Source organism: Spea bombifrons, chromosome 7, assembly GCF_027358695.1.
Source record: "Spea bombifrons isolate aSpeBom1 chromosome 7, aSpeBom1.2.pri, whole genome shotgun sequence".
NCBI lineage: Eukaryota > Metazoa > Chordata > Amphibia > Anura > Pelobatidae > Spea > Spea bombifrons.
Window position 1 is genome coordinate 1502062 of NC_071093.1, and position 288358 is coordinate 1790419.

Genomic DNA, 288358 nt, shown 5'->3' on the forward strand with positions numbered 1-288358 from the left:
TAAACCGAAGCACAATGTAGGCAAATTACAATACAATAATTAGGTCCTGAGGGTGACTCGGGGAAATGAATCCGGCGCGTGTTTGAAACAGGTTATTTAATTAACAAAATGTTTAGGATACATCGTTAGCCAGCGATCACGGTACCTGCGCGGATAGAGCGACCGTGAAGTACAAATGTCTGCTGTCTGAGCGCCCGTGAAACGCGAGAGAGCGTCGATGGCGGTTCACTGATCGAAACAATATAAATGAATGCAAGTCTGTGATACGCAATCACGTGTAAGACAGCGAAGAGCTTCGGTCCAGCTGGGAGAAACCTTTTCCATCTCCGTGATGTTATGTAGAGTCGGAGTCCACCATTAATAAGCCTAGATTTTTAAAAATCCTGTATAGCAGTGTAAAAAATAATTACACCACTTGTTTTAAGGCAGGGGTATAGGGGTTAGTGGTGTTTCCATTAATTATTTCTCCCTCACCCCCCCAGCCCTGTAAATAACACACATACTAACACACAAACTCACTCTAACACCATGCACTAACACATACTCCCTCTAGTAACACACTCTCTCCCTCTCCCCCTATTCCAGGGGTAACTTAACTTTGCGTCCCCCTCCCTTAGGCTCACCCTTAACACCATACCCATACACACTGGAGCACCTGATCATCCAATGGGGCAATCTGACCCCCCCCATTTGTCGGTGGGGTAATTATACCACCCCAGAGACCTAAGTCAGAATACGTCACTGACCCACGCCAACCTTCGTCTAGTCTGCCGGTTTCTGACCAATTGGAAAGATCCTTTAAATGAAGCGGAGAGAATAATAACCAAAGACAAGAAGATCAGAGTAAAATATTGCTTTCTGTGATAATTTACTGAACTATGTAAGAAAAACAAACAGTGTTTTGATGACAGTCTCTGTAGGATTGATGTAAATTGATGAGATGCATAAAAACAGCCAAATAACCCTTTATGAATAATAACAGAGTAAATTGCATATTTTACGTCTCTGGGATTAAATGCGTGAGAGAAAACACCCAAATTCTTGTTATTTTAGAGTTATTTCAAAAGGAACAGTGAGCCAGAAATCTAAGATGCTAATACGGTAGAGCATCAGTAAGTGAGCACTTTAAAGGGCCAAACACAAATCAATATAGAATAAAAATGGTTATTTTATTTTACTGCGAGGGTGGTAGATAAGTGGAACAGCCTCCCAGCAGAAGTGGTAGAGGGTAATACAGTGAGGGGATTAAACACGCATGGGATAGACATACGGCTCCTGAATCTAAGACGAGACCAACAACGGATTAAGGTTTGAGTCTTAACAGCAGGAGAAACGGGCGACTAGACGGGGGCCGCCGGGGGCCGATCTGCTGGCAGACAAGGGCAAACAAATCATCGTCTTTTGCCATAAACACGCAAACGAAAGAACTCACTCAGGTGGTTAAATTCTGCAAATATTTGTTTCTCCTTCAGAATTATCATTAATTATTATTATTATTATTATTATTATTATTATTAATTATTATTATTATTATTATTAATTATTATTATTATTATTATTAATTATTATTATTATTATTTTAGAATGTTTGTAAATATTGTGTTTCTATATAACGTTGATTTCATTTATATTCACAATATTTAGCTTGAATCTTAAATCGACGTCATTCTTGTCTCCTCGGCGGCTGTGGATTTCTCCTCGTTCTCGGTGCCGCCGGCCCGTGCCTAATGGAACGGGGTCAGCGCAGAGCAGTCAAACAAGCGCTTAAGCAACAAAGTTTCCGAGCGTTGTTAAACAAACATATTAAAAAGAATTTATGCTGCACGTGCTGGGGGGGGGGTTCTTAAGAAGATGTTAATCATGGATCCGAAACCTGTACTTGGGACAATTTTATTTACATATCACGCGTATGGCTCACTAAACGTGGTAATTACACAGCCCCCCCGTCCAGCGGGACGCAACTGTGCCTGGGAGATGAGAAATGTGTCCGCGCATGCAGAAAAAGCGGCAGATCAGCACAAAGATTCCATTAAACAGCCCAAAAAAATGCCTTCTTGCTTACAAAGAAGTTTGGATCAGGTTTCTAAAAGTTCTGATATTTTATATAAGTTTCTAGTCCGGAAGGAGACTCGTGATATCGTGTCCTGCGTTGGCACCCAGCTCCATATTACATACATTCACCAAAAAAGAAACCCATAAATGATCCAAATAGGGTGTGAATGCTTGCAATGGGCACCCTAGTGGAATTGCAATTAACACGCATGCAAAGGCTTAAGAAAGCATAAAAACATAGAATTTGCCCCATTCAGCCCGTCTAGTCACCCGTTTCTCCTGCTTAATCAGAGGTGGGTCTTGCCTATCCCATGCATGTTTAAATAGACAAGGGGCCAAGCGCCCCACAAGTCCTCCTCTGTCGGTGGAGCTGCTTCGCATCCTACTAGATAATGAATTTGGATGAAATCAGGTAAAACAGCGACTTGGCACTGCGTATATTTCCTTGCTGCGACAAATAGAATGGAGAGCAAATAATTCAGAGGAATCGCGATTTAAAACGAAGCCGCCTAATGGAAGCAGAAACGGCCATAAACAGATAGCATTTGTTTTCATTAAGCCGCGTAGAACAGAGGAAACTGAAATCGATGAATCCTTCCAAATCTAACCGCTGGATACGTTGTAAGCGCTTTGTGACACTTCAGACGGCCGCCTGCGTTCGAGAGGACGGAGCGCGGCGTCTGTAATGATAATTGGCCCCGTTATTATCATTAAAGTGGGGAGCTGATTACAATATTAGAGAGCGCTTGCACTCTGCACGTTTCACGCGCTCCTAGCGGGTGATAAGTGCCCCGTCTCATCCGCACCGCTGAAGAACAGAGGCTCGGAATACGCGTCCAATTACATCAGCGGGGCGCTCGCTACAAACATCCGACCGTCTCCGGCTTTTCATGGAGACCTCGGCGATTCCAGGTACAGAATCCCCTAATAAGGGGAATGTGAGGCAGAGGAAAGAGGGGCAGGTAGAGTACAGCTGGAGGCAAGTGCATTAAAAATAACACCTTGCTTCACGGTCTCAGAGGAGGCCGAAAAGGACTCAGAAGTCTCGTTTTCTAAAGCCAATTAATAAAGACCCGCGTCAATAACCTTTTTTATTTCGTGCAAATTGTCCCATTATGAATAAATTGCCCCGGTACGATTGGTGAATCCACTCCGAGAGCGAATTTATTGACCAATCACCCAGTTGATCATTTAAAATACCAATATCCTCCATTTCTAGACGAGATAAAATGATACCGCTGTGAATATTTTTGGATTATTTTTTTACAGTTTGGAAACTTTTGTAATGCAATTTATTTTCCTTCCGCTAAATACTTAATTGTCTGGATCGGTTTCTGACAGAACGAGGCTTCATTTAGTGCATAATTTATGCAAAATCCAGGCACAATTCCAAAAAACGGGGATTAGAGGGGAAAAAAAACAGCAAAACCAAAACATTACAAAAAAAAAAGGAAAAACACTTCTCGCCCCGAACATCCAGACAAAGCGAGTCATTCACTTAATTCAGGGATTAAAAGAAGACAACGGAAGTTTTTTTAATGCTAAATGTAGCGAAATAAAGAGTTTTGGGTAAACGCGGGTGAGAATCCTCTCGTAGTTAATTAGACGGAACTTGGAATGTAAATTGAGAAGCTGGCGCCGATGATGAAACGCTTTCGTGACGAGGCCGGCCGTCCGCGCTTTATGACGAGCGGAATAATAACCGGAACGCGAACAATTTGGTACAAGATGTTCCTGCTGACAATCTGACGGCCATTTATTAATCTCTCGTAACACTCGGGAAAAAAGTAAAGATTGTGCGTTAAATCGAGTCCGGCGTCCGGGGGAATCACTGATTACATTCTATTTTATTATTTGATCCGTGCCTTGTTTTAGAATCGTTTTTGGGGTGTCGATGCTGGCATCATTTTATCTAAATATATCTAATGCAATGCATTGTGGGTAGTTTCTGGATACAAGCTCCCTCTGTTCTCTTTGCTGGATAGTCGGCCCCCGTCGGCCCCATCTAGGTGCCCGTTTCTCCTGCTGTAACGACTCAAACCTTAATCAGTCGTTGGTCTCGTCTTAGATTCAGGAGCCGTATGTCTATCCCGCGCATGTTTAATACCCTCACTGTATTACCCTCTACCACTTCTGCCAGGAGGCTGTTCCATTTACCTCCTACCCTCTCAGTAAAGTAAAACTTCCTTCCATTCCATCTCAGCCTCTCACCTTCTACTTTTAGGTTATGGCCTCCCCTTTTGTTTCTATCGCATCCCCTTTCCCCTCCGTGTTGGCGATAAGGAAGAGCGAAAAGACTAACGAGGAAGAGCGCAAAGCCAGCGAGGGCAGACGTAATGATTCAATGAAACCTCTATTTTCATGACCAATGTTTGGTAGCCCAAATAACTCGAGACATAAACAAGTTACAGGTAAATAAACAAACACCGGAGGAGATGCGTTGCTTTAATGCAACCTTTGGAGCGCCCCCAAAATCACAAAAACGGAAGAACCTGCCTTCCTCGCACGCTGCTTTTGCTTCATTTTGCAGACCGAATCGTTTACATGAAAATGTTATTTTGTAACAAAGGGATGGATCGCATTATCTGAGATAAAATGTATCCGCTTTTTATTGGAAATGTTTCTATTGTAACGTTTATTCAGTGCATGCCAAGGACTCCAGTGTTGCTATGGCTACATTTCACTGCCCTACTAATACTTTTTTTAATTAATTCCTTCAAAAAGAGATAATTAGTGAGAGGAAAGACAGTTTTCAAGAAATAATATTATACTGTGAGTCTGCATCCACCTGGCAAAGCGAGAGTTAAATCACGTAACTGGGTCCAGGTCCTGCGCATGGATTTATTTCCGGACCCGTGATGTTCTCACCACCAGCTGGCTCAGCGAGGGGTCCAGAGGGGTCTAACGAGACGATGGCTTGAATGAGAGAGAGCTTTCCGGCATCATCAGTCACATAGGAGGTGTTCTGCTGCAACTCTGGAGCTGCAGCTTCTTGCTAAGGTATTTTTTTTTTTTTGGAAAGAATACATATTTAACCTCGCGATGTCAGGATATAACGTCATTTCCCAGGCATGGCGGGAAGCCTGATGGCCCAAAACAGTAGATTAGCCCCCTTTTATATGGCAGAGGGGCTGTTTACCCCCCCCCCCCCTGGATCTTCTGCCCTATGCCTAGGCCAGAATATGCCCCTGGCTGGAGTAGTCGCTGTCAGATCCTGGTCTCATCTGATTGGCTGAGACGTGCTTTGACAGACATCTCCAGAAATAGAGCGGCATCTCTTCAGCTCCCCTTATTCCGAAATTTGAGATAAAAAACCCCCTTAGCTTCTATCGGAGAAAAGAAAAGCGATTTTAAACGTTTACAAACTCCGACGCGGACCCCAACGACACACGGCGTGAGCGTCAAGCTGCGCAGGGACACAATGTACAGATCAAGAGAGAACATGACAAACCCTGGGACGGAATCATCAACATTACAGGAACTACAACGGCAATCTCGCTGTCTGTCATCTCTGAGACTTGGCAGATTGCCTGGCAGAGAATATGTTGTAACAAAAATATTGCTATTCAACAAACGTCAACTTTGAATTTGGCTTAAATCCCAGGTAGTTGGTGCGGCGATAGAATCCGACTCGTCGCGCGGAGCGATGCGGCGGCGCCGTCATCAAAAACACTCTAAAAACATTGAAATTGTAAAACTCCAAGTAGGCGAAAGAGGTCACAACTATTATTTTAACACGTCGCGTGTTTTAATTAAAAAACAAACAGTCCCTGACACCCCAATTAAAGAAGAATGCATGCTCTGTACTTTGTTATTAACCCTAATAAACAGGAAAAGGAAAAGAACATCCAAGGAGAAGCTGCAGCTCTGCAGTTGCAGCTGCCCTCATTCTTTGTGGTCCGATAACTCCTGCCACTGATTGTCTGTTTGAAGCAATCGGTGAAAAATAAGCGTTCTCATTGGGCACTTTCCAGGCATACACACAAGGGGAGGGGGGGGGTAATCAGGCTGCAGCTTCCCTTTAAGCCACACACTTTCTTTTCTCACTTGGTCCTCCAAAAATGTAAAAATTAGGCAAAATATTTTGAACTCCATGTGGTTATTTACACTTGTGGGACCTCAGAGGTCTTCTCTTTAGATGGAAGCAGAGAGGGTATCTCCGAGGTTATGAAAACTTATGCAACATTAAATATTTTTCTATGTTGGCCCAATAAAAGGCATCAACTTCATCTGAAGACTCCTGACTGGGTTTTACCAAAGCGGTTTAGTCTTCCCCCATCATAAGGATTCACGGCTTATAGAAAAAACATTGTAATTTGGGCATAAAAAGGATAAAATGTGGTCTATAGAGATTTTCATAGAATGGAGGCATGAATGTCTCGCTCGATCACAGATACGAGACGCACGAGAACTCCACGCGTAGCCTGCGTGTCTGCAGCTCACATCACAGTTAGCTCTCTCCGAGCGCGCGCGCGCGCACTCCGGGGTCAAACACTTCCAGATGAATTCTGAGCACCCGGGCCAATTATCAGTACGAGTCCCGGCTCCCTGAAAAGCGCGTCGGAACCAGAGACAGAAAAATAAAAATGGCCTCACGCAGAAAGGGGATTGGTGAAATAGCCCATGCTGGAAAATAATCGTTATTAAAATGCACGGAGTTCACCGGAAATATTTCCCGCTGCATTTATTGCCGAGTAATGGATGCCATGGAATTATCTAGAAATAAATACACATAAAATACATTCCAATGCAGCTTGGAAACATTCCGGATACTTTACAATCGCAAACAGTCCGAACGGCTCTGCTTCGTAACCATTTATATTCTATTTATAAATAAATAAATAAATAAATAAATAAATAAATAAATATATTAAAATAAATTAAATTATCTAAATTATTAAATTACAATAGATTTTAAATCATCAAACCTGCTAGAATGTATACTTTGCCTATGGATCCTACAATGTTTATTGATCATATATTAACAATATATATATAGATATCATTGATATATTTTATGAGATTTTCTTGCATGTATTTAAATTTAACCCTTTCAGTACAGTCCAAATCCGCATTTTCTTTATAGATCATTCTGCTGGAACTCTGTTCTAGAACTTAATCTTTTTTTTTTTTTTTTTGTGTGCTATTTTTTATTTATTTTTTTGTTGTTTCCCATCTATTTGTGTCAGCTGTGAATATACAAAACATGTTTATCAATCCCGGCACATTTGAAAGCCGACTTCTTTATCAAACACGGAGCGCCGGCTCAGCCTTAATGATTTATTTGACTTGAGAAAAATTAGGAAGAAAGATAGAAGTGTGAGCGGCGCGTAATAAATCAGAATGCACGGCGGATCGGTAATGTATGCCAGAACATCTGATCATGTAGTGCGGGGGGGAAAAAAAAAAGGTGGTTGATAGAACAGTCAACACGAGTGCAAAATTCAACGTGAAGCCGACATGTAGACTCCTAGCCGTGTCGCTTCTGCCATCGCGGCCGGGACGGGGGTTTTGATAATTAGGTTTTAATTCGTTGTGAGAGCAGGAAAGGTCTCATTATCTCTGGAGGATGATCAGTCTCAAGATACAAAGTTACTATGTTTTAATGTTACTCATTCTACGCGCTTATCCCCGAGTCTTGTGCTTAATATAGTAACCGCGTGTGACAGCTCCCATTTCTTCTTCTCCTTTTTTTTGGCAAGAACACAATCATTGTGTCAATCAATCTGGGCTCGACTTGTTTTGACAGGAATAGAGTGCTAGAAATTCAATCACGTCTCAAAATAAAGCAGAGCCCGTCCTTATCTGCTGTCTTCATTTCAGGTGCCGCCGGATAGAAACTTTCTGCCTAAAACCCATAATAATGACGATCTGTAGCTTCCAGTGATTGATCATTAAAGCCGGTTTATTATCGGCGCCAAGTTCCTTAACTTCAATGGAGTTTTTCTTAAAGCAGGCAAACAACCTCAGCTGCACTTGCCGAGCGTTAAGATAAAGAATGATTCATAATATATGCGGCTTTTTTGCCAAGAGGTGAAGCGAAACGCAACAAAATAACAAACTGTAACTTCAAAAAATAGGCTAATGGGTTTCAAAGACACGTTTTTGACAGCGGTCATTCAGGCCGATCTGGATCAGGAGATCGGTTAAAGGTCAGTATGTGATCCTGGCTTGGTAACCATGAAGCCATGCATAGGATTTTTTCCCATTACAGCAATGATTAGAATGTGTGAGAGGTTACAGCCGCAGAATGGTGGAACTGGGGTATAATGGAAAACCAATTCAGGACAATCAAGATAGATCTGAATTTCTCCAAGTCCCAGAGTCAGGAAAGCTCTGCAACCATCTAGTCTGTTGTACGTTGAAGACCAAGTCACACAGATGATGGAGGAGGGGACACAGGTGAACATGCTGGATACAATGTTTCTGGGGCCACATAGCATCAATAGAGAGAGGAGACAAGATAGGTTCCTGGCACTTAAGCCAAAGACCTTTCTTTGTGTCCAAGGAATCGATGGAGTGATAAGGTGCACTCCGCGGTCCATTAGGACCATCTTGTGGGTGGGTAACGAGGAGCTGATGTTCTGTGCATGTGCTTCCTCGTTAAGACGCCGCAATAGAGGCTCTTTGCATTCATCTCTTGTTTAAGGGCACAGGTATCGATGCCTGTTATGCACGGACCCCACATACATTACATAGAATCAGAGAACCTGCCGGCAGATCGGCCCCATTCGGCCCCCGTCTAGTCTGCTGTAAAGACTCAAACCTTAATCAGTCGTTTGTCTCATCTTCATTGTCAGAGAGAAAATGTCCACGTGTTTCTCTGATCACTCTTATGGATGGCATTCTCTATTAAAACAAAGGAAATTAAAATGATTTCCAAGTCATACGTCGGCTTCTGAGCAAGCGGCCTTTAATTGCTCTACATTTCTATAAATCTTTTGTATGATTGAGAAGTTAAATAAAGAGCCTTCAAGGAGAATTATGCGTTCATGCTGCTCGCAGCGGATGAATAATCCCCCGGCTGCCAAAACATGAAAATATTTAAAGGAGCAATGAAGGGGATGTGAAACGTGGCCAGACTGCTACATACTCAGGAACGCTGGTCTCATAAAAAGGCATATATATATATTTAAATAATTTAGAATTAATAATTTTTAAGTATTAATAAAAACTTAAAAGCAGCTTTTTTTAAAAATAGTTTTTTTAAATAGTGTTTTTTTTAAAGCTATTTACATGATGAATAAATGAAATAAAGAATAATATAATAATTTCATTAAATAAAGTATTTTTCAGAATACGCTTGAGGGCCGTACAGGTAATTTATTGTTTTTCATGCATTACAAAATAATACAGGAATTTAAGTCAAAAAGCACCATTTAGCTACTCTTTCTACTGTTTTCTTACTAATTATCTCATTTTGCATCCCATCAGTTTGTGGCAGAGCTCCATCAAAGATTCATCCGCCAGTTGCATAAATGTAGCTATAAGACGACAGAGTTTAATGTCAGAGGAAATGTCAGATCTGAGATAAAAATCACATCTGAAGCAGCTCTGAATTTGTGATATTTTTATCTCTACTGTTTTTATGGTTTATATTTTCCACCTGTTATATCCACCAAGGACACAAAGGGTAGAAGGGTATTTAATGCTAATTACCCTCCGTTTCCCATGATTCTTCAGTGTAGATGGCATTGGAATCCCATCGGTCAGCCCAAGCAGGAAGTTGTAAGCCACTTCCTGTTCTCTCCCCATGCTTTTTTAGTGGACAGCGCATGAGGCTCTAGCGCTAGAGATTGTTTCCAGCCGCGCAGGTCCCTCCGTAACGCTATTATCACAGATACCTCAGGGTGACGGGCGATTTATACCCCGTGACGGAGCAGCAAGATGGTGGCTCCCGCGTACAACAAGAAACCATAATCAGAATGTTGCATTTCGTTACAGTAATTAGCATTAGGGCTGGGTGTTATATGGCACTTTTTAAAATTTTCCCTCACAAATTGAACGTTATTGTTCACAGCGCACCAATGAATTTTAGAGTTTCATAAAAAATATATATTTTAATAAAATATGGTTTTTGACTCATGCGGTGGTACCCATTCTTTTTTTTGTTCAGTGACACTTTCTCTTTAAAGGTAAATTTTTATTTAAACTATAAATGCTCGTCTATTATTGAAACTGCTGTGTCTGCTGGCTGCGCATGTTCTGTAATGACATCTCCTTTTTCAATATCTGCATTTAGAAGCCGCTTCGGAGAGATCAGAGAGAGAGAGGTAGCTATAGCTCTGTATGATTAATATGTCTGCCCCCAAATTTCTAACACAGAAACTGTGCACGGAGCTTCATAAATCCACCAGAGTCAATTTTGATCCTTTTAACATCAACTAAACTGCGTTAGCGGTTTAACAAATAGTCCCAGAGATTGCTTAATGCAGCCATTGTGCCTGCGCTTTGCGCCTCAATAATCCACCTAATTTAGACGCTGACATTTCTAATCAGCCGCCGCTAAGGCTCGACATGCGCTATACATAAAGTTCCCGGTGATATACGGCACTCTCAGGAGAATGCGCATGAAAAATGTGTGAAATAAAAAACCTTTTGAGTCGCCCGGTATTCATGCCAGAAGGCGTCGTGTTATTCCATTTACAGCTTGGGTATTTTATCAATCCACGTGGTCACAAAACACAAGATAAATTCACTCAAAAACCAAATGTAGCCCCAACGCATACTGGGTATCTCCCAGTGACCAGCTCAGCTTTTCCTAGTGAGTAATGGGTAGTTGCACATGGTCACCACTAGAGGGAGCCCTCAGTACCATTGCGGATTATAGCCGCAATACACCAGCTGGGGGTTAAAAACCCAAAATATTTATGTATTTTTTATCTTTATTAATGTTTAATGTTTTTGCTTCACTTTCATATATTATGTAGGTGCATATTTCTCTTATTTAATAGATCTGTGCATGGCACAGGAGCATCTCAAGGCACTCGTTACGGAATCTCCTCCTAATAAGATTGTTCTAGACATTCCATGACTTTAAACAGGTTGGAATTGAATTCTCAGCTTCTACAAACAGCGCTTCAAGCTAAAGTGATCCCTTGGATTTCAGCCTCTATAATTTGAGTTGTCATAAACCTTCTGCTATATGTGTTATTTCCCAAGCCCTGAGATCCCATGTTGCTGGGGGATTCGGGGGGACAGCACTCAGAAACTATATATATATATATTGAATAATATTGACATCTTGTCCAATCACTTATGACATTTTGTCTGGAACAAAACCATTTCTGTGTGATCATGTTGACGAAACTTGATATGTGTCATCCAGGATTAAGGGAAAATACCTTTATTCACTGAGCAAATAAGCCCAAGACCCAGTTTTTTTTTTATTATGTTATCATCTTAGAGGTGGATTTCATAAATGAAAAAATTGGTTTAAGGATTCTGGTTCTCCTTCTGTCTTTTTCCACTCGACCTTCTGATAGAATGCTAGCTCCCAGGAGCAGGAGCCTCTTCTCTCCATCCCAGTCCGTCTCAATGTGTGTTCACCTTATTGTCAATTTTTTATAATGTCAGTTTTTTAATGTTATTGTTAATTTTCACTTTTCCATGATTGCATCATCTGCTGGTGCTATATAAACAAAAGTTATGTAATGGTTATTGGTTACCACCTTGAAGATGAGGTTTGTTAACATGGCAGTAAGGGTGGTAAAGTTACAAGAAAAAAAAGCAGTCTTATGTCAGAAAACGGATATTTTGGGGCATATTTTTTAAGAGCAATGGGAACCAAAATTACAATTTGAATCCCCAAGTGCAAGTAATGAAGCCTGAAAAACTCAAGAAATAGGATCTCGGAAATTCACAAGTCCAACATGACCCGGGTCAACGGCTGAAAGTGTTGGGATCTCGTTAAACATGAGGCAAGAAAAGAAGGCAGCCATATTGCAGACATAGGACATAAAGTCTATGTTGGGATATGTTTGAGGATTGGGAAACAGGATATGCTGTTTGACGAATATTTAGAGCTCCGAGGGCCAACATTACTCAAGTGCAACATTGAAAGCCCAAAGAACCCAAGAAATGCATTGTTGTTACTTGAGGTCCAACATGGCCTGGTTCTTCAGCTGAAGCTGATGGAATCTCCTTGAACTTGAGACAGCGGCTAATTATAGACAGTTCTACCTTGTCTTTGTTTAAACCTGACTCTCGAGGCTGACCTGAGAAGCACGTTATGAGTTTAAGTGTAGAACCGAGCAAACATTTCATCTTCAACTCCGTTTATCTCAACATGGCAGCAGGCGATTCAGAGCAATGGATACGGCAGAAGCTCATCGTTTAACTTGAATGTAGCTGATCCTCCAAGTCTTTCTACAGAAATAAAAAGCACATCCATCCACGATCTGCCATATGCAGATTTCATTTTCTACTTCAGATTTTCACAATCCCCGGGGTCATTTCTCCATAAACAAAGAAATAAATTACACTTCATAAAGCAGACATCTTAAATTAGTTAAACATCTCACTTTAGCAAGGTAAATGTCTCTGTCTGTTTCAGGATTGAAGTGATACAATGTGTTAGTTTAAAACGGCAATTTATGTTACGGATTCCATCTATCGGTGTTTCCATGTGTTATTGTGCCTTGAATATCCATATCTTTTATATAAAAAAAAGCCATATTGCGGAATGAAATTTATGTCTTGTAACATCCTCTGCACTAAGTACAAAGCGATGAATAGTTAGATGAAAAGCACTGGAATTCGCGGAGAAATAAAAGCAGTCGGCCTTTGATAAAAATAAAAGATTTTATTACTAACTACAAGGGAATAGGTCGGGTGTCTTCATAGAAATCTAATGAGATCATAAGTACGGGGAAAAGAATACGCCCAGGCGGAAAATACTTTACACACAATTTAGAAAAAAAATAAAAAATCAGAAACTTTTCTATGTAAAAAAGGGAAATTTTGATTAAGCTTGAAATTTATAGGAAAACTAAAAAAATTCTAATTTTGTCTATATACATATCACGATCAGCGCTGCTCCCGGGGATCATTTCTCAAACCTGAATCTGACACTGTAACTATTCAAATGATCACTTTCCTCAAATACACTATAATATAATTAATGTCTCCGCTTCCTATAAAAGAAATGGTTCCTTATTTTTTATGACAAGGGAAAAAAAAAGCCATAAAAATCCCCAAAGTAAAAAATATGACCATTTAAAAAGGTTTAACGACTTTCATATTTTTCAATTATTTTAACGTTCTTTTAGTGTCCATATAAATAAAAATATTACATTTGTCAGTTGAAATGTGTGGTTTTTTTTTTTTAAATTTCTAAATGGGATCAGTCATTTTCAGAGCTTTTATCAAACTTAATTTAGGGAAAGTGCCTGTAGTTCTCCAATATGCGTGATAGTTTTGGATGTATTGATTCCATTGCTGGAGATAATCTATCACAAGTAATTGTGACATAAAAAAAACAGTCTTCTGTTCATCAAGATAAAATGTGTTTATTAATTAATTTATTTTAACGGGATGAGTGATATTCAATACCATGTTATAGATTTATCTCCAGTAATTGAATTGCACTATTAGGTCCATATGCAAGGCATTCTTTTATATCAGGAGTGATGATAGATATAAAGTTGACAAAACTATCATTAAATGATATAATATTTGAAAATAATGCAACGGGGAGGAATAATCACGTAGATCCTGAAAGTTAAGATGACTGCTCCCATGGGATACACAGAAGATTTGTCCTTGGTATATATTTCTATATTGCTTATTTCAATCTGACAACAGCGTATTATTGAACAATAACATTAAGCCTTAAAGCTAAGACATCAAATATTACATGTGTTGGTTTTAACCATTTGATATTTTATTATACATTTATTATATTATATTATATTATTTATTATACAGTGGAATTAAGATGATATTGATGTTTTGATTGACTATAACTTTCGGTGGAAATCATTTTTTTAAACAAGAGTTTACTATATTTAATAAATGTATCTATGGAGAATCTCTATGGTGTAATATATCACATAAAACATACGTTATGTCACATGCAACATTAATGCATTTGATAAAGTACATGAAATACAACGTGCTAGGGTAAGATTTAATCTATAGATACTATAGAGGACTCAACTGACCCCCCCTCCCCCCCATCAGATTCCCAGCGATGTCCTCACCGGGGAATAAAATATTAGATCGCACAACGCTTTAAGATTTAAGAGAAGATTATATTTAAAGCCGATTTCTGTCGCAGTTTATTGAAACATTTTGCTTTAGTACACTGGGTATTCCACTATTCATAAGATTTAATGCTCATTCATATCCTCATTTTGCGTTAAGGAAAATATAGAGAGTTTCTTAAAACACAAATATATCTTAAGTAAAAGAAAAAAAAAACAGAATACAAAGCAATTATTAGAGAACATTCGCTTTCTTTCTTTTCGAATGAATGTACGATCCCTGATTGTCATGTAAGAGGAAGGAATAGAGCTGCCGGTTAAATAAACTGCCCTGTTATTTACTGAAACAATAGGTGATGTGTTCAAAATTTACATATAGATGACAATGTTCGTAGGCAAAGAAAACGAAACAAAATTGAAGGTTTTGATACCAAGAAATATAACCTTGTGATATTTGTCCTCTGGTCTAAATAACTGGGTATCTCATCGGCTGCCTCTGCAAATGCCCTCAGAGTACCGAATCTTGTGGGTTATCTTACCTGTCCATGAATTAGAGGAGTCTTTTCCTAAATCCTATATTATACAGCACTATACCCTGAGTAAACTCATGCATTGTCTTGACTTATGTATGTCATGTAAACCATGTGGGCGGCCATCTTTATTTCTTGTTCTCAGGATCCCCGTGAGTATCTCTCCCCTATTAATTATTCCTCTTTTGAGGCTGTGGCAAGCTTGGTGAAGGTGGGATGAGAAGAAAGTAGATGATTTCATAAGGGGATGTTAATTGTGTCACCACTTCATGCTATGAGCAACTTGTCTTTACAAGATATTACAGCATTTCCTGGAGGTCATCCATCAGGTATAATTGGCTCTATTTAGTACATTTTCTTAATGTCCCCTCCATATGGTTACAGTAAGTCCTACAGTTTACAGTTGGTAGACACTTAAAGGATCTCTTCCATGGGTTGAGGAGCTGCAGATCTACAGATAAAGTCATTCTTGTTGTGATCCAGTAACTGGCAACTGGAAGAGACAATAAATATAGAACTGGGGAGCCATTGCCTCAAAGGCAAATATAGCCTGAAGTGCCCAAATATCCCCTGAAGTGTCTCCTGCCATTGGTATTTAGCCATTTTTCTGTAACACAGAGAGGGCACAAGAATGGAAAAGTCAGGGCATTCTTAATAACTAAGGATCAGGAACAGTGACCCACAAGATGCAATTATTTTCTACCAGGGGTAGTAGTAGAACCACCAACATAGGAGGGAGCGTGATGAATTACTAGCATTTTGATCTAATTAATAAAGGCACAATATAATCTCAGAAAAAAAATTAATTTTAGGCCCCATTGGCTTCTTAGCCCATTTATAGTCTTTTCAGAAGACAAAGTTGCACTGCTGGCATTTTTTCATAATAAATAATAAAAAAGTACCTATGTACAACAAGAATTATACAAACCAAAAAGCAGCAAAACATTATTTTATTGAAATATTGAAATATAAGTTTCAGGCGAGGTCATGCGAGTTCACATTGATGTTCACATTGAGTCTCATGCCCTTGAGTTTGAGCATGCAAGGGCCTGCAGCCGGAGTCGAGTCTGTCCAGTCATGTTAACCCTTAACTTGACTTCTTAGTTAATAGATCCAATGTTAAGGAGGCCTCTAGCCATCTCCCACAACACCCCCCGGCCTCTTTGGCCATCTGAAATGTTGGCAGGTATGATCAAACCCTTTTTTGTTGAATTCTTTGACAAACAGTATTTTGCTTCATGAGCAAAGATAAAATAGGGTATTTTTTTGCTTTGTCGAGACCCAACATTCTTAAATCCATTCCTTACCTCAGTCTTTCATGATTAAATAAAAAAAGAAAGATGAAGAGAAGAAAGTAATGGAAGTATAAAATATGGAAATAAGACAATGTGGATACAGTATGTACTCAGAGTAACACATTTTAAGACACAGGAGGTCCCGGAGTTTGTTGGAAAAGTCACTTTCAGTCCATTATATTGAAAATACATTGTGATTCATGCTGAGATTGCAGTGAATGAAGTGGAATTCTAGATAACGCGGCTCTCACAGAACCCGTATTCTTCTTTCAAAGAGTTTCTGGTAAATTTGCAAATGTTATTAATTTATGTTATTCAATTTTTTTTATTTTTATTTTTTTAAGTTTTTTTAATCAGATATTTAGGGATTTGTCAGTTTTTTACACTAAATCATCACACATTGGGATCATATAATTAATTTGTATAGTGACTACTGCATGATGGACACAATCACACTATATGGTTTAAAAAAACACTCCGGCCTATAAATCTTATAGAATATACATTGGGGGGAAATCTTTTTTTGATCTCACAGCAAGCGAATTGATGCACGAGTTATTGTCTTTCCATCCGACTCATTCTCTCCATACTTACAAGTAGAACACTTAAGTATGCTGTTTGCTAACGCAAAGCAGTGTAAAGCACTAAAGAAGTCAATGTAAATTGTAATTTTAATTCAGTAGCTGGTTAAGTTGCATCCCGACGGCCGAAAAGACTTGTAATACTGCGCATGCACAGAAATCATACTTACGTACATCTACTGCTTCAGAAGAAGCCAGCAAAAGAGAACAAGATTCTCCTATTATTTATCCCAAGTAAAATAAACTCTGACATTGAAACTTATGTTCCTCGGAGGAGTGTCTGTGATCAAGAAGGAAGAACATTCATGGTACATTGATACATTGTTGTAGCTCTTTTCATGAGCCTGATTCTTTGAAACATCGAGAGATCCGTTATTGAAATTTTTTGTGATCTATGATCCATAATTAAGTTGCTATTAATATGGTCCTCTGCCTCCAAAGAGATTTTCTTTCCCAACTCTATACCACGGTAATCAATTTGTTGTATTTGGTTACATAAGAGGCATAAAGAACCTTTCTGAGACATGTTCAGGTTGACACTTAAAGAATCGAAGTTTGATGGGTCCTTTTGGCTCATTCATGTTGCTTGAAGTTTCTACTCCACTGGCTACCACCACCGTTCGTCGTGACTCTGGCTTGACTCCCTGACCGTGTCCTGATTCATAATTTATGCAAGATCTACCTGTGAAAACCTTAATTGTCTAACTAAGCCCTTTGCCAGCATGTAATCTCCACGGAACTCCACTTTTATTGGATTCTGAACCATTGAGTAAGCTGATATTTATTAATCGTGTTCTGGCCCTATATAGCTATAAAGAACTTGAGGTTTGTTTTATGGATCTTATTGGCGTAGATGGAACAAACTTTAAGAATGACTGAATATCATGATTTTGAAGAAAGCACCATGGAGCATATAGTAACCTCCAGGATGCCAGGGGAATCAACGGATATATATATCTCTCCTGCTGTTTTAAACAAATTTAGCTGACATTCCTGCTTTAAGTATAATAATATCTCTTCGGAAAGGCTTGTGCCAGGATACCACTGCAGAGTAAAGTTTCCTGAACTACTGGCGTATTAGTGTCCCTGAAATTAGTGTCCCTGAAGACTGGAATTAACATATTTGGATATATAGAAATGTAGAATATGTGAAGTATGATAATTTGCCAACATTAGGTCCAAAAACCAATCTGAACAAGATGTTCCAGTAGTTATTGGTCATTGGTTTTTACTATGACTCGGTAATCCCCCCTAGGCTACAAGCTCGGTGGCTCTATCATTCACAAGGCACGTTCTCCAGCTGAAGCTTGACTTGATGTCCTCCTCCCCACTGGGTTCCTGCTGACTTATATTCAGCCTGATAAGTTATCTTCCATAGGAAGGCTTACAATCCTCCCCCTCTTAAAAGAAACTAAATCAAAATAATGAATTTTTGCCTGGCCGTGTCACACCTCAGCATCTCTGCTTTCACATCTACTTTGTAGAATGCACAGAATACTCCTCGGATTCCATTTATGAACGAGTGTTACTTATTCCAGTACATTCATGGGTGTAGTTTGTAAACTGCAAGTAGGAATGAGCTGAAGTTTCCATCAAGCTGAGATCCTGACCTGAGTATCCATTGAAGCCAAAGTCTACTCAAGTAGATTAATATCAAACTGCTACGCAAGGAGCCATTCTTTTTGAACATCGAGGCAGGATAATTTAAGATGTGGTTGAGATTTTGTCCACATTTTTAGATCTCTTGCTTGATACCTAAAACTCAGGGTTTCCCTTAATCCCACGGCTTTATCTTCAGCCACCGGGTTGGTCGTCTTTGATTTCATCTGCAATAGAATTTCCATGAAATTCTAATAATGTTACATTGTTAAAACTCACGCCGGTCTCTCCTAACAATGCCATCATTTTGGCAGCTACTGGCCATAAAGGATCAATCTGAAACCTGACATTTCTATTTACATCAAACCACAGCGCGGAGCACTGACGGGGAATAAATATCCCTTATCATAGCACACAAGGTTTTCAAGTGGAATGAAATATACTGACTGCTTGGGTGCTCGTCTGAAGCATGTATCATCCAAAGAAACGACATTTGAACTTTTCTTAAGATGCACATGGTCAGAGTATGTGTGTCGGCCATCAACTTGCTGGAGACTCGGCCAAAGCTTCCCTCGTAACATCACAAAACAAACAAACAAACAAAAAAATTCAAGAACATTTTTTTAATTCTCTTAAAATATATGTTTTTTTTAATATATATATATCAGGGTTTTTTGTTTTCATTGTATCAATATTTTTAGTGATAATACCCCATTAAAAATAATGGATTTCAGCTGAGCATTTCTAAGTAGAATTATAAGCATGAAAACAATACTACGCCTCCATGAAATATTTAGAGAATATAAAATCTCTGGTGGCATTGAATATTTTTGCCCTCGGTTGTCCGTGTTTGAGAAGCAGCTGAGGTTTAGATGTTTAATTCAACCAAAGAAAAATTCCAGATCTGCGGAGTGAAACATTTTAGCAATTGAAGTATTTTAAATATTTGTGACCCGATGTGAGCTGTCTGCTGCTGATTAGGGAAAATTCCTTTTAGCGTAAATTATGCTGAGGATATGTTTTTTTGTATTTTTTTGGTGTTTTTTGAAGTTCTTTGTGGCTTCGTGCATTGCTTTAGGAAACTCAATTATTTTAATTGATCCTGCAAAATTTTGTGTCCCAAAAAAAATGTAAAGTGATCCCTAACGTGTCATAAAGCGGAGAATAAAGAAATATTCCACTGTGAAATGTAAATGTAAAATGTGTTGCTTGATAAATTTCATAAATTACTTATTTGATTATGGATTTTAATATATATGTTGTTTGGAATAAATTTAGAACGCTATTTTATAAATCGTAATTTATATATATTTTTAATAAATACCTGGTATTTAGAGTTTTTTAGATCATCCCCAGGCAAACAATAACTAAATAACAGAAAGACTGGTGTCATGTTGTGTGTTTTACTTTTTGTTTATGTTTGTGTGACTTTCTTTCTGAAGCTATAAAGTGTGGTCATCATTACGATGGTTCTAGGGAAAGCTGAAGGGCTGCTAGATTTAAGGGTCGTTCCAGCCATAATATGAACTTTAATATGAAAGCTGAGAAGGCCTTTTAAATGTTGGCATTGTCCCCCTTGTAAATGCATTTGTGTTTGGCCCCTTCCCCCACTCCCCTGCTATTTATCATGCAGAAGGTGTATTTGGCCATGTGATATTCTTACCGCCAGTCAGCTCCAGCGCCGGTTCGGTGAAAATAAAGACAACTGATGGTTTTAATGTGTTCGATGCATTTAAACAATCCTATATATTTATATATTTGCATAATAATGAGTGCTACAATGTATCTATGCTACAAAAAACAGAGCCCTTTCCCCCTATAAGTTTCATAGTACATAAGGTTGAAAAAAGACCTAAGTCCATCAAGTTGCAGCCTCGATGTTGTTGTTACCATAACATACAATTATTAACTTATCTTTACCCCAGCGGGGAGACTTTCCGTAAGAGTTCTTCCCTGCCAAACGCAAATGAAATCAACCATTGTAATTTCGGTATATACGTCCTCTCTTGGTTCAGCAGAGCTCAGCCAATTAAATAAAACATGTTTCATATTTATTTGACATAAGGGATAATGACTTAAGGCAAAGAACATGTACCTGGCTTAATTAAAACTGTGTCTTGGATGTGCAAGTCTCCCTCAACAATCTAACAAAAAAAAGGAATATATATATATAACATGGTACATATGACCAAAAGACCTTGGTTCAGTCTAAATGACTGGTGATATAATTCAAGATAGTAGGAATTGAGTCTTCTCCTTTGTCATCTACTTCCCGAGAGGAGGTTCTGTCCTACTGACCTCCATCAAATGAAACATACATCCCAAGTGTCCTATTTTACAGGAACTGTCCCTCCATCATCTCAAGCAGCCAGTGGGCAGTGGGGATCATAGGTCACAGTGAAGCTTATCTTCTTATTATGGAAATATGAAGCAGATTTCCATCAAAATGTGTAGGTTTAAAACACATTTCTAACACATTTCTGTGTTTCTCAAGTCAATGAAAATCACCGTCTGTGAAATATTTTGATGTGTGAAAATGCAGCTTTTTGTAAGTTTTTTTGTCTTTGTTCATTCAACTGGAAACATTCTAAAATACTTGTTTTTTGGGGAAATGATAGACCTTAGACAGTCTTACACACAAGGCATGCATTTGTTTGAATATATGTAACGACAGGCAGCGGGCTCTCTGAGACAGAACAAAGGCAAAATCTGGGAAAAAAACAGAATTTTCAGCTAAATCAAATAATTTTTATTCTTTTAAAAAAACAGTCATTTTATAACATCTTAAGATTTCCACAAATATTAAAAATCAAAACCTCCTCATAAACCTTCTATGAGAAATATTCCGCGGAGTGGTTTGACCCAGCCTGTCTTCGATTGATGAGATGGAAGTCAAGTATTTGAGGCTGGGAAGAATCCTGCGTTTTGGCACTAGAGGAAAAAGCACTGGGAGTGTGCAACTGGGGGAACTGGTAATGAAATTTCCCATTATGTATAAAGTTATCCATGGAATTAATAAGTAAAACTCAAAGGGGAGCTGCTCATGCAGAAGGGTTTAGCCAGCCCTTTATAATGTATAGGAAATGGTTAATTGCCAAGATCCGGACCTTCTAAAAAGTTGAGTGGTCAGTCATATGCTAACACTTGCTAAACAACTCGCAGATTCACGAATACACGAGTTGTTAGTGAGGACATGCTACTTCAATGAGAACTTGCATGTCCTCGCCTAAAATTTACAAAATTATGACCTTCCTTTCAATTAAAAAAACGAAGAATAACAAAATAAAGAAATGTGAGCGCTCACATGAGTTGGCTTTCATAAACTTGTAAGTCTGTCTTTTGTCTAACTTTTACATCTTTGCGGCCACACTTTTTAGCAACACTCGCAATTTTAGTGAATACGTTTATGTTTTATAATGCATCGTGACATAAAACTATTTGACTTGCATAGAAAGCTTCATGAATAAAACCCAATGTTTCCCAAACAACCAGGGATTAAGTGTAAAGGTGATTTCCTGGAAATATAAATGGCTGTTATGGTGACCACACCACTTCTTTTTACACTTTACACCAGAATGGCTCTTTAACCCCTTAATGACAAAGCCTGTACATGTACAGACTCAAAATGCATTGTTTTCAATGGGTTTAGGGATCGTCCATTGTCCTCAAGGGGTTAAGATAAACATTAACATTAACATTAATTAATATTAAATATTGCCATTATTTTTTTTTTTTTATCTTTTTTGAGCTCTTTATTGTTCCATGTAAATTAGGGGGGGTTATACACAATATGCAAATGCTTTTAAAATTTGTTTCACTCGTAGTCAATTTTTTAAAGTATTTAAAGTCAACCTTGAACTTTTTGCGCACATAAAGGCATTAAAAATCTATTCAATTAAATTCTTTACTTTTGAAACTTACATGGAAAACAAGCAGAGAAAGTCCTTTAACTCCGGTCTTTGCTGTAGGGAAAGTAACAAATTTTGAGTGAACAAGTCGGCAATACAAAAACCCATTTCTTTTCCCGAATACAACAGCAAGTGACGCATTGTTCAATTATTCACCAGGCCTAGAGGGCGATCCAACTTCGGGGAATGATTTTTAACCCTCGGAATTCTAAAAAGTAAATATTCGCTGTAGCCGTACAGTTTCTTTATTTTATTTATTTTATTTTTTTAAGATAATGCACCATTGCCAGGAGCTTGGATTTCATTTTAATGACAGGTATTCCCAAACGGTTTGCAGACTCACCTTGCTGCACGCGGCGTTCGTAACATCCAGAGCATGAACTGTATAAACAAACAGAAGGATGTTTAATTCATGGACAGAATGCTAATAATCTTATTAGAATAAAAAACACGATCATTTTCTTTTCACAGGGTCATGCAGTTGGATTATTAGTTTTCTTTTTTCAAATATAACCCAAAAAAATGTAGGTTATTAGGAGTAGAACTACTACTCGGTTCTTCTTAAAATACATTCTTTGATTATTAATATCTTTTCTTCTCCTTGAAATTGTCTTAGTTCAAGGAAGTTTTTGATACCTCTGAATGGACAATCATGAGAGTAAGACAATCATCAAGTAAGATGTTTGAGGTTTGAGGTCTTGAGTGTGACTCTTGCATCTTACTTTATGATTATTGGTTGCTAAATGATGTTGTAAATGATGACATGTGAGGGGAATATGACAGTGCTCGCAGTGTCATCCTCTTCCCTGATTGGATGATCGGGAGAGGACGTCATCCTGAGGGCCGCCATATTGCCCTCAGTTGGCACTTTCGGTGATGTCCTCTTCCCCAGTTGGAGCACCAGGGAAGATGTCATCACAGCGTAGCCATTTTTTATGTTTATGCCTGCGGCAATCCGGACGAAGAAAGAAGATAACAGATTAAGAATTGAAGACAGAAGAGAGAAGAGAAGGGAAAAGGTTGAAGAAAGAATGAAGAAGAAGAAGATATGGAATAGGAAGTGAGGAAGAAGAAGTGGTCGGCCGAAGCGGAAGTGGTCGGCAGAGAAGGTAGGGAAACATTGTGAGTGTGAAACAGTGAGTGAGAGTGTGAGTGAATGTGGACCCACTAATTTCAGAAGAAAATTCATTGCTTTTTGCTTTATTTTTGTCCGCTTCATGGAAGGTCTGGCCTTCGTACACATTGCAGAATTCACCAGAATTCTTTAACTCTAAACGCGTAGGTCTAGTAACTAGTCTTGATTTTCTTTGCTTGATCAAAATCCATTTTTTACTTGTATCCAGCCACTTATTCTAAATCTACCCCAAGAACCTCACATCATGACAACCGGCTTTGGAAGAGTTAATAAATAAACAAACCTATTGTGCTATTAAATGCGCGGCATGGCCCCCGTGTCACTGAAAATAACATATTATTGCCTTCCTGCACGGCTCTATCTGTGTGATCAAGAACTGCATCATTTTTGATTTAGATTTCATGAAAAAAACGTCTTTACTGATTATGACAAAATGAATCAAGAGCCATCACAATATCGTCTACATAATTTTCTGCATTTCAGTAGAAATATGTTTGCGGACGAGAGCCTCGCGTCTAGACAAACAAGACGGCAGAATGCCTAATGAACTGACTTCACGGACATATGCTTATTTGGGACGGGTTAATGTAAAGTCCATTGACTATGTATCGGCTCTGGCTTTTAGATGGAACATCAATTTGATTTTTTATGACAGCGAGGACCTCAGAATGATTGGCGCGGCCTGCGGTGGACAAGGTAGCCACTTCCAATAAAAGGCGATGAATTGGAAGCCGAATGATATGTTTACGAGGGTTAACGTTCACTTAACCCCTTAATGACAAGGCCCGTACATGTACAGGCTCACAATGCATTGTTTTCAATGGGTTAAGGGACCGCCCATTGTCCTTAAGGGGTTAAAAGTAAAGACATATTAGAATAAAAAAAACACCGTTGTGTAAGTTATACTGTGTTGCCATTGAGATAAAGAATACAAAAATAACCCAAAAGTTTCCAATTTCCTAAAATCAAAGATCATTTTCTATAAAAAAAAATATTGAATCCAACCCAATATGTTCCAATCAAAACTTAAACCCATAGGCGGCTTTTACCTCTGTCGATTATATAAGTGAACAGAACATCAATTGTAATCAATCAGCCAAGAAAAACAAATTTCTGGGTCGTTTCATTTTAAAAACCTAAATATTTACGTTTTAACAAAATGGAAATCGAGAAAGAAAAATAAATTTCAGACCGGAGATCAGATTATTGGTAATGGGGAGGAGAACAGGCGTCTCCTTGATGTATCAAAGAAGTTTGTAAATGGATGAAATGGTTCTCTTTTGCAAACAGAAGTGGAATCTTTTTTAGCTTGTGTTGGGAACGCGATGACATCATTTACTTTTCTTCGCCGGCTTCAAATATGACCTTTACCCAACAAACACTACGAGATCGCATATTATTTATTTAGCTTGAAATTCATACAGAGTGAGACTTAAAAAGAATAAGATTTGACCCGATGGATTCCAACAAGTTCTCGCCCGGTCGACCCAACGTTAGACATTCCCGGAGAAAAAGATTTGACGATGTCATTTAAGGAAGGTCGCGAGCGGTGACGTAACCTCGCAGCGGACTCCGCGCTCCAATGCAGCGATAACCGTGTGAGGCTTTTACATGAAGACGCCGATGTGTCCGGTCTCTTAAAAATATGTATCTCGCCTCTCAATGCAACTTTGTTTTTCTCCTTCTTGCGCTTCAGCAAATCCTTTGTATTCGGAAACTTGAAAGAAGTAGCGCTGGCGGAGGTAGGAAGAATGCTGGAAATTGATAAAGCTAATATAAAAAAAGAACATTCCACTCCGTATTGTTGAAGAGAAATAGAACTTTCATTTAGATATAGAAAGCCTTTAAAGAGGAGGAAATTTATATAAATCTCTGTGGAACAGAATGTGGAAAAGGACACCGATTTTAATGAACAATTCAGAAATCTAAGCATTTATGGGGATAAAAAAAAAAGTGAATTAGCCCCAAATCCTTTAGGTTTACACAGGAAAGACCAGATTCTACAAAAAATGTTTAATTATCAGCAAAATTATTTTTAATATTTTAAATATTATAAATATATTATTTTACTGTCATTTTATGCCATTTTGTCCCCATGATGGCTTACTTTTGTTATAATTATTGATCGATATTGATCATTTTGTAATTGATTCTTGATACCCAAACTAGGTAAAAAGATCTGTAATTTCCTCCAGCAGGATCAACTATTTTTAAACAATAAACCAACGCATCTGACAGAATATAGAAACAGCGAGTGTCCTAACGATCGAAAAGAAAACAGAGAGAATGTTTGTAAGAAATCAAAGGAAACTTTTGTCATTAAAATCTATAATGAAGCCTTGTGGTGTTTAATTCCTAAATCCATAAATCATCATTCTGTCTGTCTCCCGACTCCTTTCCCCTTCCATGATGTATGACACAAAGTAACACACGTAGGAATTTGATGTCATTGTTCCCGATTACTGGATAGGGAAACATTTTGAGATAATAAATCTGGGTAATATACCGACTTATCACAAATAAAATTCCGCCACGTCGCCCAACTGTATCAACTGCCACGTCTTCTTCCATACACATTCCTGGGCTCCTTATCTTCCAAAGGATTATGATGTAGAATGGATTATGATGTAGAAATGGATTATGATGTGGAAATGGATTATGATGTAGAAATGGATTATGATGTAGAAAAGGATTATGATGTAGGAATGGATTATGATGTAGAAATGGATTATGATGTAGAAATGGATTATGATGTAGAGATGGATTATGATGTAGAGATGGATTATGATGTAGAAATGGATTATGATGTAGAAAAGGATTATGATGTAGAAATGGATTATGATGTAGAAATGGATTATGATGTAGAAATGGATTATGATGTAGAAATGGATTATGATGTAGAAATGGATTATGATGTAGAGATGGATTATGATGTAGAAATGGATTATGATGTAGAAATGCTCTGATAGATTCAGCAGATTCTGTGCAGCATGATGCATTAGGCTGGGACATTGGGCTGTATCGCCATGGAAACTAATCTGATGTATCAATGGAAAAGATGTGCTATACTGTGCGAGCGCTGTCCCTATTTCTACCTTCTTGTCCCTTCATTTAAGGTGTTAATAAAATATTTCCCTTGATGATTTCTGTAAGATGAAGTGAATACAAATATATATGTAATGGATTTATATTACCGAAGCAAACTGAGTTTCCCTTATTAAACCTTTTACAAGTGGTGTCATAGCCAATGATTTGTACTTGGAGCCGTTGTCCGGGGTTAAATTATCCCCTTGATATCCACAAATGTCTATTGTTCCTCGTGACTACGTATAACTTTTCACCTCATGGGCTTATATTGGTAAGAGTTCATCTCCGCTGCTTGTGTTCATCGTCTAGTCCTCCCTGGGTCAGTCCATTGATTAGATCTGTCACTGCAGGATACTTTGTATTAAGAATGATATTACCAAAATTCCATCTAATTCTAACATTCCATCACACTGTAATCCATTAAATATTAAGATAACACATAATGTATCTATTCTCGATTTGTGTCCCCTGTACGGTGAATGTGAAATAATACATCTTGGTTCCTCTACTAAATTACTTGCTCGGAAGCCCTTTGAGATCCTCAGAGAACTTTGGGATCCACTTAATGAGATCAACGTTGGCCAGAGAATAAATATAAATAAATGCATTCATTTAGGGCCAATTAAATTTCAGGTCTTTGAGTTTGCAATCACTTGGATTCTGGGTCTTTCCTCTAAAAAGCGTTGTCCTCGTTTAAGTCAGCGGACACTCAACTTGAGGCATGTCATGGAAAGGTGTTGGGTGGAAGATGAATTTTCTGAGTTCCTCTTGAAAACTAAATGCAAGATGGAAAGGAGTCTGGGAGATGTGAAATAAGTCCCTTAGGCTTGCCTCTGGGAAGGTGGAATTAATAATAGTCATGGATGCCAGAAAAAGCTAAAAAAGGAAAATAATAATGGAGCAACACATTCTGGACCCATTGAGTAGCAGATGCATGACCAAGCCAACGGGGCGATTCTACCGCAGCCGCAGAGTTAACACATCGTATGTGTGAAGGTTACGAAGCCGAATGCACTGAATTATACATTGCGATAAAGAAACATTCTCACCTTGTTTAGGTCCAAGATGGGATTGAAGGACGAACAGCGATATTACTAATGAAAGCATTATCTCTCATGCTGGGCCATGTCGAGGACTCCTATTTCCCTCAGCGATTTGACAGAAGTGCTTAGAATTCATGAGGAGAAACGCTGGAAGAATATTATGTTTGTCAAGCATGGCAGAAGAGCATGAATAAGATAAGCAAATGTTTGTTCGCTTCTTCAAAATCCTTAGACACACTAGAACATGAGATGAGACATTTGGACCCAATTACAAAGAAAACCCCCCAAAAAACTGCATGGAATTCCTTCCTGGCCTGTAATCAGTTCAAAGCGTGAGGCGTAGCGGAGGAAACGAATGTAAATTCTACCAAAATAATTTATTTAGTGCTGTTAATTACATCCCACCAAAGAAAGTCCAAAGTCCAGAGTCTACATCTCAGTCAATGGGAATTGGCCAAGTCAAAAGCACCAAGTCTAGGAAAATCCAGGAGAGATGGGAGCTCTTCCTTCTTCTACCATTATTTTTTTTTGGCGGAAAGCAGGGAACGCAGTCATTCCCAATACTTGAATGAAACATGAACTATAGCGCGTTCCTGATTACCAATGAAAGAGACATCAATTAGAACAATCCTTCAGAGTTATAAAGCCATGAGTCTAGTTTGTGATTACATCGGAAGAGAACAATTCCAAGTCTTTCGCTGAAAAAAACTTATTACAAGAAAATTGTTACTATAATATAAAAATGTCTTATAATCTGGTTATATTCTGCCTGTTTTTGGCCATACCCCATCTACACGGCAGGGAGACCGATGAGATCTCACTAATCTTCCGAATCTTATGATTGGACGTTGGGAGTCTTCTAGTGAAAGTTCCTTCTCAGGTATCTTATGGAAAAAGTTGTTTTTCACTTATACTTTTTGATATCTCTGGTGAACAGGGCTGGGTTTTTGGTGGAGCGCAGGCGAGCCATAGATCCGGGGCCCGGCATTGTGAACGGCCCAATACCCACTAGGGTGATCTGATCAGGTCCTGAGATGTTGTCTCCTTCACTCCTTCGCTCCTGGGAGGGATGTCATTTCCAGGCTTGCAACTCATTGACAGAGATCCATCACAAGGAACACTCGGGAGGAAAGCAGTGGATGCAGGGGAAGGAACCCGGTGGGGGTGTAAGAGGAGCTCTTTTTGTACACTCAATATAGGTCCCCAAGTGCCTTAATCCGGTCTTACTTATTAAAGATCCTTCGAAATAAAAATATTTTGAAACGTTTTTCACAAAAGCCCAAATCGCTAAATTCTGTTTTTCCATCCACATTTAGGAAAAGATTTGTTTGAAAATAATGTGAAAATAATGCGTTTTAATAACACGATTTTCCAATGACTGTGTTCTGATTTATTTTGAAAGAATGTTTTAAGTCTTTTTTCCCCGTTTTTTGTTCGGCTCATACACAATCCGAAAAAAAATGATTATACATTACCGGCAGGGGGTAAAAGTTACTAATCTAGGTATAAAAATAGTTTGAGGGTAAAAATGTATTTATTTTATCCAGTCTTTTTTCCTCTTTCATTGAATTGGATTGAATTGGTGAAAATTCTGATCACATATATATATATATATATACCTTAATAATGATCCAATTTTATTTTTCACACCCCACTACCGAAGCTACTATATGTAAAAACATACATAATGGTGACGAGCTTCATTACACAAACTTATACTGTATCTGTGTAACAGTATGGGGCGACATACCATAAATATACATACATATATATAAATAAATTAACTTCATAACAAGAACTACCCAGAATAACCCAAAAGCTCTGATATAGATATTTTTATGGGCATTTAGGAACTAATCATTTACTGAGTTTTTTATATTTGGATACTCAGATTTTTTTTTAATGGTTGAGAAAAAAGAAGGAATTTTCACCTTAGAAAACATGTTGAATGGGGCGAGACGATGTATTTTAGGATTTGCATAAAGTGTTACGTTGTTTATGTCTCTTAATACGGCCAACAGGTTGGGTCACTGAGTAAACAAATTGTATAAAACCAAGCAGTTTGTATAAATAATTAATTTTTGGATAGATTGTCAGAAGCATTTAATAGATTGTCGTAAGCATTTGATAGATTGTCGTAAGCATTTAATTTAATTTTCACCCCCCCCCCTTCGTTTAGAGTCCTAGGAATCAATCCCTGTTTAATTTATTTATTCTTTATATATGTTTGAGAGTTTGTACTAAAATTGGAGAGTAAGGATATGAAATAGAAACCTGTTCTGTACATAATTCTAACGATCTTTCTGGGCTGAACTGGTGATTTTGAGTCAGTTGCTGCAAATAACCATTTGAATGACGATTTTAGTTAAACGTTTTCTTCACTATTACATGAGATCTATCGCCGTAATTCATCTTCATGCTCGGAAAAGAGAATAACTCATCTAAATTTTTGAATAGAGTCGGCCCTTATGAACCCTGATGGAGATAAATTAACCGAATTCCGCACAGATGCACAAAATCCTAAATATTTATATGACTTTCTCTAAACAAATTCATCCTTTAATGTTCCGGTGAGAAAATCACATGGGAATCTCGGTAACCTGAAATGCAAACCCTTAAAGATAATTTGTTTTGCTGATTTTGAAAGTTATGGCTTTGTAAACAACGGAAGAAAAAAAATAAGAAAAGTTTCCGCCGGCTTTGTATGCATTCCTCGGAAGAACGATTGTCATATTCTTCAAAATAATGAAACAACGAGTTCTACTTAATGATTTTTGCCAAAATAAATGATGTCGAAAAGGTTTCAGAGGTAAAAACATTCTCCGGGAAACCTTTGTTCTGCAAAATATTCAAATAAAAAAAAAGATTGGATGGAATGGGTTAAAGCGAGGCGAGCTGGAACAGAGTCAAGCCCACAACTGGGAGCTTCCAGGGAGCAGGGCTAGCTGCACATAGGGGGAGTTTTAGGGGTAGTAAAAAGTGAAATCTACCCCTTTCCACTTCTAAGTTCCCCAGGTAAGGGCAATAAGATAAACCCAATGCACCCTTTGGGTGCCAGGAAGTTGAACAATGAAAATCCATGTCCACCTCCTTGGCAGTTCAAGGGTGCAACTGCTTAAAAAAATGTTTTAGACTTATATTTTATGGCCATTTTTGGTCCATGAAAAGAGGGCATTCAAAAAAAAATATTAGGAGCCAGTTAAAGGTTGCTAGTGGCAGCTGGTTGCTCAGGAGCATGGTTATATACACCTGCGCACCAGCGGCCACAGGTGGTTGGAGTTGGCATTGCATGTTTCATTTACTTATAATTGCAATTAGTAAACTATAATTTTTTGTCAACTTGTGCGCATTTTAGTGAATAAACTTTTTTAAGGTTTTTAATGTTTTTTTTTTATTTTTTTATTTGCTTCATTGTTTTCTGAATGCAATCCAAAGAGCTGAAGATGTTACGGCTAAAAGCATTAATGGGAGCGGAGAGCATTAGTAGATCTTTCAGCTAAAAATAAAAAAATATTTATTTTTTCAGTTTTGTTTCCATTTTCTCTGATTCAGAACTTTTAGGAGAGTTTTTTTTGTCAACAATGCTGTGTAATGAACAATAGAAAAGGAAATAAATATTTTTAAGTTCCGATACCAGAAAAATGACATTTCTATTCTTGCATTCCTCTGCAGGAAAAAAAAAAAGAACATTCTGTTCCGTTATAGAATACAATAGCCCTATCCTTGGATATTCTTGTCAACAACACAAACGATTGTTGCAGTTTGCTATTTGTTTTGAGCGGAATTCAGTGATAAGTCACGTGGGGTCTGATTATATTTATCAGAACACAATTTCTGTGCCGGGCCAGATGGGGAAATTGTCTTATATTCCTCATCACGAAGAAAAGGGATATTCAGAAACACTCGCTGGCTCCAACGCAACTTGGCTCCAACGTCTACTCCGCAGAAGGGCTGCTTCATTTCCAGTACAGACGCACAATGCCTTCGTGCCGTTTAGATTGTGCTGAACGCGACTTCTTTGTCATTGCTAATAAAAACTAAAAAATACGGCTGCCATCAGTAGGAAGTTTAACTGTTGGGGTAACATCTGAAGATCAAAGAGGATAAAAATTATCAGCAGCCAAAAGTCAGATTTTATTCCCGTCACCGAAAAACAGAACAGAGGGAATTCACAAGACTAAGAAATGAGTATAGTTAGGAATCTGTCTATCTGTCTGTCTGTCTGTCTGTCTGTCTGTCTGTCTCTCTCTGCCTACCTCTCTCTCCCTATCTCTCTCCCTCCCTCTCTGCCTATCTATCTATCTATCTATCTATCTATCTATCTATCTATCTATCTATCTATCTATCTATCTATCTATCTATCTATCTCTCTCTCCCCCTCTCTCTCTCTCCCTCCCTCTCCCTCTCCCTCTCTCTCTCTCTCTCCTTCTCCCTCTCTCCTTATCTCTCTCTTTCTCTCTCTCTCTCTCTCTCTCTGCCTATCTCTCTCCCCTCTTTCTCTCTCTCTCTCCCTCCCCCTCTCTCTCTCTCTCTCCTTCTCCCTCTCTCCTTATCTCTCTCTTTGTCTATCTCAGTCAACAGAAACATAACTCTAAAATAACTTACAAAATTGAATAGATATAAAGTTTCCCTGTAAATGCATGTTTAAAAATGTAGAAAAATAAAAATACATATTTTAACAAATTTCATCAAAATTCAATAAATGCGTTATAGAAAATTCAATACAAATTTCAATTAAAATATCTCCTATATGACCAGTACCACAGACCAACCTTCCGCTGACCATTAATACTTGTTGTTATTATTATGATAATTATTATTATTATTAATTAAAAAATGTTTTAATTCCAATCTTACATGAAAACATCCCAACAGGATACTCCAGCTTGTTACGTGTCATCGCACCGCAGCGTGTAACATGTGTGGCGTTACATGGGAGAGATAAACACAAGTAGAAACAATGTAACAGAGAGACGTTCCTTGTCGCGCGCTCGAAATTTCTGCTTCCCAGAATATTTCTTTGCCGGCTCCGTCGCGCTGCGAGGAGGCGTTCTTCTAACAGATTTTCCCGTCCGATGCGGCCGATGCCAGAATATACGATAATCTAATGAAACGAATGAAAAAAGTGGGAACAGATGGTTCTAATTAAAACGATTGAATCCTGATCTGGTATCCGAGCGACGTTGCGTTTGGCACATATCGGGGTGTCAGTCTGTTTCCAGAACCCCTTTTGTTGGTGCATCTTGACATCCCTGTAATCAGAACTCTCCACAGATATTTATATCCCTTTTTCCACTTTTTAGATTTTTAAAATCTAAAAAACACAGAACCCACCAACAGATCGGCCCCATCCGGCCCCCGTCTAGTCGCCCGTTTCTCCCGCTGTAAAGACTCAAACCTTAATCAGTCGTTGGTCTCGTCTGCCATATGCCAAATGCCAATCCCATGCATGTTTAATCCCCTCACTGTACTACCCTCTACCACTTCTGCTGGGAGGCTGTTCCACTTATCCGCCACCCTCTCCGTAAAGTAAAAAAGCAAAACCCTGAGATTTCATAATAAATGCTGTGTAATTTAGTGGCTTTCCAGCAGTGACAGGTAAAATACTTTGTTTCTATTCAAGATCATTTTTCCTTTTAATTGCCCGTCGTGCGAAGAACATCATTCAGCTGTCTTTAAAATCCATAATTGGCGGCCAGAAAAAAAATGTTCTTTGCAAATGTTCTTTAAGTTACAGAATAAATGAACATCGCACTCTAATCTGTACCTGTGATTCTACCAGACATGAAATGTACTCTGGGGAAAAGATTTAATGGAGTCAAATAAAAAATAAAATACTTTACAAAGAAACCGCAGAACACTTTTAAAGATTTTGAAATTTGGGACAATTTCTTTTTGGGTAAAATGCTTAAATCCCATGTGTCAATTTTTGGAAGGGCTGACCCCAGGGCATGTCTCCTGTACTTGCCCTGTATTAGCCAGCCCTGTATAGTGTATAGTTAAATTAGCGAAGCGGCTTTGAAGAACTCTCCCTACATTAACTCTTTGTTATACATGGTCGTCTACTTTGCCCTTTCTGCAGCAGAGGCTCCTCGGGGGCCGTCCCTCAAAATGCAGGAGAAAGTCACTGATGTAAAATATTCAGTTTAAACGTCACAGTTTTAGCAAATGTCAGATTTTAATTTTTCCTAAGTAATTAATTAACATTTTTACAAACATATTACGTGGATTTTTGCCAGGCGGCTATAGTTATTACATTTTTCTTTGTCATTTCTAAACAATACCTTATTAAATTCGTCTAAATTTAGTATATTTTCTGTTGACGGTACTTATTGTATGGAGGATAATTGTAATCGATACATCTATATATCTGTAAAATATAACATAATTCCTTTTTTTTACTTTCTATAGAAAAATCAATTTAGTTCTTATTTTGGATCAAATCGTTTTTTTTTTTTTTATATTTTCGAGGAATCACAGTGAGTTCAGCTGTCAATCACTATAATCATTTGAGATTGTAGGAAATTCAGCGAAGCCGACGTGTCATTCTGCCATCCCGCCGTAAGAAATCGCCTCGATATAATTCATTCAGAGACTTTAAAGGTTTCGTTGGTAACTAAAGAGATTATATTTTATTTTTCTTGGTCAAAAGTGGCCAAGCGGGGACCTAACGTCGTATTTTAAATTCCAGTGATGGGTGACCTTGGCGAACAAAATGCAGAGACAACGACTGCTGCTTATGACTTCATTGTCGGCGATCATTAGAAACATCGTATCTCACACAATAATCATTAGGAGGATTAACCATTCAAAATAGAAAGAATCATCCGGCCCCCGGCTAGTCGGCCGTTTCTCCTGCTGTAACGACTCAAACCTTAATCAGTCGTTGGTCTCGTCTTAGATTCAGGAGCAGTATGTCTATCCCATGCGTGTTTAATCCCCTTGTTGTATTACCCTCTACCACCTCTGCTGGGAGGCTGTTCCACTTCTCTACCACCCTCTCAGTAAAGTAAAATTTCTCTACATTCCATCTAAACTTTGAAATATCAGCTTTTAATGTTAGGTTGAGTTTTGTCTCTCTCATTCCTCTACCATAGTTACTTCTACTGTCACCTCATTTCAAGTCTGCCTTCCATAATAAGCAGGAAGAAGAACCCTCTGAAAGAATTTTTTTTTGGGGGGGGTTATATAAAAATATTTTTCAACGTGTCTTGTACACAAATGGTATTATGGGCCACAATTTTGTCACAGTAACTAAAATTACAAAAATAAATCAAATAAGTATAAAATAAATAAAATTAAATCTAGAAATTCTATATAGATTTAGACTTTAAGCAAAACATGTTTTTAATTTAAAAAAAAAATATTACGGGAGATATTAGAATGTAGCGACAACTTTATTGGTTTTGCAGAATATAGTAAAATTGTGCATTGTGGAAGCATCATTATTATTATTATTATTATTATTATTATTAAAATAAAAATCTGGCAAAAAAATGAACTGAATGAAATATAGAAATACTGAAAATTAAATTCTCATGAGACCATGTTCGAGAATGGCGGAAAATTGCACCCCTTGCTCTGGTCTAAGTAGCCCGGCTTCAAACCCCCGTCATAATATTTAGCTTCGCATGCGTTTTATCCGAATGTCACAAAGTGTAGGAGACATTTATTTTTCGGATATAATTCCTATTTTAATCTATAGCTCAAATTTTCAGGAGAAAAAAGTGCCATTATTCCCATCAGTGAGAAATCTATTAATCTTTATTCTTTGAAGAATTTTTTTTTCTTCTTGAAAATATGGCTATTTTACATTCTTTTCATCATGAGATTATTCGTTCTTTCCAGGTGAGATTATTTTCCACCAAAAAGTGGTCAATTATTAAAAAGTTGGACTTGTAAAAATAGTCTTATATTTCGAATGTTATATTATATATATATTTTTTAAAGGTTTGCAGTTAAAGGGACACTCCTGACATCATAATGCAGATCATAGCTGAGAGGTCCCTTTAAATCTCCATGTGGGCAAATGCATGGGGCAATTCCCCCCCATATGCATTTACCCCTCCCCCCCAGCTATCTAGCGTGCAGAAGATGTTTTCAGACAGGTGATTTTCTTACCGGCATTAAGCTCAGGGTTGGCTCACCGAACACCCACCGAGTCTAACGAGACCCCCCATGTGTTTGCACAGAAAATGCTCCCTTTGATTTCAATAGGAACACTTTTTTTCCACTCATTGGCTGCTTGAAGCAGTCATTTCCGCTGCAGCACTGGAGCTGCAGCTTCTCCTAAAGGTTAGTTTAAAAAAAAAACATTTTAAATAACATATAATACAGTGCTCTTCTTTGGTGAGGTTATCTGGGACATTAAAGGATCTTAACCTATATAGCCTGGAAAAAAGACGTGACGGGGGGGATATGATAGAAACATTTAAATATTTAAAGGGAATCAACAAGATAAAAGAAGAAATAAAACCACAACAAGAGGACACAAGCATAAACTAGAGGGGCGAAGGTTTAATGGTAACATCAGAAACTATTACTTTACGGAAAGGGTAGTCGACGCATGGAATAGCCTCCCAGCAGAAGTGGTAGATGTTAATACAGTAAAGTCATTTAAGCAAGCATGGGATAGGCATAAGGACAAGCTAGATATAGGATAAGGGCCGGTACTAAAGGAAAGGACTCAGGCAGACCGGATGGGCCGACTGGTTCTTATCTGCCGTCACTTTCTATGTTTCTATTAAACTATCCCTTAAATATTTTTTTTTCTTTTATTATATAAAATAAAAGATTCTTTACATTTTCCATACATTATATAGAAAAATGTGTTCAATGGACTAAGAGGCCGCCTAAGGGCTTCCATCATAGAGAGCGTGATGATTATCAGAAAGCCTTCCCGTCCCCGACGAACGTTTCGCTGTTTAGATGGGAAATCACTAACGTTAACACATTAAGAAACCATACATTTTAACGCTAAAAAACGACATTTTTTATTACATCAATAAGTAATTAGCGGCTCCTTTTCTACATCCTTTATTGTTATTTAACACCGTTAAAAGGGAAAGTGTCTCCATCACGGCTTTTAGCATAATTAGCTTAATTTATTATTATAACGCTTGTTACTTTGTTACTAAAGCTTGCAATTTTGTGTCAATCATGCAATTATTTTGGATACAATTGTATCAGCAACTTAACAATAGGGAAGAGATAACTTAATGGAGAGGAATAATCCTTTAGATCCCAACAATAGGAAGTGGATGGATGCTCCCATGGTATACATTTTTTAAATACATCCCATATAGCTCATTTTAACCCTTGCATGGGTTTATTTAATGAACATAACTGTAAAATGTAGGATTTAGAAGAAAAAACAACAGATTAATTTAAAGCAATCTCAGAAACTTTCCAATAAATGACCGCAAAGAATCGTAGAGGTAGAGGCCGTGTCTTTATCATCATTAAAATTCTCCACTAGAAATTTCTCTTAACCCTTTAATTTTTGCTAATCTTCTCTATTCCACGGTAGACATGTCCAAGGAGTGCCAAGCATCACCATAGAAATAGTTTTTATGGAAAGTCAAAATATTTGTTGTATATATCATTTAGATTCTATTCTTTTTAATTTTAAAATAATTATTAATTTTAATAATTAATAATTAATTTTGAAATAAATGTGTTAATTCGCAACAATATATTTCGCAATAACCTGAGTGATTTTATTTTTTATTTTTTTTCCAAATGCCTTGAAAATAAAAAATAAATGGCTCCAGAATATTTGTCCGAGATCGGCCCAACCTTGAGATCACTGGTCTAAATTTAATCCAAATCGCAAGCGAATGCGGGTCATCGACATCCGGAGAGATGCTGGAAATAAATTGCCGGTCTCCTTGTCTCTCCCAGAAGGAAGGTGCCAGATTTGTAGAGGAGATTGGCAGCTCCTGGTCACCACTCGACAGAGCTGTCAATAACAGGATGACCGGGACGCCGGAGCCTCCGTGCCGGTGGGGTCATTACTTTTCCGAGGAGCAACCAAGGGGAATTCTTCTAATCCGTTTCTTCCTCTAAAAATACTTTATTTTTGTTGGATATAGATTTTCTTTGCACATATATATTTTTTATTTTATATAATATAATAAATTTAGCATTTTATTTAAAAAAAAAAATAAAAAAAAATAAAAACTATATAAAAAGAAAGAATTAAATATTCCGGATAGTTTACATTTTTGTAAAGATGGGCCCTGGTAACATTTGCTTAGAAACAAATTGGAAAAAAAAGATGTAAGTCCGTTGAATGTCAGAGCGGAGTCGCACTTTCCGAAGCGCTCATAGAAATGCAGAAGAAAAATCAATGAAATGAATTTACATTTAATGCTCCATGCCCGGCCTGGAGGGTATGATGAAACCTACCGCCCCGAATTCTATTACAATGACTATTTTTAAAAAATAAAAAAAGATCTTTCAAAGTCATTAAAGGGACATGGTTTTAACCCTTTGAGATGATCCATCACGTGTTTCTGAGTTGTCTCGCTCTCTAAGGTTTTAGTTGTTTCCGAATTCAGAACGGTGAACGTCGCACCTTTGTGACCTATTTACAGAATCCCTACAACGCTGGGGAAAAAAAAATAGAAAATGTTGATTTTGCACCTTTGTTCCCTGTTATTAGGTCACCGCTAAGACTTAATAGGTGTGAAGCTTTTCTTTTTTTTTTAAATCACGTTGATTGAAGACATTCTTGCTGCCTTCTTTTAAAATTAAAAATGTGTTCTGCACGCCGCCGGAATTCAGGAACAATGATATCCCCGCTGCACTGCGGAGGATTTTTGTAACGTCGAAGTCGTGTTGGTGACCAGCTTTGCGTTTATTACATCGGCGATATTTATTTGCGTTATAAAATCATTTTAACGTTCAGGTGCAAATTGGTCCCAACGTGACCGACTGGAGGAAATTGAGTGAATACTTTCCAATCCCACAAATTGATTCATAGAGCGGAAAGATTATTTCCTCCTTCTAAAAATAAAATTTGCTCTTAATAACTGAATTTTTGAATGAGTTAAATACACCAAGGGGAATCTGCCAAATAAAAAGTCCTTTTTGTTTAATTTTTTTAATTGTGAGTTGGTGGAAAGTTACTAAGGTTATAGAAAATGTGAAGTCCCTGGAGTTTAACCACAAAATTGTATCCCTGAACGATCAGAACTTGATGTATCTTTTAGGCATTTAATTTAAATTACCGATAATACAAAAAAAAAAAAAAAAAAAGAAAAAAACATAAGAATGGAAATTAGGAGTGACTTACTGATGGAGACATAATGTCAAAACTGGATTCTTAAATGGAGGAATTCTAGTGAGTAGAGACGGGCAAAGAGTTGGAAAATGATCCGACAGGAGTTATCGCTGAAAACTTTTCAAACCTCCAATAAATTAGACAGCCGGATTAACAATAATTCCAATGCACATTCAACGGCCAACTCAACAGCCAACTCAATGACCACCTCAACGGCCACTTCAATGGCCAACTCAACGGCCACCTCAACGGCCAACTCAACAGCCAACTCAATGACCAACTCAACGGCCAACTCAATGGCTAACTCAACGGCCACCTCAACGACCACTTCAACTGCCAACTCAATGGCCAACTCAACGGCCAACTCAATGGCCAACTCAATGATCAACTCAACAGCCAACTCAATGACCACCTCAGCAGCCACCTCAACGGCCACTTCAATGGCCAATTCAACGGCCAACTCAACCAAGACCTCAATGGCGACCTCAATGGCCAACTGAACTGTCGTAGAGTCTATACACAGGTAAATGGATAGTTGTAGACAATGTTTATTACTTTGTTCTTAGGCGACAGTGGAACAATACATTGTTTCTTTGAAAACAGTCACAGTGTACAGGTTAGTTTGATCTGCAGATTATTAAAACTTTTTGGATTTTGTGATTCAACATTTTTTTAAAGCACATTCTCCTAATTTTAGAACTCAATGCAGTTTCACTTGTTAAACTTGTGCATAAACCTTTTCCAATCCCATTATAATTCCCATCACGCCCCTCAACTACTAATTTCTCATGCATTTATTTAAAAAAACAAAACAGATTTGTTTAGTTTTTTACATTTTAATTTACAGATTGCTAGGACTCAAGAGGTGAGAATTCACGACAAATTAATTTAATTAACGTTCTAAGTACGTTTCTGCAAAACTAATTAAAAATGTAATATTCAAATATGTTTTTATCTTCAGTTTTAGAAATGTTATATATCAGAATAACGTTAGCAAGCATAACCCTTTTTACAAACTATTTTGGCTCCCAACATTCTGGTCTCAAGGTGTTAAAAAATGAAAATTCTATCACCGAACCTCATGCTGATCGGTGTGCAAATTATTTGTCACTTGTCAACTGTAAAGAATTTTTAGATTGGAAAAAATATATAAAAACATTGAAAAAAAAATGTATTTCACTTATATTCCCCATTTTAGAAATAGAATATAATAATAATAAAAAATCTACTAATGAACCTTTCAACCAAGAATGGTTTTGCACCAGTCTAGTAAGTAAATGTTCACTAAAATAGTTATTCCGGAATTAAAACAAGCAGATTTACTGCACTAATTATGTTTTCTTTACAGACAAAGAGCGAGAGAATACATGATAGAAATATTAAACGCGTAAAAATAAAGTCAAAGGCTTAGATGGAATGAAAGAAGAGAGTTGGAGATAAGTGGAACAGCCTCCCGGCAGAAGTGGTAGAGGGTAATACAGTGAGGGGATTTAAACATGCATGGGATAGGCTGCTGAATCTAAAACAAGACCACCCAGGGGCAGACTAGATGGGGCCGAATGGGGCCGATCTGCCGGTTCTGTGTTGCTATGTAGAAGTTTGTGTTGCTTTAGCATATTAATTCATTTTAATCATCCAAACATTAGATCGTGACATTTTATGTGTGAAATGTTGTATTAATACACATTCTTAACACTTTTTCCCCTGCACTATAGGAAGGCCACACAAACCAAATGCTCAGCTCGCTGCTGGATAATTAGAGCCGTCGCTGCTTTAGGTGACCTGTGAACGGCACATTTTTCTTTCTCCGTTTTTAGTCTTGCTAATAAAATATTTCCTGTTAATCGTTGATTTGTGGCTGAATATAAACAGAATATATCGGGCGCGCTGCATGGTATATGCATGTATATATGTTTGTCCCATAATATAATGTTTTCAGGCAGCTGCGTATCAGCCGTTTGTATGATTCTCGCTCTGTTATCTGATCCCCGATCTACTAAACACCGCGACTCCTTATCATACTGCCTGTGGGGAACAATAGAATGGCTCAGTCTTAATCACCCAGTCTGACTCCCTGATTCATAAAAGTCTATGGAGAAATGTACTTCATTAGCATCGCCATAAAGCATCAGCTCAGTGTGGTGATTGAGCCGGGAAAGTCGCCCAAAATATCACATGACCGACAGCAACGGCGGCTCCAGGTCTGCAGATAAAGGGGGTTTATTGGAACAACATTTATTTTTACTCTCTCTCTCTCTCTCTCTCTCTCTCTATATATATATATATAGCGCCAGGGGTTATTTCTGTATACAGCGCTGGGGGTTATTACTGTATACAGTGCTGGGGGTTATATTACTGTATACAGCGCTGGGGGTTATATTACTGTATACAGCGCTGGGGGTTATTACTGTATACAGCGCCGGGGGGTTATATTACTGTATACAGCGCTGGGGGTTATATTACTGTATACAGTGCTGGGGGTTATATTACTGTATACAGCGCTGGGGGTTATATTACTGTATACAGCGCTGGGGGTTATATTACTGTATACAGCACTGGGGGTGATATTACTGTATACAGCGCTGGGGGTTATGCTGAAGGAGTAGTAGATTTTTTCCATGGTACTGCCCTTTGACGAAATACTTAATATTTAGTGATTCTTTTCATGCGATCTGTTAAAACGCGCGCAGGGAAAGCTGAATTTGCTGTAGGGCTCAGTTTTTTCGAGGCTTTACTGCCCTCGGCCATTGGGTGCTGGAGGCCATTTTTAATTCTCAGCATAACCCTGTCTATCTAACATATAAGTCCACACCGTGTCTGGAGCTGTAGCGTTATCTTATGTCAGCTGGTTGGTAGTACGGCCGTTACCCGCCGCTTCATCGTGTAGAGCGAACGTTGATTTCATTCATTCTGTTGCCTAAAGAAGGCTGCATTCTCAGACATCGTCGTAACGCTGCGTTGCATTAGCACTTGTTTAGAGACATTTTGTATCTTAACCGCGATGGTGATAACCTGGCAGACAGATGTGCGCTGAAACGCCACAACGCTTGCGACCCCGCGGCACATTCACTTTCCAAAGTTCTAAAGAAAGAGTTCGACAGCAACAACAAAACCCGTCTGTGATAACGACGATGCCAGCAACGTGAGTCGACTGAGCTGAAAGTATTAAAAAATAAATGAAGTTCGTGGAAAGGAATAAAATACATTCTGCCGGTTTTTGGTGATTTTCCTAATCCCATGCCAACTTTGCTTAAAGGAAAAGAAAAGATATGACTTAATAGAACGCAGACAGAAGTGCTCAGAATATTTGGGTTTTGCAAATATTAAATAAAACGAAAATAATTAAATAATTGAGATAATTAATAAAATGAAAATAATTAAATAATTGAGATAATTAATAAAATGAAAACAGTAATTAAAATGTTTTAAAATATATATATATTTTGAAATATATTTTTCTAATACATGGATCACCGCTTGGAAGACCGAAGCGTCTGCTGTAGGGATAGAGTCTGAAATACGATACATTGTAGAAGGACCCGCCGGTTAAAAGTCTATCAATAAATTTAATCCATAGGTTTTAATCTATAGAGCAGGTAAAATACATAGGCCTGGAACATTCATGCCAGGGGTCCCGATGAGGGGTCTTGGAAACGTTTCATTCTTGTAATTCTTCCCAGTCGATAAAACTTCCACTTGGTAACATAAAACAATATTGATACGTTTGTGTCGTTCTTCATGCTCAAAATGCTGGCTCTGACCCCAGGGCCGTTTCCTTTCTCCGTCATCAATTGTGAATAAGGATTTTCTCTCAAAATTCCTATTACCTTTTTAATAACGGATTGGATTCATTTCCTTTGTCAGAATGTTCAGCATAAACAAAGGTTTTTATTCAATAAAATGACGAGGCTAATAACTGAAGTTACTGAATAGCTCCCAATTTACCAAAATATCAGGAATTAAACTGGAAAGTCTGTCCGATTCAAAGCTGCCCAGAGAAGACTTTAAATTGCTTTAACTTGTCTTGGTAAGGAAGAGGTACTTTGATGTAGTGTTGGGCGAAGCAATATACGGCAATATAGAGCGACAAATTCCCCAATATTTGTGCTGCAGATAGGTGTTTTTGAATTATTTTGTGTTTTTGAAACGTATTTGTTGGATATGCGTTGAATTTTTGCTTTGTTTTAAATGGCTGAAGCCTGGGGATTCTTTAAGATTTTAAAGGCCTAATCCGGTCTCTTCGGTCTATTCAGTAACAAGTTGAGTTGTCATTCGAGTTAAGGGTTAACTTGACGCATCACACTCGACTTCAGTGGCATGCTGGGATTTGCTATAACTTGCAAAATAACTCAAAGATTTACTGATCTGCAAGTTGTTTGTGAGTGTCCATTAGTTTAAAATGTGCTAATTACAGGGGAGGGCATGCAAGTTCTGTGTGAACTTTCATGTCCTTACCTCTAACACTTAAAATAAAATAAATAAAATAGGGGTCCACTTAACCCCTGATGAACCAAAGGAGTGCTGACAATTTGCATCCACATTAAGTCAACTTACAAAATAGTGAATTTACCTGTTTTTTTTCAACTCACATGTACAGTGCAGGTGAGTGATTGTGAGTTTTTTATTTTTTTACAACCACCAGTGGGAGTTGGACTTTTGTTTAAACGGTGGAAGTCGACTTCTGCAAACTCGCAGTCACAGGAATATCGGGGGAATCGTGCTTTTCACAATCTAAGTGGTTTAGAGCTTGTTTTGTATTTGCTTTCTCAGGTGATAGCAAAATGTAGCCTGAGCTGAAATATGATGTTTGGCAGCTGTCTTGCGTTGTCAGGAATATCACTGAGGCGATCCCTGCATCTCGCGCTGATGCCCGGCATTGGGATTCTTCCCTATATTTGGAGTAGATGCTAAAACCAAGGTATGCTCACTGCGTCTATGAATACGGGTCACAAAATACAATGCAAGCAATTGTTCAATACTATTCTGCTATTGAGTATCCATGCTCTGAACTGTCAGTATCTAGAATATCTAATAGAGTGTAAGCTCCCAAGAACAGGGTCTTTTTTTTCGCCTTCTGCCCCATTGTGAAATTTCGGTGTTATTGTTCACCCTCCCCTATTGTAATAACGCTACATGATAGCTGGAGGAGAACAATGTGCAGAATATGGGCAGAACGCAGAGTATTCTGCCCCGCATCAGCCGATGTAGAATCACAAAAATACACACTGCGACCACGAAACACACATTTCACAAAGTGTCACATGCAGCGTGATGTCAGCGAGGGAAGACATTACTCGGTGCGGCTGAGACGAGATGTTCTTTTAGATTGAAATAGCTACAAAGCAATCATAAAGCATGAAAGAAACGATAATGGGCGAGGAACATCTGGGCTCCGGGGGCCAGAAATTGATACAAGAAAACTGTAAATGTTTTATGTTGTGACCCTTTTTTTTCTATTAAGTTCTCCTATTTGCCGGAATCAATCAGCTTCATAACAAGGTGAAGGAGCAAATTAACGATGAGGAACAGTCATGTATATCATCGAGTTGGACGTTCCTGGTAAGATGAGTGTTCTAGAAGGTGGCGTGCATCATTTTAAAGAATACTTTCACCGTGAGAGGGACCTGCTAAGGACCCAGCCGGTGGTTAATCAATCAGAAGGCTTTTGATTGACACTTTGACTTTGGTTCTCGGTCCAAGACATCGTCTGGAAGTCTTGATGGGGTGGGAAGGGGATCTTGTAGAATGAAATCTTCCCGATGAACGCACCAATAATTAAGTTGTAGATGCTGAATTTGGTTCTGATCCTCAAAATCGCGAACAAGACAAAAATGGAAACATGGCGGAACGTTGAGGTCGCGTTGGCTGGAAGAGTAAAGTGAGGTCGCCATCCATATTGTGCTTCATGAAATCCTCCTCCTAAGCAGATTCTTGCAGAAGAAACAGATGGAGTTCTGTCTGCTCCTCCGAAAGACGCGGAGCAGCAGTTTACAGCTGACTGGATATCCGCTCCGTACAATTAGCAAACAATGACAAAATTGTCACCTTGATACTTTGTCCTGTACGATAGCGCGTATGGTGCTGACTCGTTGAGAAAGCCTCGCGTGGCTTTTTATAGCTCACCCCCAAGTCTCCGGATTATTACACGGTTTGGCAAAATGAAAATCGAAAACAGCCAGTTGTCAGAACGATGTTTGTGCAAAAATGCTATTTTTTCCCTAAAAAATAGTTTGTTTTGCAGGCCAATAATCAGAATCACACTGATTTAATACTTTTGGCAGGGACTGCGCTGAACGTCCCGGGGTTCCTGCAGGTCCTGGCGTTCTTGTTTTACCAAGGAAAATGGGGGAAAACAGAGAAAAAAAATTAATTGCAACAGCAAAATATAATTTTACCTTCGTTGGGCATTAACCCTTCGAGTGCCAACCACATGTGGATTACATGATTGGCCATGTGGACCAATTTTTTAAGGTCAAGGTCACTTATTTGTGATCCCAAAAAAAGATATCTAAGAAGTCTAATAAATAGATATTAGGTCAATGATGACCGATCAGCTCAAAAAATAAATCTCAAACTATCTGCCCGTGAGCACCGATTGGTGCGGGGTAACCGGCCGTCTAATTACCCTGTATGGGGTTATCGTTACTGTCAGTGTAAAGGAACAATTGTACGATCCCTGCTGACAGACGGGGGTCAGACATTGGTTTACGACAGGTGCCCCCCCAATAGATCAAAATAACAACAAATAACAAATATATTTAAAAAATGTTACTTACAAGAAATTATAAACTACCATGAGCCTCAGTGAGAATGATGATGAGGGTCATGAGAGTTGCAATCCACAAAAGAAGGTCCACCAGAAGTGCAAAAACTATACTACAATTGTGTAATAACCCCCCCCCATTGTGTTTCTTTTGTATAAGCTTGGAAAAGCTGAGGTCACAATAGAACTCGGGTTCAACTCCCATTGTACAGCGCTACGGAATTTGATGGCTCTATATAAAACAATAAATAATAATAATAACTCTTCAAGCAAGGAGCGGCACAAAACAACATCGACAATGTAAGGAATAATGAGAAAAAGAAGCCTGCGAGGACCTGCCTCTGAAAACAACTGTCGGGAAAGGTTAATGCGCATCGTACGCAGCCAGCTTTATGTAGGAAGGAGGAAAAAATTCCCGTCACTGCCTCTTTAAATCAGCGGCCTCTTTAAATCTGATTCTGAGACTATTGGAATATTTTCACATCTGCCCGATGTCACCCAAAGTTATTGTTCATCTCCGCTGATAGATCTTCAAAACATCAAAGCTAAGAAGCTGCTAGAAAGATTTTGACCAGATAGCTGGTTATTATGAGCCCCCCCCCTCCCGCGGAGTAGATGAAAGAGAGTTCATTAATGATCTCATTGTCATTTTTTTTTTCCTAACAAAATTTTTATTTATATTTTGAAAATCTGGAATTTACTATTTAAATTTAAAGGAACACTGCAGCCATTGAATGCACACTTACTATTATTATTACTATCATAATTAATATTATTATTATTATTATTATTACTAATATCATTATTATTATTATTATTATTATTATTATTAATATCATTATCATTATTATTATTATTATTATTATTAATATTATTATTATTATTATTATTATGTATAGTTTTATATAGCGTAATCATATTCCATAGCGCTGTACAATGGGTACACAGGACGTAACAAGTAGTATATAACATGACAATTTTACTTATTGAAACGACAGGTGAGGAGGGCCCAGGAGCTTTTAATCTCTTTTACAATCACCATTATTAATATAATAGCTGAGTGTTCCCTTTAAATGAAAGCCCCCTCCCCCTCCAAATGCATGGAGATATTGTAAAATCGCACCCCTCATATATTTGCCCCCCCAGCATCTTGGGTATATGCAGTATTGTGTCGTTATACTGAAGTATTTTTAATTAGCACCCACATGCACAAAAATTGGGGGTACGTTTTATGACAAATTTGTCTTCTGAATTCTAACTTCTAGCTTGTTTTTTACTAGCTTTGTTTTTTAAATTAAAAAAATGTTATATATATATATCTATATAAAAAATATACTATGAACAGACAAGCAATCTATGTATATTGCAAAACAATTGAAAATTTTTGATGTAAATATGAAATAAATAGGAGTTCATCCTTCGGAATTATTTATAACGCGTATAAGATTTTTCAGAGAGTTTGACAGAAATGTTTGAGTACTATGCTAAGTTATCATTAATTAAAGGGTCCCATATGTTTTGGATTAAGTCATCTTTTTTCCCATTTCATTATATATATATTTTTTCCACCACATTTTTTTCTGCGTTCACGTGTTGAAATATGTGCGCTTTATTTTTAAATCGAATGGGGTGAAAAAGCAGAGTTTAGTTTGTTCAGTAGAAGTTTTTGATGGATTAAAACTTAAAAAATCTCCTATATTGCAAGTTGCCAACCAAGTTGCATACATCAACTAAACACACACTCAGTCTAACACTATACACCAACACGCTCTAACACTATACACCAACACGCTCTAACACTATACACCAACACGCTCTAACACTATACACCAACACGCTCTAACACTATACACCAACACGCTCTAACACTATACACCAACACGCTCTAACACTATACACCAACACGCTCTAACACTATACACCAACACGCTCTAACACTATACACCAACACGCTCTAACACTATACACCAACACGCTCTAACACTATACACCAACACGCTCTAACACTATACACCAACACGCTCTAACACTATACACCAACACGCTCTAACACTATACACCAACACGCTCTAACACTATACACCAACACGCTCTAACACTATACACCAACACGCTCTAACACTATACACCAACACGCTCTAACACTATACACCAACACGCTCTAACACTATACACCAACACACTCTAACACTATACACCAACACGCTCTAACACTATACACCAACACGCTCTAACACTATACACCAACACGCGCTAACACTATACACCAACACGCTCTAACACTATACACCAACACACTCTAACACTATACACCAACACGCTCTAACACTATACACCAACACGCTCTAACACTATACACCAACACACTCTAACACTATACACCAACACACTCTAACACTATACACCAACACACTCTAACACTATACACCAACACTCACTCTAACACTATACACCAACACACACTCACTCTAACACTATACACCAACACACTCTAACACTATACACCAACACTCACTCTAACACTATACACCAACACACACTCACTCTAACACTATACACCAACACACTCTAACACTATACACCAACACACTCTAACACTATACACCAACACTCACTCTAACACTATACACCAACACACACTCACTCTAACACTATACACCAACACACTCTAACACTATACACCAACACACTCTAACACTATACACCAACACTCACTCTAACACTATACACCAACACACTCTAACACTATACACCAACACTCACTCTAACACTATACACCAACACACACTCACTCTAACACTATACACCAACACACACTCACTCTAACACTATCAAATACAGCCTACATCTACACTAATTTATAATATAAATTACAAACATATTTTTATTTATAATTTCATTTTTTTACTTTTTTCCTAGGACCTTAGAAATCCTTTTCCTTGAACATAGTTCACTCTTACACATGCGCATAACACACACCACTCAAACACACCAAACACTCACATCACTCATACCTCCTATTCTAACACCACATTCTATCATCACACACACACCACTCACTCTAACACCATGTGTTCTGTTTTTCCGTAGAACTCTATCAGTTCCTTCCGAAGCTCCTGAGCGCCATAGCTTAACCCTAATTAAAGATGGAAGGGAATCAAACGCGGGGGTAACTTTAATTAAAACTTCAGTGAACGAGGCGAGTTTCAGAACCAGGAATTTCACGGCGCTCACGCTGCATTAGAACGTAGTCTTTGTCAATTAAAACCATGCGCATTAACTGCGAGAACAATGTCACCGCGGGGACGGGAGAATTTTGCTGTTCAAAGGCATTAAGCTTGCTTTTAATGTCCTTTTCTGCCGATTAATAATAAGAATTAAGCATTTCTAGGCCGCTCCACATCAACTTTTGTCTTCTTGTCATTGTAGAAATGCCAGTCCAGTCCCATACTTCCCAACAGCCCTGGATTTCCCAGAACAGTCTCGGTTATCTTGACAAGATATGTAAGAAGATATCTTGGGGTCGAGGAGCAGACTAGCGAAGTTTCAATTTCTTGAATGCTTGAATTCCTGTTTTGTTGAGAAAGCCTCATGATTCCGGCTAAAACAAACGCACATAAAGTCAGAGTAATAACAATAAAAAGTTTTATTTCAGAAATTCCTAAAAAAAATATTAATAAAATGTCCATACTGCCTGGAGACGGAAACCAAGTGTTTTTTATCTGTCTAGTTCAAAAAGATGAATTAAAAAAAAACAACAACAACAAACATTAGATGAATGAACACCGGGCAGGAAAGATCCTATATTGCTTTCTGACCGGAGGCTCGTTTCATTGTTTCATTAGACTTCAATAAAATGTATATTACCACAGTATTTGTACAAAGTTTGTGTGAAATACTTTTTATTATTGTTTGTTTTTTTTTGTTATAAGAATGACAGCAACAATTTTATGGAATTTAAAGGCGGAAAGACTTCTGCGTAGAATCGCCCTGTCAAGTAGACCTGAAGTCCATTGACCAAAAATGTTGGATTGACTAAAAAAGCTGATTTTAAAGTGTTTATTTTTTTTGTTTTTTTTTTAAGGCTGTACTCTTTGAGTGCCAAGAAGGTTTTTCATCCTCCTGGCAGCCAAAAGATGCATTTGATATAAATCTTTCCCCTCCATAGGTAACTTGAGTACTGTTGGGGGGGTAGGCAGGTTTTTTTTTTATTTTTAAACAAATTGCACAATTTTTTAGATTTCATTTTACTTTGTTTTAGCCCTTGTTAACCCTTGCTATTCTACTCAACTGGTGATGAAGGGAGGATGGGTAAGGATGAGCAACATGCTACCAAAAAGAATAAATGGATAACTTATCCCTCCCTCTGTTTCACAGCATAGGCGATGAGAGGCGGGAGGTATAATTGGGTACCATGCTTCCTGAAAGGGTTAATATTTATTTTAACGTCCCCATTTTAACGTCAGCATTACTGATAATATGCAATGCTATGTAAATTGTACTACGTGAGTATATGAGACTTATTTCAAGTCAAGTTAACCCTTAGCTGATTATCATTTAGTGAATGGACCTCAATGTATTATTTTACATTCCAAGGCGTCACAATGTAAAAGGTGAAACATCGTGTAGAATGTCGCTTAAATTCAATTCCAACCCGTGTTTCCGTGACGTGTAACCGCCATAAAGATTGATTATCTATGTTGGAGATGGAAATGCTTTGGAAAGACAATGAATGCTTACGAGTTAATTGTCATGTGATGGAAGTCAAATGTATAGTAAATGGAGTGAGTTATACATTACACACGGGACCCGTTACAGGACAGCCGCCGTACATTTAATATATAACTGACTGCAGTTACTAATGGTCTGAAAGCGATAGTGTGCATGGCAGGTTTCCCTACATATAATTCTGTAAATCATGTGACTGCGTTGCAAAGTCTTGGTTTGTCTAAACGTTTTTATGTCAGATACAGGAAGATTTGTACTTTGGAGCCTCGTAAAATAAATATGGAAATAAATTTGGTTGTATTGCTCATAGAAATAATCAGCCTGGGGAGAAATCAACCATTTTTTACCCTCCAAAAAGCTAAATAAAAATATTTAGCAGATCTGGAGGATCTATAGGAGCAAAGTTTAGAATATGACGCCATTAAGCCCATCCAGTATGGTTTGAATGGCTGCCTCGTCCTGAGATATCTGTGATAATAGCGTTGCGGGGGGACCTGCGCCGCTGGAAACAATCTCTAGCGCTAGAGGCTCATGCGCCATCCGCTAAAGCGGGGAGAGAACAGGAAGCGGCTTCCAACTTCCTGCTCGGGCTGACGGGAGAGAACAGGAAGCGGCTTCCAACTTCCTGCTCGGGCTGACGGGAGAGAACAGGAAGCGGCTTCCAACTTCCTGCTTGGGATGAGGGGAGAGAACAGGAAGGAGCTTCCAACTTCCTGCTCGGGCTGACGGGAGGATTCCGATGCCGTCTGCACTGAGGGATCACGGGAAACGTAGGAGAATTTGCATGAAGTGCCTATCATTTATCTGAATAATTAAAAATAGAACATGAAATAATAATTACATAAGTGATTGCTGTTTTTTGGATTCTTTTCTCAGATCTGACGGTTTAATTTTAACTTCCCAACGAGTGCCATCCGGCTTTACACCCTGCTCCGCTAATTGCATATAAATTCATACAAATGTTTTTTATTTTATCGCGTGGAAGATTTGCAGAAACACGCAGAATAATGGATCACGCTGTAATATTAGCAGTAAGTATCTCTATATTCCATCAGAGTTTGAACTTTAGCCACTTTTGCTTTCAAAAAAATCCATACATCGTCTCCTTCAGAAAAAAAGAAACGGAAAGATTAAAAGGTCAGTTTAATAAAAAATATAAATCTATCGGAATCCTTCCTTTCTGTCCAAAGGGGGAAGAAAACCGATATCCCTAAACTGGAGTAAGTCACTTGTTACAATGTAACGATTCTATCTATCCCGATGGTTCCCGGAGAGACATATTATATTATTTACTATATATATATAATTTAACTGTTTTATTGGTAACATAGCTGTGCCGCTGTATTTTAATTTTAAAGGGAATTAACAGAAAATATTATTTTTGTAGAAAAGATCTTGCATGGACAGACACCTGCATTATGGTATGCACATACGATGGGTTAATGATACATAAAAGTGTAAAGCTGTGGCTTGTTTTTTCGGTGGTGTTGAACTACTTAGCATTACGACAAGGATAGCAATGAAGGCTCCCATAGACTGGAGTCTACCACTTCTGCTGAGAGGCTGTCCCACTTGTCTACCACCCTCTCAGTAAAGTTTAACTTCTTTCCGTTCCATCTCAGCCTCTGACCCTCTAGTGTTAGATTCTGGCCTTTTGACGTAACTTTTCTCCTCCTTTGAAACAAATCCCCTCCCGTCCTTTGTCTTTGGGCAGTTATAACGTTAAGAAGCCGATGTTCTTAAAGTGACTTCCGTCACAGCTTTTGCTGTTTTTTTTTTGGCCAAAAAGTGGGCCAGAAACATATTATTATTATTATTATTATTATTAGATTATGGGTGGATCTGATTTGTCATGCTAGTTAATGAGGCGTATATTGGGCAGATAAATACTAATTTATTTATTATTTAATATAAATGATTAAATATATATATTTTTTTTTAAAGTTTTTTTTTTTAATAGATAAAAGAAGGAAAAAAAAAAAGAAATTGATTTTAGATGAGAGGTTCAGTTTATTAAAGGAAACGTTCTGACTAATATTATCAGACACAGAAAATGCTGAGATGAATTCGATGTGGACGAGGTCTATAATCAATGTTAATCTCTCCAACATATCATTACCCGTCTCATGAAACATGAAGCATGAGAGCGCGTTATACAGAGAGCATTTATCAGTAAAGAGAGGCAAAGAAGCATCAGAGCTCCCCTTTTCCTAAGAGAACGTCTTTCATGGGTTACATATTGATACATTTCAACCTTCTAGAAAGAATGCCGAGTATCGACAGCTTCTTGGCTCCACGAAGCATCATTTTCACCTGGAAAAGCTTAATCGGGAATTTCAAGGTCAAGCGGTTCCTTTGCAGAGTGAATTTATCGGGACCCTGTCAGACCACCCTTAACCACGACGGCAAACTGTCTTCTATTGAATTCCTTATGCGATAACTAAGTCCCCAACCCAGAGCGTTACCGGTACAAGAAGAAGCAACTGGATCCAAGGAGAATTACAACAAAAGCCCTGACAGCGAGAGAAGAGGTTCTCTTAGCTAATTGGCAGCAGATAAAGTAAATTTATATTTAAAAAACGCGTGGGATCGGGGTATGACTCCTGAATCTAAGACGAGACCAACGGCTGATTGAGTTTGAGTTCTTTTTCTGCTGACTGACATGCACAAGCCAAACCAAAATGACATGAAGTTATAAGAATATACCTTAAAAGCCATCTCGTTGAATTATCTATACATGCGCAGGTTGAGCTCCGCCAGGCATCTGACCTTTATAATGAAGAGTGAATTCAAGGAGAAGAGCGGTCGACTCTCCTGCAAACTATCGGTATAGCAGACAAACCCCTGAGAACCATATTAATCAGGGCAAATGGGAAGGAATAACCAGGGTATTATATTAGGGTTATTATTATGTTTGAAAGATCATCAGAGAATCCTACGGTCTGATGTTTCCAGTTGGATACAAACTTAGTACTTGGTACAGAATCTCTCTGTGGCCCTTCATGGAAAAACACGGGGTCCTTGAATTTAATTGAGCCCTGAGAAACGGCCCCTTTTCGGGGTTTTTAGCTGTGAAATTATGTATTTTTAAAAATTCTGTATTAACATTTTAATAGGAGAAACATTTCAAATTGACCCTCAAACTCATACATCGTCCTTGATTGAAACAATGTTGCTTTATGCAATGATTTGTTTCCCGATACTAATATTCCTTGAATTTATTATTATTATTATTATTATTATTATTATTATTTTTGCTTAGTTTTGTAGCTATTTGAGATTAAGCTCTTTTAATACTGTGGCCAATGCCATTCACAATATCCTTAAACTTCATAAGATACGACCTTGAGTGACTTTGGAAATGATAAGTCTACATTATGAAGTATTCTCCCTGGGCTACAGAAATCCCAGCCTGTTAGCGTCGGCTGCTAACAATCGTCAAAAACAGCCCTTCGGCTCAGTCCAACTCTCGGCAGATTTCAGACAGTATTTTTTTAGCTCAGAAACCATTTAAACACAAAATATGAACTTTGGAGGAATTCACTCCCTTATAATATAAGCGATCCAGCTCTGAACCTTTCAATATTCCTGATTTCACTAACAATATTTAAATGTTATTATATATTTCACAGATTCCCCTGCATTTATAAACCGAGCAAATCAGATGTGGGAGATAGAACTGATTGTAGCTGATTGCATTATTTTTATTGCAAAAAGTAGCATTATAACAATTTAAGTAATTGAGCGTTTATATACATGAGTGTTTATGCTGCAAATATGTTTTTTAATGGGATATTAATAAATAATGTGCCTTAATATTTATGTTGTGTATATTTCATATTTTTTGGAGTTTTTGAAAGAAAATTACAAATAGTAAGAAAAGTATCATAGTGGGAAATGTATCAAAAATCTTCCAGCTCGTTATATTCCTTATATCACGTCCTCCTTAAAGATTCCTCTATATATACTGTGCCGCCTATGATTAAGTGCGCAAAATGCATGAAGTGTGCACTTCTCGGCCCATATAATGGAGCTACGGCACTTTAGTTTCAGATTTCCTTCTTTTATACACTTTGGCAGCCAAACTGTAGGAGAACGACCCCCCCCCCATGCATTTGCCTCTTTCTGGCTTTAAGAGGTCAATTGTTGGCACGAAAATCACGTTTTTTATTTTTTATTTTTAGCATCTTTATCGTTTTTGGGCCATTCGTTTTTTTGGACAACGAATTTGGTAAGAGAAGCGGCTCTGCATCTCTCTTTCTTCGTCTTCACTACTTCGGCCTCTAGGAGTACTTCTGCAAAAGGGCGGAGCCAAACGGGGACAGCCTCTCCCCTGTTCCTCCTATAGGGGGAGAGGGTGTGTCTGGAGGCTCCGCCCTTTTGAGGGAGGCCTGGTTCACAGAGAAGCGGACTAAGAAAGAAGACAGAAGAACAAGATGAGGCAAGAGAAGAAGCGGAGCTGCGGGAAAGAAGACGGGGGCACCAAAGCTGTAGGCAGAGAACGTAGGGAGACATTGAGTGAGAGCGTGAATGAGAGCACGAGAGAGTGTGAATGAGAGCACGAGAGAGTGTGAATGAGAGAGTGAGAGAGCGTACGAGAGCGTGAGAGAAAAAAAAGAGACATGCAAACGAAAATTCAGATTTTTTATAGGACATTTGTACAAATAGACTAAATTGGTTCTTTGTGGTGAGGCTAGAGAGTCTCTTTACGTTTTATTTTTTAAATTAGATCAAGGAGAAAGATCGTAGGAACCAGAAGAGAAATTGGCCACAATTTACAGAAAGAACCCGAACCGAGGAGGGAAGTCGGCCCTTTAATTGGCAGAGAAATAGTCGGCTTCTTTGTTTCACTTCTTTGTAAATCAAATAGTTATTTTTTTTTTATTGTGGTGCAACAAGTCGGGATTATTTTCAAACGTTGCCATCCTAAATCCTGCCAATTCTTTTCTTGGCGGAATAATTACCGAGGAGGGATTCCTGGCTCTCCGACTTTCTCTTGCTGGGCCGAGCATCTGAAGCCAGATATCGCTTTGGATCGGGTACTTGATTGTCCCACGTGGAGTCCACAGGTAATTAAAAAAGGATAATTAATCTCGATTAATGCGCAAACCAACAGAAAGCAGAGAACGTGTGACTCATTGTGATTCATTTCAGACAAATACTAAACATTTCTTACAAGGCTTCATGAAAAAAATGACCAATAAAGCTTTTTATCAGTTATTTCTAAACACTTGAGAAACATTTTGTTCAAGATTTTTTCCTAAAAATAAAAAAAGGACATTGGATGAACTGACCAAATAAAGCATCTAAAACATGATGTTATTATTATTATTATTTTATTTTTATTTATAAAGAGTCTCATCTTAGATTCAGGAGCCATATCCCTATCCCATGCAGGCTTAAATTCCCTCACTGGACTGGAATCTACCTATTCTGCTGGGAGGCTGTTCCACTTATCTATGAGCATTTCATGCAAATATCCATCTATTTGCCCAAAAAGGACGTTGTAACCAGCTTTCGGGAAGAGAAAGGAAAATCGGTAGACTCTCAAAAATCATGTATTTGTCAGCATACCAGGGGAGACGTTGTTGCAGGGTAGGACACGGTGTCCCCACAAGAGAAAGGCCGTCGGTCGCAGAAGAGTCTCTTCGTCTTCCTCCGGGTCCCCCTTGGGTTGAGCCTTTTGAGTTTGAGTGACCGTGGGATTTCCCGAGGAGACCGGGGACAGACTCGAGAACTAAAGCCAGGTGTGTTCCGAGGCTTTATTTAGGGCTCTATACGAGAAAGGAATGATGTCGCTCCGTTAAGGACGAGTGGGGACGGCTGAGGAGGGTCCGACAGAGGATGCTGCCGCGGTTGCCGCTCCGGCCCTGGTTTCGGTCTTCAGGTTAAGGCCTTCGTCAGCGAATGGCATTCAAAATGGCAAAGTCCTGAATATTATGATTTAATAACTCAATGTAGAACCAGAAACATTCATTCTTGTATCGTTGAACGCCGTAGCCCTTCCCAGGAGCCATTCTTTCACATCTATCTAACTAATGCTGGGATGTCGTCACGTGACACAAGAGCAGCCACTGATAGGTTGTTGCCTTACAACTAAAAAAAAAAATGCTTCTTAAGTCTTTCTGCCTCGTTTTATTTGACCAACCCCTTCAGACGAGAGAATGAAATCACAAATCTGCAAAACACACCGGCCGGGGCAATTAATCCTGGAAAAGGCAGACGGACGTCTTTACTGATAAGCTTTTCTTTTTATGTATTTCTTGTTACTGTTTTTTTTTATGAATTCTGGACGTTAAAGAAAAAATTCCCTTAAAACTCAAATCTCAAAGTGACAAAACGCTGCCAAAGTGCACTTATATGCCGCACGTTTGTGTCGACTTCCGTGCCCCTATTTACGGAGACTAAATGTGTTATTTTTGTAGCTGCTTTTGAGATATAAAGCTCTTGAAATAACAATTTACCATCGAGGCAGAAAATAAAGGCATCTCTGAAGCATCATTACCGGCCATTAAAAGCCGCGTGTGCCGAGGATCGCTCTCGTTCTTCTTCGCTCCGCTACATTTTGACAGCAAAATATTGAAATGTGTAGGTGGCAAATTACAGTCTATTTGCCGGTATCCCTGGGTGTACTCGGGTTCAGCGCCGTTTGGAATGCTTATTCTGCGCCGGTTACTTTGTATCTTCATACCGGGGAGCGTTCTACATGAACTGACCGCCAGACTCTTTAAATATTAACCTCTTAATGTCCGCTCATCGTAATGACTCACTACTGGTAGAAGCCAAGTGGTTCCTGATAACGATGCTTATGGCAACCGTGCCGTGTCAGGAGGTAAAGATATTCTGAATGAAATCACCTGTGTTCAAGCAGGGATCGCTCCATCCACATCACATCAGAGGAAGAAAGGAAAGAGTCTACTCGTTTACCCCAAGACTCTAAGACTGGGGTAAAACCCTTAAGACTCTGCCCATTCACCCCAAATATTTTAGGGTTTTATTATTTAAAGGGTTAAGCTATACCGTGCCCACTCCTTTATTTATTTATTTATTTATTTATGAATATTCGGAATGATATAAAGATCAGGGCTATGTCCTGAATTTGGATTACCCAAGACAACAACCTTGAGATCCTGATTAATTACCAAATGCAAATGTGTCGGTACGCAGAAATTCTTTATCAGAATATGCGGGGAGATTAACAACGCGCTAAATATATTGTCCTTGTTTGAAAGCGGATTTGTTCTGCGCGAACATCCTTGGCAAGGAATATCATGGCTTTTTTTTCTTTTCGGAAGGGATTTGGGATAGAAACATTTACAAAGATTAACTTTAAACGGTGATTTAGGGAGTAATAGGGAAGAAGACGAGAAAACAGTGAGAAGGAGACACATTCTGCTTCGTTAGCAGGACGTTTAGAAGACGAGTTAAACGGGACCTTATTATCTAAGCAGTGTTTCCGGTATAAGATAGAATTCTGACCTTTGATGATATATACAGCGAGTTACAGAGTACTCCCTAAATATTCACCTCCTGTGATACTTTGTAACAATAGAAATGCTATAAAAAAGGCTGCTGTAACTTTACTACCGCTGGAGACACCTTAAAGAACGTTTTAGAATGTATTTCTATCTCATTTTGTCCCAACGACCTGTGGACCTGGTGGCGGCCATTGTTGTCAGTCATGTGATATTTTGGGTGACCTTCTCTGCTCAAAATTCACACTGAGCTGATGCTTTATGGCGATGCTAATGAAGTCCGTTCCTCCATAGACTTTCATTAGTCAGAGAGTCCAGCCGGGTGATTAAGACTGAGCCATTCCATTGTTCCACACAGGCTGTATGAGAAGGAGTCAGGGTGTTTGAGTGGGCGGAATCTTTAATCAACAGAACTATGTAATAAAAGCCTGGCCCCATTTCTGTTTCTCCTGCTTTGAAGACCCAAACCTTAATTAGTTGTTGGCCTCATCTTAGATTCAGGATACTTATCCCATGCATGTTCAAACTTCCTCACTGTATTACCCTCTACCACCTCTGCTGGGAGACTGTTCTACTTACCTACCATCCTCAAACTATGTCATCAAGTGAACAGTCAAAGTGGAATTATTTTAAATCCTATTTCTTTGCAACCGTAATCCATCACAGAGCCATCTGTGTTTTAAGATGATATTATATAACAGAAAACAAGCCAAAAGCAGTTTCTACGGCACGCAGACACCACGTGAGTGCCGGGAGGGGGGGAGGGGTATAAAGCAATGAATAATTCTTTCTGCCTTTGCATTGGTTGAAGATATTTTGCGTTTCTAATGGAAAGTTTTGCTGATTATTAAGTTACTAGAAAATATTATTAATATATATGTAGATTTCGTTAAAAGGGGGGGGTGATGAATGACTTTATACCTCATATAACAGCGGCTTGTAGATTTTGTGTCTACGTCGTAGAAAATGCACAATTAGCGCTTAATGATCTTCCTTGTTCCTGCCATACGTTGCCACCTTCCCTGTCCTTAAACAAATTTAACCCTCTCCACATACGAAGGAATGAGTTATGACACCATTCGGGTTATAGACAAGACTCAGCGAACTACCAGTTTCTAATATATACTTTTATTCACTTTTTTTACAGTCTATTTTTTTTATTCTGCCACAAATTTCATAAAGTGATCGACTTAAATGCAAATGTGATGACCTCGACATGAATAAATTCCCTAATTCATCTGGAACACGAATAAGGGCATCATTACTTCTTTACTTCTTCTTAATTAGCTGCGTCTCCAGGAGAGGTTTTTAAATAATCCTGTGGTTAATTAGCTAATATTAGAACGTTACATACCGGCAGAGTGATTGCCAAGCTGATTGTAAAGATTCACTCGCTAAATGTCCAATTTCATATAAATATAAAAAATATAATAAAAAATAATATACAATGTGTATATTTATTGTTAATATTATGATCTAATCACATGATACACTAAACATCCTGCCACAGCTATACATATCTGCCCCCCCCGCTACATCACTTCCTGTTAGGATAACGACATCAGCCATTTCTTTTAGGAAGAGGAAGCAAGTGCTGCCCCCTTCAGTATGTGTGATGAATAAACCCAAACCAATCAGTTGCTCAAATTCTGTTTCCTGCCCATTCGTTTCGGAGGAAATCGGGAGACAGTCATCGCAAAGGGGCGGAGCCACAAGCACAGGTGCTTCACCGTTCCACTAATCAGAGGAGAGGGTGTTATCGGAAGCTCCGCCTCTTTACGGAAGTGCTCCGGGAGGTCTCATTTACGGAGAAGCCGGCCTTTTGGCTGAAGTACCTTATATATAAGTCTTATGTCTTTCACCACCTGAGATATGCATTCTACCTGATACATAGTAACTCATAATGTAAATATGACATTTTTTTATAATAAAATGCAAAAAATAGGCCAGATAATAATTCCTCTTCACTGAACAATTCCTTTTTTGTGTTATTTTCCTTTTTCTAGATGAACATTCTTATAAGAAAAAAGCGAAGCCACCGCAACGCCAAATTGATTACTTTACAAAATTGCATTCTTCTATCCCCTTTTGTGTTCTGGTATGTTATCTGCTAATGTGCCAATTACTTTCACATCCATGCAAAGAACAAAGCAGGTTCAGAGCGACTTTCAATCCATTATGTTCGGGAGGAAAGTTTACAGATCTAATTCTGGCAGTAATGCAACACAGCGGCGCGGCGTCGCGTTTCTTATTAGGCGGCAAACATTAGCGGGGGAGAAAAAGATACGTTTATCAGTAACCCTTGACTCCTCATCTTGGGTCCTGTTCACAAGCTTGTTATGTAAGGTAATACGCACGGCTGGAAGGGTTCCCCGCAATGACATTTTGTCTGAAGAAAATACAGAAAATGCCAAAATAAGTGTTTGAGGAGCTCGGTATCTATCAATCTGTTTTCAATACAGAACATTTACCCGGGAGAAACGAAGGAGTAGGGATAAAAGACACAAAATAAATGAATTAGCCATACTAATTGCGCGGGGAAGAGATAAGACGAGGAAGAATTGGATCATTTTGCTTTGTTTTTCAAACTAAACCGATTGCGATCTCATCAAAGCCATGACACGTTTTCTAATTCATAGGAATTTTAATTTTGACATATTTTGTAGAATTTGTGGATCTGTATAAATGCCTAACGAAACAAACTAAAATGAAGACGAAATCGACAAAAACCGATTCAAAATTCTTTGGTTTGTTTGTGTATTGAGGGTTGTTTGTGGGTTTTATGTTTTATGTGTTAGGCGTGTAAGGTGAAGTGTAATTGTGAACATTCACATTCTATTGACCGGAGAAGGGTTAAAAAGGTGGACTTCTGCCTCTACGTCAGCCCTTAGTGGTCTCTTTGTGTTGGGTTCACTTGGATGTAGTTAACAAGAGACAGCTTGGCTCTTCCGGTGACTTAAACTCACCAGAGTGGATACCCCCCCCCCCCGCCTGCAGGTTCTCCAGATGCCAATGAAATATTTCTGCCCGTTTCAGAACCAGCGCAGATTTAGACAATGATTGGTGATTGAAAGTTCCGTATCTATTTTCTGGGTTAATTCCACGAGCGCTCTGAACCTTACAACTGCATGTCCTCGCCAACAACTTCACAAAAAGGCAGATGTTACAGTCAAACATCGGAATAGAACAACAACAAAAAAAAAGACACAAACAGTATATTACACAATAGACATGCATGCCTGCCGATTTGTACGTGTGCTCCATGCGCAGCTACATATTGTTGGAAACATACTTGTTTGACCTCATTTGTGCTCGTGTTAACCCCAAGGGATAAAGCCCCAAAAAGGTGGACATATGCGGAACTCAAGTATATTCAACAATGCCCTTAAAAAAAGTGGATTTAATCCATCGGGGGGTCTGCTGGCCTTGTAAGTTTGTTTCCATGGCTTGTTGCCTTCTTTGTAGACAGCCCTAAGTGGTTTTAAAGTGGACCGGTCTGAAGGTGCAGGGAAGGTCCTTCCGGCTTGACCGCCAGGCAGCGCTCTAATATGTCCTCTACCCCTGTGTGCCTTACTATGCTAAAAATCAAAAAGGTTATTAAAAAATTTCAAGTTCAAGTGAAAAAGTAAGAAATTGAACAGCCACGTATTGGAAATTGTCCACAATGAGGAAAGGTGATATCAGCACCCAAACCTGCGTCCCGCCACGAACTCTGAAAGTGCTGATCCGCACCATGGGGTGTGAAGACCGATTATTCTCCATTACTGCTCCTTCAACATATGGATTTCACAGCATAGATTTCCAATCTTTACAAAACGTCATTTCTTTTTTTTTCACGATACGGGTAATTTTCAAAACACTCGAAAATTGAAGTCATGATCTGAATGAATAAAGAAGCTGTTGCTTGGCATAAACACACAAGAAAATCTATGAATATATTAATGAAAATTAAGTAAATTTTATTTATTTTGGGACTGAATAAATCTCGCTCCTAGGAAATGTTTTCTTTGATAAATAAATAAATAAATGACACAATCTATACGAGGCGATATCACTCTGCGGCGTGGCAGATGGTTTCACGTAACAGGTAAAAATAGAGCCAGTCTGAAGTGTTTTCGCAAACAACAGTGAGTTGATGATAAACAGCATAAGAGAGGAAGTAACAAAAAACACCAAAAACGCAAAAAAGAAATAAGTTGAAAATTTAACACGTCTCTTGGGTGATGTTTTAGTCGCATTAAAAACAATATTTTCTTGGTAGTTCTCTTGACACAAACCAGATACTTCCCATCGAAACAAAATATGTTTTTCTTTATGATACAAATTGAAACATAGTATCAATAGAAAATAATAATAATAATAATAATTCGTTAAAAAACAAACTGCTGCACTTAAAGTATTCTAACTCTTGATGCTACCTACTGCCAATGCATATCAAACGGCCAATGAGGGAACATTTTATTACGAGGGGGTGTGGTTAGAGGCGTGGTCGTGGGCGGGGTTTTAATAAGACTCTTTTAAGTGACCTTGTGACGTATATTTATGAAATGTGCCATGGTTTGGTTATTTTGTGGGGAAAGTTGGATCTCTTTAGGATAAATAGATAGAGGCATCCCATGGAAGAAGCCTAAGGGTCAGACTCACTTACGGGAATTCCAGACTAGAGCCCGATCTTGCTCTACTGGCTGATTTAGTGATATTAACCGCAGGGCTGGATGTATGGGAAGATGACTATTTTATTTTGGGTGATCTTGATTATACCAGAATTAGCTCATTGTTTAGCTTTGGGACTAGATGATTTTTTGGGCACATGAGTGCCTTTTTGTCTATTGTCTAATGTTTCCACAATCGCACACCTTTGTGGATAAAAAACAGATGTTTTGTTGCTTTACGAATGTAACTTTTTAAAATACTGTTTGTTTTTTTTACTTGTGATGAGTGGAAGCTGCCAGGTACTTTATTCTCGTAGCTATGCCTTTTTGTGTCATTTTCTCCCTTTTGGCATATTTAGCAATATAAATAACATTTGGCTTTGGTTTAATCTTTCATGTGTTGTTTGTTGAAGACGGGTGACAGATGGTCTGTGGATTTCAGATGCTTTTTTTTTTTGGGGTGGGGAATGAATGCTTTGATTGATCTGTTCTGCCATCAACATAGAAAGTGCTTTTAAACCACAGGTAAGAGAGTTCAATAAAAACAATCGATCAGAAATTAAACTCGAAACCGTTTTGGTTGCATCAAAAACTTTTTTAATTTTTTTCAATGGAATAATTTTAAGTTTCAGGATAGCCACAGGTGTCGTTAAACTGAATTTAACACTTTAATAACCTTTTTAAATCAAATCAGTTATGGCTGATATCCATCCTTTCCTATCTCAACCATTGTAGAGATGGACAAAATATGAAGTTTTCTTCCAGTAAAGTACTTTGACTTTTCTAAAACTAGAAGGTCAGATGTAATGTAAAGCAGTTTTGCTTTTCTGAACAGGTGGTGGATAAGTGGTACAGCCTCCCAGCAGAGGTGGTAGAGGGTGATACAGTGAGGGGATTAAACATGCATGGGATAGACATACGGCTCCTGAATCTAAGACGAGACCAACGACTGATTAAGGTTTGAGTCGTTACAGCAGGAGAAACGGGCGACTAGGCGGGGGCCGGATGGGGCCGATGTGCCTGTAGAAGTTTTTTTAGCTTTCTATTTTTTTGGCCAACCTCCCGTCAGATCAGAAATTTCAGAGAGCCGTTCTCGGTTTGGTCTGTACGCACATGCTGTGTAATTCGCTCACTTCCTATAAGAAATAATCATTAATGGCGCATTTTCTACAGAAACGATGTATGGATTTAAACCTCCGGCTAGGTTTCCGTGGAGAGCGGCCAACATCCTAGCACGCGGCTTCTCACAGTTTACGAACGCGTTTGATAATAATCAGAGACATCGTGTATTTTGGGAAACATTTGTTGCTGAGTTGGATGACCTTTGGATCAGCGGGAGGTGCAAATTTTGGATGAAGAATTTCCCTAAAGCCAGAAAAAAAAGGAAAACAGTCTTTTCATCTCTTTATTTTTTTAATGTAACATTTTCATTTAGGGTGCAATGTATCAAAGTTCATGTTTTCGTAAGAGAGGCAGGCGTTTTCCAGAGCCTTTTACATTTTATTATAATTTGCTAAATAGGCTTCATATTTAATCCAGCTATTGACGAAACCAGGAAATATTTATATCCGGTACTATATGACCAAACTAAATGAGCATCTAACCATCACATCTATATGAGCTTGTTGGACATTCTATTCCAGAACCATAGGCATTCATATCAATTTTCCCCAACTCCACCTGCGACGGCTTTCACTCTTCAGGAAAGGATTTCCACAAGATTTTGGGGCGTTTCTGTGGGAATTCTTGCCCGTTCATGCAGTAGAGCGTTTGTGAGGTCAGGCACTGATGTTGGATGAGACGTCTGGCTCGCAATCTCCGTTCCAGTTGATGAGGCTGAGGTCAGGTCAAGTTCTTCCAACTCAACCTCATCCAACCATGTCTTTATGGAGCTTTCATTGTTCGATCTCCAGCATTCTATAGGTGCGAAGATCCATTGAAAGACATCTGGATGTATTTTTTGCAGACACCATAACTCCCATGATGTCTACAGCCTCAGGACCATCACATGGGATTTGAAGTTGCATACTTTTTGCACCACCATAACCATATAATCTTAAATCACTTAATTATTGACTACTGTTGCAATACATAGAACCTGCTGGCAGATCGGCCCTATTCGGCCCATCTAGTCAACCGTTTTTCCTGCTGAAAAGACTCAATCTTAATCAGTCATTGGTTTCGTCATGCATGTTTGAATTCCCTCACTGTATTAGCTACTACCACTTCTGCTGGCAGGCTCTTTCACTTATCTACCACCCACCCAGTAAAGTAAAAACAAACCTTGTGGAAGGGACATACACCTGTTAAACCTGTCTTCCAAAAAAGATATACTACAGCTCATCCCTCTAACCGCTTCCCTGCACTCAGATCTTGGGAAGATCACATATAGGCTGTCATTTGCTACTCTGATGTCAAATTTCTCTATCACTTTTTCCAATATCGTCAAAGTAGATCTATCTAACTCTGCCGCAGTGAATAAACTGGCTGGGCGTTTGTTGAAAAGGCTAAAAGAATCTTAAGAAAACAAACTTGCGCTGCAAACAAACAAAATTATGGATTTAGCTCGGGGCTTGCCCTAAATTAGCAGCTGGATAGCTGGAGGAGTCATCCATCCTGAAAAGCCTGGAATTGTCTCCCCCCAGAGACGTATTATTCCAAGAACAGAACTAAGTAGGCTTTTAGGATTCCACGATGATTCCACAATGGATACGAGAAAGAAATTAAGCAGTATATTTAAATAAAAGAAACTATTTTGTGTAGTGATTCAAAGTCCAATAAAACCCCAAAAATATATAATTTGCTGCTTAAAGCTGCAATTGTATTTGTATGTATTTTGGGTGAATGTTAGGAAATTAAAGAGCCCTCTAGTGGCCGTCACTGGAAGTGTCATTACAACACAGTTGCAAGGTGCAGAATTCTTTAAAAAAATTAATTCATCATATTTAACAAATTTTAATATTATAATATTCTAACCAAGAATATTCTCTCCTAAAAACTCCTGGTGCAGTGAGCATAACCTCAACTGGATCAGCTTAGCTTTAATGGTGTTGTAGAGGGGGGAGTGATAGAAATGTTTCAATACATAAAGGGATTTAACAACGCTCAAACTAGAGTTTACAAGGCCAGAGGGTTAAAAAGAATATAAGGAAGTTTTACGTTACTGATGAGGTCCTAGATAAATGGAACAGCCTCCCAGCAGAGGCAATAAAGTAAGGGAATTTAAACATGTAGGGGATAGGCATATGGTTATCCTGATTTTTTTTAAAGCTGTTTTTTTAACCATCTACAGACTGGTAGATATCGCATATCCAACATTCCGCTCAGCAATGAAATAAATAACGTGCTGCCAGCTAATATAAAGATGAAAATGGTGAAATTCCAAGTTTTTGTAAATGATCAGAAATATCCTGCAGTGAGAGACAGCGCGGGGAAGTCAGATATCAGTAATAGACCGATAGCAAATGCTAAATTGTGACATTTAGACATGAAATTCTTGAAAGAAAAAGACATCAAATGGAGTCTGAAATCCCACACTCCGTGGTCGAAGCTTAAAAAAAACGCGATTCCGTCTGACGATATCTGCCATCAAATTCACGTTCGGATTTTTTTGTGAGTTAAAGCTCTTCAGAGAGATCGTTTTGTATATTTTTTGCATCCCGCTGGGGATACGGATCTAATCTGCAGAACTCGCACCTCTTTGTACCTGTCAGCCCCGGCCACCTCCGCTTAGTCTTGTGTTACTGATTCATTCCAACCTAACGGACCGCGTCTTACGATTATTTATATATTTGCATAATCAGGCCGTTTGGTAGGACAAGAACAAACGACGCAATTTATTCATTAATTAACAATTACAAAACAGAATCTGTTTTGTGAGAATTATGTATTTTTTCCTAAAAGATTACTTTTGAATCAGGATTTACAGCTCCTTGAACATCTTGAAGCATGGTAACCCTAACCGCTTGGCGTGGCATTGAAAGATAACAGAACACTTATCTGAATTTGAGGAAAGGATGTATATTGGTGTCTCTGTGGATTGGAATTTATTAAAAAAGATCCGTCTTGGCTCGTGATCTGACAAAATCGCCCTTCTTGTTTTTTACAGGATTACATTTGAGTTTGATGAGTGTGAACATAACGTTTTGTGAAGTCTTAGTGATGGTTCTTCTAAAACAGGAGACGATGCGCCCCTCGGGTGAAAATGGACGTCTCCATACTAGTTCCAGGGAAGATTCCGCAGACTTAATAATGTAATAATGTGCTTTACTTTTAGGACAAGTTGTAGGGTCACATAGCTGGTAAAAACCTCAAAGCTCCTTCTTTAGATATCGATGACCTTCAAGACCTCGGAGAACTTAATTGATAGTAGAAAGAGTGTTAAAGATTTCAGAGCTTTCTTCTTCAGGTATCAATGAACACTTGAGCTCATGGACTTCATTGACAGTAGAAGGGTCATGCAAGTGTTAAAAACATCTTCACTAGAAGTTGATGATAGCAATGTATTTTACTTATAGAGCAAGTTGTAGAGCTCAGAGCTTCCTTCTTCAAGTGTTGATGACCTTCAGGACCCCAGGAATGTCATAAACAGTAGAAGGGCCCTATAAGTGTTAAAGACCTCAGAGCCTTCTTCTTTGGATGGTCTTCAAGACCCCCACAACCTTGACTGACAATAGCCGTTCCATAGAATGACACCTCAACCTTAATGCCAATACTGATCAACTGTGATACACTGTTGCCCATTATGGTGACCATTTAGTGGCTATTTAAACAATCAGGTGTCAGGATAGAGATGTCCAAGTGAAAACTACCTTTTTTTTGTATGTTTCCATTCTGAGCTCTTTACCAAAGAGGAAATAACTTTCAACTCTACAGATTTAAAGCTTTGGGCCATATATTAGTTATAAGAACAAGCTTTGTTGTATGGTTGAACAGTTCCACAAAACTTAAGCTCTGTTTTATAGATCTGCTTGTGCAACAGCCGTGAGAAATACGGCATCAACCAGTAAGCAGTAACTCACCTTTGGGCAATCCATCTTTCACTGCCAAAGTAAATATTTGTGAGACAAACCACTGAAGGCAAAATCATCCTACCAGGGCAAATCTGAGTAGAAACAGACTTTTTTTTTTTAACGTATTATTTGTTCTAAGGTTGTAATAAAAGTCAATAAAGGTTAGTGAAAGCCTGTAAAGGAAGAAGGCAGCTCAGGTTGTGGCATTTAAACGATATAAAGATCTGAGACTTACAAGAAAGATATGGGTGAGCCTGGAGTTACTGGTGTTAAAACATAATAACATGGAAACTCCCTCTAACACCAACACATGCTAACACCATACATACTAACACACAGACTCACGCTCATCACACAAACATCACATACATAGAGCACATGTTATGTGTATATGTACTAGCTGTTATTGTCCTGAGTTAGGAATTTATTCACTCTTTTGCCCTTAAAACCTCAGAAGATTCTGAACTTAATTCAGATGCCAAAAGTCAGACCACAGGCTGCAGAAGTTGAAAAGAATTTGAAAATTATGAAAGAAGGGGTTACGTGGATTTTGTACTTAAGCCCCTTTTGATATTCTTTGTGTTTCTCGGAGAAATAAATGTACTTGCTGTCCTTTAAAGCTGATATTTATCCGTGTTTTTTTGGAACCTTCGGCATTAGTAGCAGGATATAATGTTACCGGCTGATCTATATTAGAATCCGCGGCACTCTATTTGGGTTCTATCACATGAGCTTTCATAAAATCCACTTTGCAGAAATATTTATGTGGAATTGATGAGGTTTAACATCCAACAGCAAACGGCGAGTTTTTCAGGAAAGAATCTCTCCACTTTCCTGTAATGACTGCCGTTCTGCCCCAGCCTTCTCCGCTTCTATTAAACATCTCTCCCCAGCTTGCAAATCCCATGTAAATAAATTACGTTCCCTCTTCATTCCGGTGCCTGGAGGAGGACAAATAACAAATTTGTGATCGCACGTGCTGAGGTTCGCACATCAGTTGAGAAATGAAGAATTCGTAAACTGGGGTTTACTAATAAAATGGCATTTTAATAATGTTAGTGTCAGACTTCAACTCGTTGGCCATCGGAGACTCTCATGACGACCCGTCGGCTTCCTTACGTTTTCAAAGTTTTGTTCACTTTGCTCTATGGTACCAGACCTGGCTTGCTGCATACTGTCTTCTGATTGGCTAGTTCCTGGTGATGCTGTCCAATGGTACTTGACCCGGCTGGTGATTATACCCAAACTAGTACCAGAACCAGCTTGTTTCTGTTGAAACTGCATACTGTGCCCTGATTGGCTAATTCTTGATGGTTCTGATTTATGGTACCAGACCACCCTATTTACCGTTGACATACCGTCTTCTGATTGGCTAGTCCCTGGCAATGCTGACCTATGGCACTTGACCCGGCCGGTGATTCTATCAGAACCAGTTCCAGAACCAGCTTGTTCTGGTTGATGCTGAATAGTATCTTTTGATTGGCTTTATTGCAGGTGTTTCTAATCTACGATATCAGACCTGTCTTGTTCCGTTGACTCCGCATACTGTCTCCTGATTGGTTAATTTAAGATAGCTCTGATTTATGGTACAAGACCCACCTTGTTACCTTTGATGCTGCATACTGCCTCCTGATTGGCTAATTCTTAATGCTTCTGATTTATGGTTCCAAAGCGTTTTTGTTCCCGGCTTGTTCCTGGTCCTGGTTGCATCATCATCCCAGCCATCACCGGCCTGTCTCTAGGTCCCGATTATTACTCCGAACATTACAGTTAGCAGAGCATTTCTCGTCCTGTCCAATGATGGATGAACACTGCACCTGTAAGCATGCCGCAAAGAGGGGGAAACTATCATTATTTTTGCTTAATAACTGAAAAACATGAAAATGTAAAATCCTGTACATCTGAACACAATATGTCTGAAAGAGACCCCCCCCCAAAAAAAAATTACTCTAGGTTCCTAGGGAATGAATGCTTTGTGGTGTTTATTGTACAGCAAATCAAGTGAATGTGCGTCTGTCTCTTTAAACGATACAAAATAAATACTTTAATAAATGGGGAGAGACTAATGTTCACAGATGCGTTTGTTCCCGAAGCACCATATGCTCGTCTGCGTCTAAAGGCTCATTATAACGTTCAGCTTGGGTACTTTAAGCTTTTTTTCTGACCGGTTTTCTTTCTCGCTAAACGTGAAAACATAGCGGCCCATTTGTTCTAAGCTTTGTTATCCAATCAGAACACGGCCGCTTCATTTAGAACCCTCTTTCTGGAAATAGATCGTAACTCCCACACAGACTGGGACAGACTTTGGCCCCCAGGGTGGAGTTTCCGACAACCTTCAACATGATGTAATTCATTATTATTATTATTATTGTTATTGTTATTGTTATTATTATTGTTGTTGTTGTTGCTATTGTTATTGTTGTTTTTATTATTATTGTTGTTATTATTATTATTATTATTATTGTTGTTGTTGTTTTTTATTATTATTATTATTATTATTATCCAAGCACATTGTTATGCAACAATCAGCCACATGACATGGAAGCTCAGCTGGTAACTTTCCAGTTCCCAGGGTGGAGATGAAAAGCGTCTCTGGCCCTTTAAGGCCAGCAGCCACTAAATGATGTACGTGCAGCGATTTGCTGGATACAGGTGGCCACATATATATTATGTATATATATATATTAATATTTTTCTTTGGGGCGGTTAATCATGTTCCACTTGGATTGGCGCGTTACGAGGCACAGTATCCGCGGTTTGTTGAGGAATTACGCTAATCCCAGTCATTATCTTTCTCAAACACAGAACCGTAAAGTCCCAGCCATTCCTCCCACCAAAGTCTCTGATGGTTTCAAACCGGGATTCAAGCAGCGCGCGAGTCTGCAAGAGATAAAAAACCGAAACGGAGGAGCCGAGACCTCGCAGAGCCACCGGGAATAAGAGTTTCAGCAGCTCGCTGGACCCAAAGAAACGGAAGAACGGATAAAGGGAGACAAACGACGTTTTAATTTATTTTTATTCCCAGTGATTTTTATCGACTTCAACTTGAGCCAAGTTGACTAAATATGTTAACGAAATTGCCCCCCTTATAGTTCTCTTCAATGCAACAGGATCAAGCCGTCCTGAATTTCGGGGGTCTATACCCCATTCTGATTTATATATAAATATATTTCATATTTCCAGCCACATTTTTTTTATATATTCACAAGGATTGTTCTAAATCATTCATATTTTTATTAACGTCTTCGGTTTAATTTCTTTATTGATTGATGCTTTTATTTATGTATTTATGTAGAGGTGTTTGAATATAAAATTGACATGTTAGTAAATTAATAATATTGGAAATGTCATAGGCTCCTCTGAGATATTATGGGTAGTAAATAATTATCTGGAGGAACTGTGTGTCCAACATGCTGTATATATATGACATGTTTAACGTCGAAAGGTCCCCGCCATTGTTTTCGACCGCGCAGCCTCTGATTTAGGTCTCGATTATATTTACAAGCATAATAAATACTAACATGTCTCAAAGTATTGGACGGAGCCGTAGCGTACAAATCAAAGCGCTTGTCATTGAAGAAAACATTAAATGGGGTTTTTATAATTTTCACGTTTTGATTGGATTTTTAATGACACGAAGATTCTAAACTCATAAAGCTGTATTTCTAAGCGGATACCATGGACAGGTTCTTAAAATGAAATCCAAAGAGGAATCTTATTGTTGTATTTAAATGATTCAGTTACAGGCCATCGATACATTGTATTTCTTATAAATCTGTCCACCAAAAATAAAATAAACCAAATAATCAGAAATTAACACGACCACATTTTTTTGAATCAATGCTGTTATTTTTAATATATATATTTTTTTATAATATAATTTTTAATATATTTGGTAATATTCAAAAAAATAATTTGATTGGTGGGGATTTTTATAATGATTGATTATTATCAGATTATGTCCTCTGGATAGAGACCGTCCCACTTATGGAGGGCCATGATACTCATCCCTTATAGGCTGAATGTGTGTGTGTGAGAGGGGGGTATGACATCAAACCCTGGGATATGACATCATAACTTGATGCTCAGCATAAAAACCCAGTGGTGGGTGCTGGGGTAGCTAGGGAGCTGTCTGGGTCAGGTCTTGGCAGCCCCCAAACTAAATATACTACGGATTATCTTAAACACTTGATTTGAGTAATTGAGGAAAGGTAAGGAGGGGCCCTTTGATTAAAATATTTATTTAAATCAATAAATTACTCGGGTTACATCATACCCATATCTCAGGGTTTCAACATCTGTCATGGAATAAAAGGCTTATATCATGCTATATTTAATGGAAATATGCTTATCTGTATATTTAAATTCGTTAGTCTAGCGCGGGAGAGACGCTCGAAAAAACCCCGAGAAAATAATTAATTTTAACGAAATCATATCGTTGCCTCGTATTAATATAAATACTTTGTTTAATGGAAATGAGTAACATGAAAATATAGAGAAGAAAAAACAATTAATTTAAATAAATTATAACTTTGCTGCAAGCGCCATCCGCCGAATGCCTGCTGTGCGTGTCACACTGCGATGTAAGAAGTCATCTTTAATGACACGGAGATGCTCATCGGCTTTTGTTTGCAAATAGATGCATGAAGGCAGGGTGTCTAATAATATTAATTCCGGCTCGCAAAGGAGCGAGAACAGCGTTTACTCTAAATATTCGAATCCCACGTTACTAGTGGAAACGTACAAAAAAGATTTCAGTGACTCCGTTATCAGCCATGGACTGGCAGTGGGTAATTGTCCATAATTGTCGAGTGTGACATCATCGTCTCTGCGCAGCAATGAGCCCCAAGATTTGAGATGTCCAAAGAAGGGCACAGGTTTTAAACACATTTTCTTGGGTCTTTGTGCAACTGAGTAAGGCATTGATCTTGTCTTAGATTCAGGAGCCGTATGTCTATCCCATGCATGTTTAATACCCTCACTGTATTACCCTCTACCACTTCTGCTGGGAGGCTGTTCCATTCCTCTGACCCTCTAGTGTTAAATTCTGATCTCTTGTTGTAACATTTCTAAATAAACGTCCCTCCTGTCCTTTGTGAAAATCCCTTTATGTATTTAAGTGTCTCTTTCCCATCCCTCCTCCATCTCTCTTTTCTCTCCCATCCGCTCTCCCTCTTTGATCCTCCGAACCGTTCCCTGATGTTTCTATATACATTATCGGGGCTTTTAGGGCTGTAGAACCCTGCGATCCCCTCATACCCAGCAAACATTCTGACCTCCTAGAAAAGAGGGGCATCAGGGGGGAGAGAGGGGCATCAGGGGGAGGAGAGAGGAACTGGTGAGTCTGCGATGTTAGCAGTCCGCCCGCCGACGTCACCGGGACTTCCTGCCCGCATCGGTCAGGGTCCGGGTGGCCAGAGCCAAAAATTCCCAGATATGTTCATAAGAGGCTGAGGGTTGCCCGCCTGGGGTAAGAATTAGAATTATCTATATTTAACCCCTTAAGGACAATGGGCAGTCCCTAAACCCATTGAAAACAATGCATTTTGAGCCCGTACATGTACGGGCTTTGTCATTAAGGGGTTAAAAGGCTCTCTGTACCTCATTTCAAACAGGGTAGTACATAAAAACGTATTTTTATCGCTTTATGGTAACATAAAGGTAAACGCCCGCCATGATCGTAAGATACTTTAATTGCGAAATGTTAAAAAATATTATTAGATGCTATTTCGGCTTTAAGCATTTTCATGTATTTCTCTGCAATAATTTTAAAAGCATATTGGTTTCCCTTTTTCCAGTAAATGTATCATTTTTATCGGCCGCTTTATCAATTGGCTGCGCGTAAACAAAAGCAATAATACTTTACACGCGCACCTAAAAAATAAAAAAGATAATCATCGTGACCGTACCGAAATAATTTGTTTTCTGCGTTATGTGAAAACACAGAGATTTTTAACAGAGGCCTTAATAAATAAAATAAATAAAATAAATAACATAACAAATAAAATTGAATAATAGGCAGGTTGTTTTAAGTGTATTTAAGTGTATCTGGGCTATTTTGTTATTAAAATTATGCAATAAAAGCTAAGAGCAAAAGAAAAGCCCCTTAATATTCAATAAAGAGATTGAATTGTATAAAAAAATCCACTTTATGTTCCATTTGAATAATAAAATGTTTCAGGGATCAGTCAAATGTTATCTGCTCCTTTTCGCGGAGTATTAAATTATTTTTAGTGGGTATTTTTAAACAGTTTTTATGTAAATACTCGGCAGTAAAAACCACAATCCCAGAATAAATCACAAACATTGCAATCGTAATACTAATAATAGCAAAAAACCCCGCAAATATCAGGCGAGGAACGCGGGGCTGAATCAGGCCTCCAAACCAACACAGCCTCCATATGAGGAGGATCAACATGGTAGACGCCGGTAGAGGAGGGAGGAGGCGGCTGGGACGTTGACCTGGTTGAGGCCTAGCGCAAGGCCCAGCCATGATACGTCTCTGATTATCCCCACGCCTGGAAACTCTGCATGTTTTACCTGGAGTCTCCGAGTGAAGTGCTGCCTATCCGGTGTCTCCTGGTCACAGGAGAAGTGTTTAGTTTCGGCCCCTCCCCTCTGGCCACTCCCCTCCTATTCCCCTCCCACCCCCATACAGATGTAAGCTATCTGGAGCTAGCCACACCCTTATAGACGATGAGCCCTGCCCCTCATGCAGTTCCGACCCTCATTGAGCCACTCGAACTCGAAGAAGAAGGACTCGAGGTAGCCGGATTCGAGAAGTTCCCAGTTATGATAATTCCTCCCCATTTATTTTTCAAACAAAACGCAAAAGTTATAGAATTTATGGTAAAATCTGATATGGCGATTGACTTCCCATCACGTATATATATATATATATTGCCAGGCATTCGATTAAATACGGGCCGGCTAATTTCCAATTCTATCAGGTAAACAGCTTGACAGATTTTTACTCTTTTTACCGTAGATACAGCGAATTTTATTCTTTTTTTTTCATTTAAAATAAGACGGCGGGGGGTTATGCGAAAATCAGCTTTAACCGCGGTACCCAATCTACATAGCAGATTCAGCAATGACACCTCTAGTGTTTAACACGTATTAAAAAACTATTCGAGAAAAAAAAAAAAACCCTCTATAATCTCCCGGACATATTAACCATCTTCCTTTTTATGACCTTGGGAAGTGATAATCCACGGCTCGCCCTGCGTGATTTAGAAAGCGCGGCGTCTTAATTTGCTTATTCGCTTCAAGAATTAGACTTGTAGTCAGCGGGGAGCCTGTTGTGTTAGACCGATCCAGGAATGTACGAGACTTAACGCGATCTCGGAGTCTGAATCATATCATCAAAAAACTTGTATCGTCACGGTTATGTTTTCAACCCAGCCTCGAGGGGATTTTGGGGCAAATTTCTCATTATTTGGAGAAGTTACAATTTGCAATTCTGTTTCCAAATGCTGTGTTCTTGAATCTTACCTCTCTACATGACTGGGCTTACAAGTCTTACCTTCCCTGGTCTACAAGGCGACGTCTTCAAACAGACTTTCTTCAAGGTGCTCCGGAACTATGGGAAGCTCCATGACGAACTCCAATTAAGAGAGAGAGGAAAGACTTCTCTGAATGGAAAATGCACCGAGGCGTTCAATCGAGCTGCCGATACCAGCGGTCATGGAATAAGTGAGATGTTTCCTCCGAGGATAGAGAAGACTTTCATGTGGAAAAGCGAGCCGGCACTCTCCGGGACCCAGATCAATAAGACCTTCAAACAGAGTACACTTGGTACATATGTGATACATTTTCAAAATCACACAATGGTAAACCATGCTGGGAAAAATATCAAGAAAGAGAACATTAACCATGGTCCCATAGCATAGGTAGTAATCTCAAAGGTTTACGGGAAAAGTATGTTTATAAATCCAGCGTCCAATAAAATCCCATAATATTCAGCAGGAAGGACCTTTGCCATCCTTACGTGTGGGGAAAATATTGAGTCCCATTGACCTTTAGCTTCATACCAAGCAAGATGGCAGGTTACAGGTACGGTATCTGTCAATGTGTTATCCACCAGTGATATTTCTTGGTTGGGCCCGACCCAAGGAAGTGCCCAAGCCACAACCACTTACCACCGTAGCCGCCATCTTATATGATGAGGATTTAAAAAATACGTGCCGAGAATGAGTTAAAAATGGACGCTGTGTTGGCTGGTCACAGGGCTCCATGGTGTTTATAGGCCAGTAATGCTCCCAGTGAGCTCCTCCATCAGCCTATGGAGTACTGGGGTGCCAGGCAGCCTGATCGTCCAGTAGGGTGATCTTCCCCCAGTTTCTTAGGGAAAACCACCCTAGGCCACACTTTGAAACACTTTGTCACTGTTGCCTACCAAGGAATACAAAATGGCACCTAAGATAGATAAAGGAACCAATAAACATAAAGTTCTTGGAATCCCATGGTGAGATATTCACTGATCTGCTTAAAAAGATCATAAGTTGTCTTTGAGATACTTTTTACAAGATCCTGGAGGATAAAAAAAAAGATAAAGAAAAAGATATATTTCTGAGGACTGCTTACAAGAGACTGGATGTTGTAGAGAGACCATAAAAGATCACGATATGAAGGCCCCCCAAAAATCTGGGGGTGTTCGTGAAAACACGGCTGTTTCTCAGAACCACTTTAAAGAGAACATTAATAACCGAAAATTAGCAAAATGATACGTAGGAAAAGAAAAAAAAACACAAAACAGATCTAAACGGAAAGACTAAAAGGCCGTGTAATGGCTTCGCTAAATAAATACCGAGCAAAGAGAACGATTTGTCAAGATGGGGTTTTTATTAGCTCTGAATGCAGTTATCAATTAAAATGTCAAGGCTGATGTCATTTATTTCTAAACGAGTTCTGTCCGTGGCTGCTAGGGATGGCATTTTCCTATCTTTTAATTGTAATTTTTCCCGGAGGTATTTAAACAAATCGATCCCACGAACGTAAGACTCTTAAAGAAACCCTGTAGAGGAAACAAAATATATATAAGTTCTACAAAAAAGTTACATATTTGCATTTTTTTGCTCCAAAAATCTAAAAAGTGAGTTGCTCTTAGTACCGAGACGATGTTCAGCGCATCGAAAAAATTCCAAATTCCACAATTCCAAATTTGAAGCATTTTACAAAAGTTTTGATGAGAAATTTGAACCAATGGGAAGAAGAACTAGAACTCGAATGATTTCGAAGCATCTAAATGCATGAATTCAAACGAATGCAAATGTTGTAGTGGGCCGGTTTGAAGAATGGTTAATTAGAGTTGTTATCATTCTGAAGGTAAGAATTCTATTAATAGGGATAATATGTTTAATATGCAAATGGAAAATTGTAGACGGCTCATAGCCGGCTGACATTAGATTGTTTGTGTGAAAGAAGGCAAAACGAGTAAATTGAGCTTAAAAAAAAATATTAGAACGGGTCCTTTTTATATAAATTACTTTCATATAACTGGATCTTTTCTATAAAGGGTGTTTGATAATAGAGAAAAAAATATTACTTATTTAATAAAGTAATTGGACAACAATGTAACAAATCCTGTGTTTCTGTTCATATGGTAACGAGTGCAGTGTAGATACTTTTTAGTTGAGGACGAGCGCGCGGCACCTAAATGACCCTTGAAGTCTTTACTTGTTTATAATGAAGTTTTAATTCTGTACAGGTTTGGATTCCATTTTTTTCGGCTCTACTCGATATGTATCAATATAAAAGAAAACAGTCCGTATAACAATAAACTGTGAGGTGATCCATTGCGCTGCTTCCGTTGGCTGCTAGGATCCTGTAGGGGGGTGGACAATATTTCTTTGCTAAAAACTTGCACTAATGGCCAAAATATCATCAAGATTATCATCTACAATATTATTTTCCATCGAGGCCTCCGACGACCAGAGGTTTGTTTTTTTTAGATTAAGTTACTAAATAGGAGAGTTTTGCTGCTTGCCTCGCATTTATATTTATATGGCTTCAGTTTACGCTGATAACGGCCAACTAGGCCAACTTACAGACATCTTGACTTATGGGCAGAAAGTAAAAATCGCCCCCCCGAACAGAAACGCTTCCTGCCCCCCCCCGCACCTATATCATGATTCTTTTCCTTCCTCGGGGTCCATTCAAAAAAGCACTAAATGTATCATTTCTACCTTTAACTACCTATAACTACTTGTAAAAATTGTAAAAAACGGTAACTTTTGTTTGCACGTTGAATTGTATTTTGTAAAAATGTTATCTCTTAATGTTGAAATGTGAAAATGTTCTATAGGAAGAGACAGGTGGGCAGAAACATATAGATATATATGAATTACAAAACTATAGTCACAGGGAAGGATTAAAAGTTTTTTTTTTTGTTTTGGTAACTTTGTATCTAGATGTTTTACACTTTCGTTAATTAAGCCAATCAAATTTCTGGTCATAAAACTTCACCCCTCCCTCCGTGTTACGGCTCTGCTGATTTATTATGGAAATGCGGACAGATTTAGAATTCCCCGGCTATCACATTGTATCGTTCTCAAGAAGTTGCCCCATCTAATCACCGATGTTTTTCCTCATTCCAACAAACCGTTTAGAACGCGCCAAACCTCCTTGGCTTTTTGGCCCCATAATCAATCTTGATCCTTAACGATTCTATTTCGAGAGCCCAGAGTGGGTTTAAGTGGTCCAGGGGTGCGAAAGGAGCAACAAGTTCATTGGCCTCGTCAACAAATTAAACACACGTGCAAAAAAAATAAAAAATAAAAAAAATATTATTTTTTTTATACGTCAATATTTCCAAGTGAACCAGCGAAATAAGCAAATTTACAAAACAGAATTGCTTTATTTTTTTAAGAGTCAAGAAGAATATTTTAAAGTCTTAACCCCCCCCAAATTAATTGCCAAATATATTATTCAACAGCCAGACTGATTTTGGATTTAAGGATTTGTCATCATCTGATATAATTTGGTATCATACTAAACAAAAAAATGAATAATATATAATGTAGGGCAAAAAAAATCTTTATTTATAAAAGCAAATGAAAAAAATAAATAGCAAATTAATTAATCAGGGTTTATTTATATATTATTTGTATATTTGCTAAAATGTTTCACTATAACGTGTAATAAAATAATAAATCCATGAGATTAAAGGAGCTTCAGTTTTGAAAATTGATGATGAATATTTCATTATTTTAGGGTATTTCTAATAATCTCTTCCATGGAAAGGATCCGCGAACCTGCAGAAGATCTTCCCAATGAATATTTCATGGTAATCTAATCTACATTATGCTACCTATACGAGGACTGAGTTTCTTATTTACAATTTCCTGGAAGGAATGTACGACACGTTACATTTTATGATGTAATCTTTGAATACCTGAGCATCGCTGGTTGGATTTTTTTTAGAAAATTAATGCTGTTTTTTTTAATATTATTATTAAAGTAGTCGCAGGAAATACAATTTTTATTCATAATACACGGGCAAAATTGCCCCTCCTGGCAACCAATAGAGTCGCTCTTCCCAAGCCTTAACTCCTGACGCGATCCTACGGATTCCCGTTAACCCCTGCAATGCTACGAAGGTTTAAGGTAGGCTGGAGGCAGTGAATTGTATGGGGGGAACGGTCCAGGGAGATTAGCTGCGAGGTATTTACGCAGACACGCTTCTTTGTCTTCATGTATGTTTTCCGGCCGTTTATTCAATATTCCATCTGAACAGTGAAAACGCACCATTGGTGTTTGTTCTCATGTTCTCCGGAATACCAATGCACAAATCTACCTCTTATACCCAAAAAGTGCCCCTTAAGTCCCAGAAACAAAATAAGTTTTAAACTCTGCTCTGTGAGTCAGCCATGCTCTCCACGCTCGCTCTCGTTACGGGGAAGAGCGTTGATTTGTTGGATAATAGCGGGTTTTATGGAAGCCGATAATATATCGCGCTAACGCTTCTGAGAAAACGAGATGCTCATTTCTCAAATTGATGACAGTAAACAGAGAAATGATTGCCATTAATAAACCATCTTTGCAGCGACATATTGTATTTGCAATTGGAACTACATTTTATGGCCAGGTGGAAAGGGACATAGAAAGACTTGGTAACTACGTTACCTCCTCGGGGAGAAGGGGAGACGACCGGAAACTCGGTAAATCAGGCGCTTGTTAAAGTATCTCAGTCATCCTACCCACTATATGATGGCTCTGAAATCTAATTCTGCTACCCCGGTAGCAACGACATGGCTGACACACACGGTGTATTTATTGGAATGCCTGGGGTCATCGGGCCCTTGCGTAAAGTGGCCCCGCGGCCTTCCCGACTCAGACTGGCCCTTTGTAATCGATCACTAGACCGATATGTAATTATGGTCATTAATAACTCAAACTCAACTGTCCAGTAAAGTGTCATACCCTTTACTGTCCACTGACGTCAACGGGACCACTTACTCCGCAAGGGGGGCTCCCGGTAGACGGAGCCAGAGAGTTGCGAGGGATGTAAATCCTTCTATGTTGTCTTCTCAAGAAATTCTTCATATATCTTGTTTTTGTGCTTTTCAAAAAAAAAAACATACAAAATCAATAAGCTTAAAACTAGTTAAGTAACAAAAAGAAGAGGGAAGGAAAAGCCAAAAACCAACTGATTATAGAAATATTCGAGAATTAAAAGGAAACTTTTTGGCATTTGGGTGGGAATTATCTAAGATTCACCCAGCCGCATGGTGCGCTCACAGCCCCCTGTCTCCAACACTCAGGCTTTCTTTTTATTGCTGGACCTAGATGAGGTGAGACTTCTCCATTCCTCCCAATTAATTTTCATTACCCACGCGGAAGATGGGAGCATTAGCGTCTGGAAAATCAATACGTTGTGTTACGAGGTGTCCTTTATTGCACAAAATAAAGGCTGTGTGCACGTCGGAAAACAAACTATACCATTAGGCTCCTTCCCAGGAGAGGCTCCGTCACAGAATGTTTATTGCAAGGTTGTAATAGATTAAATAGACAGTAATTAGAATTAATAAAACATAGATTTAATAAGGTCTTGTTTATGTTTGTCTTTATCTAAATCACACGGAAGAAATAAGTTACATTGTGCTTTAAAAGCAAATTATTACTCTTTTTTTTCTTTTTTGTGGAATTGATTTGATAAAAAAAAATAAAATTAGCTTTTCAATGTTTGCCAAATAATAAAAGAAGATGAATTTGCGCTCAATTTAACCAACCAAAAAAATAACTGTGATTATTAAATATTTAATGAGGTAATTAATGAATAATTAAAACTACCATCAGTCCCTCGTGAATATTTTCATATTTCTAAGAAAATCCTTGCTTCACGTGGAGGTCGGGTCCCTTGGAAACTTTTCCGCCATTTTTAATGCAGTAGAAATGGGCGACTAGCCGGGGGCCGAATGGGGGCCGATCTGCCGGCCGATTCTAGGTTTTTATTCCATTTAACATTCAGTGTTCCTTTAGTGTACACTTAAAAAATTAGTCGGGGACTGGAGTCCTCAGTAGACTCAACGTTGAAGATTCTGGGGCGAATTGAGGGATTCTGCAAGCGGTTCTTAAAAAGATCCACTTAAAATGGTAAAAAACTCCAAATTACACAGCAAGGTACTTTTTCCGCGATACTTCCATGGGGCAAAGGGGGCGAAGCACATTGATTGATGATGAAATATAATATAATACAACGAAGCAACTCTTTTTCCCAAGACATTTAGTAAATTGTGAATTGTCCGGCACATATTATGCGAATTATCCCCATTTTTGACTAAAAAAGATGTCCGAAAATCCGAGCGAGGAAACAAACCGCGTCGTTAAACCGTCAGGTACTGAAAACAGAGGTTGGTTACTGGTTTGTTGAGCAAATGAAGTCACAGCCATGAGTGATTCACATTATTGTGTTTAATCCATATAATAGAAGATAAGCGCGATATAAAATGTCCGTGAGCGCAGCCTTCGGTGAGATCCTTGAACTTCTTTCCCGCTAGTAATACAATCGCTTGTCATATTAGTGATATTTACTGTTGTTAATCAAGCCCAAAGTCTCATACGCTATGTATAAAAATAATGTGAATTTGTGTTTTTCAGGTAGAGACCCTTCATGGACTCTCCTCATCCCACCGGTTTGCCGCGGCTTTAGCGGATAATGAATAGATGATACATTGTTGTCCCTGTAAATTTGTATCAGACTCCCGCAGCGTGCCACAAATATCGAAACTTACACATTTTTTAGTTGTTCTCATAGAGCAGAACATATTCCCTCCCCCCATGGGGGTCTCTCACACTTTCTTGCAAAATAAAATAAAATAAAAAAAAACGAAAGAAAGCTACAATCTGTGATGTTACAATGTGTTCCCAATCAATAATCACACAAATTGAAACGGCCGATTCACAGAGGGTTATTTAGACCTTAACTGGGTTGGAAGCTCTTTCCTAAATATCTCATTTTTTTTTCTTATATGCGGGATATATTTGTTAAATGTCTCAGCGATGAAAGCTTACTTGGACAATCAATGCTTGAAATTGAAAGCCGGGATAACCGAGGACGCGCTTCACAATCATCCAAAGGAATCATTTTGTGCGACCAAAGTATCTAATTTGTTCTTCGATTCTCTGAGCAGGAAGGAGAGTCCTGACGGGGTAAGCGGAAGGATAATATTCCCCATTGTTTTCACCATAAGAGCCCTGTGAATATAGCTGAATAAACTGAAAATAACATTTATGGTTTGTTTTTTTTTTACAATTTTTTTTAAAAATTGGCTAATGTTGTCCAACTACAATAGAATTCTCTGGAGAAGAAAGAAGGTTTATCTATGAACTTTTCATCCGCTTGCTACGAGAACCATAGTCCTCATATTATTATTATTTAGCTATTATATTGCAATTTTTGCTATTATATTGGTGCAAAAAAAAAATAAAAAAAAATATAAAAAAAACTCCTCTACACTCACTGCTGTCAGAATATTTCCAGAATATGTTGCACAAATTTTTTTTTTTTTTTGGGAGGGGAGGTTGGTTATAATCTAAAATAAATAAATAAATAAATAAATAAATGAGTTTTTCAATAAAATCTCCCACCGGTGATTTATTTCTCTTTTTCTCCGATAGTCCGCGGATTGTAATTTTACACGGAACAGAAATTATTAGATCCGTTCTTCGGAGGCCAATAAAATGTCTAATTACTGAATATAAAAGGCAGATATTGTGCTTACAGTCTAGAGGTTACAAAAGTTTACCTCCATATCCTGTTGGTAGACATTCAACTTTTAATATGTTTTTTTTTTGTTTTTTTTTTACGCCGGTTAAATGATGCGTATGAAATGTTTGTGCGCTACTTTACAATAACGGGGGTAAATTAAAGCAGCCGCCAAAGGACAAAACCAATATAATATTTTTTTTTTAATATTGAAGAGCTTTTAAGCTTTGTTTAAAATGCATTTCCTGCAGTTTTTCGCAGTTTGTGGAAGAATAAACCATATTTTATACAGCCCCGCATAATGAGTAACTCTTTATTTCTTACTCAACGAGCCTCCGCTCTTGTAATGGGCCTCGTCTATTTTTTTTTTTTTTTAAATAATTTTATTTCCCTGTAGTAGAGATCCCCAGACAATAACTACACCGAAAAATCTCCGCATTAAGCTTTGAGTTCCGTTAGATCAAAGAGAACTCCGCTCCGTAATGAGCTCTGTTCAAATAACAGAAGTTTATTGTCAAACAGACAGCAAGACGGGGAGAGTCGGGGAGAAAAAACAAACCTTAAGCATCTTATATAATGTGTCACGAGTATTTTGTTCTATATAGATTAAAACAGTTTTTTGAACATGGAAACATATATGTATTTTTTATCATAAATAAAAAACTAGTTTAGCCCAAAATTCTTCCAATAGCTAAAACTTGCACTTTTGGGGTTGGGGCTTTAAATTGGGTGCATGTTTCCAGTGATTCGCTTAGTGTCAGGTCGGACCCGGGGCAGTGGCCCCCAGCTGTCCCTTCTGAGGTTGCCGTCCTCACTGTCGAGCACCAGGATATGATGTCATATCCCAGCGCTCCGTGTCATAAAGTTGCACGCCTTGTAATGCATCCCATAGAGGTTATAACGACTCAGTTGGGAAGATCAGAGCTCTCCCATTGAGCAGCAGCGCAGCGGAGAGCAGATTGCCCAAGAGGACGATCTGCCGTGTTTGTTTTGCTACCCCCTGTACCTGCCGCTCTAGGCCAGGGTTCAGTCAGCCAGATAGAAGGCGGTAGACAAGTGGTATAGACTCACAGCAGAAGTGGTAGAGGGTAATACAGTGAGGGTATTAAACATGCATGGGATAGACATACGGCTCCTGAATCTAAGACGAGACCAACGACTGATTAAGGTTTGAGTCTTTACAGCAAGAGAGTAGATGGGGGTCGAAATGGGGCCGATCTGCCGGCAGAGTCTGTGTTCCTAATAAAGTTCTCCCAGAATTATCCTGTGTGACATAACGCGTGCCGCCATGTGTATGTTATCGCGCAGGGCCGTGTTACTCTGTGTCACATTATACATTGCGGATATCAGCGAATACATTACTCAGTAACAGAATTATTACCTCTCAATGGATGGAAAAGCTTTTAACCAAATTCCTCCATGTTGTAAATTTTTCAGCAGCTGCTATAGAAGGAAGACTCGGAATGCCAAGGAATATGAGTTTCCTCGCCGGCTTCTTGTAAGCCTTGAAATAAATTATGTATCCCAAAGAGGGGGAAAATTAACACCCACTCTGTGACTGATGGACTGCCCGCTGGAAATCTCCCTCCATATAACCGGGTAAACATCTCGGCTGTTACATTAGTATCAATCACTTTCATTGACTTCAATCATTCCCGCGAGATCCTTGGGTCCGGAGTGCTCGCCGCTCACCTATACTTTCCAAAGTAATGTCTCCGTGTTCTTTAGATGGAATATTAGGCTCCTGACGCTCGGCGCTTTAGTGCATCAGGGTCAGAGCGCTTTCATACTGAGGTATAATATTTATTATGGCAGAAATGATTAATATTTAATAAACTATCGAATTTACAGACCTTTTTTTAAAAGACAGATCTGTACCTCGCACCTTCGCATTATTGGAACATCGTTCAACCAGCATGCGCGGCTTATTTATACGATTCCTGCTACAAATCGCAAATCAAACATATATTTCCGCTTTCACCATAAAGAGACCGAAAATAGCCTTTTTTTTCTTTTTTGCCCCATTGCAAATATTTATGTTCCTTGGAATATAAGAAGCTGATTCAACAGTATCATTTTTTATTTGTTTTTTTTTTTTATAGGTCGATAGTAGAAATTTGCGATTTGGAAGAAATTTGCAAATGTGACATTTCCGGAAATATCGGGAAAAGACTCAATTTGCCAAAAGACCGTAAAAAAGATATATATCCGGTGTTTATGTTTGAGTTTGCTGCAAAAAAGCTGCAAAAGGTCACTGACTATGTAGAAATGAATATATTTTGCAGAGGTAGAGATTGTGCATAAAAGATTTGTTATTTTTAACTCGATAAAACATGACTCCCTGTAAAAAACAAACCAAAAAAGCTGAAAAATTTACAATGAGGATTTGCAAAGGATTTGTCTGAAGTTGAAATAGCGGACGGGTCTCAAGTAACATTCAAAATTTAGGGACTCTTTAGCTGTCCTTAGAATTCTTGATTGTCTCATGATCATTTAGATGTAATGTAAGTAAGGTAGTAGATAAGTGGAGCAGCCTCCCTGCAGAAGTGGTAGAGGGTAATACAGTGAGGGGATTAAACATGCATGGGATAGACATACGGCTCCTGAATCTAAGACGAGACCAACGACTGATTAAGGTTTGAGTCTTTCCAGCATGAGAAACGGGCGACTAGGCGGGGGCCGGATGGGGCCAATCTGCCGGCAGGTTCTATGTTTTTACGAAGTCCCAACTTGTAACTCCAAGGAACATCTCCATCGCATCTGGTTGGACGTCTAAACGAGGTTCCATCACACCTTCCAGCGACACAAAATGACTGTCCTTAACCTTTTAACGGCCGGTTGCTTATTTGCGTTGTGACGGCTCTGCAATGGGCCTGTTTTGCTCTTGTAGCCAAAAATATGTTTCAACCAACAAAATAAAGAAAATAATTCCATTTCTGTGTCAATTCTTGGGATAAAAGCTAAAATATACGATTGGTTAAAAATGATGAGATATTCATAGAAGTGATTATGATACAAAAGGAGTCCTCATTCCATGGCTAGGAGCCGTTCTATGCTACAGCCCAGGGGTTGGAGCTAAAAGTCCGATGTTAAGTGGTAATAGTTTGCTGTTCTGCGCATGGACAGTCCGCTTGGGTGCATCACATAGAATAATGTATTCATGTTGTAGGACGTAGGTGTAAAAACGTATCAGCGTAAGTGGAGTTAATAGCGCAAGCGATACATTGAATCACTTAGTCGGAGTTCTTCTGCTTACAATGTATCTCTTTTTCATGTTAGCGGTCACGGTCTGGAATCCACAGCCGCTGATTTGTGATTGGTCGGGGAGACGAATGGCAAGCCATGCATTTTCCCACCGCCGTTAATTATGGCGTAGACGGCCGTTGAATCGAGCCGAAGAACTCTTCATGGACCGGTCCATGCCACGTCTTCTCTTTCGAACATGCGCATACGTAATTAGCCTAACTTTAATACGCTTTGCGAAAACCTGCACTGATAATTAGCACCCAATTAGAAAAGCTTCATTTCCAGGTTATGCCAGGAATGAGGAGCTCGTTCGCATCTGGGATAAAGTTATGGTTTTATTAACATTCCTTGTAGTTTATTTCAAAATGTCATTTTTCGCACGGCAGTGAACCCTGTATTTTTATTTTTTGAAGAATGTCAATCATTTCTCCAATTAGAATATTTTCATACGTGTTTATTTCCGTTTGGAAACACAGACACTTATTACCTGTTAATTATCAGGGTATCAGTCATATCATTCCTTTTAAATAATCTCATAATTATGCGTAACCTTTTTGTTACTATAATTTGTGTTGGTGTCGGTTTAACAAAGTTTATGTTCTTTCAAAGGAATAAGATTGTTAAAATAAGTAGTTAGTGGGAATTATTTATTTAATAAATTCTAAAATAGAATATCTCATCTAGATTTTTTGTGCAAATTAATGGGAAAAAAAAATCCTTCTGTAAAACGCGCCGGAATCCAAGCATTACATGTTCCAATGTACGTTAAAAATATAAATCATAGTATGTCATTTGGGGCTATAATGTCTATTAAAAATACTTTGTTATGCTGTTTTTGTTGAATAAATAGTGTTTTCTGTCTGAAGTACCAATTAAATACTTTATAAATGTAAGGTATCTGTGATAATAGCGTTACGGAGGGAGCTGCGCGACCAGAAACAATCTCTAGCGCTGGAGGCTCATGCAGCGTCCGCTAAAACAACCCGGGGAGAGAACAGGAAGCGGCTTCCAACTTCCTGCTCAGGCTGACGGGAGAGAACAGGAATCGGCTTACAACTTCCTGCTCAGGCTGACGGGAGAGAACAGGAAGCAGCTTACAACTTCCTGCTCGGGCTGACGGGAGAGAACAGGAAGTAGCTTACAACTTCCTGCTCGGGCTGATGGGAAAGAAAAGGAAGTGGCTGTTTGGGCTGACAGGAAGATCCTGATGCCGTCTGCACTGAGGGATCATGGGAAATGGAGGGATTTAATATATAACATTAAATCAACATATTAACACAAATTATAGTAGATTTCAGGACCGGCTTCGATTACGGTTTTATCTCAAATGTTTGTTTCTTTCCTCGGAATGTTGCGCACCCAACGGGGTGACCAACGGGTCATTTACTTCGACTGCTTTAACTTTTTAAGTCTCCGTGACGCTGACTCTTATCTTCCTCCAGCAGGAGTTTCATATCCTTGAGATGTTTTTATTGTCCTCTCTGTAGTCACTCGTCGGAATTAAAATCACCTTGAGCTACTTTGAGCATAATTGCTGTTAATTAATGTTCCAATTCCCTTTTCTGCTGTATGTTTCGTGTCGTGTCACAAAGAAAACACAATCGATCACCGATGATCTATTAACATGAACTATAATGGTCGTTTAATCAAATAACAGCGGAGCGGAGACTGGCAATGGAGAAAAGCAGATAATGAGATTTATAAAGAAAAAGTTAATTATTTCCTAAGACTTCTTATATTTGATTGTTTCAGGAGCATCTTTCTTGATAACGGGAAGTTACAGGATCGGTCAAAGTGAAGAGGGTTGGCCACGTTAAGGAGAGTTACTGATCTTTCAATCTGGGACTCTTGTAAGGGAACTTCAGTGAGACCTCCTGCCCAACGGTGACCCTTCAAGGTCATTACAGAATATCTGAAGGCAAATCTTTTCGACCTTAGAGAACTTTTTGGCCAAATCATCCTCTAGTGAATAGACCCTGCAATGGTCCACTAACTGCCAATGACTGATGTCCTTGTCTGAACGGAAAAAGATACATAGAACCCGTCAGCAGGTCGGCCCCATTTGCCCCCCGTCTAGTTGCCTGCTGTAAAGACTCAAACCTCAATCTCTCTCCCTCCTCTCCCCCAAGCCTGACACATTGAGACCCCTTAGTCTTTCTAGATCATTTTTATCCTGAAAACCGTTCCCAATTCTCGTCTGAACTCTCTCTAGAATGATAATATTCTTCTGGAGATGGGGTCATCAGCCGTGATGTTACATCGCCTAAGCCAACTACGTCCAGGCCTAATGCAGTGGGTCAGGGAGGCAGCCGTCTCTGTGCTGCAAAACCAGGGGCAGATCACCTTCCTGAGCAATCAAGCCCCCCGTTGTCCCGTTGCTGGTTACAGAAGGGGGATCTTTGATCTCCTCAACTGGCCCATTTGCACCATGGAGGTTCTGCCTACTCAGCACAGCCTCCTTAGACTCCATTAGAAGGTCCTTCGCTCCTTGAAGACACGCAGCGCCAGGATATGATGGCGCCCCTACCGCAGGGAAGACACCGACTGTAGGGGGTGGTGGCTCGGGGTGGCTGGAGGCCAGAAGGTAAATACATCTCTGGTCTCCAGAACCGTCCGTTGGACTCTAGGTGAGGGCCGACCGGAGATCTGTAACGTGATGGGACCGCTTCGATAAGCGCAGCCTTCCGCCTGGTTTCCGTGCGGTTCGGAGGACTGTTAGCCTCCTCCCAAAGGCTATTCCTCTGTAAACGTTCCAGCTCTAATTCTTAATAGCGGGAGATGAGAAGGTTCTAGCGTCTCGTTTACATGCAGCTTCTCGTCGTTCAGCAATACGTTTCCTGCAGCAGGATAGGTCAGCCGGATTTAACCCCGATCGCGACACCTACCCAGATTACGCCTTGGTTTTATTACCAACCGCCTAACGCTGCCTTCAGCTCCGGAATTACTGCGAGATTAAAAATGTCATAATGATCGTATCCGCTTTCACAGCCGTGTCTCGATTTCTTTCGCACGCAGCAGGGGAGGCAGTCGACGGGAGATGGGAAGAGAGTTTACAAGCAAAGCTGAAACAAAAATAAGGGAGTTTGTGTTTTTCACTGTCAGTCATTAAGCAGAAATGTGACTTTTTATTACCAAAAACAGTTTACGTGAAAACGTGATTTGTGTGCAGCAAGAAAGCAAATAGCAAATGCCAATCGTAGATGATTTGGTGGCGCATCGGGGTCTGCAGGTCACAGAATAAGATTCTATTAGTAAATATTATTCTTAACAATAGTATCTTAGAAGCCTAGAACCCCACCAGCAGATCGGCCCCATCCGGCCCCCGGTCTAGTCGCCCGTTTCTCCTGCTGTAAAGACTCGAACCTTAATCAGTCGTCGGTCTCGTCTTAGATTCAGGAGCCGTATGTCTATCCCATGCATGTTTAATACCCTCACTGTATTACCCTCTACCACTTCCGCCGGGAGGCTGTACCACTTATCTACCACCCTCCCATTAAAGTAAAATAGTGCTATCTGCAGTTTCTCTACTGCCTCTGTTGAGATATTATAGTTAATTAGGATGCTTGTCACACCTATGATCGTTAAAAGGCAAAGTAATCAAAATATTAACCCTTTAAGTTCGGTTCGTCCCACCGGCACCGGAGGAGGTATGCTCCACAGCATTCAGTTTGCTTTATAGTTTATCTGTCGGAACATTTTGTTTAGTGCATTATGATCACATTAGCAGATAAGCTATTTTAGAAGTGAATATTTAATGATCGAGGAGGCTGCTTCACACTTAAGGCTTCTTGCTGCAAATTGACCTTTGCAACAGTCAAACAAATGTCTGTGGAAGTAATATCCGCAGAAGGAAGTCAAAGCTCACCAAAGCAAAGCGATTGGACTCAGCGGTGTACTTATTCCTGACAGCCACAGAGTATACGGTGCAAGAGAGTTTACTGGAAAATTATCTGCAACAAAGAGAGCATCATGACGAATCGCACGGGCCGGGCGTCTCATCGTTACACAATATATACCTATATTAAAAAAAGGATATCCTTACGTTAAAACGCAAACGTTACAGAGACTTTATATATGTTACTATATGCCGCTGCTACAACTGGCTTGCCTTGTGCTGTTACAATGTATCACGTCATGCTTTTGCAATGCATTCAGATATAGGCTGCAGGATTGTCAAATTAAAATATATTTTTATATTATATAGCTATATAAACAATTCTATAATGTATTATTTAAAAATAAATGAATAAATAAAAGCCATATAGTGATTTGGTTATATTATATGCAGAGGGTAATTTATAAATTAACCCCTTAATGACAAAGCCCGTACATGTACGGCCTCAAAATGCATTGTTTTCAATGGGTTTTGGGACCGCCCATTGTCCTTAAGGGGTTAAAACCTTAATCTCAATCAGGTCTATTTATTTAGCAACCTTGTAAGGAATGTTGCATTTATTGTTGTTATTATTATTATTATTATTATTGTTATTATTTATTGATTGATTTCTATAAGCGCCATCATAGTCCACAGCGCAGTACAATAGAATTGGTACATTGTGTTTCTTTTTATTATAAGCAGGTATTCAGCTCCTCCGACTTATCCTCATTATGGGTCACCAACATATGAGAAATAGAGAAAAGCTGAAAGTTACAAATCACAGCAATATGTTTCAGACCTTTATTAAACCTGCAGGGATTTTCTAAGTGGTTGTGGACTGGAAGGTGTTGTGTGGCTTCCTTGGAGAACACAAGGTTGTGGGTCTGGGGTGGTGTTTGCAGAAGGCAGCAAATGATGAGATTCTCCCTTTTTTTTTTTTTTTTTTAAATTCTGAGCTTATTCCTTCCCAGGCAGCATCAGAAGCAGAGCCTGCAGAGGGAGAGCAGACACTTGGCTGCTCCAAGGAATGCAGGAGGTGCATCTGGGCTGTGGGAGGAGAGCTCAGTGTTTGGCTATAAGGAGCTGTCCAGCAGCTTGGAGCTGATTCTTCTCTCTGATGCTTTGCTCTGTGCATCTCTCCCTCTCTCTCCCTCTCTCTCTCTCTCCCTCTCTCTCTCTCTCTCTCTCTCTCTTTAGCTCTCTCTCTCTCTCTCTCTCTCTTTAGCTCTCTCTCTTTGGATCTGTTTCTTTAAGGAGCTGGAGGATGTCTGCAGCTCATATTGGAGTACCTGGATGCTGCTTGTGAGAGTGCTGGGGGATCTGAGAAGCCAGCATCACACACACAGGGCAGTCTAAAGACACAAGGAATATTCACCCTTCCAACCTCTGTGACACAAAGCGATTTATACTGAACAACAAATACAATGGATTTGGATGCAAAATTGCTCGTGGCTTTGATATTTCTGTTTTCCTCTACATGGCATTTGGGATCAACAGCTGGGAACTGTAAGTAACCCTCTCCGGTGCATGCAGGTAGCAATGCATAGTGGTACAGGGTATCTTGCACAGGGCTGGGGTATAAAGTTGAACTGATGGATACTTTCCACCAAAACGCTTAGTGGTTTTTAACCTCTTGTGTGGTTAGCAGAACAATGCATTTCCCCTCTCAACTGTCCCTCTAAGGGTTAACAGCCTCTCCAGAATTTGAAGTTTATATCCCTGCATCCAGAGTATTTTCTTCTGTAAAACAGCTAATGCTGAGAGATGTCTTTCTGTCTCTCTCTCTCTGCAGCTTATTCTGCTGTTGTAGCAAACCCAGTATACAAATTAACTCTTTCTTACCATGATAGGACGTATAGTTCTATACAATGATTCAGAAGCTGGTGACATTGTTTCGTTTGTATGAAAGGTTCCAGAAGGTGTCTGCATATGTGGAGCAGCATTAATGAAACTACCAATACCCTGCTTGGGCATGTGCCCTGCTGTATGTGAGCCCATCAGCCCAAGAAAACACCCTTTACACATACAATGTATAGCCTATAATATTGTTACCAATATAAAACCTTATCAATATGTATGGCAGGTATACACCATGCACAGGAGCCTTTAGTTGGTCTTTAAAGCCTCAGATTGGTCCTTAAGATGATTTCATAGCCAAGAAGGAAACATTATCATGTCTTATGATTTAGAATAATTGTCTCTGTCCTTGTGAAACACTAGATGTAACAATGTATGTATTATATATAATGAGTGCATCCCACTCCTGGAAGTTGAGTAAGTGGATGAAACCCTTGTAATCCTAGAGTCAGAATGTATTATGATTGTGGAGGCAAATCCATGATCCCAGTATAAGGTTTTCATAAGGTTTCATCCATGAGTACTGAGTACAGAACCTTTTCAATGCGCAAATATGTGAACGAGATCATTGTACAACAGAGATGGCAAACTGATTCATTAATAGGGGCAACAGCTTATTCTATTTATTTTATTGTTTTTTTTGTTATGGAAATGTTGTTATATTCCCATTGAGTTTTCATTCTTCAGCATCCATACTGAACATTAGTCTCCTTTTGGCAATCAAAGGTGTTATTTATATTTAAGTGACATAGAGTGATATTTATTAATGTTATGTATGTAACAATATACAACCATGAACATTCTATATTTTAATAGTAATTTTGAGCCTTGAAAGAGAATTTGAGCCATTTTTGAGGCTGCAGTGTGTCACCTCTAACACTAGAGGTCAGTGTTGCTCTTTTGCTGTTTTTTTTTATTATTGTACATTAAAATTTCTCAATATTTCACATTCTGGATAAAGTATCAACAACAGAGAAAAACAAAAGCTTTTAATTTACTGTGAGAAAGTATTCAGTGTGACATGATATAATTATACTGATGGATATAACCATTGACACTTGTACAATGTAGCAATATATTATAAATATTAATACAAACATATTCATATTATAGAACAATACAAATATGTGAAACATTGCTTTCTACGTGATCTGTTGAACGACTCCTTTTTTTTTCTTTCTTTCTTTTTTTTTTTTTACACATTTCTTGTGAAAATGTGATGCCTAAATTATCATTTTTATTTGTCATGAAGGTAATTACTCTAGAAATCATCCAGAAGAGCATCACCCTTTGAATAATTCATTATACTTTGTTTCTCCCATACAGCTGTGCTTTTAATTCCAGATGGGCAGCTACAGTGTAGGTGGTGCAGGGGGGGGAAAAGCCCATTATTTCATAAAATGTATTAATTGACTCTGGTCTACAACAGTACTTCAATGTTCAAATGTTCCCACTTAGCAGAGAAAGCTGTGTATTAGAGCGAGCAGTGGGAGGTGGTAATAGGTTAGTATAATGCAGAGTGTAAATATTTGACTGCGTGCGTCCAGAATAAAATCCCATGTTATGCATCATTGTCATATAGTTGGGTAACGCAATCACACCGGTGCGCACCGCATTCTGCTCTAAAACATTAGGAACATTAGGAGTCAGTTTTGTAGAAATGTTTCTCCAGAATGCAAACCTAAATTCCCTCACTGCATTAGCCTCTGCCACTCTTGCTGGGTAGCTGTTCCACTTATCTACTACTGTATTTTTATTTGACAAATGTTACAACGTCAACATTTACAGAGATCTCACTGTTTTTTGTTGGATAATATTATAATAAAATATTATTATATATGGAAATTATATATTACATATAAGTATACATATATTAAAATCTATTATAAAATATATATATTATTATTATTATTACTGTTATTATTATTGATTCTGATATCTTTCCTGTGAAATCTAAGCTACTGCTTATTGATTAATAAGAATTCTCAGATATGTATATTTTCTATATGATACTGGAGGGGGGGTCAGGAGGGAACCCTGGTATTTAAACCCACAGATAACTATTTTGTTGGTCTTGAGAAAAAATGTGTAATCACTTTGTAGGAACTTTAAGTCACAGAATGATTATAGCAGAGATCCCTCTGTGTTACTGTCAACGGAATAATATTCTTTGTGCAATGAGACTCATTGTGAAGGCAAATACGTGTCAGATATGTGTCAGGGATTTATTTTATGTCATCGCTAGATACTGAGTTTTCACTTGACTGGGAGGGTGGTGGATAAGTGGGACAGCCTCCCAGCAGAGGTGGTAGAGGGTAATACAGTGAGGGTATTAAACATGCATGGGATGGACATACGGCTCCTGAATCTAAGACGAGACCAACGACTGATTAAGGTTTGAGTCTTTACAGCAGGAGAAACGGGCAACAAGAGAGATCATATAGGGCTGATCTTCAGTGTTTCTGTTTCTATGCATGGTGCATACATCATAGCACTCTAGAGTTCCACTAAATGAATAGTTTCAATGACATCATACTATAGAATCAGTACCTTGGAAGATGAAGACTTTTTCTTCGCCTTGATCATCCCAAGAACACAACTAGACGTCTGCCCCGTTATAGGTTTGGTGATGCTCTGGTGTCCGATTTGTAACAAACTAAGTAATATTTATTGGATTTTAAAAAACCCCCACATTAAACGACCCATTAAGGGTCACATTAGGTCTGTTTGTAATAAAACCACGTTTACAAACCAATTATAACCGCGCATCATCTCGTCGACAGCAACTTAGATATTAATAGCCAATAATCAACGGAACGAGCCGGGAGTCACCGCACCCAGAACCCTCACCGACGGCTCGCTGACCGGTTACTTTGTATTTAACGACCAAATGGAATGTTTTTCTGTTCAAGGTAGTTGGTGGGCAGACAAAAACTCAGCATAAGTGGTTTGGGTCAATAATCTGTCTTTTCTGTTAATTAAAATATTTGATACATAATTATAAGCCTCTCAAACACTCGGTAAGAGGATGAATTAAAATAAAAGCTATTTGTATGTCTATCAAAAACATCTCAACATTTTTATTTTGGATGCGGCGCTGCGGATGTTCAGGCAATAGCGATCCGTTACCGCTTTACTTTTATATACAACTGTCCAAGAATGATACGTCTTTATATATGTGGTCGGAATGGGAATTGGCGGCCGTGTTGGGATGGGCTTACAGAGAAGGTCCAATCAGAGTGCAGTTGCTGCGATCTGATTGGACACTGTCCGCAGTGAGATTGAGTGTTGGGCTTTTGTAGATTGACGTCTCTTTAGCTGAAGAATAATGTTTGAGGAAGGTCTGTAAGGGGAGAGGGAGAGAGAGGGAGAGTTAGAGAGGGAGGGGAAGAGGGAGAGGGGGAGTGAGAGAGAGGGAGGGGGAGAATGGTGGAACAATATGTCATCGCACAAAAAGTAATAAGCAAAAACATTTTTAAGATTGTAGTTTTGACAACGAACACATGCACATGCACAAACTGCCAAGTATATATGTAGGCGACACTCTATAGGATGATGATGGATGTGTATGCCCGGTCTTATACTAAACCTCATTTTGTACCAGCAACCATGGCCCCCATCCGACGGGGTACAGCCAGTACATATGTATAGGCCCTGGGCACCCCCTTCATTGGACCGCTTCCCAGGACCGGATCCTTATAGCCCTTTACTGGCATTGAATTTTGTTTGCCCCATAGCCAACGTGGGGCAGCTGGAAGAGCATGGTTGCATGGGGCATGGGGGGGGGCTTTGTGTACTGGGCCCCAAGACTGGCATCGCTGCTCAAAGGAGACAACAGACAAATCTTGGAATTTACGTTCTTCTGAAGTGTTTCCACGAGCGGTTCAGGATTAGCGGGTGTAAATATTTTGGCAGCAGCTTAGGACCCTCAGGAAGTCTTCCCAGAGAAGACCCCCATTGCCTCACGGCATAATAAACACGCGTGATGTTGACGGAACCGCTATAAGCTCTTTTGCCTGGAAAAACATGTGGATGGTGGGTTTACTGTTCCTCCTGGTTAATCCACCCATGGTTTTTCTTTTGGTTCCAAACAGAAGACAAAGGAACGTCGAGCTACAATATTTTTTTCACGGCCAGTCGTACAAAATATGAAAGCTGGTAGTTTTAATGAATCCGAAAGTAATTCTTGGAAACCTTTCTATCAATTATTCATCATCTCTTATCAGTTTCTTCTCAGATGAAGCCCTTGTAAAGTTCAGGAGTTTAAATATTCTAATTTTACGCATGTTCTGGGTACGATTATCAAGCACACTCTGTGACTTCGCCGTGTTTAATTCTTTAGGGAGAGAGCGGTTGCGTTAACATTCAATCTTGTCTCTTGTTAAATATACATAGGATTTTACATTTATGTATAAAATGACCTTAATAATATATCGTTGTTTTAAATGATATTAGTTGGATTTTGGAACGATAAAAGGGCTTGGCTAAAATATACTTTTATGTATAATAGGGCAAAATTTTTATATTATAGTAAAACCGACTTTCCCTCTCACAAAAAAGTCGTATGTATGAATTTCTAAAAGCAGCAGAGAATGGTCGGTTACCATGGTGATTGCTTGATAATTACCAACCGGCTTCAGAATCGTCCCAGATAAATACAGCCATTGGTTTTCTCCAAGTTACACACAGAAGAAGCCCAGAACCAAAACGCAAGACAAAAAGAACCAACGACCCTAGGCATATGTTTGTTTTTTTTAAGCCCCGAGATTTTGGGATATACACAAAGGTCAGCGGGAGGACGATATTGCCCACATGGGAAGGTCCACTTAGAACATCATTAGAGGCAGAGATCGACCCATAAGGGCCACCTGGACTCCTTTTAGGAGACTCGATTCCACCATGGCCATTTCAGTGATTCCAAAATTCCCCAAACTTACTTGATCTCAAGCCGTTGAGACCTTAGCCAAAAGCCTGAGAAGCAAACTGGACACCCTTAGAGGTCTCTTTCACTTTCACCCTCCCAGGCTCTTGCCGGTGGGGTGTAGTTGACATGCTTGTACACAGCAAGGTAGCCTACATCTAGAATAACATTTACAGTTGGGTTGAACCCCAAAAGATTCCCCCATGGGGACAAACCTCAAAGAGGTATAAAAACAACTCAACTGAAGCCCCTGAAGGCTAAAAAGTACACCTGGGGTTGTTGGTTCCTTTTGTGGGAAGGAAATGTGCCTCTTATTTGCCTCCTGGACTCCCCTTGTGAATGGGATCAGACTGATATGTTGAGATTTTTCCTCTGTAATGTAAAGTGAGCAAAAACCGAAGACATTCCCCGGGGGGCTATTAAGTTGCTGTCCGTTGGTCTTGGTTGAGTCGTCATTATACCTCTTTGTATGCAATTTGCCCTAGTGGGTTCGCCGGAAGTGTAAAGGCGAGTCTACACGTTGACCTCCTTTTTTCCACTGGCACCAAGAAGGAATCCAGTTGATATTGATGAGGCCTGTGAAGACCAAAACATATGTTGGCTTTTTGGCTACGTTCAAATCGGCCCCTTTGAGAGAGGGAAGGCTGGGAAAGCTTGAATCTTGAAGGTGGTTTTGGAGCACCCAGATCTGGATACAAGTAACCATGAGGGTAATACCTCGGGACCCTTCCGAGCACATCTTGTTTTTATCTGTCAGTAACCCCAACTTTTACGCTTGGTATGCACTGCCGACATGTTTGGTTTTAGACTGCAGGATTAAACCAGTATATTGATAATTTTCCTTTTGTAATGACGTAATAAGGCAAGGCTATTAAGTTGCCGGCTGTTCTCGGTTGAGTTGCTCTCTTCTTTTCATGCAATATAATATTTGAGATATTCGACCAGACATTTTCTGCCAAGTTTCCGTCAAACTGTTAAGCATTTTTACGACCGAGGTTTCATCTTAAATGAATTTTTTTTTTGTTACAAGAGATCTAACATTTGTTATTCCACCACTGCTGACGATCTTAAAATAATAGGATTTAGTAAGTTCCGCGTGAGCTATAAAGACCTGTAAATCCCACTGGGTTGCACCTACAACCTTTGAACAATGCAAGGTGTTTTGGAAGCTCTAAATATCATTATAGAAGAACCTGTCACGTTACCCTCTATGATTTACAGCAAACACCTGGCAACTTGTTATTTTTGAGGAATTGTACGAATAGTCGAGCATTACGAAAATTAAATTAACAATTTAATAAGTGTTATTGTCAGAAGATAAAATAATTGTATCAATTTGTAACAATTAAGGATTCACAAATAGTTGAAAGCTAGAATTGCACCTAATTGTGTTAAACAGGAACACAAGCATTCAAAATCTTCATGTTTTGTAGCTGAGGTTCTTGGTGAATTCTATAAGAAGAGTTTTGCCTTCTTCAGGCTTCTTTTTTCTGTATATTCTGCCCAGATGAAACCGTAATGGGTAAATATAATCTTTACTAGAACCAAATAAAAAAGATGTTTGCAAGGTAAATCTGTCTTTCCCAAATTACCATTTACCTTGTTTAGGAAGTGCTGTCTTTCTTTGGGATGGAATAGAAGGCAGCCCCTCTTTCCTCCTCTGATGCCCCTCACATTATTTCTGATGAGTTACGCAATATTACAAAGCACCAATTAATGGGTGTTGGATGTTGGGTGTTGAGTGTATGAGTTTATGGGTACATGGGTGTATGTGTGTATGTGTGTGTGAGTGTATGGGTGTTTGGGTGTATGGGTGTATGGGTGTATGGGTGTGTGAGTGTCTGGGTGTGTGAGTGTATGGGCGTGTGAGTGTATGGGTGTGTGAGTGTATGGGTGTATGAGTGTATGGGCGTGTGAGTGTATGGGTGTATGAGTGTATGGGTGTATGGGCGTGTGAGTGTATGGGTGTATGAGTGTATGGGTGTATGGGTGTATGAGTGTATGGGCGTGTGAGTGTATGGGTGTATGAGTGTATGGGTGTATGGGCGTGTGAGTGTATGGGTGTATGAGTGTATGGGTGTATGGGTGTATGAGTGTATGGGTGTTTGGGTGTATGGGTGTATGGGTGTATGGGTGTATGGGTGTATGAGTGTATGGGTGTGTGGGTGTATGAGTGTATGGGTGTATGAGTGTATGGGTGTATGAGTGTATGGGTGTTTGGGTGTATGAGTGTATGGGTGTATGGGTGTATGAGTGTATGGGTGTATGGGTGTATGAGTGTATGGGTGTATGGGTATATGGGTGTATGGGTGTGTGAGTGTATGAGTGTATGGGTGTATGGGTGTATGGGTGTGTGAGTGTATGAGTGTATGGGTGTATGGGTGTATGAGTGTATGGGTGTATGGGTATATGGGTGTGTGAGTGTATGGGTGTTTGGGTGTATGGGTGTGTGAGTGTATGGGTGTTTGGGTGTATGGGTGTGTGAGTGTATGGGTGTTTGGGTGTATGGGTGTGTGAGTGTATGGGTGTATGGGTGTACGGGTGTGTGAGTGTATGGGTGTTTGGGTGTATGGGTGTGTGAGTGTATGGGTGTACAGCAAGGGGTATTAGTAGCAAGAAAAGGGAGTTGGTTCTGTCAAATTACAGATCTCGGTTTAGAGCTCACTTAGAGTATTGGGGGCAGGTTTGGAGACCCCATCTCAATAAGAAAATTGACGTTCTGGAGAGAGCTCAAAGGAGGGCGACTAAAATCGGGAATTGTTTACGGAATTGAAACGGCATCTTTCCTGCAAGCAGCTACTTTAGTGAATAGACTCAGAATAGATAACAGGGAAAAGGTGCTTCATATTTGCTGAATAAACATTTTGAAGATTGCAGACTAGAGATTTGATATCCACAGGACGTGAAAGCAGAAAAGATAAAAGTCTCCCAATATCTGTTATTACTGAATTCATTCCGGAATGTCTGTTTGCGAGACGTCCGCCTCGGAATCCGGATCTTGTACAAATCAGACACAGAGAGACAAACACATCTCAATAATACAAAGGAAGGTTTGAGCTAATCTTAGTTCGCTGTCATGTCAGCCGGCTTTTCGGCAGCTTTGATTACCACCTAACTATATTTCAGAAGCCTCACCTGTCTGGCTTGTTCGGTACTTGTAGCTATTGATATTTTTACAGATGGAATCGTGTCAGCGCATGTCAAAGAAATGTGATTACGGAGCAAGAAACTTTGTTCACGCAAATCCAAACTCCGGAAAACGGCAGGAAGATGATTTCTGGCAGGAAACGGAGTTTTTGTAAAACGTTGGAACTTGTTTGCGCTCAAGAACGTTACAGCGACGCAAGCGGGCAAGAAATAGGTCAATCTCGGTTTTGACCATTTTTGAGATTAATAGGGTTGGTCGTTGATCAGAGTTGGGTGAAAAATTCAAATTTTTTTTAAACGTATTTTTTTAGCCATTTCTCCCTCGGACTGTTTGAAATATTGGACATATTATTATTATTATTATTATTATTATTATTATTTTTAATTTAATTTTATATTTATTCATGTATTTCATAAATATACACAGTGTCTCCATTGTGGCTTCAGTCTGGGAAGATAGATGTATATGATAATATTTTATTTTTATGCAATAACATTTTTTTTTTTTACTGCTACAACGAAGGACCAATATTTTTTGCTTTTTTTTTAGTTAAATTCAGGATTACCGTCTTTGCAAAGACTTTTTTTTTAAAATTTAGTAAGTCTTTAAGGCTTTGCATAACTTGAATAGCTGGCAAAAAAAATATCACAAAATGGTAAATTCAGTTTATTGAGTTGTTTAACATTTTTAAGAAGAACCTCCATCGAGTTAATACAAATTTCTAACTTTGGCCAAAGAACATTTATAGTTTAATCCAACGCGACGCCCGAGGCTCATTTCTATTTAATACGTAGACCTCACACTTGTAGTTTCCAGCTTTCCAGCCAAAATTCTGTGCTAGAACTTTGTTTTCTTGAGCAATAAGGAACCATTGTTTGGAATAATCACAAGTAAAGCAGTTTCCATTTTTGACAATAACAAGATTTGGAGTACGGAGAGACGCGATTATGAGAACTATTATTCCTAAGAGCTTTAATGAAGTTGCCATTAGCTTAAAACGCCTTGAAGAGCGTCTTAAAAACGCCTTGTGTTGGGAGCTCTGAGTATTTGAAAAGTTGCCATTCAAAAGGCTCTCTGGGGAAAACAATTTTAAAAGCATTATGTAACGCGCGAATGGGCTTTTTGGAATAAAAAGAAAAACATGGGAAATCAATCTACGGTAATTTCCAAATCATTTCTAGAATAATGGCAAACATTGCCAAAAAAAGAATGTTTTTTTACGCATTAGAAAGAGCACGGTACTGCCAGTCATTAAGACAATTTCTTAATAAAATATTCTTTTTGGGGGTCATTAACACTCCTGACAATAATCCTATACTGGGGTGATTTTCTCGTGGCCCCCTCGTTGTAGAAGCTAGAATTATTCTGTGAATTATTTACCAACCAGTTCTGTGGGGCATGCTGTATTGCGTAACTGTGCACGAGATAAGTATGTTATATATCATATGTAGAGGACAGTGTAAGATCATTTTATATAAAATAAACCCAACACAATACAAAATGAAACATGAATAAAAGGAAAAGCTGATGTACGGGTAATAAAGTCAAGAATGGATTCCACTCGAGCCTAAGCAAAGAGACAGACTAGGTTATATGACCTTTATATGTTCTTTATGACTTTGGAGTCCACAGTATGTATATGGTCATATATAATTTAGATTGTTTTAGATCTTCTGTACATATATTCTGGCTCCTCCTAAACATACACAATATGGACAAAAGTATTGGGACACCTGACTATTACACCAAAGGGGACTTTTATGACATCACCTTCTAAGTACATAGACATTAAGACAGAGGTATTGTCCAAAATGTCTTGGTTTGTCCCCTTCAGCATCGGACAATGTCATTTTTCCAATTTTGTGGCCCCAGATCAAAGTTCCTTTTTTTTTTTTAATGCTCAGATGTCCAAATACTTTTGTCCACATAGTGTTCTTTTCTATGGTAATGTTGAAACAGCTGCAGCCACCAGGAACAGAATTAGGAGACCCCAATGACAAGATGTCAGGTAGCCCCCCACTAACGCTGAGGAGAAGCAGATCAATCGTAACGATATTATAAAGTAGAATATAGTTGGCTTAAGAAAATCCTCCTGAGGCCGTGTATCGAAACAATGTATCGATATAAATACTGCCCATTAAATCCAGAAGACGAGTAAAAGTAGCCGACAATGCAGGGCTAGACTTTAAATCATTCAGACCTCCAGAATTATCTGACTATAAAGCTTCGATTCCATTAAAATATCACTTGGCACAACTCAGTGTGAATGTTTGGTTATATTTGTTGCTGGAAAATGCTGCAGGCAGAGCCCCGATTCCTTCTGCATCTCAGCGATGGAGCTTTCTGAAGCCGATGCCTGGAAGATATTGATTAAGGATTGCCAAGTATCCAGACAGCATGAGAACTCACGTTCCTCAGATGAAAGTCTAACGAAGCACATTTCTAGTGCGATAATGAAGATGTAATATGAGATGCCTCGGAAGTCAACTCCACCACTCCCCACAAACAGCTGTTCTTTTCAATGACAGGAAGACCCCACTCATACTTGACCATCTGGTCTTCTTCTGTGGACACCACGGTGGTCTATAGACTGCTAAAAATTAAACTGACCTGTGCGCCCCTCCACTTATGGCATCACTATTTCTACAATGTTATCTGTATTTATTATTTGGTATGAAAACCAACCTACCTCAACTTAGCCTTATGAGTGTACTAGGGAAATCTCAGTGTTTGCCCCTGATTCTCAGGGTTTTTACCCCAGTCTCGGGGTGAATGGGTAGATTTTCGGGTCACACAGCCAACTCCTTCATATTCTCCTCTGACTTAATGATATCTGAGCATCCCTATTGGTGCTTTTCTCCTTGTTATATCACAGATGGAATCCCTGCTTGAATACAGGTGACTCCATTCAGAACAACTCATCATTTCCATAAGGACCATTGTGAGAACCTTTTGCTTGCCATGAATTAGCGAGTCGCTGCGATAAAGTATTTTGTAATAGGTTATAGAGGGGTAATTTTGGGGTCAGGTCATTTAAACAATTAAACTGCAACAAAACAAACCGATTTCGATTCAGTAAATGTTTAAAAAAGAATATTATTAAAAACAACCACAAAAACATTTACAAAACATTTTCTATATGATTCTCTTCCCCGCGTCGCTTGGTATCGAGAACTGAGTGAGAATTTCCATTGTTCATAAAAAACCTCGTTGGTCTCCATACTGGTTGTTTAACTGTTTATTTGAATTGAAGAATCCTTCGCTCGTTTATTCTCATTCTGACACCTAATAGACAGAGTTCCGGAACCCTGCGCCTCTCCAAAACCATAATGACGTCTAAAAATAATTCCACAATATATTCCAAAGAGTCTGCAGGCATTTTTTATATATTTTTAAAATATATTTGTCAATTTATTTGATTTATTTTAACAGCCTTGTTGCATTACCATAGACACATTGATTTATTTAGTATTTATGAACTTTCTAATGAGATTTTTTTTTTTAAATACCCTTTTTTTGGTCTTCATGAGAAAGCGAGAGGTTCAGGGGGCTGCTTGTTTGAAACCTGGTTTGTTACAAGGGGCACTTAGGTTGTCATTATGGGTCATTAGGATCTCTGCTATGTCTTGGAAGGAGTAACATTGTTGCGTCGTGTAAATTAACCCTTAATAAAATCCCAGAGTTGGGGGAAAAACTTGCGCTCAAATGCTAAAAATAGTGGAAAATTCAACTTTCTGCTCCTTCAAGAACATTTGCTGAAAAAAAAAAAAAAAAATCCTACTCATGGTCGGTGACATCACATGCGTGGTGGCATTTATGTCATGATTCACTTGACGCTTTAGGAAGCGGAGTCGTCGCTTGCATCGTGATATCCGGATATCTGAAGTTCTTACTTTACTTCTGCGTTCCAAACTTTAAATGAAAAGTCACAAAGTCACAAAGTTATAGCAAATAATCCACTGGGAAGAACGTTTCACTCTCCGTCTCCTCTGCTGTTGACTTAATAAAACGCAGTAGGGCAGGACTCGGTTAGAGTTCACCTGCTGAGTTAATATCTCACTGTATTTGACAGCTTCTCAAGTAAACTCTGGAGGAACTTTTTTTTTATTAGATACTTCCTTTCGGCAATTTTTCGATAGTAGTAGCTGACTTTACCGGTGGGCCTCTGAAACAAAGAGATTGTTAACTGTCTCAAAGACCTTCTCTGAGAGGGGGGTAGATAAGTGAAACAGCCTCCCAGCAGAGGTGGTAGAGGGTAACACAGTGAGGGTATTAAACATGCATGGGATAGACATACGGCTCCCGAATCTATTTCGATTCCCCTTTCTTTGTGTTTTTTTCGGCTTTGGAGCGTTCTTTGGTAATAAATGTCTGAAGGGATCCAATTGGCTCTGTTTATTACTTCGCAAATCACGAAAGTCAAGGAGACGAGGACTTTGGCTCGCATGTTGAATAAATGGGATTTTGATGATACTTCTAATATCAATTCAGTTTCTTCATTAACACAGAAGGCTTTGCGGGCCGCGTTACTCCAGAATGGTAATTTAATCCGCTCCTAATTTTTCATACTGCACCAGCCTATTAACTCTGGGAAGGAGACGGAAGAAGTGGAGAATTTACCTCGCAGACAGGGCTCCTTCGCAGAATACTCACGAAATTCCAGCTTCCATATCTTTTAAGGAAATTCTGCCAGACTACAGACGTTCGTCTGTCCACTGAGTATTACTTATTGATTTATACAGCGCCATCATATTCTATAGCGATGTATGGGAATTTCGGCACCCCTACGCCCCATTTTCCTTCCCCAAAAAAGAACCTGCAAAAAAAGAGTTTAGAAATTGATAAAGTGGGGAAAAATGGGGAAAACACAATAAGAATGGGAAGGGGAGCCAGGTTGAGATGCCCCACCAATACCCGGACTCTATACTCCCACAACATTGTGTCATTGGTCCCCCAGTGCCGTTATAATTTGAATTGTTGACTGGCGGACCTGGCGAAGTCACGTTCTCCTTAATTATTAGTGCTGGAGACCTTGGTCTTCTAAATGTTGGGGGTGATTTGCCTTGGCAGGATCTGTTGCATTTTCTTTAAGTAAACTATTCATTTTTTTAGACTGTTTGGTTAAAAAAGCATTTGTTTCTGTAACACAAAGTGTTGATTGAGTTCTACTCAATGCGTATGGATGGGTCGACCCCCCAATTAGTCGACTTATAATGGAGAGGTAAACTTAAGCAATGACCCCGTACCTTAGCTTCCATGTTTTGCTGGCGTTCAGAATGAAACGTATCTCTAGAATGCACCTCTCGTTATTTTTCTCTAGTTCTAAGCTTGTTTGTTGGTTTTCTGCCTCGCCGTCCCCGAATGTCACAACGCACGGCATCGACCACCTAATGGATCCATAGGCAATTGTCTCCGCTTTTGCAATCCTGATCATTATTACCGCTATCCCCAATCTGCCGGCGCTCAAACAAACGCAATCCCGCCGGCAGGTTTTGTTTCAAACTCTCCAGCGAAGACGTAAACCTTGACAGGTGGCAGAAACCTTCAATGAGCGATCGTCTCGCTTTTCATTAATGCGGCTGAAAAGCCCACAGCTGGGGAAAAAAAAATAATTATCCTTTCACTGAAAGCTGAAGAAACGGCACAGAAATATCAAAATGTCATCAACCCTACTGGGTTAATTTCAATTATCCGGCCCGTGTGTGCGGTTTGATAATGGATGTAGTGACGGCGGTGAGGAATCCCCATGGGGATGTTGAGCTGGGTGTAGACAGTATTGTTTTGGGGTAGAATGATCTGCCGGTGAATAATCATTATCCGTGTGTGAAAATGAGGAGAAGTCCTTAAGGTTTCAGTATAAAACAAAAGTCTAGAGTGCAAGCTCTTTGAACAAGGCCCTCCTTTTCCACATTTTATTGGGTAGATGTGATTTGGGTTATGTCTGTACCTAGGACCCCTCTGGGTTTGACCTGGGGTCTCCGGGTAAAGGGCTGCTTCCCCTGGTCTCTGAGTCGCTCTCCTCGTTTTCCGATCATTGCTTGACCGCGCCTCCACTATCCAGTTTTTCTCCCACTCTTAGCCAATGTAATGCTCTCTTATAAATAATAATAATAATAATAATGACAACATGACAAATCAATCAAATCAAATTAATGGCTGCTCCATGATTACATGTTGTACAGCGGCGCAGAATATGACGGTGCTGTAAAAATGAATAAATAGCAAATATTATATTTTTTATGCTTGTTAATGAAGCTTTTTTTCTGCCGCTTTTCTATGTTGTAGGTCGCATCACATATTAGGAAACAGATAATAAAAGAGGGGCATCAGGGGAGGAGAGAAGGGTACAGAGAAGGAAAGAGGGGTACAGGGAGGAAAGAGGGGCATCAAGGGATAAAAGAGGGGTACAGGGAGGAGAGAGGGGCATCAGGGGAGGGAAGAGGGGTACAGGGGTTGGTGAGAGGGACCGGTCGGACTAAACAGGTACGAGTGTTTGTTCCTTTAATAACAAGCTGGCTTTACATGAAATCCTGTCCTTTCCGATGCCCCCAGCTCCTCCAGCACAACAACAAGCGCCTTTCATCTGGTATGAATCCAATTATGATAATCCTGGTACAGTGCCCTGAAAATCTTGGCTCAGGTTAAGCCCCTTGGGACTTTTTCTTGGCAACATTGTAGTCCCCACCTTGTTAACCGAGCGAAACCTTACGAATGCACGAACCCTGGAGCGCTTATAGAAAATACGTTCAGCGTTGAGATCCCTTCTGTTTATCGATGTATTTATTTTAGATTCTAATTGCATCCATGTTGATAGCTTAACGCACCAACGTTCTAGAACTTGCTCCATCTGCTCTGTTGAGATGAATGCTTCGCAAGGATCACGCCTGTTCCGAGTGTCCCGATCCCTTTTTGTTTCTCTTGTACCCGTTTTCTTTTGCCTTCCATCTCTTGGCCATCTCTCCGGAGGAAACCGAGTGCCAAGTTGAGGAACGTGCGCGAAATCCTCTGTGTGCTATTAACCGAGTCGTATTTCCTTACAGTCAATCAGCCGTCGGCAGAATCAGGAGTTTGGTGAACATTTTTTTTTTATGATTTTAAGGAACTTGTTATATTCTTTCGCTGTCACATTGTGGCAGGTGCTTGATTTCGCTGGCGTTGCTAGGCAGCTACAAATACCTAGAAAAGCTAGAAAAGTTGAACTTGTTTATACTAAGAAAAAAGGCATCGATATGATGTTATTATACAAATACACACAGGGGCAATAACAGCCAGTGTCTGATGAAGAACCGGACGCCATCTATTCAGACTCAGGGAAGTTCATTTTCACAAAAGGGGTTCTTTACAGTAAGAGCTGTAAAGATGTGGAATCCGCTCTCCACAGAGATCCAATAGATGCCTTTAAATACAACCTGCGAGTATATAATACATCATATGAGGGATATAACGGGTTATGAGGATGGGGTTAGTTAGAGGTTGTTGATCAAGTGAGAAATCAGAGGCTTTTTTGGAGTGAAGAAGGATTTTTTTCCCCTCTTTGAGGCACAATCGCTTTCTTCTGGATCAGCAGGGAGGGTAAACTGAGGTTTTTTACAAACTATGTTACTTTGTAACTATATAAATGTAAATCTGAAATGTGCAATCCCATCTGACGAGGCACACTGTTCCAAGAATAATATAATAATAGAAATTAAAAAAATTCTAATATTTATATTTTTTAATAAAAAAAATAAAAAAAATAAAAAATCTTGATATGTTACCTTAAAAATTCCAAATCCAAGGTTCGGCAGCACTGGAAGCAAGAGGTGTCACAAAATTCTAACCTTTTGTGCCGTTTACTGCAAACCAATTAAAATAAGAAGTGTTTGGGCGGTTGCTGAAGACACAGGGTGAAGCCAAACACTGACTTCATGGCAAAAATGGAGTCTTAGTTTTGTGGTTCTGAAAATAACTCAATAACAATAAACGTTCAGACAGCGGGGGTGCCTAACTTCGGCAGCAACAGGGGGTACATCAAGCCTCCCAGCGGGGACACCGGCGCAGCAAAATCATTAGTCTGAGAGTGTCTTCCGAGAACACCGGCTCCGAGAGACTGAGCGAGGACGGACCTTAAACCCGATTCAGCTGCTTGTTACACTAACAAGAACACGACTTCCAAAATAATGACAATGTAACAAGTCTATTGTCCTTAAATACATCTCTCGGTTTCCGCAAATTCTACTTTAAACAACCAATGTAACAATGTTTATGGATTAAAATAAATGATAGATACCCCCCCCCATTTATGTATCCAATGGAAGCAGCCCTTTTAACTTCCTGTTCACTGAATTTGCATAATTATTCCTCCCCATTAAGTTATCTCTCCTCTACTGTGAAGTTGCTGACTGCTGTTGATTGTTTATGGAAGCGTTTGTAAGAATGTATCAATGGCTACATTTCATTTATAGCTCGTGATAAAAAGATTCATAAATATTTTAATTCCTAAATACCACACGCCGGTGCGCATGATATTCGATAAAAATTCCACCCCATTATTTCGGTGCCAACTTTTTTGGATGAAAAATAATTGACTTTTTTGGATGGCGTTTCAAAATCCTTCGTGAATCGCCATGGCAACAAACTGTACCGATAAAAGCTAGCAAGACATAAACAGTACTAGCCAAAATAAATTGTCTCATTTATAAAGAGTTCAGGGGCTTCCGAAGAGGTCAGGGCTACAATACGAGTGTGAATTAACTGTGAAAGTTCTATTATTGCACAGCCGGCTTGTTCGACGAATATACTTGTAGCGGGGCCTTTGCAATTTGAACTGTAAGATCCCATTTTCTTTTCTTTTTTTTTCACCAAAACTTCTTGTTTGTCAGGAATTTACTGTACGGCAGAATGACATCGGAGCATATGCGGAGAGAAAGGAGGTTAGATCCGTGGGGTATAAAGGGACATTACAGCCCTAAGCAGAAGTAGAATGCCAAGCGGAGGGTATTTTTTATAGATTCCAGTGCATTTTACCCCAAGTATTTTTTTTAACCTATATTTAAAACTGCTAACTGGCTTTTGCTTCTGCTTCCATGGTAACTCAGACGCAGGATAAAGATGTGGATTTTTGCTGAAAATGCATACACCCCTAGAATCATGGCATATGTGTCAGGATATATGAGGACTCCCTCGGGTTCGACCCGGAGTCTCCGAGTGAAGTGCCGTTTCCAGGGGTCTCCAGGTCGCTTTCTTCTTTCTGCTGGCAGAAGAGTTGTATTTGGCTATGTCCCTGCCCACTTCCCGCGATAGGCTACTTGAGGCAAGCCCTGCCCCTATCCACCTCTAGTCCTGCCCCTTCACAAAGCCACTACCCCAGAAGGGGAGACTTCCGAGTAGCATACTCTGGGAAGTTCTCAAGTACATTTGTCAGGTGACCACTCATGATATCCCACCACACACAACGTTTCCTGGGGTTTCTACCCACTTTTGCCCATATCTTTGTTTCCACACGCTAAGTCTTAATGAACACATTTGGGCGGCCGGACTGGACTTGGCAGATGGGGTGAATACGGGGGCCATTGGCCCTGCATGCCAGATGACTGTTCCTGACTTGTCCTTGGGTTCTATGACTGCTCGGTATAGATAGCAACTTGCGAATTTTCTATTCAAATAAATGTTATTATAAATGATCAAAAATCTCTATTTTTTTGGTTTATCGGAGTCACTAAATGTGAAATGTAACACATCTAGGAATGTCGATACAGCTCAGACGCTCCATTCTATATCATCGGCTATTTCTTTATAATCATTACACATTTTAAGAGACCATTGAGAGAATAAATACACTTCGCCACGCATTTCTAATTTATTTTGTCAGCGCAGTAGGCTGACATCCTCACCCTACAATTTTCATGTAAATCACACATCACTAATTAAAGGACTTGCTGTATTTTCCCTGTTGGCAAAACACAACCTCATCCTCCAAGAGCTGTGAATAAGAAACATGAAATTCCCCAGTGCTTTTGTGACCTGTTTATTTTTTTCGTGTAATATTCTTTAAAAAAGGTGTATTGTGTCTGGTGAAGTCTGTGCCTCGGTTTCCTCTTGTGCTGAATCTTAACTTGAACTGAAAATCAGAAACTAGATTGCGAATTCCTGCAGAAACCATAAAATAGAAGGGCGACATTTTCGTGATGAGGTGCACATGAACTAGTTTTATATATCTTTATATATTTCATACATAAGGGTTTGCATGTCCTCATCTGAAACACACAAAACGGTTTTAAAAAGCCCTCAAAGATTGAAAATATAAAATCCCTTGGGGGATGCTGGCAGGAAGTCCTGCTGATATCAGTGGGCGGTCCCACTGATGTCACAGGCGATCCCACTGACGATGGTTGGCGTTCTTGCTGAGGTCATTAGGTGTTCCTGCTGACATCATGGGACACACGGCTGTTTAAGGAGAAAATGGGAGGAAACGCTGTTTAAGGAGGAAACGCTGTTAATATAGAAAGGCCTCTGATACAACAAAATGTTCTATTTCTTTTTTTTTTTTTAAAGCATATATTCTTTTGTGTTCTATTTAGAACGTCTTTACTATTCTATTACACCTAAGCATTCAATGTATATATAATCGATACTCGCTTGGTTACTCTTAGGAATGCTCATTCATCATATGTCTTCTACAACACTTTGCACAGACTGTGCCAAAAATTGATGAAAGTGTCAAGAAATATGTATTACTCTGATCTTTGGATGTCTAGAAAGCAATAAAGCCATGAATTCTTTCAGCTTTCAGGTTAGAATGTTTTCCTTACGCATTGCACGTCTTCCCCATTCTCATAGAGCTAAAAAAAAAACATTGTCAATCGTGGGACCAACGTTAATAACATTACACTAAATAAAAAACTATAAAAAACTAAAAAAATTCAGCTTTTCGTTATTTTTTTATTATTTTTTTAATTATTGCATAAGACGAAGCATTAACTTTTTGCAATATTTAGAATGTACTTTGATGCAGAATTCTGAGTTTTATTATTATTATTACTATTATTTATTGTTTTATATATCCATATCGCCATCATATTCCGTAGTGCTGAGTTTTAGAAAATGTACCCAAATTTTTTTTAAAAAACAACAGGTTGAATATTTCATTTGCAAATAGTAACAAATACTATTTCCCTATACATTGTGCTACAAATTGAAACAAATCTATACATAGCCAGAAATGGCCGTTAAATAATATATCCCATAACATTCAGTTATGCATACAAAGCATGGTCTTGGTCAACAGAGCTGAGATAAATGAGTTAAAAAAAAAACACCGAATTAGACAAGCGATCTGAAATTATCCAAAAATCACAATTACTGAGTGGGGTATTTAGAAGAAGAATAATGGGGTTTATTTACCCCGTTTAATGTATAAAGCCGTTTCTTGCTGTTTCTATACACATTATCGGGGCTTTTAGGGCTGTAGAACCCTGCGATCCCCTCATACCCAGCAAACATTCTCACCTCCTAGAAAAGAGGGACATCAGGGGAGGAGAGAGGGGGCATCGGGGGGGGAGAGAGGGGCATCAGGGGAGGAGAGAGGGGCATCAGGGGAGGGGCAGAGGGGCATGGGAAGAGGAAAGAGAGGCATCTGGGATGAAAGAGGGACACGTGATTTGGGAATAGGGACTGACCACAATAAACTGGGCCCCCTGGCAGGAATGTGGATAGTTTATGATAGGATCTGGGGGTTGGGAAGGGTCGCTGAGTGTCAGGTCTGCTTTGTTCAGATATTTCTGCAATATGAGAGCTTTTTGGAGGCGGAATGGCTTTTTGTAAACAGTGAAACATATGTCGTGTAGTGCGGATGATCGAGGAGGTAAAGACTTCAATCGCTGCGTCTAACGTTCCTTAATTACCCCCGGCAGCAGGTCAGAGCCACGCTCACAAGAAACAGCGCTTGATTGAAAACACCGAGCAGACGTTGGGAAGCTCGGCCCTCGGGAACGCATTAGAGGAAAGTTCAATGACTTTTAACGCGAATTCTCTGATGAAATGTAATTCTGTGTCCGTGTGAGAGAGGAGATTTAACTCTCATTCTCGTGGACAAAACGAAATCCTTCTTACGCTCGGTGATGCCGCTCGAGGTGACTGCTAGACCTGGACCTTTGGATTTGTACAAATTTAAATTTTAACGAAATTTGGCAATTTTGATAATTTGTGTGAGCGTCGGAAAACGAAACAAACAAAAAGAAAGCAGTAGTCTCAGAATTTTGTCGCATTTTTACTCCCACTCTCAGCATCAAAGGGTAGCAAGCAGTAAAAGGCAGATAAGCACATACCTCCCAAGCATCCCATTTTTTGCTGGACAGTCTCGATTTTCGGGTAGCTACTCCACTATCCCACTGTAGCAACCGGTGGGTATCGTGCACTGGTTGGGCATATTGTCTGATCTCCCCGGGCTCCCCTATAAAATGAATAGAGGTCTTGTGACAGCACGCCAGATAGGGGGCGCCAGAGACAAACTATGCCACGGGACCTGGAACCCCAGAACCCCTGCCTATTCTGGAGGTTTCCAAACCCAGGTTATGGAATTTAATATAAATAACAAACAGAAGTGCGTTCTTTGCAACCCTAATGCCTCTGGCAATGAAATTATTACTCAGCGCTAACATCCCTTCTCTGCCGAGATGAGCTTCCGCTACAACAAACACAATGAAAGCCTCCACTGTAATAGATAATTGAAACGATTCCTCCAAAACGCAAATCCCCACAGAGGTCACAGAACACAGCTGTCATCGGATGAGTCTTCCTTTATCTGCCCAATTACATTTCATGCATTCATTCCCATGCATGCGCGTTCTTCGTGGGCTGCTAAACATTTCACCTCCTCAACTGCCGACACTTTCTACGCTTTGCTACATTTTATCCATCAAGGGATCGGAGCTACCGGCGTTTATCAATTATTCACTAGATATCTTTCCAACTAAATATTTGTTAACTTGTAAAAGTTACTGACATTAATTACTGTTTCGCGAGACCCCCCCCCTTGGTAATTACTGATAAGTGTTTTAAAATATAATTTAAAAAAATAACAAAAAAATGCTTAGGGAAAAACTATATGTATTCCACCATTAATCATTTTTGGGCATTGTAAGCTACAAGGGGAGTGGTTGTATGGTAGCCACACCCATAATCGTATAAGTCCCATATTTTAGACCCTCCCCCGCTTAGTTTTTTTTTATAACATGGCGGAAATCACTATTTTTTTGGCTAATGATTCCAGCCCTTTGTGTTACTGCCAGCATAATTAAGCCAATCAGGAAGAAAAAAAATAATTCCGCATTATTGATTATTTTCCTTTTTTCCCTTATAGAATATACAAGTGAAACATGGGAACTTTTTGTTTGGGATGTGCCCTGGTGGTGTATGGGTTAATGATGTGGAGCCTTCATGTGAAGTAGTGTCCTCTGTCGCTCAGATAGAACAGATATCCATTTTTCTATCCGTAACTCATTATAATCAGGATTATGCGGCACTATATGTCTTTCTGTCTGTGTTTGTAATTTAAAAATGCTAAAAAATGTGCCGGCAGAGATGAGAGCTCGGAACGCCGCTTGCTTCATGAAGATGCTAATCTTCTAGAACAATAGAAAATGTATCATTTGGAATTCGCTGCGCACGGCCGAGTGTCACTTCTAGTATTTCATCAATTAATTAGATTCTCAGCTGCTCGAATCAGGCTAATCCATCAATCTGTCCGCCATGTATTGTGGCTTTACATTTCTTTATATTTCTACCCCTATCAGCTTTGAAAAAAAAGCCCCCTGATGCAGAGAGGGGCAATTAATACACAAATGAGCGGATTGACGCGGGGATCAATATGGTTTAAGGTAAAATGGGTTATTTACAGTTCTAAAATTAGACGAATGACACATTCTTATGACTATTAGCCTGACGGGCGCAGATCAATACTCAACTCCTGTGCTCTGATCATTAACCCTTTGTTACACTGTGTCATTGACATATAATGCGCACAATGTACGGTTTATTTATAGTTAGAATGAATCTCGATGTAGTATATTATAGTTGACACAGAAGTATCATTATAGAATTACCCTGGCTGACTGATATTTATATATTATATATACCCTGGGGTATAATGGGGCGTAAATGCACCCAAATCCTGATGCCCAGGCCTGGATGTTCTTGAACTGTTGTGACCAATTTCCATACCTGAGGACTGACCTGGAGTCTCTGGGTGAAGCTCTGCTTTTTCAATGGGTCTCTGGGTGAATGTTTTCTTTCTCGGGGCAGGGCTTGGCTAGCCCCACCCCTATGGACAGCGAAACATGCCCCACACATGGCTAGCCCCACCCACATAACTGGCTAGTCCTGCCCCTTCATGAAGCCGCTCCCCAGAGGGAGAACTCCTAGCGGCCTACCCTGAAGAGCGCCCACTTGAATGTTGGACAGGAACGATAGTTCATTCATTGTTGCTCTTCTCCTTCATCCTGCTCGGACTTAAGGAGGGGGTTCTGACGAGGAGTGTCTAAAAACATCTCCAATTTTCTAAAAATGGGAGAAATTGTGCTCTTTCTGCCCCGTGGAAACTTTCAAGGAAAAATCTGTGTTCTTCCGCCGTGGAATGTCCGTGGTCAGTTGCCCCATGCGCATCGTGGCATTTATTATATTACTTTTTATCTAAATAAAATAACAGTGGGTTTGGTTTTTCAAATGTTTTTCATAAAGTTTATGCCCACCCCATTTATCAAACTTGGCTCAAATAAGACATCTTTATGCACCCGGGCGAAATCATAAATCACGGCGTCTGGAAGGAATCGCTGTCTGATGAATAGGATTCATGTCGTGACGCAGAGACAGAGAAATATTATTCCCCGTCCCACAATCAGTGAACCACAGAGGCTTTGATGACTTTACTTTGTTCAGCTGCTGTAATTATTAAAATCATTTAAAATTGGAAAAAAAAAACAGAACAATGTTTTTTTAATAGTTATTTTTCATTAAGTATATTTTATATTAGTAATCAGGAGATTTTTGGCCACAAGAAGCAGACGGCTCTTTTTAGTATGTGTTTGTATTATAATTAGTTGTAAAAAACACAGAATCTTCTGGAATAATTTGAGTATACTGTATCTGCAATTGGTAGATTTTTGCTTTTTATAATAGAATATGACTTCAAGACTTACCTAATATTATTATTATTATTATTATTATAATTATTATTACTTTTCATTAATTTCGATTTTTAGAAAATTGACATTTTCATGCTCCTATGACATGATTTTTTTTTACATGTCTGTTTGTTATCAACTTTCTTCAACGCAATCTAAAAACAAAAAAAAAAATTAAATATTTTTTTTAAATTTAAAATAAAAAAATTATTTTGAATGTATTTAAAAAATCTAGAGCAGAGAATTCCCATGTCGAACAAATCAGATACAAAATATTAGATTTTTTTTTGCCTTTTTGAAAAGTAAAAATAATAACAGTTTGTTTTAAAATCCCAATAACTGTTTTTGAATTCATTGCCAAACCCGGCTGTTTGCTTTAGAGATTCTAAATGAATGCTGAACTTAATTCCTTCCTGACTTTGGACACCTTTGAGCGTCTCGAGAAACTTTCCTAGCGCACAGACAGGATACTCTGCAGGAGATAATGATTCCACAAACTATGCATTATGACTCTTGCGGTCTGCAGTCACCAATTTAGGACGACCATTAGATAATCACATCTACTTGTAATGGAAAATCTTACCGTACTGTTACAAATAACTCTACATGAAGAGGATGCCTCGCGAAAGAAAAAAAACCAACACGTTGGGTATGACAGTCATTGCGCACTGGTATTCCGAGAATTAATTAACATTAAGATATAAAATAATAATAATAAACCTCCTGGTTTTGCTCACTGATTGGAAACGAGCAAATGCCAGTTAAACATCTAGCGCGTTATTGTAAAGCAGGGTCGGTGCCGAGGACGGGCATCTAAATATGGAAGATGATATCATCGTGAAACCTGTTTTAGAAGCAATGTCACATCAAAGAATAACAGCTTTCTATGTCATTTTTGATAAGAAATTTTGTGCAGAAAAGATAAAATATATATCAAAACATAGAGGTTGGAAGAACTGCGTGGGTACGGCTCCTGGTGGGTCATGACGAAGGTTCTGGGATGGAAATCTCTTGGCCTCTCTTTATTGGACCCTCGGAAAAGAGAGATCTCTGCCATCAGAGATACAGATCTCCCCGACACTGCCGGCGACTAAAGCATCGGGGCTCCCTGTCCCTGAACGTCTCCCCAAAAAGTAAATCAGTACGGGAATGGTAGCGGACGTCTGAACAGAAGACCCTGTCGTGATGATCGCCTGAGAAGATAGCTTCAGTTTTTCTTTCTTTCTTATAAAAGTCATTTTGGGGAAGAGATTGGAAGAAAAATGAATGGAGGAAAAAAGGAGAAAGGGAGATAAATCCAAATGTATTGTAATTCAGAAAGAAAGATTAACTTTAAAGATGGATTATACAGAAGGCAATAGGGTTATCGAGGAAATTTAGAAATCTGCCAATCTTCTGTATTTTGTTATTTAATAACAAAAAAAAACCCAGGAAGTTTTGCTTTTGGAAATTTGGAGTCATTGACTTTTTCTATCACTATAAAAGGTGGCTCTGCGGAGCTCCTGGAATATATGTAACTTTTCAGCGAAACTTCGTGATTACAGAGAAGATTTTTGGGGGTTTTGGGATGAATGGACATGTTCTCAAAACCTCAGGGATGAATTGTTTTTTTTACCCCAGTCTTAGGGTCTTGGGATGAGTGGGTATTATAGATGTGCGCCAATTGGTGCTTTTCTCCCTATATTGCAGCTGGGATACCTGCTTGAATACAGGTGACTTCATTCAAAATATGTTTTCCATACGGACCATAATTAGAATATTTTGTCTGTGTCACCGCAATAGTATATTTTTGATGGGCTATAAAAGGGTTAATATGCTTGGAGTCTCGCGGTCAGCTCATTTAAACAATTCCTGGCTAGATTTTTCAACAGGTACAAAACTGACCCAAGGTCTGTTATTAGAGGTATTAGGAGCGACTTTGTAAGGGACTCTGAAAGGGTTAAAAAAGCCTCCAAATAAGAGAATTTCGAACATTCCAAATAGTTTTATGTGGACGTATCATACTGTAAAAAGATTGGAACCCTGGATATTTTGTACTCTATTGGATCAGGACCCACAAGCTGCTCATACCTGGAAGCTATGATGTAATTAATAATGTGTAGTTTTATAGGTGACCGCATTGGTATCTGATTATGATGTAGGTGATTAATTTACATATTTATTTTTAATTCCATGGAATAATTTGATAAATGACCAGGAGTAATGGAACCTGCCCTGAATGTCGCCTGTGACGGTAACGTTTGGTACGCTGCTGCCCCCTATAGGAAAGGTTCTCAAACCCGATCAACAACAGGACTATCTGTGCCGGGGACTGATCGTCTGTGCCGGGGACTGATCGTCTGTACCGGGGACTGATCGTCTTTCTCGAAGAACGTGCGGAGCGCACACTTTATGTTAAATAAGTTCCTTTGCTGCATCTAATGAATACTAATCGGGTTCTTGTTGAATGTATATCCGAGCGATAATAAAATGCCTCTCGCCAGATACACATCTGCAACATGCAATCAGGTTTTACAGATCCGTAAGTCTTAAGTGACAGCGCACTCGTAAATACAATGTATCAGGCACTATAGAATGAATAATTTATAGGAATACGGCTGATTCTCGCCAGAGGCAACACAAGTCCCCTTTTTTCATATTTTTTACGCATTTTGTTACAAACTGTTTTGTGCAGGACGGGGGCCGAGGCTTGGAAAGCGGTGATTTTACCATAACAACCAATTGGATGCTCTTGCTGATTGGATCGTTCTACTGGTTGCCGTGGTGAAAAAGACCAAATGTAAAAAATTGCAGTTTGTGCCACTGGGTTGTTGGTTGGATGATCATTTTGGTGAAAATTGTCAGCTTTATTGATTTCTGAGTTAAAAAGAACATTATTGCCTCAAAATATTTTTCTAATGTAGCCCAGCTATAAAAATACATACGTGCAGGGCCTACTCGATGCACGCTTTAAGGAGAAGTCCCATGGGGAAAAAACCTGGTTTTATCCAATTTTGTTCCAATAAACTTGGTTTTTCTGCAGACCTGGAGCCGCCGTTGCTGTCAGTCATGTGATATTTTGGGTGACTTTCCTGCTCAAACACCACACTGAGCTCATGCTTTATGGCGATGCTAATGAAGCCCTTTCTGCCATAGACTTTAATTAGTCAGAGAGTCTGACCAGGTGATTAAGACTGAGCCATTCTATTGTTTACCAGAAGACAGTATGATAAAAAGTCTTCTTTACCCTCCAGTTTATACTCTTTTTATTATGTATTGGTGTCGCTCACATATTGGCCATCTGAGGAATGGCTCTATGGGCTCTTTGCAAGAAGATTTACGATGACCCATCTGTTATACAATTTATGGGAAGAATAATTTTACTTTTAGTAAGGAGCAGGGAATTCATGGTCATATGTTTTTCTTATTTTAAATTTCATGATGAATCTGCACCAATGGGTGCTCAAAGCAACTCCTTTGGGTCGATGCTCAGTACTGAATAACCCCCAAAATGTTCTCTTTAATTTAGATCTTATTAGAGGAATTATGGATGTGAGACAAAAATAGAACCAATATTTTATCTCAGCGGGCAGCCATTTAAACCTCATATCGTATTCAATAAAACGGTGGCGTTAACCTTCGCGCCGCGTGCAGAGTCCGTGTTGAGTTTGGGAAATTCGGCTTGTGACGCTCCGCTTGTCCTTTCAATCCCCTGCAGATAATTGCGATGATCCGTTGGCGTCCCCGCTGCCGCAGACAGCGTTTGACAGCTCTTCAAACCTCTTCTCTACCCACAGCCAGAGCTATGCAAAACTCAACAGCCAAGATGGTAAGATCGCCGTTTGAAGTGTCTGTCACCATCCTGGGGAGTTTTTGATGAATAATTCAACAGGTGTGGAATTGCTTAGCTAAAACCGTAAGAGTTATCGCAAGCAAAAGGGATTTTACTCTCCAAAAGTATTAAAATCTATGAATAATTACATATATCATGAAATAAATAGAATTAAAGTAACTCCTTGAAATTCACCAGAATAAAAAAGGTACTTCAGAAACAAAAGCTGGGGTCTTTTTTTTTGTTTTTTTGGCTCTTTACAAACGATTTTTGTGATAATATTGCGGTTTAGAAATTTATGGTCTCATGTACAATAATCTGTGATGACATTTTTTCGGACACGGTGTTATTTTTATTTGATATTTTTTATAACATTTTATACAGAGAAATAGAGAAACAGATAGACAAAAATGATCGAAAGACTATGGATAGATAGATAGATCGATAGATAGATAGATAGATAGATAGATAGATAGATAGATGATGGATGGATGGATAGATAGATAGATAGATAGAGAGATGGATAGATAGATAGATAGATAGATAGAAAGATAGATAGATAGATAGATAATGGATGGATGAATAGATAGTTATAGAGACCATAATGTAAAATTATAGGGCAAGAGGTTTAGATGTGATGTAAAATGTATAAATAATAATAATAATAATAATAATAATAATAATAATAATTATTATTATTATTATTATTATTATTATGTAACATTTTACATATAAATAATATAAGGTAAATGCATAGATTTAATTTGCACTTCTTTTACATTTGTGTAATTTGTAATGTCCATAAAATTAATTGTTTAGAAGTAACATTGTAGCAAAGGATAAATTACAAAAGTTTAGCAAAAATCTCGGTATCAGCAAAAAAAAAGACCTCTTTATACAAGTCTGTCCAGCCCCTTCAGGAAAACAGACAGATGTGAGAAGCTGTATAAAATAATCAGCATCCACAGCATTGTTGGGTCAGCGTTTGCTACTTTTTTCCATTGAATGTTGCAAATAAAATAATTGCGCGTTCAAAGCATTCTGGCCGGTCCCCGAGTGATTTTGTTCAGCTGAGTAAGAGCCTTTGATCAACACATTAAAGGAAAACTCGCTTTCTGTATTTGGATTCCTCCATCCTGGGCGGCATTAAAAAATCTATATATATATAAACAGTGCCACGTTCTGATCAATTACCCAAAATACAAATATTTGTTTCAATAGTAGAGCATTCATCTTTAGTTCAAGAATAACTCTGTAAAAATAAACGTGTCTCATTTTTTAAATCTGCTATTTTAATTTTAATAATACAGTTTTAGAGGGTGGTAGATCAGTGGAACAGCCTCCCAACAGAGGTGGTAGAGGGTAATACAGTGAGGGTATTAAACATGCATGGGATAGACATACGGCTCCTGAATCTAAGATGAGACCAACGACTGATTAAGATTTGAGTCTTTACAGCAGGTGAAACAGGTAGGCTAGACGGGGGCCGGATGGGGCCGATATGCCAGACAGTTCTAGGTTTTTAGGAATCAGCCTTGTGGAAGACATTTTTCTTTAGGAGGATTTTTTTTTATTTCCAATCATGGGCTGAAGCTTTGTATTGATGTTAAGTGCTGTAGGGGTTAATTAGGAATAACTCTAGTTAATAATAAATTATTGTATCTCTTCGGATTCTGTAAAATGTTAAATAAAGTCCATAAACCATTATTTACACTTTTTTTGTTGTCCTAGGAGCTGGCGGTTGGTCCCCGCTGGAATCGAGCGCACAGCAATGGCTTCAGGTGGATCTAGGAGAGAGATTCGACATCACAGGGGTCGCCACACAAGGCAGATCCAGGAGCTCGGACTGGGTCACGCGGTACAGCATCATGTTCAGCGACACGGGACGCAACTGGAGACCGTATCAACACGACAGCAGCGTCACGGTAGGGTCCGGGCCAGGGCTAAAAAACATCATTTAGAAACGCATTCCAAACCAAATGCTATGCAAACTGAATAAATCGGGAGTCTGCTTAAAGATCTGTATTTGGGTTGTGAAGGAGCAAAACGCGTGGGGTGCCGGGCAGACCACAGATGGACCACTTCCATGGATTGTTTATGCATTGAGAAGGGCCGGCTTGGGGAGCCCCTTCCGTGAGTGTGCTATTTGGTGCCGATGTTGTCATGCCGTGAGATGGACCTTTTTTAAATTCTGATCTCTCTACTAAAGCAAACAGAAATATTTCTGTTTTAATGCAAAAAAAAAAAAAACCCCTGTTTACGTGTTGAGTAAACATTTAAAAAAAAGAAGTTTACAAGTAAAGTTACAAGAATTTAATGTGAAATGATTCTGCTGAAGTTATAAATATGCAGCATTCGCTTCTCGAGTTTTAATGGACTTATTGATTATTAGCGGGGCTTCTTGTCGCTTGCTGTCTGTGGAACGTGGAATTTATTATCCTTCTTGTAGGATTTGTTGAAGTTGGAAATTTACAACGTAGTCAGTTTCTTATCTAGTTTCAAATTACCTACAATTCCTACTGTCACTGGTAAGAGGCACCGGACATACATACACACATACACACATACACACTACACACACATACATACACATACACACTACACACACATACACACATACACACTACACACACAAACACACTACACACACATACACACTACACACACATACACACATACATACATACACACATACATACACATACACACATACACACTACACACACAAACACACTACACACACATACACACTACACACACATACACACATACACACTACACACACATATACACATACATATATACATACAAACATACACACACATACATACACACTACACACACAAACACACTACACACACATACACACTACACACACATACACACATACATACATACACACTACACACACATATACACATACACACTACACACACATACATACACACATACACACTTACACAGACATACATACACACATACACACTACACACATACATATATACATACACACTACACACATACATATATACATACACACATACACACATACATTCACATACACACATACATATATACATACATACATACACACATACATAGATGCATACAAACACACATACACACACACACACACGATCTTTCAATTGTGAAGGACCAAGAAGGTTTTTTGTGGGTCTGCCTCCTCCCTCTGTTGATTTGCCAAGAAATTCCCAAATGTTGCAGATAAGAAAACCCCTGACCTTTCCCGCCTTGCCCTGGAGTAGTTGATACATATTGAATAATTTGTGTACCGAAGCTCTGTTTGATACATTTGATCTTTGTGGTCCATCCGTTCATGATTGTAGATGTGTCTCCAGGTGGCCGGGCCATTATAGAGAGAATTTATAGGAGGAAATAGCTGACATTCTATGTAGAATCAGAACTTAAAATGTGAAGACCACGTTTGTCGAGTGCTTTCAGAGAAGGGCAGATGTTTTCATAAGGTGTGGACAGGGGTAAAAGAGAAAGAGATCCGGACAATGGTGCAACTCTGATTCATTGACAAATCTTGCTTAACTCGGGGTGGAAACTTTAAATTTATTAATGAACACATTTCATGGAGATAAAGGCATGTTATGACCTTTTATGGTGTTACTTTGTCAAAAGCAGCAGAACAAGTGGGTCTCTCCATGGTAAGGTTGACCTTATACATTATACAGGGCCGGCTCACTCATTTAGATTATTAAGGGCTGGCTCATTGATTTAACTATACATTATATGGGGCCAGCTTAGAAGCTCTCTGGAATTTAATGTATAAACTCTTCTGCAAATCCTGGCTTTAGTGAATCTCCTCCTTACGCTTTCTTCTCATAAACTGCGTGGCTGTCTGATTAAGATCCACAAAGACAACTTCAGACGCATTAACTACAAAGAAGTCATAATATCCTCCTGGGTAAAAGAAGGATAATGAGACCATATTTACAATAACCGAAGCAGCGTGACGCACCAGCTTTACAAAGTGCCGCGATTTGTGGTTTTGCACCTTTGGTCTCAAACCATCTGCCTGACGCGTCTTGGAAAAATCACACGAAGTGTCAGGAGATGAAGAATATCCCGAGTCTGCTTCACTCCGGCCGGATACAACGTTACCATCTGTTACTTATACATATGTATCTTTCTATACGCATCATCGGGGCTTTTAGGGCTGTAGAACCCTGCGATCCCCTCATACCCAGCAAACATTCTGACCTCCTAGAAAAGAGGGGCATCAGGGAGGAGAGAGGGGCATCAGGGAGGAGAGAGGGGCATCAGGGGAGGTGAGAGGGGCATCAGGGGAGGTGAGAGGGGCATCAGGGGAGGTGAGAGGAGGAACGGGGCAGGAAAAAGGAGTATTGGGAGACAATGGAAGGGCATCAGAGGAAAAAATAATTGCTTGGGGTTTTGTGGCCTAGGGAGGGACTGACCAAACTAAACAGTGACAGTTGGGAAATGTGTGGACATATATACAAAGAGCTTAACCCGTTCTGATTTTTCTCTCGTTATGTATAATAAATCACACGATAATTGTAAATGTGGATTATAAACTCCGGTGGAGAGGGTTCTCTCTCTCTGTTACAATGTATCTTATAGGTACTTTACATGGAATGCAGCAAATATGATGTCATCCGAAATTCTAAGCTTTCTCAGAAAGTAGATTTCCAACATTTTCCACCAAGAACTGAGATTAAAAGTAAAGATTTTTACATCCAAAACCCCGGGTGGTTCATGAAATATTACACAATGAGGTGTCACTAATGCCCAAGGCTTACAGCGCGGAGTTTCCTTACATCACAGTAATTAACAGGTAGACAGGCGCCAATCTTTTTACTGTTCCTGTAAAATTAATACTTTTTTTTTAATTTTGCAAAAAACTCACAGAACTGCAAAGAAGTAAATTGTAAAAATTAAATTCATGAACTAAAAAAAAAAACATAGAAACTCAGAACCAGCCCCATTCGGCTAGTTGCCGTTTCTCCTGCTGTAAAGACTCAAACCTTAATCAGTCGTTGGTCTCGTCTTAGATTCAGGAGCCGTATGTCTATCCCATGCATGTTTAATCCCCTCACTGTATTACCCTCTACCACCTCTGCTGGGAGGCTGTTCCACTTATCTACCACCGTCTCAGTAAAGTAAAACTTCCTCCCATTCCATCTCACCCTCTGACGGCATATGGTTTAAGACTCTGATCTCCGCTAACTGCACCGTCCTGTGTCTTTTCAGCCCATAAGCCATGTGTACACCAACGCGCAGAAAGGGTATCCATCACGCGGGCGCTTAGCATTTCTCCAGCTGTCAGCAGATACCCAGCACCAATTATAGATGCCATTTTCAAACTTGGCAGATCCAGTGCAAATAAAGTATTTTTAAATAGACTGAAAAGTGTACTTATCGGGCAGGGAGGCGAAAGAATCAAAAGGGTTTTGCTAAACAAATTTTGCTAAACAAATGCATCATTAATTTGCCCTCAGCAAACAGTTTCCAGAGATTAGCCAACTTGTTTCACGGCAATAAGCGGCACAAACAGGAATTCCTTTTATATACGTGCAGTGTATATATAACGGTAAAGAGATTTAAGTGAGACGTCCGGGGAGGGGCGGGGGTTACAGATAAAGAACCATCACTGATGGATTAACCTGTAAAGATTTAGATTTTATATATATTTATATATCGCATGTTTACATAATGTGTAAACAAGGTGAATACATTATAGTACTTGATACAAAAGTAATAAACAGAACATCTCTCAATATCTCAATTGGCTGTAGAGGGGCACATTATGTTTTTGGGGTGTGGTTAGAGGTATGGCTGGGGGGCGGGGTATTTGTGTAACTGAGCGGGGTATTTAGAAGAAGAATAATGGGGTTTATTTCCCCCGTTTAGTTTATAAAGCCGTTTCCTGCTGTTTCTATACACATTATCGGGGCTTTTAGGGCTGTAGAACCCTGCGATACCCTCATACCCAGCAAACATTCCGACCTCTTAGAAAAGTGATGCATTCACATAGCAACCAGCTAAACTTTGCTATAACTTGCTTGAAATTAACCAGAATGTATCGTTACGTCTATCCCCAGTGCATTTTTAGGAAAAAAAAATCTATTTTTTTTCTCTGTACAATAATTAAAAACGTGCAAGATGGCCCTGAGTGCAAAGTGTTGTCAGCTTTGATAAATTGTTGCAGACGACTGTAATGTGTTTAAGATACAGTAAAAAGTCTGTATCTGTTACACTCAGGTGATGGTAACACAATTTGGGCAATTTGTGGGACCATAGCCTGGCTGGTTAAATATATATATATTATTTCCCTGCCAATCATTTTATTCACCTTTTTTTTTTCTTACCGAGCTCAGAGTAAAGCGAGTGAAACTTCGGCTTCTACCAGTGATTCATGAACAGGCTCGTGGGGCATTAAAACCTCATTTCCCGTAGTGCATTTATCAGAAGATTACCCATCGCGTTCCTCAGCGAGATTTAGTAGGAATTAGTCAAATATCCTCTCGCTGCGTTTGTTGCAAAATCTCTTTCATAATTCATTTGCGGATGGAGGAATCAGGTTCTTCCGTCAGCTAATGAATTGCTTTCCATTATATATTGGGCACAAAGCCCCAAATCTGGGTCTTTCCAACGAACTGGAGCCAAAAGTCTCCTCTAGTTTAGTACATACGCAAATTGGACTTACAAATCAGCCCAAGAGGTCCTTATGAAAGATATCTGAACCAATCAGCAACAATCAGTAACTTAATGGGGAGGAATAATCATAACAAGCAATTTGTATCCATCAGTTTCAGTTCTAGAGCGAAGTTGAGGGTTCTAGGTTCCCAACCAGATATTTTCATTTCACTTCAACCCTTCCGTTAACAGTTGTGATTTCTGTGGTTTCAGAGTAGATTAAAGTAGATCAAACCAATTGATTAATGCTTATCGTTCCTGCCACCACGTTCTTATCCTTAATTTAACCCTTTCACCAGATCGTCCGTCAAAAAAACTACAAATTTTTCCTGCCTGGATTCTGTAATTGAAACCATGATTTTTTTTATAGCTTTATAGTTCAGGGCTGGATCCCTTAGATATTAAAACTGTAATACTTTGCAATACTAACATTCTGTTCCAAATATTATCGCTTAAAGCACTCTCCCGGCCTCTCAGTTATTTTAATTGATTCTACACAAACATATAGCAGGACATGTTTTTTATTTTTATTTTTTTTATTTTATATCTCGGGATTGATGTTTCTGCCTGCAATTTGCGGAACATATTTCCTTCAGCTCCTAAATTTGTTTTTCCTGCACGGCAACAAAACTGTCAACTTCGTATGACTTTCTAATAGCGGACTTATCATTAAGCCTTTAAATATATATATATATAATGGTTTTCGGGAGACGCTAGACAAAACTGTGAACGTTTGTCATTAAAAGTACTGTTTCAGAATAAATAGTGGAACGGGAAAGAGTAACGAGTCTGCGCAGGAATGAGAATATGAACATTTGTGTCAAAGCACCAAGTATTATTTTAGTTCACATATTAAACATGTTAAAAATGATAATATTGGACTGATAAAGCCTTTGTAAAATGTGCCTGGAAACCATTCAAAAAGTTAAAGGTCATGTGATCTTTTGGGGTACCCAAAATTACTTGTTGGGAAAAGCAGAGGAATTTGCTGGGGTTCTTTTTTTTTTCAGAATAATCAACATTTTCAAGATTTTATAAATAATTTCTCCAAGGGATTCACCTAAATAAGACAACTGGTTATATCATGGGTAGAATTACCAGTCTGATTAGAATCTATCAGATAACTTCTATCCTGGAGCAAATCAGAATTTTTTAAAATTAATATTTAATTTTTTTTTCAACTTTAACTGTGAAACATTGTAACGAGGTTAGAATAAATCTTGCTGCTAATTGATACAAATTTCAGGAACAAACGTGCAGAATATGATGAGCTTTTCTTTAAGCAAAGATTCCAGCAACACAATGGGTGGCTTCCCAATATAACCTGAATCGTGAGATTTTATAACATAATATTTCACATTATCGCCAAGATTTTCTGGCCCTCTGGTTCCTTCTGTGATCAAAGAGACGTAGGACGAGCTGGGTAATTATTACTCACTATTGCTATCCTCAGAGACGTTACATATATGCGTTCTCTCTTACTCTGGATATTATATACGATTACATTTGTTACTTTTTGAAGATAATCTGGAATTGATGTACCGTATCGCTCACACTATGGTCACGCAGAGCAGACTCACGCAACGTCTCTGATGATAATACTCGTCTTCAGCTTAATACCAGATAACAGCAAAGAAATAACGGTCGTAGAAAAAAAACAATGAATAAATCTGCCTGCGTGGGATGGAGAAAAAGCGATCCTGAACATAAGGCCCTGGGCCATGTCTGATTTGAGTCTTTACGACCGAAATAATAAGGCAGACTAGATGGGACGAGCGGTAATATTTGCCATCAAATTATATTAAACTTTTGTAAGTTTATAAGTGAAACGCGTTGGGCTTGAGATTAATTCACTATGGATAGACAACTGCTTGCCACCCAGGAACATCTCAGGAGCTTCCTCTTGGCTCATTATAAAAGAAAGATCTCCATGTCAGTTGACCCTACTCACCAGGACAGTCTAGAACCCAAACAAGGGGCAAACTTCATTTGCACAAGAGAATCGCCAAACCCAGACAATACCTTGCAGCCCTCAGGGGTCTTATCGGTAGGATCCGGTTGGTATCCCCCTAGACTCAAGAAAGCAAAGAGGTCCATGTATGAACCCACCTTCACACTTGTCATGAACCCCAAGGGATCCTGAAGGGCAAATTGCCATGCAAACAAAAGGCTGGAGGTTAACTCACCAACGATGATAAAAGTTTTTCCAGAGATACAGAGTATGTGTGGATGACGTTTTTATTGGACTGATGGGGGACAAAGGTGTTCTACTGAGCGGACCTTTAAAAACATCAACTTTCACCATCACAGATTTTGGCAGAACTATTTTTTTATGAAAATCTGCTTAGGCTTGTGCTGAAATTGGAGATATTTGGGTTTAATTGTTCATTTGGGCTGAAATCCGCCTTAATGTTGGATACAATATGCGATCTTACATTTCAAGTATCTGTCATATTAGATCTTGGCCTTTGTAGAATATAAATAGCGTGGATTTAATGCACAAGAAGGCGCCTCAAGATGTAACTCATCTGTTCAGTAATTCCTTTCGTTATTTTCTCTCCTTTGGGTAAAAAAGCTTCATATTATTATTAATCACTAATGTATCCAGTGGTGGGAATACATCTGAAATAAATACCCCTCTGACCTCGCCAGCTTTCAATCACGGTGAAGCATCTGCTTGTTGTTTATACTTTCAATGCTCAAAGAAAGATGTAGCGAGGTGCGACTTTTAACGCGTCATACCGTTGTCAATGAACAGATATTAATTATATAGAAATATTATATATATACATTTTAGCAATGTTACAAAACGAATATTAACTCAAAATAAATTTAAAATGAACTTTCTGATCCAATTCTCTGACGGACAGAGTTTACGTTTTAAAATAGAACTTTGCGGGTTCTCAAACATATAAAGGTATATTATATAAGTGTTACCTCTCGTAAAGCATTATTTTGTATCAAGGTACGTTTGGCATTTCCAAAATATATTGAAAAAAATAATTTTTTTTTCAATAAAAAAGAAAATTGCCAGAGAGCAAATTTAAGGCGTTTTGGAAGGAATCCAGCCAGTACTTTGTTGCATGTAATACGTAGATTATTTCTTGGCATTCTCTGTCTGCACTAAAAGGTTTACAATGTATTCAGTTTATGCAGTAAGAATGAACCTTGCACGGCGCCGCGCAGCCTATTAACCCCTGAAAGGTGCCAATGGGTGCCTTGTATGCTTTAGCTCCTGCGGTCTGGGTAATTTCGCTGCTCTGTCTTCCAGTAAAACATCTCAGGTGATTGTCTCAGCGTGGAAACTTAAGACATCGCTATGAAAAATGCATGGTGCCGACGTGCTTTGAACGCCTAGAGTTCCCATACAAAGTGCAGGATGTGGTTTTTATCGTTTCCTGTAATTCCTTCAGAGCTGGCTTCATAGTCTAAAGAGAAAACCAGTGATCCAAAAACATAGAACCCGCCGGCAGATCGGCCCCAATCGGCCCCCATCTAGTCTGCCCGTTTCTCCTGCGGTAAAGACTCAAACCTTAATCGTCTTAGATTCAGGAGCCGTATTCCTATCCCATGCATGTTTAAATTCCTTAACTGTATTACCCTCTACCACTTCTGCTGGGAGGCTGTTCCACGTTTCTCCCACCGTCTCAGTAAAGTAAACCTTCTTTCCATTTCATCTCAGCCTCTGGCTGTTTTGTGTTAGATTCTGGCCTCTTGTTGAAACATTTCTCCTTCTTTGCAACAAACTTTCCTTGTGTCCTTTGTTAAATCCTTTTATGTATTTAAATGTTTCTATAAATGCTTTATACACTGTGTCACCCATAAAACCAACCATGTATATATACATACACGATTTTGGGGTCGTTCAGCTGTTTTCATGGAAAACAAGGAATTTTCTGGCTGAAACATAATTACAAAAGGGTCTTCTGACCATCAATTATGCATTTAAACTTAAACTGTCATTGGAACACAGGAGTGATGGGAGTGATAAAGGGCCATTGGGACACAGGAGTGATGGGAGTGATAAAGGGCCATTGGAACCCAGGAGTGATGGGAGTGATAAAGGGCCATCGGAACACAGGAGTGATGGGAGTGATAAAGGGCCATTGGGACACAGGAGTGATGGGAGTGATAAAGGGCCATTGGAACCCAGGAGTGATGGGAGTGATAAAGGGCCATTGGAACACAGGAGTGATGGGAGTGATAAAGGGCCATTGGGACACAGGAGTGATGGGAGTGATAAAGGGCCATTGGAACCCAGGAGTGATGGGAGTGATAAAGGGCCATTGGAACACAGGAGTGATGGGAGTGATAAAGGGCCATTGGAACCAAGGAGTGATGGGAGTGATAAAGGGTCATTGGAACACAGGAGTGATGGGAGTGATAAAGGGCCGTTGGAACACAGGAGTGATGGGAGTGATAAAGGGCCATTGGAACCCAGGAGTGATGGGAGTGATAAAGGGCCTATGTACATCTATGAAGAGATTCCATTAAAAATCAGACATTTCCAGCTACAGTAGTCATTTCCGACATTAACCCTGATTTCTGATCCTTTTCATAATGGATAAAATGTGTTTTTCTTTCAAAAACAAGGACATTTCTAAGTGACCCCAAACTTTTGAATGTTAGTGTGTCTCTATGTATATAGCATCTGTATATATAGTTTCTATTACTCCAAGACACAATATAAAAAGTCAAGATTATTCACTAAGCAGTAAGTCTTTATAAAGTATTATCATTATTATTGCAATCGTTTCAATTCCTTTTAAAATAAATATTAGGCACTGGCGCTTTATATTCTGCGTGCTAATACGATTCATCATAATTTAGACCTATAGAATACTGATCTTATGAATATTTCTGCTAGAAAATGCAATATTCTTATTCATCTGTGATAGCTGTCAATCCGTCCATTGTTGAAAATACCTTTTTTTAGCATTTTTTTCCCACTGTATCTTTGCCAGAGGCAAGAATAATAATCTGAAGAAACAAGAGAATTTAATAGAGCTGTATTATAATTTCTGTTAAGGTGGAATGGATTGAGGCGAAATACCTTATCCTGCGCACCTGCCTTGCTGAGACTTTTATAAATTAACACCCAAAAGGGTTCGCTGGGGGAATGGAAATAAATTAAAAAAACAATAACTGAAACCGGCAGAAACACAGCACAGTGTCTCGGGTTATTTTATCTGAAACTGTCACCTGAACAATTGTATTTTTTGAGTCGTAGACATTTTTAAAGATGTCAAAATTCATTTTATTAAATATAAAATGTAATTAAGTATAAATATTAATATAAATGTGTGTATATATATATATGCCAAGTTACTTGCTAACCAGCTATCTTTACTAACAGCATTAATTGTAACAGACTTACAACTTTCAATCCATTTTTATCTCTTCATTGCTTAGTTATTGGACTTAGAAAATTTGTTTCTTTTAACTCCACCCCCTCCTGCCTCCCCTAAAACCAGGAAGTGAACTTTAGTATGCTTCCTGCGCATGGGCTGTTTTGTATCCATTCTAGCAAAGAGAGCTTAGCTTCCATTGAAATCAATGGGAGCAGTGGCAGCCAATTGCATGCATCCTAGCTGAAGACTGGTTTCAGCCAGCCTACTTGTAATTGGCTGTTGCTACTCCTATTTACTTTAATAGGAGTGGTACTAAGCATGTTCAGGAAGTGTACTTAGGTACACTTCCTACTTGGAGTAAAGCTATCCATAGGAGGAGTTTCACTTTTTTTTTTTAATATTCAATAACTGAAAAAAATGCATTCTCCATTTTTTTGCAAGATTGGACATTCATTTATCTTAACCTAGCTAGCCTGTAAGAAAAATATAACAAAAATATATATTTTTTTACATTAAACAAGCTTATTCTGAAGTGAAAAATGATGTTTAATTTTAGAGACAAAATGTATTTTCTTTTTAATATAAAAATAATAATAAAAAAAAGCATCATCAAAAATAGAAACCCGTGTACACTGCTTAAGGTGTTTGGTGCCTACAAAACGGAAAGTTTAATAATTGTAGGTCTTCGTAGCACGGGGAGGTTAATAATGGCCTCAAAGCACTAATATTAGGGACAAACCCGGCATTATTATTCTCCGCAGAGCCTGAGCTATTTCATAATTGATCTCCCCCATCAAATTAATGCTAATTGATAATAATTAACTGGAGCTGAAAAGCATAGCTCTGCTCTATTTAAAACAAATTCGCGGAGTCCCTGAGCTTAAATAAATTATGGCAATGTCTATATTAGACAGTTATTAGCTTTAATATAATTGAAATTTGTATGTGAAAGCTTTGAGCGCTGGAAAATGCACCTCCTTGGAGACAAGAACATAGTGTAAATAGACTGAAAATACAAAAGAAAGGAAAAACATACTTAATATCTGTGGATAAAACAGAAATAGTGAGGGAGATGGCGGCGCAGGGCGATCAAAACATGTGAGGATTAAAAGGATTGTGGTTTTCCTTTATTATTAGGGAAATAAATGCATTAACAGGGAAATATAAGACACATAAAATGTAAACATTACCTGCATATGCTTCATGGCCGCCAAATCCATGTGTACGAAGACCTTCATGGCCCCCAAATCCATGTGCCTTTCTGCTTTCCTCTCAGATGCCCCCTCTTTCCTCTCTTCATTCCCCTTTCCTCTAGTGATGTCCCCCTTTCTTCCCCTGATTCCCCTCTCTTATCCCTGTGCCTGTCGTTCGTCCCCTGATGCCCCTCTTCCAACCCAGATTTCTCTCTTTCCTCCCTCACTGCCTCCTCTCTCCTCCAGTGTGGCCCTCTTTCTTCCCCTGATGCCCTTCTTTCCTCCCTGATTCCCCTCTTCCCTCCTACGATGCAATCCTAATGCAGTCTGTTCCTCCATAGACTTTCATTAATAGTCCCACTGGGTTATTAAGACCAAGCCATTCTATTGTTTCCCACAGGCAGTATAATAAGGAGTCGGGGTGTTTGTCCAGTAGTGGGCTCATAAAACAGAGCGAGAACTCGTACAAAACATTAAAACAAAAAAAAAACTGGTTTAAGAAAGACAACAGCCCAATATTTTGTACAACGAATCAATATCAATGAATCTAATTAATAATGATTTTTAAAAAAAATGGTGGGAGGTCCGCTTTAAGGTGGTTAAAAAAGACTTATAAAAGTGGGAAATAGGTAAAATCTGGAAAGCAGGTGGACTTCTGCGAGCGTGATGTTTAACGGGAAGTAACCTTTCCTTTTGTGTTCCAGAATAAAAGGTCAGGTCCTGATATATTCATTGTTCAACTCTATATCAACCATACACTTCTGTCTCGGCTTTTTCTATATAATGAGTCCTCGGAGATCCTGATAAAGAAAAACAGGCCTCATCAATTCCGCTAATGACTCCTTGGGAAGATATCCTGTTGTATTTAGGACTTTTTTAACAACATTTCCATTTCTGAACTGCCAAAGCCCCTGCTGGGGGAATTTATGGCGGCTTTCATAAAGAAAAATTAGGTGAAATCTCAAGGACAGGCGATAAGAGTTATTAAAATGGAAAGGACGGGTTCCTTCTTTATGCTGAAATATTATTGGGGTGATTAAGATAAAAAAAGGAGAAAAATCTACTCCAAAATGTCGGTTTTAATTTTATTTTCAAATGATCTGCCCCTCGTTCTGATCCTTACCGTACAAAGTAAGACCTTTGGAGGCACAAATGGCACTGGATGGAGGCATCCAAAAAGACGAGACCGACGACTGATTAAGGGTTTGAGTCTTTGGAGAAACGGGCTGGCTAGACGGGGGCCGAACGGGACCTATAGAGAAACGGGCTGACTAGACGGGGGCCGAACAGGACCTATAGAGAAACGGGCTGGCTAGACGGGGGCCGAACGGGACCTATAGAGAAATGGGCTGACTAGACGGGGGGCCGAATGGGGCCAGTCTGCCGACGGGTTCCGCTTAGAGGAGTCCTTTGTGGCAGATGACATCACTAGGGCTTCAAAGAGTCCATTTTTGCAACAATGGGCCTCCTTGTTGACCGCCAAGCTGGATTATGATAATGGCTTCTTTACGTTAGACGATGTTTGATGATCCATTTCAGTTTCCTAACAAAATTCTACAAAATAAACGCTTTGATCATTCTGAATAAAACAAGCGCCATTAAGATGGTTAGAAAATAGTATGCAGGTGGCACTGAATGCTCTTCCCAACCGATGTCTAAATGTTTCAACAAGTCGCTCGCATTCAGTTTCTTTGTTGCCCTCGGAAAAGCTCTTTGTATCAACTGATCGACGATTTCATAAGATAATCTTAATTATCAGCCGGATCTCCTCAAATGACCCGATTTCGTGGAGTAAAGTCTTGCATTATCTGCGTATATAGAAATAAACGATCCGTTTTCCGTAACCGGCACAGAGCCCGTGTGATACATTGTATACAGCGCTCTACCGTCGCAATCAAAGGGTTAACGTTAACCCCGAACAAGTTCTTTATTTCAGTCCTCATTTTTCACATTAATTGTACCTGTCTCCTAAATGAATACGACAAGACTGTCTCTCCGAGCTTGTTAGCCAGCTGATGAAAATGTCTATTTTTATAATTTACTTTGTCATGTGACCCCTGCTAAATGGGGTTTCTGATCCGTACCAGAATATGCCAAGCAGCTTAACTTGGATTAAAAATAAATTAAGTTCCAGAGATCCGCATTCTTAATTATGATCAATTAATAATTTATTAGAACACATTATGGTTCAATTTCAAATTTTAATCTTCATAACTCATCCTGTTATTATAACCCAGCAACCGGGCCAAATAAATGGATCTTGGCATTACTAAATATTAATGATCAACAGACTGGTTAACGTACTTTGCTTTTGCAAACCACATTTAATATGATTATTTTCTATTTTATTTTTTCAGCTGCTATGGCAACAAATCTAGCTTATCGATACACTCTACTGTAGAGAGGAATTAAGACGTACTCCTGAAAATAAGATTGGGGAGTTAAAATTAGCATAATTTATATAAATAAAAATTGATATAATACTGACCTCCCCTAACATGTATTATGAGTTATTTTAATTATTATTATTATCATTATTATTATTATTTATAATATTTATTTTATTATTTTTGTTTAATTATATCAAATGCTCTCCATAAAATAAAAAGTTTCATTAAATTTAGCCCTAAGTGGAAATTGTGCTTTTTGCTTTCCATCGCTAAACCGCAGGCTTAAAATACATTTCCTACTAATGTTTGAATAAAAAAAGAATTATAAAAAAAGGCTTTTGTTACATTAGACAAAGTTCAAAACGGTGAACGCTTTAAAATTCATACTTAATTTTCAACAAGGTCAATACACTTGTTTTATTCTTTAGAGACAGATAAAATTCCAAAGTCGTTTTCCACATATAATTGTTTCATGTTTAAAATTCTAAATGAGTGCAAATATACGGCTCTCATATATTTATAGAAAGTTCTACAGCTCATTTAAATTAAAGTGAATCACTTTAAAAATCCATTCCGTCTCAAATACATCGGTCCCCGTAGTCACTGAAACCTTACTTACCGGACTACTAACAAATTGCGATGTTTTTAATGGATTTCCTAAGTGCGGCAGAAAGAAATTAACATGTTTTTAACGACTTTAGACTCATTTACTAACTACTTACTCTTCACAGGTGATGCCATAGAATGTTAAACTATCCTCGTTGCTGTAAGAAGAGGGTATTCTATCTTATGATGTAATGGAGGTTTATATGAACGGACTTATCTCATGATGTCATACAGTTTCATATAGATCTGCTTGTCTTTGAATGTAACAGAATGTTATACTTAATGATGATGTAATATTTATATATTACATAACATTAGAAATTTCTAGCATACTCTCATTATGATGTCACGGAATACAGTACTAAGTAACTTATTATAAGCTGGTATCAGACCCTACCTATGTGATGATGTAATGTATACCTCCCAACTGTCCTGGTTTTCTTTGGGCAGTCTCGAATTTCAGGAGCTATTCATCTGACTCACTTATGGAGGCGTGGGGATCATGGGCCAGTTGAGGAGATCTTCTGATCGCCTCCAGGCCAGCCCAGTGTGCTTTTACTCAATGGAGGGCTGTGCTGTTGAAGACACAACTTGTCAGGTAACGTAGGTGGGTGACCACGCCTCTCCCCCACCCACTCCAACTATAGTCTCCTCCCACCATGTTCTCTAGCCACACCCACAGTGTAGGTTTTCCAATTTGGGCACCAGAATTTTTGGGGGCTATGGTAAAGATACACAGGTGTCCATGTATCAAAGAACCCAGAGTCGGCAACTTGGGTTGGGTTCGGAGAGCAAATTTTAACAACTAACTGAGTTGCCTTTTTGACGTAAAAAAAAATAATAACATCTCCTGTCGACCTTATTGTCTCAGATTTGCCAAGTTGAATTTAATGCTGGAGATAAAGTTATCACAAGTCATTGAATTTTAAAAAAATGGAAACAAATGGAATATCTTCATATAGATCGCACTGGAAAAACTAGATATAAAGAAAATAACAAGCAATATAATATTTCTTTCTTTTTATCTCATTTTTACTTAATTTCAAAATTACAAGTAACAATATTTAAGCCGTTATTAACCTATCCATAAAACTTTCTATCTGTCCCCACATGGTCCTAAAAATTCCATTGCACCGTCTCATGTGGGGTTACGCAGGAAAAATTAAGTACTTTTACAAATATCATGGGAAGAAAAAACTATTTTTCAAAAAAAAAAAAAACTAAATTGTCTCGGCTGTGCAGACGGCCTTGATTTTGATCCGTCTCTAATGAGATGAGTCAGGCACCTGTGGCATTTTTCATGTTTATTTCGCTCGAACACCAAGCGAGGGCTGTTCGGCTGATTAAAGTAACCATTTCAAATGGTTCTGGGAGATAAAAAAAGATTCTGCTCTGCTGGGTTCGGGTGAAGTGCCGCCAGGAGCTTGTGAATTTGCTCAACTTGTAATCAGATATCAACAGAACAACACGCGGAATGTTTGAAGTTGACTTTTGATCAATAAGACGTGAAATGCATCAGTCGCGAGGAACACGTTGTGAGCGCAGAGGTCCCGTAGTTGGAGTGCCTCACTAATAGGACCTAATAGGTCTAACTGAGACATCAGAGAAAGGAAAAATAGGGAAAATGAAACATTTTGCAGGAGTTTTTGACATTATGATGTGAAAAAAATAATTTTGTTGCCATCGCATGATCTCTGGTATGGAAGGTAAAGGTGGCTGGAAGTGTCAGGTCTACCCAAGACTGCCCAACTTCTGGTCAACCTTTCCTACAATTGTTGGGTCTAAATATGTGAGTTTGATACAGATCTGCATAATATACTCCAGACTTCATGGTTGCCAAGGAAATACTTTATAATTAAAGGTGTAGTTGGCCGGAGAACAGCCACAGGTTGTAAAATAACTTCTAGGTTTGAAGAGCCAACCTGGTGGAAGAAGCTCCCCGAGGCCCAGCTTCATTGACAAACAACACAAGTATCAGTTTGCCTTGTTCCTTAGATTCTGATTGGGCAGATCTTCTCATACGGCTACATAACTAACTTTAGGCAATATGAGTGCTAAAAGCATGCGCAAGGAATGGTTTCCAGTTTTTCGCCCACTTTCTTGCTGTTATATTTAGAACCCTTATGTCTGGTTAACTTCTTGAAGGTGCGAAGGACGGATGTGTGAGATGATCTACGCAAGTTCAGAATTAGTAAAAACATGATTTTTGATGACCGAATTTTCTTTTTTCGAAAGTTTTATGGCATTTACAGGTTAAAGGTCAGATGAAAAGCAAAAGTGCAAGTTATAGCTCGGCGATGTAGCATAGGGGCTCTACCACGTCCCAGCTCACCCGACGAGGAGGAACGCTTTAAATGATAATAGTCGAGTGCCGTTGTATATTTTTGCTACCGTCCTTATTTTTGCCTTTTTTTCACCCAACGTCCCCAATGAACGCCATCTTCTACTAATTGAATGAGCTCGTCAAAATAAAATGTTTCAGTTTTTTGACACATCGGTCCTTTGGAATTTTAGTGCCTAATTTGCTAAAAATGTATATTTTACCGGCGCTTCTGCCAGATTCCTTAACACGTCTCACGCGGTCTAAATACGGTTCCTCAGCTGGTTAAGCCGTAATATTCAAAATAAATCAGTCTGTACAAGGAGTCTCGATTCGTATCGTTTTCGATGAGGTTTGATTCGGTGAAAGTTATTATCTGGAAGCTGACATATTATTTACAGGGATGTTTCCGGAAGGAGCATCACTTGGTTAGATCAGTCATAGAAATTTATCTACCGAAAAAGTAATTGCTAACATTTTCTAAAAATGGCAGCTCCCTCGTGTGTCGGAGGAAAATCCAGAAAAGTTATCTTTCTTAACCTTTTACCGGCGTCGCGTTTTTTGCATTTAAAAAAAATAAATGCTCTCGGACTATTGTGAACGCGCGTTGTTCGTAAATCAGAATGTAGAATGTTGGAGTGTACGACTTTAGAATGTGGATGAATATTCAGGGATAATGTCCTGGAGCTATTCCTCATAAAATTAACATCTGCAAATACTCCAGCGTAAAATATAGCCCTGGCAAATTGCCACCCAGGTATAAATAGACCCCTGGGCATTGTATCATTACTTTCTCGATATTCCAAGTACCGAGCGTGAGGCGAAATCATATGAGAAAGAACTTCAAGGGCACGTCTGTTCACCCAGAATTTAACAATAGCACAAGGTTACATTTAAAGGGACCTTAAAGCGTTTTTGGAAGCTCGTCATCAAATGTGAATTTAGGTCTCATTATTTTTGTTTTTTTTGTCATTATTATTATCTTTTATTTATATAGCGCCAACAATTTACACAGCGCTTCATACAGTTCATACATCTAAAGGGTCTGACAAAACTAGACCTCCAAATGACTACGTTACGTTTTTTACGTGTGGCTGGTCATACACTATATGGACAAAAGTATTGGGACACCTGATCATTATACAAACAGGGACTTTGATGTCATTGACATCACTGTCCAAAATGTCTTGGCATGCCCCTAACTCAACCCCACCGAACACCTTTGGGATGAACTGGAATGGAATTTGCGAGCCGACCATCTCGTCCAACATCAGCGCCGGACCTCACAAATGCTCTACTGCATGAACGGGCAACAATCCCCACAGAAACTCCCCAAAATCTTGTGGAAATACTTCCCAGAAGAGCGGAAGCCATTATAGCTGCGGGGGGGAGGGGTCAACTACATATTAATGTCTATGTGATGTCACTAAACTGTTGATGGTCAATACTTTTGTCCATATAGTATGTATAGCCAGTGGTCACTTACTGTAGCACTCGATCTGGTGGTAGAGTGACTGATTGTGTGAGTATGGAGCAATGTCGGTCAGCTGACTGAGGGTTCCAGTCAGTTTAAACTAAGTACAGAACCGGACCCCTCATATTATTGGGTACTCTTGATAGACAGACATCTTTTTAAAGCCTTAATTACTTTGTAGCTGTAGAACTCCTTCTGTACAGATCGTGTTAAAGCATGGAGTAGCATTCTCATGCCAAGAACCACTTAATTCGCGGTCAAGGGTGTAGGAAGGCGATGAAGGTCACGTAGCTCCTCAATTTTCGTGGAACTATCGCACTCAACAATACTTTTGGTTGATCCATGAGCTTGCAGATTTCTGGATATAATATTACGGCGGGTAACTTGGCTGGATGGTGGATCAGCTCTGGCATAAAATCAATAATTTATAAGATGTTGAGATAGATTAGATTTTTGTTTATGAGATCCGGGAGGCTAACCGAATTATGTCAAAACTGAGCTTCATAGATCTGTCTCTCTTTAGTTCCTCTACTCGTTTTTATTTATTGTTCCGATATTGACCTTTCAAAAGTGGAACAGTCACCGAAAAAAGGATCTTATTTTTTGTGCTGAACGCCGGATATTTGCTGTTTTATAAGTTTAGTTGAAAATTTACAGAATAAATATTACAATAAATATTACAAAATTACCGAATAAATAATAAAGTAAAAAAAATATTACAAAAATAAAATAAAATAAAGGAAAACATGTTACCAACAATATTTTTTGTGTATTTTTGTGTATTTTTTTCTGTAAATAGATTAAAACATTTGATTTAGAAAGCTTAATTTAGAAATGTTCTAATTTAAGAAGAAACAGTAAATGACGCATATAAAAACTGTAACAAAAAAGCTTCCCGAAATAACTTATTTTTTTTTATTATTCCCTTCTACCCTTACTTAATTAAAAAATAAACTTTCGTGCCAATTTACAGCTAGTTACAGATATCTATTTTTTACTGAAGGTTTTTATTCTGGATTTTGCAGTTTAAGTTTGAGCCTAGACAATTAATCGAGTTACATCAGACGTGAGGAGGGTCTAAAAAACACCTCCTTCTCGCAGCTTCTTGCTTTCCGTTTCAATCATGTCTGTCTAAAATCCTACATTGTACAACACTCTAAAAAAAAAAATATATATATTATACAAATTAAAATAAGGAATATATATTTATTAGAACCCCCCTCCCCTTACGAGTATCCCATGGAAGCAGCCATCCTAACTTCCTGTTATCTCTGCACTTTAAGTTGCTGATTGTTGCTGATTGGCTCAGGCAGCCTTTGTAAGGGAAAGGGGGAGGAGAAGGGAGAGAACTTCAGGGCAGGAAAGTGATTGGATAATGCTGGCTCTCAGTTTTTATAGTAAATATCACCATTGCACTTAATGGGGGGGGGTGGCTGCTCTTAAATATATAAAGAAGCTTTGATCTTGAAAGCGCTTTTCATTCTGAATTGGCTTTTGTAAAATTAAATTAGTAAATGATTTTACGTTGTGCCTGCGCAGACACGAAACAATGAAAAGCCAAATACTAGTTACGGCGAGGATTCGACAAGCCAACAAAAGCTCAACCGTCCTTCTGCTGCTGCTGCTTATAATTTGGTGTTTTATTCTTTCCAGCTTCGTGGGGAGGAAAAAAAAATCCCCAAGAACCTTGAAAAGATTAATCACAATCAATAGATTGCAACAACTGTCTCCCTGCCTGACGTTCCGCGCGCTCCCAGCTGCTTTTGTGCATAAATATTTTGGGCATATCAAGCTTTGCATTGAATTTGGGGATTAGAGAATTTTTTTTGAATATTTATGACCTTCTGCATGGAGACGAAGAGTTGGAAGCACCTCGAGAGCCGCACCTCGAGAGCCGCGTCCGCTCTCTCTCTCTCTCTCTCTCCGATCTCTCGCCGTGATTTATGTGACAGATGCAGTTGTACAGCATCCAGACAGATCTGCCAGCCTTTCAATCACAACGCTCTTTAAGCGCCGTCCCGGAACCTCTATTGAGCTGCTTTGCGGAATTCCGTCGCATTCTTAAACATCCCCATCCGCCTTCCAGACTCCGCCTGAAGGAGAATTAATTGCCTGACCAGCATCGGCCCCCATTCGGCCCCCGTCTAGTCGCCCGTTTCTCCTGCTGTAAAGACTCAAACCTTAATCAGTCGTTGGTCTCGTCTTAGATTCAGGAGCCGTATGTCTATCCCGTGCATGTTTAATCCCCTCACTGTATTACCCTCTACCACCTCTGCTAGGAGGCTGCTCCACTTATCTACCACCCTCTCAGTAAAGTTAAAAAATATGTAACATCTAGATATGTCTCAAGGTATCAATAGATATAAAGGTTGGCACAGAAGTATCAGTCGGACGGTCTAGTCTATCCTTTCCGAGTTGGATGATGTAGCAGAACCTGGCTGGGCCGTGATATTCAATAAGCCAGGCGTCACCTCACAACGCGTCTCGCAGTTATATGTAATGCATATTTAATAAAGATTATCATTAATGAATATTTGCTATATGAATGTTTGTCCACTTCCGCGAGATAAATAATACATGTCCATCCTCTTCTCACTCGTCATAAATAATTTGTATCCTCTATAAATTAGAAAAAAAGCACATAAATGTGTAGAAATCTTTCTAATCGGAGTTGGTATTAAAGGGACCTCCGACTTTCACAACTTAATATTAAATCAATCTATTAAAAAATTGGTTCTTTTTGGGTCGGTTAGTCTTATTTAGGTGATATTTCACTCACATCAGCCAGACATGGCTAATCGATCTCCGCTGCCTTCTCTTCCTGAGCCTACAAAAAAAAGTTAAGATGGCTGCCCCCGTGGTAGACATTTAAAGTTGATTTTTAATGCATATATCGCTTATTTTAATCAGTAAAGACCACCACTTAGGTTATTTAAATGGATTGAGACGTAAAATATAGGATTTTTAAAAAGTTACTATTTTCTAAAAGTTTCTATTTTTTTATAAAAGTGTTTTTTTTTCAGCCTAAGCTCAAGTTTCCTTTTTCTTGATAATAAAAAAAAAATTTAAAATATTAAAACGAGACCAGCTCAAAAGTTTACAAGGTAAGCAGGCAATACAACCAAGAATCGGAAGATGCAAGCCGGGTGCGGGGGGCATTAGTGGCAGGAAGAGGCAGGCGGTTCTAGAGTAGTAGGGGCAGTTCCGGAGACCCCACATCCAGAAGAGAGAGTTTAGAGGAGGTGACTAAAATGGGGAATGGTTTGCAAAATGTCTCTCAGTACGGATTGTAATATAAAGTGGTTCTATCACCAAATATAAACTTGACATTAATCAACGGAGCGTATAAGATGTAAAAAGATGAATTTGTCTCTCATTTCCCTTTCTTATAACCAAATTTTTTAGCTAAAATTACTAATTTGTAAAACAAGCCCTTCCCCTCCATAATGTTTATGTCCATTGAAAAAAGAAAAAAAATAGCAAAGATTTCTCTCAAACTAAGCAGTTATGAACTTGTTAGGAACATAAAAAGTACTTTTTTTAACGGTGTCATTTTTAATCTCTACAAAAGCGAGCATTCTTTGTGTCCTTCATCTCTATATCCAGATCGAGCGTCTAATTAGTTCTATCATGAATTATTTCTCATATACGAGCTTTAAAATGTGAAAGTCAATGATACGTCTACCGCTAGATAAACAAAGAAGTCTAGACTTCCTTAATCTGCTACGTGAGTGCTCCCCTCGTTTACGCGTTCTTAACAAAAAAAAAAAAAACTTAACCCTAAAATAACTGCAAAGCCCGCAAAGGGAGAAAAAAAATGTATTATATATTAAGTCTGATAAAAAGTCAGTTTACATGGAGATGGATATTTAGGAGAAAAAACAATAATGTATCCATTCTACAAACATTAATACTAAGGATTCCATATTATTCCACTCTGATAACCCTCGGTATTGCATGATTTGGGTTAGTAAGTCATTCTTTTTAAGTTAATAATCGGAAATGAAATGGGTTTGGTAGTTATCTCACTCTGGGGAAGGAAAGATTGGCCAATGAGATTATTGCCAATCAGTGTCGCATTTCTAGCGCGAGGAGAGTCCAGGAAGTAGGTTACAACTTTCTGCGGAGGCTGATGAGAGGATTCCAATGCACCCTGCACTGAGGGATTATGGATTAGAGGCAACTGTGTGAGAAATGCCCTGGCTTTGAATGTCAAAGCCTTCTTCACAAATAATGGCTGTCCAGTCCCTCATTGGCCCCCAAACCCCTGTGCCCCCCTTCTGTCCCCCGATGCCCCTCTTTCCTCCTCTGTGCTTCTATTCCCTCCCCTCTGCCCCTCCTTCCTCCTCATGTCCCTCTCTCCCCCCTTAATGCCCCTCTCTCCTCCCCTGATGCCCCCTACTTGTCTAGGAGCCCACAATGTTTGCTGGGTATGAGGGTATCACAGGGTTCTAAAAGCTCATGGTTACTCTTTAGAGCTAAAGTACTAATTGGGACAGCCTGATATTTTGTATTTTATTTGTTTCGCTGACAAAGTGTAAAATAAGTCAAAACTCATTTGTTGCTAAGCGCCACGATGATTGACATTTTTGCAGCAATGAATTTCATTCACTCGCAGTGTCTTCCAGATTCAGAGGCGTAAAGTCTGGGAACTACTACTACTTCGCAATCTGTTGGCTAGAAGCCTCGCACTCGGCGCCATTCAAAATCTAAAGGCTGTTACTATGTTTTCATAAAGACTGCGATCGTATTCGGGTTTAAGGACCGGGGGCGTCCTGGCTGCAGATATTATATAATGAATATATTTTCTGTATATTGTATTTCTAAGTATTTAGATTTACTTTTAAATAAATAATAATTAATGTAGTTTTTTTTTAAATCAGTTGGATTGCGGGTCGCAGCTCATACGATGACATCGCTGTCCTTATACGCGGTTACTTATTGTCTGTATTCTCGAAATACAAGAGATAAAAAAATATTTTAACTAAACTTTCGCACGTTATTTCCTTTTAGGTCTTTTCGGGAAACATTAACGCGGATGGAGTCGTGCATCATAAATTCCAGCACTCCTTAAAAGCCAGATTTCTGAGATTTTTGCCCGTTGAGTGGAACTCCGATGGGGAAATCGGAATGAGAGTCGAGGTCTACGGATGCGCATACAGTAAGTGTTACTCGCCCAATACAACGTCTATGATTTCTCTCTGATGGGAATAACTGGGTCCCTATTGTTCCTTTGTCTTTGGATTGAGTCATTTCTGCTTTTCTGGTCTTCTCTGCAGTCTGTGTCATAAAATTCCATTTTAAGTTTGTGATCTAAAATATATTAACAGAAAGAAGAATTTAATTGGCTATGGAAATGTCACCTAGATAGATAATTGGGGTATGAAGTCGAATTAGCTCTGCGAATAGAGCTCTTAGCTCCATCATAAAGACTCCAACTCTATGAAAAGCCGAAAGAGTCTGTCGTCAGACTTCCAGAGATCAGAGTTTTACTGTAACTAATTACCGGACAGATACAAAGAATCCATCGAGCCGACCTAGCGATACCATAACCATGTTTGGGTGACGAAGGTCATATTATTCTCAAAACTTCACCAAGACAGACATCACAAATAAATCATTAAAAGTATTCCGGACAAAAAAAAAGATGTTATCTTGTAGCATGTGACCACTTTAGAAACGCTGGGCTCTAAAACACCTAACCTTGAATAAATCTAAATTGTTAAAAATTGTTTCGATCTGTGCATGCGTTTGGAACCCTGAACACAACACAGCATCACATGACATCCAATGATTATTATTTGCTCTTTTATTTTCTTTTGTTACAATGATGCGGGTGAATATCCTTATTATTATCAACAATGAACATCCTTGAATAATGTTACAACCAGATTTATTTTGCTTCTCAAATAAATGTTTATTTCGACAATTTGTTGTTTTCCATATAAAACTCATAAAGCAGCTAAAAAAGTTCAGTTGTTTGTCGTCCTGATGTTAATCCCCACTCCTCTATCCTAACCGAGCGATGGGGGGGCGGGGGTTTGATCTAATATGGTTGTGAATGCGGAGTTTTTGCTGGTTTGTGCGGTGCAGCTGTCGTCGGACACATATTCCACGGTTATTCATGCGTAAATATTTATAAATATCTCGTCCAAGCTCGCTTATTTTCATTATGGAGATGTTGAAATTTCAGCTAAATAAGATGTGCGCAGATCAGAGTTGGCGGCTAATTACATGTTTATGACATTCTTTTCATTTTATTTAATTCAAAGACTTCGTTTCTAACGATAGATGCAGCTCTTATAACCCTACAGGATCAAAGACGAGATTGAAAACGGGCAGAAACAGCTGAAATGTTGCTCGGATAATTCTTCATTGAGCTGTCGGCTCTTGTAGGAAGTTCTAACCCATCTCCTTAAAGCTGCGTTATTTTAGGGTGCCGCGCATGAGCCTTTAGCGCTAGAGAAGGTTTACAATTGTAAAATTCCTTTGGGAGATCTCAAACTGTATCAGGTTTCCCACTGGGTGTATGAATCTGTTGCGCCATGACACAGTGGTCTTAGCAGGTGGAAGACGATGGACATCCGATGAAGCCCTTCATCAGACAGCAATACCTTCAGCTAGTTGGACCCCATGCTTTAGTAGGCAGCTGACTTCACAACAGTTTGCCCAAAATCCTAGAAATAAGCTCAGGTGTCAGTCAAAGGTCAGAATAGGTGGTGAATAATATTAAACAATCTAGGATGAGAACTGGTGGGAAGTGGTTGCAGGAGGTAATATGGTACCCTAAAACGGGAGAACCAACTATTTGCTTTCCCTTAGTGGGAACGACTTCTTCTTCTTAAAGGAATGTATTTATAGTGTGCAGAGTTCCAATATATCCCATAACAATCCATTTTCAGCGGTACTGCACCCACAGCATTGAAAGAAGAGACATTTTATATACATTGGACGGTAGCCATGTAACCATTCCTCGCGCCTCTACATGATCAACACTTTTTGACGCAACTCTTCTACACTATAATGTTATACATTCCTGATTTGGCTAAACATAAAGCGTACGTTGCGGCGAAAAAACATTACGGGTGATCTTTCGTGGTTAGAAAGTATTTCTGTATTCATCCTTGTTACAGTAAATGAAAGAACCAAAAATGGATTCTCTGGTATAATGAAATGAATAGCGGACTTAGATCATGAATTACATTCTCCGGCTTGAATACAAATAAGACAGGCTGGGAGACCAGCGTTTGTCGAGGAAGCTGAGACCTTTAATTCTGCAGGTTTATCTCGGAATGTGACAGCATTTCCACTGTTTCAAAGTAACATTGAATCGCGGAGAACATCAGAGAACCGGCATCGCTTTGAAATATTGTGGTTTAGGTTTACATTAACTCATTCACGTAACTATAGGATAATACGAGATATGCTCAGATGTCATTAAATCAGAAGAGAATATGAAGGTGTTTCCTCCGCACTGGGTGACACTGAGAATCTGCCCATTCACCCGAGACTGAATAAGAGAATCTGCCCTTTAACTCTTACATCCCAAGACCGGGGTAAAGACCCTGGTAATCTGCCCATTTACCCCGAGACCCTGAGTAATCTGCCCATTTCCCCTAAAACGCTGAGAATGGGATAAAAACCCTGAAAATCTACCCATTCACCTTGGGACCAGGGTAAAAACTCTGAAAAGGCCCCCATACTCCCTGAGACTGGGGTAAAATCCTCCCCAAGACTGAAGGGAAATCTTGACAGTTCCTAGTTATACACAAATATTTGAGAATATTGCCCAGACCGCAACTGGCTCTTTCTGTCGACTATATGCGATATATTTATATATATGATCTATTTATGGCGGCTTCCAAAAGGTTTAGCATAAGACATGAGGTCACCCATAAACTTTTCTGCTGGTCTCCTCCCTATATGAAGCATATGAATGACAGGCGATTAGTGTTCCTCGGCGAGTAATCCCGTAACGAGAAACTCTTGGGACAAAAGAGTGATAACGCGAGGATCACCGGGGGGCTTTTATTTCACATCTTGACATATGCTTAGGGAAGAAGAACTCAGGTAACGGTGGGTCTCTTTATCCGAGGATCTTAAAATCCAGCAGTAAAATGTTTGCCGTCTCGCCCTCTCCGTTTGAAAGGTCGGCCCTCGAGGGACCTAATAACTAGTCATGGCCTGAATTTAAATATGTCAGAAAAGGTTTCTCGATACGAGCGTTTACTTGGAAGACAGGCAATATAATATAGTTCAATATGAGATATTGCTTAGATTCAGAAAACTATGTTTTCTTGTATTAAAGGAATAAAAAAAAAGAAAGGCTTTATTTATATTTCAATTTTAAAGCTTTGTTATCTCTTTAATGGTCCATCGTTAACGGTATCATTAGGGGCAGCTCTAGGTTTTAAGAAGCCCTGGTCAGAAGGATTGAGTGGACTACGTCCTGTGGCAGCAAGATGGCGGCTCCCATGTACCTCACAATCAGGAATAACAGAGGCAAATTATTTTTGGAAAATATAGGAAATAAAATAAAAATGAAAGGAAAAAGTATTACAGATACGTTGAATGTAGGTGTAAAATTGACCATTTCGGGATAATCTTAACTATTTTTATTGCCATCCAATGCTTTGGTGTATATTATTATATTTTCTGTAATTAATACTCTTTGCAGGAATATATATATATATATATATATATATATGGGTGTGTGTGCACTAATTTGTCTTTTCTAGGCTTTATGTTTATTTCCCACATTCTAATATTGTATCGTTTTTTAGTTCAGTTCAGTTAAAAACATTCGAGTCCAGATTATAAAACCCCCGTCACGTATTACCGATATTAGTGATACGCTGCCAGCCAGGCCTTGATTATGGGTCGCATATAGCCATTTATACGATGCCATTCGTGCGGAAACCCAGAACATTATTTCTCTCCAGAAGACGCCGCGTCAAGAAAGCTGATTTTCCCTCTAAAAAAAAAAAAAAAAAAAAAAAAAGATTGATTTTTGGCTGACATTGCCAAGGGGATTCAGTTAACGGAGAAAATGCAATGACTGGAGAATATTGTCCGATAATAACTCTGCGCTTGTTTGTGTGAGAAGCGAACGGTATTATCATTGACCTTCCTTCTTTGCTTACATGACCGTTTGTCAATTTCTCCTTTGTTGCTTATCTAGAATCGGATGTAGCGGACTTTGACGGCCGGAGCTCGCTCCTGTACAGGTTCAATCAAAAGTTGATGAGTACGTTTAAAGACGTCATTTCTCTAAAGTTCAAGAGCATGCAGAGCGAGGGAGTCTTATTACACGGAGAAGGACAGCGCGGGGACTATCTCACTCTAGAACTACAGAAGGGAAGACTCTCTCTCTACATTAACCTGGGTAGGTGGTTCTTGGACACTTGCAGTTGACGGTTTGCATAAAGCCAAGTAAATTAATACATGTGATTTGTGGCGTAAATTTAAAATTCTACATTTATTATTATTTTTTTTAATATTTGAAAGTAGATGTTCTTTTAAATTTTCCAGACTTAAGTCAACGAAACTTTCTCCGTCCCAATCCAATGGTGTAAAAAAAATTCTAAAAACTATTCAAGAAGCTATTCACCAAAAAAGTAGCCTGTGTATTACTGTACTTCTGCTGAATATAAAAATAATAAATAAATATAAATTTTAAGTGGTGGCACATAATCTGCATAAAAGTGGAATAAATAGTTTTCCTCTATTGTTTCTTCTATTATTCATACTAAATGTTGGGCCATGCACATGGAAATTGTATTAGAAAAAGTCCTATTAGTTCTTAAAATAAAAGTAGGATTTAACCAACATCCTTCTCCTTTTTTCTTCTTTCTTCTTCTTTCATCATCTTTCTTCTTTCTGTATAATGTCTGTAAGGGTGAGCAACTCCCCGCAACCTCTTTGTCATAAAGGGGCTACATTTTTTCCATATTTCCCAGGTTTTGTTCCTACCCCTTTGTCCCTTTTTTCCCCATTAAGTTTAGTTGATGTCTCTTTTCTCCTTTCTTTTTGTTTTTCTTTTTTTTTTCTTTTTTATTTATTTTATTTAAACTTATTCAGAACCGTTATAGTCTTTGTAGCTCCTTAATTTCCTTTCATCCCACACAGATATCTTTGTTTCTTTTCTCCTGCTGAGATTCCTGACATAAAGCTGATTTTCTTCACCAGTTTGTTATACTTTTCACTTAATTTGAAGTTACCTCATTTTCTTTTTATGTTATTCCTTTTGCATTACTTTTTTAAAAAGCTGACTTAAGTTCTGTGTGAGTTCCTTTACCTCCATTTTTTTCATTCCATGTAAAATTGGATCCGATTCTTCAGTATTTTTAGGACAAAAACTATGGATCTTCTAGAATATTATTTTAACACTTTATTGGCATATTCCACAGATGTTATTTATAATTAGTTTTCTTAGAATAACATAAATAAATAAATAAATATATATATAATATAAAATAATATTTCTACTAGAATGTTTCAATTCCCTTTGTTACAATGTATTTTTGTAACAAGTCTTTGGCCCCAAAACGTTTATTATAGGATACATTACAAGTTTTGATGAAGCATATAAGGAGTTAATTTTTAAATTAAATGTAAAACCAGCTATATTTTCCAAATGTTACTCCTGGATTTGAAGTGGGACGTTTCTCTGGGATTTTTTTTTTCAATTACATTTCCTGGAAGACATCAACTAAAATGTGTTCATAAATCCTATGTTCTAATGTTAAAATGTCACGGGTAATTAGCTCGTACATTGTTTGAGGCCCCAGTTGAAATGCATCTGTTACATTCATACATTCCAGATTTTGTATCGTAAACAGGGAACCTTTAAATGTCAGAAATTGCCCACAAAAGTAAGAAAACAGAGAAATTCCGTTTCTCTCCTTATTTTTTTTTCTTCATAATATCGCACTTCAAATAACCAATCCGTGTTTTGTAAGCATATTTCTTTTGGAAAGTTCTGACTGGTCCTTAATATTCATGGTTTAGATGACAGATTAGGAACTTTTGAAACCTACTGTTTCTGTTCATTATGGGAGCAGCAATATAAACTTCCTGTACCCAGGATCTGTGTGATTATTCCTCCCCAGAGTTATCTCTGCCATATCATTTAGCTGCTGATTGTTGCTGATTGGTTCAAGCAGCCATTGTAAGAGAGGCGGAGGAGAAGGAAGAGAACTTGAGGACAGTAAATTTCTAGTTTTTCCCCCAAAGGTATAATAATTGTCCTTTTGGGGGAAATAATCATAATAATTGTCATTTTGGGGGAGAATAATCAACCGTTATTTTTTTGGGTTTTTTTGAGAATTAATTGAATTAATGTCCATAATTTTTTGGTTTATTCAGTATGTTCACTGTGATTTTTAATGCTGTTTTTAATTTATTTTATTTTTGTTATTTTTATTTTATATTATGGAAACATAAAGAGACTACAAAAATATAAATACATTAACTTCCTATATAAACATTTTTAGTTTTTGTACATTTTTATAGGTATATTTTCATTCCCAGTCTTCATTCCTTACTTTTCACACCACTTTACATGCATGATTTCCAGCCCGCAATTACATAAGCAGCAAATTGTTTAGAGCTGAGCCCACTAAATGATTGAAAATTGCTGTAGTTTTTTTGTGAAGACACATTTTTTCCACCCGAAGAATCTCATGTAATCAGAGATATTTCCGTGTACTCAAAAGTAGAATTTACATTAAAATAAAAAAATAAAAAAAGTTAGTAGCCCCGAAAAAGAAAAAATAACTTTTGTTTCTTTAGAGTAATCAATTTTGTTCCAAAGATAGTTTTAAATTTTTTGGGGAAGTTTAAAGAAAAAAAGTATTTGGCTTCCAATGTATATAATCAAACTGATTTCTAAGAGTTCATTAAAAGATCACGTATTATTAATCAATATAATACATTGTAATTAATAGTATTTTGCATGAATTTGCTTATATATCAACAAAAAATGTTTGTTTTCCTTCTTATTGTCTGATTGATACTTTGTCTTTACAAAGTAAGAAAGTTCCAGTCAATGACAATGTCCTATCCTATCACAAAATGGAAATGGTTTTCCATGTCAGTTGGAAATTGATTGATCGGTGAAAATATAGCCCTGTCTATTACCGGTGTAACTCAGGGTTTAGTGGATAAAGCCTTTTTCAGTTTACCCGAGCTGCTACAGTAACACTCAAAATATTCTTTTTTTTCCGCCCTTTATTAATAGTTATCATTATTATTTCGGAGGAATAATGAAATTGGCATAATGAGAAGTGACCGTACTCCACCCTCACTGACCCGCCATAGAGAATCAGACATTATTATTCCTCGGATGGGGATTCAGACCCCTCTCGAGTTTGATGTTTTCTATCAGGCTGATGAAGGATGAACGTCAGGAGGATTTTGTGTTCGTGAAAGTTTATAATCTAATTAGCGCGAGGTGAACAGATAAAGAGCGGTTTATGTGAAGTGAACACAATGGCAAGCTGAGAATATCATTTCTAATGAAACGTAACGAGAGAGAATACGCGATGAGCCGGAGCATTGATTGCTGCGCTATGGTTTTTTTCCATAAAAGATCCGAAACGCGCTACAATACCCCGTCCAAACCTACTTTTTTCTTATTGTGTTATTGAAGTGACAGCTATTCTTAAACTTTAAAAAAAGAAATCTTTTCATTTCCTTTTTTCTTTCGCTTTTTTTTGTGTAAACGCTAAGGCTTCACAACACGATTTCCAATTAAATGTCATCTTTGTAACCCTTGCTGTCCTTTTTTTTTATTATTTTCTACTATCTTATGTTCGTTGAAATACATTGGGAAGGAACCCAAATCATTTTCTCAGCCGTTTAATACATATATAGTGTTCTCATTCTACATTCTTCTCCATGTAGTAGAAATCGGGAGCAGTCGCTTTGAGACCCTCTGCCATTAGGCTTTATTTTTAATGAACGTGCTTGTGATAGATGTGTGACATCATGCCGCCATTTCTGAAAATGGGGAAAAGGTTGGGGAAGAATCGCCCGGAAGCATATGTCATGTGACCCTATACAGGCATGACGTCTGATGACATGTTTGCCTTGTGAGGTTGGTGGGATGAACCAGGTTGGATTGGCCATCTGGCATTGGCCTGGTAGGCAAGTGGATATGCCTGGCTGCCATGAGCTTAAAGATGTAGCGACAAATGTCTAGCTGTCAGCTTCACCTATGACATTAGGGGGCCACAGGCCTTAAAGTGCCAGGGCCACCTCGACATCATCATTCCAGCCTGGGGGGGGGGCTACAAGCTTCCACCTACTTTCTTGCCCTAAATTGGACACAAAATCCTTCTTGACCCAGATTTCTCTTTGGGTCAATAATATTCTTTTTTTCTTTAATAAATATGAGAACTTTGGAAAAGAGAAGGAGCATATTGAGAAAAAATAATATATAAAATACATTAAAACTCTAGGAATATTGCTACAATCACATCATTTTATCAACATTGGAAAGGTCATATTGACGGAATTTGTATTTTTTTTTTTTTTAATCGATTGCTCCCTTGGTAATGTTCGGCAGGTGATGCGAAGCGCCGTTTTGGGAATACGCACACAGTGGTGACGTTGGGTAGTCTCCTGGATGACCAACACTGGCACTCCGTCACCATAGAACGATTCAACAAGCAGGTGAACTTCACGGTCGACAAACACACCCAGCATTTTCGAACCAAAGGTGATTCCGATGATTTGGACATAGATTATGAGGTGTGTTTATTGTTTTAGAATTGTTTTTTTTTTTTCCACTACCTACTGCAATGCTAAATCACGCTGTGCTATACAAAAAAACTTCTCTTATCCAAATATAGCTGCCAAAATTCTGCTGTTTTTATGATAACTCAGGAGTTAAAAGCATATAATGTGTTAACATTTATAAAATTGTGATAAAACTTGGCTCTGCACAAATGTGTTAAATAAAAAAAAAAAAATTCTGAAGTGATTCCAGTTTAGAGAAAAATAATTCTGAATTCAGTGTTGAATTACTGGAATATTTTGTTGAAGAATTTTTTTTTTTAATATTTTTATTGGTGCAATTTGTGTTTTAGTACAAAACATGCCCATTCACAAAATTCATTTAAATGTGCCTATAGGGTACACAGTCATGATGGAGAATGCAGGTTAAACATTTAGGAATATTGGTCTGAATTCAATAACTGGGATATAATGTATCAATATTTTCTATTATTTTTGCAATCTATGGATTTCCTATTAGATTGTTGTGGTAGATTTACTTTCTGTGTTAAATCCAGCCAAGTGGGCTCTATAAAACTGAATTGGCTTTAGCAGGGGTAAAAATAAAATTTTAGTTAGAGTTTTAATTACTCAGATTAGCACTTGTAAATTAAGATTGTGAGTGCTGAAAAAAAACTACATAGCAATCAATTGAAATAACCTCGCCGAAGTGGTATTAGATTGATACTTTTTTGAGTTTAGATTTTCTAGTGGTTATAGTAATCTGTAGAAAATAATTTAACATCCCATTAAAAAGTTAAATAAATACATAATTTCAATTTGAAGGTAATATGAAAAGGTTGCACTTGTTTTGTAGCTGTTTAAATTTGTATCAAGGGGATCTGGACACATTTTTATGGCTTGTTTAACCTAAATGTAACTATCCAATTGCTTGTTAAATTTGTATTCAATGTTGAGTGGTTGGCGCCTGACTTCGTGGCCTGGGACTTGGATCCCTTGGATCCTTGAGTATTGTTTTAACATTTATTATTTTTTTTACATGAATCTAGACATAAAACACAGTCTAGGCTGGTCTAGGCTTATTGACTACAGACTAATACCCTTATATGTTTTTTATTTTATTTTTTATTTTTGTTACTATACCAATATTGTATATCAGGTTCAGCCAATACAGAAAATTCTGAAGGTTATTGCACTGTTTTCTTTTCCAATTTTGTTTATCAGACTGAAACGGTTCCCACATAGAATTTGTGTAACAGTTGGTGTTTTTATAAAGTATACATTTTTTATATGCGGCAGGTTGTGAATGTTTTCCGCTGGGCTGAGGTTGTATTGAGTAACATTCAGGATCTGAGTTTTTGGCAAGATAAATCTCCAAGGTTCTATAAAATATTGTATTTATGGAGTTCTTGTGTGTGGGTGCTTTTGGTACGTTGTCTCGATTTGCGATCGTGTTTCTGCATGGCGAGTACTGCCAGTTTCTGACGAGTCTGACCTCAACATCTGCGTTGGGTCGTCAACAATTAATAACAGACAAGAATGTTCCAATATCCATACGCTGGACTGAGAAAAGTCTTCAATGATGCAAATTACCCCGGGATCCAAACCTGTCGTCAATTAACTGGTTTTAGCTTTTTGGTCTTTGTTACATTTTGATACAAATTTCCTAATACACAATTCAACAATTAGTTTAAGAAATAACAACACCAAAGGATAAGCAACCCGCATCATTGTAGCTCCTGGATATACATGATGAGAGTTGTAATTGGAAGGGGTTAAAGTGGATTTTGTTGAATGGGTTCCTTCGTTGACATTACAGGGCTCACTAGGGTTAACCATGTTCTGGTTTGCTTTTGGATTATCTTGTAGGGTATATCATGTTTATTAGTCACAAGCGTATCTGCATTATGACATCACCGAATTATTACACTTTCAATGCCTGATGATATATTTGTGATTTTGAAACAGAACGAGCCCAACGCTCTAAACAATGCAAAATCCCACACACGGTACTTTAGGATTGTTCTAAAATTCTATGTGGAATTATGCATTAACCATCTAAAAAATACACAGTGATACAATTAAAGCAATTAGTTCCAACAATAAATTACATAACAATGAAATCCCAACGCTGAAAAACAGTTTAAGCACAGATTTAATTAGTATATTTAACACTTTAGACAAATGACTTTTTTAATAAGATCCCATAAAGTCATATGTATCCATATTAGGAAAGGCTTTTAGGGTAACTTAGTTAATTTGTTAAAACTATCCATAGCTTGCGATTTGTTTAATATTTACTGTATTTTTTTTTTTTTTTTAGTTTAGAAGTTCAGGGGAAAATAAGCTAACGTTATCCGAAGTTCTGAAAGGCTGCCGAACCAATCAGCAACTTAACAATACTGAGAGATAACGTAACGAGGAGGAATAATTATGCCGAACAGGGAGTTAAGATGACTTCTCCAACTTGATACACGCTAGATGGGATTCTAATACATATGTATCACTTAATTTGGAAATACTATTACATAGGATAGGCATTGGTCTCGTAGCAGTGTAAATTTGTATCAAGGGGATCTGGACACACTTGCATGGCTGGTTGAACTTAACTGTTTCTAATGTATATATAATACATACTTATTTTAATTTATAAATACCATTACATAGGATTATTTAGAGTTGTGATCAGTAAGATCGAGATACAGATAAAAGAAAGAGAAATAGTTTAGGCTTTGTTTCCTTTTTCCGCTTCCATTTTTTACGAGTAAAAATATACTGTTTTTTTTTTTTAGCAATAAAATCTGTGCTGTGCTCTAGGTATATAAATCTCCCTGGCATTTGCTTAAAATGAAGGATTGCTTTATGTTTTTGGGGGTTACCATTTCACAAGTCAGTGAACAATAAAGATTAGTTTAGATGTCCCCAGCTTTATAGCGCATCAGTAAAGTAATAATAATGCAGGTACACATGTGGTATTGTGTGTTCCCTTTCTCTTTTACAAGCTCCATAAAGGACAGTAAACGTGGATTTTATTTCGGATCAGCGATGCACATCCCAGTGGCTTCGGAGAAGTAATATTTATGTTTTATTTGGTAAATAGTCTTTACTGCTTTTAAACAACCAAAGGCGATTGGAAATGTCATCTTGTGACCCGGAAGTACGGCTGGTGGAGATTTAAAAGTCCTAATTTTATTAATGGCACAAAATATTATCCCGGTGAAGGTTTTTCTATCAAAGGTCTTTTAGAAACCTTATCTGTGAAAATAAGAAGCTCCAAGAGAAAGGAGGTTTCTTTCCGTTGGTGTTCTGGGCAGAGGAATATAAGAGTCGTTGGATGTTTAGACATTGGCTTTTGCAAATACAAAGTATATAATGGCTGATGGAGGAACCTTTAAGATACACAAGAGGCAGAGTTCTTCAGAGCTTACTCTCCAACGGACTCTAGTTAGACGGTAAAGGTATCGTCTGTAACAAATTTGCCAACATTCTTTCTGTTATTTTGTATCCTGTCAGTCTTTGGTTAGATGTTTCAGTTGGGTTCCTGAAAGGTTCTAAACTTATGTTCTGGACTGCTGGTTGTCCCAATCTGTGCTCCTTATCTTGGAATGGCGGCAATTGCACAAATCACTGTGCGGCGGTAACATGGTGGTGCCTGGCTAATTTTTTTTGTATATCAAACTAACTACCATAAAAAGCTTTGATATTTACTATGACTACAATGTATTCAAAACACTATTATGGTAGCCGAGAACTTCCGGGCTACCCAGAGCTCTCCCTCTCCTGCATTAGTGGCTTCATAAGGCTAGCCATTCATGGAGGTGGAGCCATCTGTCCATGGGGCAGTTCTAGCTGTGCATATGGGTGGGGCTAGCAGCAGACAGTCTTTAATGGGCAGGGAGTAGGAGGGGAAGTGGGCAGATAGTGGGTGTGGTCAAACAATGAGTCTTCAACCTGTGACTCCGGGTCATACCGGGAGAGTTTACAGGTATGACTATTATCTATTTTTCTTTCTATATTTTAACATTTAAGGAATATATTTTGGGGGGGGGGATTTGGTTCCGTAGTGTTTCTATATCTGTAATATTGTCCATAATTGTAATAAATATTTTTCTGTCCATAATTGAATACATAATTTTCTCAACCTGGTTGATAAAAAAATGGTTGCTAACCATAATAATAATAATAATAATAATATTTTATAATGATATAAACATTCAAATATAATAATAATATTTATTATTTCGTGATTTGGGGAATTAAATGGATTGTGATGTTGATGGAAAGAAACACATTTACCTCTCAATATTCCTGATATTTATTATACAAGAAAAAGAATGAGGAAAGTTTTTTTTATTTTTTTATTTACCAAAGTTCAGTTTTGGAGGGATTCCAGTTCCAGGAAAACCGGGGACGTTCCTGAGAAGGAATTTTCACGGCTGCATAGAAAATCTTTATTACAACGGAGTGAATATTATTGATCTGGCCAAGAGACGCAAACCTCAGATCTACATTGTGGTAAGAAAATAATGTTTTCTGTTCAACCATGTCATTATAATAATTACCGGTATAATCTGCTGCGTCATCTGCTTCTAACCACAATACCTGGTATTATCTCTCTCGCTTCCTCCCCCATCCCCTCTCCTCTCTCCCCTCCTCCCCCATCCCCTCTCCTCTCTCCCCTCCTCACCGCCGTCTCTCTGTCTTTTCTCTTCCTTCTTTTCTCCTATATATATATATATATATTTTTTACTTTTTATTTTTTTTTCTACAATACGTTCGATAAACTCACATTGTGTTTACATAGGCAGGTAGACAATTACAAAAGGAGAACAAAAATACAATTTAAAAATGGATTCCAAGCAACGGTCTTTACTTTACTGAGAGGGTAGTAGATACGCAGAACAGCATCTTGGCAGAAGTGGTAGAGGGTAATACAGTGAGGGGATTAAACATGCATTGGATAGACATATGGCTCCTGAATCTAAGACGAGACCAATGACTGATTAAGGTTTGAGTCTTTACAGCAGGAGAAACGGCAGACTAGACGGGGGCCGAATGGGGCCGATCGTAGATGTTTAGGAGGAATCGGCCTTCGTTTTCTTGGTTTGGGTGATAAAATTGACCCAAGTTTTCCTGGATTAGTAAATCCGTAGACATACAGCATATCATGTAGCAGCACATGCGTAAAATGCGTTTAACCCTTTGAGTTCAGAGTGTGGTTACATAGCGTGGTTGCAGAGGCGCCCTGGCCCACGTCTCTCATGAGGCAATAGCGTTTCCAATTTAAGAACAACGTCAGATCTCAAGTTGCCTATTACGGGGGGGGGGGATCATTCCGAAGCTAAAAAGAGAAAATGAGAACATCGCTATTACCGCTTTGCACAGAAATGTGCCGCGGACTGTAAGGCGGCAGCCAATCTCAGAAACAGTAGGAGAGCAGGCAATCTTTACATTTAATGGAAATGCGAAGAAGTTTTCTGCTGCAGCGCTACGAGTTGTCACTTTCAATTACGACATCATAGAAGAAGAAAAAAAAACCTTTGCGAACGTGGCGTGACTTTTATTCACATGGAGGCCAAACCGTGTGGGTGCGAAGAGACATGTGATTAAAGGTGAGGGGTGGAGGGGGCGATTAAAGTACCCTTTCTTCTTCCAGCGCTTACCAATCAGAGTAAGCATTGTGAAATTTGTTTGTGAATAATTCAAAAACCTGGAAGAACAAACAGTTTTCGGGAAGCCATTGTTCAGCCTCATGCCTTTTTCATTTCGGCGGCGAACAAAAGCCGCTTTATTTTCTTTCTCCGTTGTGATGATCGGTAAAGGGAAGATGTCTCGGTGACATAAAAACGCGATTCGAATAGAGGAAGACCTTCCAGTAAAAATAACTTTATAGAATTAGTGAGTACAAAAAAAATGAAATAAAATAAAATAAAATAACTATATATATATAGTACACATTTATTAAACCAATCAGATTTAAATAAATATATATTTTCTCAACATAAGCCAGACCTCACATATATATAATTAATCCTGATATGAAACATCCAAAATAAACCAGATGGTCTAATGGGTCCTGGATTTACTTACAAAATAATATAATAATATAAAACTTTTTTCATAATTGTATAATTATTTTTGTATATTTTTTTATTACTATATATATATATATATCTTACAAATGATTAGCCCCTTTCTTATTTCAGGTAGTGGGGCATTCAATGGGACTACAGCTGAAGTTAGAATAAACAGATTTTACTGAAATTCAGATGACTTTATATAACATAATGAATTTTTCTGAATGTGTCCATTGGTTTTTTACAATGGGGTCCTGCAGGGCTCGGCATTAATGATTTTTGGGCCTCTACCTGAAACTTTTAAAGGTGTTTTTCTTGAAAAACCACCAGGGACTGCAATACAAATATGTAAAGAAACCTAGAACCTCCCGGCAGATCGGCCCCATTCGGCCCCCGTCTAGTCGCCCCTCTCTCCTGCTGTAAAGACTCAAACCTTAATCAGTCGTTGGTCTCGTCTTAGATTCAGGAGCCGTATGTCTATCCCATGCATGTTTAATACCCTCACTGTATTACCCTCTACCACCTCTGCTGGGAGGCTGCTAATTCCTTTATACGTATCAAGCTCAGGTGCATTTTCAGCATTGTGCATATGATGCTCTTGTAACACTGTTACACATAACCCTCTAGTGCCTCCAAATAGAAGCCGTCTTTCTGATTAGACGGCTCAAAGGCCGGGGTGATGGATTATGTGCTTACAGCCCAGGAGCAATCAGCAGCCAGCGCAGGAGGACTATTATGTGACATTTTGCTGCTGAGCTGTGAATAGTCTCTAATCCTGCTCTTATCCAAATCAAGGTTCCTGCTTGTAGTATCTTTAAAGAGGAAGTCCCACCAACTTCTTTTATTACCAGTATTAAATAAATTCTCCAAAATATTGCACTGTTTTCATTAAAATAGTTGAAGTTTAGGCATAATATAATGATTTCAGGAGTTCTCTCTCTGTTATTTTAGCCTAATCACTAGAATAGAATGGCTTGATCTTAATCACACGGTTAGACACTCTGATGAAAGTCTATTACCCGGGAATAATTATTATATATTTTACTTTCCTTCTTACGCAGAGATTGGTGTATCTTTTACGGAAGTTATTACTTTAGTTACAATGTTACCTAGTGGATATCTACAATTCCCACACTTGTGGAGGTTTCGTGAAAACAGGGTATTTTCAAGTAGTCCTGCAGGAACAAAATCTACTTTTTGGTTCATTTTTAAAATCTAATAAAGTTTTGATTAGTGCATTAAAAGTCAAATTGAATAATATGTTGATTTTTTTTCCATTTTTTTTATCATTTTCTTCCAGGGCAATGTGACATTTTCTTGCTCGGAGCCCCATATCGTACCCATTACCTTTCTCAGCTCCGGCACCAGCTATCTGCTCCTGCCCGGTATATCGCAGTTAGATGGACTTTCCGTGAGCTTCCAGTTTCGGACCTGGAACGGTGACGGACTTCTGCTGTCCACTCAGCTTTCTGGAGGCTCTGGTGTCCTGGTCCTCCAACTGTTTTCTGGAAAGCTACTCCTTGAGATCCAGAGGGAAATGGATAACATTCTTCCAGTCAGCGCAGGTAAACCAACCGGTCAATTAATTTAAATATTTATATTTTTAACACACTTGGCTAAATACTACACGAACAGGGAAATTTGAGACAAAGCCCTCATATTTTGCCTCGGATTAGATTTATGCAGTATGTCGCTTTCCAAGATCTTCTCTCCAAGTCTTTCTTGTTCTTTCTTTACCCGACGGATTATTTTTCCTAAATTTTACAGTTCGGGGGTCTAAATAAACATGTTTTATGTAGTTAATAGTGGTTTTTGGTTGGAATAAGCACTGGCCCCAATAATATGTAATGGCGGCCCTGACTCCCAATGAATAACATTGTTGCCATCTTCTAGTAGGTTCTTTGAGGGTTCCAGACTATCCAAGAGACAAAAGGCTTCATTGTACCATGAAAGCCTTAAACTAAAAGAGGGCCCTTATGTAACATATTTTTAGCTAAAATAAGAAAATGTAAAGTTATTCGTTAAATTAATGTTCCTTTCCTTTCAATGTTAGCGTTTTTAATGTTATTTTATTAAATTACCCTCATTTTGTTACAGTGGATCAAGTGCTTTGCAGAAAGTGTTCCCCCTGGTGATACAGTAAATAGATTTAAAAACAAGCAACTTTCAGCAAAGATTGTATAATTAGGATTATTTGTATTAATTAGTGGTTTTCCAGGGATTATTTATCTTAATTAGAGGTTTTCAGGGATTATTTGCATTCATTGGCGGTTTTAAGGGATTATTGTATTAATTCGAGGTTTTCAGGGTCTGGATGTTACAACCTAGAAATGAATGGCAGAGAATACTATTTACTTACTGATACATTTTGGGTAACTCGGGTGACTCCTCTGACGATCCGGGTCATGAGCCGATACATTTGGGATCTTTACATTCTATTCAGTTCATCTTCCTGCAATAAGTATTTGTATTTGTTCTTTCTTGGCTTGTAAGTGATCCGCATCTTCTGCTTGTTGATAAAAAAGGTAGTAAAAAGGGGTAAAAAAGCGGAGTAGGTATTAACTGTTTAATTACCGAAGGGATTAACAAGTCATGGAGACATTAGATAACATGGCTCATTATCCGGTATGTAATGGAGCGGTTTTATCTACGGGTGAACAGATTGCTTACGGCTTTTATATGTTCACAATGTTTGTTCCGGTGACAAAACGAAAAGCCGTCTGTTATGAATCATAGTCCAACGTTCCGTGTTCTCTGCTCTGGTTGTCTGGCGGAAATAAAAGCAATCTTTTTGTGACCGGCACTGATTTGGATTCTAAGCTTTGACCGGTCTATAAAGAAAATAAATACATAAGATTTATACTTTGTACTTGTTATGCCTTCGACCTTTGGGTATCGTGCCGATAACTGGCTGATCAGGAGGCTCTTGGTATCCCAGCTGTCAATCATTAGGGTAGATGTGTCTTAATTTGTTTCTTCTTCTCCCCCTCTGGTTCTTCCCATTCCTTATGAAATGGAGGCCAACCATGCCTTGGTATTCAGCAAAGTCTACATCTCTAACTAGGCTCTCCATCACTAATTGCCATCAACCCCTTCTCACATTGTCCATGAACCATCGCATGATACATTTAGTGACTTTCAAAGCTCCGAAGACCATTAGAGACCCTCAGACACCTTGTACATCATTTCTTTAAATCAAGAACCTCTTTACTTCTATGTATGCCCAAAATCTTCACAATTTTATGGTTCCTCTTTCACAGCTGAGGACTTTCAGCTCTTCTTTTGGCCAGAAAGGTCTCATCACCGAAGACGTCTAAACCCATCTTTTTCTAAGCATGTGGTTAGTTCACACCTGGCTTTAAGCAATATTCAGCCACCTTTTATCGTACTTTGTGTTCTCTCTACTCTGACCTCCTCGCTTTAGATGATGGCCTCTTGTTCTCCTTCTTTGAGGATTCTTGGTCAGTTCCCACATATAGACATTGATACATTTTTACATTTTTACATAACGACAAACATTTCTGTTCAAACAATAATGGATGAATATCATCCTCCTTAAACATGATCTAATTCCACATATATGGAATATATGTCACATTTCAACATATGATCTTCTCGCAAGACAAGACAGCCCGTTCCCCTCAAGTTCCCTAAAGCGGAATAAAGGAATAAACATGGCCCCCTGTTACAGTCCATATTTTAATCCACTCTTTTTTCACTCTTGGATAAAAAAATGCATTAAAATACAAACAGATTGGGAAATTCCATTACCTAAGGAGCTTATCTGGCAACCCTAAAAAAAAAAATGAATTTCTCAGATTTCTAGTTGATTCCGCACATTGCATTGTTCATGACGGAATTACCCTGAACAAGCATTGGCTTCTTATATTTCCAGTGGGATCTTCGGGATTTATTAAAATACATTGTGTTAAATGACATTGTTCGAGTCCATTGGTTCATGAAATTTGAGACAGTAAAGATAGAATGTGAAACACTGTAAGTGATAAGGAAGAACAGAAGGTACAAGGGCAGATAAGAGCTGATGGCTTTTCAAAGTGAAAACTTCAAAAAAAAAATAAAAAAATTCAGTGATTGCTTTCAATTGTTCGGGAATCCGTGGAATTGACGGCGACCCATCTGTATCTTCCTTTAGATCTTCCTCTCTACAAAGACATCTAGACAGTTTAAACACTGAAAAGTTCAAAGTTGCCGGAATGGTGCTTTTTTTTGTTTTGTTTGAACACCTACATTGTCAAAAACATCAATTTCATTAATTTTGGGTGACTTTTGGTCCTGCGAGCCCCAATAATACAATTTTCTTGTTAGTGGATTGGTGAACTAGGTTTCTGCACAGCTGAAATTGCTCTTTTTCCTCCAATAATTGGCAATCGTTTTAATGTCAGCCTCAATTTTACAGGCAGCGGTTTAAATGACGGTCAATGGCACACGGTGACCATCAACGCAAGGCGACATCGCATCACCCTGACGCTGGATAACGGGGCCACATCTCCTGTCCACGTTGACGTTCCTGTACAGATTTACTCAGGGAGCAAATACTACTTCGGAGGTGAGGCTTTCTTTGATTTAAATGATGGCGAAGATTACTGGTGGCCAAAGTTAATTGGGCTTCTGATGCTTGATTAAAGGGCCACCATGTTCCTATCGTAGAACCAAAACTAGGGCCCCGCATGTTTGTGGTGTTCCGTTTATAATACGGAGCTTCGGATGACAGGCACCGATTTATGGCATATTCTGCATCCTTTGTTACAGTTATCGGTAATTCTGTCGATTGTTTTCATTGGAATGAAGTGCAAATCGTTCCCTGAATCACTTTCCAGAAATCATTTGCTTTTATAATAATTCATGTTATCTTTTATAAAGTTGAGATACGTTTTTTTTCTGAAGAAGAATGACTCACAAATGAGTAACATTAATGTATCAACCGAGAAAGAAAAAGAAGAAAGGAATTAATAAAGAGAGGTCTTCTAGATGCCTTTACTGTCCAAATGCGAGGTTGGACCATACCATGTCAGGTTCCCCGGGATGTGGGATATATAACGTGGGATTTAATCATTTTTTAATGGCAAATGTTCTGTGGCTTTGGGTTAACCTCACTCACTTCCATTCATTCTGAGAAAATCTGGTTTTTAGACTGGGGTTTTTTTTACTAAAGTGAGAATTTTCAGATGATTTTGTAGCTTTGGTCTCTTTAATTTAATTATGTGTTATTGCCAATCCCAGTAAAACTCTCCAGCAAAAAGAGCTAAACCTGGCCTGTAACATGCATTTTTCAATCCCATTGGAGATCTCCAATTAATTTATCTCTCCCCTATTGTTAAGTTGCTTCTTATTGTTGATTGGTTGAGGGAAATGTATCAGACGATGCTGGCTCTGCCACAGGCTGCCACCGATCTCAGCTTCCCCGAGTTAACATAGTAACAAAGCACACAAGCCTTGGTTATTTTAATTTAAGCTTTTTGAATGTTTTTAATGTAAAAACCCTGAAAAAAAATAAAAAAAAATGTCCCTGCCTTCTAAACAGAAATCCTTTTTAGGGCAAAATATGTTGAAAAACTAATTTAACTTCTTCTTCACCTTTTTCTCCTCCCTCGTCTTCTTCCTCTTCTTCTTCTTCATTAGTAGCATCTTCATTATGTTTAATATATTTCCATTTTTTTTCTTTCAAATATCCTGTTCTAAAGGCTGACTTTTTACTTAATAGAAACAATGATATTTCTGTCCTTCAGCCTCAGAAAAATAAAATAACAAATAAATGAAAATAAAATCAGTCTCTGACCTCGAATGATCAGATTTAGAAAAAAAAATGAAAAAGCATAATATTAGGAATAAAATAAAACCATCTCGCTGCTTATTGTGCGCTGATTTTTTTTTCTTTCTTCATAACCTCACATTTCAGGACAAAGCTTATGTAATAAAGGAGACATCAGGGATATTGGGACCTCGGGGTCATCCGCCAATGCTGCTCATAAAAAAAATAAACGCATTATCCAAACTTTGATGAGATCTATTGTTTTTTTTTCTTTTCTATTCTATAGGCTGCCCGGACGGCCCCGCGGACTCTCCCTGTATTAACCCGACCGATTCCTTCCAAGGATGCATGAGGCTTATTTTTATTGATAACCGGCTCAAAGACCTCATATTAGTCCAGCGAGGCTCCGTGGGGAATTTCAGCGATTTGCAGATCGATACTTGTGGCATCAGAGACAGGTAATTCGACCCCTTCTTTGTAGACTCAGCAATGCATTTAATACAAATGTATCCATATGCCCTTGTGTCTGCACCTTCAGCAATTCGAGTGCCTTTTAAAGGAAGTGTTACTCGCCATCAATCCTACTCAGTCGTCGTGACCACAGCGATTATTCTTACAGGGATGAATGTCTCTTTTGTGTTATTTTCCCTAAAATTTTTAGATTAAAATATCTGGACGTAGGGTAACTGCTGTTCCTTTCTACCCATAAAATATCTTGCGTTAAAGTCATTTCCTAACAAAGAATAATGCTACAATTGATGTTATCTACATAGAATGGCGTAACGTTCCTTACATTATAGATGCCCCAGTCTCCCAGGCAGGATCCTCCGCATAGAATGAGTATTAACCCCTTAAGGACAATGGGCGGTCCCTAAACCCATTGAAAACAATGCATTAAGGGGTTAAAGTACTTTGCAAGTACCCAATATCGGATCACTTAGCTTAAGGAGCACCCTCTACGTGGTTCCGACATCACTTCAGTTTCCGTAACATGTTTTAGACCATGAAGACCACACAATCACACTAACCCCTGCGGTTAAAACTGACAAATACATAGAATTCCAATTATACTAGCAATTAAAAATATTGAAATATTGAAATAATTAAAAAAAACATATAATTATTTGTTTCTATTTGTTTGGCCGTTGTCTCGGTTTTGTTGATAGATCTCCATTTGCGACAAAGCAAAGACCTTTTCTCTGTAAACGTTAACCATGAGAAGATATGGATGTGTTATTCGGCGGTTTATTATCAGGCATATTTAAAAAAAACAAAAAAATCTCAGCGTTTGCATAAGTGGCATGAATAAGTAAAGGCAATTTACTAAAATGTACAGAACCAGTGAAATGATATCTGTCTGTAAAGCGATCCAGTGGAGTCCCGTGAATGGCACCTTAATTAAAGAGTTTCTGACGACGCCGTTTATTCTGAATAAACCTCTGATTGAGCGCTTTGTTGTAGAATAAAGCAGAATTTTTTTTTATCAGAAACCTACGAGAAAGCACTGGGAGTTTGTTAACACCTTAAATGCCAATGGGATGTCAAATGGTTAAAAAAAATCTCCTTTTCTTGATTGTTTGAGGAATCTACTTTATCTAAATCATTTTTACTATTTATTTTAAAAAAATAATCACTTAACTCTATAGTAGCAAAATATGTATATCTTTCAAGTGCCCCTGTTTAATTAGGCCAGTCCTTCTATGAGCCCCAAATCTCAATGCCCCTCTTTTCTCCCCTGATGCCCCTTCTTTCTTTCCATCTGCTCCTTTCCTCTCCTAATGCTCCTCTCTCTTCCTTTTATTCAACTCTCCTCCCCTGAAGCCCTTCTCTCCTCCCCTGAAGCCCTTCTCTCCTCCCTGATGCCCCTCTCACCTCCCCTGATGCCCCTCTCTCCTCCCCTGAAGCCGCTCTTTCCTCCCCTGAAGCCCTTCTCTCCTTCCCTGACGCCCCTCTCTCCTCCCCTGTTTCCCCTCTTTTCTAGGAGGTGAGAATGTTTGCTGGGTATGAGGGTATAGCAGGGTATAGGGCATTTTGTATAGGGCACTTACCCAAAGCAACCTTATTTTTCATAGAGACCACCTTCATTGATTCTGTACTCCGGGGTATCCACGTCAGAGGTAACAGCAGCAGCCAAACTTAAGTGCTGTAAAAAAAATAATAATTAATAATAAATCTGTAAATTTGTTGATTGTAAGATAAACAGCGGGGTTCACATTTCTAAATCACACAGAATTTTAGCAAATTGTCGAGGATCTGGAAATAATGCACAGAGCAGGTTTTGTTCCGAGTGTAAAACACATATAATTTAACAGATTTGACTTTATTTTGGGAAGCTTTTATGCCACCTATTGGAGCTGCCGCCGTTTTCCCAGCAGATGCCAGAATTCTATAATAGAATGTTCATTCTTTTTTTTTTTATATAATTCCTTTTTTTTTTTGTTCTCGAAATAAATGTTGTGGTTTTTTTGTTTTTTTTTCCGCCTCCGCTGAAGCTCGGAGTTGAAGTGTCATTCCGAACAATATTTTGGGTATTGTGCTCTGTTGATAAATACATACCGCCTGTAGAAACAAGATTCGACGAGGCCGGGACTCAGCAGAAAGCCGCGGTCTTGGGTATTTCGGAGGAAATATAATAAATTCTCGCAGTTAGGGGATTTGCCGGCAATTCAGGGAGATTGAATTTCTGATCCCGCAGCATGTACAGAACTTTATCAAAAAAAGTCAAGATTAAACTTAATTACACCCCATGTGCTTTTCAGCTTTAAAAGATTTAAAATCCGGCTCCGGGAGTAACTCATACAGGGAGCCGCCAAGTTCTAAATAACACATCCCTGTATTACCTCGTACGCGGAACCTGCTGGAACTTTCCATTTCATCCGTATTTATTTATTTTCACTTATATCGTCTTTTTTATATATTTTTAGGTGATTTTGGAGCGCACCCTGTGGGGTTTTCTTTTTGTTTGAACTTTAAAGTTGGAACGATGAGTTGGAACTCAAACTGATTTCTTTTTTCTGCATAAAAAATAAGAATTTGTTTGAAACCCAGAACCTGCCGGCAGATCGGCCCCCGTCTAGTCGCCCGTTTCTCCTGCTGTAAAGACTCAAACCTTAATCGGTCGTTGGTGTCGTCTTAGATTCAGGAGCCGTATGTCTATCCCGCGCATGTTTAATATCCTCACTGTATTACCCTCTACCACTTCTGCTGGGAGGCTGTTCCAATTATCCACCTCTCATTTTACCATCCGGATTTTTTTTAATAACATCCATGATTATTTGTTTACAATTTTTGTTAACTGTCCTTTGTTAAGGGCCAACCCTTTTACCGAAATCGTTGAAAAGTCCTTCCGTATTTACGCTCAGCAATCATTTCACGTGCTCGTGCATTTGTGTCGCGGCCCTTTGCACACGTGTGTTAAAATGCAGAGTCTCTGAAGGTCTATACAAGTATTAGATTTATTTCACGAGCACGGACGGAAAAAATCTTTTTTCAATCGTTGGGGACAATTGCCTTTGAAATGATTCTGTGCAGAAAGTGTTATTTGAGTCAGCAGGACTCCAGTACGGAACGTTGCAAACTTTTCCCAGATTTATTAAACGGCAACCGGAGAATTCAGTTTAATAAAATGTATTTTTGTAGAAAAAAAAAGAGTAAAAAAACCTTTTGTGACTACAACACATCATATTTAATTACATATTTAATAACATAATGACAGAAGATTCGGTAACATTCTTTCCATTGTCTGTCCCTGGTTTGCTGAGAAGGCAGTAGATAAGTGGAGCAGCCTCCCAGCAGAAGTGGTAGAGGGTAATACAGTGAGGGGATTAAACATGCATGGGGTAGACATACGGCTCCTGAATGTAAGACGAGACCAACGGCTGATTAAGGTTTGAGTCTTTACAGCAGGAGAAAGGGGTGGCTAGACGGGGGCCGGATGGGGCCGATCTGCCGTCAGGTTCTGGGTTTCTATTAAAGCTTGAGAATTTTAGAGCCCTGTCAGCAATAACGATGACTCTAATTAACGTGGAGTGTCTCGGTCAGGATTGCAGATGAAGACCCCCCAGGGTAGAAGATTGTGAAAAATGAGCAGCGTTGGTTAAGTGAAACTCAGGATCCCAGGAGAGGTTAGAAGTCCCTTCTAGAAAGCTGTGCAGCGGGAACCCCGGGGAGTAGTTTGAGCTGTTAGCCTGATTTAGAAATTGGGACACATCGGATAAATGCGTTGCAGGACACAATCTATACACAATACCAAATTACGTCGCGCTAATGGAAAGATGGGCTCGAAATAACAGGTCTGAAGCCGGACTTTTCTCTTAGACAAAATAACAAAAAAGAAAAAAAAAAGAAACATATTTCTCTTTTTAAAACACAAATTTCCGGCTGTCAAAAAAAAATATATTTCTGGCTGTCAAAAAAGTTCATCACTGTCACAAATGAACAAAACCATTAAAGAAATATTCAAAAAAAAACCCATCTCAGCCATTTAACACTGAAGATAAATTAAACATTTTTTGTCCAGTGCACTGCTTGTTATGTCCTGCTTGCTCTTTGTACAGCGCCGCGGAACATGATGGCGCTGCATGAATACGCAAAGATAATATTTTAAATGAGCCGGTTCTCGTCAGGCTTCTATGCTGTTAGTTCAGAGTAATTCATTTTCATTTATTTTGACATTTTATCCTAATGCGACATTCTCTATTAATTGATTTCTCTCTTAATTGATTTCCAGCAACTTGCTACAAAGTATCATTAGAGCTAACCACATGACAAATGTTTTATTGCACATTATGCTACAAGGTATGAATGTTAAGTGCAAGATGGTTCACCCAATGAAGATTTTGACACAAAACCCTCACCAGAGAATCTTCTTAACTGGTTGAAGGCTTCTTTGTACATTTATACATTGTATCAAATTACTGGCAAACACCCTAGAAATTAATAAAGGGGTGAAGAAAGATTCTATTATTTTCATCTATATGATAATAATGGGTAGGGTTTAAATTATAAGTTTGTGAAGCATTTTTTTTTTCTTGCATCAGTTTCATTTTGTATCAAGGGGGTCTGGACACACTTTTAGTTCTACTATCTTAATTGATCCTAATTCAATTATTTTGATCTGAGAGATATTCTTTGATCCATTTAGACAAGCAGTGGTTCTAAAATTTGGGGAAAATCAGGTTTATATTCAGTAAGTATGTATCTGAGATTAAGCGGCCAGTCCTGGTTTCTTGACTATGTGCTCTGAGAGTATGGTTTTAGAATGTGTTCCTTTTTTTTGTCTTCATTCATTCGCATTCTAGAGAGGCTCATTCAATTGGGATATTGTTTCTGGTTTTTTTTTCCAGGTTGGGTAAATTATAATTTTGAAATAAAACTGTGTAATCACCTTGTTTAGAACAGATTGTCTCTTCAATTGATAGTAATATATAATTTCCATTAAAATACAAAAAAATTAAACCGTAAAATCAAGTGTTTTGCAGTCATCACACTCTGCGTTTATTGTAATTGTTTTTTTTTTTGATTCGACACAAACTTATGCTGATTTGTTTACAGCCATGTTTTTAATTAGTGGTCATACATTTCGTTTTACAAACATCTACAAATCTGAGGAGTTAGGCAAACAGTAGCTAATTAAAATGTATGTATTCGGAGGCATCCTTTTGTTATGCAAATTAACTTAAAATCATTGCTGGCTCTCCGGGACACTCGACGCTTTGAAATAGCTCTGGTTGTAAAAAAGAAAAAGAAAAAAAAAAGGAAAAATCTATTTGTAATTGAGTCTGAAGCGACTTGTGTTTTTTTTTTTTGCAGTTGACTTTTGTTTAGTAATTTAGCGTATCTGGTTCATCAGTTTCAAGAATATCTATGGTTTGAAATTATTGATTTGCTCGGATCTGTTGCAGTCTCTCTGCAGCTAATTAACTGTCAACATGATTTGGAAGTCATCCCTGCGCTCGGATACTCAGCTGCTCGGTGGCTTTGGGAAACGTGACACTTTGGGCTTTTCTTTTTTTTTCTCTCTCTTTCCGATAGGTGTCTGCCAAATCACTGCGAACATGGAGGAAAATGCTCGCAGTCCTGGAATACATTTTACTGCGACTGCAATGGCACCGGCTACTCGGAAGCTACCTGCCATAGCTGTAAGTAAGATTTCATCCAACAATGAAATAGCCGTTTGACTTTCATTCATTCTCATTGGAACATAGAATCGGCCCCATTCGGCCCCCGTCTACTCTGCTTGTTTCTCATGCTGTAAAGACTCAAACCTTAATCAGTCGTTGGTCTCATCTTAGATTCAGGAGCCGTATGTCTATCCCATACATGTTTAATACCCTCACTGTATTACCCTCTACCACTTCTACTGCCAGGTTTGACCGCCATTGTTGTTAGACGTGATATTTGGGTGACTTTCCCCGCTCAATCACCACACTGAGCTAATGCTTTATGGCAATGCTAATGAAGTCCGTTCCTCCATAGACTTTCATTAGTCAGAGAGTCAGACTGGGTGAATAAGACTGAGCCGTTCTATAATTCCCCAAAGGCAGTATGATAAGGAGTCGGGGTGTTTAGTAGATTGGGGATCAGATAACAGAGCGAGAATCATACAAACGGCTGATATGCAGCTGCCTGAAAACTTTATATTATGGGGCAAAAACTACAACTGGGGTAAAAAAAAAAACAGCAAGATTTTTGAAAATTGATTTTTAATCTGATGCTGGGGATAAAAAAAGCTAGGAGATCTCCTTTAATAACTACAATTGTTAAAGTTTAATTTTAGATTTAATAACTACCTTTGATAAGTAGCATTTTATTAGAAAGGGAATAAGCGTGCACCAAATGTATTAAAAATGAAAGTTTGTTTTAAAAATAAAATTTCATACGGTTTTGAAAAAAATCTGAATTAAACATTTCTTGTAAATGGAAATTAAAAAATTAATTAACTTGCGATGTCAGCTAAATTTACAGTTTAACCGTTTATAGCCCAAGAAGCTGAAAATGCAACATAAATAAAGCCCAGCAATTCATGTTAATTTAGCGAGTATAGGATTAGCTCTTTATCTGATCTAGATTCTCTGCCAGAAAAATAATCTTTATTGTTCATTATAAATGATAAAAAAAAAACTGATAAAGGAATTTTAAAAAATGATTGTCCCAGTTTTTCTGACTTAATTAGCGGTAAAAAGTAAAATGACATTAACATAACTGCTTGAAACAGTTACATGCTAATTAATCCCTACATCCCATATGCTTCGTCAGAAATATAGAGATTTATGTAGCTCAGCACTGATTGGAAAATTATATTAACTCTTTGTTGCCAAGGGAAAGAGCTTTAGTAAATCCATCCCTGCAACAGTATGGAAACTGTCATGGAAGCCCAGAGTTTGCCGGCAGATCGGCCCCATTCGGCCCCCATCTAGTCGCCCGTTTCTCCTGCTGTAGAATGACCCATAAAGGGAGGTAGCAGATACGTTGTAACAAGCTGGCGGGACCTCGGGACGCTCTATCAGCATGGGCTTAGGGCTCCATGGTAGGAGTTTTGATGCCGTTTCAGACTCTAACAGCAATATGGAATTCTTTGTATAAAAAGCCCAGGCTGTAATTTTCATCAGAACCTAATTGCATCTTCCGTTCCACCAGCAGAAAACAGTTCAGTTGATTTTCATGGAGCGTTCGTTGAATTTGCTAACATTCAGATATTCTGAAAATGAACTGTGACATTCCCCAGAAATAAATATGGAAATTTAATTATACGCCGCGCCCCCACACCGCAGTTTATTCGAGAAAGTCTCAAAGCCGTCTAGAGACGCGTAACACCAAGAAGGTGAAATTCTTTGTAGTTCCCCGGATAAAAAGAGCGCGCAAAGGCTCAGACCATGCATGTCGTGCCAGCGGGACGGCAAGGAAAATAATATCTGTCTGCCAAACATAGAACATGTCTGAGGTCCAACCGTCGCCTCCAGCATAAAAGAACATCTCAAGATAGAAGAACTGATTATGAAAGAGAATTGCGGAGACATAGCAGGGGTACATGTGTATATATATACCTTTGAATGGTAGTGTATGTATGTGTGTGTGTGTGTGTGTGTGTGTGTGTATATATATACACACACACAAACACACACACACATACATACACTACCATTCAAAGGTTTGGGGTCACTGAGCTGTTTTCATGGAAAGCAAGGAAATTTCTGGCTGTAACATAATCGCAAAAGGGTGCCACTGGAACACAGGAGTGATGGGAGTGATAAAGGGCCATTGGAACACAGGAGTGATGGGAGTGATAAAGGGCCATTGGAACACAGGAGTGATGGGAGTGATAAAGGGCCGTTGGAACACAGGAGTGATGGGAGTGATAAAGGGCCATTGGAACATAGGAGTGATGGGAGTGATAGAAGTTAATACATTGGGGCATAGACATGGCTTTTAAGAGGGGAAATGCTACATACGTAAGGATAGATATCATGATAACTGCCACTGCGCCACCTGTTGGGGCAATTAACTAGTTCTTCATTCTTTTGGGAAATGAAATCCATCTTATCTTCTTTGTAGCATAAATAACGTTTAAGGACGGGTTCTGAGTAATAAGACGAGTTAAGCGTAAATCCATGCCGTTTTCTTGAAGCCAGCAAAATAGTCCCTGGCAAGATATTAAGCTGGATCGTCTACGCCAAGATGTCTTGTAGAAGGATGGGTTTTAGAAAGGGATGGCAGAGGTGAAGAAATGTATTTTGGAGTCTATCGGCAGCTATGTAAAAAAAAAAAAACCCTCTATATTCAGCTTGTGGTTGGTTAACCTGCCAGGGTCTGGAGCCAAGAAACAATGAGCTTCCTTACTAGTCTGATAGAGACGAGGGCAACTTCCATAGAAATAACCTTGTGTCGCTGTATTCCCTTGTAGATACACGCGATGAATTAATGTAACAATGTATCAAATCATAGAACGTCTTGAATATTGCATTTTCATCACCGTCCAGGAATACAGTGTCAGTGATCTGTCTGCTGTTGTATTCCAGCCATCTATGAGCAATCGTGCGAAGCGTACAGACACAAGGGCTACCCATCTGGCTACTACTACGTCGACTCGGATGGAAGCGGGCCACTTGGACCCATGCGTGTTTACTGCAATATAACCGGTAAGGACACCGGAGCACTCATTCATATTTAACAACCGAGCCTTTTAAATATTTCACGACCCCTTTTACGTTTAAAAGAATTCAATGGGATTTAAAGCAACAAAATCCGTAATTTATGGAAACAAATGCAAAGTGGAGCCCAAGGTGAAGTTTCACAAACAATGGGGAATTCTTACAATGAGCTTTGGGCAGGATGTGTTTTACTGATGAGCTTTTTTTTGTCTTAATGATGTCATAATGAGTGCTCACCCAACGTGATTAACCAAAACTTTGTAATAATAATAATAATAATAATAATAATAATAAAAATAGTAGAAAAAAATTAAAACGAAATCTGCTTGATTATATTGCCATATACTTTTTTTTTTACCCATTATATTTATTGAAATGGCGCTACCAGATTCCATAGCGTTGTTCTAATAGTGAAAATATTTAACAAAGACAATTTAAAATTGGCAATAACATTAATACATCTTAAGACAGACTGGTAGAGACAGAGAAGTGGGCCCTGCCCCCGAGAGCTTACAATCTATCTTTCCAAATGCAAAAGGAAAGACAAGGAGTATTAAAGAGAATGTATAACCCATTACACAAATAGTGACTCAAACGCGATATAGATTCCTATTGTATCACCAAGACACAGCTGATAAAAGAAATAACAGTAATCATCTCTGATTGTCTTGAAAACTCCTATTTTTAGGCAGAACAATGTAACACTGAGTGCTATTCAAACAGTTCTAATAGAAATCTTCCATCATCCCCAACTTTCCATAATTCTGCATCAATCTGAGACTCAATGTGTATGTCATGAGTCATTTTAGCTTTTATTGTTTGCCTTTTTATATTTTTTTTTGTGTAATATTAAAATGTTTTCTTGATGACATCAAAAGATTTTATATTCCTTGGAGATGAGAAGGTATTGGGGGAGGGTTCATGTATTGTTAAAAAAAACAAGAAAGTGTCCTATTCATTTTTTATTTAGTAGAGAATAAATCCTAAATAAGTTCAGTTGATTCAGAAGAGTTATCAGAATCTGTTTGAGTAACGGAGAAAACCAAGGGGTGGAGCATAAAGAAACAAAATGGCTTCCTACATGTGATCATTTTTCTTTATAATAATAAATTTTTTAGATAGATTTCCTGTACATTATTGGATTTTTAATCTGTCTATCCAGTTCCATTGAATGCCAACATTGATACCTACCTACTCTTTTTGTCTTTTATTTGCATGTCCTCACCTGAAATGCTTAAAGTGAACTGGAAGTGCTTTTCATTAAGAGCGAGATTGTTTTATGGCCTGCACACACTGACAGATGTATACGTTATATACACTGACGTATGACACCAATGCTCGGTTACTAATCTATTATTTGATGTGCAAATTCAGCCCTTCGGGTTTCCAGACCCAACAGTTTTTGGTGTCAATATTCACTTCTCCACCTCCTCTCTGGTGATATATAACACAAAGCCCGGGGTTTAATTATAGAAAATCCAAGGGATGCGTCAGCTCGCAAGTCCCTACGGACAGAATCGGACATTGCTTATCTATAATTTCCTACTGATGGGAATTATATTCCCACAGAAGATCCAAACGCTAATGAGATATGAGATCAAGGCCTTGCGGTAAAGAATAATTTTAAATACATTTACTAATGAAGGGTTTTAAGGAAAGGGAAAAAGCTGAAAACGCAAGGAAATGCAGGTCTTGTGAAGTTATTTTCTTCTTATATATTATTTGCTATGAACAAAATTCATATCTTATCTTGTCAAAGCCTTTTTGTATTAAGATTTTGGGACCTAGTGTGCATGGGTGTTTGTGTGCATGAATGTGTATGTGTATGAATGTAGCGTGTGTGCAGCGGTATAGCTCTCTATGGTGTGTGTGTCTGAGTGTGATGTGTGTGTCTGAGTGTGATGTGTGTGTCTGAGTGTAGTTTGTGTGTGGCAGAGTGTAGTTTGTGTATGGTGAGTGTGTGGGGTGTGTGGCAGAGCATGGTGCAGTGATATTGGGGATTATGATGAGGATGAGTTAAAAGTGGAGGCAACATAATGGCATTAACAAAGTATTTTGTTATCGGGGGTGTTGAACCAAAAATAATAGCACTATAAGCGATGTGTGATGTGTACAGTAATTGTGGGGTAAAATTATTTCAAAGGCTGGTTTTTATTTCCCAGTCCGGTCCTGGTTACAATTATCTTCGGGGGACATTTTTATTATTTCAGTAATATGAACAATGTTACCAGGTACATTTTTTTATTTAATATTTTTGCTGTTTCTATAGCACTGCAATAAAGTAATAACCTTTAATATCATGAAAGCTCTCAAAAAAGAGACCTCAAATATTTAAGCGGAGAATTACATTTTAAGTTTCATCATATAGAGAACCCAGAGGGACAATCAGAGTTTCTGTTTATGCTCTGCTTGTAATTTGCGCCGGCTAAGGCTGGTATCGTTGGGAATGTAAGCGGTGATAAACCCAACGCATTCCGCACCTGTCTGTTTAAAAAGACAATTAGCAAACGGCAAAGTAGATATTCAAACATTTCCTAAAGGATCGGGGGGGGGGGGTTGTGAGCAACTTTAATAAGACGAGAAAATCAACTACATTATGTAATTTGTTTATGTTTTCTGTTTATTAAATATTATAAGAAAAGTTACATGAAAATGTTGCTAAATTCTATTTTTTCTGCGAAATGTAACTGCAGGAAATATCCGTCTAATTAAATGTGATCACCAATGTTCACAATATTTCCACAACTCCCAATTGTCTCTGCTTAGGACATTCAGTCCCACTTTGAGACCCAAATGCTTTTGCCCTACTTTTCTCCCCTACACCCCTTTTTTCCATCTCTGGTCCCCTTCCATCTCTGGTGTCCTTCTTTCCTCCCATAATGCCTCTCTTTCTTTCCTTGATGCTCCTCTTTCATCATGGATCCCCCTTTTATGCCCTGATGCCCCTCTTTCTCCTCTAAAGCCCCTCTTTTCTAGGAGGTCAGAATGTTTGCTGGGTATGAGGGGATCGTAGGGTTCTACAGCCCTAAAAGCCCCGATAATGTGTATAGAAACAGCAGGAAACAGCTTTATAAATTAAACGGGGTAAATAAAATCCATTATTATTATTCTAAATGCCCCACCGGGTTGCACAAATACCCCGAAATAGGGCACAAAGCCCCACTCTCCAACTGCTTCTTTAAACAAAATTACCCATTTTTTCTAATTTGAAATATTAGGGAGTATACATTTTTGGATAACATTGTGACTTTAAATATGTGTTCTTAGTTTAATATATTATTTCTCCTGGGATCCGTTTCCAGTTTGATGCAGAACTTAAAGGCAAGCTGTGACGATCTCCGCGTTCAGGTCAGAATTTATAAAAATAAAAAAATATAAAAAAAATTCTAGACCATGCGCCATTAACATTCATCTCAACAAATCTAGTTTTTGATGATTTTGATTATTTTTTACTAATTAATTCTAATATAAGTTAAATTCTCCGGGGCTCCGCTCAGCTGACTGCTGGATCCGTCTCCTTCCCCTTCAAGCCATTAACCTCAGATGCCGATTCCTTCACTAATCCTAATTTTTCTCTCTTGGGGATTTTATTGAAATTGCGAGTTTATGCAGCTGGGAAATTCGAGCTCTTTTGGTGTTCTGGGGTTATATATTTAAGTGGATACTACAATCGTCGAGCAGCTCAGCAGCAGTCATTCATTTAAGAATTAATATGTGGCTGGAGGGGTAATTTTTACATTTTCTGCAGATTTATTCAGATTTTTCTTTTTTTTTTCAAATGCTGTCCTGGCAAGTATTAACTCCTTACAGGTTAGCTTTAAAATAGACCCGTCACCTGAAAAACAAACTTAAAAAGGTCTCTAAACTGACTGGGGGGTGAATTTTTAAAAACAATTCCGCAGTTCTAAACTAAAGTTCAAAACTCTCAAAAATAGCTAAAATTGCAATATTAATTTTTAAAAATTAAATTCATGTTTATACGACCATTAAAAAAATAAAAAAGATTTATTGTCCTAGTAATAAATTAAGCCTTTTTTGTTTATGATAAATTAAATATATATATTATCATTATAATAATTAATAGAGATGGTCGGAAATAAAAATTGTTCAGTTAAAGGAATTTGGGTATTCAGATTATGGGGAAAAAAAAATAATTTTGAAATTGCTTTATTCTCCCATAAATATCTTTTCTTGAAACAAAATATATTTTTTCATAATTGTTGCTTAATATTCCACTCGCTTATCACTGCATCGCTGTGAAGTATTTACTTTGGGCAGCTTGGATGGGCCTAATGGTTCTTATCGGCCGTCACTTTCTATGTTTACTAAGAGGGTGGTAGATAAGTGGAACAGCCTCCCAGCAGAGGTGGTAGAGGGTAATACAGTGAGGGTATTAAACATGCATGGGATAGACATACGGCTCCTGAATCTAAGACGAGACCGACGACTGATTAAGGTTTGAGTCTTTACTGGGTAGAGTAGACGAGCTCTTATCTGCCAGCGGGTTCCGTGTGACAATGAAACCCATTGAACTGAAGTTCTGCCGGAACGTTCTCCGAATGCCGCGTTCCGGAATGCTTAAAAAGGCAAATGGAGAGCGGGGACTTGAGTTTAGCAGCTTGCGCTGAAGTCTTTCGCAGTAAAACTGTCTCCCAGGACTGACTGCTCGCAGCATCTTCTGCTAAATTGGACAATGAAATAAAACTACAAAGTCGTAAAGTTGTAGCATTAGCCCGAAATTAAAGTCTTGTCACCTTTGCATTAGAAAGCAGTTTAAGCGGCTCTTAAAAACGTTCTTTCGAAGATGAATTTAACTTTGCATGGGTGGACGGCGCAATTAATCGTCTCATATTTACAACAGCTCCCCGCGTTTGTCTCATCTGCTTCCCTAAACCCGGCGCGATTTCTACCCCGGCAAAGGGTGATAAAATCATAATAATCTCTCAGACTTAATGGCAGCGAGTGATATTAAACCGCGAGGGATAATGACTGAAGGAAGGTTATCCCAGTTTATAGTCATGAAATATGTTCTATAAATCTGAGAATGCCTTTCAATAGCTTTTCATCCCCTGCCATTGCCGTGCCATTAATTGTGTGGCTAAAGACACTAACGCTCGGGGGATAGGATTATTTTGGTATCACTGATATACCATATCTATAACCCGGGGAATTTCCTCACTCTCATTTATGCAGAACTAATGAAAGTCCAATATATTTCTATAAAATATATATATTTTAATTCTATTTCTTTAATTACATTTCTAAAAACAAATAAAAACAATAATCTGTAATATTTTAAACTGATATACTTTGTCTATATAATGTCTATATTAATAAATTACATCAAAAGGATGTCATCAATAGGAAAAGTTTAAAATAAATAGATAAAATAATAATAATAATAATAATAATACAAATAATAATAATAAAGAAATAGACACATGCGTGATTTTTCATATTACCACCCGCTTAAAGGTTTCAAGTGACACAAACCATTAAACAATGGACAAGTTCCTCCTGGTGGACCATTCATGAACGAAAGCATCTAGATGAGCCATCTGTTCTAGATTTTGTCTCCAACTCCTGATTTTTTGGGGGTTACTTATTTAGTCCTGAAGAAAGGAATCTTCTTTAGAACTTATTCCTGAAGAACCTCATAATGAGCCATTTTCAGAGTTGACCATTACATTAATAAATCGTTGGGTTTTTCCCATGTCATGATATTTAAGATGGCGGAGCCTACAATCAGCAGAACAGGGAATAACAGGTGACTTTAAATTATCTGGACATGTAAAAGCTTCTCCTTAACTTAAAATATCATTTGACTGTTGGAAATAAAAGTATTAAATACTGATGGTAACCCCCCACCTTCAACAGAGGCGCCCTGGGTTTTTTGGGCCCCTAAGAGAAAAGTTCTATTGGGACCCCTGGATATATAATAGCACCACCCAATCCTCCATATCTCCTTTGAGGACCCTTTAAACCCATGAAGTTGATTTGGGATTTGGGGTCTTCGGTCTCGGGGTAATGTCGTTGGAGCACAATCCAATCCATCATGCCGCAGAAGTGACATCACAGCTTTTATTTTCCCAATGGAATCCTGACACGCTTTAAAAGTTCTCTGACATACGCGGCGCAATTATGTTAGGCTTAGTCACTCTTTGTCACCGTATTATCCGGTACTAATGAGATATTCAGTTGTTTGATGCAGTTGGATAATTAGTCCGACATCATAACGAGATACATGGAAACACACATAATAACTTGGATCTCTCTCGGTTTCATCTAATCACGATTAGTTGCCCTTGCATTCTTTTTGCCATTGATCCACTACAAATGCAGCAAACCAGATTCATACAAACTATTTTTTTTTATTTTGTTTTATAAAGCATATAATTATGTTAAAAACCCTCAAAAGCTCATCTGCCTTATTGTAACTGAATGGAATAGCCTTGTAACTCCTTTTATTTTTGTTTTATTTTATTATGGATTTGATTTTAGCAATTTAGAACCTTATTTAGTTTTTATTTTTATTTTGTTAACATAACCCAAAATGAATAAAAAAAGGAAGTTTATATTAGTTTTTTTTTTTCAATTTTCTTTGTGTTTGCTGAACTGTACCAGAAAATGTAAATTATTCTGAATAGAATGCTTTCTTAATTCCACAAAGATCATCTACAGTCATGAACCTGATCTTCATCAGTAATGTCCAGAAGTAAACTTAGAAAGTACACCAAAAAAGCAACTTTGTATCTGTCTTTCCTTTTATGGATTTGAGTAGCTCTGTTTTTTTATATATTTTAACAGATTATTCATATCTGAAAAAAATACAAAGAAAGTGAATCTTATTAATTAATTAACCTCATTGTGTTTTTTTCCCTTGTAACAGAAGACAAAACGTGGACCTCTGTCCAGCATAACATCACGGATCTGACCGCGGTGCATAGAACGCCTGGTAGTAGACCATACGCCATGCTATTAAACTACACTACAAGCATGGAACAGCTGGAAGCCATGATTAATAGATCGGAATACTGCGAGCAAGAAGTGGAGTATCACTGCAAACACTCCCGACTACTCAATTCACCAAGTAAGCTCAGAAAAACAAGACATTTCTTGACTTCTTTCCATAAAATGACTATATCCGATATGTTCATGCATAAATCATTTCAGGTTTTCCCCATCACCTTGGGACATCACCCGTTCCTTTTCCATTTTCTGTGCCTTTGGGCTTACAATGACCAGACTCGGCTAAAATGAGTACAAAAATATTAAAGGCCACCAGAAATACTATATATTGAAAAAAAAAGAACATGTAGTTGTTTCTCGTAAGATAAATAACCTCTGATTTAATCTCTGATCTAATTTTATTTATGTTGCATCAATTAATTACACAAATCTTTTTAAGTGCAGTTCATTTTGTTTTATTTGCCTGATCGCTCCAACCATTCGCTGTATTTGCATCATGAGCATTGAATGATGTTTTTCCAGGATAAATTGTCAGTAGGGAAATAACTCCTGGACTAGTTACATTATGATGTCATATCACAAATATTTTAATGGCTATTTACTTGTCAAGTTAGATCTACCATCATCTTAAGGTAGACACACCAGCCGGCAGGCCTGATTTTCCACAGGGCTGGGGACATCTTGGTAAGAGATATAGTGGAAGAACATCAATGAGTTTTTTAGGGAACCCAGGTTTCTGGTTCTTGCGTATTCGGCAGCCCCTATCGGACCTCCGTGGCATGGAACAAGAATGAGCAAAAAAAGAAACTAAGGATTGGCCTAAAATGGGGTAACCTGGTGTCTTTTCGAAAATGAGTCCAGACAAACAGTCTCATAAGGAAATGGACATAGCCATGTTGGTCCAAGAAAGACCAAGAAGAGGCCAAGGACTGATTAAAGGCAGACTAGACAGGGCCGAATGGGTCTGATCTGCCAACAAGTTCTAAATGTCTGCTTTAAGAGAATGTTGAATCTTCATTCAAAGTTGGCATCTTTTATTTGGCCAACATAAAAAATGTAGAGTCAGAGACATTTTTGGGACCTCAGAAGCCTCTTCTTCCCATTGACTCTGGATGCTATCTTCAGATAGAGAACTCTGAAGCCCCAATGGCTTATCTAAATCTTGGTCCTTTTCTAGATCCTTCTGTTTGTGTCAAACAGAAGTATAACCGTTGAATTAAGATAGTTGGTGATGTCACCGCTTATAGAATTAATAGAATAAGCCGAAATTTAAGATCAGGAATGTAACGTTTATTTTTAACATTTCTTTGGAGTCTTTGGAGATCCAGTCCAATTAGACAGAATAAAGCATATTGTCTGCCTGTTGTCTGCTTGGGAGTTCGGTAAAATAAGAATTTCCCATCATTGGAGCCATAAGGAAAGGTTCATCTCCTGATGTACGGGTGGTGCAATGAGTGACAGTTAATAATATTTCAAGAGCACATCATTTCTGACAAGAATAAATTCGCAGTAATTCTCATAAGGCTAAAGAGGCAGCTCTGGCCCTGATAAAATATACCTTAATAAATCCCATAGCATTCGCGAGGCACCGGCTCTATCCACAGGAGAATTCATTGAATTCATTTTCTCTGAGATATATATCTGATGCAGATTCGGAAATAATTTAAGCAGCGTCGCAATTTAAAGTTTTGTGGTGGAACCCATCTGTTTTGTTCTTTTGCTTGACGTTTCAGAGAGGTTCTAGAAACTGAGGGCAATGCAGGCGTTGCGGTTATTTATATCTATATTAAATAATGAAACAAATTGCTTAATAAAATACATGGCTATATTTTTAGTGAGTTGCATGGGGTTTTTTCATTTTGTATATCGGCTGCATTGTAGTACCTCACTTTCTTCCCCGGGTCTAGAGGCAAACGCTTGTCTACAGCCAGGGCTTTGTTGTTGTTTTGATTGAAGGTGGTTATTCTTCTATGTACCCCAATTCCTCAAACAAGAACTCATGATCTTGATTGATTTAAACCTCTAGGTATGACTCACAAAATATATACTATGACAGAAGAGAATTGTATCAACCTCCGTTATCTTGTATCTTGCGGTTTCACATAATATGGTAGCGTTTAGAACCTCTGCTCTGCTCCTGAAGACCATCTATTAATGGTGTTTTAAATTAATTAATTTAATATAATTTGAAGAGGTTGTAGGTGGATTTTAAGAGTTACAGGCGAGAACATGCAAGTTCACACTGGAGTACTGTATACAGCGCTGGGGGTTATATTACTGTATACAGTGCTGGGGGAGTTATATTACTGTATACAGCGCTGGGGGGTATATTACTGTATACAGCACTGGGGTTATATTACTGTATACAGCGCTGGGGGGTATATTACTGTATACAGCGCTGGGGGTTATATTACTGTATACAGCGCTGGGGGGTTATATTACTGTATACAGCGCTGGGGGTTATATTACTGTATACAGCGCTGGGGGTTATATTACTGTTTACAGCGCTGGGGGTTGTATTACTGTATACAGTGCTGGGGGTTGTATTACTGTATACAGTGCTGGGGGGTTATATTACTGTATACAGCGCTGGGGGGTTATATTACTGTATACAGTGCTAGGGGGGTTATATTACTGTATACAGCGCTGGGGGTTATATTACTGTATACAGCACTGGGGGATTATTACTGTATACTGTGCTGGGGGGTTATATTACTGTATACAGCTGTGGGGGGTTTATGCTTAAGGAGAAAAATATATATATTTTTTCCATAGGAATTGCCCTTTAAATACTAGGACATTAAGCCGTGCATTACTCACCTTTCCTGGCACACGAGGTATTAATAGTTTAATTTCAGTGAATTTGTGCCATGTTTTGGACCTCTGCGCTCCGGTTATAGACTTTATTGGATGTCGGAGTCCAGCTTCCAAATCCTGGGTTTGCTGGCACGGAGAGCGACGTCTGTTATTAAATTTCCAACTGTTGCGAAATCTGCTCTGAATGGGAACAGCTGATTAATATGACCGTGACTTTGAGTTTTTATCTGTTTTAATTAAGTTCAATTGGCCTCTAACTTATCTCCACTTATGTTTATCATACAACCACCTACACGCAAAAATGGGATATTTCACAGCATTTATTTACTTATTGCCTAGCATTTATACCAGAATATTACTAAACTAAAACGATACGCTTTTTATACAACGACTGCAGGAAAGTGCATCAGGTGACATAAGCTCTGTAAAGAATAGTGTGATGCAGTGATAACCCCCAGCGCTGTATACAAAAATATACCCCCAGTGCTGTATACAGTAATATAACCCCCAGTGCTGTATACAGTAATAACCCTCAGCGCTGTATACAATAATATACCCTCCAGTGCTGTATACAGTAATATAACCCCCAGCACTGTATACAGTAATATAACCCCCCAGCACTGTATACAGTAATATAACCCCCCAGTGCTGTATACAGTAATATAACCCCCAGCACTGTATACAGTAATATAACCCCCCAGTGCTGTATTCAGTAATATAACCCCCAGCACCGTATACAGTAATATAACCCCCCCAGCACTGTATACAGTAATATAACCCCCCAGCACTGTATACAGTAATATAACCCCCCAGCGCTGTATACAGTAATATAACCCCCAGCACTGTATACAGTAATATAACCCCCAACGCTGTATACAGTAATATAACCCCCAGCACTGTATACAGTAATATAACCCCCAGCGCTGTATACAGTAATATAACCCCAGCGCTGTATTCAGTAATATACCCCCAGCGCTGTATACAGTAATATAACCCTCAGTGCTGTATACAGTAATATAACCCCCAGCGCTGTATACAGTAATATAACCCCCAGTGCTGTATATAAAAATATACCCCCAGCGCTGTATACAGTAATATAACCCCCAGCGCTGTATACAGCAATATAACCCCCAGCGCTGTATACAGTAATATAACCCCCAGTGCTGTATACAGTAATATAACCCCCAGTGCTGTATACAGTAATATAAACCCCAGCGCTGTATACAATAATATACCCCCCAGTGCTGTATACAGTAATATAACCCCCAGTGCTGTATACAGTAATATAACCCCCCCAGCGCTTTATACAGTAATATAACCCCCAGCGCTGTATACAGTAATATAACCCCCCAGCACTGTATACAGTAATATAACCCCCCAGCACTGTATACAGTAATATAACCCCCAGCGCTGTATACAGTAATATAACCCCCAGCGCTGTATACAGTAATATAACCCCCAGCGCTGTATACAGTAATATAACCCCCAGCGCTGTATACAGTAATATAACCCCCAGTGCTGTATACAGTAATATAACCCCCAGCGCTGTATACAGTAATATAACCCCCAGCGCTGTATACAGTAATATAACCCCCAACGCTGTATACAGTAATATAACCCCCAGCGCTGTATACAGTAATATAACCCCCAGTGCTGTATACAATAATATAACCCCCCAGCGCTGTATACAGTAATATACCCTCCAGTGCTGTATATTACAGTAATTCCCCCAGTGCTGTATATTACAGTAATACCCCCAGTGCTGTTTACAGTAGACCTGTACAAATGGACCCAAAATTATTTATACACATTTTTCTTTTTATTTTTGGTTCATTAATTTTCTGTCAAAAAATCTGGGGCTTCCATTTCTTATCTTGCATCTTCTTGTTCTTCTGTCTTCTTCCACTGCGCCAACAATCTTTGTTCTTATTCTGCTTATCCGTGGGCAACGAGACTGGGACATGACCTCAGGTTCCACTCTTTTTCCTTAAAGTAACCTCTTGGTGAACTTCCACAAAATGGCGGAGCTTCTGGGCATCCTCTCCCCCGATCCGCCAAACGGCAGAAAGGATGTGCCAGAAAACATTGCCATTTTATGAACGTTCACCTGGAGGTTATGTCCCGTTGTTCACGGAGAACCGGACAAAGAACAAAGACTTTTTGGAGCAATGGAAGAAGACAGAAGACAGAAGGACTAGATGATGCAAGATCAAAAGCAAGGTTGTGTGACCTGAAGACATAGAAGCGGTCGGCAGAGAAGACAAACATTCAGAGAGAGCAGGAGAGAGAGTGTGAGAGAGCGTGGATGAGAGAGTGAGTAAGAGTGGAAAAAACAACGGAACAACGGAAAAATTAAAATTCTGAGCTCTTTGCTTCGTTTTTGTTTGTTTCGTTGGAGGTCCCACCAATTAGAACCCAGTTTTTGGGTTTTAAAACTCTTATCATGCCTTGCCAGTACGAGTGTTCCCATGTGAACTCGGTGGGATATTGGAACGTTAGAGATGTTCTAAGACAGCTGTCACGAACAAGAAGTCCTGCTGAATGAAATGAGACAGTTGCGAAGAAAACTGTTTAATAAGGGGCATAGTTGACTGTCATATTTCCAAACAGAAACTCATGTGGTGTATTAGAATAAATTAGAATATGCAAATGTGCTTATTTAATTACATTTAATAGTCTTAAGCCGTGCTGCTTCGAAATATGTTGGTTTGCCGTGCGGGGATCTGAACGCGGTGAGATAAGAAATATGGGAACATTTGGCTGTTTGGGGGCAATAATAGAATTAGTATTTTTACCTGCTTAGATTTACTTGGAATAATTAACCTCTAAATTCCCGGTGGGGATTTTGTTAAAACGGGCAAAATTCCAGGGTTTCTGTCAACGAAGCCACAAAACCCCCGAACAGACGGCCCGCGATTCTGGATGACCGAATCGAATTGGGGATTATGTGTCCTATCAGGAGAATATTTGTGAGTCTATTTACAGTTCAGCTTCCGACTTTTATATACATTTTATATCTACAAAGCTGACATATTGCAGTCCATTATTGTAAAAATATTTTTCTCTCTTTTTTCTACTAATGTCTTAAATAATTTTTATCAACGGTAATAAAATTTTATGCAATGAAATGTTTTTTTTTCTTAAAATTGTCCCTGAAACACTTACAGGGTGCAGATCTGTTAAAATGAGACAATTGTGTTCACCTATACTTTAATATTTTTTTAGGCTTGTGGCATAAACGAGGGCTATGGTAAAGATTCCTTTTATTGTACTTTTGGTTTGTTTTTATTACTTTTCTTATTTTTTTTATTTACTTTGCCTGGAGAGATAGCAATGTACTCTAGTGCCATTTACTCTAATTAATACTTTTATTTAAAAAAATAATAATGGAAAATAGACTTGGGACCCTTCTGAAGATTGCTGAGTCCTTTGAGGCTCGCAGTTTATTTTTTCGATGGAATTTATATGTGATCTCTCAGCTTTTAGCACATCTCCTGCTCTCTTATCCCGTATTTAAGAATGAAATAGGTTAAAAAAAAATAGGATAAAAAAGAAAATAAATATTAACTGACATTAACGCCATGGACAAAGAATATGAACAATTCCTTATAGATTACTATTGAGACCTTCTCAGGAATGTGCCAGCATCTTTCACACTAAAAGGTCAACTTAAATGTCCAACAACACCCTCACTGTACTATATCCAACGCATATTTCCCAAGAAAAACCAGTAAGGATCCAGTCACAGTGTAAGTTTGACCTGAGGTCGTTGTTATGCCAGAAACCCTGGTGGCTATATGAGGAATTACAAGTAAAGCACCCAATCTAAAGTCACATCAGCCCGTGATACAGCGTTGGGATTCCTGATTTTTTTCTCCAAGAGAAAAGAAAAAACAATAAAAAAAAACCCCACAAACGATAAGTTAAATGAAAAAAACAAAATTTAGAGAAAGCAAAAAAAAGAAGGCTGTAAAAATGCAAGAATATTAGGGGATTTAATACAGTTTACATGGAATGGTGAGGAGTATTGGGTGAAAGGCTTTCATTCTAGGAAGTTTAGTAGATACCACACTATCCTTCCAGATGAATATAAAGATGGAATGAATCAAATTGATTTTTTTTAAGTGTTTGTGCTTTTTCTTACGTTCTACAAAAGTAACCCAGACACCTTGGGGTTATTTTTTTTTTAAAGCGTCAAAAAAAAAAAAAGAAAAAATGAATAATAATTTATAAAGTAGAACACAACTTGCCACAGGTTATATTTTGCATATTTTTGTCTTTTTTTTTTATTACTCTAGGTAGTGAAATTGAGGTCAGATAAGCCCCATATATCTCCCGCCGTTCCATGACTCACTTTATCATGTCCTGGAGATTCAACGAAGAACTTCCAGAAATACGTGACCTTAATTGAATTTCAGTCACCTTAATCTGCCAACGTAAGGAGTGCCATGTGTTCACGCGGCTAAACGGGGTCCCCCAGGGTGGGATCAAATGAGAGGGGTTTAGTTTCATGTTTGTATTATGAATGTGGCCTTAATTGAGTTATTGATACAAACTCCCCCGCTTTCAGATATTAGATCTCTATCAAAACAGTTTCCGTCTGTGAAAATGTTAAATGATCTTCTTGTTGCTGAGATTTGGTTGAAAAGCTTCATCACAAACCAGCAAATCCATTCATAACGCGATGCTAAACCATACCGAACGACCCCAAAATATATATAATGCAAATACAGCCATTGGGGAAGATCACTCTATGGAAGAATGGAACATTCATGAAACCAAATGGACTTTATTGAACCAATCACTTCCGACTCAATGACAGGCGCATATAACACAGAAGACAGTCGCTCCGATCCATCCTGAACATCATTGACTCATTTTTGGATCCGATTATTCTTCATCCACTGCCCCCCCCGTTCCAGTCCCGCCATTGGCTCCTCATATCCTACAGAATTGAATTAAAACTCCCGGCCCTTAACTACAGAGCCCCCAAAACAATTCCTCCGTATAGCTCTCATTTTCTCTCCAAATACTCTCCTAACCGCTCTCTCCCCATGGCTTGTGTCTTTCATCCACTGTCATCTCCTCTTCCAACTCGCACCAACAGGAACTTTACCCAGGCTTTCTCTATTCTCTCCGAGATCTCCGGCTACTGACTTCTCCGCATCCCTCTTACTACAAACAAACCATCCTCACTCAAGCAGCCCTTCTCCTTCTATCTCATTCCTTCTCGAGTCAGTCGTAACATGTAATCTTATAGTCATATTGTATTCCGCCATTTTGTTTTTTTGATAATTGTTTGTTGTTGTAGCAGCACTAAGGAATCTGCTGAAGCGCTACAAGTAAATGAAACATGATGTCATCGGCATCCTACTATGCAGTTGATAATATAATATTATGAATAAGTGATTAACAATGTGCCGTAAGTCCAGGTAATGTAATTAGTGCATTTGGTAGACTCGGTAGGGCTTGGGGAAAACAAATTTTCCAAGAAATGCTGACTCCATGAAACGACTCTGTAATCCTATCTAAGGTTTCGCATTTGGTTAATTGAAATTGGGAGAAATCCAAAGACTCTAAAGATTACATTGGTGCTAACACAGCAGAGGGTCCCATATTCTCCAGCACACAAGTGAAAAAAGGTCTGACAAAGGTCTGCGTAGCTTTCAGGAACCAAAGAACATAAACCTGCAACCAATATATAAAAACATATTTATTCCATAGTAAGGGTCTGAAATTAGCATTTTTAATATGGTTATATATACATTATTGTATATAACTCTGCTGCCGCTGCCCACGTACAACGAGTGCCCCTTTCAAACAGATCAGTTTCCCCAAATCCTACATTTTATAGTTTAATGCAATAAATACATAAAAAAACATAAATAAGGGGTCAATACAGTCACCCTCCAATGACCTTTTCATTAAGAAGAAAGACATTTTCACAGTAAGAGCAGTAAACATGTGGAATCCGCTCCCCACAGAGGCTGCTCCTTTTTTTTTAAAGTAGTGGAGAAGAAAGGAGACACTAATCTTGGCTCTAAAACGGTTAATTCGTATACTAAAAAATATTTCCATTTTCTATTACACTAATTATCAAACGAAAAGGCACAAGCTGTGTACAGTATCAGTAAATGTATCTATTTTTGCGTAAAGAGTATTTTGGCATCATTTTTTATTATGATTTTTATTTCTGCCGGCGGTAGTTGGTTCTTCTTTTTATTAATAACGATATAAATATCCAGCTGTGTTATTCTGTTACGAAACCTCGACCAGTTCGGAATAGATTTTTGCGTTAAAGCTGTTTATCTCGCATCTTGTATTTCCCTTAAACCAATTTAACGCGCGCTTCTCTGTAATCGAAACCCACACAATCATGAAGATCAAATTGGAAGAAGAAGCGAAGCCTTCAAGTGAACCTTATAATAGAGCGCAGGAAACGCGTTCCTTATTTAACCTGATGCTAAGGTGCCTGGCCGGGTCCCACGCGGGGAATACACCTCGCAGCAGTCAAATAAAAGCATTTCATGCGAGCTTCGATATTCTTCTGGCTGACGGAGAGCATCAAAGCTTCTGCTTCTTGCAATTTCATTTTTTTTAAATTATTTATTGGCCCAAAAGACCAAAAAGGGGCAATTTTTTCCCCCGGCGCTCCGTACAGGGACTGGCAAAACAGAACAGGGACACTTGGGAGGTATCAAAATTTTAAAGTTTGCATCCTAAGCATATTTATGCATCTGCAGACTCTTAAGGAATCTAATTTCATACATTAACGCCAGGGTGTAACTTCAGAGTTTGCCTTCCACGTTAATTAGGCGCGGGCTTAATTAGCCTTGATTGTGTTTTCTCGAAGTACAGTTTTAGGCGCCCAACTTCCCTTAATTTTCCTCCCCAGGGATTTTCTGCCAGTAGCTCGATTTGGGGGCAGTAGGGGGGATTTAAATTCCAATATAGAAAAAATGCTAATTACGGTTAATGAGAAATAACAATTGCCGCATATCTCCGAGAACCAGCGTAGGAACCGAAGAGAATTCCGACGCACCCAGCAGCGGCGCCGCCGGCATCGCTTACCAGCGCCAGGGCTGTTTAAAAGAATTGTGATTAAAAAAAAGAAAGGTTTTGCCTCCGGATTGTTTTGTAAAATATTACCAGCCTACACCTTTCTATCGTAGCGTAGGCTGCCGCCATCAAAGCCGGACCACAAACGGAATATTCCGTCGCTTTAAGAAATGACGTATTTGGGTAACTCTTTGCCTGAAACCTAGAAACCCAGAACCTTCTGGCAGATCGGCCCAATTTGGCCCCATATGGTCACCCATCGGTCGTTGGTCTCGTCTTAGATTCAGGAATCATATGTCTATCCCATGCTCTCTGTATTACCCTCTACCACTTCTGCTGGGAGGCTGTCCCACGTATCTACCTCCCTCTCTGTAAAGTAAAACTTCCATACATTCTATCTAAGCCTCTTATTCTGATTATATTATAATAATTTAAGTATCGACCCAGTGATTAATTAGACTGCCTGCGAGAATCCTTATTTTCCATTTCTGGGGCGGAATTTGTACCCTTTCAGGGTTTCTGTTTGCCGGATTATTGCAATTTGCGATATCTTAAAAAGAAAGAGAGAAGGGGAGACGAGGAAGTCATTGTCGGGGAAGTCAAGATGGAGTGAGCGGCAGGAGACTAAAACGATGTCACCGCTTACATCACTACAAAAAAAAAGTAAATGCCAAGCCTGTATATAAAGAGTTTAAAGTCAGGAATCAGACGCAGGGAGCGGAGCTTCTCTTCCAAAGAAGAACCTCATTATCTGCGGAGGATTTGTTGCATCTCAGCTCAAACACCTCTAAGGACAACGCTTCGGCCCTCCGCTGATTTATAGCATCGATTCTCGCTGTTGAGATTTCAGGGATTAGAGGAAAGAAAGTTTATGTTGTATTAAACGTGGTTTTATCTGGGAAACGCACTGCGCGCCGACGGCAAACGACCGGCGGGCTGTATCAGGGGTGCAACTGGTTCAGGGATCTCGGCGGCAACGATTGTTATTGTGCTACAATTATTTTTGAAGTCGCGGGAACTTGGCTGAGTTTGTGGAATAATCGCCGGAATGTTACGAGTTCTCGGATTCTGTTGCCAGACAGCGAAGATTCATTTTCATACTTAATGCATAAATGTTATTTAAAATTAACCCTTTTTTCTCTCTCTTTTTTTTTTTTTGCAGATGGAGCCCCCTTCACCTGGTGGATGGGAAGGGGTAACGAGAGGCACACTTACTGGGGGGGGTCGGTTCCTGGAGACCAGAAATGCACATGCGGCCTGGAGGAGAGCTGTGTTGATATGAGACATTTCTGCAACTGCGATGCCGACAGATATGAATGGTAATAAGCAAGTGAAATTAGACATTTTTCAGAGGGTTTTTTTAAAAAAAAATCATTAATTACACCATAATTTCTATATCTGCCACAGTAGAACGTATTATGGACGTTATGGACGGCAACTCCCAAGAGGTCCACCCAGTTACCGTGTACACATGATAGGAGTTATAGTCGATGGCCAACACCGTCTAACTTGAATTCTTTATCCGTTTCTTTCCTGTTTTTAACTAAACCTAGTAAAAAAATATTCAGAGCAGAAAAAAAACCTCATTACTTCCCGTAGGTCACAGAGACGGGAGGATAAACAGAGAGAAGGGGCAATTAACTCCATAATTTACTGCATTTATGGAAAAGCATTGACCCAAAAATATATATTCCTATAAAAAAGGGACGGAGGGACGGCAACGACAGTTGGAACCCAATAAAACGCTAGCAGAGACATTAAAGTGACCCTCGGCGGCCGCTCGTAATGCGCAGTCCTGTATTATGAAGGGTTTGCAATGGAATGCCCTTGGAGGGCATCAGAATACGCAGCTTCCCGCACTATGCGAAGGCTCGGAGCCATGAGCTAAAAAAAAGAGCCGGTGTTTAAAAACCTTTTTTTTTTTTTTTTTTTACATTTTAATTGTTTCAGGTTTTAAAACACTGTTTCAAATTAAAAAATATCAATATATTTGTAAACGTCGGGTAAAATTAGATTGTGTTAAAAAAAAATGACTCTTTTAAAAAGTGTAAAAAAATGCTGGCGCTTCTTGTGCCGAACAAAAAGTACGAAATTGCACTCGTTCTCTTCTGATAAAAACTGGCAGTTCGGAGAACGGGGAGGGGGAGACTCTGTCTCAATGAACTTCTTACGTGGAAACGCGGTGATTTCATCTGGAAACCACAGTTCAGATGAGAGAATTCCTACAGAAAAGAACATTTTGTAATTTTCACAAATAAAATATGTCATTGTCCCCATAATGAGAAGAAAGAAAAGCCTGTTGAGCTATCGAAGTATTTTATATTTCTTTAGCAGCGAAAAGAACTAGCGGGGGTCTCTGCTTTCCATCAAGTATTAGGTTGGTAATTAATATTAATATTTATAATTTATTATAAAAAATAATATTCAAATTATTTAATTCATATTTTAATAATTAATAATAATTTTTTAAAAAAGTAGTCTACGACAGTCAACCAGAATGTTGTGTCCTATGTTAATAAAGAAGACGCTAAGCCCTTGACCGCCTAAGAAAAGACAGCTAAAAATATTTAAAACGTGAGAATATTTTTTAAAAAATATATAATTTTCCACCCCACACAGAAAAACTTTTTCCAAGCCCTTAAAATATGCTTATTATTTTTTATCCTCGCATTTTCTTGAATAAATTTACCTTTTGTACATTATATGTGATTTACCCCAAAGCATGCAAGTAATGGGAGGAGAATGTTTAGTAATATTAGATATCAACGAGCTCTCCAACTTCCAAGGGAGCCGAACAAAGAAAATCTAAATAAAAACATTCCTATAAAATAAATCTTGTTTAGATAAAATTCACATGTGCCAAAATGTGAAGAAATGAGACAAATGCATTCGCACAAGAGTTAGTAATTTGCAAACATTTTTGCAGTTTCTAAAAACACCGAATATTTGTTTTTACGTGGTGTGTATTTCTTCTGTTATTTTGTGTTAATCTATTGTGTTTATTATTACACGCTAAAGGCGTTGACAAATGTCTTGTTAAAAAAAAAAAAGTGTGGATTTTAAGTGCTAATAAAAAGAGTAAAAGAATTATACAAAAATGTTGGGTTTTTATTAAAAATGTGAAAAGTTTACCAACAATTTCCAACATTAGAATAGGGCTGTTTTTTTTTTTAAAGCTTTATTTAGCGAGTGTCTCTGCTTTCCATCAAATATTAGTTAATAATTAATATTTAAAATGTATTCTAAAAAAATATATATTTTTAATGAATATTATACTATTTGATAATTAAATAATTTTTTCAAAAAGTAGTCTATGATGATCAACAGTCAGATATTGTTATGTAAATTACATAAGACATTTAGCAGAAGAATAATGTATTATTATATAAATACTAATTTATAACCATAGTTCCGGCATATTATTGTGAAAAAAATACTATTTTCTCATTTTATTTCAGGACAAATGACACGGGTTTTCTAAATTTTAAGGAACATCTGCCGGTCTCTCAAATCGTGATCACAGACACCAACAGGTCAGGCTCCGAGGCAGCATGGCGAATCGGCCCGTTACTTTGCAATGGAGACAGTGAGTATGGCGGAAAACGTTATATAGAATTGGGGGGGCTCCCCACAGACGTTGGCTTAGACCGACGCGTTTTAACGGGGCTTAAAGATAACATTTAGCAAATCAATAACAGAAAATTTATATTTTATAATCAAGCTTTTGGTTGAATTAAACATTATTTTTTTTCAGGAAGCTACTGGAACGCTGCCTCTTTCAACACAATGTCTTCCTACCTGTACTTCCCGACCTTCCTCACAGAATTCAGCACTGATATTTCCTTCTTCTTCAAGACCACCAGCTCGTCTGGAGTGTTTCTGGAGATTCTCGGCATCAAGTCCGATTTCATAAGGATTGCGTTACCCTGTAAGTGTCTGACGGTCACGCGAGTTTCTGGGCCGCTCGATAATGGCGACGACTCTTGGTCTCCAGTAGGCGAGGAACTGAGTGTCCTTTCATGGAACCAAATGATGAAGGTTGACCTTCGTATTTGTACTCTCTTGCTTCCAGATATTGGATACTGATTGATTTTTTTCAAAAATTTTAATTTAATTTTTACTTTTTAATTGAGTCCCACTGCGATATCCATAAAGTGTTGCCTGTTTGTGGCCCTCTAGTCCTGAAGGTGTCCTGCTTCTGCTCGAAGGGTTCGGTGATGTCCAACATGGTCTAAAGGGTTGAAAGTCATAATCATTAAAATAATATTCATATTTCAGGAAGTGGTAAGATGACAATGTCAGTGGGTGGGCCTCTGATGTTGTGGGTGGGGCCAATCACTTTATATTTGTATGTAAGTGGGAGGCGGAACTGTCAATTAACATATCTGGGAACTCTCCGGGTTTTGCCCAGAGAGTCAGAGTGAAGCACCGCTTAACCCGGGTAACCTAAGAGAATATCCGGGTCGTGTGATTGGCGTTGAGGTACAACCCACTCCCCGCCCACTGCCCCTCCTACCACTTTCACCCAGAGAAGAGGCGCTTCACCTGGAGTCTCGGGGCGAGTTCCCAGGCATGCGTGTCACCTGTCCACATCGCTACATTGTAAAACTAATTAAAATGTATATTAAGTTATGAAATAATCCTTCGGAATTCTGATACGTGTCATTTTACTTCTTCGCTGATACAGTTTAACAAGTAACATTACAGTTTGCCGATTGTCGCCCTTCTTACCCGACCCGCCGCGGAGTTTTTAATTTTTTTTTTAGATCTTTTATTTCTGCCGAGTTAACTACAACTCCACTGCCAAAGTTTCATTATAATAACTCAGGCAATGAAGGCACTAAAATAGGGCCTGGAGGCCTTTAAACTCATTAAACAAATGATACATTTCATAGATGCTAATCACTTGGTAATGAGGTTTGATATAATGTTAATTGCACATCAAACGCCCATTCAATTGTCTTTTTTATTTTTTTCATTTTTGCGGCCATAACATTTTAAATAAAACAAACGGCTATAAATGACAGATGTAATTGCTGATTGCTTTGGTTGGCGACAAAAAGAAAAAAAAACAAAAAAAAAACAAACAGAAACAACAAGAAAATCCATGAGTTTAAAAAGGAGGAAAAAAAAAAGTTTTCCAAATTTGTTTCGATGCAAAATCGCATTAGCGGAAATTTTCGTTTTATGTGTAATGTGCAGATGGCTCAGCCGTCCGACCGGATTTTATATGCAATTCTCACGAGAAGAGTTGCCCAGAAGCAAACTAGCCAGTTAGCAGATGCAAGGACTCCGAATATATACGTTTTGGGGTTTTTTGCGGTCCCGGAGAAACCCGTTCGGCTTTAATGATCAGAGTAACAGCTTACGTGCCAAATTCATCCGATTTGTTTGGCTTCGACTATCATATTTCATAACTACTACCTTCTGGAGGCAAAAGCTGGGTTATGGATCATCCTTTAGGACCCCACACTAATGACTATAAGGAATACCGTGAATAGAGATAATAATAATGGGGAATGTACGTCACGCAAAAAGGTCCCGGCTCCTAATTGGTTAAACCAGCAAAACAACAAACTTTTGTTTTCATTATTAAAACCGTATTAATTCATCAGAAAAAATGATCTCAGATTTCTTTATAAATTTGGAATTAGTTTTTCTACCATCACTGGAGGATTGTTAATAGAACTTTGTAATAATAATAATAATAATAATAATAATATATTTATATTAACTTCCTGTTGTTAAGTTTTTGATTGTTGCTGATTGGTTCAGGCAGCCTTTGTAAGGGTGGAAAGGAAGAGGAAGTGAACCATAAGCTGCTATAAGTTATAATAATTTACTTTAGAAAAAAGCCATGAACGGGACAGCCTTCCCCCCAAGTATAATTTGGCACCTTTTTATGATTTTTTAATGATTTTTTATGATTTCTTTTTTCCCCTCTGATTGAACTCTTAATGTTTCTAATTTATCAAATATTTCTGGTTCAATGTATTTGTGTTACATTTTTTTTTGCCATTTTAGTAAATACTATTTCCATTTTACAAAACCTTCCTGATTTTTTTTTTTTAAATTACATTTATATGCCAAAGCAAAACTTTCTGACATTTCCAGTTTTCATTTTTAGTAACATTTTTTTCTTCCCTGCACTTTACTTCTCAGTCTCCACAACAGAAGATGCCATTACTAAATATTATTATTATCAAAAAAGAAGAAATCCAGAATTATATATACTTTTTTGTAATTCTGTGTTAATGCTGATATTAAATGTCACACATTTTACCCATCACCGAATTCATGTTCTAATTTTATTTAAAGTTACATTCTTAAGGCATCTGGGCATAGCCAGGGGTAATTTATGCAAATTTCCACCAATTTCACAGTGGACTATACATTTCCGTGCCCAAACAGGAAGTTGTAAAGCACTTCCTGTATGGGTGTTACGTCGTAAATGTATATCTTTGTATGAAAATGTTACCATATGTATCAATTTGCCATTGTATGTTTTCGGCCGACACGCACACAGCTTATTAGCGGGTTTCCTGCGTGTTGCCCGTGATTGGGTGGTGGGTTTCAGTGTCGTAGTTTTTTATTGGCTGAATTGTTTTTGTGGCGCTTATTACATGTTTTTTTAATATTTCTTTAAGGGGAATATTCATTTTCTTGGCTGTTAATAATGTACATTTATGTCGCTGAGGATTAGCAGCTGCTGACTCAAGGGGCCTTTTTTTTTTTTTTTTTCCTGAAATCGATTAAACTTGGCCACGGAAAATGCAGTAAATCGACAGATAAAAATAGATATTGAGTTCCGTATTGATCCGCTTGCGTATTTTACAGTCCCTCACCAGGTCACATTCTCGTTTGATGTTGGAAACGGCCCTATTGAGGTCTCCGTGCAATCAGCCACGCCGTTAAATGATGACCATTGGCATTATGTCCGAGCCGAGAGGAACATCAAAGAAACAACTCTTCTGGTGGACAACCTGCCAAGAAAACGTGCGCGCGGCCCCTCGGATGGACATTTCCGTCTTCAGCTTAACAGCCAGCTGTATGTAGGTAAGAATTGCCTTAGAGGACAAATAGTTTTAATACACAGATCGGCCCCCGGCGGCCCCCGTCTAGTTGCCGTTTCTCCTGCTGTAAAGACTCAAACCTTAATCAGTCGTTGGTCTCGTCTTAGATTCAGGAGCCGTATGTCTATCCCATGCCTGTTTAATACCCTCGCTGTATTACCCTCTACCACTTCTGCTGGGAAGCTACTCCATTTAGCTATCACCCTTTCAGAAGTAAAACTTCCTTCAGTAAAGCCATCTAAGGTGAGCACTCCAGAGTTGGAGCTGTTAAAAGAGAGCGCAGGCTATCTCACCTCAGAAGGAGCGCGGTCGGAGGGTACGAGTTAAGCAAAGGGAGCAGCCAGGTTTCTCATTTCGTCGGGGTGACAGATGCCGCGCAGGCACTGGTGTAATTGTGTTTGTAACACTCCCCCAGGTGCCGTTCCTCTGGTGGCAGCTGACTGCGAACTGAACATTTTTATTGAAGTTCTGTAATTCCGTGTGCGAGGCGAAGCATATTGCTTTAACTGCGGCAAACCGGCCGCCAACCTGGAAATATCGCGCATGGGTTATTTCAGGTTACCGGCTGCTGAAACTTTATTTTCTAATTTATTTATCGTTCTTTACAATGAAAAATGATTTTACAGACAATTATTGGATTGCTGGATATGCAGTATATAATAACCCGGTTTAACGCTGGCAAAAATTGTATCGTTTACACCCAAAACAGAAGCACATAATCTATCTATTATTTGTTGTCTATGGCTGTCTGGCTATTGCCTCATCTGTCTAGAGTGAGAGAAGTGATATGTATGTTACAGTGAGTGTGTTAGCATGAGTGTGTATGTGTAACTGTGTCAACCCAAGAGAGTGTTAACCCAACTGTCTACAGTACTGGGGTATATTACTGTATACAGTGGTAGGGGTTATTCCTGTATTGAGTGCTGGGGGGGGGTTATATTACTGTATACAGCGCTGGGGGTTATATTAATGTATACAGCGCTGGGGGTTATATTACTGTATACAGCGCTGGGGGTTATTACTGTATACAGCGCTGGGGGTTATTACTGTATACAGCACTGGGGGTTATATTACTGTATACAGTGCTGGGGTTATATTACTGTATACAGCGCTGGGGGTTATATTACTGTATACAGCGCTGGGGGTTATTACTGTATACAGCGCTGGGGGTTATATTACTGTATACAGCGCTGGGGGGTTATATTACTGTATACAGCGCTGGGGGTTATATTACTGTATACAGCGCTGGGGGGTTATATTACTGTATACAGCGCTGGGGGTTATATTAATGTATACAGCGCTGGGGGTTATATTACTGTATACAGCGCTGGGGGTTATATTACTGTATACAGCGCTGGGGGTTATATTACTGTATACAGCGCTGGGGGTTATATTACTGTATACAGCGCTGGGGGGTTATATTACTGCATACAGCGCTGGGGGTTATATTAATGTATACAGCGCTGGGGGTTATATTACTGTATACAGCACTGGGGGTTATATTACTGTATACAGCGCTGGGGGTTATATTACTGTATACAGCGCTGGGGGTTATATTACTGTATACAGTGCTGGGGGTTATATTACTGTATACAGTGCTGGGGGTTATATTACTGTATACAGCGCTGGGGGGGTTATATTACTGTATACAGCGCTGGGGGTTATATTAATGTATACAGCGCTGGGGGTTATATTACTGTATACAGCGCTGGGGGTTATATTACTGTATACAGCGCTGGGGGTTATATTACTGTATACAGCGCTGGGGGGTTATATTACTGTATACAGCGCTGGGGTTATATTACTGTATACAGCGCTGGGGGTTATATTACTGTATACAGCGCTGGGGGGTTATATTACTGTATACAGCGCTGGGGGTTATATTACTGTATACAGCGCTGGGGGTTATGTTACTGTATACAGTGCTGGGGGTTATATTACTGTATACAGCGCTGGGGGGTTATATTACTGTATACAGCGCTGGGGGTTATATTACTGTATACAGCGCTGGGGGGTTATATTACTGTATACAGCGCTGGGGGGTTATATTACTGTATACAGTGCTGGGGGTTATATTACTGTATACAGCGCTGGGGGTTATATTACTGTATACAGCGCTGGGGGGTTATATTACTGTATACAGCGCTGGGGGTTATATTACTGTATACAGCGCTGGGGGGTTATATTACTGTATACAGCGCTGGGGGTTATATTACTGTATACAGTGCTGGGGGTTATATTACTGTATACAGCGCTGGGGGTTATATTACTGTATACAGCGCTGGGGGTTATATTACTGTATACAGCGCTGGGGGTTATATTAATGTGTACAGCGCTTGGGGTTATTACTGTATTTTGCTTGAGTTGCAAAAATCCACACATTTTTTTAATATAGAAATTTGCATAATTAATAATGTGAGATTATCATATCAAACAGATCTCGCGTAATAATCATGGAACCTATGGCTGCTTCCCGGAGGTTGAGATTCCCATCCACTTACTCTGGAGTGGAAAGATTAAAGGATATTTAGTTTTGTTTGTAGTTTAAAGAAAGATGGAGGATCCTATAATCTCAAAGAAGGGCTGTAAAGTAAATTGAATTAACAGAAAGCAATTAGTAGATCCGGGGGTTATTTGTGAAGATCAGCTGTTTACAGGCAAAACACATTAACCCTTCGATAACTCGAGTGAATAAAAGTTTTCTTAGAAACTATGAAATCCAGATGAAAGCATTCGTTTCAAACTTGATCTAATTGTCTAAATTCTATTGATGCTGGAATGTCTTGAAACATAGTATCTGGTTTCGTCTGTTAGCCAATGAAACGCTTTTAAATGTTTAGAAACAAAACAATATTTTGTAAATTCAATCCGGTTTACATAAAACACTGAAGCTACTTTTCCCCACCTGATGTTTTCTTCACGCAGGAGGAACATCGTCCCGGCAGAAGGGATTTTTGGGATGCATTCGGTCCCTGCAGCTCAACGGGCAGATGTTTGACCTGGAGGAAAAGGCCAAAATGACTTCGGGGGTGAGACCGGGATGCCCGGGTCACTGCAACAGTTACGGGAGCTTGTGCCACAACAGCGGGAAGTGCGTGGAGAAACGCAACGGGTATTCGTGTGACTGCACAAACTCTGCCTTCGAGGGACCTACCTGCAGGAAAGGTGATCAGCTCAGGATAGTAGATGCCATAAATGGCTCTAATAACGGCCCAAATGGCTCTAATAATGGCCCAAATGGCTCTAATAACGGCCCAAATGGAAACTGTAACTTGTCAGGAAGTACAGATATTCTGAATGGAGCCACCTGTATTCAAGCAGGGATTCCAGCTGTGGCGTAGCAGGGAGAAATGCACCAATCAGGATGCAAAGATATCATTAAATCAGAGGAGACTGTGTAACCCTTAGAATCTGCCCATTCACCCCGAGACTGGGGCAAAAACCCTGAGAATCTGCCCATTCACCCCGAGACCCGGAGATTGGGTTAAAAACTCAAAGACTTGGGGGAACCTTGCTAGTTTTTGCGTATGTCTCCATTAAACATACATATTTTAAAATAAAACACACTTCTGGAGTCCCTCTGTTATATTATTTTATTTATTATATTTATTATATTTATTTATTTATTTAATTCTCTCTTCTGTTGCTGTTTTGTAGAAGTGTCTGCCATGTTTGAGGCTGGAACCTCGGTCACATATGTTTTCCAGGAGCCGTACCCAGTGTCTAAGAACTCGAGCGCCCCGTCCTCCGCTATATACGCCGATAACGTGATATCCAAAGAGAACATTGCATTCAGCTTCGTGACGGGACGCTCTCCGAGCCTGCTGCTCCACATTAACTCGTTTTACCAAGACTACATGGCGGTGCTCCTCTGCAGAAACGGTAAGGGTTGTGATTTTACCCCTTAAAATACTCAATGAACTGGAGACATAAAAAATTAATCAAGCTAAGTATGAATGGGCCAAAAATGGTGGGACATGCGGCTATTTCCCCCCGGGACATGCATGTGCTTTACGTGTTGCTAAGTGGCACATATAGCGAGACAGGAGCCAGTCACCCCACAAAATGTGTGTGCAAGGTACGAGAGGTCCATGCTTACAATGACATTCTAAGAGTATAGAAAAGACATGGCGTGTTGATATTTGGGGCAAAAAAAGCTTCCCCCGGGGCGCTATTTGCTTAAGAACCGGCTCTGCGTATAAAGTGCTGCCCCCTGCAGTACATGAGACGTATAACGAATTAATTAACTCCCACGTACCGCTTATATCAGCCATTGTTGAAAACCGTCTGCACAATGTCAGGTTGCTGGCTGTCAGCAATGGCAAACCCCAAATACCTGCACGGAGGTCAGACCGAGAACCGTCATTCTGAGTGAGACCACGCATCCCGTTTTATAGAGTGCACCGGTCATTTCATTTTCGGACAGTTTTTCACTCTTTTTGGGGCGGGAACGAGTTTAGAATAAGCTATTCTGCAGCAACAGCTGCCGCCCTAACGAAGAAATTTAGCAAATAAAAGTCCCTTGGGGGTAAAAGTGCTAATTAAGAAGCAGGTTTTCCACCCAGCTGCTTGGAACAGAGAGAGGTAGTTCATTTTTAAACACTGAAGCTATAAAGCAGAGTACGGCGGTCTTGGGTCTGCAAGCTGCCAGCTAATATTTCAGGCTGAATGACAGCGGCAATGGCCTTGCTTCTGTGTGATAAGAAATTAAATAGCAGAATGTTTCCAGCTAAATCACCAGAAACTGTCTCGTAAGCAAATAATTAATAACAACACTTTGTGCTTTGCAACATTAATATTATTTGGTAATGTTCGACCCCCCCGCCTTTAATAATGGCCTACCTTAATTATTCTTCCCTAAACTTATTAATATTCCATTTTCATACAGAAAGGTTTTTAATAAAGTGGAATAACATCCTTAATCATTTTAAGTGGTGCCCTGTCCAATTCCTCAATATCTTAGGATGTTCTATAAATTTCCTTCGTAAGCCACGAGCTGAGCTGTAGTGAGTCCTACGTGATGTATTACCGGCAGCTCGGAGCTTTCCATATATACTTTAGAAGCCGCTAATTTTATTCCGTTTTGCCTCGTAAGCAACTTTTAGCGTTATCACAAAGTATTTCCTTTTAAGGGGATTTAAATTACGTTTTGTCAACTGCAGACACATAATGACTCCTAAAGGGACATAGTTATACATGTGCCGGACTGAATGAATGACTATGCGGCCCTGGCCCTTTAAGGACAGCAGCCACCAAAGTGTGGACGCCAAATACTCACGCTGTATATTTATAGTGCTATTGGGCTGCTCCTCTTCCCAGAGAAAGAGGAAAGTGACTCTGAGACCCAGGGAAGCAGCTCGTCACTCGGAGACTCTGGGTCAGACCTGGAAGGTTCCCAGTTATAAATGATATAAATGCAGCTTTGAAGCTACAGCTGGCACATTTGAGATTTGATATTTTTTTTTTGCAAGAGTTTTCATGTATTTTAACTATTTTTATCAATTTGTTACTATCTAAGCTCTGTTTAGGAGCAGTTTTATGTGGGTATGGCACCCCTTCAGTGCTGGTCATACTCTTCATTACTTTTCTATAGATTTTTTATGTTTTTATTTTTCAAATATTTTTTAAGGTCCAGACACATAATTTGTGCTTACTGTAAAACCTAATTGATGACCAGAAAGTACAAAAAAGAAGGTTCATTTTTTCTGTTAATGAGTGTTTTCTGTCATTATTGAGCTGGATTGTGCGCAGAAAAATAGCAGTCTCCCGAAGGAGAGATCTTAAGAGGTTTGCTTGTTCAATGTTGACCTTTACTTTAGACAAGAATACTGAAGTCACAAATTGAGAGTTGCTGAACTTGTTGTTGATGTCACAACGGTTAATTGAAAAATGCAATTATTGAAAAACTGCAACACTTACGGATTCGCTTATCTTTCTTTGTGAGATCCTGCAACTTTACGTTTTGTGAGTTACAGGTGAGGGCATGAAATGCGATCATGCATGATGTCAAATGTAACTTCCTTCCCACTAAATTTAAAATATATATAACAAAAATAAAAACAAACAAATAACTAAAAAACAAAAACAAATGTAAAGGTGTATTAACCAATGAGGGGCTAACATGTCCCAGTGCATTGGGGGTAGTGAAGTTATTAAATAGCAAACATTGTAAACTGTAACCTGTTTATAAAGTTGTCTTCTGAAGGGAACTAAAGCAAAATAAAGAAAATTAGTCTGCCTTCCCAGGCGGAAAATTATATCCTGATCACCGCCACTTAAAGGGTTAATGCTTGATCTAAGAGAAACAGGGACCCAATTCCCCCTAATAAGACGGCCATTAAAGACTTGTAAGCAAGGAGCTAATTTGCTGCACAGAAAACAAACATTAATTAGACGTTAGTAGCTTTAAACTTTAAATCCCCCCGAGAGCTTACAAAGCACGTAATGGGAAATAGTTTTACTCCCAGGAGCCCAATTTTGCTTTTTTTTCCTCCATATTTAATACATATATTTGTTATACTTTGTCCTGGGTATCTTTTAATTTCGTTTTTAAGAGGCAACGGTGAGATAATTTGTGAAATGTGAATAACGTAATTTTTTGTTAAAATATACAACTAATACTCAGTACATTAAAAAAAATAAAACTCTAAAATAAAAAATCATTTTATATTTATATACACTGCTTTTTGTGTAATTTATAGAAATCTTATTTTAAATTATTTAAAAAAATAATATTTGATTTGATATTCCTTCTTTTTGCCGTTATATTTCACTTATTACCTAATGCATTTAATGTTCTTGATATTTAATAAAATATTGATTATTGATTATTATTGACTTTCCTCAAAAGTAAGTAAAGAGGGTTTAAATTTGAATAATTATTTAATATTTTACATTCGGCACAAAAAGGGCTGGAATTTTCACAAAAAATACTAATTGCAAAAACATTATTATCTGGAATATTAAAAGTTTATCGGTGATACTTGTCCAAACCAGGAGGCTTCGTGGCAGATGTGCTACTCATGCATTGATGAGGTTAACTTTTCTGAAACAATAATGAGGAGAAACGAGGTGTTGTCTCACTTTTGGGAATAATTGTGCGATTCCCATAATTGTTAGCAGAAGTGGTGATTTGACAGTCTCATTGCACCGCGTAGGGGAAAAAAAAAGTTTTTTCAAGGTGTTGATTACCTCTATAGAGGCCCTCGGTTTTATTTTCGAACAACTTAAAATATCAGAGAAAACCAGGTGTTTTTAAAGAAAAATAACAATTTCTCTTTTTTTTCTAACTTGACCCGAGAAAGAAGGTCTTCGGTTGGTTGAGATACCGTCGGCCATTGTGTAATTATCGGATTTTCTGAATAGTTCTAACCAGTTCTGAACAAAAAGGTGGAACACCTGGATACGTCTCGTGTTAATTACTGCTTTAGAAACTTTCCTGTTTTATTTATTTCTGTTGCTAGGCAACTTGTAATTATTGGTTTTATTGTCTGCATTGTAGGCCCTTTATTTTTGCAGATTTCCAGTTTTATTAAAACAATTTATTGGTTTTGAAATGTTGAAACATTTGAAAAATGATGTAAATAAATTATCTTTGATTGAAGGATATGTTTCAAAATAATAATAGAAAATAAATAATAATAATAAAATAAAATAATAATATTATTAATAATAATATTAATAACAATGCTAATAATAATAATAATAATTATAATCTGCAATGTTCTTGAAACTTCTACTATGTGTGTTGGTGCCCCTGGTCCATACTTTCCCTATGATGATAACATTTTTATAATTCACGGGAATATTATAAGCTGGATGCGTGGTCATGTGACTTATATGTTGCAACATTCATGATGTATGCAGAATCTTACAGCGCATTATGGATTCACTTGTAATTTTATTACAGAAATAGATAACTCATCCTTGGTCCATTATTGCAAAATGGAAAATATCGGGTTTTATAAGCTCCCCCGGGGTCACATCTTCCAGTCCTGCTGCTGAAGGCATGTTAGTTAATGATAATAGGTCTGTCGTCAATTCACGTTACTGGTTTCTCTTAACTCTCAAATTCCAGATCTTCCCATTTAAAGACCACAATCATGAATAATGGACGCATTCAATATTTATGCTTTTGCGTTTTACATTACGTAATGCGTTTTGAAATTTTAATACATTTGTGCAATAAAGTATGCATGGAAAAACCAAAAGTATCTGGAAATGTTAATCTCCCTGCAGATGGGAAAGTTCCACGCAAACGCATAACCATATTTCAAGTTAAGCTGATTTCACCAAAATTTTTGATCATTTTCAAGCATTTTTGGAACTTGAAGGGAATTTATCTGTTTCTGCTCGGGGCACAAAGATCAGAAACATGGCAGATGGTTCAAGGCAAAAAAGCAAAATTACAAACTTTCTCCTGCTGTAACGACTCAAACCTCAATAAGTCGTTGGTCTCGTCTTAGATTCTGGAGCCGTATGTCTATCCCATGCATGTTTAATCCCCTCGCTGTATTACCCGCTACCACCTCTGCTGGGAAGCTGTTCCATTTATCTACCACCCTCTCAGTTTTAGATTATGGCTTCTTGTTGTAACATTTCTCCTGAAAGTGAAGATACAAATAATATATTATATATAATCATAACCTGCAATAAGATAAGGTGAAGATAACGACAAATGCCAGAATTACCGGTAGTCTTTTGACACAGTTTTAGGTGTGAAGAATATTTTTATACCTTTGATTACATGTCGTACGTGCAAAATATGTTAGGCACATTTTGTAATTTCTCTGTTTTTTTCCCATTTATTTTGTCTGCATATTTATTGAAAATACTCTAAATAAACATGAATTTAATCCTAAATGTTGCACCGGCCCTTTAACCCCCAGCCTTTAAATTGATACATTTGTGTAATTATTTCTTTTACCAATATATTCTGCAGACTAAAAATCATAGAATAAACTGAAACAGGATATACTAATTGAATAAATTAATTTAAGTGATAAAAAAGATTGTTTAATTTGTGTTTCATTAATGTATTAAGTTAGCAGTAAATCAATTAATTTCACATTTCATTTAATTTCTCCCGTAGCTTATATATATATATATATATATATATATATATATATATACCGTATATATATACAGTATATATATTAATAAGCCCAACAATAATTAGATTTTAATAAAAAAAATATTGATTGCCATAAAGCAACTATAGAAGTGTATTAGAGTTTTACATCATTTCTCCGTTATTAATCTGTAACATGAAAATCTTAGGAGAGAGTAAATCTCGCGGCAGACATGTAATTATCGAACAAAATAATTGAAAATAAGAATTGTACCTGTAAATGTACACTGTACTCATGAGAAAATTCAATTTGCAATAGATCACAAAATATGGATTATTTATAACCTTTTAACTGCTCCTCTCCACTGAATTTCCAGCCTGCTACAAAATATTCATTTTCTGCTAAATTATGTACAAAGGGCCTAAGTCAGATGTTTTCTTTAAAAAATAAATAAATCTTTTAGCCGCTCTGTAGATATAAAATTAATCAATTCATTAAACTATATTGCGCTAAATGTGTTTTTTGTATTTTTTTGAGAATTTCCTGATTGTATAAAATTAATTAGCGTATTTTTTTAATCACTGTTTTCAGACCTGGCCTTACGGTTTCTTTCTAGTGCCGTGGGTGAAAAAGTTCCCTAGGGTGGGTGGCCACGCCCCAATCCCGCCCACTTCCAGCCCCGCCTCTTGCCCCGACGCATTTTTTCGACTTGGACGCCTGAAACGATAGGGGTTGTGTAGGAGTTAATTGTCAGAACAAAGAGCAGATACTTTCTTGCCGGAATTATGCTGAAAAAGGGGGAAAAATCATCCGCAACTCCCAGGGGTTAATATCCTATTAATAAATTACCCTTTGTTTCAACGCAAAAAATAAAACATGTCTTAGACTGCTTATACAAGCGTCCCCTACGCAATATTAAAGTCATTTTATAATAGGGCGTTTGATGGTCTGGGGTGGGGTTTCCATGTAGCCACGCCCACCGCCACCGGCAGACATAGCTGGTCAACAAATTACAATGTTTCCATAAAAGTATTGGAATATATTTATTAAAGCCAGAGCAACACTGAGATTATTAATCAATTTGTAGTTATTTCCCCAAATGACATGTTTTTTTGGGTCACCTCTCTGCGCTAGAAATTAAATTTTCTTTTAATGTGTTTTCATTTTTTCCCCCCAGGAAGTTTACAAGTCAGATACAAACTGAGCAACGAAAGAACATATATCTTTAATTTAGACTCAGAGAGACTGGACAACAAAAAACTGCATCATGTGATGATCAGCCGAGAAGGAAGAGAGTTAATAATCCAGGTAAGGAAATAAAGAGCCCCTAAATTATAGGAAGCCATTTTGTATTGAGCTTTGAAGGAACTGGTTTAGCCTGCCCTCAATTACCTGAGATAGGAGATTAAATTATACTAATTAGCCGTGTAAGAGGCGAATACTTGGGTTTCTACCAGCGACAGGATCTGAAAGACACAGTTAAGGAAGAGGATATTGCAGTTTCGGCAGCCAATGGCGCGCAAGATCCATGCATGGTGGCTCGGCAGTAGAATGCAACCAACGGTAGCCATGACTACGCAACATGAACCCCCTTTTTTGTATTTAGATAGCGTTGTACCTTATACCACCCGAGACCTTAATTAGACAGATTCACCAAAGATTAACAGATTCGCCAACACTTACAGGAAAGCTGCCTTTTTTACACGCCGAGTATCTAAAACCGTCACGTTAATTGCTATTTTTGACTACAGATTGACAAGATCACCAAACAAAGACACAACTTTTCAGCGGACATCTATTTCAAAGCAATCAAATCTCTCACACTAGGAAAAGTTATCGGTAAGTTTGAACGAGCTGCATGTGCTATCCGGTATTTTTCATTTATAGATATTTTTTTATGATGGGTTTTAAAACCAATGTTTACTCTTTAAACTTTAATATCTAAGAGTTCAATTCCCTTAAACTGGATAATTAAGCAGGCGCCCTGACTCCATCTCAGCGTGGCTGGGGATACCCAACCAGCCGTCTACCCACCCAACTTACCCTCCATAAAGGAGGCGATCCACAACAATGGGCATCGTCCTGGAAAATGGGCTAAAACTCATACAATTAGGTCTAGGTGTTCAATCGCTAAAGTCCTGCTGTTTCTATACACATTATCGGGGCTTTTAGGGCCGTAGAACCCTGCGATCCCCTCATACCCAGCAAACATTCTCACCTCCTAGAAAAGAGGGGCATCAGGGGGGGAGAGAGGGGCATCAGGGGAGGAGAGAGGGGGCATCAGGGGAGAAGAGAGAGAGAGAAGCACAGGGGGGAAAGAGGGGCATCAGTGGAGGGAAGAGGGGCATCAGGGGAGGAAAGAGGGACATTAGAAGAAGAATGAGGGGTACAGGGAAAGAAAGAGGGTCATAGAGAGGTAAAGAGGATAGAAGGCCCAAAGGAAGCACTGTCCCTACAGGGTCTCCTTGTTTACATAAATATTTAACATAAATTAGTTATAAATGGTTTATTTTTTGAGGGTTTTTTTGTCATAATGGTATTATTTACATTTTTTTAAATGGCAAATAGTATTTTTAGATCATATATCATATTGTAGTCCTGGCCACGGCAGAATCCTGCTGATCGTTGGATAGAAGAAGGTTGTTAAGTAGTCCACGGAGGCTGTTTATCACGCTGAAGCCTCCGTGTTAGGATTGATTTGTAAGAAGAAGAAAGAAAAAAAATGATAGCGTAATACAGACTCGACAAAGATGTTTTTTAATAAATTATTTAAATCCATGGTAAGTGAGAAACTGCGAGATAGAAATGTCTCCTTTTATTCCACCGTTTATTTATTGATTACCGTGCTGGCGGAATGGAAGAGGAATTCGGTTTACAGCTAAGAAAGACCTCAGGCATGAAATGTATCTCTACCCAGCAGAGCAAAACGACACGTGTTCTCAAAGATTAACACATTGAACGTGCGTGCGCCGGAGATCGCCAGAAGTAGATTTCTCAGCTTCGAGGTGGACGGGGTGGCTTCTGGCAGCTTGATGGGGGGGGGGTTTGGGTTATGGTACAATTCCAGTTTATAATTAGTTTCAACTTGGAACATTGTGGATAAACTCTGCTGTTTTCAGCAAAAAGTATCATTTAGAACTTATCTGTTGCCTTAATCTGCCTAACTTTATTTGCAATCGGCGACCCAGTTTTAGTATGTTTACCAACTTTCCATAAGTATGATGTCACCTACAGGTCTGCTTATGTCATGCTCTGCCCACTTGAAGTGAGCAGTGGTGTGACATCACAGGTATTATGTCCACTCCTGGGTCTCAGGCATCCTCTTCACCATCAAATGCATTAATTATAAAAATAAATACATTACTTAGGGGACAGCTGCAGCTCTGGAGTGATGGCTGAAATGTCCCTTTTCAGGGTGATGGCAGGGTGTCCAAGATGGAGAAAAAAAAGTATTCAAAATTAATGGCAAAAAACAGATACTTTTTTAAAATTTTTCTTAGTGGTTTTAATATAAATTGGTCGTTTCGTTATTGGTCATTAGCGACAGATAACTGTAGGTAAAATGAGAAAATACCGGAGAATGCGGCTTGCATTTCTGTCTGCGCAGAGAATGATCTTTGCAGCTATCCATAAAAAAACAAAAAAAAAAACTAAAACTAAAAGAAAATGAATCCGTCCCTTCCGAACCTCTGCTCTCCCTTATCTCGATGCAGTGGATATATTTCACAGCGCAGAGACCCCATCGCATGTTTGGTTGTGGACCAGCTGAGTAATGACTTTTGACAATCCCAGAAAGGGCACATTACTAACGGAGCGCGGCTTCCCAGCCTCGGAATGAGATCAACAATTCATTCCGCGAGAGGGGTCTGCGAGGAGAGCGAGCCATATGCTGCCGGTGGCTGAAACAGACTGCAGCATCCTGGCACGGATCTCGCGTGGCGCCCTTCAGGAATCGGAGCGCGGCCTGGGGCTTTATTGCTGCAGAATCAGCCCTGGCTTTGCGAGCCGCTTTGTTACTCTGCTCCGTTTAAAGGGACAGGAAAGGTCGGGTAACGAAAGTGGGTTCTATAAAGCGCGTGGATACATTTCCAACCATTTATCAGCGTAAAGAGAGATGTTATAAATTGCATTATGTTCTATGTATAGGATAGAGTTAATTATATCAAATTTTGCTAAAACATAGAATTTTAGGAAAACGCACTGTATGGACTGATTTGGTTGTTTTTTTTTTTTTTTACGCAGATAATCCGGGCCTCGACTCAGAAGTCTCCAAAGCCAACACGCTTGGTTTTGTCGGATGCTTGTCCTCTGTCCAGTACAACCACTTGGCCCCGCTGAAGGCGGCTTTACGCCATCCCAGCGTGGCCCCTGTCACCATAGTGGGGACTCTGTCTGAATGCAGCTGCGGCTCAGTCACAGAAAGTGACCTCAGTACAGTCACAACGACACATTCGTCATCAGGTAACGTACGCAACACAGCAACTGTTACACTCAAACATCATTGCTTCGGAACGTCGAACCTGTCTGCAGATCGGCCCCATTCGGCCCCATCTAGACAGCCCATTTTTCCTGCTGTAAAGACTCAATCAGTCGTTGGTCTCGTCTTAGATTCAGGAGCCGTATGTCTATCCCATGCATGTTTAATACCCTCACTGTATTACCCTCTACCACTTCTGCTGGGAGGCTGTTGCGCTAATCCACCACCCTCTCAGTAAAGTAACTCTTTCTTACATTACATCTGCACCGATTAACCAGCTGCTTCAATCCTCCATCAGTCTAGGAGGCTCCTCAAAGCATGTGGGATGGGTGATTTACAGATTTCTCTTAAATTTATCTGCGCTATATTGTATCTTGCTATTAAAAAGCCCTTAGCAGTGTGTTTCTTAGTTTACATGTAATTAACCCTTTCAGCAGCTGCAGTTGATACAAGCACCCCAACATATTTTGGTTTCTAAGGGCTCCATAAATCCTTTGTGAATAAATGAAAGCGAGAGATAAATCTAAATACTTGCGTCCGCATCAGTTTGCGGAGTTAGAAAATGCTTATTTTTCCTTTGGTTTACTGATGTGCCTTGCAGATTACTAATTGCCAAAAATGATTATTGTCTGTGACAAACTGAGGAGCGAACTGATTAATTAAATGTCTTTTTTTTTTACCAAATTGTGTAGCAATATATGTAAATGAGTAATTCCTGAGCGCTTTCTATAATTGCGCGCCAGTAACTGTTAATGCGTTTAGTAATGGGTATCATTTGCAAATGTTCATCAGCCTTTATGGACACATTTCCAAAACTAAGTGTCATAAATTCCACACTGCTCATTGTGCACAGATACAATGGCTATACTGGTAATCAACAGCGAGCCTAAAATGAAGCCTTTACGAGAAAAATAGGGATTAAGAACTGGGAGGTGGCCATATTTTGTTTGGAAAGCAGCTGGCTGGCAAACCATGGAGGTTACTTTGTGAAACACATAGACACATAATTCTGCCTCGATTTGCCCTGTGCCACTAATTACGCTGACGGGTATAAATTTTACAAAATACTTTGCCAGTTGCAACTTGCAATATTCATTGATTTGAGAGTCCCTTTCCATAGAATGATTACATTATTGTCTTTGTGTATGAGGGTGGGTGTAAATTTATGAGATTCAGGCGAGGATATGCAAGTTCCCATTCAAGCTGCGTCCCATTGCCTGATACTTACCCAATATGTTGCGTGCCCTTGCAAAGAGCTCACATAGAGAATTTGCAAGTGTTTGTAATGCCAAGGCATGCAACCTTAGTCAAATCTTGCCAGTCAGGTTGACCCTAAACATAGCTGACCACTCAACATTTTAGTGACCCCTAGGTTATGCCTTCATACTAAAGCTTCACTGTTCTTTTGGTCAGTTTTCCATTAAAGTTTATATAGTTAGTTGGGTGAATACCTCCTACATATATAAATGGATTCATTATATTTGCACACCCTCGCCTAAAACGAACAAAATGTAACATTGAAAGTTGTTTTGCGAACGTTAGCATGGAGTGCATGGAACCTTAGTCAAGTTTGATCACTTGAGGTTACCTTTAACTGTGATCACTCAACGATTCAGTGAAGAGACCTCAAGGCTATACTTTCTTACTAATTGAGATAATGGTCCATTGAGCTCTACTCGGTTCTGTTGTAGGACGCGAGGTACAGTATACCTACTCCAAATGAGTCTGAGTTGGGTTTCTTCCAAGTGTTGTTTTTCAGCTGTATTTTCTGGTTTGCTTTCCATTAAATTCCATGATGTACAGTTGTGTTAAAGCTGCCATGAGATCATAATAATGGCGGATCTAACTATGAACTTCATTCGTGTGTTCTCTTGTTTTCAGATCCCTTTGGAAAGGCTGATGATCACGAGCCTCTGACAAACGCAGTTAAAAGTGATTCGGCTGTCATAGGAGGTAATGCGCTGATATTTGTACTTCACTTTTATCAGGATTTTCTTCGCTTTGAAGTTTTTTGATGTAACTGGGATGTATTATTCACTTCCACGCTGCATGATGCTTGTTCTGTAACTGGGCAACAGAGCACAACGATACAACGTTTCCCGGGTTTATACTGTAATAATTTAAAGCGCACCTATGGCGTGGAATAATGTTTGTTGAGTTTACCAAAGGATGACGGATTTGGATCCATACCCTCACATTAGGGTGACATTTAAATTGTTTGATCAGTGATTCACCTTCAATTATATAAAGGGGCTCATTAAAGATTCTATGAAAAAATCTGACTTTATTAATTAGGATTTCTCTGGAATTCTGTTGCCTTGGCTCCTATAAGATTTTAATTAAGGTCTTCATTCTTGAAGTATCTGCTTTGCTTGGAAATCCTAGAAACTTAGTTGAGTTGAGTTTCTTTAGTTTTCATGGTCTGCTCTGTCACTTCCATTTTACATCCTGAGCTCCGTTATATATCTCATCAATTGCCTTTGTTCTAGGCCAGACGTTTTCAGAACAGCTTATCTTTCCTTATTGCCTGGTGCTGACAAGCAATCTATCATCGCGGTCCGGTTGCGTTGTAACCTTTTCGATCTTTTCACGGTTGTAGCAAGGAAGCCGTAACAACGCGCATTATATCGAGGCGGGCGCGTGGCGGCGTTCTCAGACGCGATTCAGAGAGCCAGGCCTTTCAGCCATGTTAGTCGTCCATGTAAAACGTGAATTTGAGGCTTTGTGTTATATGATAGCGTGAAATAGTACTTTTTACCAGAATGAAAGTTGGATTTTGATGCGATTTTCTCAACATCTTCTGGATAATAAGCATAAATATGGGAGAATTCCCACTTTTATGTCCCGAAATCAATGGTGTATTTATGGGGGTCACTGCCATAAGCTGTTCCAATGGCAGCAACCCAAGCTGCCCTCTAGACCTACCATACCTCACCCACTATGGGTCTTCATCGCACAGAAGGTCAGAATGTGACGTCATAACCTTACACTCCCCATAGGTTCAGGTGTCAAGATCTCCGTGGTATTAATGGACTGGTTTCAAAGGAAATCCTTGACCCTCCAAACCAACCCTTAGGAGCTTCGGCTCCTAAGCTAAACATTTACGTCGAAGCCCTGGCCTTGATTCCGTGTTATTTTTATTTTTTTCTTCCAGGTGTCATCGCAGTGACGATATTTATCATATTCTGCATTGTGGCGATAATGCTAAAAATTATTCACCAACACAAAGAGACTCATCGAAAAAACCAATCCAAGGAGAAGGAGTATCCCGGGAGCATGGAGAACTCCTTCCGGAACGAGATGGACTTGCAGAACGCAGTTAGCGAGTGTAAAAAGGAGTATTTTATCTGATAGACTTTCTTTATATTCTATAAATATATTATTATTATTTTTCGTTGCTCTTTTTAGCTAAATCTTTACATTGTTTTCCTCCGGAAAGAACTTAAACACAGTCCTGGGGCACACCGTAGACTTATTCTCGCCGGTCAAATGCTTCACGGATATGGCTGCAGTTGAGGTCGCCGTCTGCCCTATGTTACAGGACAAAATTGGACACCCTTACGCGCATGGTTCCAAGCTGCGTTTGGATGGTCTCATTCCTATTATGGGATAGGTGTGATCTGCGGTCTCTTAAGGGAACGAAAAAAAAAAAAATTGTATCAAACCTTTACCATATAAAAATATTCTTAAAAAAATATTAAAAATATTATCTCACAAGATCTATTCTCCCGTTCCGGAGAAAAAGTATTTTTCTCTTGGTGAGTCTTCTACGGCATTGTTTTTAAACCAATTAACACAACTTGATTACATTAGATATGAAGCCATTGAAATACCAGATATAACATCGATTTTATTGATTTGTTCCATATACTTACAAAAAAAAAATACTTAGTAATTCAGGTATGCGAACATCAGACATGCAAAAAATGTTCTTGTATTCAGATTTTGTTAATAAGCTCTAAAAATGGAATCCCAAATACTAATTGCTGCTGGAATAGATCACTTTGTTCAATCGTTTTCACCGTACATTGTAGTCGTAACATGAAGTATTTTGCTTTCCCAGACCGGCAAATATTTCAAAAACCTTCATAAAATATCTTAATAGAATTTCCAACTTTGTAAAGAAACCAATTGAATTACATTTTTATGATTATTGAATTTTTTTTTAATTACAATCAGCCCGATGATATTTTACATTTAGTTCTAAATAACCAATAACTTTTATTTAATAATCCAGTTACAAATAACTACAACACGGTATTTAAATGGATCATTGAAAGTAAATCTAATGGATTTAAATCTTATTTCACTTTTTTTTCCACTCAAATTCCTTAATTTTTCTGAAGTGGTTGAAAAAAAAACCACACACCTTTTGGACTAATTCCATGAAATGGGTCCAGTTTAATGATTTCATTATTTATATCAACTTTGTAATCTTAAATTTACATTTTTTTTTAGTTTCTGAGCAATATATCCCAAGCTACAACTCAAATAATAAGTGTCTTACGTCTCTTGCCTTACAATAGCAGCTCAGTAATAGTATGCGTTGTCCTTATACATTTCCATATAACACTCCTAGCACAGCAAGCTGGTGTTTATGTTTAATATACCCGATTTTTTCCAATAATGCCTTTTATTTTTAATCTTAGTCAAAAAGTGACTTATCCCCCCATCTTGGTCGAGTAGTTTTTGTTTTAGAAACTGTTTCAAAATATTTCTTATTCGGCAAAGAGGAACGAGGCAAGAAAAATCTAGTAAAGGACATTAAAATTGTTTGTGACCAAGCAGAAGACAATAAAAATGTACAAAAAATATATTAAATATGCAGAAAAAATTCTATAGAAAATTCTAGAACAAAATATTTATTTTATATTATTAGAACTTACTCCAATAAGTCTAGATAAAACAGAAAATGCGTAATATAAAGTAAACTTGTGCACATGAACAAAATAATATTTGTTGAATTTTTGGTTCACAAAATTCGGGGGGGGGGGGGTTTCTATTCAGAGATGAAATTTGTTGTCATTTACCCTCACTCACACTCTCTCCTCTCCCACTCTCTCTCTCTTACACACTCTCACTTTCTCTTATGCTCTCTGTCAATGTCTCACCCATCACTTCTGTGTACACAGCGCTGCTTCTTGTCTTTCTTCTTCTCGTTTTTCGCCTCTACTTTCTTCTGCATTCTTTCTTGGTCCTCTTCTCACCGCTCTCCGGTCCAGGCCTCCTGGAGCACTTCCACAAAACGACAGCCTTTTGCAGAAGTGCTCCAAGACAGATTTGGGGAGAAAAAGAAGTGCAGAAACACGGATAGCGGGGAGAAGCGAACCAAGAAAGAAGACAGAAGACAGAAGAAGTGAGGAACAAGAAGAGGCAAGACTAGAAACGAAGCTGTAGAAAAGGAGACAGGGACACGGTTGGTGGAGACGGTAAGGAGACATTGAGAGAGAGCGTCAGAGAAAGTGTTTAGTTGGGACCCTTCCTCATTTTCAGAAATTTGTAAGAATTAAAGAAATTGGCAAATGTCCTTAAAATGTATGCACAAGTCTAGTATAAAGGAGAAATCATTTATATTTCTTATATTTAATATATATATTCAAAATATGGTATTTTCCTGAATTACAGATTGAAACAAAGAATATATTATTTCAATGATTTGGAGGGAATCGGAATATAGTTTTCACTATTTGTTGAGAATCTAAATTTTGTTTTTAAGCGCTGCAAGGAAGGGAAAAAAAATAAAAAATGTGATTTTCTTTCAAATCAAGCCCTATTTCTGAGGAGTTGTAGCCGAGGGCAGGCTGACCCCCCCCCCCACCACACCTTGCGCTTGCGTTCAAAGCGGATTACTTCTGATAATGTAACAAGGTTTTAAGAGGTTTACGCGCGCAGGACATGCAAAGCTGAGACTTCAAACAATCGTAGCAGCCGATGGTTTCGCGTCCACTCGCTAGGACTGACGTTTGCTATTTTTACCGCGACCTTTGGCTGAATCGAGGATCCGGTATCAAAATGTCTGTGAATTTAAAAAAATTTAAATATTAAAAACGTTTAAAGCTGTTAGCGGCCATTTCTTAAAATTCTGCTTCGTTCTGCAGAGGTTAAAACAGAACAGAAACAGTTAAAAAATGCAACAATTCTTCTAAAATAAAGAACGTGATAAAGAAAATGTTATTAACCCCCGAAAGGAGAAAGACCCGTATAGTTCATTTATTACAGAGAACATTATATTTAATCCCTTCCTTCTAATGACGTATTTGTGGATCAAAAAAATGGTTGAGTTTTCCACCTATTAACAGGAAAACCTAGAACCTGCCGGCCCCATTTGGCCCCCGTCTAGTCACCCGTTTCTTCTGCTGTAAAGACTCAAACCTTAATCAGTAGTTGGTCTCGTCTTAGATTCAGGAGCCGTATGTTTAATACCCTCACTGTATAACCCTCTACCACCTCTGCTGGGAGGCTGTTCCACTTATCTACCACCCTCTCTGTAAAGTAGGCTTCCTTACATCTATTAAAGATTAGTGTGTTGGCAGCAAATAGGTGGAAATGTAGATTCTCCGAAATTGTAAATCATCTGCTAACTACATTTCTAAGCATGTTAAAGAGGAACAGTTACACATCAAATATCCATAATCCTAATTCATATATATAACATTTTTTTTTAATATATTTGACATTTTCCCTGTTTTTTCCTGTTGTGCTATTTAGGGAAGTTGTCTTTTTGCCATCACTTGTTTTAAGTCACAGAAAAAGCAGAAAAGTAGCTGAAAAAAGTATTTTTCAACATTGATACATTGTTGCAAAACTAAAGAGATTTCTTTTTAACTCTTTCCATGCCAGACTGCTTATTTTAGGAAGATCACCATCAGCAGCAACTATATTAATTATTAATACTTTATTATTCAACCAGATTGTCATAAATTAGCCTTAGACACAAAAAAAATAGCATATTTGCTGCTTCGTTGGACTAAACAGTACAAATAGCAGAGATCTAACACAGTAGAAGTCACTTAACCTAATAGAAACCAAATTATCATTGTGCTATACTGCGTATTAAAGGGGGGGGCAGTTTTAACCCTTCCAGTGCCTGTGGGGTATCTGGCTCGGGTACTGCTTGCATGTCTGGGATTCAAAAGGAATAAGATGTTTATTTGTTAAAATGTATCAATAATATTGTGGAAATATCTATTTCTTGTCAAAGGGTTCCCCTAGAAAATGATTCTTTCCTTCAGTGCAAACGAAATATTCAGACCATGCAACGTGTTTCGGCAGAAAATAATTCTTCTTGGTTTTTTTTTACTGTTATTGTTGTACAGACATATGAACCTTGTAAATAATGTATATTTAATAATAAAAAAAACGTTTTTGTATGAATTTGAGTGAAAGAGTTATGATTATATTGGGTCTTGCTGAGTGTTTGGGATTCACCCGGTAGCTGCCATGAGTAATATAGATAATGATTTAACGATAGTAATGGATTTCATGTATAATCCAAGCTAATGACCACAACACACGTCTGGGCTTTATTGTCTAACGCAGAGTTTTGACTTCACGCCTCTTGGACACATTGTTAAGTCATTTGGTTGCAGAAAGGTGAAGGCTTCATAGATTCTAAAGGAGATATATACCGGTGTATATATATATATATATATATATAAATATATATATATATATATCTCCGACACTTTGCTATGTAGAAATATCTCTACTGCTCAGCAATCCTCACCACAAGCAATAAAAACCATAAAAATCCACCAGGAAACTGTAAAGTTATATTCCTGATACCAGATTGAAAATATTTTATTTCAAAAATACTGTTGTTTTTTTTTTTTCTTTAAATAGTTTTAGTTTTTGCCCCATAATATAATGTTTTGAGCCAGCTGCATATGAGTTATCACTCTGTTATCTGAGCCCCAATCTACTAGACAAATACCCCGACTCCTTATCATACTGCCTGTGGGAAACAATAGAATGGCTCGGTCTTAATCATCCAGTCGGACTCTCTGACTAATGAAAGTCTATGGAGGAGCGGACTTCATTAGCATTGCCATAAAGCATCAGCTCAGTGCGGTGTTTGAGCCGGGAAAGCCGGCCAAAATATCACATGACTGACAGCAACGGCGGCCCCCAGGTCTGCAGATAAAGGGAGTTTTATGCTACTTCTCAATCCTATATAAATATATATCTAATGGTTGGCCGCAAATTGAGAAGAAAATGCCCAATATACAAAGAGGAAGGTTAAATAGCTATTAGGTTTTAGGGCTGAATGCGAAGAATAACTTTCTATATGCTGTTTGCTTTCCATCGCGGTACATAAAAGATGCCTAATGGATCCAAGCTTTGTTCGTTACATTTCGGAGCTTTTTGAAACCAATTCAGATAGCTCACGGGCCTTTAATCAACCATCTGCGATAATGCATTATTAATAATAATATCGAGAGACGCTGGAAAACTAATGCAAATAAAAAAAAATCCATGAGCCTAACGTGATCATTCATGAAGTTATTTAACTGGGGACGATTTATGGGTTTAATATTTTATAAAGGTGAATAATTAGTTGTGTGATAGTGTTTTGCAGAAATAGAGCATGAAATGTTCCCCGTTCCGACGAGCCGCTCGTAACTCTTTCAGAGAGTTTTAATTTAGTAGATTGCACCCAAAAAAATGTTAAGAACAGCTTAAGAGCTTTTTTTTATATATAAAGTTTGCCTTACTCAGATCGGAAATATAAAGTTTGACAATTTTCTTTTTTTTGCATCCAGCCTGCCAGTTTTAGGAATATTTTCATTATTTTGTTACAATTTTTAATAAACGTGGCATCTTGAAGACTCCAAATAAGATCCCTTATAAGAGGAATTTCACCTAGAAAAGTATATATATATATCAATAAATACATCATTCTACATACTCATTGTCCCCTTACTGGCGCTTCTGTCAAACTGTAACATTTATATTCTACAAAATATAAATCACATAAAAAAATATTTTCATTGTATTAATAAAAAACAATGTATCATTTTTTTCTTTAATTTGCTTGTAATATGTACAAACAGATATAAATCATTTCGAACCCTGAAGGCATCAAAGAGTCCGATCAATCAGGTAGGTTGAACAAAATGAGATGTTTCAGCTTATTTTTCCTGAAATAAATTGAATATTACAGAATTTCTCTTTCAGCCTTTCTGAAGGTCAAGTATTTTGACCTCAAGCGGTTCTGGGCTTTACAATGACATGTGTTTAATCACGGTTAAAAGGCTGCATGACATTGACATTCAAAACACTTTGCCTTGTTCAACAGAAGCTTTTACAACTCATGGAGACAGTGAAGCCGGGTATACAAATAGCTTCTCGACAATTTCCATATGTCCTTCTTCATCTAAACAAAATAGCACCGAGTATGGGGGGGGGTCTCTCAACATTATTATTCGTAGGATATTTTTCCTCCAACTTACAATACGCCCTCTGCCATGTCCTTCACAAATGGATATGCCTATAGGTTAAAGGCCAACAAAACATGGAACCGAGCCATGGCATTCACTAGACTGCTCTTCAATGAGAAATAGAATGGAAAAAAATAGATAAAACATAAAAAACATAAAACCCAAGCCAATTAAAAAAAAAAAAAATATATATATATATACTGTTTTTTTATCTAGAATAAAATTAAAAAATAATGCTCATATCCCAGGGTTTCCTGTAATTTTTTTTTCCAGAATTTGAACAAATTTCTATTGTATAATAAAATAATATATATATAACCCAGCAGAATAAAAATGAAACGTATTTTAAATCATAAAAAATGTGTATTTTTTCCCCTCTCTCTCTCTCTCTCTCTATATATATATTTATATATATATTGTATTATACATATATATATATTATCAAAAGATATGCATTTTTTAATTAAAACATGTATATATACAGTATATATATTTGAACTAGATACTATTTAGAGAAAAAAGAGGAGATCTTTACGTATCATTCCAAAATGTGGATTTGGGAGGGGAGGGGTACGATGATCTCCCGAATCCACCCATGGCCTTTACCTCGACAAGTCTGCAGATCCTCGGTGTCCAAACTCCCCTGCATCTCCATGCCTGAGGGGTTAAAAGGGCATTTATTTATTTTTTGGACGATGAGGGTGGTTGATGTCATTGTTGTGGTTTAAGTCCAGGATACAAGGTTATAATAAACTGTATCGATATGGGAAACATTTATCAGTATCCTGTAAACAATGACCCCCCCTCCACATTATAGGTGACACTTTAACCCCTTAATGACAAAGTTTGCAATGGGTTTAGGGGCCACCCATTGTCCTTAAGGGGTTAAAACTTAAAAGCCAGATAAAAGGACTTTTGTAACAATTCATGAAAAATGGCCAAAAGTGAGCGGCACAAAAGTTTTTGGGAGAGTTTGTATCCTTTTTTTTTTGCTCATTTATTAGCAATTAGGCAAACGACTCATAAAAACAAGATTTGGGGTCTTCGGAACAGGAAAATGAAATTAGATTTCAATCTAGAGCTCTGATTTATTTCCGAGACGGAGAAAACATTATGTATCATTACAACAGTATTATCCAGATATTACACGTTTAGCGGATTGATTCAATCAAAATGTTCTACCGCGTTCAAATCCGTACAAGCAGGAATGTCTGAATCTGATGTTTTTAATTTTGTTAATCATATAACACTTTTTCATGAAATATATTGCGGAACATTAAGGAGAACGGGCGCCTGCTATTTCAGTGACACGATGCAATTTCCTTCTCGTGATCATACTGATGAAAACAAGAATAATGATTCCAATCCATCAGAAGTCAACACCAAGAGAAAAAGAGTTCAAACAATCATATCGCTGACTGGTAAAAAAAGAAGAGAAAAGACTTACAAACTTTAATACGTATACCCTAAGAGGGTGAATGGAGGTGGGAGAAATACATTAAGAGAGCCCAAGGGGGAAATACTTTAAAAAAAGAAGAGGACCCCAGAACTAGAGGACAGGACTTCATGTTAGAAGACGGAAGGCAAAGGGGTAACGTGGAAATTCCACTTTATAGAAAGGGTAGTAGATGCTGTACCTGGGACAGACTTCCAGAAAACATGGCAAAGGGATTTAAGGGAGCTTGGGATGAACATGAAAGTATCCTACAGAATTAATGTAACCAGCGAAAAAACTATTTGTGTATCTCACAAGGTTCTCTGGTTAGGAGAGGCAGCAAGTTTTGTCCTCCTAACCCCTCTATCTATCATCCACTGATGCCCCTCTCTCCTCCCCTGATGCCCCTCTCTCCTCCCGTGATGCCCCCTCTCTCCTCCCCTGATGCCCCTCTTTTCTAGGAGGTCAGAATGTTTGCTGGGTATGAGGGGATCGCAGGGTTCTACGGCTTTATAAATTAAACGGGGCAAATAAAATCAGTAGGTTGTATGTAAAGTGGCATGAAAATTCATGTTACATAGTTACATAGTTACATAGGCTGAAAAAAGACATGCGTCCATCAAGTTCAGCCTTTCCTATATCTGTTAATTTGTTGCTGTTTGATCCAAAAGAAGGCAGGTTAAAGCCCTGCCTCTAACTTTACCCCTAAAGCTTAATCAATATCTTCATTGGAGAGATCACTCATACTTCACAGTACGTGTATAGAGTGAATTCCTTATCTTTACTGCTCTTACTGTTTTAGTGGAATTAGGGGTCAAGATATACCGGTCGATGATGTAACAAAAACAGACTTCAATAAACCTTCTAAGAAACTTTCTGGTCTTTATGTATAGAGAATTTACCCAGACGTGGGCGAAATCGAATGTCTTTAAATCCCCACCAAGACCTTTGATTCACTGAGTTACTTTGTTTCCTGTTTCCTGTTTCTTTCGGGTATAAACTTTCAGTGAATATTCCCTTTTCTATGTTTTAAGTTCACTTTATTCCAAGGGAATGGAGTTTTCCCTTTCACACGGACGTTTTGTAATGAGTAATATATCATCATCTGCATTTGTACAGATACATGATCGCACCAATCTATTTATCCCAAGACGACGAAACAAGCGCTTCCGTTCACCGCTTTCTTTTTCACTGAAGTCCGTAATTTATTTTGACTGTAAGAGCTTCCTGAAGTTTAATCATTTTAAGTAAAGACATAATGGGCATTAAATGGAAAAGCTGAGAATTCACGCATCTGGTTCCCTATTCACCGATGCATATTCATGAGCGTCCCACGCAGTTACTGTTGTCATAGCGCCAAGCGACAAAAATAACAGAGATTTAGAAAAACGAGCGGCCAACATGCGCACCTTTCACCTCTTTCCCCAGCTCTTCGAATATCGAAATATATGCAGTAATTAGATATCGGAAGCTGTCGTCGGCGGCAAGTCGCAAACAAATGTTACAGATGTTACTTCCGGAGAATGATAACTTTCCAAGGAATCCGACCTGTTTCCAGCACAGCCACGCAATCACCCTGGGCAGATCCGGACTGGGAGTTTTGAGACGGCTCTGGCACTTTAAGACCAGCTGCCGCCTGACGAAGTGAGTGCGGCCGACGGCTGGATGTGCTTGGCTGTACATTTTGTTTTTATGCTCACCTAATAAGCCAGGCATATTATTATTATTATTATTATTATTACTATTTAATCACTCCCATCACTCCTGTGTTCTAATGGCCCTTTATCACTCCCATCACTCCTGTGTTCCAATGGCCCTTTATCACTCCCATCACTCCTGTGTTCCAATGGCCCTTTATCACTCCCATCACTCCTGTGTCCCAATGGCCCTTTATCACTCCCATCAGTCCTGTGTTCCAATGGCCCTTTATCACTCCCATCACTCCTGGGTTCCAATGGCCTTTTATCACTCCCATCACACCTGGGTTCCAATGGCCCTTTATCACTCCCATCACTCCTGGGTTCCAATGGGCCTTTATCACTCCCATCACTCCTGGGTTCCAATGGCCTTTTATCACTCCCATCACACCTGGGTTCCAATGGCCCTTTATCACTCCCATCACTCCTGTGTCCCAATGGCCCTTTATCACTCCCATCACTCCTGGGTTCCAATGGCACGTTGTGGTTAAGTGTAAAAGGCTAATTGATGGTTAGAAAACCCTTTTGCTATTACGTTACAGCCTGAAATGTCTTTGTTTTCTATGAAAACAGCTGAGTGACCCCAAACCTACTAGCTCAATGAAACGAAGCTTATACATGCAGGCCGGCAAGTCAGGCAAGGAGGCTCTGAAATGTTTTGGGACTTACAGCCCACCCCGACCAATGTGATATGCGCTATTTCAATAGTTCAATTAAAATTCTCCATTAATAGAACAACTTTATTCCACTTTCGACTCCAGAGAGCCCTCTTTCATCTGTACAATTCAGAGCATTCTTTATAGCATTCTGGAAAATGCAAAACGACTAATATTTTTGTGAAATACCTCTCAAACTTTCCGCGGAAAATAAACGCTCCTATAAATTAAAGGGCCGGCTGCCTGCCGCGCTCTGGAAATAGTAAATATGTGTTTTAAAATGAAGCGAGTAAGCTTGAAGGCAGAGAATACATTTATCTGTAACAATATAGATCACATTAAGCCCGGGTTTCACGCAACAATATAATTTAATCCACAGCTCGGTTACGGTTAAATCAAGTTGCTCAATAAACTTGAAGGAGAAATTACAGTCTTCACGTTTTTAAGACGCTAAATGCTTTGGACTGCCCGTAAATTTGCGTTTTAGTGCGGAGTTTACCGTGACAAAATACGGCGAAATATTCAGACTACAATGACAGTAACATGATAGGAGATAAAATATGTATCGAAGTGCATTCATTATTTCTTTACAACAACAAAAAATTCAGTGTGAAAAAAAATTGTGCTTTTTTTTTGCCCCCCAAACAGTAAAGCGCAGCCATCTGTATTAACGCATTTATCGCTGACGGGATTTGCAAGTTAATGAGGTCGCAAAGTTGACCGCAATGTTATAAAATTCAAGTATTTCTAGATTACGCAGTAAAATAACATTCTTACGCACGTCAGGGCTTCCTCAGCAGCTCTCCCCGCTGAATCGGATCCATCTCTTTCCCCAAATCCTATATCTTACAACTCGATTCACTAAATAATGATGTATGCGTAGAATCTCCGCGTCGCGGGAGAGCAGCAATGGGACACGCCCTATTCCCGCCCCAATCCCCACCCCATTCCCCGCTTCAATCCCCACCCAATTCCCCGCCCATTCCCCGCCCAATTCCCCGCCCCATTCCCCGCCCACTTCTCCTCTTACCGCTTAAATTTTTGAATGCATTTGGCGCTAGCCTCAAACACCCAACGTCAGCGGCCATGCCCGCCGATGTAAGACAGAGAACGATGTATAGGCGCGAGAGATATCTTTGTAACTGGACTAACGAACCTTAGTGAATATCCTTATCTTTCTCCTTCCTTGGCTCATTGCTAGGAGCCACAAAGACCTAAAGTCCCATCACGTAACGAATCATCTTACATATATTAGCGGCTGTCGCCGATTCTCCGCTGCGTAGAAGGAGCCTTAACGCTCCTGTAATTGGCTTCATCATGTAGCCCGACATTAGCATGCCTTCCACACCTTCTTATAATTGTTTCCCCCTAAATTTTTAAAATAACAAAAAAGCAATTACTTGTGAAAATACCAAGGGAAGGTTGTCTGCTGCCCGAGGTAAACATAAGGGAAGAGAATTATCTCTTTTTTTTTTTTTTTTTTTCGCTCGCCCTGGCTATTTTTTATGGTTTCCATCAGATTTCTGACAAAGAGCGAATTAGTCGCTAATGATAATGATCTTCCTAATATCTTAAAAATCCTCCCCTCCTGTCTCCTGTTCTGGTTTTAAACTGGAATAAATCAGTGAAAGTAATTTGGAGGAAATGGATGCATTCATAGCTTGAATAATTCATTGCCCAATATCTGTAATCTTGATACCTTTTTTTTTTTACCTCTGGGTACACGAGTTTTCTTTCCAAATTCGCTTATCAGTGCTTGATGTTATGTGTAGTTCATTAGGAATTCCGAGACTGAGCGTTTGACGAGCATTAACCATACTCACTGGGCCAGAGGTTTCCGAGGCTTTTCTCGACAAAATTTTTTTTGGGGGGAGATTGGAGTTTAAAATTCTCATAAATCTCCATTTCCCTGTCTGACACAAAAAAAAGTGATAGGAATATGGCGGGTCAAGGAGACAATATTCAACTTGACTGCCAAATAAACGTTCAGGCCGGTCCGACTTGGCTGCCAACTTGCAGGGAGCTTCTATGAAAATCATAGCTACTCATCTATTTATGAAAATTTGAGGTTCGTTCAGGTAGACATCGAGTTAAAGGGCATCAACTGGACTAAGTCAAAAGAACTCCGAAAGACAAAGCAAGTTGACTCCAAGCTTCATGAACTAGAGTTGCTTCAACTTGATGACCAACTCAACCACCACCATTCCAGAGAGTACCTCACAGGTTGGTCCACTGGAATGACACAGGGTTCCTGCTGCTTCTTCACTTCTATGTTAGAAGACCAAGGACCTTGGCAAGAGGTTGATGGACTTATAGAGGAGAATAAAGGAGAGAGATTAACGGGTGCAAGGGGTACTGAATATGCCAAATGGGACAACATCTTTACCTGCCTCCCAATATTTCCAAATGACTCCCAAATGACTAAAAAGGGACAATTTCCTGCTGTTTCTATACACATTATCGGGGCTTTTAGGGCTGTAGAACCCTGCGATCCCCTCATACCCAGCAAACATTCTGAAGGATTGTCCAAACTAAACAGGGACACTTGGGAGGGATGTTATTGAGAGGAATGATTGAAGATGGGTCAGTGTGATGTAACTGAGGAACGGGGGGGGATGCCAACGAAGATAAGGAGGGGCCGTTTGGTATACAAAGACAGAAGATCATAGCCACAAATGATTTAAATGCACAAAAGTGCAGATGGAGGAAGTCTTCCCAACTCATCGATTGCGCAAGTTCTTTTAAATATTGTACCAAGCATCCTTCTCATGCCCAATAGACTTTGCAACTGAGCCCCAAAATTTTGGGGGTACACTGTGAACTGGAACGCTCTGCTTTTACTTAAACACAAGATCTTTCAATAAAGTGCATCCATTCTAATCTAACACATGCCATATGAGAGGAGATTATAAAATGAATTTAATTCTTTACATTTTGCTTAAACACTTAAACAGATCTTCTCCAAACTGCAAAATACTCCATTTCATTAGAATACCTATTAATCTATTGATTCCATGACCATTAAATATGACACGTTCATTAAAATTCCCTGGAACCCACAGAGAGACTGACTACATAAACATGTCACTTACATTAAAATCCACTCGAATCCATGGAGGTAGAACATCAAACTTATTGCTTTCATTAAATACGCATTAACCAGCAATACTACCAACCCTGCAACAGAATGTACTCATTAAGATACAGTTTAGCTCACTCAAGGTCTTCCCACTAAATATGTTCACTTTCTAAATATTTTAGTTCCAGGTTTAAAGTGGACCACTAGGAAGGAGAGCCTGCCCAGCGAAACCTCAGATGTCCCTTCTTCAGATGTAACCTGACCGGTCCTGAGGACTTGAAAGCATATCTAGCTCTAAATCCTATTCTATGAACATTGGTTACAAAGTTAATAATGTTTTAGACCCAAACCATTGCTATGGGGTATGAGCGAGTTAGTGGGTGTCATGGGGTCCATAGGGCAGTTTTGTGCACCCGTGGGGCAGCCTTGCTTGAAATCTTATTGACTCCGCAAGTTGTTTTTGGAAGTGTCAGCGTTACGTCATTCATGTCTGGAATCCTTCCATTTTTTTGCTGACCTCTACCCCTGTCCACCTGACCCTCTTAGTCCATGGGTGCCTTTTCTATTTCATCATAAACCCAATCCTCTCTCTCTCTCTCTCTCTCTCTCTCTATGTCTCTCTCTCTCCCTCTCTCTCTCTCTCTCTCTTTCTTTCTCTCTCTCTCTCTCTCTTTCTCTCTCTCTCTCTCTCTCTTTCTCTCTCTCTCTCTCTCTCTTTCTCTCTCTCTTTCTCTCTCTCACTCTCTCTCTCTTTCTCTCTCTCACTCTCTCTCTCTTTCTCTCTCTCTCTCTCTCTCTCTCTCTCTCTCTCTGTATCTCTCTCCCTCTCTCTCTCTCTCTCTCTCTCTCCCTCTCTCTCTCTCTCTCTTTCTTCACCTTTCACTTGTGTTTGCTTGACCATGTCAGAAGCCAAGTTTAGTTTCACTGTTTTTGGAACAGAAACATTTAGTCTTCCCTGGCAATAAAAAGGATCCAGTGGAAGATTTATACAGTGTCCCTGCTCACAAACTTAGCTTGTCCTGGGTAAATGAAATTTAAAGTCTGCTCATTCCAGGACAAATGGGTGATCCATCATACTAAGAACGCGCTAACCATTGTTCAGGGTAACAAATGGGTTTAGTCTTGCTGTGATTTCTATGAGATGCCTTTTTAAAAAAGAAATCTCTTCCATTTAAACTGATTTCTCATGAAGCAATGCGCTAATCCGTTTCACACAGACTATATTTCCAATACTTTCCACAGCAAACTTCTAGCGGGGATGACAGATTTATGCATAATGCAGCAAATTGCAATGTTTCACAAAACAAAGGGAAGGAAAGGGGATACTGGATACATTGCTGGATACATTGCTGACATTGTATCAGATCAAATCGTTTAATATTGTATCAGGACTGTTAAAATTAGTAAAAAAGGGTGCAACAGTGTGTCTAGGCCCAAAACATAACATAGGTCCTGCCATATCCAGCTGCGCTTACGTCATTAGGCAGCCACTGGCCTTAAAGTGCCAACGCCGCCTTTTTATTCATGCTGACGTTTACCCCGTGTGACCTTTTGTGGCATTCGAAGGCAAAAGCTGTAGACATAAACCACTGGGTGATTGTAGGATTTTTTGAGCACTGGGTGATTGTAGGATTTTTTGAGCACTGGGTGATTGTAGGATTTTTTGAGCAACAGACAGTTGGCATCCAAGGATGGGTGGATACCCTGTCCCATGCAGGGCTAGCCCCTCCCATACAGCTGACTAGCCCCACCCCTCTTAAATCCACTCCCAGACTGGGATAGTCTGCCCTGGGAAGCTCCCAGGCATGCCTAGGACCAATTTGACAGCCGCACCTTATATGTAGTTGGCACTCTAAGGGTTAAAACAGCAACAACAACGGCGATACAACACACAGACGGTTTCTTATGCAGCGCTGATGAGTTTTACTTTGTCTCGGTTGACAATACACAATGCAAAACGAAACCCAAATACTCATTAATGTTCATGAAAAACACAAGCTGCTACTCATACACGTGTCGCGTGACACACTGATTAAAGGAGGCAAATAGACGTCGGAAAGAGACTGCCCCAGATAAATCCACTTTCATGTTCTCACGTTCTGTAACTTTTTTGTCTGACACGTTTATTATGTTGTCCCTATCAGCTAAATACTCACGATATCGCGGGATACTAAACCTTCGATGCCTCGTCTGAGAACAACGTTGGAGGAGGATGAGATTTAGATTTTTCAGAATGGTCCAATTAACAGGAACATGCAACAGAATGACTTTTCTAATATTACATTGTTTGAAATGTTTGGCCATCACAGCACCCCCTTTAGATAAAAACCGCAGCCGATAAATATGAATGACTGCTCATCTTAATTCGAATTGGGGCTATTCGATAGGAGGTTGAGTGGCCAGACAAGTAAAGGGTTAACGCAAGTAACCTGACTTATAGGTGATGGCATGCAAGTTCAATGAGAGTTTGCATGTCTTCGCCTGTAAAACGATGTTAAAGAAATTAAATATATGTTTGTGTATATTAAAAGAAACAAATAGTCTCCAGGACCCCCTTTTAACCAAGGGATGCCAACAATTACCCCCTCTTTTTCTCCTACCCCATGCGTGATGGGGTTAGGTGTAATTAATTAGCAATTTGAGTGTACATGCCTCTTTATTCCCTTCCCTATGATCTTGTGCTAATGGTCAGAGGAGGTTAAACAATATAAAAGCCCTACGGGAGGCATGGACCCCCATACCTCCCCCTCTCTCCCCATCTCATTCCCAGTTAACAAATAAAACATGACCCTTAGGGGCCATCTGTGACCCCCAAACCTTGTCCATTGGGATGGAGAGGTTAAGAATAAACAAAATCCCCTTTGGAGGGTCATGGAGGTAGATAGACCCAGGATACCAAGACATTGCCCAGAAATCAGGACTTTCTTTTGAAAACTGGGAGTTTTGGTAGGTATGTGTCTGTATTGATCTGCACAGAGCAGACTTTGTAATGAAAATGCTGATGATGAGTATGAAGGATGTGTTCAAGGTTACTTAGAGCCCTTTCAGCATTCAGCTGATCCTCGCCAGCGCGTGGCCTAGGAATATCTTCTTATTTATTTCTGTTTCTGATGTAGAATACATATCGGTTCTATAGAATTCCATTTGATTTTCATCTCGCTGCCGTGTAAAGATCTCGACTCCGGTGAATTACGAAATCTGATTGCTTATTGAAATTGAATGAAAGAGAATAATTTGAGAAGGGCAACCTTTCCAAACAGGGCTTCATATGTCCGAGTCCCGCGCCGTCTCGCCTGCGATTGGTAGTTGCCATTAATAATTGCAATTTTGCCGGAATGCACGGTGACATTTGACAGCAGCCGCAGGAATGCCGGTTTTTTTTTTCACTGCAGGCAGATATTCCCCGTTCTCCCGGATTATGAGACGCGGCTTTCTCAGTATGTGAAGCTACGCTACGGCAATTTCGTTCCGGGCAATTGAAGTATTAAATATGCAACATCACAGGAGGCTTTATTATTCCATTAGATTCTAAATAATGTAAGACAGAAGCAAGGCGCTCGCGCGCTTTCTGACATTCTAGGTCTTTTTTTTCCGGGGCACGTTGGCAAATACGGTATATGGGGCATCGTTAAAAATACATAAGACAGCGGATACCTAATGAGAAGGAATTAGTTTGACAAGAATACAAAATATCCACAACAATCCTTGTTTTGCACTCACTGAATATTATTTTATACCTGGAAAAAGTTTTAAAATGATCCAAAATGTGTTTATTTTCAGTAGAAAAAGATTCAGATACCCAAAGTCAATCGCTGAAGAAAGTTATGAACAATAAAGACCATCCTGGTCAGAGAGTGATGGCACCCCAATGGATGATGAGCCCCTTAGGTTTGTGGAGGACGTGGACATCGATGGTCCACCACGAACACAGGACTCAAGACCCAGAGCAAAGGGTAGAACAGCCAGGACGGCCCAAGTCAAAAGTGGCAGAAACTTGGCTCAGTGATTGATAATTGGAATGCTGGAACAGGACAGGTTTATCTAGACCTATAAATCAATCCAGGTGAGATGAGCAAACCTTGGTGAGGTGGGACGAGTTGGACCAACCTGTAATTAAATCCTGCGGACTGAACAATATGGAATGCTGATGCTTTAAAAGTTAAGATTCCGTGATAATGCAGTAAATTATAGCAAAAATTATATGATAAATATGATCATTTTTTGTATTTTTTGATTTTCTGATATTTTATGATAATTCTGTGAAATGCCGGAACAGGACTCCTTTTTTTTCAGTTCTCTTATGTAACTAATGTAAAAAAAACATAATGCATACATTTTAAATCGTGATGATAGGTTTACAAGAAATATAATACCTGATGTAAAGGTGATACGGTGGAAAAGACACCTTGAATGAAAAAGATAAAACAAAGAAAAATGTGTCATTTCCACCCAGTTCTCCGTTGGTATGCAGGTCCGTACCTTAAGCTGCACCAGATGGGTCATCCAGCAGGCGTGAGCCCCAGGAGGTGGTTGGGTAGAGCCGTATGATCTCATTTATATGACTGTATCGAGTGCCTCATGCCGCTTCGCTGCGGGTCACAATATGAGATGTTCACGTGCCTGGAACATGTTTATAACAGAAAGCCGAGCTTGCTTAAAATATCTCAGTCACAGCTGCAACAATGTCTCAAAATCCACATTTTACAAGAGAATTAGAACTTGAAAAGGACCACGGGGTCCCTGCCTGTAGAAAGGGGCCACTAAGCCCCTATTCCCAGAAAGAGCACATCAGGGCCCCAAAGCCTTCGAGGCCCCAGACACATGTAGTGGGATACAAAGGCCTTGTCCCAGGTAGTGTGCCACAGGTAGCCCAGTCCCAGTTAGTGGGCAGAGAGGTCTAATAAAGGGACCAGTGACAGATTGGGGAGACTGGGCGCCATGCTTGCCCAGGCCCCATAGACGATCACTGGTGGTGCCCTTCTAATGGTGGCCCTCAACCCCCCATCTCGTACAAGGTGATTTGTGATCTATTTAGAAATGTTTCAGCGAATGCACCGGATTCCCCACAAAGTATCATTAGTACAAAGCGCAAGAGTCAAGGTAATTGACGACTATATGCATATAAAAAGCAGAGAGATTGCGAGGAGGCATGTACCGTCCAGATGTTTACATAGAAAGACATCTGGGGAGGTTTCTTTTCCAGATCCTTCCTGGGATTATTGAACCACAGAATCATTTCTTATCGTGTAACAGGGGTAGGCACGCAACGCGACATTTGGTGCTTCGTACCATATTCACGCAGCCGTGGAATCCTCCGCAAGCCTTATTTGACGCCTGTAAATGATAATCGCCCCATAGTTACTAAAAATTCCCTGGACGGTGACAAAGTGTTTATTATATTCCAGGAATATTTAATTGCTTTTACATCTAGGTGAGCAAAGTCTACGTCTAGGTTGGCCGGTACAAGGAAGCGGTAGCCCCCCCAGCGCCAAATCCTGCTGATCACCGATCTCCCCCTACCAGCCCATTTACACAATAGAAGACTATGACTTCATAGACTGGAATGCCAGGATATGATGTCATATTCTGCCGCTATTATAGTTTGGTACATCAATTGAATTTTATTTTGGCCACATAAAAGGTATCAATTTCAACTAAAAATTCTACTCCGTTCCTGCGGACTAAGAATGACCTTCCAGGTATAAAAATTCATTTATTGTTTGTTTGTTTTCATTGCTTTGTTATCTCAGATATTCTTTTTAAAAACAAACGGCATCAGCCGCGGCCTCAGACGTTAAGAAGAAATATTTTGTGCATAATTGTTGGAGGAGCTGGCAGGGTTTGGCTAAACGCTTCGCTGCTAAATTATTTACAAAAAAAAAAAAAAAAGAACACAAAATATGCGCCATTTAATGAAAAACAGCCTGTGCAAAACACTTCAAATTAATTGTAGACATCTTTATACGCTATGAAAATGCAACGCGATTCATGTCTAATTACGGTATTAACCCGGTTATTGTGCAGAGCGCTTGGTGAATGCGAGAGGGAAGCTCCCCGTATCTGGCTGTGGAGCTCTGATCTATGGATCCACGCGAAGCATCGCTTAGTAACAATGTATCGATCTAGAGTAAGGATTGGCCATTGACACATGTCCCACTATTTACCCTATTCTCAGGGTCTCAGGTGAATGGACAGATTCTCATGGTTTTTACCCTAATCTCAGGGTCGTGGGTTATATGGAAAGATTGCAAGGGTTTTACCCCAGTGTCTGAGTCTTGGGGTAAATGGGTAGCTTCTAAAAGTTTTCCCTAGTCTCAGGCTTTCAGGGTGAATGAGCAGATTCACATGGTATACGGGAAGCTCAGGGTGAATAGGCGTGTTCACGTGATTTTACCCCAATCTGAAGGTTCCGGGGAGGGGGGGATGGGCAGATTCTCAGGTTTCTGCCTCAATCTCAGGCATTAAGGATCAATGAGCAGATTTTCAGGGTTTTTATCCCAGTCTCAAGGTCTTAGGCTGAATGGGTCAGATTCTCAGGTTTTTATGGAGTCCGGAGCCGACTTCTTCATATTCTCCTCTGATTTAATGATATCCGAGCGTCCCGATTGGTGCTTTTCTCCCTGCTATATCACAGCTGGAGTCCCTGCTTGACTACAGATGGCTTCATTCAGAATATTTGTTTCTCTTGTCTAAAAAAAAAGTTTCAGGAAATGCTATTTTTGCTTTAAGAATCCATCAAATTAGGTCTGTCTACAAACCAGGGAGACGCCATGCGATGACACCATTAGACATACCCATGTGGCATTTGGTTGGTACCTAAAACCCCCACTATCTGCTTATAGGACCATCTTTTTAGGTTTTCACATTATGCATTTTCCAACGTGATAGTTTTACTTGGTTATTATCCTTGAAACTTACTGAAAAAAAAAAAAACATTACAAATTGTAACGCTTCCTCATTTGTAAAAATCTACGGACCCTCTGGGCTCCGCACACAATTTATTTTCCCAAGAGAATTAAAGCGATTAGGTTTGATATTCGTTTGGAAAAGAATGCAGGCAAATTGTTTACTTATTTTGGGACTTATGATAATTTAATAGCAATAATGCTGGTGTAGACCGAGTAATAATATTTGCATCATTATCTCGATGAAAGAACTTAATCTAATTTATTAGCATTCATTGCGGACCATTTTGCAGCTAAAGGGGTTAATATGTTTCTTATTTCCGACGAGACGGAATAAAATGAGAATTGTTGTGTTGGCGGTTTCCACGTCTTTGTCTGAGATTCTACAAGAATATGGCTTGGAAATGATACCGACAGCTAGATAACAAGAAAGCGATTTATCAAGGTGACAGCTTCTGCGTTTTATCAGAGTGTTTACCGCTAATGACGAACTTGGCTGCCTTCTCCTGAACCTCATATCCTATGTTACAGAAGAAAAATTTGAAAAAAATCAATTGTAATTACCAAAAAAATGGGATTTACAATTTATGTTCATTTTGTGTTATATTTTCAATGGAAACTTACAAGTAACATTAAGGAAATAGGTTAAGAACGATTGAGGTCATCTCCTCCACATTCAAGTAGAAGTTAGCTAAGACCAAATGAAATGAAGTCTCCTTAAACTTCAGAAAACATTTTTGCTCCGGAACCGATTAGAAAGGAATGAAACTTTGTAACATTTAATATTTAACTGAGTTCCACGGTTTCTGAAACTTTGTAACAATTACTATTTAACTAAGTTCCACGATTTCTGAAACTTTGTAACAATTACTGTTTAACTGAGTTCCACGGTTTCTGAAACTTTTGAACTTGTATATTTTTCAGGCCACGGGGTCGGGAAGGGCCAATCCAGCCAAGGTCCAGCCAAGGTTCCAATAAAGTATACCTCCTTGTCAATCACTCGGTGGCAACCAGCCGTTAGAGGGGGTTCATGTCCTGCAGAGCGGTAACCGAAATACACTGCATTTTTTTTAATATTAGAAAGAACCATGCAAAAAAAAATAAAAAATAAAATAAAATATTTCTTTAAGAGTTTTATTTCTCAACGAGGCTCCAAGATTAATATCCCCTTTTATAATTGCTCTGGTTGTTTTTTTTTTTTTTTTAGCAATATCTGGTATTGATTCTATTTTTCTGATTTCCTTGACAAAAACGTTGAGAAGTCACAGGATGATTGAAGGCATTTCTTTATCTTCAGCCGAAAGCGCTGCCATGCAGTATTTTTACTCCGCTCTCCGGTTTGTATTGCTGCAACAAACCTTGTTATTTTTATTGGCTTCAATAAATTTTGGATACATTTCCCGTGGCTTTTTTTTTTTTTTTTTCATTCTTTCATGAATCTGAGTTGACTGTCAGCGGGCAATAAACAACAAAGGAAAAGGGATTCTTAATAAATGCGGAGCCTTCTCAACATATGATGGGCGCACAATGAATTCGGGGATTGTAGCGTCCAAAAAAAAGTTCAAGCGATGGGCAATATGGCATCTTCCCTACCCTGTGTAACACAGAATGAAATCAGATCCTATTTAACCCTTTGAAGGCTGTGCACATTTTTTTTGGAGTTTGGGCCAATTTGTATCGTTTTATAGTAAAATGTAAGTGAAACACACAAACAAACTTCATTTATTTAGGGGGACTCTGACAGATGTGTATTGGGGGCCTACCTGTTACATCACAATTTTTGTCGACATGCAGGTAACGGTAGAAATCAGCATCATTTCCACACCTCGATCCCTGTCCATAGGCAGGGATCTGATCGTTTTCTTTTGTTTTAGGAATTCAAAAAACAAACAAACAAATAAACAATTGTGATACAGAAAACTCCTATCGCTCTATGTTTCCTGTGATGAGTTTTTATGTAAGATAGATGTAAGAACCAAAGAAAAAACTCACAGTCTTGAAGCTTTTACTACAAAAATAAATATTTTGATTAAGATTAAGACTTGCATTTTCTTTCAAAAATGGAGTAAAAAGGACCAACACTTAAAAAAATGACTCAGTATTTAATTCCACATAAATTAGAAGAAATATATATATATTTTTTCATTTTAACATAATAGCTTTTTAATAATTCAGTCTCAGAATACTATATATATACATTTGACATTTTTCAAATAAATGAGCTTGCACCTTAGGAGCCGGCCGGCTAAAACGTGGCCAAAAGTTTTCTGGCACAGCTAAATCTGAATGGAAAGATTGTTTGTTTGTTACAAATAGAATCTATTGCATTTTCACTTTGTGCTCCTCGGTCGCCTTAGAATTTTCCGGAGTCAAATGTTCTCTCGGCCCAAGCTGTTTGATAAATAGAAAGCAGCTCTTAAATTTGTTTCTGCAAAGCTAGAAATAAGACTGTTTTTAGGTGAAGGCGGGTGCAGCCGCAGGGCTCTTTCTCTAATGCATGTGCAAAACCCTCGCTCACTCTTTTCAGTGGAATGATCAAAAATCTTTGAGGAAATGATATTGTGAAAAATGGTACATCGTTAATTAGAACCGATTATTGGCACCGAGATTTACAATTTTGGTTCATTGTATTTAACAAAACAGTAGAAGTCTTCAATATTTTATTATTTTATATTATAAACCAATTTGCACGGACACTTGTACGTCATTTTACTATTAGAATATCTGTTTTTAGTTACTCGAGTTGGAATATATATGTATATCTATCGATACATATAATATATATATATATATATATATATATATTCATATATATATATTAGATATATTATTATATATAATTATTATATTATATATATATATATATATATATTATATATTATATATATGTATATGTTAAATTAAAAATAAGCAAAAAAAGATAAAAAACATATTGCATTTTCAGGTTTCTGTAGTGTTATCTAATATTTATTGATTTTCTGTTAATAAAGAATTGACGTGAGATATGGACCAGGACCTATGAGGCTATTGATCAGCTATAGAAATACAGAGACTCCTTGGAGATTTTTTTCACTTCTTTTTGTATGAAACAGATATTTTTGTAGCATTTCTCTTGCAGCCAGATTCTAGGTTTTTCAAACATGGAAACTAAAGGCTCTGGCTGTTCATGATACCCAGAAACGTGGGTGAAATGTAATGTTTTAACTCAACACAGCTTGCGTTTCGTGTAATAATCAGAGCAATTGTTGTGTTGATACTTAATCTAAGAATTAGAAAGCATTTCACCTAACGGAGCCTTAGATCTGTGTCTGGATGGGGTGGAAGTAGCAATGTCTAATCAACTATCAATGTTCTGCCCCAAAATGCTCTCCATACTTCAGCTCTACTTTTGTAAAAGCTGCCTGATTCAATCAGCATAACTTAACAACAGGGGAGAGGTAACCCAATGGGGAGGAATAATGGCTGCTCCAACGGTATACGCATATGGAGGCTTTTCCTATACATTTATACACAGTATATATATATATATATATATATATATATATATATACTGTGCAGATATTACTTATTTGGATCAGTAAACATCAATACATTGATTTATTAAATATATTTGGACAAAATTAAAATAAACATTAACTAGGGCTCATTTCTAGCTATAAATATGTATTTTTATTAAAAAATCAATGGGTTTCACAGGGGCCAAAAATGATCTAAGCACACATTACTCTATGATGTAATACCAGTCATTAAGTATCTGCTCCCTTCGACGAAGGTGTTTATTATTCTTAACGTTGGGATAGTACCCGGGTCTCCTGTCTGATTGCTATATAGTTATATTTTATATCGATACATTATGGATATAATGGAATTAAATCATTTCTGGAATTTCATTTTGTATGCTGTTCTAAACTAATAAACATTTTTTTTTCTGTTATTTACCAGTTACTTAGTTACTGAGTCATTGTGAAGGTTAATATTGATTCATTATATGGCAAACAGTTAATTTAACAATACATTTTTTTGTGAGTAGGTTAGCTCTTTGAGCTAATCCCAAATGGTTAAAAAAACACTATATTAAATGTAAAACTACCCGTTAAAATATATTCCTTTGTGTCGACTCAACCTTCTATCCTTAAAATCTAAAGAATAAAGAGATATGAAGCGCCTTCCACTTTATATGATAATAATAAGTCTTAATATTAAGACGCTTGGCCTCAGGTCACAGGTTAAGAAACCTCTTGGTGACCCTCAATATTTCCAACGACCTCAGCAGGGATTAAATGATCTCATAAACTGAGAAATGGTTTGCATTGAGTGTCACTGACCATTTCTCATTCCGTTTCCCATCTCATGCTATGTAATATTGAAAGCCGTAATCAATATTTAGCATCTCTCGAGGTTTTTTTCCCAAGATACTTGATATTGAATAAAGAATTATGAGTTTTAAGGGATCTGTCACTTTCACGAAATTCTTTTATTAGATAGGTTGTGGTTCTAGTTTGATCTCCAGTTTACTTGTTTTTGGTGATATTTATTGTAATAGAGGCTGAGACAGATAGTTCTGTCTGATGTTAGCTAACAAGACAAGAGGGGCACCCGAAACACCTAGACGCTATAGACATGAAGAAGAGGGAGCAGTATGAAGCTATGTTAGGATAGGGGGGGTCTATGCCTTGAAAAACATTCCTTCTAAGTATTATTGGAGAGAATTAATGAGAAATCTTATATATGTTATATGTGAACATCTGAAATGTCCCTAGATACAGAACTAAAGGCTTTATGGACCAGGAGTTGGGGGAACGAGGGTGAAACTTGTCAACGATGGGTTGAATGCATCCAAAACTGGGTGAAGAGCATAGGACTCGTGTGGGACTTCTAGAAAACCGCTGCTCTAGAGATTAATCTACTTGTTAGTTATGGATACTATACTCAGACATAGTGGAGAACATTGTGGCCCATGAAAGCCATAGCTTATTGTTTCTTGGTGGACGTATTGTAAAATCTTCTGCCAAGTCTTTGGGGTAGACTGATTTTGGAGCCTATCAAAGGTTTGGAAGGGCCAACCTGAATCCCCTTTGGGGAATGTCTCTAAGGATTCTTGTTGTTTCATTGATGTTGTTTTATTTTCAGGAAACTTGTGGCGCTACGGATCTTGCAAGTTTGCCAGAAGTTGAGCTTCAGAGCTCTGTCCCCCAACAGAACCAACATAAACCCTCTTTGGGATAATTCAGGGTTAACTTCATCCCTGGAGGAACCAGCGACCAGGTAGCAAGGCTAACTAAACTTGGTGATTGGTTTAGTCAAGTAGTTTGGACTTCTTATCTTAGATGATAAATTATAACACAAACAGTCTTAACCTTCAGTAAAAAGGGAAGCAAATAGTGATATCTTTCTGTATGGACTCAATGTCTTATCTGTTTGATCTTCCAGGGAAATAAGGTCTAGTTACATAACGTTCTAAATACTGAAAGCAATAACAATCTTTATTATTAAAGTTTCTTTTATTTAGCGTCCTTTCATTATGTTATGGTGTCGAGTCACATAAAGTAAAGTATCCAACTGTACGATCCCCACAAAGTGACTTTTACCAGTAGTGAGATTTAAAAAAAAAAGACAGAAAGGTTTTTATTTGATGTTATTACAATATGGTCTGCTACATTAGCACCGACACAACGTGTGGAAGGGACAGATGTTAAACGTAAGAAAGCCATTAAGTTGTCTGAATGAACTTAGAATCTGCATTAAATGAAGTGTCTTATAAACCACAGCTGTTGAAATTTGCTAAGGGGTTCCATGGGACATCTTAAGTCTTCTCATGGGAACTTTTTTCAGCAGTGTTTGAACAGAATAGATTGTTTCCGTGACTCCTGTACAGATGTCCCATCTCCGACGACGTCTTCTATGGATGTTTTATTCCTTGACTATTAATTTTCGCATTAATTTGCTTTGCATTACAATAACACATTACAATGCCAATGAAAGAGGCGCGAGATATATATCTGCTGAATATTTTTTTAAGCTCGGAACCCTGTGAAAAAAAAAAAAAAAAAAACAACAATTGCAGGTGCGTGAACCAGAACTCTCTCCCTCGAGCAGCTTACATTCATTAAGTCAAAGAAAAAGCAGAAAAAGAGTGGCTGAAGATAAATATTTAGACAACATAATGCAAGACGGTGTCACGGGAGCTGGTGGCTTCCGGTTAATATGCATCCAAAAAATTACATGGAGCGTTGTGTTGACAAGATCCTCTGACTAGAAGAAAAACGAGATACTTTGTTTCATTTTATGAGGACAATGGTTTCTCTAGGAGCCCAAAGTTGGGAGAGACGCTCATTTAACGTTCCTCTACTGGAAAGGTCAATAGATGGAAAGACCTCTCTGGTAAAATAGGCAGCGGCACAGGGGCAAATCCAAACGAGTGTCAAAAACAGTCCAAAGTCAGGGCTGGCAGGAAAGGTTCAGAAATGACCAGACATGCCAAGGGCAGACAGCCAGGGAGATCAGCCATGGGAAGCAGAATAAGGAAGGATGGGGAACGCCGGTGGAAGGGGGTGGCAACAGGCAAATACTTGGTCACTAGTACTAGAAGGTCATCTGAGCATCTTGTGGTTGGGTTTATTGGGCTATATGGCAAGCCCTAAGTGCCATGATGGAGTTTGTAGTTGCTGATCTAAGTGATGTAGTCCACCTTGTGAGTCCAATTGAAGCAAACGCTTGTGTCGTCAATTGTCCTTCATGCATACTGGACAACAGAAGACTTCCACGTCGCATGCTACTGGGGCTGGTTGGTGGCAGATGGTACCCTGACACGATTCTGGTCAGGTAAGGAGCTGGTAGGGACTACAGGCCTGACACATAATGGGTTTCGGTGGCATTACAAAAATGGTTTAGAGCCCTGAATGTTTTGTACTTAAATTTAGCACTTTTTAGTGGATAAAACATATCACAGAAAATATTTGTAATAAGAAGGTTCTATGGATCTTTTACCCCTTGACTGTTTGGTGAAAAAGCCATAATATGTATAAATATTTGTACTGAAAATGTAACATTTAAATAACGATATCATTGGAATTTTGGTAATTAGCAAAGTTCTATGGGCCGTCGCACAAACCACGTGAACCCGGCACCATGCCAATTTCTGCGAACGCCGGCTTTCAGTTCATTCATTCATAATGTGCAGCAAAAACACTCGGTTTTAAGCATCTCATTCCTTAATGTCAGACTTATTGATCCCGTGGAAAAGCCAAGACGTGTTGTCAATATTTTGTGTCCAAAGTATTAATGTAATGTGCTTTTCTTCTAGACAAAGAGGCAAATATACCAAAATCTCGAGATTGAATTTAGTATTAAGACTTTTATCTAGTCTTCAGAAATTGCGCCAAATGGATTTTTCCTTTGTCGATTTTGAACTTTTTGAGGAAAAAGGCAACGATAAATCATTTAACTAATGCAGTAAATATTACAGTTGATGGAGCGCTCGGAGAGGAGAGTAAACGTGGACTGTTTGTTACTTCGCTCTCAAGGAAACGTTACTGCGCGGATACCAAAACATATTAACCATTTCCATGCTAGAGAAGGCTGTGGGCGAAGTATTTCATAGCACAAAAAAAACGCAGCTCGCAAAATGAAACATTTTTTGTTACAAAGTAGGTTTTTTTGGTGTAAATGACCCTATACAATGTATCCGAGGCAAATTCCAGGCCTTTTCATCTACAAAACTATGTAATGAATAATGTAACCTAAGTTAAGGCCAAAGAACAATAAAATATCATGTTTATCAGATATTTTTTTTCCTTTTTTGTCAGTTAGGAGATAGATCAAGTAGTCAAAAGTCTACAGAAATCCTTCAGATTTGACCCCAACTCTTTGGATGAAGCCATGCCTCTCTGGGCAATGGAGCAGTGGGCGGCCGTAGTTGCTCCTCCGACCTACTTCCTGCCTACTCGTACATACTTCCTTTCCACAGCTCCATCTACTAAAGGGGGCTAGCCCCACCCTTACATGGGACTTGCCCCTCCCCATACATGTATCTAACCCCACCCACATATTCACCTAGCCCCAACCCCCACACGGCGAGAGCTTCGTTAGCCCTAGGTACCGATAGATATGTTATAAAATAATAATAATAAAATAATAATAATTTGTTTTAATTTTTTTTTTCTGGGAAGCCTATTGATACTTAACCCCTTAATGACAAAGCCCGTACATGTACAGGCTCAAAATGCATTGTTTTCAATGGGTTTAGGGACCACCCATTGTCCTTAAGGGGTTAAATGGATGGAACTTTAATATTTTTTTGAGCCTCCTATGGAACAAGAATATTATGTTTTTGTGAAATGGGAATGTGGAGTGTTCTATAATAATAAATAATATTAATAATACAATGAGCCACAAGAGGTCAAGAAAAAAATGTTTTCTGAGAGAAACGTCCAAAGAGCTGAATAAATGTTTAATAATATTATTCAAAGAGAAGGTCAAGTAACTCTGCTAATAAGATTCTGGGAAAATTATCCCATGATGAAAGGGCCAGCTCATAAAAGAGCAAAAATGTCATAAAAAAACAAAATGAGCCGGACGCTTGGCTCGCTCGTGTTATTTAATTAACATTAAAGAGTTTATCCAGTAATTCCTTGATGAATAAGCTTTCAGTTCAACTGGAAATATCACTGATTTGTAAGAATTCAATTTTAAACTAAAGAGTAGAGACAAACCCACAACTATGAAAAAAGAACGCAGGAGAGGAGTTAGGTTTTTCGCATTTTCTTAATGCCGTAATTTTCTCATTTTTAAAAATATTTTTTCCTTGGTTTGCGAAAGTTGCTCAAGCCAATCGACTGTTCAGACATCACACTTATTATTATTATTATTATTTTATCTGTAAAATGTAGATCGCAGGATTTTGTACTTTAAGTTTAATTAAATATACAAGATTGAGTTTTTTTAGAAAAAATATTTTTTTAATGTATCTGCCCAGATAACTGTTTATACAAAACAAAAAAGGGCTTTCAGCCAACACTCCGTGTGAAGTTGAGCGTTGAGCAGGACAGGGTCCAATCATAGCATAGCATGTGAACCATGATTTGACCATGACTTTAAGCCCCGCCCAGAACGGAAAACCTTCTAGAGATATTGGAAGAGGAAAATGAGGACTCTGATCTCACAAAAAAGAATGCCAGATAAATATTAAAAAAAATATCTGATCAGGTACTGTGATTGGAATGATATTTGATCACGTGACCACACCCCACCAATCACAAATCTTTTTTTTATCCCTTAATCAATGAAAACAAATAAAATGGCAGAACAATGACTTTATACACCAATCTCTATTTTTTAAATGCACATTATTTTGTATGGACATCACGACTTTTTGCCACATAGAAATTGGCATATTTGTTGCCTTTTTTGTAGAATTTAGGAAATGTAATTTCTTTCCTATTTTTCTATTTCTCTCTTAAAAATTCAGCTCAAAGAAGCTGAAATCTGCAGCAAATGGTGGCAAAACAATAATTATTTACCCCATTTCATTCCTTGGAGTCTTCTCTTTCCTCCAACCCTTAAGATGGCTGTCTGAACCAATCAACAGCAATCAGCAACTTATAACGATACGGCAGAGATAACTTACCAGGAAGGAATAATCCTGCAGAGCCTAGGAACAGGAGGTCAAGATGGCTTCTCTCGTGTTAAGTGGGTTTCTAATACATTTATTTTGCTTATTTTAACCCATAAACTCCATTACATCATCATTTTTATTGTGTAGAACTTTAAAATGTAGAATTTGGAACAAATCACAGATTCACATTAATGAAATCACTGATTGATACAATGTTCCTCTGCGTGACCCATTCCTCCGAGGTACGATGGAAGCGATACGTTCGGCATGGCAGTCGTCTTTCGACACACTTTCAGTCGTTACTTACATTTTAAAGAGATTTTCAAATTACCGGTTATTTCCTGAAATAAACAACTGGTGGGAAAAAAATGACAGCAGAAGAAACATGATTTCTAATTAAAAGTGTATGATTCTTTCCTGGATTTAGTTCTTTAATTATTTAATTTCCCTATTGTTTAACGCCAATTGTATCCGCGTCTCCGCCTCCTCACTATTATTACATCGCTCCTCTATTTACTGACAGTTGACAGTAATCACCTGAAACCTATCAAGAGATCAATAAATAAAGTTTCAAGTTTAATATAAAAATTTCCATACATATTAAATGCCTCTCGTCTCTTTTGAGCAGCTAAGTAAAGGAGTCATGGTCTGACTTTTTATTAGCATATTTAGCCGTTTTATATCTATATTTATACCTTTCTACCGCGGGAAAAAAACTACAGATATTGAAACCTTTGCTTTGATGCAAGAGCGGTAATTTATACGATTGCTGCTGAAGAATGGATGTCAGTAGAAATCTGAATTAAGAATACATTTTTAAATGAAAATTAAAATCAGAATCAAACGTCCGTCGCTTTGGTGAGATCTTATCATTCTCGTGGCTGCAAATAATGATCATTTACTGGTAGATTTTAGACCATTAATTGTTCAAGAGGTTTATTGTTACAAGTAAGAGCCCCACCATGTATGAATCCTGGCATCTGTAGACGTAATATAAGATTTCATGTTTGTGTGAATCAAGACCAAGGTTACTGGGGCGGAAAAGTGGGGTATAAAACTCAATTGTAAGAAGGAAGGGGGTTTTGGGGTTTTTAAAATAAAAGAAAATGTATTTTAAATCAGAGTTTGGTTTTATTACTTCAGTCTGAAGCTGTTGACGTCCCAACTGTATGTTGAATCTTCACGTTAAACAGAAAACTTGCCCCCCCTCCCTGTTGTTGTAAGCTTCACATTATTGTATTTTTTTTTGTTAAAAATAAAGTTTGTAGGAATCCGAATGCCCAAGTCTGGGTTACGTTATGATGTCATTGTAGATACTTATTTCATCAGATACATTTAAAAAAATAATTAAATTAATAGAGTTTTATCCTTTAAATTATATCCGTCCAAATACAAAAAAAAAATCAATAATTCCAATTATTTATTCACCTCGTTATTAAAAAAGAAATAGATATTTGATCTCAGTTGAGATCCAAATCATCCAGTTTGTAATCCAGATGTTGACATTAAAAATAAAAATTGATTTATATTTTAAATGAATATAAATTAAATTGATTTATTAATATAAATTTTAAATGTATGTTTTAAATTATAAAGATAAAAGAAAATTCTATCAAGAAAAACAAAGGAAAATAAACCGAATGGACAATGTTTGAGTTCTCTCGCTTATAAGACACATGAGGTTATTAAAGAAGATAAAAACATTTTAGAGAAGGGTTGCGGCTTGAAGCGCATTCTCCAAATTCTCTGCTTTTTTTTCGAGTGTTCACATAAAATGCCTGCCTGATATGAAATATTAATAAGAAGTTTTAAAGTGGTTTCAATCATTTGGCTGGGTCAGTAGTTTCCTTGACCCGACCCTAACCTGCGACGGATATGTTTGAAGACCTTGTTTGATATTTTTAATAATATTTTTTCATTTTTTTCCCCCTTAAAAACTCCTTGACTTTTCAAAGAAAGAAATAAATGTGATATAATAGTATTATACATGATATGATATTATTATATAATATAATTCATTATATAATAAATAATAAAAATGCAGAAATAAAAATATCTGAAAGATATTGGTCCAGACAGATGGCCATGAGACCAGAAGTCCCAACCCAACCGAGACACTTGGCAAGTATAGCTGATTTTTTTGTCTCTTTCATGCTTTGTTGAAACAATTGCCCCTAGGCCTTGGAATGAAAGTTACTAGTTTTGTGCAGAAACATCTGTATAGAATGATTAAAAAAGGCAATTTCATATTTTATATTGGCGAGCCGCCAATTGTCTAATTACCATTTAAAGGTTAATTAAAGTATCTGCTCGCGCAGGTGCGTGAAAGTTATTCAAAGGCTTGGAACAAAGTGAGGAAAATGACATTTTCAAAGCTCAGAAAAATGGTCAAATCTCTTTTTTTTACCCGAGAGATCAAGGCAGGCTGTACTGGCCTCTACCAAGGTAATTATCCACCAAAAAGCCCCAAAGAAAATAACCATTCAGGGCATTCTGGATTATTACAGAACAAATAAAATATATTATATTATTCTATTGTCTGTGGAATAGAAACTCTTTATAGATACTTTTATCTAACTCTACCATTATGTTTAAAGGAAACTCCTGCCACTTTTTGTCACTAGTATCACATTTCAAATGCATTTTCAAAAATACTCCCTTTTTAAAAAAAAAAAAGTTGGGGTCTTTGGCCCATAATATAATGTTTTCAGGTAGCTGCATATTAGCCATTTGTATGTTTTCTGTTATCTGAGCCCCAATCTACTAGAAAAACACTGCGACTCCTTATCATACTGACTGTGGGGAAACAATAGAATGGCTCGGTCTTAATCATCCAGCTGACTAATGAAAGTCTATGGAGGAACTGACTTCATTAGCATTGCCTTAAAGCATCGGCTCAGTGTGGTGTTTAACGCCGGGAAAGTCACCCAAAATATCACATGACTGACAAAAATGGTGGCCTCCAGGTCTGGAGAGAAAGGGAGACAACTGGAACAGTGGAAATGAGATAAAGCCCAGGGTTAGATATCGTTCAAAGAAAGATATCTGTTATTCCATAGCACCTCTCCTTCAACTTAGTATGTTTTTCCTACCTATGTACAAGATGGATACGTTGCTTATTGCTGAAACCATCCACAATGGGGTATTCACAGAGGGTTCACATCAGTTTTCACAGAGGGGGCTACGCTCTGACAGTTGACAAAAATGTCACAGCCCTAAAAAAATGTCAAAATATTAATGAGTTAAAAAATATTCCTTGCAGGTCCTACCCATGGCCACGCCCCCGACAACACCCAAAAAACAATCGATTCTCTTTGGCCCCATTCATAATAAAGGGTGTCATTGTACAAAGGGCCCCAATACTGTATTAAACATAAGGCTTATCTGACGGGGGACATGTCTCTTTATTGATGGAATAATGCGGTAATAGAACTATAAACATTTTGTATTGTAAATATATGAATTACAGATTATCTTTGCCGTGCAAATTGCTCATAGACATTTGGACTTATTGTCCTATTAAAGCCGCCGGCGATGTCTAAATTCAAGTTATATTTCATCCAGACAGAAAGGGGAAAAAACGACGGATACATTGCTCTTAAGTTTAGTAAACATTTAAATAATAAATGCCTTTTCATTTACAATCTAGAGCCATAAATAAAAAAAAAGCTTTGTGAGCGAAGAACTTCAGGGAGTAATTAAAACCTTTAAAGCCTTAAGAATAAATAGCGCGACATCTGATTCAGAACCATTTCCATTTTATCCCACCGTGCGGGGAGGCTTACAGAACAATTAATGACAAGTATCGGTACGGGAACAAAGATTATTAAGAGCATTAAAATAATTTGTATTAACTGTGAGGCTTTTAGAGCCCCGGCTCACGGAACCTTAAGGTCATGTTCTTCGTATTTAATTTCAGAACATCAAATTAACGTTAGATGTTGTTTGAAAAGGTATCATGCCAGGACACTCTCCTTTTTTTTTCTACCCCTTAAACACCATCTCGTAATGAGACATAAATTTGTTTACAATAGGAAAAGATCAACCAAATGTTCCTTATTCACACACACAGAATTAGTGGTGTGAGAATGAGATGGGTAGAGCAAGGAAGGGAGATGGTAAGGGTGTAGGTGTTAGAATGTCAGCCTGCACTGAAATGGAATAAGTTATGACAAAAGGTGACGAACAAAAAGACGCAGAAAAAAAATGTTTACACATTTTTTGAAGGAGAGAAAATATATCAAATAAAGTGGATATTACTAAAAAATAATAATAAAAAAATAATAATAAAAATAATAAAAAATAATAATTATTGAAAAAAAATGTAAAAACTGTTTGTTTTTTTGTATAATTTGCATCATTAAAAAAATATGGAATTTTAAAGATTTTGCAAAAAAAACAAGAAAAAATGAAATTATTTTAGTTTAAATCAAGACTTTTTTATTTTTCTAAAAAAACCTTTTATATACATTTTGTTATATACATGGACAGACCTGTCTGTGTTTTCAGTTCCCAGAGTTTATCAAAACTTTTTGCTGCTCTCTCTCTCTATTTCGCCCAAAGAGTTTTTTCATTGTATTTCTTGAGATTATTTCCAAATAACATAAACACAGTAAGTAATAGGTAATGATTTTCATAAACCAACAATAACTCGAGGCATCGCTCTTAAATAATGAGATATTGATCTGCCGAGCGACACTTGCTAATAATGTAATAAGAGTAAAGGAGGCTTAATAACACCTTTTAGTAACGCGCGTCTCCCGTGTTCTGTCTGGATAGAGATCAAGGAATGTTGCCTTCAAACAAAAATAGTATTCGTTTTGTTATAAAACATTGTTAGATAAGAAGGACCAAAAAAGAGATCCATGTCACTTATTTTACTGCCCAGAATGACTCAGCTCGAGACCCCATGACATCACTAAACTAAGCTCAAAATACAGCTCATGAAATGTCAGGTTGAGTTGAGTTGGACATTTTAAACCCCTTTTATTTGAGTGGCTGTCGGGTCTTTAATGTCCAGTTGACTTTGTCGAGTTGGAGCTCTTTTAAAACTCAATGGCCGTCTTGACAACCAACTCAAGTCATGTCAACGCGGTCTAAGTAGGCAAGAAGCCGATACTTTCAAACTCTTGAACACATAAAATACCCCTTAAAACCAGCGTAACCGTCTCCAAGAAAGCACAAGATCAGAATCTCAAAGGTTCGATAATGGAAATAAAACATTGAGCCTTTGAGCCACCATATGCTTTTTTCTTTGAACACAGCTCTCAAAGATTTTAGTTCTGTATAAATGTATTTATAAGTTCTGGTTTATGTACAAATGACCTTTATGACCTTGAACAGCCTTAAACATATGCCAACAAATGAACCTCAATTGAAACTACATTTAATCTCTAGTTCATGTACGATGAAGGTGCTGAATATCTACCAATAAATACAAGTTTTTTAAGGCTTCCTATAGATGCTAGGGAGGATGTTTTAAAATGTATCAGCGTTAAGTCAGTTTATGCGACAGGTAGAATAATACCAAGCAGAACATTAGCTGCATTTAACCTGTATTTTCCTCAAGAATTGGAATGCTAATATCCATATTTAGACAAACAATGTATCTGCTTTGATAGACGGGTTAATGAAATAAAGTGGGATTGTGATACAGGAAGGCAGATTGGGGTTAGGTAAATAGATGGTAAAAAGGTATTTAAAGAGTAATTTGCCCCAATTGGTATGCCTTAGAGGCGCTAAAGTAACATTAAAGTAACAGCAAACCGATTATCGTGGGGCATGATGGCTGTTGTTTGTGCAATGTTTTATTCATTTTAACTTAAGACAGCGTAACAATAATAATCTTTAAAGTATGTTAGACAAAGTTATACTTTTAAATATTGTACATTTATAGATTTTACTGGTACTTTTGGGTCTCTTCACTAAGAAGTCAGCTGAGGTAAGGGCTAGCATGACTCGCATAGGGTCACATGATCTCTCAGGGTAACATTAAAAAAATGGATTTTGTGTTCCCTAAATTGCTAGTTGTTTGCATGTCCTCACCTGAAACTTGGAAAATATAAAAGCCCCCCTGCAATACCTTCAATAATGTTATAATTTAGACTCAAAGTATCTGTTGGTTTCCATTTGATTTGCATGCCACACCTAGCCTTAAATTAAAGAAATCTGCTCAATATAATGTAATTTTACTTTACTGGGAAGGCAGTTGGTTATTGGAACAGCAGAGGTGGTAGAGGGTAATACAGTGAGGGGATTAAACATGCATGGGATAGACATACGGCTCCTGAATCTAAGACGAGACCAACAACTGATTAAGGTTTGAGTCGTTACAGCAGGAGAAACGGGGGACTAGATGGGGGCCGAATGGGGCAGATCTGGCGGCAGGTTTTATGTTTTTATGATATCTCACTGTATTTAAAGCTACTGCGCTCAAAAGTTTTATTTTTTGTTAAATATCTATGTAAAAACTTTGATTTCATTTATTTTGTGCTGATGTTCTGTTTTGGGCAGAGAAAAATTTAAAATAAAGCGAGAGACAAAATTATATCTCGACGAGATGGGAAAAAAAGCATCAGCGTTTTTTTAGTCGGATGGAAATTTGATGATTTATACAAAATTAAATTGGGAACGAGAATGGTTAGCTGACCGCCAATACAATGTAGAATAACATTGCAAAAAGTGGTAATTTACCCAGCTTTACTCCTTGGCATTACATGGGCACAATCTGACAAAATGCTCTGCTTTTATGTGTGGGGGCATCACGTCGAGGCATCAGAAGAACCATCCAAATAATCTAAGGGCTGAGCTCCGCTGTTATATGACCCGCAATTGCTGATAGCATCCCCAGGAGTTTACATTCATGGTTATATAGTTACATTTCCTTGACAGGGTCCCTCTATATGAATAAAGGTTAGCTAATTCTATCACTGGCAATATACTTCTCTGAGGTTCCCAGAGCGGCCGTCTACCTGCTAACTCTACCCAACGGAACGCCAGCTGAGGTTGAAGCAGCAGCGACTAAGTAGACTCGAAGTTGGAGTGTTCTTCGGCCCCAAAGTCTCCACGCAGGGCTAGCTGCCAGAATTCTGGCAGAAACAATGATGTTTTTGATATAAAGTCAATTGATAAATAATTTTCATTTGTAGGGAGCAAAAAATTCTTGGAAGGTCTAATGCATCCTGAAAATTGCTGTCTGAATTCCAAAAAGAAGGGTTATGATGTCATAATGTCACTTATCTAGGACCTACAAGAATGATGCTGTATGAGCAGAAGAAAAAAAAAAGGTTGGCAGTAGAGATTGGACAGACCTTCTTGCTCCTTTCAGGGTCTTCAGTTTGGATGGACCCCCTAAAATATGGAGCCCATTCCCCGAAACTACTGCTGTCTCAACTCTTTATCTGGGGTCACTTTTTAATATGCAAAGTGATTTTTTTTTATTATTATGGAACCAAAAAAGGTACGGTGTTAGCCGGTGTCAAAGATCCAAGTCATGACTCAACAAATGAACTCAGAATATTTTAAGGTTGGCCTGACGAAGGTGCAGAAAGCTATAATTTTCAAACATTTTATTGATCATTTTATTGCACCGGTGACACTGGCTCCAGTTTTCTTACATTACAGGAACCACAATATAAATGTAACACAAATAAAAATCAAAGCAAATGACTTAAAATTACTGCGAAACTCCAAAAAGGACGCAGAAGCTGCAATTCATTGGTTGTACTGTGGGATTTTGACAAGTATTCTACAATAAATCTTGAGTTTATTTGATGGCTTTTCCAATTTATCAAATTAATGGTTAAGTACATGAGAAAGAATTGCAGATCGCCTTTTCTGGCTGAGCTCATGAGCCTTCCAACATGTTATGGATGAGAAACGCGAAAGAAGAATACACAACGGGGGAAGTGATTAAAGAGGCTGTTGTCTGAATTTTAATTAGCGATTCGAGGGTTATTTTTATTGCTAAATGTACCTGACAAGATAGCGGCATTAAAATAATGGCCTAAAACTCACAGGTCCTCCTAATAAAGAAAGTTCAGGGGATGTCCCCAAACGTCACATAGAAAAATGGACAAATTACATGTGAACTGTTGCTACCGGTAACTACCTTCTCTATATAATGATTACATCCCATGGATGACCAATAATGTCCTAGAAAAGAGGGGCACAGGGATGAAAGAGGGGCACAGAGAGGAAAGAGGGGTATCAGGGGAGGACAGAGGGGCACAGAGAGGGAAGAGGGGTATCAGGGGAGGACAGAGGGGCACAGAGAGGGAAGAGGGGTATCAGAGGAGGACAGAGGGGCACAGAGAGGAAAGAGGGGTATCAGGGGAGGACAGAGGGGCACAGAGAGGAAAGAGGGTCATTAGGGGAGGAAAGAGTGTCATCAGGGGAGAAAAGAGGGCCACAGAGAGGAATGAGGGTCATCATGGGAGGAAAGAGGGATATCAGGGGGTAAGAGTGGCATCAGGAGAGGGAAAAACGGCATAGGGTTTAAAACCCCAAAGAGGTAAATTTATTTTGCGATCCTCACGCCCTTTCTCCGGGCTCAGTCCCAGATTTCCTAGAAGATTTCCTGAAATTATTTGTACTACAGATGAGAAATCTTCCTCCAAATAAAATACCATTTTAGGTTCCACGAAAAAATGTAGATGAACTATAAGAGAGAGTCTGTGATGTTTGCTGATTAAACAAAAAGGAAATAAAACAGACTAAGATCAGATTGATCAGCAAATTTCCGTTGGTTTCTATTGGGATTAAAAACAATATTAAGAATTTGTATCAAATGTGTGAATTAACAAATAGCATTGCCTTCATTCATTCCCACCATCATTATCTTACAATTGTATTACTTTATAATTGGGAGCTGATCTTATCGAAAATGTAATTCCCCTGTTTGTAGAAGGTCCTATTTTGCGTTTATTTATATAAACTCTCAAATATCTGATAATAATGGGCAGAACTCCATAATCCAACATATCGTAGGTAGGAACCTTGTCCGTCTACAACAATTATGAGGACAATGAATTCATCCCACCAATGATCCTTTTTATAAGCTATGTTTGCATCATCAAGATACAAAGTATCACTTGGTGTACTGGGTTAAGAGGTAATCGATGATGCCAACGACATCTTCTGGGGACCTGGACGAGACTGTTATTAAAAACCATCTTTGATCCACCTAATGATCCGCCATCCACCTAACGATCATATTGTTGTTGAGTTGGTTGAGGAATTCCAATGGCAAAGAACACTTAGCAGCCCCCCCGATGTTTTGATCTCAGCAAGAACAATGAGAATTAGTATCCAAACCTAATGAAGTGCACAAAGGTCAACAGTTCCATCTCAAATCCAAGTCATTGGAGCCAGTGATGTGTCTTCGTACTTCGTAGATCATTAGGTCCACCATCAGTGGGAAGACCGCCCCGTGGTTTGTTTCCCTCCTGAGGGGGCTTCGTCATTCTGGTCCTGGCCACAAACCAATTATTAGAGAAAAGAAAAAAAAAAGTGGTTATGATTTACTAATTTCAGTAATTATTCCTGCCCTTCAAAGAACCCATCACATTGGCGATACATCGAACATTCTAGCCTCCAGACATCTTCTTCCATAAAAGAGAACAAAAACAATGTTTGATACTTTGTACATTATCATAAATTTAACTTTCCAACTACATTTATAGAAATTGTAATTTAGTGTTGTTTTTTTGTGTATTTTTTGTTGTTAATGTGTATTTTTAATTGAATGTTACTGCCCAACCGTCACCATTCTTCCACTAATTAAAAAAAGACACTTACAGGTGATGCCACATCTACATCCCCTGCTTACATCATATATAACATATAAATTATTTAACTTTTACATATTTCATTTTATAGAAAAAAGACATGACATTCATATAAATTAATAATTAGAAGCATGTCAATTAAAAGCAAAAAAAGGGGGTTTCGGGGGCAAAATACAGCGGCGTGTTCTAGAATGTGTAATAAGGAGAAAATGAGATCAAGGATTATTGTAAAGCCGGTCTACATAAAATCACATCTTCATTTATTAGATTGTTTGGTTTTTTTTTGGTGGGATTTAAATGATTGACAATTCTTGTTTTTTTTGTAAAGCTGCATTATTTGAGTAGCGTTCACCATTTTTGTGTATTCTTAGTGGCTATTCGACATTCTTCAGGGAATTCCTTCAAACTATCAATTATTATTGCCGCTATTAAGAGCCCGCTATAAAGATTCTGGAAAACGACGCCATACAGTGTGATCCGTCCAATCGATCGACGTAACAAAAAACTGCAAAATAATTTATACAAAAAAACATTATTTTGGGATAGACATACGGCTCCTGAATCTGAGACGAGACCAACGACTGATTAAGGTTTGAGTCTTTACAGCAGGAGAAACGGGCGACTAGACGGGTCAAATAGGTCTTAGCTACCACTTCTGCTGGGGAACTGCTCCACTTATCTAACATCGTTAAATAGCAAACAATGAGAAAGATATGGGGGAAGGAGTCGTATATAGAGTTAAAAATCATTTTTCCATGCAAAATTCTAGTGCGTAATTAAACAACTATTTGATTTGATCCCCATCTTCTTCTTCAACTGGCATCAAGTATCTACTTGAAAAAGAAGTTTGCTAATTATAAATTTTAATTTGATTTACAAAGAGGTGTTACATTTTAAATAAATCAGGATTGCATTCATGGGAATTCATTTGCATCGAGTGCCCGAGGAGACGGGAGCCGGGAATGACAATGTTTCTGATTCGGATGAAACGAGCGAAGCGAGCGTTACATAAATAAAACAGAATCCAAGCGCTTCCAACCGCGCAGCGCCGGTGCCTTTGTGATCCAAAAAACCCCATTAGCGACCATTCTAGGAATTAGTAAAGGTCGCGGGAACAATCGACGGGAAAAAAGTTAACATGTAAGGGTTAATAGATGACTGCTCGTGTATAATATAATTCTTTATTCATAATGATTAACGTTTTATAGACATTTAACATCTGGGAGAAAACTGAGTTACAAACTTTCAGGTTCCAAAGAATGTCTTTTTTTTAACAATTTGGGAATAGTTTGGGTTCCAAAAGGGGACTGGTTAAGCTAAATAGGGACACTCTGGAGATATTAAAATGGAGCTGAACATATTTAGGATTATGGGGGTAAACCCTAACTGCATTTTGTGTAAAGATCCGTTTTCAGGCAGCTACATATCAGCCATTTGAGTTCTCGCTTTGTTATCTGAGCCTCAGTCTACTCAACAAACTGCCATACAGTCTGTCGGGAAACAATAGAATGACTCAGTCTTAATCACAGAGACGGACTCCCTGACTAATGGAAGTCTATGGAGGAACGGACTTCATTAGCATTGTCATAAAGCGTCATCTCAGTGTGGTGTTTGAGCAGAAGATGTCACCCAAACTATCACAATGAGACCCACATGCATGGGATAGACGGCTCCTGAATCTAAGACGAGACCAACGACTGGTTCAGGTTTGAGTCTTTACAGCAGGAGAAACGAGCGACAAGACGGGGGCCGGATGGGGCCGATCTGCCAGCAAATTCTATTTTCCTGTTTCTCATCGTATAGGACACTCCATTCATTAAGAGGAGGACATTTGTAGTTGTTGCAGGAAAAAAGAACATTTGGATGAATAAATGACGGGGTTAATCATATTTGTTATATGACTTTTTGATTTGTTTTGAATTCATAAAAGCGGCAGAAAAAAAAAGATCCATTTGAGAGAGACGTTTAATATAAAGATAAGTGCAGCACGGGAGTCGTGGAAAAGACACTTAGATATAAATCAATAGCAAAAAAAAATACATTTAGTATAAAAGGTCATGCGCAGAGGTGCAGAGATTTGAAAGGTTGGAGCCGCAGACAACGAGATGAAACGGAAACATCAAAGCAAATGTCATATAACAGAAACACAAAAGCGCCCTATTTAATGAGGATTAACCCTTCGCAGTGACAGGAAACTACTGGAAAGAGAAATCGATTTCATTTTCAATAAAAAAACCAAAAACTGTCAGGTTGAGTTTCTAAATTTCAAGGTTTAAAAAGACAACTAAATCTCTAAACAGTAAAGGTTAATGCCCCGTGTTTACATTAAGAGAGCACTTGTCATGTGCCATCCGGCCCCCGACTAGTCTGCCTGCTTCCCTGCTGTAAAGACTCAAACCTTAATCAGTCGCTGGTCTCGTCTTAGATTCAGGAGCCGTATGTCTATCCCATGCATGTTTAATCCCCTCACTGTAGTACCCTCTACCACTTCTGCTGGGAGGCTGTTCCACTTATCTACCACCCTCTCAGTAAAGTAAAAATTCCTTCCATTCCGTCTCAGCCTCTGACCCTCTAGTGTTAGATTCCGGTCTCTTGTTGTAAATTTTCTCCTTTTCTGAAAAAAAACCTTCCTCCTGAACTTTGTTAAATCGCTTTATGTGTGAAAAGGAAGGATGTTTAGAGATCATAAAGTTCTGGGAAGAAAAGACACAAAACTCCTAAAAAGTTCTTTATGATACGTCACAAAATATCTGTATCTCGGTTGCCATACAGCTGAAGTAGCTGGATTATTTCTTCGCTGGTGGGCCTTTGTCATTGGCACCCTATTGGTCACTTGCATCTTATTTTTCTATTGGTTGTCTCTGAATGATTGATGTATTTAATCTGCCAATCACTGTAAACCTCACCTTTCTCTGCGTTGATGTATCCTTCTCATGCCTAGTAGCGCTAATCTTATTACTCGAAGATATTTGGCTGCTCTCTTCAGCAGCTACTTCAAAAAACGAGTCATATAAATTACAAAATATTATTCCAGAGATTAAAAAAAAAATCAGAATATTCCGAGAAATTAGAATTATTTTATCACAAAAAAAAAAGGTTAGTTATGCTGGACCCGGGCTTTCTGGGGAACAAGAAGCATGGAATGTATTATAATTTCTTATTATTATTTCATTATTATCCTGTGTTTCGTCATTTTAATATTTTGTTTGTTATTTTATTTGAACTTTTTTTTATTTTATTGGGATTTTTTTTATTTATAATTAAGCAATTATTTATTTATAATAATACTTTGTATCATATGAACTGCCTGAAATTGCTTTAAAGGGCCCTCAGCAGGGTTTTGAACAGAAAGATCATAAAATGTTCGTTGCTTTTAGGAAACGGTTCCACCTACGACAAATACTTTCCTTATCCCGGGCGAGAAGGCGGCAGGCGAGTCACTGCAACTTCAATAGAGAAATGATCAAAGGCAAGACATGAAAGGACCGGTAATGCATAATGATAACACGGTCTGATATTAGAAAAACTATCTGGGGATGAAGGGCCAAATATCATTAAACCTTTATGTCCTTAGATGAACTCTTAGCGCCTTGTGTTGTAAGAATCACATCCTCCATGTTCCATCGCCCCTTTTATCTGAGCTATGTGCTAACGCGCCTGAATTTTATCCATAGGTAACAATTTTCCGTAAGTAATAGAAACTGGGATCCCACGCTAGAGATGCTGTTCCGCGGCAACAGAATCACTTCAAGAGTTAATTATTGTCTTTAAAAAAAAAAAAAAAAGAATGGGTGAAAATAATAATATCAGAACAGAAGAATGGGATTAGTGTGAATATTAGGATTCTTATGAATAATGACCCATTGTATCAATTTATTGACCCTTGACCTTGTTATCTACAAGTTTGCAGATAAAGGGGGTTTATTGGAACAAAATGAGATAAAACCAGTTTGTTTCCAATGCCAACTGACATTACTGTATACATCACTGGGGAGGGGTATTACTTTATACAGCGCTGGGGGTTATATTACTGTATACATCACTGGGGGGGTATTACTTTATACAGCGCTGGGGGTTTTTATTACTGTATACAGCGCTGGGGGTTATATTACTGTATACAGCGCTGGGGGTTATATTACTGTATACAGCGCTGGGGGTTATATTACTGTATACAGCGCTGGGGGTTATATTACTGTATACAGCGCTGGGGGTTTATATTACTGTATACAGCACTGGGGGTTATATTACTGTATACAGCGCTGGGGGTTATATTAACATATACAGTGTTGGGGGGTTATTACTGTATACAGCGCTGGGGGTTATATTACTGTATACAGCGCTGGGGGTTATATTACCGTATACAGCGCTGGGGGTTATATTACTGTATACAGCGCTGGGGGGTATATTACTGTGTACAGCGCTGGGGGTTATATTACTGTATACAGCGCTGGGGGTTATATTAACATATACAGTGTTGGGGGGTTATTACTGTATACAGCGCTGGGGGTCTAGGTAGATAGTACATAGATGATAGAAAGAATCAGAGAGAAACATGTAGAAAATAAGGACACATTTGTATTTTACTTAAAAAAGTAACTGAGATGCTAATAGTTGAAGTGAGATTCGGCCGCCTGGTTTGACATTTGAATAAATAATGATTTGATTTTGTAAGATATTCTTTTAGCGACGCGTCCTCCGCAGCAGTACGGCGTTAATCATTTACAATGTATTAAAATCCATGAATGCAGCGTTCGGCGTGATGCTCTGTAATATTATGCACATTTTAAATGACGCTATTACAATGTGTGATCATTAATTGATTAGCGAATGGATTCTGGCTCCATTATTGTTGTGTTATACGAATGTTTTCAATTGAAGCAATTACCGGGGATATTTTTTCCTCCAGTGCTCCTCTCAATCAAACGTTTCCAGTCAAGGCCGGAATCGAAGGAAACGGAGAGTCTCCAAATAATTTTAAAATTCTTTCATTTTATGCCGTGATTCTGAAGTTGCCGGATTCTGGCTGGGCAAATATTCTACAGCCCTAAAAGCCCCGATAATGTGTATAGAAACAGCAGGAAACGGCTTTATAAATTAAACGGGGTAAATAAACCCCATTATTCTTCCTCTAAATGCCCCGCCCACTTACAAAAATACCCAGCGATAGGGCACAAAGTCTCATAAAAAGTCTGGGTAATGCCCCACCCCCAGCTCTGCCTCTAGCCACACCCCCTAAAACAAAAATGTCCCTCATTGGCTGTTTGAAACATTGGCTAATATGTTCGCCGCTGAATTGACCTAATATGGAAGAAGCGTCTTTTTTTATGCACGGACTTTATTTAAAATAATGAGTTTTTATGTTTCATTTCCATTACCAAAAACGTTAATTGTAGATTATTTAGCTTCCAAGGTCAGAAAGTGAAAGCTGTGTTTAAATAGAGCGGCGTGCGCTGACGCTACGAGGCAGAGGATCCTCATTTCCAGTGCATTAAACAAAAATTGGTTTTCGGATCAGGCCGCTCTGCCCTAACCCCACTCGAAATAATTGTAGAGGAAACACAATATTCGTGGCGGGATTAGCATCTATAAACTCGAATGCATCGCAAAGCTTAGGTCTGATTAAAAAATATTAAAAATATTTAAGTTTAGATCAGCAAAAAAAGAGGAGGAAAAAATAAAGAAACTTTTTCTTTTTTTTTTTTTTTAAATAAAAACACTTTTTAAATTACTCACGAAAATGTATAATTTATCAAATAAGAAGCTTTGCCATTAAGTAGCTGGCGTTCTATCTTTCTTTTAAGTAGATGTTTCTAATTAATTCTTAACTGGTTATAATACCCTTAATTATCATGGAAACGACACGCTGAGAGGTGCGGGTTCTGCAGCAAGTTCCTTCGGAATATTCGTTTAATTGAATTCGCGTTCAGTTCTAACATCTATCTTTTATTTATTAAACGAGGCTTGGGATGCCGTAAGGATTAAGCAAGGGCAGCGCTGCCTGCCGTCGCCTCCACGGAGGAAATTATGGAGGACTTACATGTGCACTGACTCACATACTAGCACACACTCTCATACTTACACAAGCATACACACTCACGCCAATACACACAATAAGAAATGCTCTAACATGCTAACACACACTCATGCTAATGCACACATACTTAAACTAACATACACTTACACATACTCACTCACAAACTAATACATACTCTAACACACGCGCACACACTCATGCTTACACACACTCCCGCTCTAACATGCTAACACACACTCATGCTAAAGCACACATACTTAAACACTTACACATACTCACTCACAAACTAATACATGCTAATACACATACATGCTAACACACACTCCCTCTAACACACACATACACACTCATACTAACACAAACACACATACACATGCACTAAAACCTTCATACATACTCACTCCTTTCCTTGCCCCTTTAACTTGCCCAGAGACTTCGTTACACCTGATAGCACACGCTGTGTGAGCAGCCTCGCTTTTACCGCGTGGTCACATACCGGTTGTCGGAAAAACAACCATTTTTTGAAGAACTTTGGACGCGCCGGGTGGAATTCGCCCACTTGCCCCAGCGGCCGGCCCTGGGGCCTCATTCAGATTCCTCTGGCTCTGTTTGCTGGGTCTGCTTACACCTGCATCACTCACCGGGTCAAAGTTTTTAAACCATTATTTTTTTTGTGAATAATCCTCAAAATAACAAAAGAATAAAATAACGGATATGCGGCGGTTTATTCTCTTATCCTTAACAGGCTATCGCTACCGCTAGATCTACGCTTCGTTGGGCAACTAATAGAATATACAGGGCCTTTCATTCCTCTTGTATCTTTATGTCAATTGCTGTATTGTACTTGTCGTTGTCTGTAACATTTCCTTCTTTGTACAGCTCTGCGGAGTCTGTCGCCGCTTTATAAATAAAGTATAATAATAATAAATATACCGTTAATTATTTTTTTTTAATGAACTAATTGCTATGACTTCTCCGGATGTCCTGTAACGTGCGGACTGGCGAATCCGTGTTTGCGGCCCTTCTAGAGATTAAAAACCAACAGCATAGCCTCTATTCAGTAATAATGCGTTTATATAGCTTTGCAGCGTCAGCTCGGCCGCGTCTGATGTTCTCCCGGTTAAAGCCACAGACTGTGTAATTGCCCCGTTATGAGGACATAAAGGGAGTTTTCTTGTAGAGGATCCGGGCTAATGGGCGCTTCACTCTCTAGGTCAAATCAATGTCCGGTTTATGAGTTTCTTTCCCTCCGTGCTTGCGAGTTCCCTGCGCAGGTTCACTGCATTTATTACAAATTTATTTATTTAAACTAGGTCAATAAAGGGAGGCCAGGTATCATTAACTACACTCATCTGCGCAGGCACGGGGGACGGAACCTTCTCTTTAACATTTCACAAATCAGTGCGCGCTGCCTTTTATTTAAGAGAATGTTAATTAGGGCACCATGCACAGGGATTAGGAGGCTATGGCTATCTAGCTGAGGAATACTGCAACTCTAGTGACTCTCAGCCAGAAACAGTTGCAACACAATGAACTCCACCAGCCAGCTTTGTCAAGCCCCTCTATAAATCGCTAGCATTCGCTTGTGTGGTTATACTTTGAGGCAAATAAATACAATGTTACAATTCTGCAAGCGGATACTTGAGTTGCATGATATGAAGAACTTGCGTATGCCTGAGAATAAGTCATTCGGAGTCATCGGCAGAACGTGACCTTAGTGCCAGATTCAAAGGGCCCCATAGGACCTTCTGCCATCTGGCACCAGGGGAGGCTGGATTATGCCGTTGAGAGTTAAAGTCCAGAGGATCTGGATTCCTTGGGATTGACTCTTCATGGCATCTAAGTGGAGTCTCCAAAAGCACTGGAAGCTTCCATCCTCTCAGCTGAGGAACAAGCCCACCCAAATGGCCAAAAACATGGCCACGGAAAACCTATTTGATAGACCGTCTTCCAGTGCACTCTATTTGGTCTTATCTGGCACATTTACCGATGAAGACAGTGAAAAGCATACAAAGGATCCAGATGGGGTATAGTGGTAAATGCTACCCCAAGACACGTTGACCTAAACACTGATAGAGCTTTAATATGAAGTTTCAAGGAAAATGCACATCCACGCTATAAACTTCCCATCTTAAGTCAGTTTTGCTTTACTAAAAGGGTAAAAGATAAGTGGAACAGCCTCCCAGCAGAAGTGGTAGAGAGTAATACCGTAAGGGCATTTAAACATGCATGGGATAGACATACGGCTCTTGAATCTAAGACGAGACCAGCGACTGATTAAGGTTGGAGTCTTATATATGGTAAACCAAACCAATCCAAAAACACATTGCTAGCTGGGAAATATTGCCCGAATTCCGTGCATATTTATGCAAATTCTCCGTGTTTAAGTCAATTTTTCTCATATAATTTTGCCGATGGGTTAAGCTGATTGAATTCCTCCTTGAATTGCTCTTTTTACTGCTGCTGAATTAAAACTTACACATGCTATCTCAATTCCCTTTGTTATTTATAACACATTCAACTATTTCGGTAAATATTTAATTTTTTTAGATTAGAACACGTTCTATTTCTTTGCCATTTCTAATATTTCTATATAAATAAAAAGCTCGCCGCAACCAAGTAGAATAAAAGTGCTCAGAGGCTGAGCGTGCGCAAGTAAACAAGATAACCAATATATAAAAAAATATTATTTATTCAAACAATAAGTTGTATTATGTGTATGGGATGAGGCTGTCGTGAATGACATAAATCAAATAACTATATTTAAAATACAGTTACAAAAGTCATTGAATATTCTATGGTATATTTAATTCATTTTATTCTTCTGGAACTACGGAAGGAAATAAGATGGTATCAGTCAGAGCTGAAGAATATATTAAAGTATAATACTCAGCCTGTACAGTTACTCCATTTATTGGCAATAAAATATTTTAATAAAATATATGTTTATCCTTAAATCCTTTTTTCGGAATTTATTTTCTGATTGAAACATTTTCAGACATAAAAGAAGTTATTTATTGCCCCAAACTTTTTTTCTACTTATTATTAGTTTTGATTGATATATTGTTGCTGATATCTGAATGGATCAAGGTCATAAATGTCAAATATATTAGAGTTTTCATGACTTAAAGGTTCTATTTTTCAAGGTTTGAGTTTAATGGAATTGACAGTCGAGCCAAGTTGCAGAGACATGGAATAATATATATATATATAAAAAATATAATCCTCCCTGTTCTTAGAGGGTATGGGATTCTGAAATGCCCATTGGTTGCTCAATAACATGTATATACACTCCAATGTACCAGCGCCACCAAGTGGTCAGTGAATGTATTGACTATAATGGAAACAACAGACATGTACTATAGTCAATGGTTGATGCAATGCACCCTTCAACCACTCGGTGATGCTCTTTTATGGAGGTCGTTATGGTGGGTATCATTAACTGACCCCTTTAAAAGGTAAAAAAAAGAAGAAAGTAATCTTTTTTTCTAAAGGTTTTATCTTGTTATTGGCTGGGAGTACCTAGTGGCACTCAAAGAACCTTATGCCCCACTTGGCATACAGGGAAGGTAGATTTTATCTATTATTTTTTATTTTACTGCATTTATTTAATGATTTACTTACATGACCTCCTCTGTCGCGCAACATAGAGTATGGAAGGAGAGAACGAAATGATTAGATACCAAAGACTTGCTAGTTATTGGGTACCTGAAAGGGTTAAGCTTAATTAACTATTGAAAAAAAATTACATGGGTGGACTCCGTTTGGTTGTATTTAACCTCTTTTACTTTGATTCTGCAGACCAATCTTAAAAAGTAAAAAAAAAAAATATAAAAAAATATGAATTTGCATAAAACTCCAAACTGAAAAAAATGGATTGTACCACGCTGGCTATATATGGGAACGATGTCTGGGACCAGGTTACCGCTGGACTCGTCAGTCCCTCATTCCAATCACATCGCCAAATTCTATTCACTTGTAATTAAAATCACAGGCAGAATATTTTCCTAAGCGGTCTGAGAGCGCCTCTGAATTTCAAGCAGTGACCTTGTTATCTCACCATGGACTGTTTGAGGAGCAGATGCACAAGGTTGAAATCATCAGTTTTGTTCCCCAGAAGCGGCAGGCGCTTACGCTTTAGTGCAGTGCGGAGATGATCATGGATGCAGAGGAAGCCTCCCCGGCTGATAACAGGACAGATAAATGAAATATATGTGTCTGTCTCGCAGCTTTGAAAGCCGTGTTTTTTAGCTCTCCAAAGGCCACTTCACAAATACTATTTAATACTCATAAAATACCAAGTAAAACGTATGCACAATGGGCTCATACAATGCAGACTTCACAGCTTCCCTCAACGCCCATCATTCCTGCGCATGCCCTGAATATTAATATCTTAGCAAAATAGAACAATGAGATTAAAAGCGAGACCCGTCTAAGCAACGCTCTTAGATTAATTGTATCAATTTCTCCGGGTCCAGATAAGGAATCTCAAATAACCTGCCAATGACTGGGATATCCTGGTGAATGTCTCACTTAATATTCTAAATATAACAAGACTTTGCCATGGTAACGGGCAAGTCTGTTCACTAAAGTAAGAGAGTTGTCAAAAAATGGGAGTTTGAAGCAGCCCTTCTTGCAAATTAACCAAAACTCACATGTATACACTCACATGCAGGAGATGCAGTGCTGCTGGGGGTAATTAATATACTTCTCTATAACCCCTATCTTCTGTTAATGCATGGATTAATAATCCTAAAGCAAGAACGGACCTAAGTCATGCCTCCCCCTAACTCCTTTTCCAGAGTGGTAGGGGATTGAAAAAAATTTTTTTCCCTTGGGTGGCAATTATTGGCTCCCATTGGCTGAAAGCTATTAAGGATTCTTTATTGTAGGGAACAATTCATTTTGTGATTTACAGGCGAGGGCATGCAAGTTTTTGTTGAGCAAATAAGTACTCACCAAAACAGAGGGGGTTAAAAGAAAATTGGGTGTTATTTTTGTGTTTTATCTTCTTGCAAATCAAGCAACGTGATTGAGGAAATTGGTGCAATGCCCTTGGACCATTGTCACACAAAAATCATCATTATTTGTTGTTTGCAATTTGACTTGATTTCTTGATTTTGAATGATTTCTTAAAAAATCAGTTTATTGGTTAATAGAACTATTTGATGTGATGTTTTTCTAAGAGTGTGGTTCATAAGTGGGAAAGGCTTCCAGAATGAGTTGTGATATAGAGACACTGAGGGACATGCATGGGATAGACATACGGCTCCTGAATCTAAGACGAGACCAACGACTGATTAAGGTTTGAGTCATTACAGGCAGAAAAATGGGCAGACTAAATGGGGCCGAATGGGGCCGATGTGACGTCAAATTCTAAGTTTCTACCCACAGAGACTGTGATATCAAATTCAATAGATGTCTTTAAAGAGATGCTTTTCTAGCAGAATATATATTTACATTTTTTCTTAGGGCTTGATGGACTTTATTATTATGTCACTATGTTGCCCTTTTTTGCCTTAACCCAGCGTGGGACACATTTAAGCCTCCCTTACGTATATGGTCAGGACTCCCTAAAGTTTCATGTATGGACATTGTGTAAGCTGATTGCAAAAATCCCTTATTTCTTTGGTGTATTGGAGATAAGTACCCCTGTGGGGGTAATAGTCAGCTAGTGAGTCTTTGATGACACATAGGAAAAAAAGTTCAGAAGCCTCCTGCCCTCGTCTGATCATGGAACTCAGAGGTGACTTACAATATCCTAATTACATACAGCAGGGGGTAGTGTATGGCTTGTAAAAATATGAGCGAATGCCTGCGTTTCATTGACAGAAGATGCATCAATTGCAGGGCTAAGTAGCTCATACTGTGAGGCTCACGCAGCCTAAGTGTTTCATCAGAAGAACATCGAATTCCTTTCTACTTTGTTCATTAAAAAGGAAAACATATTTCTAGATTATTTTAAGAAATAGAAATTCTCACACATTTTCTAGGATTAAGAGACTTTTAGAATATGAAAAGCTCAGTTGTTTGATAGGAATAAGGGTTGTGCTGGGATATTGTACAATTAACTGACTGTAGACACTAGACAAGTCCCAAAGAATGTCATAAAGACCAGATTTTTGGGGCAAAAACCCTAATATTTACCATGTGAATACATGCACGCATGCTTATGTGTATCTTATGTGTCCCACTTGGCCAAGATGTCATTGCTTCTTCCCATGAGAGCCGCCATCTTATCTTCCTGTTCCCAGTATTCTCCACTAATACCCCCCCTATAAAGTTATCCCCCATTTGATGAAAGCTGGTAGAGTTTGTGAGGCTGAGGTCCAGAGATAGGAGATTATTTAAGAACTATAATGTTATATGCTAGTTGTGCTACCCTTTGCCACAGATCTCTGCTTCCTTGGGGTAGCTTGACTCCTTACTTTTAAACCAAAATATCCCAGAAAATAAGTATATTGATTAGAGCTGAAACAACGAATCGATAAAATCGATAATAATCGATAACGGAAATGGTTGTCGACGATTTCCGTTATCGATTAATCGAGTGATCGATTCGTCGTTGGAGCACTAGGCTCCTTTTACTTACCTCCGCCAGCGTTCCCCGCTTCTGCTCCATGCTCTGCAGTCTCCGCCTTCTTCAAGCTACGTGACGACGGATGTGACGCGCGTCTACTATCAAGTTTGAAGTGGAACAAGTTCGTAGCGGAGGTAAGTACTCTTTATGTGTATTGTCTGTGCGAATGTTTATGTGAGAGAGAGAGAGAGAGAGAGAGAGAGAGAGAGAGAGAGAGAGAGAGAGAGAGAGAGAGAGAGAGAGAGAGAGAGAGAGAGAGAGAGAGAGAGAGAGAGAGAGACTGGGTGCAGAGCAGAGTGGTGGTGGGGGGGCAGGGTAGGGTGTGAGACTGGGTGCAGGGCAGAGTGGGGGTGGGGATGCAGGGCAGAGTGGGGGTGGGGGCACAGTGCAAAGGGGTGGGGGCACAATGCAAACTTATGCTGGGTGCAAACGTGTGCTCATAACAAAATAAGAATGTTAATGTAAATTTTAAGTTGTTTTTTAACATCTAGTTCATAAAATTATTTTAAATAAACGACAAATTTGCATATTGTTTTTTTATCCGATTAATCGATTAATCGAAAAAATAATCGGCCAACTAATCGATTATTAAAATAATCGTTAGTTGCAGCCCTAATATTGATTAAAAAAATGGCAAATTATAAGTTGTTTGTGTAAGTTAATTAAATAATATTAAAAGTGATAAGTGTGATGATTCCTTAAAAAAAATGATGATATGACACATAGTCTTCTTTATACCCTAAGAAGTTCCATATGTTTTGGTGTAGAACTGGGTAAAATATTCTTCGTGATACGTTTAATCTTGGAAACATTTTACAGTCTAAGACTTTCATTGGCAGTTTGTGAATTTCTCATCTGAAAACAATGTATCTTTTCACAGTTTCAATGAATTATATAGAAGGCCATCTGTGTTGTTAACGGTTTTTCATTATCTAGAGCTGGTGGGGTGCGGGAGCTTAAATACCTAAAAAGTTACAAACCAGAGATAATTTCCTGACACAGAACTGGAGGAAAACAGGGTGCGAGGAATTGTTATGTAATATTATAACATAATACAATATTTCAGGAAGAAATGTTTTGTACAATACTGAAAAGGAGAAGACATTGTTGCTCAGTTTTCTCCTTCTGTTCTTTATTCAAGTTCTTGCCCTTGTTTAAGACTATTTTTGTCTGATGGGATGATTTGGGCTGTCTTCCAGTTGAGGTCCTGAAGCCACGTTGGTGATTTGGGTTTATTGTATTTGCAAGTCAACTCTGGTGGTTTTGTATCTGGGGGTCCGGTCAAACAGACTGACCCCCAGATACAATAACATGGAATGTTGTGATCCATGTAATATACATTGTAACATACTTTGAGGAATAAAGGTTTGTTAAACATAAGTGAACTAGATACATAAACAAACATACAACAAAGTTTCTGTCTCCCCTCCAAAAAAAAAGTAGTTTGAGCAAAGGCTCATTGAAAGAATGTCCACCTTGGCTTTTGTTTAAATTACAAGTCTGCATAATCATTCAGATGTTCCAATTAACCCCAAAGTCTTACATTTTAAACTTAATTTGCAATCTTTCCAAACAGCAAAATAAATATATGGATAACCGTGCTGATGTCATAATTCCAAAGCCCTTTCTAAAAACCGAACCCAGTAATCGGTTACATTGTTATCTTCTGGGGCTAATAATACTAGAAGCCATGATCTCATTTAGATGGAGGAGAACATGCAATGTGAATCTTTCTAGAGTTGTAAATTCTCATTTTAATTCAGCATTTGAAGGCTAAGTTCATAAAAGCTTCATCTCCGCCAAACGCGACACGCACGGACTAATGAAAATAATTGAGCCGTAGGGTTATATTTTCAAAGTATGCAAATGGCTATGTCTATTAATAATGGATCAAGTACACACTAAACAGCACAAAATGTGCTTTATGGTTATAACATTTTAGGAGATAATTAATACAGCAAATTTCAGCCAGTTACACAAATGCATTATTTTTTTATAATTTAAATCGATTTGCGTGTGGGGGTGGGTGGTGGTGGGGGGGTGGGAGTTATGATTTATCCACAGAGATGTTAATGCTACCTTTTAAGAAAAAGGCTTTGTTGAAAGAAAAAGTTGCACTAATATCGAGAACTTCATGGATGATTTTGACTGTTAAGTAAATATAAATTCTTAAAATGCAATATCTTGTAGACTTATGCAAATGGGCCAAGAATGATTTGGACAAATTTGTGTCTCATTTCTGGTCCATTCATTTTCAGACAACAAATTTAGTTTCCTGACCTTTTAGTTTGAATAATTTTTCACACTTTCACTCATGCACTCTTACACTGTCATTCACATTCTCTTACGCTATCATTCACTCTCACACACCCTCTCTGAATGTCTCACTATGTACTCCGCTGACTGCTTCAGTGCCCCTGTCTCCTTGCCTCAAAGAATTGCTTCTTCTTTTGCATCTTTTTGTTCCTCTGTCTTCTTTCTTCGTCCATGGAAACAGCCTCTCTCCCATAACACGCAAGAAGACAGGAGAACAAGAAGATGAAAGAGAGGAAGCAGAGCTGCGCGGCAAGGAGACAGGGACACAAAAGCAGTTGATGGAGAATGTGGGGAGATATCCACAGACAGAGCATGAGAGAGAGAGTGAATGAGAGTGTAAGAGAATGTGAATAAGAGTGTGAGAGTGAGTGGGTGAGAGCATGAATGAAAAGTAAAAGCACCAACAAAATTTGTTTTTTTGGGGGGGGGGTCCCTCCTCGTTTACGGAGATTTATACGAAATTGGCATTTTTTTTAAAATTGGTACAAATCCAACTGCACAAGTCTAATATCTTGTTTATTTCTCTATGGTCCTAAAATAAACACCAACTGTCGGGAGGAAGATATTTTGACTAAAGTAAAATACATTCTAATGCATCCTATGGAGGCTGAAAATGGGTTCCTCAAGAGGGTGATCAGTCTTTTCATTTTTTGGGCAGGGGGATCCCCTAGGCCTATTGTGCCTCAGCCAAAGTATATTGTTGAGGTTTTTTTACTCATGGCCCTTTTGGTATAATGGGTTGCATCGCTTGCCCTCTGGCAAAAAAACAGTTAAACTTCCAAAAACTATTCGTAGAACTTCTTCAGCTAATTTCAAAATTCATTTTTTTTTTATGATCTCTCAATTTGAAAATAGCTCCTTGTTTTCACTATTGATGAAAAATGACTTATGTTTTTGCATCAATAAATGTGTACTCACAGCATGATGACAGTTCTGTTATAAAAATCAATTAAAATATGCCATCTCCTGTAGCGCTTTAATAAATTGGCTAATTTATTTCTTTAGATATGAGAGCCGGGTGATAACTCACTGAGATTTAAGAATAAAAACACTCAGATATTCATATATTATCATCTAACAACGATATAAGTAAAAAAGATGCTTCTATAAATTGACCCTTAGATTCCCAAAATCCCAACAACATTCCTTGGCAGAAGTACAAAAATGTAGGGTAATTATTCAGTTATTAAGTTAATTATTATTATTATTTTTTTTCTCGCAGGAATATTCGCAAATACCTCATGACTTTGCGGCTGATTGTGTTTCTTCCAATGCCAATTGTTTAGGGGGTGTGGTTATATGCAAGGTTGGGAGGGGCTATTTGTGTAACTGGGCGGGGCAATTAGAAGAAGAATAATGGGGTTTATTTACCCCGTTTAATTTATAAAGCCGTTTCCTGCTGTTTCTATACACATTATCGGGGCTTTTAGGGCTGTAGAACCCTGCGATACCCTCATACCCAGCAAACATTCTGACCTCCTGGACAAGAGGGGCATCAGGGGAGGAGAGAGGGGCATCAGGGGAGGAAATGGGGCATGAAAGAAAAAAGAGGGGCATCAGGGGAGGAAAGAGGGGCAAAAGGGTTTGGGCACCAGAGAATGACTGCCAAACTAAATCAGGGGAGGGCTGGCACTTTCTAGTCCACTTTCTACATTTCAGCTACCCCCCCCACCACAAATAAGGACAGTCCCATAATAGTAGTTGTTGATTACATTTTATACTTCTGTCCAGCCGCACTTGCCATATTTAATGGACATTTCCTTATAAAGATATACAATATATTAATATTTATTATATTATATCTTGTATTATATGCAGTATATCCATATCAATATAAAATATATCTTTACAGTTGGGAAACCATATTTTTTTAATATATATTTTCCCTTTTTTTTAAATTAAGATTAGTAATTAGTAGATTCCTGTGGTCACGGGATGTCAGATGATTAATTTTATCTCCTTGATTGTTTAAGGTTAAGCTGTGTATTAAAGCGTATTTGCAGGGCTTTTATCTCACAAAATCAAACAAGATTGAGGATTTAGTGCAGATTGTAATCCAATTATTTTTCCAAGTTCTAAACAAATACACTTTCACAGTCAAATATAAGACTGTATTACGTTCTAATTACATCAGCTGTGTGTTTTCTGTAGGAATTATACCATAAACGTGATTATATAATTTATATGACATGCAAATGAATTAAAATGAAAGTAAAATGTATGGGATATGAACACGATTGTGGAAGATGTGGAAGAAGGTAAAACAGACAATGGAGTTATGTTCATTGTTCTTTAATGGAAGACAAAACTTCAATGAATCCAACTCCAGATCCAATCCATAATCATACATGGAAACTCTTCCACACACCATTATCGCTAGACCCGACTCAACCCAACTCAATCGCTTCTGCCCCCCATAAGGAGCAGTAGAGTCATGGCTTCAGTAGACCATCGTTTGGGAGTTCCAAGCAAGTCAATGATCTGAATTATTCTAGATGATAAATAAGCCATATGTACACGTAAATAATAAGTTCCATTTATTATTAAATTCCATTTAATTCCATTTAATATTGGTTGAAGTCCTCTGTCAAGCTTATTATTATATATATATATATCTATTTTACTGGTTATTTTTCAAGCAGATTCTACCTTTTATTCTCTTTATTTTATTATCTAATAATATTTATCATTTATTGTTGCTTTCCAAATAACCTTTCACCCCAATTAGCTCAAACACTACAGATTGATGCGGACCGACCTTGTCCATAGGGTCGTTATTGCCTACCTTAGGTTGGTTTTAATTGTTTGTAGTGAAGTACTTATTATTTTCTGCAGAACCCATATAATGTGGACTGTACCGTAATGTCCAACAGTCCCTATTTATTTGGTCCAGTCCTTTTTGTTGGGAGCCCTATTTCCTCCTCTCTCTTTATGAGCTCGGAAGGCCTTCTAGGTATGAATGAAACAACTGCCAGGATCAGAATTTTCTGTTGTTTCGTCGCTAAAAGCAATACAAAAACAGCAATGAAAACTTTGTGAAACAGTAACATTCAATCTGATGACGGATAAGAACCACTTGGCCCGTCTAGTCCGCCCGTTAACGAGAGCAACATCATCCAAGCACACTGAATATTTAAAGTTACGTTTCTGCGCCTCAATATTTTCCTTCTGTATTTACTTGTTTTCATTTCCTCTCCGCTTAATTAGTAATCCAGGAATTTATAGCATAATCTTCAGGTTTATTCTCTTTAGTAAAAAGCAACATTCCGCGCAAACTTGTTAACGTCTTGTTAATGATTGGTTATTGTAATATTCTGTAAACACCTGTTGAGAAAAAATGGAATAAGAGCGTGCGTGCGCACAACGCGCTAAATAATTCAGGAATCGGCATAACCCAAACTTAGACATTTCTAAAAAGAGTTTTAAATTGCTTGCATTCTTCATACAAAATTCTGCTCCTCAACTGTATTATAAATGATATATATTATCGTAACTATCTATTTAGTCTATCACAGAATGTCGGACATCAATGTATCGAATAAACACTGATATGCGACATCCCCATAGCAACCAACGGAAACATTCCGTCAACATTTGTAACATTTGTAACTTGATACAGCGAGGGATAGCCGTATGGCCCCTGAATCAAAGACGAGGCTCAAGGACCGAGCAGGAAAAAACGGGTAGACTAGATGGGCCGAAAGTGGGTCTGATCTCAGACGAGGTGTTCTGCTACAGCCCTGGAGCTGCAGCTTCTCCCTAAGACAAGGCTTTTTTTTTTTGGCCGTTTAAACAAATGGATATAAAAGTACTTACAAAGAATTTAATATCTTTTTTTAGTGTCTCTTTAAATGTCTTAATATACTAGCCTAAACAAACCTGCCTAGCTGTTGTTAGTGAATGAGAAATTATCTCGGCGAATATGCATCCCATGCGATGAAATAGCCGGACGAGGGAGAGCTTCTTCATTTGACTTGCATCGTTAGTAAAACACGACATAAACCCAATGACTCTTTAAACATTTGTGAGGCACTGAAGCACAATGGAGGCCGTTTCGCTGAACCTCTGTTCCTATTTCTTTCCGTTTTGTTCACAGTCAGCGCCAATAAATAGACGAAATGCCTCAAATTAGTGCAGAGACCCATAAAATCTTACTGTATGGTTGAATTCCCGGCTCATATGCGCACTACTGATAACAGCCGTGATTAAACCTTCCGCGCTCAATGTCTCTGCAGCGGATTTCTCTGCGGGTTCCTGGAAAGATTTAAAAATTCACTCATAACTATAATAACAGAATTTCATTTCACCAAAAAATGCGCTTTTTTCCCCAAAATACTTAATTTTTTGATCTTCCTTGACATTTGAGGCACTTCTTTCAATGATGAAGACATATTTCTTTATTTGGTCATTTTAACTCATAATGGGGTTTGAAATAAAAACATATTTTTAACCCCATTTTAAGAGTTACACAAGGTATAAAATGACTACAGAACCCCTAAAATCTATTAGCTCTAAATAAGAAATGAAAGATATATATTATTTATATTATTATAGAAATATTATTTATATGATTTATATTTATTTATATTATTTATTATTTATATTATTTATATATTATATATATATATATTATTATATTTATTTAATATTATATTATTTACACAATACATATCTATCTATTATATCATTGCATATATTATATTATTATATATTTATATTATATTAATTTTATACACCCTAAATATTATTTTATACGTATTTAGTTTCAGTCCTCTTGAACCATGTAATAAAGCATTTTTTTGGCAACAAAAATATTCAGCAAAATATTCTCAATTATTTTAGTGAGTATAACGCAAAAAAAAATAAAAATCTTTGGCCACTCCATAATTTATATCCACATATAAAAAGGCCCGAAACACATGTTTTCATTGTTTTTCTAGACGCAAATATACAGAACAATCAATTTCTCATTAACTTTATATATTTCAACTTTATTCCCTGACTTTTTCTTTGTTAATTGCTGGTTTAGACAATTTCCCTTCTTTTTTCGCAGTCAGTTTACCGATTCCTGTTCGGGAACACAGAGGGGAGCGGCGAGATAATGTCTTAGCTCGTTATTTTGTCATTTATCATGACGCCTGTCAACCTGATTGTTTTTCCAATAAGACGATGTATGGAAATATATGTGACCTTATCGTCTACCGAGGCGGTGTATTTTCTAACTATGACATAATGCGGTCGGTTTTCTGTTCCAGTAGGTTAGGGGTGACCAGAAACGCACGAAAAACAATAACGACCTGGAATAATCGGCGCATCGCCTTATCTTCCTGTTTTGTTTACTCTCGTGGTCACATTAGAGGAAGCGTCTCGCTGAATATATATTTGTCATCACCCAGAGGCTTCATTTCCTTCAGACTCCTGTCGATGAATTCGACGAAGGAAATGATTGTGTTTCAAAATTGCTTGTCCAGTAATGAGCCGGGACTCATGCATGAATATGTTCCCAATAAATATTGTTGTTGTTTTTTTTTTCTCTCCTGGTTGATTAGGTTAGAATTCAGCATTTTTAGCAGTTTCTATTTACAGAGTCGGATCTCGTTGCCGGGCGAAATAACTGTTTTATTTCATGAAAATATTTAAATGTTGGTCTTAGGTGCTTACCCTGGCCCCAGTCAAACCTCTAACCATCCCCCAAATACAAAAGTGACCCTCTTTGACCATTATACCTCAAACCACACCTCCCAACTGTCCAGGTTTTAATGGGACAGTCACGATTTTGGGCACTGCCCAAATTTCACTTTTGCGGGCAGTGGGGGGGGAGCATGGGTCATTTGGGAAGATCCTTTAATCTGCCCTGAGCGGCCCAGGGAGGGGAAAAAGCAATAGAGGCCTGTGCTGTTACAACACAATCCGCCATCGAAGCTTCTACATGGCTTTCTTGCGACAGTAGCATTGCAAGATGGCTGTTTTGGAAAGGTGGGTGGGTGACCAAGCCTCCTGCCCAATTCTAGGCCTGATCCCACCCCCTCCCAACCTCTTACCATGCCCCCCCAAAACAGGTATCCGAATTTGGACATCCAAAATGTTGGTGGGTATGACACCCCCCCAAATAAAAAAGTGACCTTCTTTGGCCATTACGTTATTCTTAATTCTCCTTAAAAAAAAAAAAACATAATATTTTTGTTCTTCTTGTTATTCCTGAAGGTCATTTTAATTGTTACTCAGCGAAGTCTAAATTCAGTCTTTTTTTTTTTTTTTTTTATATATATCCATGATTTTTCTCTAAGAAAGTCCAGAACACCCCCACGATTATTTATTTCCATAACAGTTTTAAATGATCTTCCAGATCCGAGCGAATTGCCGTCCTTCAAATGAATCGGTCGTCGGAAAACAAGTGGAACCCAGTTATTTTTAACAAGTTGGCTTTGCTTTCCTTTGCTCAGATAGCCTATAACTTCTTTTATCATTTTTTATGTAAAATTTTTCTATGGAATGCTATTTCATGCACCGATAGCTTCTCTTATTAACTACCAGCCCTCTTTCTGATCTATTGAACAATTGGGAAACTGTATCTAAATAGCGTGCATATATCTTCCGCCGAGGTAATAGCTTCAGCCGGTTGATAGCGAGTTCTGCATAGTAATTACTACCGACAGCGTGTAACAGTCTGGCTAGGAAAATTTTAAAGAATGTCATCGACGCGCTAATGCTCCCTTGATTTGAGACTCATTTTCCGACTGCTAATATATATCTCAATAAAATAGACGCGGAATACAAAGTAAGCCTAAGGACAAAGTGCTTGTAATTGTGAGCGGTGGGGTCCGGGCGACGTCACGCCTGTCTAGAAAGTCTCTGGTTGAACGTACCTTTGCGGAAGGCTCATTCTTTATATATAGAAAAACAATAAAAATCCTCAATACGAGATTTTTCCACCAAAAAAAACAATAGAATCCTAGTGAAAAAGGAAATTTTGGGTAGGAATTTCCATAAAAACATCTAGATCTCTAGAGAAATTTTTCAAACTTATATAAATCTGGGAATCGTGATAAAAAAATTAAATTTTCTAAATAAATACTAAAGAGGAGCAGAATAATTAAGGCTAATGTGGGGAATAACCCCAAGAGCAGAAAAGAAGGTGGAAATTAGCATTTTTCCTTAGTTTTGTGGGTGGCCTCCATGTTTAATTATAAAACGAGACAAATGCTCAAACTGATTAGAGAAGGGTTTTTTTTGGTAAAATGTATAAAAAAAATAATTTTTATTTGAGGGTCTTTTTATTCTATAACACTGTTAGCTGTATATAGTCAGCTGCATCCGATACTTGACTTCTATACCTATTTTTATGAGATAAATATAAAATATGTATTTTTTTATGTATTTTTTTTTGGTAAAATATAAAATATATAACTTGCCATAAATATTTATCTCCCGTTTATTTGAAACTCCCAAGCTCGCCAAGAGATACAGCCTTCTCCAAATAAGAAATTCACACTTGACTTAACATAGATTGGAAAGACATTTACATTTAAAGCAAGGCTTAAGCTCCGTGTCCCAGCAGCTCCGAGCGGGTCCTCCGACGAGTGGCATCCGACACCGAGTGCCCTCAGCCCCTACTAATTAACGATGATCCCTTCGCCACGCCACTTAAAGGCACCCAGCGGAGATCGTCTCCGGCCCAGCTAATCACTTCAGACTGTTTTTTTCCTACTTAACACTCAGAGGGCCCTCGAGGAAGATGAGATTATGAAAGCTCTCTCCGTGTTATTATACCTTGGAAGAGTTCTAAAGTTACTTTAACAAAGGAATGTTGGATTGGGTCAACTTTCCACTAAATCTAGCGTTTCTCTAGAAAAGTTAAAACCGTGTTGCCTTCGTCTTGAAGGATTTTGTCTCTGAGCAGAGAGCGTTCATCGACGCAGAGATGAGGAACCTTGAGGAGATGAGGGAGGTCATGGACATCCCTGCGGAGTCTCGGGGTTTGACCCTGAGTCTTAGGGGTTTGACCCTGAGTTTTAGGGGTTTTGCCTCAAACTCGGGGGGTCTGAAGTTCGTTTCAGAAAATATACATTACAGATGTATAAGTTTATGAGCATACATGGGAACTTTCTGGCTCCGGCTTCCTGGAGCCCCCTCTGTCCAAGTCCAGCGGACATCGCGGGACACTCGCTATGTTTAGTGGGGAGGGGGTCGTGCCGCAACACCTCTCCCATGACCAGTCGTTTCCTCTCAGTGACCCATTGAAGAAGCGCTTCACACGGAGTATCCGGGCGTTAAGAACTTGCCTACTCCTATATTCAATGATGGGCCCCTTAAACCAGTAGGGGCCCTAAGCAGCTCCTTTTAACGTAGTACAAAATAGGGCAAACCCGAGTGAGTTTCCATCCAAGAGAAAATAAGGTGCCCTTGGGTTGCCAGAACTTAAATCACTGTTTTGACGAAGCATAATGCGGGGTAAACTCATCCTTCTGATCTCGCCGTTTAGTGAATAAATCCCCAGGAAGAGAAGCGAGAGAAATACTTTTTTTTTTTAAATAAGATATTCATAGCTATTTTGCCATCAAATATAAAATAGATCTGAATATTCCCCGCTTCACCTTTTTTATGATGTCATGATCCCGAAAAAGTTTTATGCGGCGCGAGCGCATCCAGTAAAGGTTACGGAAATATATATAGGGAAGAAATAGTGGTCAGAGGCCCAGGTGCATCAATCATTTACCTGTTGTGATGAATTTAAATAGGTTCATGAATTCCGCCGGCTGTAACTGTTTTCTGCCCTCTCTTAATGCATATTTTAAATGCATGAAAACGTAAAAACGTATATATATATATAAAAAGTAGAAAACCGGAGTTGTACTTGCATGGGAGGAGAAAAAAAATGGAAAATAAAAAGTAGAATTGAAGTTTTAATACTTTGAAGTCCTCCATAAGGAAGAAAGACATTTATAATTATATGAGTGACCAGGTGGTGATGCCCTAGCCTGCTTGTTGCCCCCTCCACACCGCTGTCCTTACTCCTCGGCTTGAAGATATGATGTCATATCCCAGAACTCTACTTCTAAAGATACACTTGATTAAGTCACCTGCATTCAAGCAGGGATATCAAACATACTGGCAGCAAAATAAACCAACTGGGAGTCTGATATACGATCACAACGGGGAAGAATAGGAAGAAGTCAGCTCCAGACTGTGTGATCCTGAGAATCTGCCCCTTTAGACTGGGATTGGGGCAAAAATCCTGAGATTTAGGGTCAAACTCTGAGAGTTCCCATGTGGTCTTGACCAGTAGTTGAGAGGAAATGATGGATAACACAGGCAATCCCGAATAATCAATCAATAAATTGGATAGGCGTACGGCTCCTGAATCTAAGATTAAGGTCATCTTAAATTGTACAGCTCTATGGAATATGACGGTGCTATAAAAAACTATAAATACTAATAATAATATTTTTTTTTAAAACAGACACAGAGAAAAAGGTCTTTTTTGTACTTTTTGAATCTAAACTTTTTTTATTTCCCGAAAATAAATCACCATTGAAAATAGCATAGAATCTTTTGTGAATGACTTTGCCGATTTCTCTAACACCTAATTCCTCAGCGAACAATGAGAATAGTTTATAATTCGGATTTTATATTCGTATTTAAATGTTTTTATGTTTTATTGATAGATTAAAATCCAACGATAATCATGAATGTGTACTTTTTTGCCTGTATGCAGCTGTCAAGACGCAGTATTTGTCTCGGCCGCCTGCAGAGATCATTTAGAGAGCCTTATTACTTATATCCAATTATATAGAAAGTTACAAACCATTATTGGCACACAGTCTGTGCATCTCAGCCACCCGGAGTGCATATGTAAAGACTACTCCTAATAAATCTCTTTCCCAGATCGTAAGTACTGTTTTCTCCGTAAGTCTGAAATTAAAATTCAGATACAACTTGCTCAAGGCAATGCCGTGTCTACTTCCTCAAACTCTGCTTGTGTTTTGACATGAAAGTCGTATCACATGACTTAAACCATCACCTTGCGTTAGGCTGTAGAAGGTCTGGATGGAAACTCACTTCTAATTTATACGTCTAGTGATTCACCATTTAACCTCAGAATTGCCTTGAAACTCAATTTAAAGAATTATCTTGTTAGGTTTCTCCAAGGATGAGCATGTGTGATAGTGTGTGCCATCACGTCAACATAATGATAAGGAGTCCTTATATTCTGACTTCATCAATGGGGAACGTTCACTAAATGGAAGCGTTATAGAAGAGTTGTGGTTCCACCTCCTTCCGGCCAGTTTGTTGCTCAAAAGACTGTATATACACATGGAATACTGTGTACAGTACTGGGCACCAGTGTACAAGAAAGATATAGTGGAGCTGGAGAGGGTTCAAAGACGGGCAACCAGAGTAATAAGGGGAATGGAAGGACTGCAGTACCCAGAAAGATTATCAGAATTAGGGTTATTTAGTTTGGAGAAAAGACGGCTTAGGGGGGACTTAATAACTATGTATAGATATATAAGGGGGCAGTACAGAGATCACTCCCAGGACCTATTTATACCCAGGACGGTATCTATAACAAGGGGACATCCCCTACGGCTGGAGGAAAGAAGGTTTCTACACCAGCACAGACAGGGGTTCTTTACAGTAAGAGCGGTGAGACTATGGAACTCTCTGCCAGAGGAAGTGGTAATGGTAAACTCAATAAAAGAGTTTAAAAGGAGCCTGGACGTGTTTCTTGAAAGCAATAATATCACAAGTTATGGATAGTAAATTAATAGGGACAGAACGTTGATCCAGGGATTTATTCTGATTGCCATATTTGGAGTCGGGAAGGAATTTTCCCCCTGGTATGGGGCAATTGGCATCTGCTTCATAAGGGTTTTTTGCCTTCCTCTGGATCAACACGGTAGGGACACAATATGTATATAGGTTGAACTTGATGGACTTTGGTCTTTTTTCAACCTTATGAACTATGTTACTATGTTACTATATATACTTCTGTGCACCAGTGACCCCTAGTGTCCGGAAGCTGCATTGCATCCTCCTTTGACTTGAATGGGCCTCATTCATGTTTATGGATGTCATTCAAGTCTAGAGGCCCACTCAGTGCTGATGTCCAAATATTATTATTATTTAAAAAAAACAAAAAAACAATAAAATTACAGATGGATATAATTATTTCCAAGGGTTCTCTTTACTCAGCAATTACTACAGGAAGATGAAAAAAAATCCCTAGGGTCACTGCTATTGGCCCAATTAACCATAAAATAATCCAGTTAATGATCAATTTTTGAGTATTGACTAGAGAGTTTGATCTCTTGCATGAGCTACCTGATACTTCTTTAGGTTAGCAGATAATACTCTTACGTGCTTCTATTTCATGTGTGATTAAGAATTGAAAATATTGTTTTCCATGGAAGAGGGGGTCGAATTCCTGCTAGTTCTATAAATCCTTACAGCAAAACCTTCCTAAAATCAATCCTAAAATGTTTTACCTGCTAGACTATTATAAAAAGAACAAAGGGGGGAAAAAAGGATATTTCAATCTTATTTTCGATACATTATTTTTCCCTTTATTATTTTATACTGACATTTTGGGATTTGCACTGTGATGGATGCGAGGTCTTCAGAGTGCGTTAAGACATCAGAATGCATTTATTTTTATCGCAGCAATAAAATTATGTCAATTAAAAAAGAAATAAAAGATATGGATTTTGGTGAAGGGACATCAACAAATACATTTAAATGTTGATAATTCTGCTGTTTAATGCATTATGTAGAAATCCTCTTTGTTAATTGATGAGGACACTTTCAATAAAGAGCAATTTGGTTGCGCTATCGGAAAGCAATTGGAAGCCCTAATAAGCATTTGTTATTCATAGGGCGATTACATTAATTAAAGCAAAACTTTGGCTGCCATGTTCATATATTATAATAAAAAAAAAACTTTAAGTGAAGGAGATGCATTATTTAACTTTTTTAATCCATTTAGCCGGATGCACTTTGGAAATTAATTACAAACACAGATGATGCGGGTTATATGTGGCTGAACCGGCTGCAAAACTTCAAAAGCTAGAAACGTTATTGATTACCAATATCTCCTTCCTCTGGCAGCCTTGATATATTGAATCGAACGCTAGCAGAATATACGCTACAGCCAATCATTTTGATAATGGACAACAAGAGACTAAAAGATCAATAAGGCCGGGGGGTGACGGTTCTTCAAGACAGATTTGCATCCTGTGAAAGTTAAGTGTCCAGTCTAGGAAGACAATTGAAGGTTAATTTATATGTTTTGTTACAATTTTATTAGTTTACTTCATTTGTTTTTTTTCAAGTACAGTTCGCAGAGTCATATAATGATGTAGATGTCTTACTGGAATGGCGGCAAAGTCTTTTGACATGGAGGAAAACAATGTTGGAAGTTGGCAGAATGCTTTGCCACAGTTTGTAACCCCTTCCGAAATTATTTTGAATCCACAAAAATGTGTGGCCTAGGGTCTTCCAGATTCTGACATACACCTAGAAACTCATAACTTTGTAGTAGAGGTTGTAAGGGGGGTCACTAGCTTAACAAACTGCTCGTAAGCCAACCCAAGCATGGACATTTATGGCGTTCAACCAGTCTTTTGGTGTCTACCACAAAAGGTCAATTTACTCTATGTGATGGCTGAAGTAGAGACCATTGCTAGCCTTTCTAGGAAGGAAGAATATTGGTTGTTGGTCAGGCTAGTCTCATACTTTCTTTAGATTCCTTTAGGATCTTTAGGATCTCTCCCAGTGAGTCCCGACGCAGTCAACCACACCTCGCTGATGAGGCCAACAAAGGTCGAAACGTACGGCTGGGGTTCTTGGTTCCCTTGTGCAGAGAAATCTGCCTTACATTTCAGTTCTTGACTGCCCTTGTAGACATGATTAGAGCGATATGCTGATTTTTCTTCTATAATGGCACAACTGAGCTAAAACCTGATACTCTCTTGAGCAAGGATCCACCATGGAGGAAGATACTGCCCGTTCTTCATTGAGCTAGTTTCATACTTCTTTGTAGGAATGAAGACTTGATATAAACCAACACATCACCGATTACTATTGCTTCATACAGAGGAAATGTGTCTGTCTTTGTGAGTTTGGACAATGAATAGAATTGTACACAATACTTATTGTGCGTTCTATGGAACGTTATGACACCAAGCCTGGATGAAGCTACAAATGAAGGCAAAGACACAAAGGTCCTTTCCGCCCCCTGTGACCACCAAGACACATATTTTGAATGTGATTTTCTTCCTTAATTTGCAATATAAGCCAAAAATATCAGCACGCGTTTGTTTTCTTATCCTCCATTCTTTGTTAAATGTTTAAAGCAGATAAATGCTGGTTTGAAACTTAGTATTTCCAGCGCTCGGCGGAGTGACTAAGACCTCCACCCCGATCCTCTGAGTCATCCGCGTTACAGCTTGCTTCAGCGTAGCGTGAAAAATCCCACTGAATCTTCAGCCGTGGGGGCACGGCAGCTTGGAAGCAGCAGGTTTTGGACGGTTTTCAAATTTTGTTCTGATGCCAAAAGACGTAAATATTATGGAGCCTGTTTGCGGGATTCAAGCTCTTCAAATCCCGACACCTATTTTTTTTTATGTTGAATAATAATGAAACAAAGTGTTGTTCTCTGGTCTTGCTGACGCTCTGACAAGGTAGATATTTGTAGGTGTCTGTTCTTAAAAATAATCTCAGTTTTGTAGTCTTGTAGGAGCATAAGAGCCAGAATTTATTTTTGTATTACCATGACTACAAGAGCATTAATTTATAAACAACAAAAAAAGAAAGGAAATAGAAACCAGGAATCGCGCCACGTTGGGTTTTTTTTTTACTTGAATTTGATTTTCTAAAGAGTACAAACTTTTGGAGAAACTCAACCTGAACATCTGGAGAACCATGATTGAGGACCATTCCTTCTAACAATCAAATCTTTTTGCGGCCCATAATTCCCAGTTAGTTAGAATGAGATTATGGAGAAACACTAAAACTCATATAAAATAGTTGAGTGCCCTCAACAGCCCTTGGGTAATCTCATCACTGCTGCCCACAACGTCTGGATAGACTTCACTTTTTGAGGCCAAAAACTTACAATTTGGTTTCTGGATGTTGGATATCAGAAAAAGACTGACTCCTTTAAAATCATTAAAACTTTACATATGTTATAAAAAAAACTAATTTCACCACACCTAAAACCCCCGCTGTTGAATTGTTTAGAATGGAACTCAAGCTCCTAAGCCGCCATTTCCGATTTTGAAAAATAAACTAATAAATGACAGTCGGCATGGAAACCGCTAATAAAAATATTGAGCTAGAATTCTGTAGCAATGTAGATTTTTGAAATAAGGAACATTCCGGCGCGTGTGAACTTATCGATCACCCCGCATCATTAACACAGAACATTACTCTAACCCCGTTAGCCTGTTACCTTTCAGCGCCCCTTGCTACAATATTGCACCGTGAGTGCGAAACGTGGGACTTCGCCGTGATTAACCTGCGCTACCTAATTAAGGGTCCCCTTCTGTCATCTCATATTTGACCTTGAACCTTTCGCTCCTCATTCGACCTATCGGTGAATATCATTGTAACAAATGCGGAGCAGGAGACATCTTTGCAACGTTTTAACCTTTCGCCGTAATGGGCCTCCCTCCCGTCGAAAAATTCTGTGAACTAAATGTTGAAAATGTGGAAAATAATCGCGCAAACAAGCTGTTGTATAAACAAGTCACTGACATTCATGGTATTTGTCGTAATGACTTGCAGCATAAATTCTCAGTTGACATCGCAAAGGTTGCATCACACTTTTTAATAATATGTGTTGTGACAGGTTTGGTCAGGAGTGTTGGTGCAAAAAGGCACATGTTCAATCAAATATATTTTTTTGCCATTCTATGTTCTGTTCTATAGAGTATTTTCCATAGACTGCATCCGATCCCGTCTTCTAGAAAGAATTTTGGAATATGGCATTTCTAATATACATTTAGGATTTTGCTAACTAAAGACAATATGGAAATCACTTGGTAACGGTTACCTTGAATGAATTATGAATGAGTTAAAAATAGATGGTTCACACTGAGATTATGGAAATGGGTGGAATTACATGGGAGAAGGGTGCACCAGACTTTTGATCAGTACCAATATCAACAATGACCCAATGGATGTAGACCCCTGGTAGCCCCGACTCATATTTCCATACGTGCCATCCATCACCTTACTGTGTCCTGACAAAAGTAATTTAGGACAAGGAGGGGGATGTTGCCTGTAGCGTAAAAACATCCAAAAAAATGCAATTTTTACGAACAAGCTGATATCTGCCAGTACCCATAACTCAACTGCTCTCCGTTTATACTGATGCCGGTAGAAGAAAACCCATACAAAACAAATGTAATATTCTCATCAAGAACACACAGTAGCTTCATAGCCTGTCCTACGGTACACAAAGGGTTTTTTTTTCACGAAGGGCAATTGGTGTCATTCTTTAACCTCTACGAGGGAGGCATCTCAAGTTTTAGCTCTCTTGTGCGATTATTGAGAAAAAAATATCTATCGACATATCAGTCAGACGCTTCCACAATGGCAATCCATAATAAAAGCGCAAGGCAACCAACAACATCCGACATATATTTAGGGCTTAATGGGTTTTGCCAGTGAGATCCGATTGGGATTCCTTTAGGTGCAAAGAGGAAGGAGCTCCACATCTCTGCTTTACACTTAGTGTCGGCCCCAACAAATCCCAGAAGGGCCAAATACCATACAAAATGAATTTCACTGAGCCTACTGATGGAGATTTTCCTCTGTAATACCACAAGGAAGCTCAAACTTGAGATGCTCCTAAAGGGGGGACGCACCCTAGGACAACCTATAAAGCGACTGTCCATTCATGGCCAGCATCTCAAACTTGGTTGATATATTAGAAGAAATATCTTCAGGAAGTCATCTTCACCCAGCAGCTCAAGTCCTAATAAAGAATGGTTCTTCTTAGAAGACATCTATGTGTATTCTGGTCGTGGAAAGGAAAATACCCTCCATGGGAAGGATGAGCTGCATTGGGTGCTCAAAGGTATGGCCATCCGAGTATAAACATTCTCATGTATGTTGGGTAATTCCTCCTTGGTTTAAAACCAGGCCTGTCCTTTACGTTATCATACAACTCGAAAACATTCACTGTGTTTTTCATGAAGAAACAATAAGTGATAAGTTAACGAATGTATTTCTGTGGATTCCATCCCTTATTATTATTCTTATTTATTGATTTATGCAATGCCGCCATACTCTATTCCACAGTGCTGTACAAGGAGCAGAAAGGGCATAACAAGTAGTACGAAGCAAAAGGTGACAAGGGCCCTGCTCAAACGACTTGTTGATGTTATCTAGCGTCTGCGTGCACCTTTCTGAAGATGAAAAGTCGTTTAATGACTCAAGTTTCTTCTATATTTTTCATATTTGAAATTTCCAGCAAAACATGTACGGCCAATGAAGAAATTTAATCAACCATTATTACTATAAAAAAGTAGAAAAGATCATTATTGTTAATAAAAAAAAAAAAAGAGGAAAGTTTTCAGAAGCTGTATTTTTTTTTATACGTGTGGATAACGTTTCAGAATGTGGCTCATTAAGAGTCTTGTAAATAATTCCACTTCATTTGCTAATATTATATCTCGTCGTGGTTGTGAAGGATCTGCTAACTTATTTAAGTAGCTGAAATAACTCATGAGGAATGTTTTACTGTGAAATAGAAGCCTTTGAAGAAATCAATAAAATTCTTAATTTTATGCTTTTTTTTGCCCATAAAATTAGCATTATATATAATCTGAAATATAGGTTGCCTAAGAAACCCCAGATTTTGAAAATCACCACAATATGTGATTAAACATGCGCGGGATAGACATATACCTCCGGAATCGAACTCAAGGCCGAGGACTTGTAAGCATAACTCTTTGGCTCCGCCTACCTGGAGCCCCCCCTTGCGGGATGCGGGTAGGAGGCCTCGATGACGTTGGTGGCGGTCCTGCTGATGTCGCTGGCAGACACACGCCATTTGTGGAGAGGAAGTGGGTGGAGAATGGGGCGTGCCGCAAAACCACTCCCACGACTTAAAGATCCGGAGAGTTCCCAGGTATGCTTATTAAGGTTTGAGTCAAAATAGGGCAAAATAAATGGGCGGAATGGGTCTTATCTGCGGGCAAACTCTATGGGGGTTCTTTTTATGCCACTTACAAGGAAAACAGAAAAGAAAAACCTCAAATTGCAAATGTTCTTTCCCCTTTCAATGATTTTTTGTGCTCCATGCAGTAATTTTCCTCCCTCAACTTGATGCTATCAATTATATGATAATCGGTTTCTAAATTTTTCACCCCTTTTGACCTCCTAAGAAGTTAAATTTGCGGCAGCCGTGTCGGTATGCATGTTGCCATGGTCACGGAGAATGCCTGGCAATGATATAAATAAAAAAATATATATTTTTTAGAAAAGGCAGGTAAAATGTATCAATTTGCTTTTGGGGGGTTTTGCGGAAGAGAAAAATGCAACCGTTGGACGGAATCGGGAAATGTTTTTTTAACTTTCTAAGCATAACATTGATTCTAAAAAATAAAAATAATTTTGTTTTTGTATTCTGCATCTTTGGAACCTGACAAGCAATGTTTTTGGGGATTTTTTTAAAGTCTATAGTGTTATTTTTTTACAATAGGATGTTTTTATACCGTAATGTTATTGTTACTGTTTTTAAAACTATACACAGATAACAATATCCTGGAAGCATCAGTAAAAAATAAAAAAAAGTGTCGAATCCTGGGGAATTTCATTAGGTTGTTTGTGAGGGGAAGGAATGCTGAGTCAACCATCTGTTTTACGTCTTATAAATTATGGATGAAGAAGACCACAAAATATTAAATGCTTAAAGGCATTCTGTGTGAATGATAAAGATGTTCACTTGATGCTATTCAGAATGGAATTGAAAAATAATTTTAATATACAAGTCTATAAATATTTTTTTACTCTATTCACTGAGTGGTTGGCTGACCCACTGGTGAGGGTTTAAGTTGAATGGCAATTTGCATGTCCTCACCTCTAACTTGCAAAATTACCTTAAAAATTAACATTTAAAAAAGAAAAAGGGTCCCTCAGTCGCAACATACACATTGGCCAATAATGTTCTGGATCAGACATTTTTAATTTCGGACTCTTTTGGTTAGCCTTGGCCAAACTTTTTACTGAAGAAGACAAAGTTTACGTCAGTATTTTAACGATTTCCTATTGCCTAAAAAAATCTATTTGTTTTTTACGATTTAATTTGATTTCCTGTGTCTTTAGCGCTGATATTAATTGCAAATAAATACCAAACTGGGTGTGTAATAAGTTCTCTAACTTAAGGTGTTACAGACTTTTCTATCACTTGAGGTGTTTTTTTTCCCCTTTCTAACTACTAAATAATCACTTCTCATCAAATTAAAACTTTAGTGCTGTGTAATGTGATTTTTTTTGGAGTGTTAATTGACTGAATTTGTTTCTACTTTTTCTGCAGACATTAGTTAATAGCCCTAATTCTATGGACTGTAGGTAGGGTAAAAGTGTTTAGAAATGGGATTGGTTTCCAATAAAACGACTGGTCGAGGTGACCTATTAAAATAATACATAATATAAAAAAATGTCTTAAAAAAAAAAATAAATGCGTTCAGAATCAGGCATATTGAGTTTCAGCCCGGCTCACACATCTAGAGTGCAAGAGATTTCAAAAATGTTCACCAATGTATAATATGAGATGTTTATGTCAAAAAGGGAAATCGAGATAAAGGTGGATATAGAAATCAGGTGCATATTCTTTCTAGGATGACTCAATTAAGGGTCGGCAGGCCATACACTCCATTACCTGCAGTCAATCTCCCTACTTGGCGCCTGGGCTCCTTGGTGAGCGCGGCTCGATGGACTGGATTTAACGGACCCATGTACAGTATGGAGTTCTGTGCCGCGCCACACTCTGTATTATCTCGTCCATGACGCCAAGCATCCCTTTCAGACGCGGTACAAGGAAATAACGTCAAGAATTAGAGGAATTGCATGCTATGGGAGAAGGCTTGTCGGGCATGGGGTATTGCCCCGGGGCAGGCCAAGTGCCTTTAATGAATACATTGCCCGTACAAAGTACCTATTGGGTTTCGAAACAAACAATTCTTGAAATGCTTCCTCCAAATAAACAGTTTTGCTTATATGAACCGACAAGCATCAATCTTATCGCCTCCGCTCATTAATGATTACAGTTTTTATGATCTATTTGTCCAATTAATCCCAATGGCCAAAATAGACAATTATTTCTACCAACAAATCTTTTTATTACATTTTTTTTTCTTTTTTTTTTCGTGACACTGCAACGCACTCACGGTTGGTGAAGAAGGGCAACGTCCTGGGGAAATCTACTTTTGTTCCAAAGTTCATAACAAAAAACAAAAAAGTATATCTATAATAAATGAAAACCTTAATCCCCAAACTTCTTTCCCTTCCAGTGTAGTGAAGCACACGGAGGTCCTGATTGCAATGAGAGATTTGTAGCTTCACGGTAATTTTTATCTTAAAGTATTTTTAGATGATTTGGGGAACAAAAGAAGAATAAACACGGCTTTATTGCTAAATTCATAAACTCTCTGACATTAATTCTTCTCAAAGCAACGTCTGTCTGTCTGTCTGTCTTAGCATTCCCCATTTTGTGTATTTATACATCTGATGTTGGATACGTTAAAGGAAACTTAAAATGGGCAACCATATAGGATCTTATATACAGGGCCATCCTATGGGTTTCTGGCACTTAAGCTCTCTGGTGTCCCCCTAAATATATAATTGTCTTCCTTCCGCCTAGCAAATCTACTCTCTTTCTAAAACATTTTTATCCACAGGTTCTCCACATCAATATTTTACCAAGAATGGGACACTTTTTAAACATATCCCTCCTTGAAGCCCACTAGATTCTAAAAACCCTAGTTATGTGCTCCTCCCGGA

General features: G+C 38.5%; 1 protein-coding gene across 1 annotated transcript; it reads left to right on the top strand.

Annotated features, from left to right (window-relative positions):
- The first annotated feature begins 91029 nt into the window (after positions 1-91029).
- On the top strand, positions 91030-214189 carry CNTNAP5 (contactin associated protein family member 5). Its single transcript, XM_053472217.1, has 24 exons — positions 91030-91190; positions 118466-118576; positions 120311-120504; positions 143614-143761; positions 147782-147985; positions 152171-152355; positions 156712-156855; positions 159718-159982; positions 162835-162984; positions 164474-164645; positions 170221-170327; positions 173205-173324; positions 180226-180426; positions 191344-191500; positions 193640-193767; positions 193936-194109; positions 197019-197237; positions 200180-200419; positions 200912-201136; positions 207503-207633; positions 208077-208164; positions 210568-210786; positions 212684-212755; positions 213957-214189. Exons 1-24 carry the CDS (start codon positions 91109-91111, stop codon positions 214151-214153), a joined length of 3933 nt encoding a protein of 1310 aa, XP_053328192.1. The 5' UTR covers positions 91030-91108; the 3' UTR covers positions 214154-214189.
- Positions 214190-288358: the final 74169 nt, after the last annotated feature.

Coding starts and splice junctions, on each gene's coding strand:
- CNTNAP5 (XM_053472217.1), top strand. CDS start 91,109: ATGGATTTGGATGCAAAATTGCTCGTGGCTTTGATATTTCTGTTTTCC. Junction 120,505..143,613: donor AACACGACAGCAGCGTCACG/GTAGGGTCCGGG, acceptor ATTTCCTTTTAG/GTCTTTTCGGGAAACATTAA. Junction 191,501..193,639: donor GATGCCGACAGATATGAATG/GTAATAAGCAAG, acceptor ATTTTATTTCAG/GACAAATGACACGGGTTTTC.